The following is a 255,294-nucleotide window of genomic DNA, read 5'->3' on the forward strand; positions in this document are numbered from 1 at the left end:
TCTTCTGAAGGTCTGACAGCAGACCCAGTGCAATTGCCCACATTCTCCACTTAGTTGTGATGACCGGTGGTTGTTGGAAATGTCACCTAGTGGTTAGTACGTCAGTTTTTCCTTAATGTGGAGAGGGCATGGTAGGGGAGCCTGGGCCTTTCCACCCCACTGGGGACCAGACCAGGGCCCTGTGAGTTTTACCAAAGGTCCAGTACCCAAGAGCGCCTTAAAGATGCACTCTCTGGGCCACTTCCTACTCTCTCTTATGATCCAAGCTTTGCAGTCTGTAGCAAAAGGTAATGAAGAAAAGATGTTAACTGCAATTTCAGTCTGTCTGTGCCCAACAGATAGGCTCATCTTTTCCTAGAGGGGCTGCTGCAGGATCCTTTCTCAGGAGTTCCCAGAGCAAGCCCTATCAGCCGTCTTCTGAACTGTCCAGCTTCTTTTTAAGCTCCACTTCCATCTGGAGCACGCTCTGCAGGTGCAGCTGGGCAGGGCTTGTCTTGGCCCAGAGTTACTCTTTAATCCCTTCAGTCCTAGTGTGGGGTTTATGCACCCCATCCGAGAGTCTTCTGTGTTTGCAATGGAGACAGACCAGAACGTGCCTCTTAAAAAATGCGCTGCTTCATGGTCACGGGAGCAGAGCCAGATTTTAGTAAGTTTCTGGTCTGAAGCCAGCAAAACAATGGACTTTAGTAAAAGTACTAAGAATGACTATGCAGACCAGCAAATAATGAAGAAGCTGGCATCTTTGCAAATGTACCCAGCTACTGACCAGTACAGGGAGCAGATTAAGCAGCTCAAGCGTGAGTACCAGAAAAGCAGAGACCAGAACGATGTCTTGGGGAACTTGCTGACATTGTGTCTGTTTTATGAGGAGTTCTGACACAGAGCCAAGCACGTTGCATGATGACCTGGTTAGCCGGGATAATACCCTGCTGGCCCCAGAATCCTGCATGGGAAATGATGGGAGCCAGCAGCAAGCACCAAGTGAGAAGAGTGAAGTCATTCTGCTGCTGAAATCTGTCCCAGAGTAGGTTTTGGAACAAGAGCAGAAACAGCAAATTCTGTGTCCATACTTGGAGTTGTTTGATGCACCTAGGTCAGATTAACCTTTTGTGGGCCTGGCGCCAAACATATTTGTGGGCCCTCATGGGGGCAATGGGACATGGTGCGGGGAGGAAGGGTCAGTACCCAGAATGAGGGACTGGCCTGGGAAAATGGGACATGGCACGATGGCCCTACTCCACCCAGCCCAGTGCAATGGCACTGTTTACAAACCAGGAGCCGCCAGATGCACACTGGCCCATCCAGCTCTGCACTGCCAGCATGCCCCTTCCCCTGCCATACCACACAGCCCCTGACCCAGTGCCCTGCCATGCCCAGTGTTCCCCTTGCCCAGATACCCCTCCCACAAACCCCTATGCAATGCCCCCCTGCACTCATTATGCCCAGCATCCACCTGCCCAGAGATCCCCCACCACAACTGCACAATGCCCTGCACACCACCACCTCTGCCCAGTGCCCTCCATCCACAGACCCCTATGCCCAGCACCCCCCAAAGACCCATCATCATAACTGCACAGCACTCCACACAGACCCCTCACCGCTCAGCGCCCCAACACACAAACCTCCCCCACTCCCCAGCACCTCCCCCCTACAAACCCCCTCCCCTACACCCTGCCCCTCAGCCGCAATCACTGCCCCCACTGAGAGGTGACCATATCCACCAGGTGACCATATCCACCAGCATGGGCGGGGCCAGTCCTGGGGTGGCAATTGCTCCGGCCCCTCAAGAGCGGCACGATCAGACAGGCAGAAGTGGGCCCAGGACAGGCTCCCTCAAGACTCACTTGCCTGGTGGGGCCCAGCTGAGACCCCCGCACTGACCCCAACCCCACTGGTTGAGACCAGCCTGGCCTTTGCACCGGCCCCACAGGTGATGGTCGGCAGAGATAATGGGCCCCTTCAGAGTGTGGGCATGGTGCCACTTGCACCATTGTAAACCTGGTACTGGATGCACCCACCAAGCAAGGGCCCGCTGCACAGCCTGAAGCAGACACAGAAGGCACAGAAATTGCCTCTGAGCCCGGTAAGTTTCTGGCTCCATTTTAATGTTAGTTAATACAGTAATCGGAGGGATTTCTGCTCTATGAACCAATGCAAAAGTTGTGAGAAACCCCAGTTAGCAGTGTGTTTTATCCGCTAATGACAGATTGTATCCCAGCATGCTGGTGTTCCCCACCCCCATGTGAAATTCAAAATGACAGCCAGGAAATACAAACTATAAAGAAAACCTTTAAAGCAGTGATCCCCAAACTTTTTATTCTGGCACCACCTCTTACTCCTGTCCGCACCTCCCAGAGCCGGAGCCATGGTTAGGGCTGAGGCTGGTGCCAGAACCATGGCCGAGCCGGGAGCCAGGGGCTGGGATTGTAACTTGGGGCGGGTCTGGGACCAGGAGCAGGGCCAGAAGTGGAACCAGGGCTGGGGCCAGGGCTGAGGCCAGTGCCATGTCTGGGGCAGGCTAGGAGCAGAGCTGTGGTTGGGTGCGGAGTCATGGCCAGGCTGGGACCAGGAGCTGGGGCAGAGTCGGGGCCAGGTTTGGAGCCATGGCTGGGGGCAGAGCCATAGCAGAGCTGGGGGCAGAGCAGGGCTGGGTGGTTCTCCCTGTGTAGGTAATCTGGATGGTCCAAATAGCTTCTTTGGTAATCAGAGAGTACCTGCCCGCACAGCCTGTGGACTGTTGGTAACTCCTGAGTAAATGTAACCAAAACCACTCTTGGGGTTCTGCCACAGTTGCCAATTTGTTGGTAAAAGGGATTTACTAATTGCGCTTTACTTGGATTTACTAAAAATTTGGCTTCCTGGATCTTTTCTAACACTACGTCCAACATTCTCAAGTTATCTTCTCGAGTTATGGTAGAGCTCAATATATCATCGACGTAGGAAATGACACATTGTTGATTCAGAATATTGTTCCACATCTGAGTAACCTCCTGATGAAATAACGATGGGGAGCTATGCCTCCCTTGAGGAAGTCTTGTAAGTGTACATTGTTGATTGCTGAAGGTAACGGGCAGCTTATGCCAATCCTCCTAGGCCACAGATGTAGAGAAAAATGCGTTAGCTAAATCAAATACAGAAAACCAAGATGCTCCTGCTATGATGGTAAACATGATGTCTTGAAGCTTGACCACTACAGGTGCTAATCGTGGAGTGACATTCTGTATAGTCCACTGTTAATCACCATGCAGTACCATCCACCTTCATTATATGTCATATAGGGGAGTTGCACCCATTCAAGGTCTTTATCAATACTTCTTGTTTTTCAAGTGCTTCTATGGTCTTCCTCAAGCTATCCTCAGCTTGGCTCGGATATCTGTATTTCTTCTGGGCCTTTGGATATGGCCCCAGAATCCTTACTATCCTCCTTGTTCTCCCACGCTGCAGTTTATCTATAGCAAATGCTGAAATCCTTTTAGCTGTGAGGCATCTCACATCTGGTTCCTAGTCGGGCACAATTAGTGCCTGTGGTTCTTTAACTGCAGCCACTCTGTGTGATGCAGGAATTATTATTTCTTTTTCAAGTGGCTATTTTATGTCCCACATTCCTTGCTTTCTCAGCAAGATAGATTTACAGACAATCTAGATTGAAGGGAGGGAACTCCCAGAACAAAACAAAAATATTTGTAATTCCAAAGAGCCTCGGGCTCGATAGCACTCCCCAATTTGAAACCAGACAGCATAACAATGAGTCATCATCTTTCGGCAACCAAATCCAAATACCTGACAGTGGGTACATACAGCATGGGAAGAAGCTATTAAAGAATAAAATCATAATTACTTGTAGACTAAGATTAACAGAAATAAAACAAATAGCAGACCTATTCTCTGTCCTTTTTTACATTGTTGGGTCAGAGTATGCCCTTGTGAGAAGCCAATGGAGAGATGAATGATTATAAAGGAGGCCAAAATCTGGCCCCTGGAGGCTTACCAAATATATATTCTCTTGTGGGAAGGAGATAGTTGCAATTTTTTTTTTTTTGGATCAATGGAAACATTAATATGAAAACATTTTACATTTAATACAACTTTGATAAATGTCATAAAATATTAGTTTTTTAAAAGTACAAAGTAGTGATCAGATCATTCCTGTGCATGAAAAACCCATTTAAGGAGAACTTTTATAATGACCTAGTTCTCCTCAATTAGGGTGAAATTCTGACCCTATTGAAGTTCATGGCAAAGTCGCATTGAAATCCTGGCCCAAAAATCACTCTTCCCCATACTGCTTTATTGGGAGCTGTGGTCTCTTCCACAGAAAGTGTGAAATGATTTGACCCCTAGAAGCTCTGGACATCCTGATATCCATCTTAATCCTTACAAATTATTTCCCCAACTGTTCTCTGGACAATGCCAGACTATATTCTGGTCTTGTCTCCTAATTATTCCCTTTTGAGACGAGATATAAAAGTGGATCATGGATAACCTTAATATCTATCCTTCAATATGCTTTTTGGGTTTGGGAGAAAATGAAACAGTGGATAATAATCAAATGAAACTCATAGTTTTACTATTATATGCAGCCAAATATGTCATTGTGATCAGGACATGTAGGTAAATGAGGACAGACATAGGGATAGGACACATTGAAGCTAGACTCTGTTGATACATTTAAATTTACAGTGGTATACAATCAGGTGCTTAAATACTTATGAAATATAAAGCGATCAGCATTTGATGTGCTTTTAATAACTAATTTGATTGTGTCGTTTGCAGTACTTTTCTGGGAAAAAAATAAGGCAAATAAGAAAGGGAAATTAGATATCTGTTAATTTCTTGTGAGTTAACTTCTAGTTTTAATGTATTAGTTTTTATAAAATTAATATTAATAGCATGCTGTTTTAATAGCATTACAGTGTATTTGTGTAATTATTTGTATGCAAGATTTCTTTGGAATATTGTCAACCAGCAGAAAAGAACACTTAACCTTTTATTTTAACATTAATAAATACAATCCAGCATGCAACTCTTGAAAGATTGCAATCCCTGGCTGATGGCAGACTAGAGAGTAAACACCTGAAGAGCCCTTTGTCCTGCAAAGATTTGGACAGTGCCTTATCTGGCCTGCCAGAATTGGAATTGAATACCACTGATATAAGTAACTGAAGTCATAGCATCTGTGTGTAGTACTACCATTTATGTGCCAACATTAACATAGTGTTGTTCATTTTAACTTTCATTCATCTTTTCAATTGGTATATCACATTTAAAAAAATCTAACTGAAATAATCAAGATAAATTCATAATAGTGTTTGGCATCATACATGGATGGTGGTAAAGCATAAAGGGTAGGAATTGAGTATACAAAGAGGGGACCCCAAAACTATAAACTAGGCCCCATCAAACATAATCCATCCCTGACAGTACCAACCATCTGCTATTAACTTTAGGTCAGATTCTTCCACTGTTCCTCATGCTATCTTACTCTGTGAAGTAGCCCCTTTTATCTCAGTGGAGCTACTTGTAAAATAAGATACTACTTAGTGTGAGTAAAGGTGGCAGAGTCTGGGACTTTTATATAGGCAAGATGATACTTTAATAATCTAGCTATCCTACCAGAGGCACTAATCTCAGATTAAAAAACAAAACAACACAAATCACCTAGAATTCATTATTTATAATCAAATTACATGAATAAACTCAACTATTATGAAGACTACAAATCTTTTGGGGAGGTAGGCCATCTACAGCAGAACAATTAATAGTAGCCTCCACTAGCTAATGCTCAATTTTGCTTGTTCACAAAGCAATGTGGACACCTATAAAAATTAACCATGCTGAAAATTGGGTTGTGGTATACAATTGTTATGTACAAGGCCACAGAACAAACTCACAAAGATGAGCTTTTTAAATGTTCGTCTTCATGCTTCTTGTGAACACCCTAATAACATCTACAGCGGAAATTTTTATTCAGGAATGGAAGAACTCCTCTCACACATGGATCATTGGATTAATTCCAGTCTTATGATTTATAATTTGAGACACTGTACATCACCAAAAACAATAGGATGGACTCCTTCCTAACTATCTGGAACCCTGTGAATAATTTGCTTAATTAGAATGAATAAGCAAGGGCCCAATTTATACATATTATCAAATATCACTAACATATTGTAAGAGAGAGCTGAGACTTGCTGGAAGTGAAGTTCCCCAAAGTTCTAGTGTGTTGAAACAGATAATGAATGCAGACTTTAAATATTATGTGGGAGTTTTAATAAAATATAAACTAGAGGGAGCACTTCAGGGCTTCCAGAAGACCAGTGTTAAATTTTACCACCAAATTGAAGGGAAGGTGGGCCTGATTTCATTGTCTCTGACAGAGTTCATCTCTTCTCTAGATACTGGTTAGCATCCCTGCCAGAGGAGACTTTTCCCTTAGTCCAGAAGTATAAAAACGTGCTTTTTTGGTTTAGAACTGGGCCAGATTGCATCAGTTGGCCAATATTTTCAGGAAATTTTGCTATGGTTGAAGACCATGGTCTCATCCTCCTCTTGAAATGACATGTTGGACACTATGAATGTACTATACTGCAGCATGTTCTGGAACCAAGTAAAATATTTCCAGCAACTGCACTTACTTTTTTTAAATGTACTTATTTTAATAATTTTAATATGTTTCTTTACCAAGTGCAGTCTCTCTTCTCTCTTGTTGGCAAGCCAATGTACCCTTGATACGACACACGTGTTTATCAAATGGTAAAGGTTACATTTTTCTGGAAGCTTCTTTTAAAAATATTGGCAGCACATCACTGAGATATAAATAAAATCACTAGTTTAATATAACATTACTTGGGAAGACACTAGTTACACACTAACTAGACAATAGTTTAAGATCAGCAGTTTTCAGACTGTAGTAAATGTATATAGAATGCAGGCCATGATCTGGTCGTATGTGTTCTATAAAATAATTTAAAAATTGCATATTATCAAGGAAAAATCCATTATAGCTATATTGATTACAGTTACAAAGTTGGTATTCTAAACACTTTTGTATAGTACGTCTTAATGTTTCAGAACTGTTCATTTAGATAGTATAGCAAAAAACAGTTCTCTCTCTTGAAACAAACTGAAAGAGACATTATGCAGCCATCAAGGGCCCACTCCTGCAACAAGTTCCATGCAGGTGCATGGGTCTGACTGCATGGAGCAGTTTGCAGGATTTGGGTTGATACCGTATGGTTTGAGTCCTTATTTAAGGTGATCAGTTGCCCAGGTGTACCAGAATTTTCCTGGCTCTGAGGGGCAGTTCTTATGTCCTGGATCTATTTATTGAAACTAGGATTTTGATGTGGTTTACATAAATCCTTGCATAGCTTATCATACCAGGAACGTCTTGTGTGTATTCTCCGTTCTCTGTATTAATGTTCCTAGAGTGTATGATAAATGATTTTATGAATTTAAAGAAAAATAAATAAAATAAAATATTCATGTAGATATATAATACTTAGTATTGATTAGAGCTGTACATGGTAGATATTAATTGTTCATGGGTAAGTATTATTATCCCTATTTTATAGATGGAAAAAACTAAAGAGGTCAACAAAAATAATCTTTAGAAATAGTCTTCTCACATTGTTAAATTAATCCTGACTCCTGAAAAAAAGACATCACCATAATAACACACAGTCATAATGTACCCACAGATAATTCAGTTCATATCCTTTATATGAAAAGCATATACATATGATTTAAGGTTATCACATCAATATATCTGGAAATAATAATGCTTAGATTTTACCAGTACATATTGCTTTAAATTTTGTAAAATACTCATACAATAATCGTGTGAGGTAGGTAAGCAAGCATTATTATTTATCCCCATTTTTCAAGATGGGAAAACTGAGGCAAAGAGAGGTTCAGTGACATTTCCAATACCATATAATAAGTGATTGGGTTAAAACTCATTAGGTTCTGTATTCAGTCCTGTATTTTGTCCATAAGTCTTGGCTATGTCTTTCTATTATTTGTGGTTCCAATACCAGCATTGTTCAGATTGTGCTGAATCTGAAATCACCCAGGAAAAATCCCAAAAACATAATGGAATAATACACATTAATCTTGTTTTAAGAAGTAGCTGAATAAGTTTTCAGTTTGGTTTTCATGCCCTTGATCTTTGAGGAAACCTCCTACTGATGTGAGTGGAACATCAGCATGTGAAAGGTAATATATTGTCATAAGTGCAATATAACATTGAGCTTCTCTCATTTGATCTAATAATTTAAAGTTCCCAGTACTGAAACAAAGAATTAACTGCTATCTACAGGTAGTTCTTATATACTATAGTTAGGAGATTACTTACTGTGTATCAGTTTAAAGCCTTTTGATAAAACTTTAGCTCCTTTTCTTTGTTATATTGCAGAACTCTAAGCATCTACATTTTGACCTGTCATCCCAGTGATTCATCACAGCCTCATCTGTTGGCTAATTTACTGTAGCTGTAATGGGGCTTGACATGTCAGTGAATAAGATGAGATAACAGTCATGGGCACAGCATAAGAACCTTGGACAGTACAAGAATTTTGATTTTAATTAATCTGAGGGGAGCACATATTGAGGAGAAGATCTAATTGTTTTGCAGGGATCTTAATGTAGGGGATTGGACTGGTTACACAGAGATAGTTTAACACAGATGTAAGGGGTTAAACAGTTTCAACCCTCGAACTATTCCTACATATCACCAAAAATATATAGGAACAGCTCTGCATTTAATTGCAGATCCATGTACTGGAAGAGTCAATTGCAGATTCACTGATAACTAAATAGTTTACTTAAGACTGGACAATATTGAAATTAGTCAAATTAGATTCATTTCCTTTAAGAATTTAATCAGTCAGACTGGCAGACAAATATTTAGATTATTACTATTTTTCTATTTAGATTGTAAGTTCCTGAAGGCAGGGACTTGTCTTCTTGCATGTGCACCTAGCATACCGAGGGCTTTCCATAAATAATAATAAGAAAAATAATTGTAAATTCATTATTCATATTTCATTTCCATAGCCACTAATAATAAAGCAAATATTTGTAGCCATCTTCTGTGTGTACATAAATTAGTTAATTTAAAAAATGTTCAGAGTAGCTTCTGCATTAGTTATTAAGAACTAAAAGTTGGAAAAATGTCAAGTCCTAAAACAAGCCATTTTGGGTAATGAATGTCTATAACTAAAAAGGTGAAAATTTGTTAAATGTAGCTTATCCTATGAGTCAAGAAGAGTATCACTGATTTATTTCAAATTTAAACAAAAATGAATCATGGAAACTTTCAGGCCCAAAAGATTTTTAAAAAAACATTAGTTGAGAGTCCAAATTAAAACAACAGAACACCACTGGCCATCATCTACAGTCCCCAGTTAAAATCTCTCCAACACATCATTAAGGATCTACAACCTATCCTAGCAGATGATCCCTCACTCGCTCAAGCTGTGGGAGGCAGACCTATCCTTGCTTACAGACAGCCCCCCAACCTGAAGCAAATATTCACCAGCAACCATACACCATACAAGAATACTAACCCAGGAACCTACCCCTGCAACAAACCCTGTTGCCCACACATAGACTCTAGTGACACCATCACAGGTCCTAGCCACATCAGCCACACCATAAGGGGCTCATTCACCTGCACATCTACTAATGTAATATATGCCATCATGTGCCAGCAATGCCCCTCTGCCATGTACATTGGCCAAACTGGACTGTCATTGTGCAAAAGAATAAATGGACACAAATCAGACATAAAAAATAACAACATCCATAAACCAGTCAGAGAACACTTCAATCTCCCAGGACACTCTGTCACTGACTTGAAAGTTGCCATACTCCTACAAAAAACTTCAAAAACAGACTTCAAAGAGAAACTGATGAGCTTGAAATCATCTGCAAACTTGATACAATCAAACTGGGTCTAAATAGGGACTTAGAATGGTTACCTCATTACAAGAAGTAATTGTCACTCTTCACACATTCTCACCTCCTAATCAATGGTTGTGAATAGGCCTCAACTACTCTAACTGAATGGACTTTGCTTATATCTACCTTCCCCATTGTTGTTCCTTACCCTTGGATATGTATATATACACCTCCTATCTGATTTCTATTCCTTACATCTGACGAAGTAGGTTAGAGCCCACAAAAGCTTATGCCTGCAGAAATTAAATTTGGTAGTCTTTAAAGTGCTACAGGACTCTCATTGTTTTTGCAAATTAAAACAGTGGAACACTAGTTACAGCCTAAACCATGAGACAATAACAAGAACAATACATACATTAATTAAAAGAAAATAATTTGAAAAATGGGAATGAAAAGAAACAAAATATTAGAAATAAACTAAAAATTAGTCTGTCTTTACAGTACATAATATAAGATGATTTGTAAGGGACAAATGTGTTAATTGTGAACATAGATTAGGCTCTGATTCAGGAAAGCACTGAAGCAAGTGTAAGCAGGGTTTGAATGGACTCTCCCCTGCTGAGCTGGTATTTGCATTGGCACACACACCCTGCTTAGCTGCTCAGCATGATGGGACTGCTTTGCCCAAATGATACCTTTGGCTGGTGCTGGGTTACAAATTTCTTTAGTGTTAAATGCAGGGGTAACGAAATGTTGTTATTGTATGAGTAAAGGGCCACAGAACTGTGTGTAGCCTGTTCTAACTGAAAGGTCACTATCATCCAAACCAAACTGGCTAAACAAGGGGCTCAGCTGCCAGAACCCAGTGAAGGTTGATGGGGATGAGGACAGGTATTCCTGCTTAGAAGTGTGGGCTTTAACATCCCCCTCATACTGTTCAAAGAAAGAGCTAGTTAAGATTTTATTAGGAATCTTTTGTTTTGTTAAGTGCTCTGCTAAAGGTGAATTTATCTACTGTGGGACAGCAGCGCTCCTGCCCAGCCTCAGCACTGAGGTTCCCCCACTAAAAGAGCTGAGAATCAGAGAGCTGGGTGTAATCTCAAGAGACCAAGCCCCAGAGGTCATAGTGGATAAGCAGGTGGTAGCACGAAGGTGATGTTGTGCAGCAGAGTGGCTGGCAGATCGGCCAGCAGCGTGGCTGGCACAGCAGCTAGCGGGTGACTGGCAGAGCAGCCTGTGGAGCAGCGAGTTACACTCATGGCCAGCAGGGATGGCTAGTGGAGGGACTGGAAGGGTGGCAGGAACGTAGCGGCCGGACGGTGGAGCAAGCAAGTTGCCTTCTTTCCCCTCCTCCCAACCAGGGTGGGAGGTAAACTCTTCAGTTATACCTCTGAACTCTGGGTCTGCCCTGATTAAAAGACCTATGAGTGGGGTGCTGTGAAGGGAGGGGTACATTAAAGGAACTTCTTTCGCTAGACTTAAGAGCCTGAAGCAAAAGGAAACTGCCCCACATACTTTGGGGTGGGTGTTTTGTTCATGGTTTTATGCATGTGAATCCTGCTTGTGGCGTTTTCCCAAGTTAATGCCGGGTTACTTTTCCCCTTTTTATTAAAAGCATCTTTTCTACACTCAGTCTCTGTGCTTGTGAGAGGGGAAGTATTGCCTCTGGAGGTGCAAAAAGGGTGGTGTGTGATTGTCCCAAGTTACTGGGTGGGGGCTTGAGCTGGTTTTGTGTTGTTTGTTGAAAGGACCCCCTAGACACTGAACCCGGCCCTTGTTGCTGCCAACTCCGAATGGCAGAAGGGTTACACAAGTTCTTAATTTCAAGATGTGCTTAACTACTTTCCTGAATCATGGCCTTACTCTATAAATATTAGGTATACGTATGCTATGAACAATTACTTGAAAATATTGTGTGTTATTTTTGATGTTCCTGTCAATGTATCATTAAACTGAAAGAACACAGCAGTACTTGGAGATGAAATCAGAATGGCAATATTAGAATGAATGAATGAATATTTCTTACGTCCAACACTCTCTACTAAAGGCCTCAATCCTAGGAAGTAATGTGCCTGCAAAGACCATTAGACTCCTGCACAGTTGCACTGACTTCAGCAGTATCACTTCCTATTGTGCATGTTATTTTTCAGTTTGTTATTTAACTACACTATATAAAAATAAGTGGTGGCAAGAAAAGCCCTCTGAGATCCAGGGCTTTGTAGATCAGGATACATGAGATGCTTCTTTCAAGTAACAAAAGCTATATATGGGCTAAGTTCCAAAGGTCCAACCCCCTTATGTTCCCAGAATGGCTCCTCCCTTCATAAGGACAATGCAACCATTAAACAATGCTGGCAAGAGCATTTTGAGAGCCTACTAAACAGTGGAATCCTGGTCTCTGAAGACATCATTGAGTTTATTCCACAATGTTCAGCAATGAAACACCTTGCTGATCCCCCATCTTCTGAGGAAGTTCGATGTGCCATCATCCAGATGAAAAATCACAAGGCACTTGGCCCAGATGGCATCCCAGATGAGGTTTTTAAAGCTGGGGGAACAATGCTCCAGCACAAATTCCACCAAGTCCTTGACAAAAACTGGACCTGCAAAGAAATTCCACCTGACGTTAAGAATGCCAACATAGTTACAATATTCAAGAAAGGGGACAAATCTTTGCGTGAGAACTACAGAGGTATTGCTCTCCTTTCCATCGCAGGGAAGATTGTTGTCCGGATCCTACTAAATCGCCTCCTCCTCCTTGCAGAGGAATTTCTCCCTGAATCACAGTGTGGCTTCAGGCCATCTAGAGGTACAATCAACATGATCTTCATGGCATGACAGATTCAGGAGAAGTGCAAAGAGCAACACCAGGAACTGTTCATGGCGTTCATCAAACTAACCAAGGCCTTTGATTCTATCAATCATGATGCACTATGGAAGGTGCTGGGGAGGCTTGGCTGCCAACAGAGATTCATTTTCATCATTAGATGACTTGATGACTGCCACCATTCTGTGCAACGGTTCAGAGACCGAACCATTCATCATTCGCACTGGTGTCAAGCAAGGCTGTATCATTGCTCCAACACTCTTTTCCATTTACTTTGCCATGATTCTGATTCTCATTTGTGACGGTCTTCCTGATGGAATTAGGATTGAGTATCATATAGACGGCCAACTCTTTAATCTCCGACATCTCCAAACAAAATCGAAGATCACGAGAATTGACATCTCTGACCTTCAGTATGCAGTTGATTACATCATCCTTGCACACATAATAAAGGCTGCCTGCAAAGCACCCTAAATCTTTTTGCAGATGCCTATCACAGCTTGGGTGTTTCATTCAATATTGGAAAAACCAAGATATTCTACCAACCTTCACCTACACAAACTACTCTTCATACTCCATAAAACACTGTCGGCAGAGAACCCTTGGAAAATGTGGACCATTTCCCATACCTTGGCAGCCACCTCACCAAAAGAGCCAGCACTGACACAGAAATCGAATACAGGATCCGCTTTTCCAGCACATCCATTGGAAGACCACTTAAACGAGTTTTCAGTGACAGAGATCTGCAAACAGGCACCAAGATATTGGTCTACAAGGCAGTTGTCATCCCCACCCTTCTCTATGAGTGTGAGACTTGGATGACCTATAGACGACATCTCAAGCAGCTGGAGTGGTTCCATTAGCACTGCTTTAGGAGGATCCTCTGAATCAGTTGGGAAGACTGAGGCAATAACATCAGCGTTCTCTCTGCAGCCAACATCAGCAGTGTAGAAGCGCAGGTCATGAAACACCAACTCTGTCGGGCTGGCCACTGTGTATGTATGCCTGACATTCACCTCCCAAAGCAATTCCACTTCTCTCAGTTAAGTCAGTGAAGAAGGGCTTGTGGAGGGCAGCAAAAACACTTCAAAGACATACACAGTGGCGCCATACCATACACCAAGCTAAAACCCATTTTGAGGAGATCAGGTGTGTTCATGAGACAGAGAAGCAGCAAAAGAGGAAAAAGACAACAAAGGAGGAGAGTGTCCTAACACAACACTCTAGCCAAGTGGTTCCCAACCTTTTCTCTGCCGCGGCACACCTCAAGCTCCAGGGACCTCTTCTCCCCACTCCCAGCCAGAGGCTGCAGGAGTGGACCGGAAGGGGAGAGGAGCCAACCCATTGTTCACACAGGAGGGGAGGAGAGAAGAGAGGGAGATTGAACTCTGATTGGTTGCTCTGCCCCTGGAGGCGGTGCAGCAGTGAGGCAGACACCAATCAGAAGGCGGCTCCCCCCCTTGTTCTCAGATGTACTTTTTCAAAAAAATTCCACGGCACACCAGTTGAGAAACCCTGCTCTAGCCAACAACTCTATCTCCTCCAAGATTACACCTATCACCTCTGTGGGAAAATCTACATGGCATGAATTGAGTTCTTTAGCCACTTAAAAATCCACCAATGAACCTTTTGTGCAGACATCATTCTCGTATTGAGGGATAGCCAAAGAAAATAAAATTGTTTGCAGTTTAGTTATGTGATTTGTTTGTCCAACAACAATGTGAAAGCAATTAGACTCAAGTTAAAATTTCACATATGGGCATTAAAAATTAATAAACAAAACGCTTACACCTTGTTGATTTCATTTTCAGCTTCAGGAAGTACAGACTGCTTATTGGTAAGCTCCAGATTCCAAAAAACACCATTGCTAATCATTAAGTGAACTTACCCTTAACACATAGCAACTATATGTAGGGTGACCAGATGTTCCGATTTTATAGGGACGGTCCCGGTATTCAGGGCTTTTTCTTATATTGTCACCTATTACTCTCGACCTCCTGTCCTGATTTTTCACACTTGCTGTCTGGTCACCCTAACTATATGACACTTTACAAACATTAATATCCAGTCCATGCTCAAACACAGGTTCTGTGGATAGTAAATATTTAACTGTTTCTATAAATCAATATTAACTGTGTAGATAAATCAAAGAAGTACAAGGCTCAAAAGTTGTTGGAGGAATTGTGGATTTTAAAATGCACAATGGGTAAATTTATGCTGAGGGCCAGCACAAGGGTTATGCACCACTTAAGTCCTTAAAATAGGGCTGAAGTGGGACTTCAGTATTGCATAGCCTTTTGCTGGCCCTCTGCACTGGGGTGAATTCCACCCAAAGTCAGAAGAAGATTGACTTTGCTAATTGCAAAGTGATGAAAGAACTGAATATGCAACAGGGGAGGCTGCTGCTCAGACTTTTTATGGTGATACTCTCCTGCTGTGAACTAATTGGAGGAAGAGGGAAGAAGTAAAATCAGATTTGTGTGCTTTGCAAACTAGCAAAAATAAAATACTATATAAAATAACGTAGTATCCCTAAACTCCCAAACCCTGCTCAAATGAGATCTGTTTTCACACCCTGCTGGACCCTGAGGGCTGCATCTAATTTGCATAAAGTTGAGCAAATTACTCCCACTGCAAGGATCAAAATAAAGCATGACATGTTGGTAGCTGTAGTCTGTGTGGGTTGCACCTCTTGTATTAAAAAGGATGGCTGTGAGCTGCACTGTAGAACTCCATGGTGTACATATGGCCTCCCCCACAGTATACTGCTTTTTGCAAGCATTATAGTTTTGCAGCTGTAAGCATATTTTCTCCTCATCTGGTGGAATACCAGTGCAAGAACCTCCTATAGATACCAAAAAAAATTGTTTTCTTTGGGGCATGGTTTATATCAAATTTGAGGGGCTCCAACCTATGAGGCTATCTATCTGTGGAGCAAAAGGGCTCCTATAAATACTTCATAATTCACAGCACCATAATGGAATAAGAAACCATATTTATGTGCTGGATTTGTTTTACAAATTCTATGCAGTCCTCTCCACAGTCAGTCACATCATTTAAAGGACTAGCTCTAGCTGAAGTCCTTACTCAGATAAAATTCCCATTGGTTTCTTCAGGCCCTATGTCAGAAGTTATCACAAGAGTTATTAGTATATAAATGGAGGAAATCCTGGCCCCACTTAAATCATTGGGAGTTTTGTTGCTGACTTCAATGGCATGAGATTTCACACAATGATTTGCAGCGTTTTTTGGTGGACTCTGAACGTGCATAACTAGAATTTAAAAAGTAAATGGTAGTCTTCATATACAGATTATTAGAAAAGGTTTTTCAAATCACTATGGTGTTGGAATAAGAACTAAAATAGGAAATTCAGTGATAATTTATTATTATTATTATTTATTATTATTTATCCAGTGCCATAGATGTATAGAGTATTTTTACAGACAAATCAACCAATTTTTCTTCCATTAAGGGATTATAATCTATTTTTCCTGTGGAATTTCACAATTACATAACATCAGTTTATGGTAGAACAGTGCTGATGATCTAGAACAGGGATTCTCAAACTGGGAGTTGCGAGCCCTTAAGAGGTTGTGAGGTTATTATGGGGTGGGTGGGGAGGGTTGTGAGCGGTCAGCCCCTACTCATGCTGGTAAGGATGACACGGCATGGGGGGGGGGTCATCACTTTTGGGGGAGGGTTTGTCACAGCATGAAATATTTTCAAAGGGAGTCCCAGCAAAAATAGTTTGAGAACCCCTCACCTAGAATAATAGTAAGGAAGGTTCAATAATTAATGAGTAATTCATGCTTCCTCACATCTAAATTATTTAATTCCTGCCACAGTTCTGGAGCGCTTTAATGTTTGTTGATGATGCCCACTTTAATGCCAAAATATTTATTTATATAAATATTCTTATATGATTTAGTGTAGACAAGCTAACAATGCTTTCCAGACATTCAGAGTTGCTGCGTAGATGATATTATTAGGGCCAGTTCTATTCTGAAAACTTGGGAAGGAAAGAGGACTATCTACTTGGTCTTTTTCACTATGCTGAATGAAACTGAAGTGGAAGGTGATAGATAGTAGTTCAGGATTCCTTGGCTAAGAGTTTTCTATCTTGAATCTATTTGTTGCATGCACTTTCTTTGAAACGTAACTACTGCAAATCTAAATTGGTTTAGACAAAATCTAGACTGACTTGTTCATGAACATAAATGTCAGGACTGTCAATATGCGACCAGACCATCATTTTAACGTTCCTAAATAACTGCCTAATATCTGTGACCTTCCCTAGTCATCATGGTATCTAATGGCATTCATAAAATGCTTCTAAAAGAAAAATGACCAAAATTTTCAAACTAAAGTTAGGAGTCTAAATCCATAGCTAGGCACTGGACTATAGGTAGCTTCATTTTCAGAAGTGCCGAGAACTCACCAAGCATAATGAATTCAGGCCATTTCACATTTGAAAATCAGGCCACCTTAACATTTAGGTCCAATTATATTTAGGCATGGCGACTTCAACAATTTTGGCCAATGTTAAAAGATAGCGATGTCTGTTGGACAGTTCTAGTTCACACCCGCCTGAAACATCGTCTAATGTATTAGATAAATACATCCCAAGAGTGACAAACGATGTGGCAGACTTACTTGCTATCTTCAATGCTCCCTCCTGCTGTCGAGCCAAATCTCTTTCTCTTGGGTGGAAGAGACGTACCTCGTGTCTGCTACGGTGGAGCACGTTGACTGAGCAAGCGTTGCGCAAGAACAGAGAGCCCTGGGCAAATGGGCTCAGCAGAAAACAACAAGATAATATCGTATAATTTGCACCCTGGACAAGGCAAACCTCTCGCTTCCTGTGCAAGAGAGGGTGGCCCTGCTACTGTGCTGTTTCCTCGGTGGGGGAGGGATTGACAGCCAGGGGTGGCTTGAGATGAGGGAGGAGGGATTTAACTGCCTTGTCAGGCAAACAAAAACAAACAAACCCCAAGTCAGGAAATCATTGCCGAGAGCGCCGCGCCGCGCCGCGCCGCGGGACCTGGCGGGGAGGGAAGGGTGGCAGCATCAGCTGCTGCTAGGGAGGTAGGCGCTGCTGGGGCAGCCCCGCAGCTCGTCCCCAGCGGGTGCTGCGGCTCCCACGGTCTGGGCTGAGGCACCGGGCTCCGGCGACAGCCCTTCACTTGCTGGCGAGTTCCCTGCGCGCCCGCCCGCGGCTCGGCTCCTCCAGCAGCGGCAGCAGCGGCCGGCATGGAGAAGGGGGGGCGCCGGCGGTTCGGGAAGCTCTTCCACTGGAGCGAGTCTGAGGACTCGGAGCCGGAGCCGGGCGGGGAGACGCCGTCCCCCCGGCGGCGGCGGCAGCGGCAGGTCGAGAGCAGCCCCCCCGAGGGGGAGCCCAAGAAGCGCTCGGCGTTCAGCCCCTGGCGCCTGAAGAAGAAGCAGCAGCAGCAGGCGGGAGAAGCGGGCGGCGGCGAAGGCATGTCCTCGTCTCCCCCGTCAGCCCTCGGCGCCACCCCGGGACCCGGGACCGCCACCGCCAGGTAACATCCTGCCTTCCCCCGCTCCCTCACCGGCCGCCCCCTTCGACCCCACCTCTGCACAGCGCAGCCCTCCGAGGTTGTGCTTCAGTGCCTCTGCCAGCACTCCTGTCCCCCGGGGACCCCAGTCCGGCAGGGCGACTTGCCTCCAGAGACCGGGAGGAGGGAGGCACGGGGAGAGACGCTGGCGTTGGAGCCCCCCCTCATGCCCGTGGCTGTCTATGGAAGTGATTTGCCACCTACAAGCTTCATATCCTTGAATCTTTAGAAATGAGCCAAAACAGGAACCGTCTAAGTGAGCTTCCTTCCCCCGTGAACTTTGAGATTGGGAGAAAATAGGATCAGGTCTGACCCAACCAAACAAAACCCCACCGTTGGGAAAGTCAAATCCAGTTTTGGTCTCTATCTTAAGACTGAACTGCCTGATTGAAGAGAGAGAGAAAGTGTGTGTGTGTGTGTGTTGCGAGAAAGAGAGAGAGCCAGAAAGTGAACATGAAACACACCGTCTGATATGTCCATGTGCCTACTTTGACATGGGAATCAGTGCGTTTCCCACAGTAAATGGACTAAACGCATTTCAGCCAAATCATTGGTGCATGATTTAAGTGTGGGTTGTAATGGTCAAAAGGCCGATGACTGTTTACAGGTAAGGGTAGAGTACTTGTTTGCACAATATTCACTTTTACAAATACAGCTGGCTTTCCGTGGATCTGATTCATGTTGTTGAAACCCAGAACACAATTAATCAAGTCATGTACAATTTTAAGCTTTTTGTTTCTAGAAGTGAACATGTAGCTGAAAGATAGTTGCTTACTTAGCATAATCCTTTGCATAGAACCTAGGACTGATATTATCAACGTGTTTTGTGTGTAAATCAATCCATGTATTAATGGGCATAAGTAACAGTCACCCTATGCCTGAGGCAGAAAGAAACTTCCTGGGTAAAAAAGAGTTCATAAAATGCACATGATGTATTTTCAGTAACTGCCATAATAGCCAGTTGACTTAGTCTACAGTCTTTCTGCACTCCAGGACTCAGCACAGAAATGGGGCAGTAGGGGAAAGGGGCTTTAAACCCTTTTTTCAATGGCATTTCCCCATATTTTCAGCCCCCAGGGTAAGTTGGAGCAAGTCTCAAGTTCCAACAGCCCATAGAGGGCTGCCCGCTGTTGGAGATGAGTTATAGTGCAATTTACTCCAGCTAGGCCCCCTCCCTTTCCTGGCATAGCCGTTTTTTGAGGGAGATACATTCCCTGAGAGCCCTTACAGCCCCTTTATGCTGCTGGAGCTGTAGGGTAACTGAAAATCCAGACCCCTTATGTATTTAATGAATTCATGGATGGTAATGGCAAGTTTGGGTGAAACAGTACATTTCAGACTTGGTGCTTATCTGAACAGCAAGGTCTTCTAGGCAATTAAAAGTTAATAGTGTGAGTGTTATAGATTCAAAAGTGCTCAAAGTAAAATATACATCTCTCAATTATATATCATTCAAATTTGAGAAATGTTTGTATGTGGGAGGAGTACGTCTTTGTATGTGTGTAGTATTTTTACTAAATTAAGGATAGTCAAGTGTACCCATTTAAAAAAATCCACTACAGAAGTTTGCATTTGAATGTGTATATGGAACAACTTCAAATATTTTTCATATATTTTTGTACAAATATTAAACAGCCCCTTGTAGAATGATTGAAATAGAAAATGGTGTATTTTATAATCTTGTTTGACAGCCAAACTCAACTTGATGTTCCTTGATGAGGACACTTACAACACATACCCTCTTTCCCCCTTTCCTCCCAAACCTCTCTCTCCCCCCCCCAAAAAAATAAAGCCAAACACAGCTTTTTGAAACTAGGGAAGGAAGAAGAGTCAAAGACTCAATAAGGTACACAATATATTGCTATGCCAATGTATAAATGGGGAGATGTTCAGGTAATAGGTTCATGGGTACCTATTACAAAACCTGAAGAAAATAAATAGAGGAGATTAAAGAGTAGAAACATTGTAACAGTTAAGTCTAAATTTTATACACCTGACAATGTGGGTGGGAATTTTGCCTGCATAATGAGTAGGGACTTGGTATGACAAAGTGTGAATAAAACCCACTAATTACTAGATGTTGAAAATGACAGGTTTATAAATATCACACAAAAGCACAGCTTTTTGTTTTCTATTCCTAGGGCCAGTCATTTTTTTGTTGACTGCAAGGTGAGAGGGATAGGCCCCTAGTTTGCAGAGCTACTGGGAAGGAGATTTGTAAACATCTTTTAATAGAAATTTACATGTTTATGTCCACATCACTTCCTGAATGAAACTGGCCTTCCTAGAAGAATCCAAGTACTTGCCCCTGTTAACCTGTAGTTTTATATCACCACACCAAAAAAAGAGAGAAAAAAAGTGTGTGTTGGGGGGGAAGTGGAAAAAAGAAATTGTTGTACAAATTTGTTTTTTCAGATGAGTACTGTGTTGTATAATCTGTCTCCGTTATAACATTACTTTTCAATATATTTTGTGCAAGTACTTGATTCTTATTAAATTAATTGGTTAATCCACAATTAGTTAATTAATTAATTAATTAATCCACAGTAGGCCAAAAAAAAACTTTATATCCTAAATTAAAGTATATGTTAAAGAGAGATCGTTTTTAAAATTTGAGGTGCTTTAACAAACTGTCTCATTTTGTTATGAGACAGTATTCATGAACTTCACTGCAAATGTGAAGGCTTGATGTTTAAAGGTACCTATTCAGAATAAGGATGGGAAGTTTGTCTTTAAATCTAGTTGTAAAAAATCAATGTTTGAGTGGCAGTTACACAGGGCATGTTGTAGTTGTGCACAGACAGTCAGGATATGGAAATACAGTTATGTTTTTTTATGATTTTTGGTTAGCTATCATTTTGTCTTACTAAGAGATTGTCTATCCTGTGTAGCAGCTGGCAAGTTGGACTAAAAGCTCAAAAAAAAACAAAAGAAAAAAGATTTCTTTAAACTTGAAGCTACAACTGCAGAACATTGTGCCTCAACATGGTCTTCGCCTTCTACTTCCTTTACAATTGGACTTCTAAGATTGTCAGAAAAGCCTGATCAAATCTTCCCTGGACTGTCTTCACAACAAAGACTTGTTATCTCTGGGAAGGAGACAACAACTACAAAAGTGGATGTGTGATACAGCTAGGTCAGATAGTGCCAGCTCAGAAGAAACTGGAATGGAAAAAATGCTAGCGAACAATAATTCTTATTCTGTATGAAGAAGAATGGAAGTGTTCGCAAACGAGGCTATACTAAGAAGTCTACATTTAGTTGGGATTACTACAAATGTGGAGGGCACATACCCAAGGGAGGATCATAGGGTTGCCAACTCTTCGACATTGAATGGCAAAAAATGACCTTATTTTTAGAAAGATGATTATAGAATTCCATCTCTGAAATTGGTTGGAGCAGCAGGTAACAGAAATATCTATACTATGACAGATTATCATATCTAAAAATAATGACAAAAATGAATTTGCCTTAATCTATATTAACAGTCAATGAAAAATGCAACTAATTTATTTAGACTGATAATACAGGCTAGTATAATAATTGGTTTAATGATTCACTATTCATAGTTCATGAGTCTGGTGCTAATTAGGAAGTACATGCTCAATATACATTATTTCTGTTGTGCTTCATGCTTCTGAAATTTAAAAAACACTTTTATTTGGAATAATTAATATGTATGTATTTTGTGTTTATCCTTGCTGAATGATGATATGGGGAGGTAGATACAATTGTCTGCAAAAGTCTGAAGAATATGATCACAAAAAATCTAGCTTGGGTATTTGCAAGGGATCCATCTTCTTAGCATCCAGGTACTGGAATATAAAAATTGGTATTAGCATAACAATTAATCCCTAATGTACCTTCCTTTTCTCTCCTTGAGTTTGGCTGCCTGAACCCTCTCTTTCTCTTCTATGAGGTTCTTTAGTTTCTGTTACTGAAGAAATGTCAGTGCAAAGAGATGAGTTTTGCAATCAAATCTAAAGATGGTTGGGCTTGGGCTCAGTCTGCTCTCACTGAATAGGGAGTTCCACAAAGAGGGACCATTTTCCAAGAACACCTGACCTCCACCTCCCCAAAAATGCTATCTATTCCCCACCCTGGGTCTCAACCAAAGGAATGGTTTCCAAGGAAAGACTGATCCCAACATACTGAGGACTTTAAAAACCGGGACCAGAACTTTATTATGGACTCGAAAGCAGACAGGGAGCCAGCGGAAACCATGTACCCTTGGTGTTGTGTTTGTTTGTTTAACAACCTCGATAAATGGGCCAACACACAGTGCACTCTCTGAAATTTTTGTCTGGCCCTCATTGTCAGCCATAAGTACGAATAGTTACAATGATGCAGTTATGAACCAGCAAATGCCCAGATCACAGCAGCAAGGGTCTTGTCCGAATGAAATGAATGTAATAATCTGTGAAGTTGGAGCTGTTGAGATGTTTCTTACTACTGTTACATCCCTAGTTTCGAGGAACAATGATAATTTATAATAATAATCAGACACTTAATGATGTCTTGACAATTTCAGGGCAGATGCCCTTGATTGAGGGCAGTAAATGAGTAGCTCCTTTGATTGTTTGTTTGCCCCTGTGTCCACTACTTCCATTTTTATCTAAATTAAGATTGATCCAGCTGGTCTTCATTTAGGTGTTGAATTCTTACACACAGTGGTATGTGTCCATAGCTATGAAGAGGTGAACAGTGACTTTTTAGCAAGGAGAAGAGCAATTAATTAAGGTGTAGTAATGGTATGAAATTGAGTTAAGGAAAATTTAGGCCAAATATCAGGAAAAATATCCTAAATGTAAGGACTTTTAGATTATGGAATATACTCTGCCCCAGACAGGAACAACAGCTCAGCAATATATTATATGGAGAAATTCTGTCATGGCAGGGGGAGACAAAATGATCTAATAGTTCTTCACCATATCTAATTTCTTTGACTTATTTTTTTTACTATTCTTTGCTTTAACTTTTGAATGAGGAGAAATGTGGGAACCATGCTTCATGGTATGTATATAATATTGCATTTTGATGATAGATTAATTGAGGCTTGTTACAAGCTGACTTATCTGAAACAAGAAATTTTACTAATACAAGACTTTGGCAATTTTACTAAGAACAATTTTACTAAACTGCATTGTTCTGAACTGCATTAAACAAAATATGACAAAATAGGGCCCCAATTCTGCCAACACTTAAGTATGTGTGCACCTTTACATTGTGAGTCATGCAGTTGCAGTCAATGGAACTACTCATAGCACAAAGTTATGCATGTGCTTTGTTTGCAAGATTGGGCTGAAATGTCTAAAGCAGTGGTTCTCAAATGGTGTTCCGCGGAACCCTAGGGTTCCGTGGGCTGAGCGTAAGGGTTCCGCGAAGAAGAAGTACCGCACCGCCGAATGTTAAAAAAATCTGGTGCCGCCAATCAGCTGTTCGCACGCCGCCGATCAGCTGATGGGGCCTCAGAAAACGGCCTTGAAAGCGCACCGCCGAATCCAGCAAATACCGCGCTGCCAAAAAGAGGAAGATTTCCTTGTCTTTTCGGCAGATGGTATGTCATGTGTGAGCAAGGGTTCCGAGGGCATGGTGTGGCTGGGCAAGGGTTCCAAGGGCATGGCATGGGCGCACAAGGGTTCCGTGGGTGGAAAGAAATTGAGAACCACTGGTCTAAAGGCATTACTAGTTACATTTACTTTGCAAAATTATGTGAGAATGAAAAAGGGGCAACTACATAATAAACTATCCAGAATTATGCCATAAATAAGCACAGTGCTTTAGGACTAAAAATATACTATTCTAATATTGCTTTATAAAGGAAACGAAAACAAGTTCTAATAAACTGTCAAGATATACTTGAAGAATCAAATACTTCCTTTTTTTTCAAGTATTGTGTGACATTGTCACTTTGTGACGCATGTATGCTTTTTAAATATATATTTCTGTAGAAAGATACTAAAATAAAGAGCAAGCAGGAACAAGCACTCATTGCCTTCCGGACAGTAATAATTGCACTGAATTCAAAAAGGGTGAAATGTACTCTCCTGTGAAAGACTTAGTAAGAATGTCTGTGCCTTAAAAGCCTGCAATTGCCTTTCACAGGATGGGGGTGATGTGGGCTGAGTAGCCTTGTATAGAAGTTTCTATGTGTCATTTGTGCTAGAGTTAGGTTATGCAGTGACTCTGAATAAGTCAGTGTGAAGTGGAGCATGATACTTTTCACTTTTGTTCTTTAATTAAAATTGGCATTTATGTTGGGTATTTATTTGTGAATTTTAACAACTAGTACTGCTAATAATTAATTACCTGATCTGCTACCTTTGAAATGAATGGAAGTTTTGCCTTTTGACTTAGTAGTGAGAGCCTGCTCCCATTCTAACTTCTATGTTTTCAGAAAAGTCACTAATTCTTTAGTTCAAAAATATCAAATTGTGGTATACAAGTTGTTTTCTTCTAAAATACAGGTGAATTATCACTAAAATATGCTCTTGATGTCAGAAAATAAAACATAATGAATGGACTTTGCCATTCACATATGTAGGAATCATCCATATCTCTTTGAATATAGCTTTAGTGCTTCTAAGTTTCATTGGCACTTTTTTTTTTTTTTTTTTTTTTTTTTTAAAGAGAAATCTGAACTGTAGTTTTTCAGTAGGGGAGCATAATGTACACAAGAAGGTAGTGACCCAGTGACTCCCTGATCCTAGGAGGAAGCTAGGATGTCCTACTTCTGTTTTATTTATAGCAGTCATATGATGTCATTTGCAATAAGTCATTTTACTTTAGTCATGCAATCATTTTTGTTTTTGTGTGCTGTGGGCTGCTAATTGCAAGTGCCTACTTGCAAAGTCTGGGGGCTTTAGAAATTGTCAAAGAAACAGTTGCAGTAATTTTTTTAACATGGGCAAAACAGCATATTTTTCCCTAATGTTGTTCTCGAAAATGGTTATAGACTCTAAGGTCAGAAGGGAGCAGTATGACCATCTAGTCTGACTTTCTGCACAATGCAGGCCACTGAACCTCACCCACCCACTCCTGTAATAAACCTGTAACCTATGGCTGACTTATTAAAGACCTCAAATCACGACTTAAAGACTTTAAGGTACACAGAATCCACCAGAAGCCGTGCCACATGCTACAGAGGAAGGCAAAAAGCCATTACTCTTAAAAAAATATCAGCTTGATGCAGACACTTGGCACGGAAATGTTCAAACCAAATGGTTAAAGTTTGGCAAAATTATAAGAAATTTAAGATGATCGTCTAATAATGGAAAGAGTCTTACATCCTTCACTGTAGACTGTGCTAACAGCTCTACCTATTGTGACTGACTGCTCAAAACTTTACCTGTAATGAGGCTGGAGCATATATTACGTTTCACTTTTGAGATAAGTTGTCTTTTACAAGGAAAAAACAAGTGGAAAGCAGTTTGTCGATAGGCATAACATCAGAACTGAGAGACTTTTTTTTTTTGTGCTTATTCTGTTCTTTTTGAGCAACAGTTTAGCATTCTCTTTTAATTCAAGTGTTTTTAAGCCAAAATAGATTATTACCTGAATAAACAAACTCCTGTTTTTTCATGTTTGAGAACTATGACTCTATACAAAAATGTATTGAATGTTCTTTCACTTTTTCTTACAATACTGTTTTGGCAAACTGTGTGTGTGTGTGTGTGTGTATGAACTTTATGATTTGAAAGTAATAATTTATTACCTGTTTTTTATGCACTGTTCCAAACAGTCCTATTTGGTAAGTAGGATGGTAAGTACTCTGAATTGGTGACTAGGGTTAGAGTCCATCTTCCTTCATATGTACACCCTACCTGATAAAGGAGAAAGCACAGAAATTATACTAATGTTACATGCAAAAAACTACATTAAAAGAACATTATTTATGTTGCAAAGTCAAGCACTCAGAAGGAAATACCAGATTTAAAGTTGCCTGTGCAACCTTAATTTGGCATCCTTATGCATTGTAATTGAAAACTTGTATCCTAATATTTAATTACAACTCATACAATCAAGCCCCACCCTCACACACACAGCCTTTAGTCACCCCACACTCACGTTTATTTTCTCCTTCCTGCCAGACTGCAGAACCAGTCTCCCTCTACCCCCTTCCACTCCGATCCTTGCCACTATTGCACTCCCAGTCTGGCTTTTGCTTCCTTTACATTTGATTTTGGTGGCTTGATACTCCATGCCTTCTGGGATTAGCAGGGGAGGCAGAGGAGAGAAAGATTCCCTGCTCTCAGTTCTAGTCCCAGACCTGGAGTTGTCATAGCCTGGAGCTGTAATTGCAGGGCTCAACTCCTTGCAGTCCCAGGTAGGACCATGCTCAGTGCAGATAGAATCTTTGGGGAATGAAGTTATTGAACTCTAGGAAATCTCTGCTGAGCATATGCAAACTTCATTTCTTCCTTTCTCCCTCCCTCCCCCTCAGAATATATAACTTGGACAAATGTAGGCAGATTTTCATGGGGACAACAGAAAAATGCAAAGTTACATCCCTGACACAAAGGCTGCTCTCTTGCCAAATTTCAAGTCCTCCAAAGTGCTAGAACTTCTGAAAAAAAGAATTTTTTTAACATGAGCAAAACAACCTATTTTGCCTTAGCCTTGTTCTAGGAAATGATATCAACCTTAACCAGATAATCATCATGGAAAATTTCAGCCCAAACAGATAAAGTTTGGCAAAGTTACAAGCAACTGAAAACAGGGTCTTTTAATGAGAGGTGTCAGGCAACTTTAATCGTAGGCAATGCGAACAGTCTCACCTATAAAACAACTCTTCAAAACTAATATGAAAATATTAGGAAGGATTTGATACTGAAATCAAACCTTTTTTTCAATTTCCAAAATTTAAAAAAAAATACATTATCAATACTTTGTATGCATTTGGTAGGGTTGACAACTTTATATGCAGTATTTATTAATATATTATTAATTTCTGACATTTAGCAATACTTCCTATCACACAACTTTCATGATTGTACATCTTTCAACATGCACACTACCCAGTGCAATTTATCACAATCTATTATTAAACGTCAGATGTTTTATTATATAACTCTCGCACAAAGGCAAGATGTGAGCAATAAGCCATGATCTATCAATGTAAAAGACCATTCAGCTATGCACTGTAAAACGTTTCGTGGTGTATTTGAAAAAGATCATTATATTATCAGCTAAACAGCATCCTCCATTCCCAAATGTTCAGAAGCACTCTTATTTTGCCATTAGCCTCATTTTTAAAATGAAAGAGTGCTGATTAGGTAGAACTGTACTGAGTGGAATTATTTGTTTCAATCACTTTTTAACACTATCATCTAGATGAATGAAGTTAACCAAACACATTTTAAAAATTACATGAACTATATAACATTTAGAAAACAAATACAGCACACTTCAGTATGCATTTGATGAATCACAAAAATCCTATATTTCAATATAGTCCAATGCAAGAAGCATAATGGCTATTTTAAAGCATTGAAGCACAGTCCACAATCATAAAAAGGACACAGAAGCCATTTAATAAACTGTTTTTCTTCCAGACAGATGTCTCATGCTGGTAGTAGCTCCTGGGGAAGTGGGGTTAAAATCTTTTTTTTTTTTTTTTTTTTTTTTTTATCTATTAGCAAAAAATACATTTCCTATCAAGTTACATAACGTTTGTCTGTGGTTCAGTAGTGAATATTTTGATAATGGCTCCCTGACACTGTTTTCCTGAAGATATAAAGTGCTTTTATTTACTGTTAGAGCAATTATAAGAAGGGCTGATAAATGCACTTAAGAATGGTAGGAAGACTGGCAGACAAATAGACAAGTCTGCATAGTCTTAAGACGTTTAAAATCCCAGTTGGTTAATTTGTTGTTTTATCTTTCTGCATTACTATTTTTTGTGAGCATTTGGGATAGTTATCTTCCTATTATCATATTTCTGGGATGTTTTACTGAAGTTGATGTGATGTTGTGCCTAAAGCCCCTGATCCAACTCCTATTAACATCAGTGAGTGTCTTTCCATGGTCTAGAATAGGACTTGGTCAGGCCATAGGTCAATAACTGAGCAGAGGATTTTTAATAAAGATGTTCCAGTGGAGACCATTATCTTTCATTTGCCTTGTGGTCTGCTTCAGGGCAGTGCAACAGCCTACTGCCCCTTGCTCAGGACTTGTGGTAAAGTCACTATTGACTCATAAGTAGTTAATAATAGTGGGAACAAGAACTGGATTAGAGTATCAATAAGAGTTTAATTGTCATTTGTGAGGAAAAATTATTTAATTATTCAGGTATGAGTCTGGCTGAAAATCTTCCTTATCATATGATACAATACAAAGCAATGTCTGATAGTAAATAAAGTAAAAATTGTAGACTTCCAGATTTTAGTGAATAGGGCTGTTTCTAGCAGGATCCCTATGGATCGGTTCTTGGTCCAGCACTCTTAAATATGCTTGCCAGTGATCTAGATGATGATATAATATCTTGGCTGGTAAAGTTTACAGAAGACACAAAGACAGGTGAGATAGCAAATAATTAGGAGGACAGGTTGCTGTTACAGAATGATCTGAAACACTTGGTTAAATGGTCACAATCCAACAAAATTTGTTGTAATACAGCCAAATGCAAGGTTAATACATTTGGGAACAAAGAATGCAGGCGTTAGCTACACTATGGGAGACTCTATCTTGGAAAACAATGACTCAGAAAAGGACTTAGGTGTCATTGTAGATACCCACCTCCCTATAAGCTCAGTGAATACTGTGGCTAAAAGGGTTAATGCAATCCTTGGATGTATAAAAAGGGGATTATCAAGTAGAAGCAGGGAAGTGATCTTGCTAGTATATATAGCATTGGTAAAATTGCTATGAGAAACCTGTGTCCAGTTCTGGTGTCCATACATCAAGAAATACTGGAAAGTGTTCAAAGGAGGGACAGAGATGATCCAGGGGCTAGAAAACGAGCTTTGCAATGTGAGACTTGAGCAGCTCAATTTACTCAGCTTGTCAAGGATAAGGTTGTGGGGTGACTTGATCATTGCATAGAGATATTTACACATGGAAAAGATAAGACAGTAGAGGCTTTTCAATCTTGCACACAAAGGCATAACAAGATCCCATGGCTGGAAGTTGAAGTTAGTCAAATGCAACCTTGAAATAAGATGCAATTTCTTAGCAGTGAGGATAATTAAATATTGGACCAGATTACCAGGAGAGGTGGTGGACTCACCATGAGTTGGAGTCTTTAAAACAAAATTAGATATCTTTCTAAAATGTATGCTTTAATCCAATTTATGGGAAAAGCTCTATGGCCTTTGTGTACAGGAGGTCAGCTAGATTATGTTAATGGTTTCTTCTAGCCTTGTAGTCTATGAATCTGTAGTCAAAATCAAGAAGTACAATAGGGTTCTGTAATGCTTGTCATCAAGAGCCATTTTTGCCCATCCTCTGTAGTGGTTACAATCTCTGTAAAGGATGATCTAGCTTTCTCTAATCTATTTTACCTAGAAGGGTGTATTTTCTTCTAGAGCAGTTCTTGGTGGCATAGTACTGGTTTTCCATTGTTTTAATTTTCCTGATGTTGTTAGTTGGGAATTTAGAGTGGGCATCCCACTGAAACTAAAGAGAAACACAGTAATCACAAGTGCTGAGGGGTTATCTAATAACTATCTGGGAATCCTGTGCCATTTGTGAGTCATTTAATGAATAACCTGTTATACACAAAATAGTGCGAATGCATAGAATGTTGGAACAGTATTGTATGTGTTGCATGAGGCCGAAACAAAATGATCTCTAGTACACGGGAAGAGTAATTTAAAAATATTGTCTGTGCATATGTTATATGGCCACCTCTATCTTAGAAGTGGAAGCCTTGTCTTGATGGTCCACTCTAGACACTGGTAGTGTTCCAGCAAACTGTTAGGGATTTTTTTCCCTGATATAAATATTTGTTCCCCACCATTGACAAAATGATCACGATGTATCTTGTTTCTGACCCTTGCAAAGTTGAGTACAGAAGTTCAAACTGTTGGGGAGAAAATTGGAAGGCAAATGGAAGCTGATCTGCTTGAAAGTCAATATGGCCGTCTATCTTCTCTATCTGCTCTACTATTTGTGAGCTTTGCAGGAGACCAAGAGCTTTTTTTTATTTATTACACAGCAGAGGTGAGAATTGTGCAGTGAAACTGTTAAAACTAATCAGCCTTATTGTTACTTGCAATGGAAGTTCAATATGCCCAGCTACCAGGTTATTGTCATGTGATCCCCAGGGTTTGATGGTGGATCCAGCATCTTATTCCATGGGAAGCAACCTTCTTTGTCATCTGTTATTTGGGAGTAATGACACTTCCTTTCTCCCACCTTTCGTCTGTCTGGTCTATTTGAATTGTAAGCTCTTCAGGCCGGGGACAGTCACTTACTATGTGTTCGTAGAGTGTATAGCACAATGGAGCCCTAGTTTTGATTAAGGCCTTTCCATACTATTATAATGCAAATAATATTTAATAAAAATGATTTTGGTTTTCAGGGCTGTTAGTCTACCGAGCTCTAAATAAGCACATTTGATTTAAAACTGTGGCTGATATAAACAAGATATTTATCAGGTTTTGTAATATTTGTATAATTTAAAAAGATATGCATGATACATGGTGCTGGGAGGGCGACGGGTGAGGGAGGCAAGAGGTTTAGAGTTATATTAAACTCCCAGATGCAGAAATATTTTTGAAAACAATGCAGTTGATAAGCCAGTTACTTACTGATGACAAGTCTGTTCATGTGAAATAAGCCATGTCGTTCCTGCTTAATGACCCAATACTCTAACATGGTGAATGTTACAATTCCTGTTTCATTCAGTGGGGATCGGGAAGGTTCAGCACCTTCCACGAGACATTCACCGTGTCCCATATTTGGGCCCACATCTAGTAATGTTTTAAGAAAATGAAAGCTACCTCCAAACATCTGATTAAAAAACAATCAATAAAATTCCTATAGATTATCAGGAGGATCTAATTGTTATTTATAGTGTGGATCAGAGGTATATAAAAATAATCCTATATTGTGTGCCTCATGTTTTGGTTTTTATGGATTTTCGCTTTCCTAGGAGAAATAATAGTGTCACTGTAACAACGAGAGTCCTGTAGCACCTTAAAGACTAACAAATTTCTGCAGGCATAAGCTTTCGTGGGCTGCAACCCACTTCGTCAGATGTGTCATTGTAGTATTCATATTACTCCCTCAATGTGTAAGTCTACTCGTTTGGACTGTCTTGTGCCTTGTGCTTAAGACTTTGAGAAAAGTGGAATGCAAATAGAAATTGATCTGTTTGAAAGTCAATATTACACTCTGTCCATTTGAGGAATATTTGTGTGCTTTGCTGGAGACCAGGGAGTGGGTTTATGTATATATAATCTCACAGCAAGGGTGAGAGTTGTGCAATGGAACCAGAAAGCAGCACTGTGTATCCTTAGCAGGAGTTATTTTCTTCAATGTGAATGAGAGAAGAGCAGTTTTTCATGCAGGCTCTTGTGGATTTTAAATTAGCTAAACTTCCTATTGGACCAAACTCTGTTTGGACAGAGTTGCTGTTTTTACCACAGTTCATTAGGAATGAAATAGATGAAAGAGGGTAGGGAGATTCCTAGCTGCCTCTCCACAATTAATTTAATTTAAAATAGAAATTTCATTTGGAACCTAGATGTCAGTTTTCCATTGAGTCATTTGACTGCTCTTGTTAAATGTTGTCACCTTAAATAAGTATTTGTTAGTGCTACAGACACTAATTTGTTCATTATTTAGTATATAAAGTGTTTAGTATGAGTCAAAACAAATAAGAATTCTCATCCTGAACAACGTGTGTGCGCGCTAAAGCTGCATGACAAATGTATAACCCTTAGTAGTTATTACACTGTTAGTAACAAGAAGCTTCATCTTCTGTGGAAAAATAGGAAGGGTGTTCTATTAACCTTACAATACAGCTACTCTTGCTGGGATAAAGTCTATTCAAATACCACATATTTATTATGTAAAGATAGAACATTCCTCCTATATTTCCCTTAAGGAATAGTAAACATGGTGAGATAACTAGGCTTTAGATGTATAAACAAGACAATAAAGTAACTCCAATTATAGTATACTGCCTTTATCAATGTAAAATGAATTTAGTAATACTGTATGACAAGGGCACAACATCAAACCTGAATATTGTATAAGTGAATTTTGTCATAATTACATTTTTAAATGAATATTATTTTTGTGTACACTTTAATTTTGTGCTCAGATATTGTTACATTGTATAAGAACCTAGATGGATTATTGCAATTTCCAAGTTGTCTGCACTAGAGAAATACACCGTGAGTAATTGAACCAATGGAATTGTATCAGTGCAGTGCTCGTACTGTAATATTTTACTGATGACTAATTCAGGTTTTGTGATAACTTCTTTATTTAAAGGAAACATAGTGCTGCTCTGCTGCTGTACTGTAGCCTGGCTGTATTTTCTGCCGTAGTTCCTGAAACTGGTGCCTGACTTCATGTGTGAGAGTCTGAACGAATAGGAAGCGTCCTATAGGATGTGTGGCAACTTTAAATTACCTGACAATGCTTAACCCTTTGTGGCATACCTCCCTTTAATTTTTTCCCCTGAATGAATAAGTTCTAGGAAATACAATGATTGAACATAGCAATATTTTTATAACAATATAAACTGTAAGTAAGTATTATTTTATAATATCAGCAGGTTTTTTTGACTATTTAAGAAGTTACCTATTATAAGGTCTTTAATATTTGTTTAGTCTTTTCCATGTAGTCTGATTAATACATAAAGATCAATCCAGAAAGTTTATTTGTTTATTTATTTTATTTTGGTGCATCAGTTCTCAAATCACTCTTCTTGGCTAGCTGCTCATTTTCTTCCACAGTTGTGTTCTCGGGTACCTCTAGTAGATGTTTGTATCCTAATCTGGTGATCATTAAATGTGAATGAGATGACTTTTCTTAAGTCTTTGTAGTTTTTCTGGCCAGTGACCATCTTGCAAAACGCTAACATTCTTTGATTAACTGCAGTAAAGGTCTTGTGCATCTCTCTTGACTTCTCTAATCTCTCTTCCAAGATCAGTTATTTGTCAATCTTTGGTATATTTCATATCTGTAGCTAAGTATGTGTAGATCTATTATACAGAAGTTCAGCAGTGATTTTCCACTGAACTGAAGTCATTTGTTCATTACTACAGTCCTTGGAATTCCTTGATTTACAAACATGGAATTAATGTTCCTGACCCCAGTCGAAGCTGCGGTACACTAAAGTGTCATTTCCTCTGGAAAGTTGCTAAAATTGTTTATTATGATTAGGTGTTCATTACTTTCTGAGGATAAAAATCAATTCTGACTTTTCCCAGGGAACTGCAGGGTGTATAAGGTATCATATGGTCTTTTTGCTGTGAAGCTCTAAACCTAAGGCAGATTCCACACATGCTTGCTGTTCCACCAATATCCATCTGTGACCAACACTTCTTTTTGATTGTCATTCCAATTTCTGCCCTTCATATATTCTTTCTACCATTTGCTTTCTCATTACTCAGAAAACTATTTTTATACATTCATAGTCTCTGTTAGTATTCCCAAGATCACTGAAAGGTAGGTGTGCGTATAAATAAATAACATGGAACATGCAGGTTAGAAGGGATTACTTATATTATTATTCGTCTTTTGGTCTTAGATGTTTCTCTTTCTGGTTTACCTTTTTTTTTCTTAGTGACACAGTACATGACATTTTTATCATGTTTGCATGTACTGTTTATTTTACATCATATGTATGCATGTCATCTAACACAGCACCTGCTCCAAACAGTGTGTTTGCAATTACTAGGTAATATCCTGGCTGGAACTCTAGCATCTTTCTGTATGTTTACTTTTGCGTTTTCAAAAGTTATCTCTGTGATGGTGGTTCTCCAAGTATTTTTGTATATTGCGATTAGTGGTTATTACTTAGGCTTTGAAGAAAATCTTGAAACTTTGTACCTCCATACACAAGGCCTAGCATCTTTTTCAATTTGCACGTATGTGTTTGCTGCCACTGTCATAGCCCTTGTAACATACGTTGCAATCAGTCATGTTTTCCATGTCTCTGTAGCAATATAACTTACAATCCTTTTGAAGCATCTGTGGAGATCTTGCTCTCCTTCATTGGATCAAATAATTACAGTATTGCAGCTGATATCAGTACATGCTTCAAATCCTTGAACTTTATTTTATGTTCTGGGGACACAGCTATAAATTTTTCCCTTAGATTTTAAAAAGCTTCTGATAAACTCCCTGATAAGACTATTAAGAAAAATAACCTTGAAATAAGAGGCGATGTTTTGTTGTGCTCTGAAAGCTAGTTAAGTGAAGGTTGAGGTGTAAACAGTGTTGTTTGACTTTGTAACTTTCACCTGTCATCTGGCTGAATTGTTCCAACTTCCTTGGTTATTTCTGCTTCCCATATCATTTTTGACTGTGAGCTCTGAGGCTCTTGAAGAGTTTCTCTGCTGCTTTATTCTGTTTTCTGAAGCTTAGGAGTGAAGTGTCTTAGGGGTGTCAAAATCTGGCTAAATAATAGCAAACTTAGCTGCCTTTCAGACTGGAGAAAAATTAATATTGGGTTCCCACTAAGCCCCAGTATTGGGACCAGTGTTATATATTTTATTAATGATTTTGCAGCAGGAAGTGGACTCTAAATTGAATTTTGCTGGAGAGAATAAGTTATTTCACTATGTAAAAACCATGTAGGATCGTGATAAACTCTGGATGGATTTAAATACAGTGAAAGAATATATGGGGCAGCATGATGGCACAAGAAATTAAATGTGAAGAAATGCAGTTGATGTAACTTAGCTGAAAATGTCTACAAGTCTGTAATATGTGCTAGGCCTCTGAATTTAAGGAATTGTCTGTGGACAAAATACTTGTGGTGAAATCCTGGCCGCATTGAAGTCAGTGACAAAACTCCCAGTGACTCGAATACTATCTTGATTTCCCCTTGGAATCCTAATACAGTAGAACCTCAAAGATAGGAACACCAGAGTTATGAACTGTCCGGTCAGCTGAACGCTCTGTGGAACCCGAAGTAAGCAATCAGGCAGCAACAGAGGTGGGTGGGGGGGAAAGCAAATACTATACGTTGTCTGTATTGCATCTTAAAGGTTGGCATATCTGGGTTTCCTGTCCCCAACTGCACTTGCCATGTGAGAGGCAGCCACTTACAGGTAGAAGGTGAAGACGCTGAGGTTCACAGGCACGGCTATGCACCCCTACTGCCAGCGGAAGGCAGCCTGACTGGAGCATGTAGAGCAGAAGTACCGCCTCCCCCTCAGGAAGGGGGAACAAGCCTGAGCCTGCTGTTGCAGCCAAATTCTGGCCTGGAGTGGGAGCCAGAGGCTGCGCTCTGGTGGAGTTTTAAAAGGCTACAGCCTGTGCACCGATGTGGCCCAAGACTTGCCCATGGCTGCATTCCTGGGTTGTGGCTGCACTTCTGAGAGTGCAAGGGGCAGGGGAGGGAGGGGTGCTGACAGCGGGCTGGTGCCAGCCCCTTGCCATGTGCTGCCTCTGGAGCGCAGCAGGCAGTGCACAGAGAAGGGTGAGCCAGGGAGAGGCGGCTGAGGGCTGGGGCTTGTAGTGCCAAGGGTGTGGGGCAGGCCCCCCCAGTTCAGTCCAAAGACAAGAAACAGGAATAGGGCAAGGAGCTGCTTGCAAACCAGGCAGAGCTGCCAGGTGCCACCTTTGCAGAGACCTCGCCCAGCCTGAGCTGGAAGACACTGACTGCAGGGTACTGCCCCATAATGTTTTGTTCAGAGTTACGAACATTTCAGAGTTACGAACAACCTCCATTCCCCAGGTGTTCATATCTTTGAGGTTCTACTATAGATAGTCTGTGATCTAGCATCATCTGGAGTGCTATAGCTATTTGTGATTGTCTCACTTAAGGTGTAAATAAAATTGAAAGGCCTGAAGATGAACCCTGGTGGGTGGAGGCTGCTGATACTTGCATGGTAGATTGAGAAAACCAAGAGAACTTTAACTTTGAAAGGAGAAAAATATTAGATCTCATGAAGTATTCAGAATTATCAAGGGTATTGTCACAGGATGGACTGGGTCCTTTAAGAGAGAACTGGTCCACCCCACCTGAGCCTCATTTGCAGCCCATGAAAGCTTATGCCTACAGAAATGTAATTTGTTAGTCTTTAAAGTGCTACAGGACTCTTGTTGTTTTTCTTATTAAGGTGCCTCCTGAAGCAACCAGCCTGCTCACCTACTACAACTTGGTTTTGATGTTCGTTCATACTTTGCTGAAACTTCTCACTAGAAATCTCTCATTGCCATATGCTGCCTCCCAATGCTGGCAAGGCTTTGCTCTAGTTAGGCAACTAGTATGCTGGGACTGCTGCTGCTTGTTATGCTGCTTATTTTACTATCATCTGATCTTTTTTTTTCTGCCCATTCTCTGTCCACTGGATTTATCCAATTCTGGAACAGGGATTGTTTTTTGGTTTGAATGAATTTTGACCAGGCACCTAGCAAAATGTGGCCCTGATCCCTTACTGGAGTTTCTAGGTGCTACTGAAATGCGAATATTAAAAAATAAATATTAATACTTTTCAACCATTACTTCGTCTTAACATCTTTTTTCATCACCCTGTACCTGCCTGTAACTTCTAACTGCTTGACTTGTGGGACTCACTTTTCATACAAAATCCTTATCTTGGGTTAGCCTTATAGGGACAGAAATGCACAAGCACAGATGTCAAAAGCTTTGATCTGTACAAAGAATTTTGACCCACAATGTTAGCACAAGTTCAAAGTTACTTTTCCCTTCCTCCAAAAGTAACAAATGTGCATTCATTTGCAAAACCACTTAAATTTAGTTTTTAAAAACGTTGGTATGTATTGTTAGGGCACTACAGAAAGTGCCTCTTTCCTGTTTTTTAAGAAACCCCTGCTCATGTGCTATCTCCCAGAAACCTCAAACTTTCTCTCACTATCATACCTGTGACTCTTTCAAGCTGCTCTCCAGTCTCCTTTCTCCAGCATGCCCAAGAAGCTTTGCTATTCTCAAAGTCCTTCTTAAAAACCTGCTTCTTTCAGCTAGCTCTCTACTGCTAATTGTCCAGCCCCTCTCTCATGCCTCTAGTCCTTTAATCCAGTTCAAATTAGAATTTAAATATTTATTGGGAAAACCCCTCCTACCTTTGAAAGTAACAAGATGCATGTCAAACTAAACATTCAGTCACTTCGCATCTTTTCCTATTGTTGTCTATAATTTGGTCTATTTAGAATGCAGGCATTCAGGACATTGCACTGTACATGGATGTAAGAAGTCAATCTATAGCAATAACATTATACAAATAATTCATCTTTTATATCTGAGATCTGAGAAGTAAGGTGGACTGGAGCCCGCTTTAATTAAACCGTCAAGTTCCTTTACTTGGAACTGGCAAGGTCTTTGTAACAAAGGTATTTTCCTGAATGCCTGCCGAAAATCTGCTTTTAAAGCCAACTATTGCTTGTTTACAGAGTATAACTTTAAAAAGAATGACTAACTGAACAAATTTAATTAGGTTAAAAAACAGACTGTCTTGTTTGCTCTGCTTCTGGTTTTGTGCCTCCTTTGTAGTGAGTGCTATTCCAAAAGAGGACTAGTGGACACTGGAAAAAATAAAATTTTGTGTTGCATATAGTCAAATATCTCTCTCAACAGAGATTTCAGAGGCTGCTTTGTAAATGACCTCTCCAAAGGTAGTTCCATGTGGAGAAACTTTGCAGTCTTAAAGGGATGTTATCAGGTTAAATGTATTTGAAAATGCATACTATGTTACTCATAACAGCTTTGAGTCATAGATTTTAAGCCAGAAGGGACTGTTACATCATCCTGTCTGAACTCTATGATTAATACTGAAAATTTTAAAATTCTGATTTACATTTCACAATTTATGCCATCTATTTTCTGCAATTTTCTCAGTTTGGACAATGAAAATAGACTTTCTGCCTAAATTATTCTATTGATAGAATGCCAGTCATTTTAGTACTTTGGTTCTAGTGAGTAAAATATGACTTAAACAATAGTAACCTTTGCTGTCATCTCTCTGCAGATTGATCAGTTGTACTTTTTGATTTTTTTTTAAAGTAATCATGGCTCCTGTTGATGTGATTTGTGTTTTGAAAGGTGGTCAGAATAAAGTGCTTTCTGACCTTGTATTGTTTGATAACCTAGGACCCAGCTCTAAAAATGTCTTGCCTCCTGATCCTGAGAGGCTACTTGTGGGTTACTCTAACTATGTTGTTGCATGCAGTTGTCTTAGATGGGTTACAAATAACAAGGTATTTTCTATGGTAAACTGGTTCTAGTCCAAATGTTTTCAGAAGGTTACAAGTGGGTTAAAGCAGAGTTTAGAATGGAATAATGTATGGAGCGGATAATTATAGAGGTGCTGGCAGGGGACTCCATAACAAGTCATTCTAAGGGCTGGTTCACACTTACCGTGCGATTCGTTGGCAGTCGACGGGAGTTACGCAAACTATGCAGAGTAGTTTGAGTAACTGACGTTGACTGCTCTGCTTCCCTTCTGTGCGCTGTTCTCACTGCGCTGAGCCGACGGGAACAGCATTCCCATCAGCTCAGCGCTACGCTACTTAAGGGGGTAGACTTACTCAGTCGACTTCCTGATCGATTGAGCAGGTCTCACTGTCCGCTCAATCGATCAAGAAAGATCGATCTGGCGGCGGTGATTTTGCCGCCGTCAGTCTGAACATAGCCTCAGTGAGACATTTCAGAGGACTGTAGGGGTAGTCAATCTCCAAACTGGCTGCACCAGTGCCCTTACAGTTTTTATTCTATTGACGTTTCAGTGATAAAACTCATGCTTCATAATTAATCTGTTTGAAACTGTATCAGGCTAAATAAAGCTTGTTATGTGAACTTTTTAAAAAGTGAAACAAGATTGAAATTTTAGTGATCGTGTTTTGGCCTTTTTGAGACATTTACTTTATTAATCATCTTATTTAAATGCCAACAGCATGCTAATCACTGTGCATTAGATAGAAGAAGCCATGGTCCCTGATCCAAATTGAGGTAGACAATTCAGTGAGATGGTAGACCAGTGGAAAGTTCAGTGAAAAAGTATATAGTTTCCTGTCTCAAACTCCTGAAGAAACCACCCTTTTGGTCACTCCAGTCTTATTTTAAAACTTTCAGAGACATATACATGACACGTTTGTTTATGAGCATAATTAAATTTGGGGAACTTGAAAATCCACAACTAGCCTAATATATTTGCCTCTTTTGGATTGCTCGTAATTTCACCTTGCTTTTTTTCACCAAATTCCTTAATCCCTTCTTTCAGAAATCAGTCTAGTTTTCTCTTCAATTTTACTTCACTAACCCTTAATGGTAATTTAGTCCACATAGTTTATTTTACTTGGTATGATGTAGATCTACACAAGTTTTCAGTTTCATCCTTGTTTCCAAAATTATAGACTGGTGTTCAAAAAGAATAGCCCTTGACTGTACATGTGTGTTTTTTATTTTTTAATTCTGAGATAACCAAACAGGAGTTTTAAAAGTGTGAAAGCTAATGATCAACTTAAAGGGCTCCTCTTTCATAGAAATAAATTGTTTCATCATGATGTATCGCAAAGAATTTTACAGGCAGATATATGTAAACAGAAGAGACAGAACATGTCAACCATACTGCCCCAGTTTCCCTACAAAGAATTTTTGGGGGGAGGAAGTGAAGCACGACTTATCCATTTAAAATTGCGGGAGGAATTTATTTCTGGGTAAAAGGCCTAAAATTACTCAAATTGGTATTTGGCCAGGATACCAGGATAAAAATCCTATCTTATGAAATGCCTTGGAATCTTTTAATGACCACAGGTATTGAAGATCTTAGTTTTACATACTATCTGAATGATGGTACCTTCAGCAGTACAATACCACCTAGCACTATCCACGAGTATTGGTTCACTGATGACACAAAACTGAAGAGTCTTACCAAGACCACTTCCTTCACCATTTGGGTTTTCCTTCAAGGTTTCCTGGCTAAGTGCTGAGCGGGTCAAACAATGCTTATTAGATCAAGGTGGTATGGCTGCAGGCCAGAGAGAACAAGTTAACTCCCTTATATTCTTCATAATTTAGATTCTTTGTATCATTTTCATAGCCCTCTTTCTCATCCTCTCCGAAACAGCAATATGCTTCCTGTAGTGTTGTGACCAGTATGTTCAGTTCATCTCTGTATGTATTTGATTCCTAATTTTGTAGTTTGTTAAATCAGAATTATAGATGTCTGTCTGTCTCAAGCCAAGAACTATACCTGCACTACACAACAGATGATGCTTTGCATAGGAACTCACAAAATGAACTGTTCATTTAGGAAAGCCCTCTGGCAACACAGAAGATGAATGAATTCAGGAGTATGCATTTGTTTGCCCAAGTGAACAAGGACAATGGAAGAACCCTCTGAAAATTGACAGTGAAGGATGTAGTTTTGGAAATGAATTATTAAGGAAAGAAAGAAGTTAGTTATTACTCTTATTACTATATTCCATAACTTCAGATGGGAAGCAGTTTTGATTTAAAACAAAACATGCACTTTGACGCAATGTAGAAAACATTATTTTAAAACTCACACCTTTACATCTAAGGCAAGAGGGGCTGTATCTGAATTTGGTTGCCATAGATAGAGAGGGCTTTTCTTCTTAGGAGTAGGTCACTTTCAGAGGTAATTCTGAGAGGCTCAGATTGAAAGAATGGATAAGTCTGAAGGTACCAGCTGAACTCCTACAGAGGATATAGGTAATTTTGTTGCTTTTGGTTTTGTCTTTGCTGCAAAAAGAGGTGTGTTTTTACATCAAGGTAGCTATCTCACTGTAAAATTTTAGTGATGAGACATAAGTAGTTTTTACTTCAGAGTGCTAGTTGAGGTAAACTAGCTACCGTGAGATATAAACTATCTGTGCCTGGTATCCACTAGCACTTTACACTGAGATAGCTCTTTCATTGTAAAGCACACTTTTTTTCTCCCCCAGTAAAGGCAAAGTGTCTACCTACTTTCCTGTGTAACTGAAGTTTAGAGCCATTTGGCACAGTCTCCATTCCAAACACTTAATGTAATTAACTTGATGGTATTTCCTGTTCAGAAGGTAATTACTGTGTCCTAGCATGAATAAATTCTGAGAATGAAGGATGAGATATTTACAACAAAGAGTCCCTGAGATTGAATCCTTCTGAGTGCCTTGGAGTTTATTAATCAAGATATGTATATTATTTAGTTAACAGGAAACATCCTTAAATTGTTGTACTGGCTTTACTAATGAAACATTTATATTTTTTAATTACAAGAAATTGGACTGTCAACCTGCTGAAAAATAGTTAGTCCTTTTTCATTTCCCCTTCCCCACCATTATTTCTCATTCTTTCACCCTCATTTTTTCCCTTTCCTCTCTTATTTATTCATATGGGAATTCTGCACCAAAAATTTAAAATTCTACATACAATATTTTAAAATTCTGCAAAATTCTGTATACGCTGTAAAAAATAACACAATATAATCATGCCAGTTTCAGTTATTTTGGTAATTTATTTCAAAATACCTGTCAGCAAGTATGTCTGTAACAATACAGACAACAAAAAAGATTCAGGAAATGTTTTTTGGCAAATAGATTCCTTACTAGGCATACTAATACAGAACTTTGAGTAATAATTCATTTAAACTACAATGCAGAAATGTATTTCCCAAACCCCTCAGAAGCAGTGCAAAGGCTTGGGGGAGTCAGGGGTAATGGAGGAGCTGAGGGAAGGGAAGTAATTGCTGGGAAGGAGCCTGGGAGTGAACCTGGAAGGTTGTTGGGTCTGAGTGGAAGAATTCTGGAACAATTTTTTTGGGGTGGAGAGGGATTGTTAGGGAGATGGGGAGCCTCCCCCATGCAGACCCTGCCTGAGCCCTTGCCTCTCCTATTTAGTTAGGCACATCTGCACATGTCCCCCTGTCCTCATGTGGTCCTCTATCCCCACCCGCATTCAGCCCTGGCTCAATGTTGTTATCCCACTAGATCCAGTGTCCCCATCCCAGTCTGTGTGACCACCCAGCAGCACCGTGTGCCTGCTATGTCTGTCACCCCCATATCCCATGTCTCCTCACCTGGCCCTGGGCATGTCGCTGTGAGGAAGGCAGCCTTTGGCCCCCCACCTCTGCAGCAGGCTGCTTTGGTTCATGAGCCAGCTGCCCTCTCTTCTGGTGCTACATCAGCCATTGGTGGGCAAAAGGTATAACTGCAGTGTGACCCCTCTCACAGCTTCCCTTTGCCTCCCCAACAGAATCAGTTATTTTGGGGTGGGAAAGGAGGAATCTGCTGGGGACATTAATCCTGTGCTTGCACAGTGGCAAGAATTCCCCCAGGAGTACTTATCTTTTCCATTATAGGTCTGTAATGTTTTTCTTCCCAAAGTAACTGCAGTATATTTTTCTTTACCTCTTTCAAAACTGAATTGGGGTGGGGGTGGCTGGGACTCTCACAGTATACATACAGCAAACAATGTGTGAACATACAAATTATACATTTAGGGAACAGGAGCCCTGCTGACCTGTGGGGAAGAAGGATGGTAGGAGTTGAGACAGAAGAGAAATTAAGTAAAATGAGTTTTAACTCTTTTCACAAATTGCTCAGCAGTCTGACAGACCCATTTTCTTATATAAACTTTGGAGATTTTTCTGCTTTGTTATATAGGAATGAGAGGCCCAGTCAGCCATCTTCTGACTCTTTTTAGTTGAAGTAGGGGTCCAATTGAGCCAGTTTGCACCAACCCAGTACTTTTTCCTGGTGATTGGCATCCTGTGCTCCATAATCTAAGCTTTCAATTTTTTAAAAAATAAAAAGCCTCAGACTTTTCCGGTAAGATAACCTTCAGAATAGCTGTCTGCCTGTGTTTGCAAACAGTCTGAAACAATAGCTTTGAGAAGTGTGAACAGAGCCATCCACATCAATGGGTTGCTTCTGAAGTATAATTGTGACAATTTAAATGTCAACATTCTTAACTATTTTACTGTTGCTCGAAGCACACAAGAAAGGAGAGGAATGATAAAACTAGATAGCATGGCGTAATGCACTGTGAGTGGACTGGACTCTCATTTTGGTGTTGTGTGTGCAGCTTTGGAGACTACAAATCCTTATTTCTTCTCTCAGCCTCAACTTTTAAAGGCCATTGCTGAACAAGATATGATATAATCAAACTTTTTGCTTTTTTTGTTTTGTTTCCTGAGTTTTCTCCCATCATACACTTAATAATTTCCAAGATTTTCCCAACTCACTATTCCATCATACTCTAGTTTAGGAAATGTCATTGTGTCTAGCTTTAAATGACCAATAGACAATGGGAAATATGAAAATACATTTTTTTAAAAAGCAAATATTTCAGTAATAGTTATGTCTTCAATATCCAGGTTTGGTAAATAGAAATTGTGTTGAAATAATCGCTATCAACATAACAGCAAATATGCAGAACAACATAGTGATTATGTGCCTAAAGACATGAGGCTTTCTACTGGTTTGGCCTGCCCAAATTGTTCAGAAGGTTTTAGAGTACTGTCATCTCATTAATGCTAAGATACAATTCAAACAATCTTCACACAAAACTGTTCCATATAGAAATATAACCTGAATGGAAGTAGCTAGTGGTTTCTCAAGCCAAAAATGATCATATATTTTTACAAATTCTTACTAAAAACTCTACAGTTGGTGGTACATATGTAATTCCAATATCATTGTCACGCTGGGGGCGTTTAATATATGGTTTAACATCAATATGTCAAAATCATAATAATTAATGTGAGATATGCCATGTCAGGTACTGTTAGAAAGGTTAAAATGTATTAGGTAAGATGATAATACTTATGTTCATGTGTGATATATGTAATGGAAGTTATGGATATATTTGATATACCTGTATTTCAAATTGTAATGCCTGAGACACACCCTAGACAGGATGGCGGCAGGACAATAGCCTGCTCAATGACCCATTAAGACACTCACAGAGTCCAGGGGCCCAGGGGAGAAACCAAAGACAGACCTGAGGAGTCACCAGGACTTGCTCATGTGACTCTGGACTCCAGTTTGGTTCCAGTAAAATTCCACAAGCAGCGTGTAAGGGGCCAGAGGGTATATAAGGCAAGGCTTTGGAATCCATTTTGTTCTTCAGTCGGGATTCAGCTTCAGCTACCAACCTACCTCTGGATCAAGTTATCTGCAACTGAAGCTGTGAAACAAAGGACTGAGGCCCATCCAATTACTGGATGTATACCAGAGGAACTTTACAATCCTGCAAATTCCACAATTCTTCTAGAAACCTGATGTATATGGACTTTTAATCATTTGTATGTATCTGATTACTTTAAGCCTTTAACATTTCTCTTATGGTTTGTTACTTTCTTTTATAATAAACCTTTAGTTTTAGTGACTAAAGGATTGGCTGGCAGCATGGTATTTTGGGTAAGATCCAAACTTATATTTGATCTGGTAATGTGGCTGACCCTTTGGGGTCAGGGAATCTTTTTAGTAAAGAGCGTAGAGTTTAAATAACTGGTCTCTTTACTGGACCTAGTGGCTGATTGGGAGCTGGAGACTGGAATGCAGTAAAAGGGGCTGTGTGTATTTGTGTACTGGCTTCTTGATAACCAGTGTGGTAAATCAGAAGCACTGTTTGTGGCTGGTTGGGAAATCTGGCTTCAGTGCCACCCACCAGTGCTGGGAGAATCTGCTCTCCGTTTACAGCATGCCCTGATCTTGGCATTTTCAGGTGGCTGCCCTAGGCACGGAAGGGTCACAATCATGTCCATACATGTAAAATTTAGGCAAATGCAAAAAATGCATGCCGTTTTGGTTGCAAAAGACGCTACAGTTATTTGAAACCTGAAATCAAACAGTCCATTACTAAATCTGGGAACAAGAAAAGAGAAGCAATATAGCTTATATTGCTTACTATCATTATACCCTGTAGTCTGCGTATTTTTAAAGAGTTTATAAACTGAATATATGATTTGAAGTTAACCATCCATTCTTGAAATCAAAGGACAATTACTCAGACTGAAAGAGCCCACATTATAATAAACTGTTTTTCCTTTCCACTTAAATCTCAATGGAGTCTTAATAGTTAGTTTTTGAAAGCTAGATTTCCATGTCTGGATTCATAACTGGTACCATTATTGACAGCGCATCTTGAAAAAGAGTATTTTAAAATTCTTTAAAATTTTCTAGCATGAATTTGGAGTAGTTTTCTAAGTATCCTAAATGTTTAGAAAACTGAAATTCAGAAAAAATAACCATGATTCCTTAGTTGCATGCAACTTGTTGTGATGCACAATCCCTATTAAATTATAGATAAACTCGCATTCCCTGTTTCAGAACCCCATAAATTATTTTCTTCGGGCGGGCAGCTCATTGGTTTCCTTCTAAAGACCTGGGTTTCAGTTAGGCTTAGTGCAAGTGAGAATGAGTTAGTTGGTATAACACGAGTTATTTTTCTTTGTTACAAAACCACTACATAATTTGGCTCATCTCATCATCTCTGTTCAGGAGAGTACTTGGACTGAAATAAAAAGGTGTTGCTTTTGCAGATTTTGGTGCATTCACAAAGTAGTGTGATAGGCTTGCTCAACACTGCCTACCCTCTGGCTCCCATGCAGTGTGTATTTTCTCACTTCTCATGAGCACTAACATTATTTTAAGAAGTAAAGAGTTTTCTGATTGGCCTTTGTACCATATCAAATTTCATGATATACAGTTGAATATGATTTTGAAACAGTGACTCACTGTAAGCAAAAAGAATTAGAGTCCCAGGAGATTTTAAAGAATAAAGTAATTCAGGTTATACTAGTTTTTCAGCTACTCATTTGAATAAAAAAAATGCTCAAATATTACTGCAGAACGAAAGAATTTCATAATAATGTCCATGTAGAAAAAAAATGAAATGAGCATTACTGGATATGTCACTGTTACATAAATATCTCCTCAGATATATTCCTAACTATGTGGATAACTTGATCCATGTATGGAAAAGAGTACAGGAAGCAATAGTTATGTGGTATTGTGGTAGTAAAGGTGGTACTTCTAGGAATATCATTAAATCATGGTGGGTCAGTAATAATAAATGTGGAGAAGCAACATGGGTACAAGACCGAGAGATTTGAGTCAGAACTCCTGATTTCTATGCCTGTTTCTTATGAGTGACTCTCTCCTTGGTCAGATTACTTTACTTCACTGCCTTAATTTCTCCATATGTTATGTTGAGATATTCACCTACCTAGCAAGGGTGTTGTGAAGATTATTGTTCGTATAATGTTTTGAACACACAGAGCACATAAACATTTTAAGATTATTTTTACTATGATATCCGAGGGTAGTTGCGTGTTGATTTCTGCACAGTACAGTTAGAGTATGATGATCTAGTTCAGCAAGTATTAAGGGTAGATACAAGTGAGTTCTTTAGGTTGAGAATCATATCTAGGTATGTATTTCTACAGTGCCTAATACTACAGGGCTCTGACCCTGATTGGGGCCTTTGGATGCTACCATAATAAGTAGTAATGCCAAAAAGGGCTCCAATTTGCTTCACTCCTACATTGGGTATTAACTAACTTGTAATATCTTCTGTGTCAAGTCATTCGATTATAGCAAATCTAGAAAACTTTCTGGATAGGTGCAAAGATTAAACTTTTGAATAATTAAGTTTTCATTAAAAGAGACTATTTATACAGTTAAAATATGTTTTGTTCTTCCCAAATTGTGAGTAGAAAATTTACAATAGAAAAGATCCAGATGTACTTACAAGAGCAGTTGAATAAGTAAAAACTTGACTACAGACACTTACTCACTATCTCTGCCTGATCTAACCTGAATTGTATACTTAAGGGGAGGTAATGAAGTCACATGGTTGTGGTATAAGTGGAATGATAGTCATGGATAGGATTTATTTAGTATTTGAATAAATCTTGCACGATAGTGAATGTGCCACCCAGTGGCAAACTTTATAACTAAGTCTATATGATTGTAATTCAAAAATCATAACTGAGGATGTAGACAAGAGAATTTTGGGTACACAGAACATCAGAATGACTTCTGGGATGAGAATTTTTTTTTGATTTCATGGTTGCTACTGACACAGATGGGGAACTGACCTCCTGAAAAATAGTAACTGGTAGGGTTTGTTAGATAGACTTCAAACTAGGGGATAAAAGGGAAGGATTGACGAACTCAAATAATCTGTCAGATAACCGAATATAAGACAGAGATGTAGCTCTTCTGAAACAAATATTAAAGAAGTGTATTAATATTCTAAAGTGTTTGTACACCAAAGCAAAGCATGTGGGAAACAAACAAACAAGAACTAGAAATGCTACTAAAGGATGGTGATTATGATTGATTGCGCATAAATAGAAATCTGGTGGGATGGTTCTCTTAATGAAAAAGTCAGTATAGTTTGTACAATCTATGTAGTAGAAACAGAAAGGGAAGAAAAGGTGGAGTGATGGTGTTAGATCATAAGTATTTACAAAGAACAGCAAGTTAGATGAGTTTGCAATTTTTTATTGCAACAGAAAAAACTCAATGCAGTTTTAAACTGCATACACAAAGCCATCATGTAACAGAGCAAGGAGGTAATAGTCTTCTATATAGGTCTGATGTGACTGCATCTGGAATATTGAATTCAGTTCTGGGCACTTCATTACCAGAAAGATACTGACAAATTGGAGATAATTCAGAGAAGAGCAAGAAAAATGGAAGACGAGGCTGAAGCATTTGATTTACTATGGCAGTTAGAGTTTACTAAGTGGGGACTACATGAGAAACATGGTTAAAGCTTACAAATATTAAAAAGTGTGACTTATCAGCAAGCAGAGGGGAGAATTATGTAGAGTTGCACAGTAGAATATTACTAAGAATAGTAAAACATTAAGAACATTTAGGCTGAGTATCAGGAAAATCTTCATGATGGTGAGATCCATGGGCAAAACACTGTCAAGTGACCAATAGGAAAGTATCCTGCTATGGCATGGAGATGAGGCCATAGGTAGTTTGAATAGGTCCTTTACATCTCTAGGTTCTTTGAAAGTGGAGGTAAACAGTTATGTATTTATGAATCTACAATTCGGCCATTAGGTGGCATAGTTTTGGTACAGAGCATTCATACTTTACTGTGATTGCTTGTTAATATTGTACTTTGGAGTTACAGTAAAGCCAGGAATCATACAAACGAGAATTATTTGTCTCTTACTTAGTTTTCCTTAAATAAGTATAGCAGGCATCTGTCATTTACACTACAAAACTAGTATACCTGTGACCCAATTATTTATAATTTCAGAACACCTTCATATGTACCTTCCAAATTATAACTACAATCAACCCAGAGGTGGTAGGGGTAGGAACTGTGTGCATGTTTCCTTTCATGTTTCATGAAAGTCAATCTAGATTAGGAGTTAGACATACACAAAAAAGGTCTAATGGGTATAGCCTGAACACCATGCTATTAAATAACAGACATTAGGTGGATGAGTGGTGTAAACTAGTAATCCACAGCTATAAAAATTGGGAAGGTGGCCGGCCTATTAAACATTATTAATTTGAGTAAAACAGTGATCCAGTTTTTTACACTGAGCAGTTTGCCAGGTATTTTTATTTTCAATGTTCATTTAACTGAAAGCATAATATGAGTCTTTTCAAAACAGGAATTTAAATATTATAATAGTGTTCACTTCTATTATCTTTAATACTTTTATTCATTTTTAAACTTTCTTACAAAACAGAAGAAAGTGATTATGGGAAGGGTTGGAACTGCTAGGCTAAAGTGTATTGTCTCTAACATACACCTCTTATTTCAATTTATATTTAATGGCTTATGACCACTGTATCTGTTGTCAACTCTTTTATTGTCCAGTAGTAATTTATTGGCAAACAGAAGCTTCTGCCTCTGTAAAGCTTCTCACATTTCCTCTCAAAGCCTTACAGAGTGCTTCTTCATGCTTTGCACCAAGGCCATGCCATAGTATGGCAAAGGGAACATAACAAGCTCTTCTTTTGAGGAATTGCTATCAGGGATTGTAAGACTACTGGTGGTTAACTTCCAAACCCTTTCTTGCTGTTCAGCCTCTGTTTCAGCTCCATTGCTGTAAGATTGATTGGTTTATTATTTTATTTTTATTTTGATTAATTATGCAACAAGATGTCAGCCTCTCAGTACCATGGCTCAAATAAGCACCCATCCTATGCTCTAGGCGCCTTTAGTATAATTAACTTTACAATCTTGTATCCAGACATGTAACGGCAAGTAATAAACTGCTCACCCTCACCTTGCCCCCCATTTCTCCTGATTAATAATCCACACTCCCTCAGACAACATCCTCCCTGAGTGTCTGAGACAAGAGATGGGCCTTGTAAACATCTGTGAGGATTTGGTAACCTTTGTGACATGTTGCAATATCTTTTCCACCAGCCATTTGGGACTTTGACAGAAGGAAGGAAGTGTATTCCAGAGTCGAGGAGATTTCTGGGAGAATGCCCTGCTAGCTGCTTCCCTCCTGTTTATAAGGAAGGAATGTAGTTTGACTACTTCTGATGATTTCAACTGTGGCTGTGCGGCATGGGGACGGAGACCATCTCTCATGTAACTTGGTCTTTAAATCACCCAGAGATTTAAAAGTTTGAATCATCACCTTGTATTCCATTCAAAACTCAAAGTGCAGCTCTTGAATGTCTAACATTGTGTATTCCTAGTGTGAAGCTCCATTCAGTAAGCATACTGACATATTTTCCACCAGCTCCAGTTTTTGAATGGGTTAAAGATGCATCCCCAGGTAGAACACATTACAAAAATCTGATTTATTTGAGGTGAAAACAGCATCTGAAAGAAATGCGATTGCCTTATCAATAGATGATAAAATGGCGTCTTGGCTACAGCTGCTTAGGATCTAATAGCAGCCTCAGGCTTAATCAAGGCCCTAAACTGTAAACCTGTATCACAAATGGTGACCTGCTCCTTCTGCCAGGGTGCATATACAGTACTTGCCAATTCTTCTAGCTGCTTTTCTTGGCCTACCAACATTAACTCCTCTTTAGCTGGATTGAGCCTTAGCCAGTTAGTCTTCATCTAGACCCTGATCTCCTGCAGACAAGGGGTCATTTTTCCCACTGCATTGTAAGATCAGTTGGACATCAAGCTGAATGGCACCAGTATACTGAAAATGTCTTGCATCATATCTCCTGAGTAGCCCTACTAGAGGCATCATATTACACAGTAAACAGGAGTGGATATATATATATATAACAGAACCTTCCAATACCTGACATGAGGAGACCTTAGATGAGCAGTTGCACATGATCGACTTCTGGATTCTCTCATATAGTGAATGGAGCTAATCTAAAGCAATTAAATGAACTGTAGGCATGTCAGCAGTGTCTCCATTGGCAGTGGTGTCAAAGGATCAGGCAGAATTTAAAAAATCAACATGCACACCTTAAAATTATCCACTGCTAGGAGGAGATCAACTAGTGAGCTCAGTGCAGTTTGTCCTATGCCTATGGTTGGAAAGATTAGATTTTTACTGGTAAACGTCAGTTTTAACACCAATGAAAAAATATTTCCATTTATAATTGAAATTTACAGATAGACAATGTAAGAAACGCTAGTGGAGAACTTATTAGAGTTTGATTTAAGGGTATTTACTTTGTATTTTTTGACATGGGTTGTTGACAATTTGTGTTTCAATGGCTGTAGACCTTTAACTTTTTGAATCTCAATGTCTACTATCATTAAATAATTATTGTCTACTCCCCTCCCCCCCAATTTCCCACAACTGTGAAAATGTTGTAGATAATGCTTAGAAATAAACATGGATATTATCCATCAACATTATTTTAAAAAATTGAATTCTGCCAAGCCTGCCTATACCCATGTCTAAAACTGATAGGGCTAAGTGATGATGGGGAATTACCCTATTGTGCGTGTTGGGTTTTCTGGTTGGTTTATTTGAGTGAAGGTTTAGGAGTACTCTCATGTTCCTCCAAATGTGTTTCTTCAAAATTCTGCAGCAAATCCAACAAAAATGTAATGCAGCCGGAGGTCCTTCCATCCTCGTGGCACTTGGGAAAGCATGTGTGACAGGGAGTTGTGGGGAGGGAGGGTTGCAAAAACAACTGCTGGCTGAGGAAATATTGGCAACACAGCGAGTCCAGCTGACCTTCCAGCCTGCATCAGCAGTATAGTTACATTATGGATGTCTGAAAGACGCAACCAGAGGGGAATAAAGACGTGGAGTTTTTAGCATCTTGACTTCAGCATCACTTACAGAAAATGAGTTTTGTTTTTGTTTTTAAAAAAAAATCACCAGGACAGAGAACAAATATCAGGGTTGTTTCTGAAAACTCACCTATATTCTCTCTCTCGCCTGTCACTCAAGGAAAGGGAAGTTTTTACCTATGTTGATAAAGCAGGATTTGCTGCTCTCCAAGGGCTAAGGTGTGACTTTGCTATCTGAGCCCAACGTAAGAGGCATTGTTGCACTGCTCCAGGAGCAACCTGGGAAGAAGACTCAGAATATCACAGTCTCCCTCCTCCTTTCCCTCCCTCAGAGCAATAGAGGAACTGAGAGGAAATAAACTGTGCCAGGTATAGACACAGCAAAGTGTATGTTATACAGTGCAACTGTGCTGGTTCTATCCTTTCTTGCCTTGCACAGGGAAGAGACTAACTACTCTGCAAAGCTGTTTCTCTCCTGCCCGCACAGGGGCATTAGGAGTTGCCTTGCACTGCTTTGCTAGTCAGGTTCCAAGGATGCATATCTCATGTTACAGGGATCATTTATTTTTATAACATATCTAACCAAGGATTCCAATTTTTAAAAATGTCTCATTTGTCCATTAGTGGGGGCACTGTGAAATGAAATTTTTGTAAGTCCTCTTGGTTCAGAAGTTTGAAATCAGGACAGTAATATGGGTGCAAATGTGGGCAAAATTGGGCCCGTTGTATTTTATTTTGTATCCAAAACTTAGTCATTTTGTTTGCTGAGATCTTAGTTTTACTTTATGATCGTGTGCACAAATGATACACCATCATGCTCATCTAGGGCCAAACTCTCTTCATGTTCATAGTCCCACTTTTAGGTGAGACTAATTGCAGGGGTTAGGTGAGCAGAATGTGCAGTGCATGATGGCTCCAAAAAGCCCTGTGCGTTGTTGGGCTGTGTACACGAAGGTGTTGCATCACAGGACAAGGGGATAATATTTCTTCTCAGGTGTGACTGCCCCCACTGAATACTGCATTTAGTTGTAGGCATCTCATTATCAGAAAGACGCTGATGAATTGGAAGAAGTTCAAAGAAAAGCAACCAACAATACAATTTTAAAAAATGGGCTGATGGGACTGCTTTTGAGAAAACATTATCAGACTTAAATAAGAATGGCTGATTTGGCTAAAAACAGCATGAAATCTACAAATATCTGAGGGATGTTAACACTAACAAGGGAGAAAAATTACTTTAATGGGCTGAACAAGGAGGTATAGCTAAGGGTATGTCTGCACTACGGTGGCACAGCTGTGGTGCTGCAACAACACTGCGTAGTGTAGACACTTGCTACAGTGACAGTTTTTCTGTCATAAAATTATCCGCTTGAGAGGCGAAAGCTAAATGGACAATTCTTCCAATGATCTAGAAGTGTCTATATGGGGGATTAAGTTGACTTAACTAAGTGTCTCAGCAGTGTGAATGTTTCATGCCCCGGGGTAACCTAGATAGGTCAACCTAAGTTTTAGGTGTAGACCAGGCCTAACAGGATAATGGAGGAAACATATCCTGGACTTTATTTTATTAGCATTTATTAAATACCCAATGTTTTCTCTCCTTTCAGACATTCTGACATACCAGATAGACACTATTTTGCTCAAGAAAACCAGTTATCTTCAGTACCATGTCCAGATCCCCAGTCTCCTCAAACTCCCTCAGCAATTTCAATATCTATCACTTCATTACCAGCAATGTTAAAAAAGGTAAGGGGGAAATCAAAAATATTTTATTAGGGGGGATGACAATTTTTTGGGGAAAAAAAGAACATTTAATGTATTCTTAACTTTATTGTAAAAAAAAACTTGTTCATGAACTCTTGCAAGTTAGCAAATGAGTATTATACATTATAATAATCTCGGAAAATAAACTGTAAATACTGTTGGTTTTGTGTGTGAAATGGCTTGAGGAGATCTTCCACAGAGACACACAGACCATATGGCTTTTTTCCCTTTTAGATTGTATTTTCATGAAATATGTATAAGCCAACAAATATAGGTATGGTAAAATGACACACCCACCTACCCTAATGCATTAAATTAACTGGCATGCACTGTTTCTCGCAAAAATGTAAAGTTTTTCCAGGGAAGGAAAGAAGGGAGTGCATTTGCTTTATCGTGTTCATTTTCTCCAGTAGTGTTACTCATCTATTTGTCATAAGTATTGTTGCATGCCAGTGAGTCGGTGGACTGAAAGATGCTAATTAGTTCTGTCTAGTGTGAGAACTGTTTCAGCTACTGAACTGTAAATCAAGATTGTGTAATGCCTTTCTTGTTATAACTTATTTTAAAATATCTTGCTCAGTAGAGAAACTAACTTTCCCATAAACAGAAGTAAATAGACAAGCAGTTGAAGAAAACAATGTTCCTAGTTATAGTATTAATACATTTTTATTTGAATATTTAAGATTCATAGTGGGGTTTTTTAAGGCCAGAAAGAGCCATTTTGATCGCCTAGTCTGACCACCAGCATAACGCTAGGCTATAAGAATTCACCCATTAATTCCTGCATGAGGTCCATAATTTGTATTTGAGCTATAGCATATCATTTACATCCAGTCATGACTTACACTGCAAGTGATGGAAAACCCAACATATCCCATGTGGTCTTCAGCAGGCTATTTCTATGTTTGTTTCTGTGGAAACATACAGATAAAAACAGAATTCTGCTCTGCACCGTTTTGAAACAGCAAAGCTGTGCATTAACGTCAAGGGATAAAAATCAATATTGCTCTAGAAGCCAGCTTGAGACTTTGTTTTGGAGTAGAATGTCACTACTTGCAGCATCACTGTCTTTGAGGGATTTTAATGTATTAACATCATAGAAAAAAGTTACTGTGATATGAGATATCAGATTGCTTTCTTGCAGAATGACAGAGTGATAAAGTTCTACTATTATTTAATAAGTATAGATTTCCATATTTCCAAGTTTTGATATTTTGTTCCCTTTTTGGAACACTTCTGTAACTAAACATGAAACCTGCCAATCAGTTGTTAATGCCTGGCTGGATATCAGTTAAAATGTTGGGGTTTCATTCTTTACATGGAACCCAAACCATTATTTAAAAACAAAAAAGACCGTACAACTGAAACACCCTAAAAAGTTAGAGTAGGTCCAATCATCTTAATCTTTTACTTGTTATATAACAAAATGGAGATGTGATAATGCAAAGTTATGATTGTGAATTTAAATTACAAAAATCAAGAAATTGAATTTTTTTTTTTTGCAGGAATCAATCAATTCCTATGTGTGTATGTATGTAACAGTTTATTATTGATGTTGGTCTTTAAATGTATTAATGAAGACCGGGGAGGAGGGTTTCAGATTCAGCTTTCAGTTGCAGAGGTATAAATCAGGAATAATCCCACTGAAATCAGTGAAGCCACACAAGAGGAAAACTAGAGTGAGATTAGAATCATATTCATATAAGCTTGGATATAAGAACCATAATCTGAATTTCCTCCCTGCTTCATCAGGCTCCTGTAGTAGATTACCTCATCTTCAGTTGGGGAAAATGACTCAGGATCTAAAATAGATCAACTCTTGCCTGTTTTTATTTTTTAATTTTATTTGTATGTAGTTTACTGTGGTTAAAAAACACCTGAAAAACTTGACATTTATAATGGTTACTTTACCAAAATGTGTTTTCTCTGTCATATGTGCACAATTTGTTTCTAATTTTAGGGTGGAACTATGGTGTGGTTTGGGGGAAGCGGAGATGGTTTATTCAAGAAAAAGCACTGAAGCATTTAATTCGTAATCACGAAAAATAAAACATTTCAATTAACATTCCAAATCAGTAGATTTGGGTACATGTAGGAGAAAAGAACGGATCATTTTGGTCCTACTGACCTTGACAATACTTCTTAAACAGCTGACAAAGGATTTATGGACCACTCAGTAAATATTTAAGTTGCTCAATCAGTTCTTAAAAGCTTCTTAAAGTTTTTTATAGGATGCTTAGCACCGAATCATGTTATATCAAACTATCCCAATGTGAAGAAAAGATAGGAAGAATAGTAAAAGGCCAGTGTGGCTCCAATAGGAGCTCTTTAATGACCTGAAAATCAAAAAAGAATCCTACAAAAGTGGAAATATGGACAAATTGCTAAAGGGTGAGTACAAAAGAAGAGCACAAGCATACAGGGACAAAATCAGAAAGGCTAAGGCACAAAATGAGTTACACCTAACAAGAAATATAAAAGGCAATAGGAAGAGGTTCTATAAATACATTGGGAAAAGGAGAAAGATGAAGGAAAAGGTAGGTCCTACACTTAGCAGGAAAGGAGAGCTAATAACAGAGGGCATCAAGAATGCTGAGGTGTTTAATGCTTATTTTGCTTCAGTGTTCATTAAAAAAGTAATGATGACCAGATAATTAACACAATTAATATTAACAAGGGTGAAAGATTATAAGCCAAAATGAGGAAAGAACAGGTTAAAAATGTTTAGATAAATTAAATGTATTCAAGTTGGTGGGGCCTATTGAAATTCACTCTATGGCACATAAGGAACTCCCTGAAGCAATCTTGGAACTGCTAGTGATTATCTTGGGTAACTCATGGAGGATGGATGAGGTCCCAGAGGACCGGAGAAGGCCAAAAGGGAGGGAGGGGGGAAGAGAACCTGAGGAATTATAGACCAGTCAGCCTAACTTCAATACCTGGAAGGATAGTGGAACAAATTATTAAGCAATTAATTTGTAAACACCTAGAGGATAATAGGATTACAATAGGCAACAGATTTATCAAGAACAAATCACGCCAAACCAACCTAATTGCCTTATTTTGAAAGGGTTACTGGCCTAGTGAATGGGGAAAAGCAACATACATGAACTCTTGATTTTAGTAAGGCTTTGGACACACTCTCACGTTACATTCTTATAAGCAAACTAGGCAAATGTAGCGTAGATAAATTTACTATAAGGTGGGCGCATAACTGCTTAAAAGACCATAGGCAAAGAGTACTTATCAATAGCTTGCTGTCAAACTGGGATGACATAACTTGTGGGGTTCCACTGGGGTCTATCCTGGATCCAGTACTAGTCAATATTTTCATTGATGACTTGGATAATGGAGTGGAAAGTGTGCTTCTAAAATATGTGATGACACCAAGCTGGGAGAGGTTGCTAGCACTTTGGGGAACAGGATTGGAATTCAAAATGACCTTGACAAACTGAAGAATAGGTCCGAAGTCAACAAAATGGAATTAAATAAAGACAGGTGCAAAGTACTACATTTAGGGAGAAAAAAATCAAATGCACAACTACAAAATGGAGAATAACTGGCTAGATGGTAGTACTGCTGAAGCGGAACTGGGGGGTTATAATGGATCACAAATTGAAATGACTAAATAATGTCATGCAGTTTTCTAAAAAGGGCTAATAGCATTCTGGGGTATATTCACAATAACGTTGTATGTAAGATATGGGAGCTAAGTGTTCTGCTCTACATTGCGCTGGGGAGGTCTCAGCTGCAGTACTGTGTCCAGTTCTAGATGACCCACATTAAGAAATATTTGGGCAAATTGAAGAGAGTCCAGAGGAGAGCAAGAAAAATGATAAAAGGTTTAGAAAACCTGACTTATGAGGAAAGTTTAAAAAATCTGGGCATGTTTAGTCTTCAGAAAAGAAGACTGAGCGGGGGGGACCTGATAGCAGTCTTGAAATACATTAAGGGCTGTTCCAGATGGGATGGTGATCAATTGCTCTCCATGCCCACTGAAGGTAGGACAAGAAGTAATCATCTTAATCTGCAGAAAGGGTGAACGTTTAGGTTAGATATTAGGAAATCTTTCTATCTATAAGGATAGTTGAACACTGGAATAAGCTTCTGAGGGAGGTTGTGGAAACTGGCTTTTGTGGATTTGTGGATTTGAGAAAGACTGATCACAGGGCCCATCCCGTTATGGTCAATAATGTGGGGAAAAGGCTTTGTGTCTATGCACAGTACAGATAATCCTCTGAGAGAAACCTTGGTGGTGTATGTCCTCTGGACACTGTATCCCTTATTGAAGCAATTTTCTGCCCAAATTTTCCAGATTGCAGTGATACAAATATCATCAGACAGCATGGAAGTTGTGGATATGCAAACCTGATTGTACTGTGAAAAAAGCAGCTGCATGCGCAGTATTTGCTGTAACAAACAGTATTTGCTGTAACAAAGTCAGATGAGTCTTGCAAACTAGTTACAAAAACACTGTTGTTGTGCTTATTGTGTAGACAGAGGCCTAAGTTCTATTCAGTATGCAGCCCAACATGTTAAGAAGTTTGGCCACCTATGCTGTATAAAATATCTGGCTATTACGATCAAAGCTATGGTGTTGTAATATAGTTTACTATAGAATTGCTCATCCCTTTATCCTGTAAAAACCTTGAAATGTATATATAATTATAACACCAGACTAGGTTCTCACACAATCATAACACAGAGCCACTTATTGCTCAACAAAATTACCACTCTACTTAATAAAGAACTGTTCTGCTGACTAGACTGATGACATCACTGCAACTTTCCTGTACTACTACTTTTTTCCACACTCCCAGATCAATGCCAATCCTATCTCCATTTGAATGACACATTTATTTCTGCATTAATAATAATCTCCCTGCCTCCTTTTCCCATGTTGTGTACCTCCCATGCCATCGAAAACCTCATCTCTTGTACTTCATAAAAATAACATTTCCTTATTCCATGTTTGATTGTTATGGCTGATTCATAGAAGCATTAAATATTTCTCTGTGATTGTCCTTTTTCTGCTGTTCTCTTGTGGAGTTCAGCTTTGAGCTGCAGCACAGTTTGTGACCTGTAGATAGTCAGAGTGCTTAGTATTACAGTTGATAGCTAACATAGATCCTAGAGAACAATAGGAACAATGCAAAAGACAGGGGGAGGGGAAAGGTCACAATTTTACTGAGCATTTTTATATTGTGACCATGCATTTATTGCATACTTGTGTAATGGGAAAGTGTCCTGGATTTTAGGACTTTAGCTCTAAAGATAGAGATATGAAACAAATGTAGGGAAGCTTCATTTTTATTTTAAAAAAAGTGATTGAGAAGAAGAGTGAGAAAAGCCTAAAATATATTCAGTGACACCTGCGCTAAAGATCCACTTCAAGAAATCAGCTCCCTATTCTGAATGACCTCTTTGAAGTATTCCCAAGGCTTCCTGTGGAGTTTTTAAACCTTTGGCTAAAGACCAACCTCTGCTAGACAACCCATATGGCTGGTTGCTTAAGGCAGGTTTCATTGTGGAGCCTGTCCTTCCAATTAGTGCAAAAAAATGTACACTGAAGGTGAAGTTCGCTCCTGGTACAGAGGAACACCACAAAGTCTATGCGCTCATACTTAACGCCCTCAAATTATGGCTTAAGTACTGCATAGCCTTTGTGCAGGCCTGTTGCAGAGGGTTGAATTTCATCCTCAGTGAAAAAGGGCACCAAAATTATCTAGGGCCAGGGTTTGCGAATGTGCAGTTATACATAATACTGTGAACAAACTGTAGACAAAAGTCCAGTAGAGGAAAGCATTCCCATGTATGGGGGAATACCAAATGGCTCTAAAATTGGCTCAGCATACAAATGGGTAATACATGTGACAGTGTGTAAGGTTATCAGCCTTGGATTAATAGACAACTGATATTCCATCCCTCAAGCAAAGTCAAGATAGTGTTAGAGACTTGCTGCCAATGGTCCAGTATGGATGCTCTGCAAGGAGTTATGGGAATACTCACAAAGGACGATGACATATATTAGGTTATCTGGTGCAACCCATGGCCATCCTTTTATCCTGCAGTTTCGCCTATATACCTCACCATGTCAGTCAATTACATTAGTAAGTCAACATTTCAACAGTTCCATTGCTCATGATACTGCACGCTCTTCCTCATAATGACATCAAGCACCCTTTTCCTTTCTCCCTGGAGGTCATATTCATGTCTTTTCTCTTTCATGATGAGTGCAATCCTGTGAATTTGCCATTTGCATCATCAATTGCTTTTTCCCAGCCCTTTTTGCTATGGTTGTGATATTGTGCACTGACCTATGCAGAGAGACAGAGGCTGCTTTACACTATGCATTTCTTGTACCAGTTGCACTTGCGCAATTTATTTGAATGAGTTTTAGGATTTTGGCAACAGGCTTTGTTCTCTTTTGATGTGATCATAGCTCTATTTCACCTTGTTACATAACCACGTAGCTCAGCCTGTGCACAGTATCACTCTGTACCCTTAGAACTGATAGGATCTCAGCACAAGGCTTTTGATGTATTTTGCTTATCAGTGCTCTATAGCAGTGCATATTGCCCTATCCTTCCCCCTTTGCACACTGCACAATGTACAGTACAATTGGGACCTTTGTACATATGTGTAATCTATCACTTTGTATCTTTAGTTACAGAATAATAATAATGAAAGGATTGCTTTGGATTTCCAATGTCCAGTCTCTTGTTATGAAAAAATTATTGATCTTTATTTCTTATTCTATTCATTTGGTAACTAAATTATTGCTTTATAAACTGGAGTGCTCTTTCAATTATCTCTTTAAAACAAATATAATATGTGCCACAGTCTAAGACATATCCTCAAGACATTCTATTTGGTCTTCATTTTGTGCTTTTGTGTCTTTGTTTAAATTTACTAGAGTGGGAAATCTTTGTCTTGCTGCAAAGAATAGGCAGATTGGAGTGAAAAATTTGGTGTGTTATCATTGAGCTCCCAACTACGGCAATAATGATGGTTTGCAATTGCATATCTCTGGGTATGTCACAACGCTTTACAAGATAATTGTGAAATTATCTCATGCGGTAATTAAAATATCATACCTATCACTAATTTTGCTGCTATGTGAGTTACAGTTGGGCTTATGCTTCCTTTTGCTTCTTTATAATGTATAAAGAAAGCCTGAAAGCTTGTTTTTGTTGTTTTGTTTTTTGAGGAAGAAGTTCTGCTTTTGTTTTTGTCTGTTCTGTCAGAAATACCTGTTCTGTCAAGCTTCTGATCCTGATTTTATGGGAGGATCGCTTGGGGATCTGAGATATGTATAGTGAACTTTCATACCTTAATTGAAGGATTTGGAGTGATGAATTTTTGACAAAAGCTTCCTTTCCCCATAATGTTGTTTACTTAATATAGTCGAAATTGTGATTTGCTCAAAAAAACAGAGGCAGAGCTGGGAATAATACTCCTAAAACTGGACTCCACCTTGCTTCAACCACTAGATCACACTGGGGATCTGAGATATGTATAGTGAACTTTCATACCTTAATTGAAGGATTTGGAGTGATGAATTTTTGACAAAAGCTTCCTTTCCCCATAATGTTGTTTACTTAATATAGTCGAAATTGTGATTTGCTCAAAAAAACAGAGGCAGAGCTGGGAATAATACTCCTAAAACTGGACTCCACCTTGCTTCAACCACTAGATCACACTGGAAGCTTATGTAAGTTAGTATCATGGCACATACATATTTTGTAAGAATTATGTACAATCTGCATTAAAACCAAAGAGAGGTATTTTCTTATGCTTTTATAATTTCAGAATAAAAGTGTATGTTTACTTTAAGATTATAGATATTTGTTTTGCTATTGGATGATTTGGGAGATTTGGTAATGGGATACAGACTTTCCTCTCTTATGTTACCAGTTTGATCCAAAACACATACCCAATTCCCCCCTCCTCTTGACTGGTAATGATGGAAAATGATTGTCTCATAGCTGTTCAGTGTGTTGGTAGTCTCAGTCCATTTTCTACTGGGTGGCTGTCCAGATTGCTAAGGCACATTGTCCTTAGCTGACATCTGTGGCAGTAAATTTGGGTATTAGATTTCAGTGCATAATAAGACCTAGTTATTCTTAAATGTTATTCTTTGTTTACGCATGTAAAGGTACAGCATAAGGGTTATAGTGAACATGACTTTCTTGAACACCATTTCTTGTTACCTTTTGTTGTCAGCTCTTGCTTATTTTATTGTGAGTCTTGAGATATTTGGTGTTTTTCTTAAAGACTCAGGTCCTGAAGTCAAGGGATCACATGAGAATCTTAACTTTCATTTTTTAAAAGTAAGTTTCTAGCCCTCATCATTATGGAGAAAAGCCTGAAAACTAACAGAATGCACCTTAAAGGTCCACAAACCAGAATGCAAGTAAAAAGAATCCTCCTAAACTTATTGGGTTTAAAAAAAAAAAGAATCGTAACTTTAAGCCAATCATTACTTTTGAGGGCCTGACTCATGGTTTTTTACTAGGGGCCCCCTTCTCCCCCCAAAAAAGAATGATGAACCTGCTACAGCCTTGGTTAAGTGACACATGTTTGATGAATAGTGACACTATTTAAGCTTTTTTTTAGATTTTTACTTATTTAAAAGTTTACAGTTGTGCAAAATTATGGAGGGATCAGGCAATAATTATTTAATGATGAGGTTGAACAAATAAAGCTTTATAACCGTTAAAACATTAATTGTGAACATTGTGTCAAAATATACCAGTCAATATCCTTAAATCGAACTCTAATTTAAGTTCTCAAGCAGCATTTTTCTATTTGCCCATCTGTAAATTTTGATTATCAATGGAAATATTTTTTGTTGGTATGTTGAGAGTATGGTCAAGTTGATGTTTATTGACAGTTACTGATTAAAATCTAATCCTTCCAAGTCTAGTTATGGTATGGAGTAGTAGAGACCCCCTGCTTCTCACAGCAGTCAGGAGGCTTGCGAGGGGGACGGTAGTGTGGAAATGAGACAGTACATACACTTTTTCCTTCTAGCAGTCAGAGAAAGGCAGAACTTCAAATGTATTAGATGCCTACTAGTCTTTAATAAAAATCCCAGCAAGCTCCCTTCCCCCGATTCTCAGCAGCTGAGAGGGGGATTGTGGTAGACTTACTAGAGTGTCACCCTTGGGCCTTGCTCTTCTCCTCATCTTATCAGGGCTCCACCTCCTTTTATCAGGTTCTGCTGACTAGGAGTCTAGAAAATATTTCAAACCATGCAATAAGGCTGCAGTATTTAGAGCAATATTTACTTAAACATGTTGACTCTAAGGATTAATTTAGAATCTAACTTTGTAATGCCTCTGTGACCTGTCCGTGCCTAGGGTAGCCACCTGAAAATGCCAAGGTCAGGGCAGGCTGTAAAAGGAGAGCAGATTCTCTCAGCACTGGTGGATGACACTGAAGTCAGACTTCCCAACCAGCCACAAACAGTGCTTCTGATTCCCCACACTGGTTATCAAGAAGCCAAAATAAAAATATACACAGCCCCCTTTACTGCATTTCAGTCTCCGGTTCCCAATCAGCCACTAGGTCCAGTAAAGAGATCAGTTATTTAAAACTCTGTGCTCTTTACCAAAAAGGTTTATCCTGACCCCAAAGGGTCAGCCACAATACCAGATCAATATAAGTTTGGATCTTACCCAAAATACCATGCTTCCAGCCAATCCTTTAGTAACTAAAACTAAAGGTTTATTATAAAAAGGAAGAAACAAACTATAAGAGAAATGTTAAAGAATTAAAGCAATCAGATACATACAAATGATTTGAAAGTCCATATATATCAGGTTTCTAGTAGAATTGTGGAGTTTACAGGCTTGTATAGTCCCTGGATGAGTCTCAGTCCTTTGTTTCACAGCTTCAGTTCAGTTGTAGATGAGTTGATCCAGAGGTAGGTGAAGACTGAAGACAAAGACAGACTAAAGACAAAATGGATCTCGGACATCTGCCTTTTATGTCCTTTGGTCTTTGCCATGCTGTTTGTGGAATTTTACAGGAATAAGACGGAGTCCAGAGTCACATGAGTAAGTCTTGGTGACTCATCAGGTATATCCCTGGCTTCTCCCACTGGGCCTACTGTACCTGTGAATTTCCTTAATGGGCCATTAAGCAGCCTAGTGCTGCAACCATCCTGTCTGGAGTGTTGCACAGACACAGTACAATTTGAAATACAGATATATCAAACATATCCATAACTTCCATTACACATATAACACATGAACATAAACATTATCATCTTACTTAGCACATTATAGCCTTTCTAACAGTACCTGACATGGCATATCTCATATGAATTATTATGATTTTGACATATTGATGTTAAATAATATAATAACCCCAACCCCCCCATCCAGCTAGCGTGACAGCCTCTTGTAAATCACAGAAATCAATGCTGATCTAACAATACATTGTGTTGATATCTGCACCTAAACTAAATCTTATTCAGAAATCCAAATGTAAAACTAATCAGTTCCTGGATGCCAACATCTCCAGAGAGTATCAGAAATATATACATTTATTAATCTGTTGCTGCATTAGTCTTCATCTGATGCAATCTTGATGTGTGAGAACACATCAAAATGTTCTTTAAGATTAGCAACTGGGAAATTGTAATTTCAAAAGAATATCCTCCAATAATGCTAATGAATCTTTAATACTATTGCAAATTAATATTTCTCTAGCAAATAACATTCAATAGACAACACTTGTGCACAAATGGATAATATAGGAGTCTTAATTGCATGAAAACTAAATAATATGATCCACAGTTTTCTTCAGCGCTAATAGAACACATATTTCCAGGAAACAGATGCATAATTTAATCTAATATATTTTTCTATTAACTTTTTATTAAATTATACACACACATAAAAACAAACATCTCATAATACATAAACTTATAATATTAATTTTATATTCTAATTGTGTGTGCTTGGAGCCAAAAAAAAATATGCTTAACAGTATGAATTTCTCTGCTACTCCCATTTGGTTAAAAGTGGGTGATGGCACCACTGCCATTACAATTTTGAGTGGGACTTGGTCTGACAGATGGCCCCTGAGCCTACAACAGCCCCCCCCCAACCGCCTCCCATCAGGTATATGAAGTAATGTTTATCTTCCCCCAGTTCATGGTTCACACTGGGGCTTACGTGCGAGATAGACATGTCACAAACATCACTTCCTGGCCCACCACTAGGATGACCATGAGGGGAATTCAGTTCTCTCTGGTTCCCTGGGGTTTTTCAAGCTCCTAGATCGTCAGCAGGCTGCAGCACTGGTTCCTTCCCTGGGCTTCTCTGGCACATTTCCTGGGCACTGACTCTGTTATCCCTTCTTGGAAATGGGGCTCCTCAGTCCATCTGCGCTAGGAGCAGTGCAGACTCCCCAAGATATCCCAGTTACTTAACCACATCCTTCTCCAAAGCCTCCACCCCAAAGGTGTGAAGCTACTGGTTTACAGTCTAACACACTTAGCAGTACTCAGTAGAAGCAGCCAACACTTACACAGTCTAATACCTTTATGCTCTTTCATACTTAATTATGTAAAGCACAGGAGTGTACAGATCTATACAAAACAATAAACACTAAATGCATATCCCTGCCTAAGGGTATGTATGCATTATGGAGTGAAGTTGATTTATTTTAAATCGACTTTCACCTGCCGAATTTTAGAAGTCGGAGGAGTGTGATCACACCACACTCATTGTGTCAGGGAATTGTGTCCCCACTAACCGTGCTTGGGTGGACAATCAAAGCAGTGCACCGTGGGTAGCTATCCCACAGTGCAGCTAGCCACAGAGGCTTTTGGAAAGGTTGTCGTCCTCCCGTGATGCAACGTACTCCCCCCTCCTCCCTTCTTGCCCCAGCCCAAAACAAACAGACGATCTCCTTTTCCTGCCATTTTTTAAAACCCTTCAGTTTCTGCCGCACGCACACTGTTGCCTGAGAGGAATGGAGCCCACTCAGCTCTGCACTATTATTGTGAGTATCACATACCTCACAACTTATTCTGCAGTATTTCAGGGGCAAGACAGGAGCTACAGCGCTGAAATATGCGATGTTACAGAGGCCTTGCTACAAGCCATAGAACGAAACAATTCCCATTTGCTGCAGGCTGTCAAGCACCATCTGCAGTCAGTGGAGCGCCACTTCTGGTCCCATGAAACAAGCAGTGACTGGTGGGATCACATCATTATGAAGGTGTGGGATGATGAGCAGTGGCTGCAGAACTTTTGAATGCGAAAGACCGCTTTCTTTGAACTTTGCGGAGAGCTCTCACCAGCCCTGAAACACATGAATACTCGCTTGAGACCAGCTCTGACAGTGGAGAAGAGAGTGGATATCGCTCTGTGGAAGCTAGCAACACCAGACTGCTACCAGTCAGTTGGGAATCAATTCGGAGTCAGTAAATCCACATGGGAGCAGCTGTGATTCAAGTGTGCCGGGCCATTAATAGACTTCTGCTAAGAAGGGCTGTGACTTTAGGAAATGTGGAGGACATAGTGGAAGGTTTTTCCTCAATGGGGTTCCCAAACTGTGGCGGGGCCATAGATGGCACGCACATCACTATCTTAGCTCCAGACCACATTGTCACAGAGTACATAAACCAAAAGGGATACTTCTCAATGGTGTTGCAGGCCCTTGTGGATCAAAGGGGACGCTTCACTGACATCAGTGTGGGGTGGTCTAGAAAAGTGCATGACGCACACATCTTTAGGTACTTAAGTCTGTTAAAAAGATGCAGACGGGCACTTTCTTACCTGACCAAAAAATAAATATTGGCAATGTTGAAATGCCAATAGTGATGCTGGGGGATCCTGCCTACCCCTTGCTCTCCTGGCTAATGAAGCCCTACACCAGGTACCTGTACAGCAAGAAGAAGCATTTTAATAATAGGCTCAGCAAGTGCAGAACGGTGGTGGAATGTGCACTTGGATGTTTAAAGGCGCACTGGTGAAGTCTGCTCACTGGGCTAGACCTCAGTGAAAAAAACATCCCAATAGTTATCTCTGCCTGCTGAGTGCTCCATAATGTCTGTGAGACAAAGGGGAAGAAGTTCCCATTGAGTTGGAGAGTGGAGGCAGATAGACTGGTTGCCAATTTTGAGCAGCCAGATGCCACTGCAACACTGAGAGCCAATCACGGAGTTCTGCGCCTCAGGGACGCATTGAAAAAACACTTGTGCAACAAGACACAACAGTAATGTGCATTGCTTATCTGTGCTTTCACTTTGGATCCTTTACCATCCCCCACCGAGCCAGTTCCCCCCCACCCCCACCATTCCAGTCCCCCTCTTCTTCCCCCTCCCTTTATTCTCTTCTTATCAATAAACAAACAGTAATGAAATGTGAAACAGTATGTTTTCTCCCCCAGCCTTACCCCCCTCTGATCCATTTCCTGCCCCCCACCAACTTCCCCCTCCCTTTAGTCCCTTGCTATCAATAAATAAATAGGAACAAATTGTAAAGCAGTACTTTCTTTATTGGTGATCCTTCACATAGGGGGAAAACGGAATAGAATGGAATTTTCCACATGCATTTTGTGGGGCCAGGGGTATAGAGCCCATTTTGGCTGTACACACAGGAAAGAATCACACATCCCCACTCCTTAAAGGGGCAGTCGCCTTTCGGCTCACCTCAACCAGCGATTTGTGTAGCACGTACTGCACCCTGCTCAACCTCCTTCTAGACTGCTTTGGGGTAGGGGCTAGGAAAGAATGTGTTAGCTCAGAGTTTTGCAGAAGCTGCAGAGGGAGTCTCTCATGCCACTGAGCTCCCTGAAGCTCTACTAGATGCCTCAACATGTCTGACTGATCCCGCATTATACGCAGCATTTCTTCTTGTGTTTAATGTTTATACTCCTATGCTGCCTTTCTGTTGTCCATGTCCATGTTCAGTTTGTCAAATAATGAAATCCTCCATACTCTTAGCTCTGTGTCAGCAGCCATGCAGGCATTCATTAGCTCATTAAACATGTCATCCTGGATTGTTTTTTTTTCTGCTTTCTTATCTGCAACAGGCGCTCTGCAGGAGTATGAGACAGTGAAGGCCACGTTGTCCACTGTGAGGGAAGCAAAGCTCGAGGTATCCATTGTTAACTCATCCCATGGATGAGAAACAATGTTACAGTGTAAAAATAAGTCCCCTGAACATTCCAAAGGGAAGGCTACAACCACATTCCATTGCCCGACTATTGCAGGGGTTGGAGTGCCATTCCAGCCATGGTAAGTAATGGGCGAGTGCATCTGTGTTAGTGAAATCCCCAGGGCCCAGGCGGCACAGATCCATGATCCCTAGAGCAGCATGAATATGGGGCTCCCAAATTGATCAGGTTTTTAACAGGCAGAAGAAAGGGTGAGGAGTGAGTACAGGTTAATCATCTCTGAAGTAAAAAAATGGGAATCCATTTGCGGATGCCCAAGGGCCATAGCAAAAACGTCCTACTTAGGAACTTATGGTGTACTGAACTAAGAAACCATCCCTGGCTGTGCAATAACACTTTAAAAAACTTTCTTGGTCTCCTGCTGTAAATGTGCGCCATCTTCCCTAGGTAACCATGAGTGGTATCAGCCTACTGAGGGTCACACAGGCAGAAAGGGAGGATTTGCTGCAAGCATCCGGCTACAGACCTGGCCCTCATGCTGCTATGCTGTGTTCTGTGATGATGCCTGCACAATTAATAACAATTAATGGCAGGGGATAGTATCCTATCGCGGTGGAAGAAATAAGGCTGCACTCCCAAGAAACTTTCTCCAAATGATTGCAGAGTACCTTCATGAAAGCTTCCTGGAGATATGCATGGAAGATTCTCAGAGCATCCCTGTGCACATAAATAATTTTTTCCGGGGTGAACCCAATGCTTAAGCACACCAAGTATGAGGAAGCACAGCCTCACCGCCACACACACAACTTTTTCCCACTGGTACAAGATTCTGGACAAGGGATATAACGAAAGACATGCAATTTGCAGTACATACTCACCAGATGTGCTTTCCCCAGCATCCCGGTCAGTCACGGTTTCCTGCATCTGGGCAGGTTGCTCCTGTGTTGCAAACAGCTCCTGGCTTTCAGGAGCCTGCCCCCTGTTCTCCTCCTCCTCGTCCATGAATTCGTCCTCATTCATCCTGGACTCAGATTTCCCAGAGGTATCAATGCTGCTGGTGGCATAGTGGTGGGGTCTCCACTAAGAATCGCATACAACTCCTCGTAAAAGTAGCATGTTTTGGGCAAGGAGCCAGAATGACTGTTAGCTTCCCTAGTTTTCTGATGAGCCAGCCTCTGCTCTTTTGATCTTAACGTGGCACTGCTGCATGTCCCAGTTGTGTCTTTTCCAACATGCCATAAGATATCTTCTCATAGATATCCAAATTTCTTTTGCTGGCTCTGAGCTGAGCCAGAACAGACTCTTCGCCCCGCAAACCGATGAGATCCAAGAGATTTGGGGCATGCAGTCACCCTGATCAGCTGTGCTGGCAAGCTCTCTCCACACTGACCAAACAGGAAATGGGAATTCAAAATTTCCCAGGGCTTGCAGGGAGAAGCTATTTCCTGTTTACGTGGCCACAGGGCAACAGAGTGCGAATATGCAGAGTGGTCAGAACAGAGCATTATGGGATATCTCCCGGAGGCCAATGACGTCGATTTATGTTGCGCTTTGCCCACACTGATGTTCATTCGACCCACTGAATTCAACTTAAGTGCTACGCCACTTGCGGAAGTGGTTTTATTAAGTCAAATCTTACTGCGATTTACGTCAGCGGAACTGACGTGCCAGTGGAGATGTATACTTTAGGGGGTCGACGTAAGTGGCATTACGTTGACCTCCACTGTCCCTGTAGACCAGGCCTCAGTTTTCTCACTGCTCCAAAGCATTCTTTGGGCTGGGGTCCAAGTCCCTTGGCTTGTCCAGAGTCCTTAAGCTGTCTAAGGTCAGGAAAGTGGGAAGGACCCTCCTTCCCCATGAGGCTGCTACATGCTGGGTGGCCTCTCCCTTCAGGAGACCCTCACCCAGTTCTGTGACCTTGATGTCTCCAGCTCTACAAATGTAAACGTTTTATTAGGAAATGTTTAAGCAAAAAACAAAAAAGCAATGGTCAGGGTTTACAAGGCACAGTAATACAATATCCAGGGATGGTATGCAGTGAGGGGGTTGGGGGGTGATCGGGGATCAGGGGGTGGCAGCAGCATGATGAGCTGTGGCCCCATAGGAGGGGCTGGAAGTGTGGGTCTTGAGGGTTGCAGGTGGGTATGGGGGGAGAGGGGGACGCTATCCAGCATGGGGGTTACTACTTCCCCTCTACCTCCCATATTCTTGTGTTTATTTAAACTCCTACCAGTCATCTGCTCTCTTTTGTTCTAGTCCTGGGTAGGTTTCCACTGCTCCTACTCTTTCTCCTCTCACTACAGAGGTATCAGCTAAACTGTTTTGTCTAAGGATGCAGCTTTTTAAAATGTGTATATTTATATTTGTTTTGGTTTTTGCATAACCTTTGAGGTCTAAATGCCATCATTAACCTTAAGTATGTGCCATTGTCCCTGTCTGATGTGTATTTGGTCCTGGGCTTGTCAGCAGTGGTGGATCTGCTGACATACAGACACAGATCATACAGCAGATTTTCATAATTCCACTTCAAGCTATCAATCAGAATTCATATATTGTACAGATATAGCTCCAATTCCTCACAATGTGTCTGGTCACAGAGAGAGCAGCTGTGCACATGCCCAGAGGCAGAAGCATGGTGCCAACTGCTCAGGGAAATTTTACAGCAGAAATTTAGGTGCTAAGTTTGTTTAGATGCCTGTTTGAGCAGCAGCTAAGGAGGAGTTTTGTGGATTGCAGTGAAGCCTAAAATGGGGGCTTAGGTACCTACTTACCTACCTACCTTTGTGGATCAGGGTTCAAGGGTCCACCAGTTCTGACCTCACTCCAATCAGAGAAAATTAATCATGTGGAGTACTCCCATGTGATCTCTTTCCAAAGAAAGGTTAAAAAATGCGAATCCCAAGATTAGATTAATATTGTCTAGGATTTACCGCAACATAATGGAAAATTCTCATAGAAAATGTTGCAATAAATACAAAGGGGCTTTTTGAGGCCCAGAGAAGTTAATGATTTTCAGAATCATAGAATCATAGAATATTAGAATTGGAAGGGACCTCAGGAGGTCATCTAGTCCAACCCCCTGCTCAAAGCAGGACTAACCTCTGCTATATCATCCCAACCAGGGCTTTGTCAAGCCGCAGCTTAAAAACCTCTAAGGATGGAGATTCCACCACCTCCCTAGGTAACCCATTCCAGTGCTTCACCACCCTCCTAGTAAAAAACTTTTTCCTAATGTCCAACCTAGACCTCCCTCCCTGCAACTTGAGACCGTTGCTCCTTGTTCTGTCATCTGCCACCACCGAGAACAGCCTAGCCCCATCCTCCCTAGAACCCCCTTTCAGGTAGTTAAAGGCCGCTATCAAATCCCCCCTCACTCTTCTCTTTTGCAGACTAAACAAGCCCAGTTCCCTCAGCCTCTCCTCATAAGTCCTGTGCTCCAGCCCCCTACTCATTTTTGTTGCCCTCCGCTGGACTCTCTCCAACTTGTCCACATCCTTTTTGTATTGGGGGGCCCAAAACTGGACACAATATTCTAAATGCGACCTCACCAATGCCGAATAGAGGGGAATAATCACTTCCCGTTGCTAGCAATGCCCCTCCTAATGCAGCCCAATATGCCATTGGCCTTCTTGCCAAAGGGCACACTGCTGACTCATATCCAGCTTTTTATCCACTGTTACCCCCAGGTCCTTTTCTGCAGAGCTGCTGCCCAGCTCGTCGGTCCCCAGTCTATAGCTGTGCATGGGATTCTTTCTTCCTAAGTGGAGGACTCTGCACTTTTCTTTGTTGAACCTCATTAGATTTCTTTTGGCCCAATCCTCCAGTTTGTTTAGGTCACTCTGTATCCTATCCCTACCTTGCAGGGTATCTACCACTCCCCCCAGCTTAGTGTCGTCCGCAAACTTGCTGAGGGTGCAATCTACCCCATCCTCCAGATCATTAATAAAGATGTTGAACAAAACCGGCCCCAGGACCGACCCCTGGGGAACTCCGCTTGTGACCGGTTGCCAGCTAGACATGGAGCCATTGATCACCACTCGTTGAGCCCTATGCTCTAGCCAGTTCACTATCCATTTTATAGTCCATTCATCCAACCCATACTTCTTTAACTTGCTGATAAGAATACTGTGAGAAACCGTATCAAAAGCTTTGCTAAAGTCAAGGTATATCACATCCACCGCCTTCCCCACATCCACAGAGCCAGTCACCTCATCATAGAAAGCAATCAGGTTGGTCAGGCATTTGGTGAATCCGTGTTGACTGTTCCTGATCACCTTCCTCTCTTCCAAGTGCCTTAAAATGGATTCCTTAAGGACCTGCTCCATGATCTTTCCAGGGATTGAGGTGAGGCTGACCGGTCTGTAGTTCCCCAGAAGTGGTCACTAATTTGAATGCTTTAATTTTTGGTTGCCCAACTTGAGAGACACCTATATTAAAAGATATTTTACAGTCAAATGTTACATTATAGTAATAAAATAACTGTCTTATTACAGGTAAATTACGTACATATTTGATAACCTTAATTAGAACTGCTATGAAGGAAAAGAACATCTTAATTTCATTTTTTTAAGTACTCATGTTTTTGACAGAATATTTTCATTTTTCATCCTAGTGAATATTTTTAACACCCATTAAGAAGAATATCTTTAATTCTATCTCAAACACTGCAAGACTGGCCTCCAAACCAAATGTGACATATTCAGGCAGTCTTTGGTGTAAGATTTTGTGAAATTCCTTCTCAATCTGATCCACAGTTCTCTTTACAATTTATATTTTGGCTTTATGCTCTTACAAGACCAGGAGACACAGGAGACTATGATGGCTTTAAACCAGCCCACTAGTTCCAGGCTGCTTTTATCACTGTCTTTCACAGAGCCTGTTCCAAGGGATCCCTCCTGCGGCCAGAACCAAAACTTTTAGAGCCTCTTTGTGCCATTCTAGCCCTCTGACTCACATAAAGGTGCTAGACTACGTAGGTGAGGCACTCACCTACAATATTCATTTTTAAACTGATATGACAAGTTAACCCTAGTTGTGCCCAGCCCTTTGTTGTGTTAACTTTGTGTGTGTAATGGCAGTTTTTAACATTCATAAATACTTTTTTTACTGTACATTACTGAAAGTTCTGATGTGAAGTAGAAATTAATATTTGCACTAGAATGCAAACCAATAACTCTGACCTCATATTTCCCTCCATTACACATAATACAATTAACCTGTAAAAGTAAGAGCTTCACATGGCTGAGGTCAGCATAAAGTTTTATGTTCTAGTGCAAATGTTATGAGTTTGGTGTGTGTATTGTGTTTCTGTAGATGTCAGCAGTGCATGGTACTTAGGTAAGGAGACGCAGAGTCTAACTGGCAGTACTGAAAAAATATGTACTGTCCAGTTTTATTCATGTATGCATTATTTTTTTTACCGTCCTACTCAGTTTTTAATAGCTTTTTGTTGGATTTTTTATTGACATTAAATTTGATAACTCAGCAATAACGACAACTCTGCTTGCATCCCTTTATCTTTATCATCATAAAATTGATTACTAAATGCTTTGGCAATAAACTGGTGGCTCTACGTGATTCTTACAAACCCTCTGAAATGCTGTAAGACCTGCTCAAATGTCAGATATTTTCAGGATAACTACAGAGCTGCGTTGACAGCAAGAATTTAAAAGGAAAGGGAGGAGATAAGTCAACAACAGCATTTGATAAGGTCCTCTGAAAGAGTTAGTTTCCAGTGAGTTACAAATTACTCTTTATACAGACAATTTTTTGCTTTACAGCTCTAGGAGACGCCTATTTTCCTCTCTTCCCACCTGCAAAAATTATACAAAGTGATTTTCTTTAAAGAGTATTAGGAAGTGCCATTTAAAAAAAAAATGGGACTGAATTATACTTCTTGCTCTAATTCTAGACTTACTAACATGATATTGCTATTTAATTCGAGATAAGAGCTTGAGACAAGATAATGTAATTTCATGAAATGCAGAGGAATGGGAGACCTGTAGATAGTAATATGAGGGAGACGGAATGTATTTAATCATTCTGTTTTAAGGTGTATGAAACCTGAATTTCAGCATTCAACAAAATTTCCAGAGGGGTAGCCGTGTTAGTCTGTATACAGCAAAAACAATGAGAGTTGTGTAATACTTTAAAGACTACCAAATTTAATTTCTGCAGGCATAAGCTTTCTTGGGCTGTAACCCACTTCGTCAGATGTAAGGAATAGAAATCACATAGGAGGCATATATATGCATATCCAAGGGAAGTAACAAAAATGGGGAAAGTGGATGAAAGCAAAGTCCAATCAGTTAGAGTAATTGAGGCCTATTCACAACCATTGATTAGGAGGTGAGAATGTGTGAGCAGTGGCAATTACTTGTTGTAATGAGAAAACCATTCCAAGTCCGATTCAGACCCAGTTTGATTGTGTCAAGTTTGCAGATGATTTCAAGCTCATCAGTTTCTCTTTGAACTCTGTTTTTGAAGTTTTTTGTAGGAGTATGGCAACTTTCAAGTCAGTGACAGAGTGTCCTGGGAGATTGAAGTGTTCTCCAACTGGTTTATGGATGTTGTTATTTGTTATGTCTGATTTGTGTCCATTTATTCTTTTGCGTAGTGACAGTCCAGTCTGGCCAATGTACATGGCAGAGGGGCATTACTGGCACATGATGGCATATATTACATTAGTAGATGTGCAGGTGAATGAGCCCCCTTATGGTGTGGCTGATGTGGTTAGGACCTGTGATGGTGTCACTAGAGTCAATGTGTGGGCAAAGCTGGCAACAGGGTTTGTTGCAGGGGTAGGTTCCTGGATTAGCCTTCTTGTAGGGTGTATGGTTGCTGGTGAGTATTTGCTTCAGGTTGGGGGGCTGTCTGTAAGCAAGGATAGGTCTGCCTCCCACAGCTTGAGTGAGTGAGGGATCATCTGCTAGGATAGGTTGTAGATCCTTAATGATGTGTTGGAGAGATTTTAACTGGGGACTGTAGGTAATGGCCAGTGGTGTTCTGTTGTTTTCTTTGTTGGGTCTGTTCTGTAGTAGGTGACTTCTGGGTACCTGTTTGGCTCTGTCAACTTGTTTCTTCACCTCTCCAGGTGGGTATTGTAGTTTTAAGAATGTTTTATGGAGATCCTGTAGGTGTTTTTCTCTGTCTGAGGGATTGGAGCAAATCTGGTTGTATTTTAAGGCTTGGCTGTAGACAATGGATCGTGTAATGTGTCCAGAGTGGAAGCTGTAGGTATGAAGATATGTATTGTGGTCAGTTGGTTTTCGGTATAGAGTGGTATTAATGTGACCATCATTTATTTGTATTGTAGTGTCCAGGAAGTGGATTTCTTGTGTGGACTGGTCCAGGCTGAGGTTGATAGTGGGGTGGAAATTATTGAAATCCTGGTGGAATTCTTTGAGGGACTCTTTCCCATGGGTCTAGATGATGAAAATGTCATCAATGTAACGTAGGTAAAGGAGAGGTGCTTGGGGACGAGTTTTGAGGAAGCATTGTTCTAGGTCAGCCATAAAAATGTTGGCATACTGTGGGGCCATGTTTTTGTTAATCCTGCCCTGCCCTGCCCTGCTTGGCAGGGTGGATGTTTATGTAGTTCTTTCTATAGTAGACAAAGTACACAGAGACAGATTCTTTTTTCCCTTGTAGGATCAAGAGGTTCTGATATTTCACTGCAATCTTTACAGGGATCAGAGTATATGCATGTGTGTCTCATCTCATGCAATGTTAGGCAGCTCTGAGAGACAGATGTGGACAGTTAATATTAATTTTTTAATTGTTTAAATATAGGAGCTACTAAAGTCAATAATTATTTAACTGTTATTTTTCTAGTAGAATATCTCTGGATACTTTAAACTTCACTGGAGTTTAAATATTCCTCTAGGTCTCATTTCTTTGATTTTGCATAATCCCTTCTTCTAGCCTTTCTGCTTCCTGTATTTTGCTTTTTAAATCCTAATACTTTGTGGTGTTTTCCATTGGACTATGAAAAAATATGTATTTGATGTTTTTATTCAGGAGCTAAATAAATGGATGTCAGTTTGAATCAATCTTTTGCTGAACAGAGGCATAAGTACCTTAAATGGAGATCAGTAAACTTCTAATCAAGTTTATGTGAACAAAATTGTGTGGGTTTTTCCCTTGCATTGCATGTCTGCATTCTTGTATTTTGTATGGTAATTTAATGCATCTAGCATCTGACAAGCTCTGTCTTCTTAATTCATTACAGCAGGTTCTGCCCTTTTTGTTGTTACACCTACTAAAGGACTCACCTCCTTAGTTAACCCTTAGAAATCCGAGCACCACAACCTGTAATTGAGCTCCTTGTGTAGATGTCTTCTCTGCCTGCCAGGTGACTTGACTTATCAGTCAGAAGAGCTCGGTTCAGATATTACTTTTTTTTTTTTAAATTGGATACTCCTAGGAGAAAGAGGGTAAACCAGGTGGGGATTAACCTGTGAGAGAATCACAGAGGAGTCGTTTTTTGTTAACGCACACAAGACTGCATCCCACATCCTGTAGTCTGCTTGTTCTTTTGTGTGTGTGTGTGTGTGTGTGTGTTTTTTTAACAAAGGATTATCATCATGGTAAGGCAAACATATTTTCTTTCTCTCTCTTTTTTTAAAATTTTCTTTGGGTTAAGATATGGTTAATTTTTCCCCCAGATTCATTGAATCAGTTTGAAGCTTGACATTCCATTTGATTTAGAGAGTCTGCCTTTAAAAGTCAAGCTGTTGTTGGCAAGATGGGGGATAAGGATTTCAGAATGGGGAAATGCTTTACTTTGAGGATGAGAATAGGCATGTCTTTTCTGCTGTGCTTGCTGTTTTGCGTCCAGCAGCCTCTTCTAAACACTCATGAACAGGAGGGAATCTATTTAATTTTTGTCCATATTTCTTCACGTGTACTGAACTTTTTACTTTGTAGAAACACTTACTCATTCTCAGCTCAGTGGAGTTTAAAAATTCCCCGAGTCCTATTTCTTTGACTTTGCATGATCCCTTCTTCCTTGCTGCTTTTTTGGTGTGTTCCAAGCTGTAGAACTTTCTGCCTGGCACTCAGGACAGAATGTAGAAAATTGGACCCATGTTTGGGCTTCTTAAGATTCGCTGATTGTTTCCTTCCAAAACTCAATCAAACAGATATGCTGTGGGATTTACATCTAATTTCAGTCCATAAGTCCTATATTCTTCTGTGTGGTGTTGCAAGAAAGATCATTCTATAATGCATATTTTATAACTTTTTTCCATAAGCTAAAAAAATCATTGTTTTAGAAAAATATTTTATGGGAAGTGGAGAGGTTTTGATGTGTTGGAGATAGGAGTTTCTTGCCTAAAACATTCTGAAATATTGGAAGCAGAAAAACTGAAACACTTACAAGCCAGTGAGCATAAAAACATGAAAGTTTATACACTTCACTGTTGATTAAAAATTGTTGTCAGAATGTATTTTTAAAAGTGTAGCTCAGAAAAATAACTATTTTGTTAATAAGTTCCCCAAATACTATAACTTCATTGCCTGTCTCCAGGGTTCAGAGAAATTACTATTTCAGTAATTAGTGCACTAAATAGTAGTGCCCAGACACTAGGGTGATGAAGAGAACTACCAGGGATTGAATAAAACTGCCTAATAATTGAATTGTTGGAGTTAGAGCTTTTTTCTTCTACATATCTTAAAGGGACACTGACAACCTGAAATCTAGTGTATTTAAAATAGTTAGTTAAAAATATCATATACAACACCTGTCCAAAAGTCCCCCTGCTATTTTTGTTGGGATTTTTTTTTATAACCACACCTTCCAGTTCTCCAACATAATATTTCTCCTTGGTTGCTTTGTGAATGGCCTACACAAATCACAAGGAAAACTGTCTATAATGAATCCGTGAAATGAAGGTACAGAAGTTGTGCTAAATGCACAGAATAAACCAACCTGGAAAAAAAATTGCTTTAATTTTCATTTATAAATGTTGCTTGTGACAGAGGTTGGTAAAAATAACTAATTGTTTAGTACAGATTTCTAATTGTTGTTGTCCTTTATATTTCCCACTTTTCTGGGTTTTTTTCCATTTAGTTTTAATTTAGCTTTTCCATGTTTTCTCCTCACCCCACAAACATCATCATTCTGGTACCTTCTCTCTTTGCATTGTACTTTATCCACTTTTCCTCCTTTTAGTATTCTTTCCTCACTATACTGGCTATTTTTTTTCTTATTTTATTTATGTTGCTCTTGCTTTAGTGGATTGGGTTTTTTTTCATCCTTCCTTTGTCAGTTTTTCCACTCTCCAGTAGAGGCTCTACATAGGGATTAGATCTGACAAACCCCAGCACTACTGCTGGTGAACAGCTGAATCTCAATCACTATATAAAGAGGGGAGCAGAGGGGAAGTAGTTAACTCATTCCACTATCATTTACGTAATGCCATTTCTGTGACTTCACTAGTGGCTGCTGGAACTCCATTCTGATACTTTCTGTTTCCCACAGGCTGTCCTGAATTAAAATGCTTCCTGCTAAATAATTAGAATTGTTTAAGATAAAGTTAAAGGGGCATCATAAATCTAAAATCATTTTCCTTGTACTTACTTTTACATTTCCTTTTACTGATAAAGCCACAAATAAGTGAATTTTAAAGAACTGTAAAAGTAATATTTAATGTTAGCTATGTATGCTATTTGTTTACCTTTTAGGGCAGAGCCTAGGGTTTACCTCAACCAGCTAATGTGTTAAAACTATAACTGTCTTGTCCACAGTTGGCTACAATGCTAGCTAATACCTGGTAAAAACAAACCTAGTGTGGACATGCTATAAGAGGGTTTGTCAGTTGTATTAAACCAACTCAGTTGAACATCCCTTTAATCCCTTAATCCTGGATTCAGCAAAGCACTTTAGCATGTACTTAAGTCCCACTTAAATCAAGATAAGCACATGTAAGTGCTATGCAGAACTGGGGTCTTGCTGCATTGGCTCTGCATTGCAAACAGGAGTATTTTTGTCATTAACATAAACAGATATGACTGAACATGCACAAAATGTAGATCTGTTAATTAAGAAAGTGGCATTTTTATTCAGTAGAACATAGAATCATAGAGTTGGAAGGGACCTCAGGAGGTCATCTAGTCCAACCCCCTGCTCAAAGCAGGACTAACCAGGACTAACCTCAGCTAAATAATCCCAGCCAGGGCTTTGTCAAGCCGCAGTTTAAAAACCTCCAAAGATGGAGATTCCACCACCTCCCTAGGTAACCCATTCCAGTGCTTCACCACCCTCCTAGTGAAAAACTTTTTCCTAATATCCAACCTAGACCTCCCCCTGCAACTTGAGACCGTTGCTCCTTGTTCTGTCATCTGCCACCACTGAGAACAGCCTAGCTCCATCCTCCCTGGAACCCCCTATCAAATCTCCCCTCATTTTTCTCTTCTGCAGACTAAACAAGCCTAGTTCCCTCAGCCTCTCCTCATAAGTCTTGTGCTCCAGCCCCCTAATCATTTTTGTTGCCCTCCGCTGGATTCTCTCCAACTTCTCCACATCCTTTTTGTAGTAGGGGGCCCAAAACTGGACACAATATTCCAAATGCGGCCTCACCAATGCCGAATAGAGGGGAATTATCACTTCCCGTGATCTGCTGGCAATGCTCCTACTAATGCAGCCCAATATGCTATTAGCCTTCTTGGCAACCGGGGCACACTGCTGACTCAGATCCAGCTTCTTATCCACTGTTACCCCCAGGTCCTTTTCTGCAGAACTGCTGCCTAGCTCTTCGGTCCCCAGTCTGTAACTGTGCATGGGATTCTTCCCTCTTAAGTGCAGGACTCTACACTTGTCCTTGTTGAACCTCATCAGATTTCTTTTGGCCCAATCCTCCAGTTTGTTTAGGTCCTTCTGTATCCTATCCCTACCTTCCAGGGTATCTACCACTTCCCCTAGCTTAGTGTAATATGCAAACTTTCTGAGGGTGCAATCTACCCCATCCTCCAGATCATTAATGAAGATGTTGAACAAAACCGGCCCCAGGACCGACCCCTGGGGCACTCCCCTTGTCACCAGCTGCCAGCTAGACATGGAGCCATTGATCACTACCCGTTGAGCCCTATGCTCTAGCCAGTTCTCTATCCATTTTATAGTTCATTCATCCAACCCATACTTCTTTAACTTGCTGATAAGAATACTGTGAGAGACCGTATCAAAAGGTTTGCTAAAGTCAAGGTATATCACGTCCACCGCTTTCCCCACATCCACAAAGCCAGTCACTTCTTCATAGAAAGCAATCAGATTGGTCAGGCATGACTTTCCCTTGGTGAATCCATGTTGACTGTTCCTGATCACCTTCCTCTCTTCTGAGTGCCTTAAAATGGATTCCTTGAGGACTTGCTCCATGATTTTTCCAGGGATTGAGGTGAGGCTGACCGGTTTATAGTTCCTTGGATCCTCTTTCCTCCCTTTCTTGAAGATGGGCATTATATTTGCTTTTTTCCAGTCATCAGGGATCTCCCCCAATTGCCACGAGCTATCAAATATAATAGCTAATGGCTCTGAAATCACATCAGCCAACTCCCTCAGCACCCTCGGGTGCATTGCATCCGGCCCCATGGACTTGTGTATGTCCAATCTTTCTAAATAGTCTTGGACCTGTTCCTTCAGCACTGCAGGATGTTCACCTCCTTCCCATTCTGTGTCACCCAGTGCAGTAGTCTGGGAGCTGACCTTGTCTGTGAAGACAGAGGCAAAAAAGGCATTGACTACCTCAGCTTTCTACACATCCTCTGTCACTAGGTTGCCTCCCCCATTCTGTAAGGGGCCCACACTTTCCCTAATCTTCCTCTTGTTGGTAACATACCTTTAAACATCACTTTGAAGATGCTTGACACTTGGAACAGTCCTCCTGCTCCTTATGCAGCATGGTCCTCAATCCATCCTCAAATCCATCCTAAAAACACATCAGCTTTCCTGTGGTTCTCTTGCCACTAATGCTGTCTTTGACCCAGATTTTAAAAAATGACTATTGATTTTGGGTGCCTTGATTTGTGGATGCACTGAAACTCCTTAAAGGGGCCTGATTTTCTGAGGATGGGTACTCAGTGCTTTTTCAGTGCTAAATTAGTACCCTATGTGGTGTCTCAAGCTATGTGTCACGCTGGCTGGATTGGGGGTGAGGGGGCATTTAGTATATTGTTTGACATCAGTATGTCAAAATCACAATAATTGGTGTGAGATATTCCATGTCAGGTACTGTTAGAAAGGCTATAATGTGCTAAGTAAGATGATGGTGTTTATGTCATGTGTTATATGTGTAATGGAAGTTATGGTTATGTTTGATATATCAGTATTTCAAATTGTGCTGTCTGGGTAACACCTCAGACAGGATGGTTGCAGAATAATAGCCTGCTTAATGGCCCATTGAGACATTCCCAGGTGCAAGGGGCTCAGGGGGAGAAGCCAGGGATATACCTGATGATTCACCAGGACTTGCTCATGTGACTCTGGACTCCATTTTGGTTCCTGTAAAATTCCACAAGCAGCTTGGCAAATGCCAGAGGACGTAAAAGGCAGAGGCCTGGAATCCATTTTGTCTTCAATCCTGTTCAGCTTCAGCCACCTATCTACCTCTGGATCAAGTCAACTGAAGCTGTGAAACAAAGGACTGAGACCCATCCAGGTACTGGATGTATACCAGAGGGACTATACAAGCCTGTAAATTCCACAATTCTTCTAGAAACCTGATACATACAAATGATTTGAAAGTCCATATATCCGTATCTGATTGCTTTAATCCTTTAACATTTCTTTTATTATTTGTTCCTTTCTTTTTATAACAAACCTTTAGTTTTCGTTACTAAAGGATTGGCTGGCAGCGTGGTATTTTGGGTAAGATCCAAACTTATATTGATCTGGTACTGTGGCTGACCCTTTGGGGTCAGGGGGAACCTTTTTGGTAAAAAGCGTAGAGTTGAAATAACTGGTCTCTTTACTGGATCTAGTGGCTGATTGGGAGTCAGAGACTGAAATGCAGTAAAGGGGGCTGTGTGTATTTGTATACAGGCTTCGTGATAACCAGTGTGGGGAATCAGAAACACAGTTTGTGGCTGGCTGGGAAGTCTGACTTCAGTGTCACCCACCAGTGCTGGGAGAATCTGCTCTCCTTTTACAGTCTCCCCTGACCTTGGCATTTTCAGGTGCCTATCCTAGGGATGGAAGGGTCATAGTATGCACCCAAAATCACTAGCCACTTCTAAAAATCTTGGCCTTTTGTGTCTTCTTGCATTTGCAGTGTTCTGCATATTATATTTGTCTGAATTTAAATATGAGCTCTTCAGGGCAAGAACCTGGCCTTTGTGTTTTCTAAGTGTTGTGTGTAATTGTGGTGCTCTGTTACTTCAGTATAATTTACGCAGGGCATATATTTCAGAATCAAGCAACTGTTTTCTTTTGTATGTGCATCTATTTATCTAGATATAAAACCAATTCAAACTTCAGTAAGAGATTAAAACTAGATTTTCAAATACTGCATGTCAAATTTGTATTTAGGAACTTATGCAAGATAATTGCACATAGCAATTTTTTATGAGAAATGCAGTTGATTGGCCTAATAATAAGTTTTTACACATGCAGTCTTGATCTGTGTCAAGGTGACTGCAGGGGAGAAATTAAGATTTATTTAGTGGAGTGTTTGCTTTGAGTTTGATAGATGACATCTTTATTGAAGCCAGTGCTATTTATAAATTTGTGGATTGGTTGTTAAGCAGTATATTTGACATAAATGTGGATTTCATTTTTCTTGCCTGGGTTAGTTGTGGTTGTACTTGAGCAACCTTTATTACACAGTATGTTTGAATCAATTCAGTCTGAGTGAGATTTACACTTTTGCACAGAGTCATATCCATAGCCCTAATGACTTGGACTACATCCTGAAAACAAGTATGTACAGACCTAACTTTATACTTGAGTTATCTTGATGAGGGTTTTATTGTATTTAGTCTTATCAAGATTTCTTCATTTTTCCCAGTTGTCTGCTTTATTTAGCCTATTGAAAGCCACTCTTTTGTCTCAAAATTATTAATTTATCCTCTAAATGCTGACTCCCCCTTCCTACCCCCCCCCCCCAAGGAAAAGCTGTGTATGTGTGTGTGTGTGTATATATATATATATATATATATATTTGTTTAGAACTGTATTCACTTCGGCAGATTCCTTTATCCTCTTTTGGCTTGGAGTTCTTGCTAGGTAGCTTTGTTTCTTCATTGCCCAAATTTCTATATCTGCAATTAAGTAATTTGCTTGTATAATAGAATTTTAACTAGAAAATATTTTAGTGCACAGACTAGTAAGTATATTTTGATTCAGAGAAGCTAGAGATGTTGAAGGCCAAGTAGCTTATTTAGTCCATCACTTTATCAATGCAGAATCGTTCCATGTTATACGTTCATTTAAAAAAAAACTACTGGGCATAACACTAATGTCCTACTGTTCCGTACTCTAACACGCTGAGACCTGTGCATGATCTTTCCACCTAACTTGCCTGCAGCGTGCTAATTAAATAAAATAGCTGATCCGCAAACAACTATTATGGCAATTAACTAAGCAAGATGGGGCTTAGTGCATCTACTTCCACCCCTCTTCCACCTCCTAATCCTGGGCATTCACTTCATACAAAACCACGCTGACGTTTTTAAGCCCTGTTTTAGACCAAAGCGGCTTCGTGCGGCTGTTGTTGGAGGTAGATGGCGTGACTGGATTCTTTAAACTCTAGGCGCTTCCCGCATCAAAGTTTGTCGGTTTTGCTGTGGGCGGCTTTTTGCCTGGGGTAGCTGGGAATCGGCGCTGCAGCAGCAGTTGTTCAGACACATGCGGCAGCGGCAGCGGCAGCGCCAGCTCCCTCCATCTCTTTCTCGGTGCAGGCCGGTCGGCTCCTTGCTTCCCTTCCAGTCCTCTTCTTCACGAGCTCCCGTCCTGCTGCTCCTCCTCCTCCTCTCTCTCCCCCCGGTCTCCTGAGCCGCCCGCCGCTCAGTCTCGCCCGTCCTCTTCTTCGCACCACTCTCCTGAGCGTGAAAGCTGCGCTGCCCGCCTCTCTCCCACGGTGCCCTGCGCTGAGGTGCCCCGCTGTGCGCGAGGAGGACGCAGCCCGCGCCGTGCGCCCTTGCCCCCCCCCCCCCCCCCCCCCCCCCCCCCGCCCGGGCACTAAGGCACCTGCGCCCCTTCTGACCCGCCCAGCCCGCAAGAAGGCGCCTTTTTGCACCCGCTTCCCGCTTCGCCAGCTCTGCGCCACCCCCAGCCCGCGTTGCTCTGGTGCCCGGCCCCCACCTGCGCTGCTCAGCAGGGCCCGACGGGACGGGTCGGGACGGGGAGGAGGCCGTGCCAGGTGGGGGGAGCTCCGCGGGCAGGGCAGGGCGTGGCGTGGCGGGCAGAGAGCGCTCTGCGCTCACAGACAGCTCAGCTCAGCTGGCGCCTCTGCTCTGCTGCCCGGGGAGCGCTAGCGGGACGGCTGGGACAGGAGCGGCTGCGCTGCCTGAGTCGCGGGCAGCGGGTTCGTGCTGGCGGTGGCTGCCGGCGGAGGAGGGCTCTGGGGGCCGCCCGGCTCTCGCTGTGAGTAGCGGGCAGGGGACGCCAGGCTGGGGAGGGGGGTGCGAACGGCGGCTGGGCTCGGGATAGGGGGCGGATAAATCTCTGCAGGCCAGGCCAGGCCAGGCGGCGGCTCTGTCTCCCGGCTCTCCCCACCCGTCTCTGCTCTGCTCCGCTCCGCTCAGAGGCGGGAAGGCGCCGGGCAGAGCAAAGGGATGTGATTTGTGCGCGCGCCGCGCCCACGCCTGGCTGCGGGGCGGGGGTGCCCGAGCACGGACCCAGCGCGCTGTGAACGCGGCGGGCAGGGGTAAAGTCCACCCGCCTGGGGCTCAGCCGCTCAGCGCCGGCGTTTCGCGCATTGAAAAGAAAACGCCGCCGCGCTGCCCAGCCGATTTTCTCCGGTCAGTGTCGTGGGCAGATAAGGGGACGGGACGGGACGGGACGGGAGCGGAGCGTTCTTGTCCCGCTTGCGTAGCTCTGGGACACGTGCTGGGCTGGGCTGAGCTGAGCTGAGCTTCCACCCCAGCTTGGTTCTGCTGCGACAGCCTCCCTTGGTGATCAGTGACCACCCACCGCTGTCCCGTTCTCATGGCTTCGACGTTATGTTGCAGCACCCGTAATCTCTGAGTCTGCTGTTATTTCACCCCCGGGTAGGGTGGGGAGGGAGAAATAACAGGAGCTGTATGCTTCAGGAGGTGTTTCACTTAGGCACAGTGATTCAGAATGCTTTGTATGGCCATAGAGCAACCTCATTTTCCACTGAGTGTATGTGTACTTAGTTATTCTGAATAGTCTTATCGGAATTAGCTTTTTTTAAAAACAATTTTGACAGATAATGTTGATTTTTTTTTTTAAAGAATTTTTCAATTTGTATTGATTTAAATTTTCACAGTTGCACAAAATCGTGTTATAAATTGTGTTAAATTATCCTTATTTTTCACAGCTGTGTGAAATTATGGGGTGGGTCCAGATAATTATTTAATGGCAGCAGATGCTGAGATTCAAAAAGTTAAAACTTTATAACAATTAAAACTTAAATTGTAAAATATGGAAGGTGTACATAGCTTTAAATCAAATTCTGTTTGCAAGCAGCCTTTTTCTTACTTTGCCTATCTGTAAACTTTGGTTATTATCAATGGAAGTAGTTTTGTTTGTTTGTTTTTGTTTTGGTCTGTTTGTGTGTGTGTATGGTGAAATTGATGTTTACCACCCTTTACTGATAAAAATCTAATCCTTCCAATCCTGGCTCTAAAGAAAATATTAGTCTGTTTAAAAATTAAACTACGCAATTTACTGTGAAAAGATTTAGACTGTTAATATTGTGAAATGGTCTTTGTTTATTTTGTTCTAATTTTTCTGCAAACAAAATTGATTTGGACAGCACTCATCGTTTTAGACAGGAAATATTATTTAAAATGTTTGTTATATTTTGATTGAAGATTTTCCAATGTATTATGCCTGGTTTTTTTAAAAGTGTTTATAAATACTTTGTACTTTACTGATGTAGATATTTTAAATATACTGTTACTCTAGGTAACATAATTATTTCCTGTTTGATAGGTTAATTTGAAGTTATAGGGTAAAATTTCACTCACAGGGTTAAATTCTGCGCTTTGTTATACTAATATACATTGAACTCAGTGGTGTGGCACCATTTTAATAGAGGACAGATTTGGGTCACAGTGTAATACAGATAGTAATATTTGCCTATTTGGTGATAACATAAACTACCTTTGCAAAATGGCTAGGGAAATTTATCACCTCAGACATAAAAATCTGTGGACCTATCTTCACATTGATCAACAAACTTAGTGTGTGCACAAGTGTTTGCAGATTTGAGATTTATATTACCAATAATACTAAAGCTAGATGTGTGTGATTAGAAAGCTTATATAAAACAAAAGTAAAGCATTTCTTTTCTAAGAAGATCTCCTGTTTATTAAACAGTTTAGTTCCCCTTTGCTACCTCTTGGCGCATATAAACGTTTGTTAATAATATGTGTGTTGAAGGAATACCTTTTACATTGTCCAACTTTTTTATTTCTTATTTTGTTTAGTCCAAAACACAGTCTCCAGAGTCTTCCAAAGAAGAGAACAAAAAGAAACCGGTTTTGGAAAAGCTTGGAAATTTGTTTAGTACAGGGAGGAGAAAAAATGCCAAAAATTCACTAGAACCCTCTTCAAGTCCAATTATTAAAAATTGGAAATCAGTTTCTCCTCCTAAGGATATAGCCTCACTGAAATCAATAGATAGTGAAGACCTAAAGAAAGAATGTAAAACTCCCCAAGTGCAGGAACTAAGAAGTTGGAATGCCCTTGTAGAGACAGAAGAATATTGTGAGGAAGTAACACCTTTGAGTCACGATATTATTACAGTGTGGAGCAGCAAGGGAGTCTGTTCTGGTAGTGAGTGGTCATTTGATTGGAACAGCAGCACTGAAACAATAAAAAACACATTATCTGAAAGTGACCTCACAGTGGAAACACTGAAACTAGAAAAAGAACCTATCGTAGACACTGCTAATTCCACAACACCAGATTTCCTCAGAAGTTTGAATAATTTATCTAGTGAAGACTTAGAAAATAACATATTAAATCACAAGCAACTAGTGAATGCACAAGTGTCTGCACAACCCGAGAATGGAACGTCAAAGGAATTGCCATACAGTTTGAAATCCAAATCAGCTGAGCGTGTACATCCTGCTAGAGTTCTAACATTAGATATCTATCTTAGTAAAACAGAAGAAACACCTTTTAATGAATCTGTAACTTTTCTATCAGGAGAAGTTTGTGGTGACACAGACACAATGGATAAAAAATCTGTTACTAGGAGATCTGGAAGGAGAAGGAAATCTCAGTCATCTAGTAGCGAGTCTCTAAATGGAGACAGAAATCATATTGAGAATACTGAAAAAGAAGATTCTGTTTTTGGTGGTGATGTTCCTTCTGATGTGGTTTCAGAAAAAATAACCAACTCAGAAAAAAAAATTAAATCTCCTCAACACACTCCTGAACGGAACTCTTCTAACTTGAGTAACCAGGACTTAAAGGTCGGCTCTAACCACAAGGGGCTGCCTAAAACTGAATCCAAACAGCAACTGCCAAATTCATCCCCTCTCAGGAGAAGATCATTTAAAAAGAATCAGTCTGATGCAGTCCCTGTTTCTCCCACTGGTTTGAAGAGTCTGGTAAAAGATTCTTTACCGAAAAAGCAGTTTATGCAACATCTGGCGGCAAGGGAAGGTAACCCAACTGCAAAAAGTACTTCAGTGGAAAACGGAGTCGTATCTGCACGTTCTGGTGAAAGCAAAGGAGAGACCTCCAAAGTTTCTTCTACTGATGACACAGAGAACACCACCTCTTTACCTTCCGAAAGTAAGACTGAATCCAAGACAGCAAAACGTGTAAATAGCTCTGATGGAAGAGCTCTCTTGCATACGGAAGGGATTCAGAATGGAGAACTAGGCAAATCAACTGAAAAACAAGCAAGTTCTCATTTAGACAGCACGAAACTAAGAAATTTATGTTTGGATGTTTCCAGATCTACAGTTACAACAAAAATTAACCTGTAAGTAATTTTAAACTTTACTTTTGACTGCTCGTTGTAGCTGTTACCTTGACAAATCAATACACTTTCATATATCACTTATTAAATACCTGCTATCTAAATATCTAGGTTGTTCTCAGTTAAAAATGAAACTGAATTTGAAATTCACGCATTTCTGTTAAATTTTGTGTGTACCATAGTAACACATAACACTTAGGAATTACTGTAATTGAAAAGTGTTACTAAAAATGATCTCTTTTTTTCAGTTTTTCTATGTGCTGTTTGTGTGTAGTCTGTTTCACTGTGTGCTACTGTATAGTCATTCAGTTTCTCCTATGCTGGAAAGAGCCTGATAAACATCACCTGGAGAGATGAAAAACCAATTCTATTTAAAAATTGTACTGTCAGAAAGTGGAATTTTTAAAATTTTTAAAAAGTGTAATATTAAAAACAAAGAAGTTGATTGTGTCCCATATTATATTATGAAGTGACAATGACTCTTGTATCAGAGCAATAGAAAAGTAAAATGTACAGTTAGATGGATGCTTAAATTGAATTCAAAGTGTTGAAAAGTAAAATATCTCTTACAATGCTTACTGTCAGAATTTGACCCTGACATTGAAAAGCAGGGTAATGAAACACCTTTTCTTGGTTATTGTTGATTGAAACTTGGTGACGGGGATGAGTGCTCTTTCTAATCGATAAATGTTCTGGTTAGCTGAATGAAAAGCTGAGCTGTCTCATTTAAGGCCTGATTTTTGGGAGATGTGTTATAGACTTCGGTAGAAATTGAGGGTGCTCAGTGTCTTGCAGGACATGTTCAGTAGCCTGCAATATCAAGTTCTTTGTACTTTTAATAGTAAGATTGTTGACTATTCCAGTTAGTTGTCTGTAACAGCATCAGTCAAATGAATGTCACACTCTATATAGGCAGCTGATTTCATCTGATATAGTCAAAACACCAGAAGAGATTCATCAGGTCATTTATTAAGCTAATTTGAATATGTTCCAGTTAGAACATGTGAATTGTAAAACTAGGCGTGGATCACACTGCTGTGTAATGGAAAAATAGATTGGTGATCTCATTACCAGGAGACTCTTTTCCCCACACACTACATTAGACAGAAACAGAAACTTAGCTGGTATACCTGAGAGGGCTGTGTTTTTAGTCTTAAAAGTAAACATTTTAAAATTTTCATGTCTTATTTAGTTTCTATTCCTTTCTATTTGACTAACACCAGTTTTTTTCACACATCTACCCTCCCTGGCCTATCGAATAAAATTAGCAATATAGTTGTATTTTATAATGCCAGACATGCATGCTTGTACACCACAACACTTGAAGTCAGCAAAGATCTGGGAATAGTTTGCTGCTGCTGTAGTAGTAGTACAGGAAGCAAAAACATTTTTTTTGACCTTTCCTTAAAGGTAGTGATAGTATTATTTGTCTTTTAATTGTTCTGCCAAACAAGTGTAGCTATTCCCCCCCCCCCCCCCCCCCCCCCCCACACACACACACACACACACACACACACTCCCCATCTCCACACACTACGAAATATGGATATTTAAAATCCAGGATATTTTCCTTATTACATTATAACATTTTTTGAAAGGGGCAAATCTGAGGCCTGAGTGACTTGTCTACCATTAATGAGGATTAGCACTAAATTTAGGATAATACTACATTGTAATCAGACCATGCAAGCTGCAGGTTTTATGCTCTGCTTGCAAACTATTTTGTTCTTCGTACAAGTCTTGGCCTCAGTTTTCAGGGGTTATGTTCAAAGATTGAATTTGAAAGTGGAAGACAGCTTGGGTGAAGGTGATTATGAAATGATTGAGTTCATGATTCTAAGGAATGGTAGGAGGGAAAACAGCGCGATAATGGATTTCAAGAAGGCAAACTTTAGAAAACTCAGTGAGTTGGTAGGTAAGGTCCCATTGGAAGTCTAAGGAAAAACAGTTCAAGGGAATTTTTCAAAGAGACATTATTAAGGGCACAAAAGCAAACTATCCCACTGTGTAGAAAAATAGGATATGCAACAAAAGATCACTCTGGCTTAACCAGGATATCTTCAAGGATCTGAAACTCAAAAAAGAGTCCCACAAAAAGTGGAAATGAGGTCAAATTACAAGTATGAGTATTAACAAATAACACACGTATGTAGGGACAAAATTAAAAATGCCAAGGCACAAAATGAAATTAATTTAGCTAGAGACATAAAAAGGTAACAAGAAAACATTTTACAAATAAATTAGAAGCAAAAGGAAGACCAAGACAAAGGACAAGGTAGGCCCGTTACTCAATGAAGGAGGAAAAACAGTAACAGAAAATGTGGAAATGGCAGATGTACTAAATGACTTTTTTGTTTCAGCTTTCACCAAAAAGTTTAGTAGCAATTAGACACCTAATTTAATGAATGCCAGTGAAAATGAGGTCAGATAAGAAGCTAAAATAGGGAAAGAACAAGTTAAAAATTACTTAGACAAGTTAGATGTTTTCAAGTCACCAGGGCCTCATGAAATGAGTCCTAGAATACCCAGGGAGCTGACTGAGGAGATATCTGAGCCATTAGATTATCTTTTAAAAGTCATGGAAGACAGGAGAGATTCCAGAGGACTGGAAAATCATAGAATCATAGAGTTGGAAGGGACCTCAGGAGGTCATCTAGTCCAACCCCCTGCTCAAAGCAGGACTAACCTCAGCTAAATAATTCTAGCGAGGGTTTTGTCAAGCTGCAGCTTAAAAACCTCTAAAGATGGAGATTCCACCACATCCCTAGGTAACCCATTCCAGTGCTTCACCACCCTCCTAGTGAAAAACTTTTTCCTAATGTCCAACCTAGACCTCCCCCCTGCAACCTGAGACCGTTGCTCCTTGTTCTGTCATCTGCCACCACTGAGAACAGCCTAGCTCCATCCTCCCTGGAACCCCCTATCAAATCTCCCCTCATTCTTCTCTTCTGCAGACTAAACAAGCCTAGTTCCCTCAGCCTCTCCTCATAAGTTTTGTGCTCTAGCTCCTAATCATTTTTGTTGCCCTCCGCTGGACTCTCTCCAACTTCTCCACATCCTTTTTGTAGTAGGGGGCCCAAAACTGGACACAATACTCCAAATGCGGCCTCACCAATGCCGAATAGAGGGGAATAATCACTTCCCGCGATCTGCTGGCAGTGCTCCTACTAATGCAGCCCAATATGCTATTAGCCTTCTTGGCAACCAGGGCACACTGCTGACTCAGAAACAGCTTCTTATCTACTGTTACCCCCAGGTCCTTTTCTGCAGAACTGCTGCCTAGCTCGTCGGTCCCCAGTCTGTAACTGTGCATGGGATTCTTCCCTCTTAAGTGCAGGACTCTACACTTGTCCTTGTTGAACCTCATCAGATTTCTTTTGGCCCAATCCTCCAGTTTGTTTAGGTCCTTCTGTATCCTATCCCTACCTTCCAGAGTATCTACCTCTCCCCCTAGCTTAGTGTCATCTGCAAACTTACTGAGGGTGCAATCTACCCCATCCTCCAGATCATTAATGAAGATGTTGAACAAAACCGGCCCCAGGACCGACCCCTGGGGCACTCCGCTTGTGACCGGCTGCCAGCTAGGGCAAATATGATGCCAATCTAGGGGAATAAGGAGAACCTGGGGAATTACAGAACCATCATCTTAATTTCAATACCTGGAATAATAATGGAGCAAATAATTAAGCAGTCAATTTGCCAAAACCTAGAAGATAAGATTATAAGTAACAGTCAGCATCGATTTATCAAGAACAAATTGTGTCAAACCAACCTAATAGCTTTCTTTGACAGGGAAACAAAGGTTGTTACAAGGAGGAGGGAGAACATTTTTTCTCAACCTTTGAGGATAGGACAAGAGGCAATGGGCTTAAATTTCAGCAAGGGCAGTTTAGGTTGGACATTAGGAAAAACTTCCTAACTGTCAGGGTAATTAAGCACTGGAATAAATTGATTAGGGAGGTTGTGGAGTCACCACCATTGGAGATTTTTAAGAGCAAGTTGGAGAGTGAACTTGTCAGGGATGGTCTAGTTCAGGGGTGGCCAACCCACGGCTCGCAAGCTGCATGCGGCTCTTTGCGCAGACAAATGCAGCGCTAGGGAGAAGAGGGGGAGTGAAATTGCTCCAAGCTGCTGCCGAAATTGACAGAGCAGTGTGAACTGTCTGGTGGGTAGAGAGAGGAGGGGGAGTGAAATTGACAACAGGGTAACTGTGGCTCTTCCTTTCTCACTGGTTGGCCACCCCTAGTCTAGATAATGCTTGGTCCTGCCTTTAGTGCAGAGGACTAGACTAGAAGACCTCTCAAGGTCCTTTCCAGTCCTATTATTCTGTGATTGTTTTATAGCTGCTTGCATTTGTGCCCATTTGTTAAATTAGCCTGGACTGTGATCACACAATTTTGTTCTGCTTGTGTCAGCTTCTGATGTTCCAGCATTGGTGTAATTTGTGAAGCTTGTCATTTTTACCGTATATTGCCTCTGTGAGTCACCTTCCAAATACAACTAAATTTGGGGAGGTCTAACTGCTTGCTTCTGCAGGTTGGTGCAAGATAGGAGGCAGTATGAGGCAGTATGTCATCTTTAAAGCTCACCAGTATCTATCCTAGGGCTTGTCTACACATAAAACACTGCAGTGGGGTTGTTGTAGCACTTCAAAGAAGAGGCTGCTTATGGTGATGGGAGGGCTTCGCCTGTCAGCGTATGTAATCCACTTCCCTAAGAGGCGGTAGCTAAATTGACGGGAGAATTCTCCGATCTAACTAGTGCTGTCTACACTGGGAGTTAGGTCAGTATAACTACATTGCTCAAGGTTGTGAAAAATTCACACCCCTGAGAGACACAGTTTAACTGGCCTAACTCCCAGTGTAGACAGCACTAGTTAGATTGGAGAATTTCCTGGTGTAGAACAGACCTTATTTCTGCTCACACTTGGCTAACAGACAGTTTGCAGACTGTGAATTGCAGGCTCTGTTGTACTGCTTAGTGAATTATATGAATTAGCCAGAATTGAATGAGTGTAGGAGAGTGGTTTACATGATAAAGTGGATAATCTATTTTCAACTATTCCCCACATAGGAATATATTTCAAGCACACCAACAATGAAGAAAGTATTTTGTTTTTTTACTTTTGCTACGTATAACATTGTTTATCCCATTTTAGTACAACATATACTTTAACTGATGACTCATACTTTAAGGCAATGTTTCCCAAAGTGCAGAGCATTTTTCTTTGAGGGAATGGGTTCTCAAAGGATCAAATGTGTGGTGGGGTGCACAGACAGGCCTAATAATTATTTGGTGGAGTCTATCCGTTGCTGTGAAGAAAACTTTCAAAATGTAAAACATGAAACTGATGCAGAGGTGTCTGCCTGATTTTGCAGTGAGCTTGAAATTATACCTCTGAGGTGTTAACTGCCTTGTTCATTTCAATGGGTGCTAACTCAGATGTGCTCAATAATACTTCAAATGTCAACACTGTTAGTGCTCATCAAAGCATGCAAAAACGGAAAGGAAGGATCATATTATGAAAACTACACCAGACCTGCCCAAAGTGTAGGATGGTGAGAGTGAAGGACTGGCCTGGGGAAGGGAACATGGAAGATGTATAAATTGATTAGTTTTCTAACAATTGCAGGGGGCAAGGGCACAATTTTTCTGAAGAGGGACTCAGCTTTCAAAAGTGTAGGGGATACTCGCCTAAGGCCAGCAAAAAAACTGCCGTAAGGGTATGTCTACATTGCAGTTAGATACACGGGGCTGGCCCATGCCAGCTGACTTGGCTTGGGTTGCAGGGCTTTTTAATTGTAGTGCCCAAGCCTGGGCTCTAGGATCCTGTGAGATAAGAGGGTCCTAGAGTTTGGGCTGCAGCCTGAGCCCAGACGTCTACACTGCAATTAACAGCCCCACAGACAGAGCCAGCTGGCACAGGCCAGCCACAGGTTTTTAATTGCCGTGTAGACATGTCCTAAGTATCTTTAGAATCTTGCTTATGAAGCTGTTCTCTACCTTGTTTAGCCTAACCAAAAAAAGGCTGAGGGGAGATATGATTGTGCTTTATAAATACATCAGAGGGATAAATACGAGGGAGGAGGAGGAGTTATTTAAGTTAAGCACCAATATGGACACAATAACAAATGATATAAACTGGCCATCAACAATTTTAGGCTTGTAATTAGATAAAAGTTTCTAACCATCAGAGGAGTGAAGTTCTGAAACAGTCTTCCTAGGAGAGCAGTGGGGGCAAAAAAACCTAACCGACTTTAAGACTGATCTTGATAAGTTTATGGAGACGATGGTATGATGAGATTGGCTACATGCCATTGTAGATAATCTGTGACTGCTAGCAGCAAATACCTCCAACAGCCAGTGATGGGACACAAGATGGGGAAGCTCTGAATGACAACAGAGAATTCTTTCAGAGGTGTCTGACTGGTGGATCTTGCCCACATGATCAGGGTCTAACTGACCACTATATTTAGAGTTCAGAGGGAATTTCCCCCTGGGTCATATTGGCAGAGACTCTGTGGGGTTTTCACCTTTCTTCTGCAGGATGGGGCATGGGTCACTCAGTGGTTTAAACTGGTGGATTCTCTAACTTGAAGTCTTTAAATCAAGATTTGAGGATTCAGTAACTCAGCCAATTATCCCAATAATTATGGATCTATTACAGGAGTGTGTGGGTGAGGATCTGTGGCCTGCAATGTGTAGGAGGTCAGACTAGATGATCATAATGATCCCCGCTGACCTTAAAGTCTGAGTCTACACTGATGAAACTCATGTACCTTCTAGTTGTGATCATATTTGAACAAGTTTGTGTCATCAGTGTGCCTGAGCTGGCAGAGGGACTTCTTTCAGAAGAGATGGCATTTGCAGTGCTACGTAGGCTGTCCACATGAACTCATTTGTGCTTAGCACCCCTTGTCAATTCCTATTCAATTTAGTGAATAATATTATAGCCAGACACATGTCTGAGTGTATGCCAAAAGATCATGTACAGACCTAACCCGTCTTTTATTTTATTTATTTTTTTTAAGAGTCTGCTGGGAGCTGACCTGTGGTCTGCCACAGTTGCTAGACTTCATGTTGTCCATTTGCACACTCAGCTGTGTTCTCTCTCATCAGTGCATGCATGTAACTCCCTATAATGTTTAGGGAAAAGATCACATTCATTGAGGGGAGGATGGGTCAGTTAACACTTCAATATACCACTCTGACAAGTTTTTTGAAGATTTTATGCCCTAATTTTTTACTGTGTTCTGACTGCTTTACATTGTTCCCATAGTATAAAAGGGCCTGAAAACAGACTTATTTCCCCCTGCCCAGCCAGGAATTCCTTCTGCCCCACCCATCCTCCACTTTCATAGAATTATAGAAGATTAGGGGTGGAAGGGACCTCAAAGAAGGACCAACTTCAACTAAATAATCCTAGCCAGGGCTTTGTCAAGCCACACCTTAAAAGCCTCTAAGGATGGAGATTCCACCACCTCCCTAGATAATCTATTCCAGTGCTTAACCACTCTCCTAGTGAAAAAGACTTTCCTAATATCCAACTTAGACCTCCCCCCCTGCAACTTGAGACCATTGCTCCCAGTTCTATCCTCTATTACCACTGAGAACAGCCTAGCTCCATCCTCCCTGGAGCCGTCTTTCAGGTAGTTAAAGGCTGCTATCAAATCCCCCCTCAGTCTTCTCTTCTGCAGACTAAACAAGCCTAGTTCCCTCAGTCTCTCCTTAGAAGTCATGTGCTTCAGCCCCCTAATCATTTTTGTTGTCCTCCGCTGCACTCCAATTTGTCCACATCCTTTCTGTAGTGGAAGGCCCAAAACTGGACACGCTATTCCAAATGTGGTCTCACCAGTGCCAAATAGAGAGAATAATCACTTCCCTTGATCTGCCGGCAATGCTCCTACTCATGCAGCACGCTGTTGACTCATATTCAACTTCTTGTCCACTGTAACCCCCAGGTCCTTTTCCGGGGGTTTGCAGACCCGCTGCCTAGCCAGTCGATCCCCAGTCTGTAGTAGTGCATGGGATTCTTCCGTCCTAAGGGCAGGATTCTGCACTTGTCCTTGTTGAACCTCATCAGATTTTTTGGCCCAGTCCTCCAATTTGTCTAGGTCACTCTGTATCCTATCCTTGCCCTCCAGGTTATCTACCACTCCACCCAGCTTAGTGTCCTCTACAAACTTGTTGAGGGTGCAATCCATCCCATCCTACAGATCATTAATGAAGATATTGAACAAAACCAACCCTTGAGGCACTCCACTTGTTACCAGCTGCCAACATCGAGCTGTTAACTACCCGTTGAGCCCAATGATCTAGCCAGCTTTCTATCCATCATATAGTCCATTCATCCAACCCATGCTTCTTTAACTTGCTGATAAGAATACTGTGGGAGATTGTATCAAAAGCTTTGCTAATGTCAAGGTATATCATGTCCACTGCTTTCCCCACATCCACAGAGCCAGTTATCTCATCATAGAAGGCAGTCGGGTTGGTCAGACATGACTTGCCTTTAGTGAATCCATGTTGACTGTTCCTGATCACCTTCCTCTCTTCCCAGTGCCTCAGAGGGATTCCTTGAGGCACTTTGTCAAGAGGTCCCTTGCCAGCATAACAGCCCTATGCCATCCCCTTCAGAGTCCCTTGCGTAGAGTGCTTTGGATGGAGTGTGACCAGAACACTTTGCTCTGACTGTTCTGAGCTGCAGAATGGCTCGTAGACAGCCAAGTGAAGCCTCCAGGAGTTAGAGTAGCCCCAGGGAAGGTTCTAACATAATCAAGGGGCTTTGGACCAGTCAAGAATTTGGGAGTCAGAAAGGTGATGTAAAGCTGCTGCACCTCCTAAAAAGCACAACTCAGAATCTGGCCTTTAAAATTTGTCATGCTGTGTTAGAAACAGAGGTTAACAAAACTTTTAAGGCTCACAGCAAATTACCAAACAAAATTCATAATCAGAGAAAACATTTCTTACCATCCAATTTAATAGGTATGTTTGGGGGAAAGTAAATCAGAGAACGTGATATTGGGTATCAAGTAATCATTTGGTTGATTTAATATTTTTTTAAAAGGTTGGGTGAAATGAAACTCAGCACATTCCATGTTTAAAAAGAAAACAGTGAAATAAAATCTTGATAAGCCCACTTTGGTTAATACTAAAAATATATCTGGTTTATTTAAAAAAAAAAAAAAAAAAAAAAAATTCAATTAATTGTATCTACTGTTAAACTTTGGCTTCTGAGAGATGTAAATAGTTGAAATCTTCTTCTGTGTTTGGATATCTGGTTCTCTGTTGCATTTATCTGCCAAATATTGTTAGGAACTTTGTGTGTGTGTGTGTGTGTGTGTGTGTGTGTTTAAGTTTGGTAAGCCAGTCAAATAATGTCAATTGACTGGCTGTGAGTTGACCATGGTCAAATATCATCAGATATTCCTGCAAGAATGCCCTGATGTAAGTTGCGGCCTACCTTTTTCATTGCATCATAGTGACATTCTTTCATTTTTAGAACTTCATTTCATTGTGTTTCTCATTTTTCTGAGTTAAAAAAATTAACTGTTAAATAACTTGATTTTTGTAATTAGGCATAAGTACCTATCTAAGGCTAAGAATATTAAAGACCATAAAGCCTACTCTCTTTTTGTTACTGTTGTTAATATTCTAATAAATCAGTGCTTATATTTGACCATTTTTTATGTTAATTGAACATGTTTGACTACTATAGACTAATCAGTCAATCAGTTATTTTTGGACCAGTCAAATGCCCAACCCTGTGTTTGACATTGTGAAATACATTGTTCCTGACTTTGAGTTACTGCTGGTAACACAGTAATTCCTTTCTTTTTATGAAGTCCTTTTGTAATATTGAAACTTAAACTGAATATTGATACTGGAAAAAGATATTGTTTGAAATTGTTTTATTTCTTATTTTTAAATTGATACAATGGTTCTACTTAAGCATATGTTGCAAAATAATTTTCACTGTGTTTCTTGCAGTCCTGCCAAACCTAAGAATGTAGAACTGAATTTCAAAGCTCCAAAAAGTCTTGAAGACCTAGAAAGTGAGCAAGATTCTCTGGAAAAACCAGCTAATAAAATTAACAGCATTGCCAACAAAATTTCCTTGTTTGAAAATAAACGTGCTAACCAGCACCAGCGACCCACTGATGTCCATACTTTGAAAAATAACGCTGTGTCAAATACATTTGTTGGTAGAGCAAAGCTGAAATTTGGAAAACAACCCCAGGAATATGAACAAACTGATAAAATAATTAATAAGCAAAACAGTCACCAGAAATCACCTGAAACTGTGTCATGGGTGAAAGATGGCTTAGCGGAAATAAAACCCGAAGACGGCTCTCAAACAGGAACTTCAGTTAATGGGGAGTTTGAAAAGGCAGCAAAACTTAATAAAGGAAAAGTTGCAGGGTCTCTGTTCAACCAAATGAGCAAAGCAGATGTTAGTGCTTGCTCTTTAAGACGAGCAGATGTAGAACCTACCACTATTAATAAAGACAGTGTGTTACCTATAACGTCTTTACAACAGTTCAACAAAAATGAAATCTTACAAGATAATGCTAACAGACCAATTGATGCAAGCTCGAAATTCCACCAAAGTGAAGAAAAAATACTGTTATCAAACATAGAGATCTCATCACCTTGTAAAGATGATAAATATCCCCTAAAATCTGATGTAGTTTCCAAAAAATCAGAAATAGAGCAGAATGTGGTTTCTCAAATACAAAATGAAGGCAAAAAGACTGAAACAGGAGGGCCAGTCTCTACAGACATACAGTGTAACAAAGGCAGTTTAGAAAACATACAAACATTAGAGCAAAATAGCATCCATGTGGAGCAAAGCCCAAGTAACACTGGTAATATTTCTGCTGGTAATGATGAGGCTGTTTCTGATTCCCCTTCCGACATGAAAAAGTTTACTGAAACTATCAAAAATCTAGACAGCTCAGTTTGCGTACCCCAGAAGAAGAAAAGGCCAAAGCTTCCGAAGTCCCCTGCACCCCATTTTGCAATGCCACCGATTCATGAAGACAATCTAGAGAAAGTATTTGATCCCAGTGTATTTACATTAGGTTTGGGAATAAAGAGAGGAAAAACACAAGATCTAGCACCAGCCCAACAACTTAAAATGCATAATAGGGATAGTACGGATGGTGAAATTAAGAGGTCCCGTCTGGAGAAAAGTGCTGTCTTTTCAAGCTTGCTGTCATCTGTAGCTAAAGGAAAGGTGTTTACTCCCTCTGTAACCTCAGTAAACACCATCACAACAACTTTTGCAACTGACTCCTCAGGAACTCCTCCTTTACGACTTGATGCAGCCGGACTATTTGACATACCTCAAAACTTTGAGGTAATAAAACCAAATAATTCAGAATAAACCTTATGAAATCGTGCCTGGCTGCTAAACAAACTTTCATTTTGATTTTGCAATTCAGTCTCTTTCAGATTCAAAAGTTGCAAGTTACATGGACAAATATTTTCAAGCAGATGATGCGAAAGAGGAACTAAATTCACAAATGCCAAGCTATGGAAGCACTGACAAAAATTTCTCAAGCTGGTTAAAGTCCAGCCAATATGAACCAAATGTCCCTTCTAGTTTACTAAATGGGGAGGTGAGTATGTTCCAGTTGTTCTAACTCATTTGAAAAGTTATTCAGCTTTCATGTTATGTTCAGTACACACAATTTAATTTGTTTTTCCTTCCAAGTAGTGAAGTACATAAATTGTGAGCTTAGAAGACTGGTTAAATGTGGAACTGATCTTGTGTCTGTGTGCAACCCTTATTGAGGCTTCTACAATGTGTCCTTATCTTAGGATTCTTAAAAATAATCAAACGCTAGACATTCTGTTCTGAATCCTCACTTTCCCGTTATTTAATAAAGCTTCTACTGACTTACTGCTGTAAATCAATAGAATACTTGTTTTTCTTGCCCAATTCTGTAGCCTATTGAGGACATACACTTTCTTTTGATGCTCACTGCTCCCTTCCCCAAACAAGACATAGGGTCATTTCACTGCTGCAGAGACAACAGGACAGGCTTCTTTAACGTTTCCTTTTGGAAGAGCAGTAGTCATAATTTTTAAGGAGACTTTAAGAATGGCCTGATAGTGAGGGTGAAAGATGCTGGATCGATAGCCTTGGACAATGAAGTCCTTTTGTCTGTTCACAGAACCGGTGTTCCTGGGAAGTATCCATACAGAATATTAACTTGATTTTTAAAGTTAATTTTAAGGGCAGACCTGCTTGATGCCTCAGTAATGTTCTCTTGCACAGGGTAAACTCACATGACTGCTTTCTCAGCTATGAATAAACATACAGCTATTTCTATTGCTACAGACCTCTAACTTTCAAAAATCTTTCCACCAATACCAAAAAGGCAAAGTACATTAAGTAGGTGGTGGGAAAGAAGGAGAGTAGCAGAGCTGTGGGCTCCCAAATTTAATAGTCTCCTCAAAATGATGTATAAAATTGAGAGAGTACAGAAAACCAGAAAGTATTTGTGACAACTGAATGGTTTTTCTGCTGTCTTTGGTGTATCAACCACAGTGCTTAATCTTTTTTTTAATAGTAGGTTGTGACACCTGGAATGCTGTTTCATTAGATGTTTCTCTCTCTCTCCTCCCTCTCCTCCTGCCCCCCCCCCCCCCCAGGAAGCCACTGTCCTGCACTATTAAGATTGGAGTTGAGACTTCTGTCAAATGTTTCAAGACTAGGGTGACTAGATAGCAAGTGTGAAAAATTTGGATGGGGGGAGGGTCTGGTAATAGGTGCCTATATAAGAGTGAAGCAATAGTTGGATTTACATTGCTAGGAGAAGGGGCTCTTGCTCTGACCTTTTCTACTGTGATGATTTAAAAAATAGATTGTGAAGCTCAATGATATGTCAATGGTTATGTACCGATCCCTGTTTATTCTGCTGCCGTGAATTAAATGGAATGTTTTTGACAAGCATAGGGTCGTCATCCTGCAAAAAGATCCGCATACACACATGAAATTTACTCCCATGGATTTCATAGGACTCCATGGATTCCCCTTTGCAGGACAGTGACCTTTTTACTTTATCTTCCCTAGGAGAGGAAGAGAAAATTGTTTTATTTGTCTAAATTGGACCTATTATATGTGTTCTGTTGACTAAGCTTGATACTAAAGTTAATACACAGTGGAAGGAACAAAAACAAACTGTGACCTTAAAAAAACTGGGCAAGTGCTGACTAGAATTTAATCAGAAGCTAGAAAACCAGTCCTGCAGTAGTACTCTCAACTCGTTATGATGCCTATAAAAAATGAGCAAGTTGTTAGGCAGTTGGCGTTCTGAGAACAATGCCTGTCATGTTCACTAGCATTGTCTCATTGTTTCCTTGTACTCCCCATCTGTCTGTATCCATTTGTGGTCTGTTGTCTTTTACTTAAATTGTAAGTTCTTTGGAGCAGGGACTGTCTTTTTTTTTTTTTCCTGAGTTTTGTCCACTGCCTAAGATGATGGGGTCTTGGTCCATGGGTACTAGTGCAGTATAAATAAATAATATTTTCTTTTTTTTTTTAGAAACACAAAATATAACTGCAGCTTTATTTGAATATTCTTTATCATTTAGTTCAACATTGGTTTAAAATTTTTGCTTTTAAAATTGTAAGCTTTTTGACTCCAAAGTGTAGGTCGACTGTTCTGTCTGGCATATTTTTATTTAGTTTATTGGTGTTATCTCACAGATTCTTGTAATTTTATAAATACACAATTATAACTAAAAAATATGTCCATAAGAAAGTTGATTGTGCTGATTATTTTAAATGTATATTTTTATATGCCATCATGTCCAATCTTTCCAATATTTTGTATGTTTCAAAAATAGTTTTTTTGTACTTTTTCCATAGTATCTCTGTACAAAAAACATTTACACTTTATTGATCTAACATTTTAATTGTAGAACATATACTTCTGTAATTCCAGTACAACCCAAATTTTCTAAGTGGTCTGTGGGAAAACATTTGGAAAACCTGGAAAGCTAACCAGCAGGATTTTCAAGGGTATCTGGTCCACAGGCAACCTTTAATGAGTATGTGTGTATAATTGGTGTACATGTGACAGTGATCTTCAGTACGAGAAATTTGAAACAAAACAAAATTGATGTACTCAAAACAAAATTAAAATAAATTTAAATAATACCAAATGAGAACACAATTACTTTATTTTTGTAATCGAACAATTACTCTGTATTAAATATCTATTCATGTTGTTATTTCCCTCCTCCCCCCGTCTATTAGACATTTTCAGGAAACAGCCAAGATAAAATCAATCCCAGACCTGGCAAGGTAAGGTTAATATTTTCTATTTCTTGTTACATGGCTATATAGCTTTTCTAACAGACTACTGTTTCCTGTTGGATTAAAAACACAGTGAAATATAATGCTCATGTAATTTTTTTTTAATACAGATGGTGATATATAGTGAATCAAATTCCCACAAGAATGGTGTAGAAGTTTTTAATGATGTTTTGGATTGCAGCTCTTGGGTGCTGTCATCAGTGATTTTAGTTAAAGTCATCCGAGGATGGTAAGATGGGAATTTTTTCTCCATGTGATTTTTGCCCCATCTCCATGAGGCTAGGAACAAAGGAAACAACCAATTTGTAACTCAGTTACTGTACCAGCTTGGTCAATTCAACCATACTTTGATTGTCCATTTATGTTTAGGGCAAACCAAGTCAAGAAACAGTGTTTTAAGCTAGTATGTGGCTTCTAAACTCAGTTTGACCCTGTGCCCATTGTCCAGCCAAAGTTGGCTTAAAATGGGCTAGCCTTAACTGGTTTTATACCATGTTTGCAACTGTTTTAGCAAACATGATTGCTGATGCAGAATAGACAGGGTCTTTCCATCTCCCTGCAGGCAGTCCTCTGCATCCACTAGAGCCCTGTTGAAACCAATGATATGTAGCATGGAATTAACTATAGGCATTTGGGGTTCCAGGAGAGAGCAAGGGTCTGCCTGTCCAGAGTGAATTGCAGTGCTGAGGATTTGGGATTTTTTAGCACAGTAAAGCATGATTATGGTGACCTCATTCCAACTAAAAAACTGTGTACATTTCTCTTAAATCTTTGTTTCCTCAAGCGGGCATACTGTAAGTGAGAGGTTAAAACTCGGTCTGTTTAAAGTTTCCCAGACTGGACTTGGCATGCTGACTAACAGCCAAGATGCAATGTTTTATTTTATTAACCAATTTCTGCTTTAATAGATTTAGCTGTTTTTGATGTCACGTGTAATTCACAAGTTAGATTTTTTTGCCAACTTCCACACCCACTAATCAGTGTTTAAAAGCAATCTAATTTGCATATATTTTAGTTTATACATTGGACTAATTACCAAATATAAAAACCTTTTGGCAGTTTAACCCTGCTATTAAATTCATGCAGTCCTCCTTTTTCCATTTTAATATCATTTTCTACATACCATATGCAAATGCAGTTATCTCACTGTTCACAAAAAACCCTACACAGCAGTGACATAACGTAGCCATGATATGGAGTCCTGGAAACCCAACAGAAAGCACTTTGAATTTCCTCTACAAAATAGTTTTATCTCAACCAAATCGTTTTGCCAGTAAATGGTCACTCTGTCTACATCACCACACACGATAACAGAAGACACTCAGCCTTCGTCCTCATGCCTCACAATATGCCTTATGGTAAGTGTGGCATTATTAGAAAGAAGCTTCAGACCCCCATCAGATATTGCTGCTTCATTATATTTTACTACCAAATTGATTTTGTGGGGAGTTTGGACAGTAAAATGCATCTTTTGACATAGTTAGAGGTTCACACAAGTTCTGGTGTTAGATGTGAAAGCATGGTGTTAAAGCACAGTATTCTTACTATCTCAGATTGTACCAATATTAAAGTGTCAAGTGCTTTCTGGTGAAATTGCAGTGCCAGCAATAGGTATTTATATTTTTAAAAGACTATTAAAAATTAAACACAAACACTGGACAATATCTTGCGTGTCAGCAATGTTTAGTGTCTCCAGTTGATGAGTTTATTGGGAAAAAATTTCAGAGGTAATGTTTCTGTCCTTTCTTAACTATTACTGCTGTTGTGCCTTGGTATTTAATATATATATTTAAGATTACCCTTATTTTCATGCCTTAACTTTCTCTAAGCGTAATGATGTGATGCGAATTTCTTTGCATTTGATTATTTAAACCAGACTGAGTATTACATTAACTTTTTATTGAATAGTTAAAGAAATGATAATTTCTATAATTAACTGTAAATGTTAGGATAGCACATACCATACCTTGGTAAAGCAAGATTGCAATGGGAAGCTGTTGCTTAAGGGTATGGTATCGGAGAGATAGGGAAGTATAAACAGTTTCTACTCCAGATTTCTGTTTCTTAGATAAGATGCTTTATAAGATGCTTTTATTACTGGAGAATGGTAAATGCAGCCAAGCATGGTAGAAAGCTCATGTGTTTCCATAGCTACATTATGTTTACTAATTGACTTTTTAATGGGGAATGTTTTTTTTTGGGGGGAAAGCTTTTTGTACATGAACAACATTTGAACTTATAAAGTGTGGGCAGTGTTTATATATAAAGCTTTATACGAATAAGAATATATCATAGGTTATCAGGCCAGAAGGGATAATCTAGTCTGATGTTCTGCATAACTCAGGCCATAGAACTTCTCTGAATTAATTCTTTCTTCAGTTCCAATAGCTGTGGTTGAACTAGAGCATATCTTTTAGAAAATCATGATTAGTTCAACTGTTGTTATGAAAAATATGAAGGGAAAATTGTTTTGTTCTTTAGCTGGATTCTGTATGAGAAACCAAATTTTGAAGGACCCTCAATTCCTCTGGAGGAAGGAGAACTGGAACTGGATAATATGTGGGGTGAAAATACTTATGAAGGGAAAGATGAATGTAACTCTGCTAAGCCTGCAGTGATTGGTTCAATTAAACATGTAGTAAAGGCAAGTAAAATTATCTATTCTTGTTCAATTCTTAAGTAATTTTCAGTTTTTTCTCTATTGACATAAATAATTCTGATGTCAAGAAACTGATTTATTAACACAGCATATCTTTAGATAAAATATGGATGTCGCAGACACGTTTGAGCTTATGCATTGATTCTGTTAATGACAAAATAACTGGTGTTGTATTGTAGTAGCAACTCTGATAATATGCACTGGTATGGTGTGGGAGAAAGGAGACATACTCCTTGATATTTATCATTACTTAATTTTGCAGAACACAGTATTTAAAATAGAGTATAAACCTTGCAAATTAAGAAAACAAAATCTCCAAAAATTCAGTAAGTACATAAGATCTAACGTACATAGTTTTCAAAAGTGAAGATACGTTTTTGTGTGCACTCAGTTTGCACAGATGCACATTCTACTGCAAACCCGCAACCCTTGATTTGAATTAAGAAATATCTATATACACACACCCATTGTGGGTTTTCATGCACACGGTGTTAGCATACAGAACTTGTGTACGTTTTTACCATATCACTCAGAAGTTTGCTTTGAAAGTTGTCAAAATAGATTATAAGCTGTAAGAATGTTTGACAAGGAAAAGGGGGCATGTTTCATTTTGTAAATCATCTTTTTAAAAAATTAGGGTTCTGTTAAAGAATTTTCTATTTAGTGTTATGCTCCTATTTAATTAGACAGACAAAATATAGATGAGATCACGGGAGATCATGTCTGCACAGGTGGCAGAAAAGTCAGGGATAAAAAAGTAGATTTGAGAATCACTGAGACACATTTCAGCAAACGGTGGGGGCAGGGGGAGAAATGTGCCACATTTTATTTACAGGCATCCATACAGCTATATCTAAGATTAGAAGAGGGTAAATAGCAGAAGTGTTAAACTGATTTAATTCGTTACAATAAATTATATAAGAGCAATACAAAATGGTGCCGCGTTTACAGAATTACTATTTTTCCAGGATTATAGGGTTTGCCATATTGACCTGTATACAGGACCAGAAGGTCTGGGAATTGTAACTTCATTTTTTGATGACACTGAGGAAACAGGTACTTTTGGGACAACACAGAAGACTTGTTCTATAAAAGTACATTGGGGCATGTAAGTACACAGTTTCATGTGTATATATGCTGATATACAAGGAATTTGTTTTAAAACTGCTGGTTATAGCTGTCAGACATGCAAACACATTTACTTCTGGTCACTTAATGTGTTATGTGGTCACTCACTAAAAGGTTATTTGTTTGAAAGGCTATCCTACATATACATACTAAGCAATCAAATGTGTGTGCATATCTATACACACACTACATTAATTACTGTAATATTGGCATTACCTGCTTTATTGAAGTCACTGCAGAGAAGCAAATCTGTAACACATTATTTGTTAATACCTTAAGAACCTGAATACTTTGGGAGACTCCCTGTATTAGCCTTAGATTATTGGACACAATACAGTTGGCCTTGACAGGAATGTGTGACTAAGCTGGTTTGGTGCTATATGACTATCGCTGGCTGCTGTGGTACTTTTGAAGGAAGCTTCAGTACAAGCTCTGGTACTGCATACCAGTCAACTCCTAGATAGGATCCTAATGATCTGAGCCCTCAAGGCGTTAGTTTACTGTTGCTCAGAGACAAACTGCAAAATGAATATCCAAGAGTGAGTGTTCCAGATAAGTAAGAAACCAGTGGAAACAAGACCAAAACAAAAACCATGTGGAACAAGGGAGGAAGTTATTTAAAGGGTGGAATAAAGAGTACTATTCATTAGTTTTAATTTATGAAGAAAACTATTGACTCTCCAACTTGAACCAAATGGGGCTGTGTATAGGTGCAATCTGAGGTGCATATATATGGGTAAATGTTATTGTCAACATGTTTAATGCACATGCAAAATGTTTAACCACAAATGCATCATCTGTGGGTAGGTAGATTCACTTGTCACCCATTTTTTAAATTATTTGCCTTGGGGTACATTTTTCATTTACCTGAACTGGACAACACTGAGGAGTACTTAAATACTTTCAGTCACATTTTAAGAAATATCTTAGTTTGAACTTTTTAGTATCGTCATAGATTTTTGAAATAGCCCTTGTATTGTATATTCTTTTTTATGGGTAGTCTTCATAGCTGCTGTTCAGAGCAGTAATACAGTACATCATAGTTTATCAGAAAATCTTGAAAATGCCTTGGCCTATAAGCTGGAAATTTATCAGATGCTATAAATTATGCAAGGGAAAACCACTAAAGGAAATGCAGTAGGAAGTGGTAGTTTTAGTGTTTTTGTAGGCACCGCATGCTTTTGTCTGAGGCCTGGTCTACACTGCTGGCAAAATTCGGTGGTAGTCGATGGGACATATACTGTATCTCCCATCGACTTCCTAACTTCAGCCTACCGCAGCGGCCCCACTACGCTGCCCTGACAGGAAATGCCCTCCTGTTGACACAGCGATACTCTTTTTCTGGGGGTGGAATAACGGCATTGACTTCTGGATCGATTGAGCTGGTTTCCATTGTTGCTCAATTGATCCTGCAGAATTGATCCGGCGCCACTGACTGTGCCACCATCAATATAGGCAAACCCTGAATCAGCACTAAAACGATCTATACATCAAAATGCCATTGACAGAAATCTGCAGTCAGAGGTTCTTTCCTTCAGATGAAATGTAAAACTGAGACCATTTGTGATCATTAAAGATCCCATAGCACATTTTGCAAGAATTAGAGTTGTTAGCCAAGTTGTCCTACCTAAATTCCAGTCAGATGATTTTAGTTTCGCTGCCTAAAATAGCCCCTGTAATTTAGATTGACCTGTAATTTAGATTGACTTGTTCACTTCTTGCCACAAATGTTGTATATTGCCGCTGTGCATTGTCAAGCAGTTGCCAGTCCACCCCAAAAGCGGGTGAAAATATATTATTTTGTTGGATGTTTGAATGAAAGGTGGTATATACATTTTAGTCTCTTATCACCTTGATAAAGAAAACGTACAATTAAGCAAGCTTAGGAGAATGTTAAGGTGGTGTCCTAATAATTGCCTTACCAACAGGAGTTTTTTGTATGTATTTTAAAGACATCCATGATTAAATATTTACTGAGTAATGAAATATATTTACATTGTGGTATTCAGAGACTAAAGATGTGCAGTAAAAGTCTATTAATTTTCCTTTTTTATAACTGAGAAGCAAAGATACTTATGTGACTGGAAGTGACTAAGGAATTTCTGGGAAATTAATCAGGTCCATGCTACATTCTTCAGTTTTCAGAATCACCCTTAACTAAAATTGTTTAAAATAAGAATATTTTTTCTTCTAGATTTGAGTAATCTCTTACAGTTGAATTGAGTCCTTTCAAGGAAGGCAAACAGATGCATTTATACTAGAAATAAGAACCATTAAATACAGCATAATTCGTTTTTATACAGTAACCTTCATACACTGTGTCCACAAAAAACTTATATGGAGATTTAAAAATAAGCTTACAAAAAATTCTAGAAGCTAGAATTGTTTGTACAGGAAACTCGGTAAAATTTATTTTTTTCAAACTATAATGTCACTATTGTTTCCTGCACATTGTAGAAGGTTTTTTTTTTTTGATTGGTTGGGGCTTTTTTTTTTTGTTTGGATTTTGTTTCGCCTGATTACCCATATTTACCGTTCATGAACTCACAAGTAATGGCAGGTTCTAATCCTGAGTTTTTCTGCTGCACTAGTACACTGGGACCTCTATAGTTAGTTGGTATTCAGCAAAAACCACTTCAAAAAAATAAGCCTGTGTACCATTATCGTCTGCTGGTAAGATTAGGGTGAGATCAGATTAAATATACACTTACTTTCACATTTTGTACACAGATGGGGGGTTCACTGCGTAGTGGAATTGCTCAACTCAATATAGATGCAACACTTTACACGGTAATAGTGTGCAGCGCATTTGAACTGGTTGGTTTCATATTACGAAACAGGAGAACTCTTCGATTTGTAAAGCCATCGCATGTCCACAGAGCTAGACAGTTTACACCAGCTGAGGATTTGCTGTATAGTGTATTAAAGCAATATATTATCCTTAACTAATTAATATCACTAAATTTGTACATCAAGGCCCTAATCGATCAAAGGGCTGGCTGCACTAGAGTTCCTGGCCTTTGTATTTTCTACCGCTTCATATTGCATTTGTTAAAAATCAATAAAACTAAATTTAAAAAATTGATCGCCCTCTTTTTAGCAGGAGATTGATGGTATGTTTCTTATCCCAGTGCTTACATGAGTACAGTGGTACAGGTTGGGGTTGCAACAGCAACTTGTCAGTGCTTTAGAAAGTGAACAGGGAATTCTGAACTGAGTAGAGTTTGGACAATTTACACCAGTTGATGATTTGTCCCTAAAGGCATGTCAGTACTGCATCTGGGAGGTGCGATTCCCACTAGCTAGGAGGTGCGACCCCCTTCTAGCTCAGCTCAAACTAGCGTGCTAAAAATAGCAATGTAGACTTTTGTGGCACTGGCGACAGTTAGCCAGAACCACCTGAGCTCAGACCCAGGAGTTTGGGTGGGGTTGGATGACTAGCCCAAGCCAGTGCCTCAATGTCCACACTGCTATTTTTAGCACGCTTGTGTCTGCCCATGCTGGGAATCATACTTTCCAACTGCAGAGTAGACCTACCCTAAAGGGAGAACATGATCCTAATTTCTGTTGCTACTCTTGGATACCCTTAAGTACATGAAGAACTTTTTAAGATAGAAAAGGGTGATCAATAATTATTTTGGTTGGAAAATCAGGTTTACAACTATATGAACATTTTCTCAAAAGGAGTTAATTTTCTGTGCAAAATTTTGACTTTTCATCAAAAAAACAAAACAAAAAAAAAAACCCTGCAAAAAACCCATCAGCCCAAAAAATTAAAAGTTTTGATTTGGAAGTGCCATGTTGTGCCTAATGCCCAAATCCTCCTGTAAATAAAGCTGGATTATCCAATTGGTCTACAGCTCCCACAATGATTTTTGGCCAAAAGTTTTAGGAATTTGTTTGTTCTTTGCTGAACAATTGCAATTTTCCCTGGGGGGAGATCATTTTCAGACCAGTTGTGCCCTAAACAATGACACACAATGGTTTTGATCTTTCAGCAGCATATTAAGACCAGTATTTTAATCATATTTCAGCAACATATCAAAATACCAAAGTTAGTGTGCTTCACATAATTTTGTGAAAATAAGCCTTGTATTTAGGCTGTCTGAGAATAATGATGATGGTTTTAAAATGCAAATAATGGTTGAGAATCTATAATATGACAAATCTGGGGACTCTTCCTTGAGCCACTTGGTGTGAAAGTGGAATAAATATTTATGCCTAGATCTTACCATAGGAAATTGAAGAAATATTTTGCATAATGCCAACAAGCCACTCTGTGCAATCAGAAGGAAATGGTGTTTAGACTCTTACAGAACATTTAGTCACCCTAGTTTTTATTTAAAAACAAAACAAAACAAAACACCTTCCCACAAACTTTTAAGTAGCAAAATACTGAAGAGAATGTGGCCAAGCAGGGACAAAGCTAACAGTATAGAGATTCTACTTTGGGAAAGATATAAAGAGCCAAATAGCCAAAAATTCTCAGTTATCTACAGTTAGACCTGAGATTACATTTACTGGAAAGAACTCTTCTGTGCCACAAATTGATTCACTAATCAATCAGTGTCGCTCGTCTTGTGGTGGCAAAATTCAGGAAAAATACTTTGTGCCTGGAACCAAAAAATTGCTGACTGTGAAAATAGTTGGGTCTCGTTTCTGAGCTATTTGAACTTTTTAATGAATAGTGGGGAAAAAAAACAACCAAAAAAAAAATCTGCAGCTGTCTGATTTGTCGTGAAAGCTGGATAGAGTTTGCATTGAATCTGGCTCTTGGCTGGTGAGAAGGATCTTTAACTCAACTTTGTGCCCATTAAATCTGTTTTTTAAATAAAAAAAATCTCTCCAGTAAATAGACAATAATATAGTCTTGATGCTCCCAACTTCAATCATTGTCTGAAACTCCTGTTACCCAACACAGGGTCAAATCTGCAAACATAGGTTAACTGCAGTAAAATTCCTTAGGCCCTAATCTTGCAAACAAGCTCAGAACTAATGTGAGGGCAGGTCCACACTTAAAATGCTGCATCAGCGCAGCTGAACTGATGGTGCAGCACCACAGTAACTCTTAGGTGAAGATGCTCTTCCTATCAGTGTAGTTAATCCACCTGCCTGAGAGGCGGTAGAGCTCTTCCAGAGCCCTCTCTTGGAGCTCTCCCATCGACATGTCTATCAGGGGGTTAGGCTGGTATAACTACATCGCTCAGAGGTATGGATTTTTCACACATCTGAACAACGTAGTTATACAAATATTGGTCTGTAGTGTAGAGCATATTGGACTCTGCACAGGCATAGAAGTGTGTGCTAACATATCTATTCTCAGGCTGGGGACATGATGATAAATGTTATTCTGTATTTACTTTCTTTTAATGGGTAATGGCATCTGTTGTAAGATATTGTATGAGCATTACACTGATGTTTGTTGTAATTCAGAGACACTGAACTGTTTAACTTTTTTTCCCTTCTTATCTAGATGGCTAATTTATGAAGAACCTGGTTTCCAGGGAATTCCTTTAATGTTGGAGCCTGGTGAATATCCTAACTTAGCATTTTGGGAGAAGAAGGAAGCATACATTAGGTCCTTGAGACCCTTAAAAATGGTAAAACGATGTTCCTGCTTGCAAACTACTTAGCCAGGAGACCTAGAGCTCATATGTTAACAATAACATTAGTGTCACAAGACTCTGCAAGGTTCACAAAAATAAACTATACAACATCGTATTTAATAACTTTCAAAGTTGTAGAACATCTGTTGAAAGGTTTTTTGCCTCTTATCCTTAACTATATCCATCAGTGTTTAATCTTCTTTACTTTGATACAGTGGACTTTGAAAAATGTTTCACCTTGAAGAAGATGTTACATTTTATAAATATGTACATTTATTACAAACAAATTATTTTTGTAATTTTTTTAGGGTGGCCGCAAAGTTGAATCCATTGGAGAGCCAAAGGTAAAAATTACATTTAATTTAATCACCATGAGACCCACTCTTTTAAAACTGGAAACGTGGCAACCAAACACACACACACAAACACGTTTACTGTGGTGATGACATGAGTGCTGGTATCATGGTGACTCGGCTGCATATGCATGGTGCTGAAACACCATGATACTTAGCTTTTGTCATATCTAATTATCAGTTGCTAACCATATGTATGATGGCACAGCACTTACTTATACAATGACTGGATAATAAACACTTAGGTCCCAGTACTGCATTTTGATCTACTAGGGCAGACTCCTGAGCTAGTATAAAGACCCACTGATTAGTTTCAAAATCTGACCCTTTGACTTCAGGTGCATAGCACAAAATGAACAATCTCTGCTGTCAAAACTTGTAACATACCTTCTTTGTAATGTAACCTTTTGTAATTTTTTGTAACCTTTTCTGCAACTCCCACTTTATCTCATCTCTGCTACAGGTAATCATTTACGAGAAGCCTTTCTTTGAAGGGGAACACATGAAATTAGAATCAGAAATACTCACTCTTACTGAGAAAGAAAAGCACAAAGAAGAATTGGGAGAAAAGAAGACAGTGCCATTTACATCAGTGGGGTCCATAAAAGTGTTGGAAGGAGTGTAAGTAGAGGAAAATGCCACAAATAGTTCTTACTGCAGAATGAGGGAAAGTCTGATACAAATAATAATGCTGTAGTGTTGGAAATTGCACCAGATATGATTCAATATACTGTTGTTGTCTTTGTCCTCATAACTTTTACTTAGAGCTATTCCACTGGATTAGATCAATGCAAATAATTAACAGTAAGGGCCAGATTTTGTGGTGCATTGTGGACCTTTAGTAGTGCTCTGGCGTCACAAAGCAGCCAGATCTGGCCAGCTAAGATTTCCGCTGGTGTGGGGAGCCCTTGGTTGGTGCCAGGCTGTTGTCCCCAGCACGTGTGCTGCCATCTTACCCCGGTTCCACCCTAAATAAAAGGAAGGCCATGGCTAGAGCATGCACAACACCAGCTGGTGTAGGTTAGAGCAGCATCACAGGCTTCTCTAACCTTCCCTAGGAGAGAAGAGGGAAGCCATAAGAGGCTCCCTCATTCGGTGGGAGAGGGGGCCTCCCTCTCTGCTGTGCCAAACAAATAGTCATTCAGTGGTGACTTTGAATCTAAGTCTCCTCGTTTCATCTACCTTAGGCAAAGGTTTTATTTTATGCAAACTCTGTCTCACTTATCTCTTTTCCATCTGGGTTGATTAAAAAGCTAAATTCCTTTTAACAGGGCCAAAGCTCAGGAGTTCCTTCTAATTTTAAAAAGAATAGTTATTGTTTTGAAGGATTATGGGATAAATTTAACTCTTTGTTTAGTGGCAAGGTTCCATTCTCATGCACGGATGCCTTTTTTTCCAAATTTTTAGTTGGGTTGCTTACGAAAAACCAGGGTTTTCAGGTCATCAGTATTTGCTGGAAGAAGGCGCGTACCAGGAATGGAAAGATTGGGGTGGTTACAGTGAAGAGCTTCAGTCGCTGCGACCTGTTCTAGGTGTAAGTTCAAAGAAGATCTAATATTTACTACTTGAGTGCAGTGAAACATTTTATTACATTTTCCTTTGTTTTTGTTTGCTTCAACAGGATTTCTCAAACCCTCATATGATAATGTACAGTGAAAAAGACTTTGGGACTAAAGGTTCCAATATTAATGTGTTAGGAATTATTTCCAATTTGAGAGACACTGGATATGGACTGAGGACACAATCCATAAATGTGTTAAGTGGAGTGTAAGTGATATGTTTAATTCCTTTTTTTTCTTGTTAGTTATTCTTTTTAGAATAAATCAGCAAACAGTTTAATGTTTTACTGCTCTCTGCTTTATTATCTGTGAAAAAATCCTTCTAATATCTTGAATATAATTCCCCATCTATAATTACACCAGACAAAGAAGAATGTGGCTGTTGTAAATCTACTGTGAAATTTATTTTCTTCCCATTAGACCAGATGTTTTTAGGAAACATTGGCTTCTTGATTTACAAATGATGAATGTGTGTAAATTATCTGTTTGTCAGAGGATAAAAAATTCTATGATGGCATACTATTAATTAAGCTGTTCTACAGCAAAGTTGCTCTAGGATTAATTTGCCATTCTGACCGAAATGTCTGTGTGAGGCAAATAATTTAATCGCTCTGTCCCTCAGTTCTCCAAGTGTAAAATGGAGATGATAATACTTACCAAGTTCATAGGTGTGTTGTGAGGGTAAACACTTGGAAGGCATTTGTGTGATATTGTGACATGGGCCATAATAAATTTGTGATTTTCAGCACATCTTTAGAACAGGACATTTTTCCAGAGTGAATATTTTATTTTTGTTGGGAAATACCCTGTTCAGTTTGGAGTTTTGTTCCTTCCTTATGGAATGCATAAGGGAAATTTATCTTACTTGCCATTCAAATTATCATGAATCCTTATTAAATGTATTCAAATAGTCCTTAGTTAGACGACTCAGCTTAATTTTGTGGTGCTAAATAATAAGTTCACATTATATTGTCACTGAAATGAGAATAGTAGCCAAATCATCTGTTGGTGAATACATGCTTGAAGTTTTAGAAGGCATGTGGAACTTCCCAAAGTAATGTGTAAATGCCCAACACTTGCTTGCTTCATTGAGTTGCTATTTTTCCTCACCTTTTCTAGATATTTTTCACTCGTGCTTGCTACAGGGAAAATTTTATTCATGAAGCTTCTAAACCAAATGAGTAGCATGACAAATTCTAGCCATTCTCCTACTTAGCCTGATCACATACAACTGTTGGGATGGTTAGATCCATTTTCGATATCTTAAGTAAAATATTTTGAGTTCAGTTGCTAAGTGAGAATAAAATAAAAATTGCATTAGGATTTATTTTCACTCCCATGTGTTTTTCCTTTTTGCTAGTACAGAATGATGCTTTGAACCAGAGTTTCCTCTGAAGATATAATTGCTCTACGATGAGCGCTTCAGGCTAACCCCTTGCTAGGACTAGTATTTTCTACAGCAATATGTTTTGGAAAGACAAACATGTTAGTTGGCATGTTCCAAAATACACAGAATTAATGTGAGTGATTGCAATGAAGGAATTTCAGACACATTGGGGCTTGATTTTTTCCCCTCCACAACATAAGCTAACTTTCACTGAAGGACTCCACCTATACCTCACCCTGCACTCTTTATGAAGGCAGAACTCCTGTTGATAACCATGCGAGTTTTGCAAGAGTAAGGACTGCAGGATCGAGCTCATTGACTTAGCTGCGAGTATTGTTCCTAAGGAATGCAATTTACTTATCGTTTTACATACTGTGGCAGCCCTTTTTACCTGGCAGTTTTTGCATCCACTGTGCTCCTTTTGTACTCCCGGGTACACAGGGGAGTAGGATGGGAGTGTGTCTCCTCCCACGCTAACCTGGAGACAGGGTGTAGACCTCCCATCACAACCTCTGCACAGCCACTGGGGTAGCAAATCTGATCTCTGTTACCGAAGAGAAGGGACTCCTGATTTTAGCTTCTGACCATTTTTAACTGTTAGGAATGCCTCTTATTTTCTTGGGGAAAAAATGTTGACTTCAGATGTGAAGACTTTAAGTGATGGATTATGTGTTGGCAGGGGTAGCTATCAGTTAATTTTTTAAGCATGTCTAGTTGGTGCCACCTCCTCCTGTGATCTCTCATCTGCATATTCCATTCTTTTAAATAAATGCTTAATAGTAATGAATAGTTAATTCAGGTAGCATTGCTATCATACTGTTTTTGTAATGTACATGTCTTTGTTTCATACAAGATATATGCTGTCCATTGGATTTGTTTAAATTACTAAACTATTATTAATATTTCAGCAGGACTGCAGAAATGTTTATCAAAATAATATTCAGTAAATCAAACCACATCTGTAATGAATATTTGTTCTGTAAAGTTAGGTAGCTATGTGAGAGCACAAATTGTAATTGATCCCTTGCAAAAAAAAAAAAAAAAAAATGTTGTGGTGGTGTGTAAGGTACTGAAATATGGGGTGGATGATGACTGCTGAATTCACTGGCTTTGGAAAATGAAGTAGTCCTAACCCACAGAACTGTTAACAGCAGGACAGCAGCAGTACAAGCTTCTCCACACTTTTTTACTAATTTGCCTCAGATCTGAAAACCTGGAAGAACCAAACTATTTAACTGAAGAGTGTGCCGATCAGTCTCCAGGCCTGGTCTACACTACAGAGTTAGGTTGATGTAAGGCAGCTTACATCAACCTAACTCTGTAAGCGTCTACACTAAAATGTAGCTCCTATCGATGTAACTCACCCATGATACCGACTTGACTCCACCTCTGCGAGAGGTGTAGCACTTAAGTCGATGTAGTTAGGTTGATGTTGTGTCAGTGTAGACCGCATTGCTTACAATGACTGTTGGTGCCTTTCAGAAACCGTTCCACAATACCCCATACTGGCAGTTAAATCAGTGCAAGTGCTCCTGGAGAGGATGCACACCTCTGACAGAAGAAGTGTAGTGTGGACGCGTAAAACTGGTTCAATTACTCTGGTGGCTGTACATTGATGTAACTTAGGTCGACTTCATTTTGTGCGTAGACTTGCCCTTAAACTATTGGTTGACACAGCAGATTAAGATGTCAATTGCAAAGATGTGGACATTTGTCCACTGAGAATGCAAAGCTAGCAACTCATTTTCCCATAGGCCACTGAACAGACAGTAAATGGTAACAGCTTTGTCAAGAATCTCTTCCATATTTGAATTTGTAACCCAATGGCTCCATTATTAATCTAGCCATTCCCTGAACTCTTTACACTGTTAAATACCATTAAATAGGCTGGTATGCTATAGATGCAGTAAAGGTTTGTTAAATTTTTAAGTTGCTCACCTGATATCTTTTTAGATTAAAATTGTACATTTTTAACAAAGGCAAAAATTCATTGAGTTTTTAAATGTTTTTGAAAAATTACATACATGTATTTTTAACTATACTGTTTTCAGACATTACATGCTTATTCTTAAGGATTACTTTCACTTTTACATATGTTGTATTGTTAAACAAATTGGAATAAAACATCACTGTTTATTGCCTACTTTTAAAGGAAATCATTACTGGTTTCATTCTTCAGAAATTTTTCAGAAACCATCTCAGCACAATTTGTTACAAACTCCAGGAAATAATTGTTTGAAAAAAGAAAAACCTTTACAAACTAAAAGAGTCTATTTGCTTTCTTAAGTCAGCATTGATGTCTACTTCTATGTTGACAGCTTTCCAATTGGCAGAAAATAGAGACATTTAGTAGCAAAAGGTAACGCCCTTAAAACAAGTTTAAACAGATACTAAAAGTAACTTCTTGTGAGTGTACAATTTTTCTGATTTCCTGCTTAGTTTATTACTCGTCAGGCTCACAATCACTACTATTTTGAGCTTGTTGTTAAATGTATGTTTTAAAAACTAATAATAAAATTGTAACTTATTTTGCCAAGTGCAAATTTTGATTGGACTAAACTTGAACTAGGGTCTTGCACTAAGAGTAAATTTGGTTCTGGTCCTTGTTTAATTTAGACAAAAAGCTCCCCTAGTCCCAGTTCCCATAGACTTCTGTTTACTATGCTCTGCTCCTTGAATTTGACTACCTTTTTCCTAATTTTCAAGTAATTAGTCTATAGTGTAGATCTGGCCTTATTTACTAAATAAAATGATCCTGAAATAACGTTTAAAAAGTGGTTAGTGCTATTCTAGAAGTGGTTTTTTTTTTTTTTTACAGACAGTTGTAGAGATGTAGGAACTAATCCTGAGAGGTCCCAAGTACCCACAATTCTCATTGTTATCCATGATTATTTGCTTAGATCTATCAGCTGTCTTTCAGCTGTTGGCCACAAAAAGTATTGTTGACATGACTGCAGATGCTAGCAGGAGTAGATGGAGTTGCCTTTTAGTGGCTTGTCTGTCCCAAGTGTTCTGTCATGTGGGGTCCCACAGGGTTTTGTTTTGTCACCCCTTCCCATTCAGTGTGTGTAAGAGGCTGTTAGGCGTATGAGGTATATAATATGATTAGTATGCAGATGACATCCCTCTCTGGATCTCTGTTTCATCTGAGCTGGGTGGTGTAGTTAGAGATATCCGGTATCTAGCTAAGATTGGGACTGAAATGAAAGCTGCCTGGCAGAGGCTCAGTATAAATAAAGACAGCTTATGGGCTAGAGAAATCAACCAGAGCTGGTGGAAATTTTTTGCTCACTCTAGCTGAGAGAGTATGTCTTCATTTTTTTCATTTAAGTTGGCAACACGAGGTTCATGTTGTATCCCCAGCTACATCTGGCTATCCAAATACAGTAGCTGAAGTGTATTTTCTTCCATACTGTGCTTGCCAAGGAGGTTGTGACACTTCCTTTTGCATGAAGACCTTGACCAGGTTATACAGGTTTTTATTATTTTGAGACTGGATTACTGCGATGCACCTTAGAGAGTGAGATATTTGAAGACCACTCAAACTTCATCTCGTGCAGCATGTGGCTGTAGAAGTACTTCCAATGATGATTGTGTTACTCCTGCTCATTTGTTTGCACTGGCTTCCAGCTGGTTTCTGAGTGACCTTAAAGGTGTTGGTTTTGATCCATAAACCCACAAATGGGCCCAATTCAGAAAACCCCTAAAGCACACGCATAAGTGCCTTCCTGTTAAGGACAGCACCTATTTGCTCAAGTCCCATTGACTTCAGTGGGACTTAATTATATGCATAAAGTTAAGCACATAAGTGCTGCCTTGAATAGGGATGCTTTCCTGAATCAGTACTATAGTTTGTTCTCGGATACATCATGTGATATCATGGTAGTGCTACCAACTGGTAAACAGGTGGGAGATGGAGGTAGGGTGGTTTTGCATAGTAGGGAGAGATGCTCAGGAGAGCTCTGTCATGTATTAACATTCCCACTTAGATTTAGAATATCATAAATATTTATTTTCACAGTAGTAAATATAGTTTGAAATATAATTTGAGGTCATTTAAAAAAAATTGTTAGGACTATTCATGAAAGGTAGTGATACCCTGATGCTTGTGTAATTGAAAGGCTAGTAAACATGTTTGAGGGATTGGCCAAGGCAGTTTCATTTTCAAAGCTTCTGGCATATATGACCTACAGGTGTATGCATGCTTCAAAGTTTTAACTTTGTGGTTGGTTTGCCATACATACCTGTGTCGCTTTGATTAAGTAGTTTTAAAATGCTTTGGGTGTGTCCTGGAATGTGCCTTAAATGATTAGTGAATAACATGTTAAAAGATTCAGTTATACATGAGTCAGAAGGAGAGGTAAAGAAGAATTATAAGAATATGTTCATCGTGGACAAATTATACAAAGCTTGCATTCCAGTTTTGTTTATTTTATGAATTTTGTATTCCTCACTTCAGATCCTCAGCTAGTATAAATCAACATAGCTTCATTAAAGTGGAGCTATCTCACTATACATCTGCTGAAAATCAGGCCCCTTGTCAATAGAATCTGTTCTTCGGTACAGGGATGTCCTCTTATAGTGAACTTGTATCTAGTGAAAGTTGGTTTACAGTGAAGTAAAATGAAAATTCCATATTATTTCCATACATTAGGGTATGAAAGTTGATGATGTGGACATTACGACATGGTGAAATTCTGTGGTGTATGGGGGCAGGGGTGTTACCTATAAGCAGATTTCAGTGCAACTGAACACGAGCTCTGAGTGTGATGTGATGGCTAAGAGAGCAAAGAGGAGAAGCAAACAGTGCCCATCTTTTAAAAAAGGGAAGGAGGAGGATCCAGAGAACTACAGACCAGTCAGCCTCACCTGAGTCCCCAGAAAAATCTTGGAGCAGGTTCTCAAGGAATCCATTTTGAAGCACTTAGAGGAAAGGAAGGTGAATAGGAACAGTCAGCATGGATTTACCAAGGGCAAGTCATGCCTGACCAACCTGATTGCCTTCTATGATGAGAACTTGCTCTGTGGAAGTGGGGAAACTGGTGGACGTGTTATACCTTGACTTTAGCAAAGCTTTTGATACAATGTCCCACAGTATTCTTGTCAGCAAGTTAAAATAGTATGGGTTAGCGGAATGGACTATAAGGTGGATAGAGAGCTGGCTAGATTATCGGGCTCAACGGGTAGTGATCAACAGCTCGGTTTCTAGTTGGCAGCCAGTATCAACCGGAGTGCCTCTAGGGATTGGCCTGCAGCTGGCTTTGGTCAACATCTTCATTAATAATCTGGATGATGGGGTGGATTGCTTCATCAAGTTTGCAGATGACACTAAACTGGGGGAAGTGGTAGATACATTGGAGGGTAGGACTAGGATACAAAGTGACAGACAAATTAGACGATTGGGCCAAAAGAAATCTGATGAGGTTCAACAAAGACAAGTCCAGGGTCCTGCATTTAGGACAGAAAAATTCCATGCACTGCTACAGACTGGGGTCCGACTGGTTAAGCAGCAGTTCTGCAGAAAAGGATCTGGGGGTTACAGTGGACAAGAAGCTGGATATGAGTCAACAGTGTACCCTTGTTCCCAAGAAGGCTAACGGCATATTGGGCTGCATTAGTAGGAGCACTGCCAGCAGATTGAGGGAAGTGATTATTTGCCTCTATTCGGCACTGGTGAGACCACATTTGAAGTATTGTGTCTCGTTTTGGGTCCCCCCACTACACAAAGGATGTGGACAAATTAGAGCGAGTCCAGCAGAGGGCAATGAAAATGGTTAAGGGGCTGGGGCACATGATTTATGAGGAGAGCTGAGAGGACTGGGCTTATTTAATCTGCAGAAGAGAAGAATATAGGGGAATTTGATAGCAGCCTTCACCTTCCTGAAGGGGGGTTCCAGGGAAGATGGAGCTAGGCTGTTTTCGGTGGCAGAGGATAGAACAAGGAGCAATGGTCTCAAGTTGCAGTGGGGGAGGTCTAGGTTGGATATTAGGAAAATCTTTTTCTCTTGGAGTGTGGTGAAGCACTGGAATGTGTTACCTAGGGAGGTGGTGGAATCTCCATCCTTAGAGGTTTTTAAGGTGCGGCTTGACAAAAGCCCTGGCTAGGATGATTTAGTTGGGGTTGGTCCTGCTTTCTGCTGAGGATTGGACTAAATGATCTCCTGAGGTCCCTTCCAATCCTAATCTTCTAAGATTCTATGAAATGCAATTCTGGGCATGGGCGTAGTTTGACTTCTATATTTGGGGGGGCTCGGTGGAGGGGATGGGGCTCGGTGGGATGGTGATTCAGGTGCGGGGGGCTTATTGGGGGAGTTCTGGGTGCGGGGGGTCCGGATGCACAGGGGTTGGGCAGATGGGTGCAACTTCCCATACAGTGATCCTTCCTACCCACAGCTGAGGAGCGATGGGGGCAGGAAGCGGGACAGAGAATGCAGAGCTTCCTGTAGCTGGGATGGGTCTGACCCACCCCGGTGGCTCCTGCAGGGGAAGTCCATTCATCCTCTCCCTCCCTTCCCCCCACCCTCAATTGGGACTAGCAGCTGAGCACTCAGGTTGGGAAACAGCTCAGTTGCTTGGCTCTTGCTGAAAATTGCCTGAAGTGGGAACTGTGCTGTGTGGGTTGCTTTTCTCCTGCCTTCCTCTTACATAGCCCATGTGGGGAAAATGACTGGCAGGCATAGAGCTCCTGGCGTCACTCCTCAGCCCCCACCCTCCAACATTCCTCCGTAGGGAGGAAGCAGGATCAACTACAAGGGAAAAATCTGAGTGCTCCCCACACGTTGCCTTTGCATCGTATCCACTTTGGGGGGGCAGTGCCCTCCACATCCCCCCAATCTCCGTCCATGATTCTGGGATGCATAAGCAAGAGAGAATATTGATAGAAGTAGGACGATGATGATTACCCCTGCACAGTTTTAGTGAGACTATTACTAGAATATTTTGTCCAGTTCTGGTCTTTGCACTGTAGAAACAATGTTGACAAATGGGAAAAAAGTTCAGGAAAAAGTTAAAAAATTATTTGAAGAATTATTACAGAGAAAGGCTAAAGAAATTCCATATATCTAGCTTATAACAAAGAGAAGGTTAAGAGCTGAAGGTACTTACATCATGGGGAGCAGACTTCTAATAGTAGAGGCTCCTTAATGTAGCACGCACATGCATAAGAAGATTCAATGAAGATAGATATATTCAAATAACAAATCAGGTGCACATTTGTATCAGTGAGAGTAATTAACCATTGGAACAACTTACTTGGGGTTATGGTGGATTCCCCCATCTCTTGAATTCTTTAAATCAAGTTTGGATGTCTTTCTAGAACATAACTTCTAGTTCAGCTAGAAGTTATGGGCTTGACGTAGAAATCACTAGATGAAATTCAGTGGTCTTTCTTGTGCATATGGTTGGACTTATCTCATGCAGCCTTAAAACCTTTAAATCTTAATGTATTTGACTTTGTTTTAACATTTAGTTTTGTGGGAAAAAGTCCTTCCTGCTGGTGGTATTTTCCTGGCAGGAAGGACACTCTGCCCTAGCAGACTTTTGCATATGAGCTGAATGTTTTTGTTTTGGTGAGATGTCATATAAAAAATCCTCTTCAATCACGTTAATTTTTCATGAAATGCATAATATGTTATCGCAGCAGAGTATCCTTATTGCTTTTGTTTGTCATGCAAAAATTTGTTTCCAAACAGCCTCACATTTTACAAGAGAAGGGCTAAACATAGAAAATAAATAAATAAAAATTATAGAAGTAGTCACACAGTAAAAGCTTTAGATTTGAAACCCCTCAAAACATTCTCTCTAATCACGGACAAAACAATTGAGGATCTCACTAGATAAAATATATAGCTACCACAAGCCAGAAGAGGGTCTAAGTTGAAGAGTGTGTTGAAATTTCTTTTGTTTTTGTTTTGCCCAAAATCTTAATACATACACAGTATATCTATGGTGCCAAAGCATGACTATTATTACTATAGATATTTTAAGTGTAAAACCATGTTTGAGTTGCATGTTACAATATGGGAGCCTAATTTTGCAGGATTTTGCGTGCTGCCTGCAAAGGGCTGACCACTCACAGCTCTCAGTGACACCTGTGGCAGCAGGAGGGGCTCAGCACCTCGCAGTACTGCGGGGTGGTTGTTGCAATGTACTATTTCTTTTAATTTTGTTTTTAACGATGTACCAGGCATACACTTGTCCTTTGGAAATATCAGTAACATTGTGTTTCTTGTATCACTTGATGATTGCCTGTTCTGTTCATCATTCCCTCTGAAGCACCTGGCATTAACCACTGTCGGAAGACAGGATACTGGGCCAGATGGATGGGACCATTGGTTTGACCCACTATGGCCATTCTTATATTCTTAAAACCTACAATAATGAATATTCACCAGTGTTTTGAAAAACAATTTTTATCTGTTTTTTCAGGTGGGTAGTCTATGAGAATCCTGACTTTACAGGAGAGCAGTACATACTTGATAAAGGACTGTATCCCAGCATTGAGGCCTGGGGGGGCAAGAATTGTAAGATCTCTTCAGTTCAGCCCATAGTTGCGGTAAGGAAACTTTTTTTTTGTATTACTACATTTTATGAATTTCTGCCTAACGATTGTAGCTATTTCTCCTGTTTTCCAATGAAACTTAGATTTAGGTAGGTTCTTAAAGCCGTACCGTTATGAATGCTTTTGCATTATTTCATTACTCTTAATATCTGTTTCTTGTTCTCCAAATGTTTTAGGATACCATCAATAGCGAAACAGGGAAATTCAAGGTAAGGTTCTTCTCTACATTTGTAAAAAAAAATATACTCTAGTGTGTGTAATGCATATACATTTTAAAAAAATCAGTCATTCTGTCAAAATAATTTGATCAAATGACTTAAATGTCTAGGCAGGTGAGCAAATGCCTAAGATGCCAAAATAATTGAATGGATTGGAGTTTACTACATCCTGTCAAATTCAAGAAAAGCCTGTAATGTTCAGTAACTACCAATAATATGTAGTTTTGTGTCACTGTGCTCCTCTTTATGGGAGTAGTTGAATGTAATGAGGCGTGGTCATCCCTTGATGTCAGCATCTGAGAGGCCACGCCTCCTCATAGTCTGCCTAGTGGGGGAAGTCTCTAGAGCAGTGGTTCTCAAATGGTGTTCCACGGAACCCTAGGGTTCCGTGGGATGAGCATAAGGGTTCCGCGAAGAAAGTGTCCCGCGCCACCGAATGTGAGAAAAATCCGGTGCTGCCGAGCAGCTGATGGGGCCACTGAGCAGCTGATGGGGCCACCGAAAGCAGCCCTGAAAGCGCGCTGCTGAATCAATCAAACACTGTGCCGCCGAAAAGAGGAAGATTTCCTTGACTTTTCGGCGGACGGTATGGCATGGGCGGTCAAGGGTTCCGAGGGTATGGCATGGTGGCACAAGGGTTCCCAGGGCATGGCATGGGCGTGCAAGGGTTCCGTGCGTGGAAAGAAATTGAGAAACACTGCTCTAGAGGCAAAAGCGGGAGGACTTAGCGGCAGTCAGTGTGCCTGGCCCTTCTGGCAGGGCGGGGCAGCAAACAGTTAGGGTTCTTAGGCAGGGACAAGCACCGACAGAGGCCTCCGAGCCTAGTGGAGGGCAGTTGGCCACACCAGGGGTAGGGTGGCAGGGAGTAAGGGACCTGGCCCCACTCTACTCCATGGGGTCCCAGCCCAGGGCCCTCACAGGGGTGGACTGTTCCACCACTGGGTCAGTGGGGCTCCAGCTGAAACACGCCGACTGGTGTTCAGGGAGGAACACAACCAGACTGTAGTCAGCTATCCTTGGGCTACTTCCTGCACCCACTTTTGTAGAATACCTGTAGCATGGGGCTGTCCTCCCTCTCCCCTGGGTACACTACGAGCAGCAGTTCCAGCAGCTCCTTGGCATCCATCTGGTCGGGCACTTCTGGCAGGTCTGTCTGTTACACGGTGCAGCGGGGGTCCACTCTTGCAGCAGGCGAGAAAACCACCTCCTCCTCCAGCGGCTCTCCCCTGACTGAGCTGCAGTCTGACTTTTATACTTCCCCTTCCTGTCCTGTCCCTGAGCTTCCAACTGGCAGGTTGTGATGCACCCAGTTCTGCCACCAGGTGGTGTGTGTCGGTCCCTGAACATTGGCCTCCAAGGGAGGCCACGCCTCCTCATTACATTGACATTCTCTGGCTTCATTATCTTCTCCATCTCTGCTTTAGCTTTCCCCATCAGCCCTTCCACTCAGCTGTTGTTTACCTGATTTCCTGACCCTCAAGCATTTAAAAACTTCAGGAGCAAAGGAGTTATTAGTGCAGTATCAAGTGTTAAAAATTAAGCACAGAAGTGAGGAAATGCAGAGTTAATATGGCCTTTCCTGATTTCTATGGACTTAATATTCAGAAATTAACATAGTTTCTTCTCATGAATTCAGCGTTCACCAAGTTAAAACTTCAAAAGAAAAATATAAGTGAATGAAAATGGGGGGATTAAATAGAAACCCCTTCTCCTCCATAAATAAAGTATATTGTTAGCTAATAATGCTCGTTGAACATAGAAGAAACTTGCCTTTGACAGTAGGTAGTTTGATATGAATGAGGAAGAGAAAATATATTTCTAAAATTAAGCTGACTAAAGAACCAGGACAAATGAGTTTATAGACCATTTATTAATTCTTGTCTTCCTACAAGGAAATTTTAAAAATCTATTCTGGCTGATATTTAAAGAGTCCATCTCTATTTACTAGCAGTTGTTGAACTGTTTTGTATGTTGCTGTATGATTTACTGCAGAAAGTAATTTTTCAACCTGATTTCCTGACAGTCTTTCAGAAAAATAACTCCTGTGGATAATAAAATATGTGAAGTTAATGTTGCAAAACTGAAGAATTCTGGGTTTTTAAATACATGTGAATATAACCATGGATGGAGGGTAATGTTTGGCTCATCTGGTTAAAGGTTGCTGAACGAGTTGTTATAAAATACCCTTTTAATATATATATTTTACAATTTTGAAGGTCCAGCTGTTTTCAGAGCCAGAATTCAAAGGTAACAGACAAATATTTGAGAAGAATACCAGTTATATTGATGATTCATTTGCTACAAAGTCTTCCAAGGTTTTGGGTGGCAGGTAAGCATGGAATTAGGATTATTGCAAAATCACTGAAATGGTAAAGAGTTCCAGAGGCGTAGCTGTGTTAGTCTGTATACAGCAAAAACAACGAGAGTTCTGTGGCACTTCAAAGACTAACAAATTTAATTTCAGGTGTTTTTGCTGAAATGGTAAAGAGTTTTTAAAACAAAAATCACAACTGTCTGAAATTAGAGAAGGGTGAAGTATCCAGTTTCACATACCAACTGTGGAGTTCAATGGAAGAAAAAATGTTTTGCAATTCATCATGTGAATATTGGGAAGCGTTGACAGAATTTTGGTTATGAGTTGAATACTTTAGTTATCAGATTTTTTCCTTCTCTGCAGTTGGATTGCATATGATGAAGAAGATTTCTCTGGTAATCAGTATGTATTAGAAGAAGGAACCTATCCTAATCTGTCAGCAATGGGATGTTCACCCCAAACAAGCCTTAAATCTCTACATGTTGTAAATATTGTAAGTACACCTGAATAAATACATTCATAGTGGGAGTATTTAACTTCTCATTTTTGCAACCATATAAAGGACAGTGAAGTAAAAGTAGTACCAGGGACAAGTTGTTACCATCCCGTAGCTATATGTAGTGCATTTGTTGGTCTCGGTGCATGAACCAAAAACTGCCATCATTATTGATAGCAGTTGTAGTGAAGGAGTCAAGGATGCCAGCGGCAGGGAAACTGAATTACTACTTTTTGTTGCTGTTTCTCCAAGTTAGGGTTCAAGCATGTTAGTGGGACAATGGGGAGTAGCTTCCCTATTGCTATCCATACTGTATGTGCATGAAAAGTGGAATTCAACCAATGCAACTGTACAAGAACTAAATTAATTATACAGTGCAATTGTCTTAATTATGAAAATTCCATTCCTGTTCACTCACTCAATGGTTCATTCTTCCAAAGAAGGTTCAGCACCTCATATATTAAAAAATCGGAATTCTATATCTCTATGGCAGATATGGAATTTATACTTTTTTATTATTATTATTCTGGTGCCAGCAAATAGGAAATCAAATAATATTTTAATAGCAAATGGGAGCTCAAATGACATTTTAATTTGTGCCCGTTACTCTTTAATGGGTCAGTTTTATGAGTTTATTTAAGCCCATGATAGATCATTACAATAGCTCATTTGCAGAATCATGCAAATAAATTTTAAAGCTAACATCAATTTAAACAAAACGTAGTCAAGAAATCGAGTGATAAACTAGAATTGCTATTACTATGTGTTGGTACTAATTTTAGAAGAGAAGAAGTAAACTGTTGTCCCTCTTCATTGGGTTTGGCTATTATAATACTATAATTTTGTAACTCTTAGGAAATAATATTATTGCTCTAAAGAGAACCAGTAATAATTATCATTACTAGCCCTGTTTAGATACCATTTAAATAGGTGCCATTTAGATACTGTATAAACTCAGGAAAAGAGCCCCCATAAGTGTATGTCATACTTTTTGCACTCCATTGCCATGCTGCTGATGCAGACACGGTTAGAAAAATAAACAAACAAAAAGTAGGCGGGAACATCTGGCTTAGAGCCGGCAGCAGCTGGACTCTAGCTGGAGCCCACCACCCATCCTGGGGTGATAGCCCGGGCTGTCAGTCAGGTTTTCAGAGCTGTGAAATTAACAAGAACGACAGCCAACAGCCCATGTAAGTAACCGCAGTATCTACATGGACAGTTCATTGCCCTAACTACAGAGACATAAGCCCTACACCTCTGGTGGAGGTGGAGTTATTATGTTGGTGTAGTAGGGCACTTGTAGTGTGCATGCTGACATAATTAGGTTGATGTAAGCTGTGCCTTGTGTCAACCTAACTGTGTAGTGTAGACCATGGATAAGCCATCATTGAGTTTTTTATATCTGTTTCCATGGTAGAAGGATAAATTTACTGTTGGAAAATTTTGTACTTTGTGAAGGAGAATAGTGGTTTTCTGTTGACCAAACAAACCGATGGCAGGCACTTGATTGTTAGAGTTCATAAAGACGGCTAAGGTTTGTTCTACCACAGGCCATATGAGGCTTAGCAGATAAGTATAAAGCAATTTCATGCCATTTTATCTGCTTCCATATGCTGCTGCTTACTTCTCCTGAGAGGTTAACTCATTGAGGGGACGATGAGCTGGGCAAGGCAATCAGTTTTCTACGTATTAGTATCTGTGTAATGGCAAACCAATATACAGAGTAAAAAGCAACAGGCAGAAATGGGTAAAGCACACTTTAATAATTCTGCAAAGGTTTAAGATTTCTATTTCAGATATTTATTTTCCTGGTCAATATTTTGGTCGCTCCTCCAGTGATCTCGGGTTGTTTCCATACCCCATTTGCCTGCTTCTCCCATAAACATCTTCGTTTTTTCCATGCCACTTCTGCACATGTAGCACCTTTCCTGACCTAATGCAGCAGGCCACTACTCTTGCCACATTCAAATCCCTTATAATGAGACACATAAGGGGCTGATTTTCAAAAGCACCTGAGGGATTTTGGAACACAATTCCCTTTGAAAGTCATTGGGACTTAACGTTCTTTAATCCTCTAGGTACTCTTGAAAATTTCCCTCTAGGTCAATAAAGTTATTTATTTAAAAAAAAAAAAAAAAAAGAAAGAAAAATCTTGTTCCATCATGCTGTACACTAGCATCTCCTGAATAATTGCATAACTGATTAGTAAATCCTGGCTATCTCTTCATGCCCTTCCAGTGTCATGTCTGAAATTACATTGTAAGGTGTTCAGAGCAAGGGACCATGTCATCTTTCTTCTTCTGTGAAGTGTGTAAACGCAATTGGGTGCAGTCAAATAATTTTTAATTAGTAACTCTGACATATCTAGATGCATGTGTACATGTGTAAACTCTAGTAAGTTGGGTGCCAATTTTGTACAACGCAGTAAAGTGATGAACGAGTTATAGGTTTAAAAACTTCCAGCTGACCTGCTTACCCTTATAGTCATAGAGATTGTTGTGCAATTGTGGCTGTTGCTGAGTCATGAAAATGCAAAGCAGGAATGAAAGGTGTGGTTGAAAGTCATAGGGCTTCTTTCTCCTCCATTTTTCTACCTCTCTTTCAGTATAGCTTATTTCTGAGTCATTTGCTATGCTTTAGTGTTGCTACCCTGGTTAGTTTTATACCAAGGAACTTCGGTTTTTACATTTCCCTAGTCATCTTCTTTCTTTAACTAGTCAGTACAATGACTTAATCAAAATACAAATACTAGCCAGGAAAAGTGAGCGAAAATTTTAAATTGTCAAATTGGGCAGTCCACAGACGCATGGAATTCACAGGGCACTGTTTGAAATGAATGGGGCAATGCATAAGCTCTCAGAGCTATTGTTTCAGCTCTCTGCAGACACAGGCAGTTCTCTCTGCAGACACAGGCAGTTCTCTCTCTCTCAGAAGGGCTAAAAATATAATTTTTTAAAAAAATTCCAGGGTTTATTTTCTGAAGCACAGTTCTGTGGGAAGGGATGAATTCCATGAATTTGACCCCAGAAACACTAATCTTGAGGATTTATTCTAGTCAATTATTAAAATCATAATGTCCTATGAGAGGACTTAAAAACAAGAGGTGTGAGTGTGTGACTCAAGTGACCGTCCATTGTGGGGAGAGCTGAAGATTCTATCAATATTTTAAGCCATAAAGATCATTTTAAAGCTGCTTTTTTTTTTTTGTGGGTTTAGAGATGAGAATTTCCCAGTGATTTTCATCTGATTGGCCCAATTGGTTTAACATTAATTAACAGTGCATATGCATTGTGACAAGGTTAGACTTATCTATTGCATGCAAAAAGTGCGTGCGTGTGTGTGTGTGTTTGGGTAAGTGGGGGTTTAATAACCTGCTGCCAGTGAGAAAGAATGGGTAGGGAATTTCTGAGTGCAGAATCTTTGTGGCTTAATGTTCTCAGTGACCGTCTGGAGTGCTATAAACATATTAAATAGGACCCTTTCTTTTAATATAGGAGCTTTCTGAACCAAGCATAGCCCTCTTTGAAAAGGAAAGTTTCAAGGGGAAGAAAATGGAGTTTACTACAGAAATCTTAAATCTTCAATTCCTAGGATACAATCCTCGAATAGCTTCTGTTCAAGTTTTTGGTGGCATGTAAGTTACATTTACTTTTTGCTTCTCTGGAAATTAATTAAACATTAAATAATGAAAAAAAATACTTTGTAACAGAAGATAAGTGATATCCCATTGGAGTATTACTCTGCAGTACATTGTTAATCTCATTTCTATTTACTGAGCCAACAGACAGTCTCAAGGACTGCTTCCTACAAGATGACTGTGTTGGAGTGGAAGATGCTGTTCATCTTGTAGGAAGCAGGTCTTGAGTTCATCTAAAATATTGATATAAGAACATAAGGATTGCCATACTGGGTCAGATCAATGGTCCATCTTGCCCATTATCCTGTTAGATGCTTCAAAGGGAATGAACAGAAGAGGGCAATTTGTTGAGTGATCCATCCCCTGTCGTCCAGTCCCAACTTCTGGTAGTCAGTGGTTTAGGAACACCTGGAGCATGAGATTGCATCTCTGACCATCTTGGCTAATAGGTATTGATGGCCTATCCTCCATGAACTTACCTAATTCTTTTTTTTAACCCAGTTATACTTTTGGCCTTCACAACATCCCCTGGCATGGAATTCCACAGGTTGACTGTGCATTGTGTGAAGAAGTACTTCCTTATGTTTATTTAAAACCTGCTACCTATTACTTTCTTTGGGCAACCCCTGGTTTGTGTGTTACGTAAAAGAGTAGATAACACTGCCTTATGCACTTGTCCACACCATTCATGATTTTATAGACCTCTATTATATTCCCCCCTTACTTGTCTCTTTTCTAAGTTGATCAGTCTCAGTCTTTTGATCAGTCTCAGTCTTTGAATCTCTCCTTGTATGGAAGCTGTTCCATACCCCATGCAGGATCCTGGACAGACAGCTGAGGCACCCTTACTCACCTGGCTGTGACCCCCTCCGGGAGGCCTGGTGCCACTTTTCATGGGGTTCACCCAGACGATGAACCCCTCGTTTTGGCCCTGCTCGGATCCATACCACAGATATCCGGCGCCATCACAGGGGTCTTATCATTCCTCCCCCATGCGCCACCAAGTTCTGTCAGTGTAGGAGGAGGAAGATACGGAAACAATGCGGCTGGTTCCAACCGGAGCCGCCTCATTGCTGGATGAGATGGTTATGCTTTACTGCCCTCTCTACCATATGATCACTACCAGTACCAAGACCTTTTACAGAGGGTGGCTACCAACCTGCAAATTCTGCTGGAGGAAGTCCAAGATCCCCAACTTTGTTGTCTGGATACCCTTCAGCCACAGGGACTCTTCAGAGTGTCCCTTCCTATAAATGAGGCCATACTGGAACCAGCCTGGATGGTCTGGCATACGCTGGCATCATGTGCCCCCACCCTGAAAAGAGCCAAGAGAAGTTATTTTGTGCCAGCCAAAGGAGCTGATTTTTCTGTTCACACACCCGGCCCCAAATTCACTGGTTGTTCAAGCAGCTGCAGAGCAGGCTCATCAAGAGCTGCAGAAATCCAGCCAACTGAACAAGGGGTCAAAAAGGTGGATCCCCTGGGCAGGAAAGTCTTTTCCTTGGCAGGGCTACAGTTCCGCATAGCCAACTACCAGGTGCTGCTGGCTAAGTACGATTTTAACTCGTACAGCAGGTCCCCTGAGGGTGATCAGACCCAATTCCCAGGCCTTGGTAGATGAAGGGAAATTGGTGGCTAACGTGGCCCTTCAGGCTGCAGTGGGCGCAGCTGACACTGCATCCCATTCCCTGGCTACTGAACTTGTTATGCGCAGGGACTCTTGGCTCCAGTCTTCCGGTTTCCCGAGGGAGGTCCAAAACACAATCAAGGACCTCCCTCCCTTTTGATGAAGCCAATATTTTTAATAACAAGACGGATGAGTCTCTACATTCCTTGACAAATTCCCAATCCACTCTGCAGTCCCTGGGAATCTACACCCCAACTTGCAGGAGGAAGTGCCACAGGCAGCCCTTTAGAATGATCAACGGCCACTGGAACTCCTCTTTGTGCGCTCCCTCTGCCCCCTGTAAACAACAGAGGTCCCAGAGGGCCTGCTTCCCAGCTCTGGCCACTGACACCTCCTCCATTGTCTCCCAGCTGCAGACCAAGGGTCACTTTTGACATGTGGGTCAACACCCTCGCTACCTTGCTGCTGTCATCTTTGGTGGCTACCTTGCTCTCTTTGCCCACAGTTGAGGCAAGACCACCACAGACAGTTGGGGGCTGGAGATCATCCATCATGGATCCTCCATAGAGTTTCTTTCTTTCTTTCTTTCTTTCTTACCTCCTTACCTCATCGCCCTCCCACCTGACACCCTTTGGAGGATCCCTCCCACCAATTGATTCTTCAACAAGAATCTCACTCCCTGCTTCTCAAAGGTGCGATAGAAGGCGTCCTGCCTGAATACCAGGGGAGAGGGTTCTACGCCACCTTATTTCCTCATCCCCATGCAGGTCAGTTCTGGTTCTTCATCAGTGAAATATATTCCTCAGAAAGCTGAAGTTTCAGATTATGTTGTCCTCAATAATTCCCTCTAGGAGGGAGCATGGTTTGTGGCTTTTGACATGAAAGATGCATCCTTCCATGTGGACATCCATCTATTTCACAAGAAGTTCCTCCGCTTCTAGGTGGGACACCAACATTACCAATTTCACATCCTTCCCTTCAGCCTAGCGACAGCACTAACATTTTTTTACAAAAGTGTTTGTGGTCATAGTGGCCCAGATGAGGCACCAGGAACATGTGGTATTCTCTTACCTGGATGACTGGCTAATAATGGGGCAATCACAGCAAGAAATTGTCCTTGCCTCTCTAGGGGTCTGCGTGAAGTCCATTTTGTCACCCACGCAAATGATAAATCTTATAAGGGCAAGACTGGACTCAGGCTCTGCGTGAGCTTTCCTTCCAACAGACTGGTTCTCCGCAATTGATGTGGCAGAAACCTGGTGACTATACAGGCTGCATACCTCCAGGGTGCTCAGAATTCCCCAGCAGAAACGCTAAACAAGACTTTCTGTATAGACCACGAGTGGGAACTCCACAGCACAGTCCTGACCGGCCTGTTCATGTGATGGGGTAGCCCCTGGTGGGACCTCTTTTGCAGCACAAATGAATTGCGAGCTCCCTGACTATTGCTCAAAGTGGGCCATAGGCAGCAACTCTCAGGGCAGTGCTCTCCTGCTCCCCTGGATAGGTGAGCACCACCCAATATGCCTTCCCCTCTCCCTCCCCATTTCCCTTCTGCCTGAAGTTCTCTGGAAAGTTTGCTGGGAAGGAGCCGCCATCATTCTAAGCGCCCTACTGGCCCCAGCAGTTCTGGTTCACAGACCTCTTGAAATCCTCCACCAGTCAGGTTCCGGTTATTCCCACATTTTCTCTCACAGGCCTGAGGTAGTCTCAGGCATTGCCACCCGGGCTCTTTTCACCTCACAACCTTTTGTTTGGATAAGTGTCTAACATAGAGCGTGTGTGTTAATCCCCAGTCCAGCAGATCCTTAACCAGAGCAGGAAAGAGTCCACCAGAATGTGCTACTGGGAGAAGTGATGTCACTTCCTGGAATAGGCCCACTGCCATCACCATTCTCTTGGCACAGTGATTATCTCAGTTGTCCTAGATTACCTCCTCGCCCTGAAAACATCAGGCTTAGCTCTCAGCTCTCTCCATGTGCATCTGGCAGCACTTAAAGCATCCCTCCACTGGGGGAAAGGAAGATGGCTATCTTTACACACCCTGCAACAATACGCTTCATGAAAGGCTTGGTCAGAACCTTCCCATCGCTTGTCAAACCCAAGCCCCAGTGAAATCTTAACCTCGTCTTCTTGGTTCTCACATGACCGCCCTTTGAACCTATGGCAACATGTACCATGGCCCATTCCATGAAAGTGGCATTCCTAGTTTCCATCACTTTTAACCAGACAGGTCAGTGAGCTGGCAGCCATGATGGCAGACCCTGCCTACACAGTCTTTCACATGGACAAGTTTTCCCTGAGGCTACATCTCAAATTCTTTCCCAAGGTTGTATCCGGATTTCATCTCCACCAATCAGTCCACTTACCTGTATTCTGTCCAAAATCACACGTCTCTCCTAGCGACAAGAAGCTACACTCCCCTGATGTCAGACATGTCCTGGCGTGAGACTCTTTTGTTGACATGGCAGAGAGATCAAGGGGTCAGGCCATATTCTCACAAAGGATCTTTCAATGGGGGTCTCAGGTTGCATACTGGAATGCTACAAGATATCAAACCCACCCCTTCTAGGGGTGTTACAGCTCACTCTATGCAAGCGCGGGCCTCTGCCTCGACATCGTTAGTGGATGTTCCATGGCAGGACACTTGTAAAGCTGCACTTGTGGCAATCTGTCCACACATTTACAGCACACTGCGCCCTGACTCACACAGTGGTCATGGCTGCAGCTGTAGGATGATCTGTCTCACAAATGTCTCTGCCATAAACTTCCTCGCACCCACCTCCACACTAACCATTGATTTTTCTGTTTTTGTAGCCTCTCTATTCTCCCTGAGCATTTCACAATCACCGTCACCATCCTGGTCAGGTGGTCGATAGTATATTCTTATTAATGTGCTCTTACTATTGAAGCATGGAACTTCTATCCATAGAGATTCTATGGTACAGTTTGATTCATTAAGATTTTTACCCTATTTGACTCTATGCTTTGTGTCAGAGAGTACCACTCCCCCACAAGTGCGACCTATTCTGTCATTGCTATATATTTTGTACCCTGTTATTACCTTGTCCCATTGATTGTCATCATTCCACCAAGTTTCTATGATGCCTATTATATCCATATCCTCATTTAATACCAGGCACTCAAGTTCCCCCACCTTAGTTTTTAGACTTTTAGCATTTGTATACAAGCATTTATAAATGTTTTCAATATTTAGTTGTCTGCCTTCATGTTATGTAATTGAATGGGACCCTTTTTTTCATTTGACTGATTCTCTTCAGTTTCTATCTCTATTATCAACTTCCATCCTCTCTTGTTTACTAGGATATAGAGAATCCCTGTGAATAGATTCTCACCTATGGGATGTCTCTGTTTGAACCGTACGCTCCTCCACACTGTCAACTTTTCCCCAGCCTTTAGCTTAAACTCCTCTATGACCTTTTCAATTTTACATACCAGCAATCTGATTCTGTTTTGGTATAGATGGAGTCTATCCTTCCTGTATAGGATCCTTCTTTCCCATAAGGTTCCCCAGTTCTCAATAAACCTAAATCCCTCCTCTGAATTACACCATCTCATTCATGCATTGAGACTTCCAGTTCTTCCTGTCTAACTGGTCCATCACATGAAACTGGAAGTATTTCAGAGAATGCTACCATGGAGGTCCTGGACTTTCATCTCTTACCTACTAGCCTAAATTTGGCCTCCAGACCTCTCTCCTACTTTTCTTTAGGTCATTGGTACTTACATGAATGACAGTCACCAGCTCCTCCCCAGCACTGCACATAAGCCTGTCTAGATATCTCAAGAGGTCTGCAAACTTTGCACCCAGAAGGCAATTCACCGTGCAGTTCTCCCAGTTGAATCCATCATTACTGTTATCTTTCTCTTCCTAATAAGAGGGGTCCCCTCTCACCCAGAAAGGTATTCACAGTGCAAGAAGATAGCATGATGTCATTTGGAAGGAGGTCCCCACTATTATCTCATTTTAAAATAACACATACAACCTTTGTCCCTGATCCTGGAAGCTGATATGTGAAGCCCCATTAAAGTCAGCTTGCAGAGAGAGGGCTTTAAGTAGCAGTCTAACAAATCCATCAGCTCAAACCAAATCTGAGTTAAGGCTTCCACTCTGCAGTGTATTGTGCACAGCTTTTATACAGTAACATGATCCACGTAAGATGTACTATTCTTATCTTGATGCACAGGGAATGGTTTCAGTAAGTCTTCTGTATTATCTGTATTATCTAGGCATTACTTTAACAGTAGCCTACTTCCACTGAAAATTGGTGGCAAAATGCCTATTGACTTGAGTAAGAAGTAGGATCAGCTCTTTAGTTATGAATTTCCTTTCTTTAGTCAGTTTAAGTTAAGACTCTTAGGCCATTTTTATAAAATTGGAATTTCTAATTTAATAGATGCAGGTGATTGTACATGCAAAATTTGCACATACACAAAATTAGAATGTGGCTTGAGGTGGTTTGAAAAGTCATCCTTTGGCGTCTGAAAACGAGCACTGCAATTAAGACTACTCCTTTGGTGCCTAACCTAATATTAATGCCACCTCCAAACTACTCTCCTAAAACATAAAATTAGCTTTTTTTTTTTTTTTTCCCCCTCAGTGAATGTTTTTCCAAAATGTGGGTCTGTTTTTGTTTTTGTTTTTTGCATTTTAATAGTTTTTTAAAAGTTAAAACTGCAAACTCTGATAGCCCAGGTTGTGGTTTGCTCACCACTGCGTTTGCCTGGAAAAGTTAAGTCTGATCTTATTCAGGTGTATCCCATTGCCTTCATCTGACTGAACTAGTGTGGGGATTTTTCTTTAGTTCACTGGATAGAGGTTTGAAATTGAAGCTCGTAAGTACAGCTGTACAGAGGATAGAAATGCCATTTAATAAAGGATTTTGAGATTTTGACATGTCTCTGTTTGAGACAAAACCTATACATTTGGTGGGGGGCGGGGATAAATTTCAGGTCTATTGAAATGTTTCTACTATTTTGTCTTTTTTATTTTATATTTTCTGATATATAGTGTAGTGTATAAAATTGACATGATTTTGCCAGTGTTAAAACTTTGGAACTGCATTCTCCAGTGGTTCAGTTGAAGCTTTTCCCACCAGCTGTAGCCACCAGTCTTTTCCTCCATCTAGCTGGCAGATTGTGGCATCTCTGTGTATCCACAGGTCCTTAACTGGTGTCTGACTCTGGGCTAAATTGTTTAACTATTACAGTGCACTGGCGCTTTTTTCACACCTTGAGAGCTGTAGCTATACCCATGTTAAACCCTAGTATAGACCAGGCCTCAGAATGGTTCATTTTAAAATTAAATGATTTGGGGGTAGATGAGTGATAGGCTTAGGGAGGAGTTTAGAAATTTAAGCAGTGAACACATTTATTGTAGGCGTGTCATGCAGGACTACTGAGGAGCTAGTCAGAGGGTAGGGATTTAGGGCAGACAGTAGAGAGAAATTTGCATAATCACTGTAAGGTTTTTGAAAATGTATGTCTATCAGATGTTCCCAGCTAATCAGAGTGCAGGGAATTGCATACTTGAGAGGGAACTGTACAACTGCCCTGCACTCTGGCCCATTTCAAAGTAATACAGAATAATGAACACATTTCACACCACCTGTTTTGTCTAATACTTACAGTATTATTACAGCTACGGGGGCAAATTCTGGCAGGATCCTGCAAATATAAGGTGGCCAGAAAATCTGTGCACGTTCTGTAGAGTGCCAGACAGAACTTTTCCACTCCCAATCCAGGCACTCTACTTTCTTACTTTCCCCTGCCAAAAAAATATACCCAGAGAGGGACATTCTAGGATAAGACATAGGTGACAGATCAGTGTGTTTCTGCTTACACCTCCCCGGTATTGTAGTTGTCCGTATTTAACCCAAACCCCTCTACTCTAGCAGTTCTCACCTGTGTGTGTTGTGAATAGGGAGTTCCTGCAAGCCAGAATAAAGACATACAAGTCGACTGCTTTTGTAGCATATAAACACACCCGTTTTGGTTGACCACTCCGCTGTATTTCCTGAAATGGCGTCCTTATACATAAAAGTATTGTAATTTATGTTCTCTTTAACCTACAAAAATGCTTTATTTTTTTTTAGTGTGTGATTTTGAAATTAAATGATTTTAAAATTTGAACATAAATCTACTACTGCTCTAAATCAAAAGATGATTTTATTATTTTGGAGACCAGTTAAAAAGAAATAGGGTCCTGGCCATTAGCAGTACTAACTTAAACACTACTTTTTTGGTGACGCAAACTTCTATTTAAGATACCCCTATAATTTCAGAAGCAGTATTTAATTGGCATTAATACAGATGATGCTTGACAGTTGATAAACATGAAAGTATATTTTGTTTTTTCAGGTGGATAATCTATGAATACAGTAATTACAGAGGGCGTCAGATATTGTTGTCACCAAATAAAATCCCAGACTGGCGTGAGTTAAGTGGCTGTCAACAGATAGGTTCTCTACGACCTTTATTACAGGTGAGAGAGGCTGGAGTCTCCTTTGGGGTCTGAGAGTTGGCATGAAATCCGCTTTATAGACTTTCTGTATTTTTATTGCCCAGTTTATCTCATACTCACTAAATGTTTCTGGTACTACACAGTCAAAGATAACATTAAACAGCAGAAATAGGTTCTCTTGAAAATTTTGTCTTAAATAATGCTGACACTGATTGTGCTACTTGGCTTCATAATACTACCTCCCAAAGTCTGAATTGTCTACCATGCCCACACTAAACTAAATATGTTACTTTTGAGCAACTTACTTTGACTGCATTACAACAACCAGTCAGGAATCTTAACTTCCCACTGGTCACAAGCATTCTGATACCTGTATTGTCATGTGCTATTCTCAGAAATTCAGGGAAATGAAGCTGTTAGGTTTTTGGATACTTCAGCCAGAGGCATTTTCTACCTGTGTGTTGATATTAAGAAAAACTCAAATCTATTCCCTGTTTGTTATATCAACTCTTTATATTAACAAATTAATTTGCACATTAGAGTACTGTAATGTTTTTTTACAAGGAATATCTAATTTGAGGGTAAGTGTCATAACTACTGAGATTCTCATGCTTAGACTGTCCTGTTATGTGCTATCACTAGTGGTGCATATTGAACCAGTTTTTATTGAGAAAATACTTTTTGCAGTTCATGAATCACTTACATTTTGAATTATTAGGACTGGGCTAGAAATTAAAGTACCACCTGGTATCTATAATGCCTGTATTTGCTCACTGTCTTAGAACTGTCTTTGTTCAGACATCAGGCCTGCTTCTGAACTACTTAACATTATGCGTTATGAGTGAGGATTAGTGCGTTTTGATTGCCTTGCCTAAGGCATAGTTTCTCAACCTGTGGTACGTGTACCCCTGGGTGTACGCCAGACACAGGCTGGGGGTACATGGCAAAAAACCCAGTGAAGGAAGGCAAGCAGCAGTCGCTGGCTTCTGGGGAAAGCAGGTGGCAGCCGCCAGCTTCCCGCCTGGTCCCACCTCCTAGCTGGGAGGTAGATGGCAGCCGCCCCAGTCCTGGGACGCCAGGTGGTAGCTGCTGGCTTGGGCAGCAGCCACTGGCTTTTTGGGAAGCTGGGTGGCAACTGCCCAATCCCAGCTCCCAGGTGGGAGCCTGGCAGCAGCCTCCTGCACCTTACAAGCTGGGCTCACAGCTGGGTAGCTGCCACCTGCGCCCTAGCTCTGAGCCGAGAGACAGCCTCCCGCGTTCTGGCTTGAAGATGGGCAGCAGCTGCCTGCCACCTGCCCACATCCCTGGGTCCTCCGCCTCAGTCCACAACTTGCCCAGGCGGCAGCTCTCCTCCCCAGCTCAAAGCCTGGTGCCCAGAAAGCCAGGTGGAGAGCCCAGCTTCTTGCCCAGTCCTGGAGCCCGGCTCTACCGGCAGGCTCACTTGTCAATTTCACTGCTCTAGCTGAGCAGTGAAATTGACAGCTATGACAGGCCTAGATTTTACCAGTATAAAAATCTTAAGAGGGGCCAACACAGTGTGATTTGCCCCAGGCCCGCACCGCCCTAGGGACGGCCAAGGGGAACGCTGATATCCACTCTGGTGGGCCACTAGTGCCTGCTCAGACCTCACAAGTTCCTGCATGTGTGAGGAGAACACCACATGACCCTGCTGTCAGGCCATAGTGATTGGCTGGCGTTGTCCTTTGCTCCTATATGGAGGAAGGGGAGGGGGAAGGAGGGGAGGAACAGCAGGGGGTTTTGTGGTCTGCTACTGCCACACAGCATTGCAGAACTCAGAACTCTCCTGCTTTATGAGAAATACAGCTGTCCAGCAGTAAAGGGGAAAAGATTGTATTTCTCAGAGTGGAAAATTGAGTGTTGGGGTACTTACTAAAATATTCAGAAGTTGGGGGGTACTTCCTATGTAAAAGGTTGAGAAACACTGGTCTAAGATACTGACACAGCATAAAGAGCTCTCAGCACCTGGCTTTCCTTAGGCATTTGTTTATTTTTTGTAAATGCCCTCATAGGATCCAAAATCTAACATTTTCTAAAGGACAAAGGCCCCAACTGCACCACTGAGTAGTGGTTACTCTGAGGTAAACCAGAAGCACGATGTATTCCTGTATTAGAAACCGTAGCTAAAGAACTGTGTTGTTTTCATAGAAACGTGTATACTTCAGACTTCGAAGCAAGGAAACTGGACAGTTCATGTCAATTGATGGAAATGTAGATGATTTGAGTCTTCTCAGAATACAGGTTACAGAAGATAGTAGGACAGATGACCAGATCTGGGTTTATCAAGATGGATTCATCAAATGCAGGGTGAGGTTTAAATTGATGTTTCTTTGAATACAATCATTACATCAGGTAAGATTTTGTGATTCAGAATCCTTTTCAGGCTTGACAAAAGCATAGAATGTTTCATTTCACTATCAAAGTCAACAAAATATTTTTAAAAGTTCCCATAACAGTTCTTCTTATTTAGTTAGTTAGTTTTTTAAACAAACACACCAGGTACTCTGGACTTTCTAAAATTAATTTGTGCGGTCTTCCTTCCTTTCTTTGTTTGCCATGTCTCACTCTTCTCCATTTCAGCTGAAACATAATTTTTATTTCTTTTAATCAAACTCATCCTTTTTTGGGTGATAAAAATGTCTTATAAAAAACAGTATCAGCTTATGGTCACAAACAAGTGTATATTTCATTTTTGTTTAACTGAGTTAGGAGACGCTAGATATTTTAGTCCAACATGTTTGATTTGGGTGTTTCTGCTTGTTGAAGAACATTAGGATCATATATACAATTGAGTCCATATCCTTATGCATTGTTTTCCCTCAGTCTGTGTCCTCTTTCCCCCTCAATAAAAATGTAAATTAAAAAAATAGAAAACAGGGAACGCTTTTAAAATCTGGACTTGCCTGATAGTTTCCTGTTGAACTACACCCTTATTAAAATTGTTTGGAGAATTCAGAATTTGGGCAGTATTGTGTTGAAGGTTACACTCTGGGGTTAAGGCATTTAGCATTCAAGCAAGATGAAATGGCAAAGCTCTAAAAATCTTGCTGGTGCATAGAATCTTGTGACCTTTTTCATAAGGTTGTATAACTTCAACAGAGCCATTTTGCAAAGGGAGAGATTTCTCTCCATACCTGTGTCAATTATGCTTGAGGGACCAATCTTCCTCTTTTCAATTAACTGAGGTACTGTTTGGACATGCACAGAATAGACGCTCTCGTAAAAGAGAATTATGTGCACTGTAAAAATGAGGCCAAGTGAGCAAATAGCTGTAACAACATATGCAAAATACTTTCCTCGTGGTGGTTGTGTCTCAAACATTGCACTGAAGATATCACTACATGTAATATGGCTGTGGATGGGTGTTATCTCTGTCCTCTCATTTCAACATAATCAACCCATTTGATTTACTTTAAATAAAATTTACAGGGCACAGAGAATTCAGGGGGATGCAGTTTGTGCTGTATTACAGACATGAGTTTAACCAGCAAGAGTTTAGGATGGCTATTTTAGTTGCAAATGACTGAACCATGTCTGTTATGCCATTGCTCTTAAAAAGTGCAAATGAATGCTTTATACCATACTGGCAGTATTCTCTTTGACACATTTTATATATTGAAAAACAAAGGCATATAAAAAAAGACTGTATTAGAACTGTGTATGAGTTCTTGTAAAGCCAGGTTGCCTTATATCCTAATAATGAACCAAGCACTAGGCATCCAGAAAGCAGCTGAGACCTTTTCTAGGCAGCTAAATGACAACTGGTGAGGTGCCATGGGACTCATTCCCATGGTGGTTGGAAGGATCAGGGGAGTATTTTATGGACCCAGTCCCTGGCTGGCAGAGTAGAGAGGAGGAAAACGTGGCTTAGTGAAACTTCTGTGTGACGCTGAATCTTTACTGTCCTAGCAGGGAGAAATGGAGACCTTTGGGGGTCATGCCCCCAAAAGAACCCTGATAGCCCGTTTTCAAAAAGCCCTTTGCTTAGTCTAAAAATGCTTCACCATTTCTCTCAATCGAATCTGTTTTGCTAGTCCTCTGTAGTAAAAAGAAAAGGATCACAATGGAGGCTGCCATTAGAAAAAGGATCATGGGGAAAATAAGTAGCCTGGAGTAGAGCATGGGTGAAACCTTTTTCAATACTAAGCAAAGGGAGAGTAATGACGAGACATAATCTCTTCCATCAGTCACAAGAAAACCTGGGGTACAGATATTAGTGTAGCTGCAGAAACAAGGCCCCTTGACTAACTGCTGTTGTCTCTTCAATGATATAGATGGCGGAGGATTGCTGCTTGACAATTGTAGGAAACCTTATAACTCCTGGCTCTAAACTAGGCTTGTCACTTGAGCAGAATGAAGACAAACAATATTGGTTTGTTAAACCTGATGGCAGGATCCATAGCAAAATGAAGCCAACATTAGTTTTAGATATCAAAGGTAAGAACCTTTTGCCTCTTGGTATGATTTAATTACACAGTATTTACAGTGGACTATGTGCTGAAAGGGTTCCCATAGATTAAGGATGGCTTTATAGTTCATAGATTTTAATCTGGGATCTTTAGGGACTGTTGTGATCATCTAGTCTGAACTCCTACATTAAAAAGGATATAGGATTTCACCTAGTTATTCCGACATCTAGCACGATAGCCCATGGGAGTTATCGATCTTGTATTTCTTCATGGCCCCTATGTGCATGTGTAAGTGTGCAGAAATCCCGATTCTTATTCATTTACATTGGTTCTTGATGATATACATAAACCACTGTTTAAATATAAAATTGTGATTTCTTTACTTCTACAACTTTTCATTATTTTTCATTTGTATAGAGTGAATTTTCTAACACGGCAATAAAAAGGACAAATAATTTAAAATAGCTATTCCTTTAATGCTAAAACATGATTAATATTATACCAGGGGTGTCAAACTTTGGTGACGGGCCAAATTTGCATAAACTCCAATTCGCTGGGGCCATGCAACGCTCGCCGCCGAGAAATTCGGGCCACTTCCCTCTTCGGCAGCAGGCTTCTGCAGAGGAAGGTGTTGCCGCTTTAAGACTCTTAAACTGGCAATGTCATCCGCAGAGAACTCTCTTAAAATCGCAATGCAGCCAGGGCCCACCACGAAACTGCAACTTTCAACAGCAGCACGCGGGCCAGATCAGAAAGGTTCGCAGGCCAGATGCAGCCCGCGCGGGCTGTATCTTTGACGCCCCTGTATTATACAATCCTAAGATCTCTCTTACTATATATTTTACAGCTGCTTTTGTTGTACCATTTTAAGATTTTCATTTAGATGTTATCCTTGTTCTGTCTTCACGATTTCATAGGCTACATAGTAAATCCAGAGGTTTGATAAGCAGCAGAATAAACAGTTTATCACCATTGTTATTTTCTCATCCAGTATAACTAGTTTTCTTGAGTTTACTCATATTACTTCTTTTTTAAAGTAAAGATTATCTCCCCAAAACACCACTCTTTAACTTTACTTCAAAATTGGTTTTAAATGAATAATGCTGTGATATTAATTGGAATAGCTGTTACTAATACAAAATGACCTGAGTAAACTACTAATACTTTATGGAGACAAACATGGAAAGTATTGGCAGAAATGTGAGGACAGTGTTATGCAATGTTTGCCTATAGAGTTCCTGTCGCAAACAAGTATTATCAATTCTTTTCCCCCTGAGTACTAAAATTAACTCACAATTTTAACTGTGTAATCGCTAATCCTGCCACAGCCAGATGGAGGAATTTTTGTTCCCCAAAGGGAACAGTGAGATTATTAATTAGAAGTTTATCAAAAAGAATCCAGTTCACGAAGTGTCTTTATTTAATAACTACACTGCAGATTTTTTTTTTCAATTTTAATTAAGCCACTAGAAAAAGGCAAATATTTGTGTACTGGTTTATATTCAGCTAAACATCTTAAAAAGCATGTAACGTACTTTGAGTGAATATTTGAAAACTGTATACGAGCAGAATACCATACTGAATAGCTCCAAAAGGGAAAATGTAGATCTAGCAAGACAGATCTAATAAATTAGCTCGCATTAGAAAATGCAGCATCTGGTTGTTCTCTTTCTGATTTAAATTGCCAGGCTCAAAAGTAGAATGGCAGAGATCCTAAACATTAAATAAATAAATAAAAAAAGTTCTAAAGAAATGTGAGGTGGAATAAGTAGCATTTTAGTTTGTTTGATTGCAAGACATAACTGCAAATCTAGCTTCAGTAAATAGTAATCAAATGTTTTAGATTACATGTAAAGTAGCCCAATTCTGATCCCACGCTGGTTTAAATCAGGAGGCACTGCAGTGGAGTCAGTGCAATTACAATGAGGCAAAATTGGTCCCAAGACCACCAAGTTCAGAAATGTATCGTGATGTACTGCTGGAGCAAGTGAAGTCGGCTGAGGTGCTTGAGCTGATGATGTCAAGTGGCAGGGCATTCTCAGCAGGGGGTCATCTACTCTGGGAATTGCTTCCCTGCCAAGTCTGGATAGAGCCAGACTATACTGGCCTGCGGGGCCCAGTGCAAAGGCTGTCTCTTTACTCAGACATTTGCCCAAAGGGGATGGAATGTGGACTGCAGAATATTGCTTATAAAGTCTTCCTTCCCTTCTACCTATGAAAGGTGAAGGTACAAGTATGTTCTATATGCAGTGTTGTTGTAGCCATGTTGGTCCCAGGACATGAGACACAAGGTGGGTGAGGTAATATTTTTTTTATTGGACCAACCTCTGTTAGTGAGAGAGACAAGCTCACCCTCGCCCCCTTTGCCTTCTCAAGAATATATGTTACATGATGTGTACATGTGCTTTGTGGAAAGACCTTTAGATTTAGTGTAGCTGGTCTAGGCAGTTTAATAAACCTGTATCTAGTCCTTCTATATTGTTGAACCACCATTAAAGCCAAATAACCAATCATTTATTTTTCAGCCCGAACACATTCTTTAGCAAATAAACTTACTTGTTTAAAATGTGTGATGATGGTGCCATCTTGTGGGTGTACTGAAATAGTGCAATGTAATGATATTTGCCCTTAATAACCACACACTCACACTTTTCAATCATCAGTATTCCAGGGAAACAAATCAATACCTGGCTTTCCTTCTATTTCAGGCACTGTGTCACACATACAGTAACACTCCAGCATAAAAGACTTTAAGAATATTTTCTGATTATTTATGAACTGTACTTTAGAAGCACTTCTTAGTTATATCTTAGTTATTTCCTATGGCCAAGATTAATTTTTTTGTAGTTCATCCTATGGCTCAACACAATAAAAACAGCAATAACAGAGGCCTCTCATTGATCTCAACCTGAAAACACTTCCCCTCTGCACTGACAGTACGAGTTTTATATCTGCTGTGCTACCTTTGGGTGGTCCCATACTATCCACCCTAGCTGGTGTGGGGGAAATTGCTGCTGCTTTGCTTCATAAGGCAGAACCTTGCTCTTCTTGTATCGTTAAGTTCTGCTTCCTAAGAAGGCAACATGCCACAATGAGCAATGGATAACATCTCTGTGGCACAGGATTGAGCTCCCACCAAGTGACTGCAGAGGGGAGAGGCAGTTCAATAGAAGAGGGGACACTATTGTATACCTGCTCTGTGCTCCTGCTTTCTACACCAGGTTGGGCTCCTCTCCACATTGCGCTGCTGTGGAAAGTATAGGGCTATGAATACGTGGTGCTTGCTAGGAAGATGGCAATTAACATGCAACTGCCTGAAGGTCTTTGTTTCACTAGCAGTAGTCTGTGCATCTTTGTGAATAGGAAGAATAGACATTTTCTTCCTTAGCTTTCAGTCTACTCAGACAGCCCCTAATGTCAGCCCTGAGATACTATATGAATACAGCATGAAAGACCAAGAAGAAATAAATGCCTGGGTACTGTGTTAGTCACCAACGCAACCAATTGCATGTTTTGGATGAAAACTTCCTTTTGTCTTAGAGGCTGAGGCTTCCCAGCAGTGGGAGCTCTAAACTGATCATCTGTATTAGTGACCACTTGTGTAATAGACCATGAAATCTGTCCATTTACTGACTCAGGAAAGAGAAAATAATGTCAGGAGTCATTGATGTATAGCAACTGTGGGTGCATGGTTTGTGTTGCAGTTAGAATGGGAGAGGTGGAGATGAAGATATACAATATATACACACCCCATGACTATCCCATTAAATGCATTATAGTATGAGTGTAAATAGCTGTGGTTATTTATGAATGCTGACAACATAAAGGCAATTATTGTGGCCTGTACTGAAACTGCTGTATATTCAGCTGGCCATCAGCATTTCTTTTATACTGAGTACACCTTAGCTAGCCTTTCGGAGACCAGTTAATCACTAGATGCCTACCACATGAGGATTGTGGAGCAGGATTTCATTATTGGAAGGTGAGACCTGATCCAGTCAGCCTCACCCTACATCCTTGTCCCACTGTCTGCTTCACACTGCAACAGCTGGACTAGAAGGTGTACAACAGAGACCAGGGTTGAGGATTTTCAGGCACTAAGTGGAGAGGCAGATAGGCTCAGTCTTCTGCAGTCCCTGCGGGAGTGAGAAGGCAGTGTGGGAATGGGGGAAGTACTGAAGATGAGAATACTACTCTTCTAAATTTAAATTAAACTCTTAATTAAAAAGGTGCAGGTAATGTACGTCTTCGCTATGAATTGCCAAAATGGCTCTGAAATATTCACAACACTGACACAGCCTCAATCTAGTACTATCTGATTTTTTCACCTTTCATTTTCTTTTCAAAATTATTTTTAGGGGGCACACACTATGATCAAAATCATGTTGTTGTTAACACTGTCAGTGAACAGAAGCCAACGCAGTGTTGGGAAGCATTAGTTCTGTAAATCCAGACAATTCCAGCGATCGGAGAGAAATTATAGCATTCTGGACAATCCAACTAATGTGGCAGCCGTTGAAGAGAGAGCTCTATCCTGCCTTCACCATAATTGTAAGAACAAGCAACGGAATAGTTTCAGCGCTAAGCACTAATTCCATGTGTGTTTGTATTTTACTGGATGTTAACTTACAAAAACTGGTCGTCATAGTTGTAACTTCTCACTCCTGTTCGGTTTTGTTTTTTAAAATGTTAGTCGTCCCCCCCGCCCCCCAAGTAGCAATTTCATGTCAACGATGAATTGCTAATCCAGAACATATGAAATAGGTATAATTTTAAATTATTTCTTCAGATGTTTTTTTCCAGAAAAAAGTGTAATCTAAGAGATAATTAGATAAAGGTTATCCCTTAAAATATTGAAGTGCAACACGTAGGGAGGGATGTGCAAAAATAATTGAGCTTTGTAGTAGTTTTCAGGAGAGGAATACTCCACTATACTAACATGTAAATAATGTATTGGTACAAAAAAGACCTTCAGTTTATTGAAAGTGTTTAAAAATTGTTTAGTACACAGTATTTCTGGAGAATTTTTACCAAAAATGATGACACTATGCAGATATTTTAGTAAATTGTCATTTTAAAGCCTGTATTTTCATAAGCAGTCTATAGTCTAGTTTTTCTATTAGAAAGACAGGATATAAATCTATAGATGTTTTGTTTGCAAAAATATTGGGCAGCAAGAAGGGCGTGTCACCTATGAAGAATTTGCCCATTTTCTATCTTCTACTTTAAAAGGCTGCCTTACTTTTTGCAAATTAAAGTATATACTCTCTGCTTAAGGCAAATACTTCAAACCTAGAGGTAGCTCTACTAAGTATAGTCATTACTGGTCTCAGCATTTATTTAACTTAAAATACTTTTATGTTTAAATAATTCATGTTAAGTGTGATGCTTTCAGTAAACACAGTGGTTCCCAACCTCTTTAGACAGTGTCCCAGTTACTGTTTGCCACCAGCCATAGTTAGTTAATTCTAACCCACCATGAGTTGGGCCTGCTCTAAACATCTCAGGTGAAGTTGAGGAGGGCAAGATCAATGGTGGTGGGCTGTCACAGCAACCCTAGTGCAGCAATGCAGTGGGGTCCAGGACAAAAGCTAATGGTTGAGGTAGGGAAGAAAACTTGGGAGACTCACACCACTGTGATAAATGCTATATAAGAACTTAGATATGGTACCAGGCAAGCAAGTTTGAAGTGCCAGTCCTGGTCACACAATACTTTAGGATAGGAACTGCTCCTTAGCAAAAAGCTTGTTTCAAGAGAGGGCAAAAACAAGTGAGGATTATGAAGTAATTTGTAGCAAGTTGTCCTGTTCCTTGTGCATTATTGGCTTACTGTCTTCTTTGGCCCAAATTAAAATTATGGGTTTTTTTAGTCACTGGCAGAACAGTGAATATAACCTTTTGTACCCTGCTGCTGTATTTCATTCTTGCTTTGATCAGTGTTTCTACAAACCACGCCTACCAACCTGTTCGTTGCCTCAGGAAAGTGGTGCTTCATTTTATATCCCCACCTGGGGGAAAGTCAGTGCCTTCAATCTAACTTTGTGTGTGTGTTTTTTCACTTGCTGTACAGACAACTGCAATAATCATAATAATTCATCTTGCTCTAAAAAAAAGTATAGTCATAATAACATGCTCTTATTCCTTTCTAAAGAATGTTATTTCTGGGTCCAAGGTGGTATTTCTGGCAAATTTTTCTGCGCCTTTTTATTGTATCTACATCATGTTACATGTACTCACAAATAAATTTTATTCACATTGTTTCACTAAATCTGATTTATCTGCACAGCTCCCTGTTGACATGTCTATAGTGAATCTCCCTTGTACAGGAGCAGTGCCAGCTTTTCATGCATTGTGCTTCAAGTTGGTTGTGAAGAAATCACCCAGGTTCTTGTCCGCTTCAGTCCTTAGTTTTTCTACAAAGAATGTAAAAGTAGTGGGAGTAGTTGCTGCTGTTGTGACAACTGTACTAAGATCACTTCATCTACAGAGGGTATTAAGTTCTCATGTAACTCTCACATCCCCCTGATTTGTTTCAAATTGAACCAATCACCTATGCATTGAGGCCTGGATCCACAAAAGGACATAGGTGCTTTAAGGATCTCACTGTTGTTCCTGTGATGTTCTAAAGAGTAAATCAGCTAGGCTCCCTCCACAATGAATAGGGCAAGATAAGCACCTTGGACTGCAAGCTACACAATCAGCATGAGGTATAGGACTACCTAAAGTGCCCCCATGAGATGCTAATGATGTTTGTGTCCTAAGCCTTTACTCTCATGCAGATAGGCACCTAAACCCAGGCTGCACCGTACTTCTCCCTAGTTAGCAATCCACCAAGGGGAACCCCTTGCCTGGAGTCACATGGCTTAGACACCCAAGTAAATCATTCCTGCATGAAACAGGCTTGCCTCGCTCTCTGCAAACCCCCTGCTTACAGCCACCTGCAGTTCTTTCCCCCACCCCCTCTAGACAAAGGATTTGAAGTGGGGTTTCCCATGTCTCAGGGGAATGACTTACCTATCCCCAGCCTCTGAGTAACAGTGATGAAAAAACATGCACCACCAACTCTCAGAGCCTCAGTCAGCTGGCAGGGGCTCAGGCTGCAGGGCTATAAAATCCCAGTGTAGATGTTTAGGTCTGAGCAAAGAAGGCATCAATGTGCTGCACAGCAGCCATCCCCTTCAGGTTCATTGTAGACCACTATGGAGCCTAAAACTGGGATTTAGGTGCCAAACCCCCGGCTTAAGTTTTAGGAGGACAATTAAAGGTGAAATACAAGTACCATAACATGGTAAATATGCATATCATAATTTATAGTGGATGCTTGAGAAACATGCTGGAATGAAAGTTTAGGGGCAAGATAATATTTTTAAAAGAAATCCCAGGGAATGGAAACTCTAAATACTTCAATGTTTCTTTAACTATTAAACTTAAACTGGCTGCACATGAGAGGAATAAGGGCTAATGTGTATGGTAAATTGATACAGCAGCATATCAAACACATTTCAAGTCATGTACAGAACTTAATGCAGCTTTTGAATTAAGTTTAATACCCCCATTTTCCTCCACATACTCCCCAACTGAAGAGTTTACAGTCTGTACTAAGACTTCTGTTGCTGTTACTATACAGAAGCTGTGAATTGAAATTCAACATTTGTTTAGAACTCAGGGTAGACCATGCTTCCTTTGGTGCAAAGTCATGATTCACAAGGCATTTTGGTACTTATTTAAAAACACACATAAATGTAGCACAAACAGCTCCATGGCACTATCAAAATTAATGAGGCTGTCCACTTACCCATCATCTTAGTACACACACATGGCTAGTACATCATTCTCTTCACACATGGGTATAATTTAGCCAACCTAGAAAGGGCATTAGCCTTTCCTCTGTTTTGTAAGTTTAACAGCCCACAAAGCTCGTTTAGGAAGGATTCAACCCATTTTTTATACTTTTCTATTATATAATTTACATTATATATTTTTATGGTCAATAAGTCATCTTTTAAAAAACTAACTTCTTTCACTACTTACTGCACAGAGAGGTTCATGGCCAATAACACTTAGGACACCATTTTTGAGAGAGACTTGCAAAGAAATGGTAATAAACTCCTACAAATCTATGTCAAAATGTTATCTACCAGCAGAACAGACTGCAAGCAAAACAGAATGGCTGGAGCTCTTATTTATTAGTTACACGGATCACTGTTTTCCCACGTGCATGTCCTTCTTCTAGCTTCAGAAAGGCCTTTGGAACGTCAAAAAAAGAGAAGACTTGCTCAACAACTGGCTGGATCTATGAAACAAAAACAGACAGTATCACTTGGCAGGGATCAAATGACTAAGCGTGGTTCTGGCTCATCTTCTTCCCTCACCCCATACTTCAAAGTTAAAATGTAATGAGGAAATAATACACTTTACAGTGACATCTAACCTTGGGCACTAATATAGTCATCTACTCTTCAAGGCTCTCACCTGCAGGACCCAGAGAAAGCCGATGTATAAGTGATTCTACCTTACGTTCCATACAGTGATATTTGGAGGAAGAGAAATGTCTTACACGTTTTTCTTCGTTTACATCTTTCATATTATTTATGTTGAATTCAACACACCAGGTTCAAAGCTCCACAGGGCCAGATTTTTAGAAGGCATTCAGGCATCTTTTGGGATATTTGAAATTACCTGCGTGCCTAACTCCCACTAGAATCAGTAGGACTTAGGCACCTATGTGTTTTTGGCACCCACCTTTAAAAATGCCTCAGGCACTTTTTGGGAATACAAAACCCAACTTGTGCTCATAAGTCATTTAGATGCCTTTTAAAAGCTGGGCCTATGTACCTAATTCTCATTGAAACCAGTGGGAGTTAGGCACCTAGATACCTTTAAAAACCTCCCACTGTACAGTCTAATATACATAGATCAAGCAACAACTTGTACCAACAGCTGTTTTGACATCTTAATTTTGCAAAGTAACCTATGCACAATTAGTTTTAATGTCATCTCCAAATAAGATAAACAACCACATGTGCTGTCCCCATCACTGTGTGGAAGTCAGCACTTCTTCACCTTTCTTATACATATTCTTCCCATGCTTCTTGCTGTACCTACGGAGGCAGAAAAGCAGCTTCTTCTGAAACATCTCTCTGACAGTCAAAAAGTATGCTAGAAAAGGCATCACATATTGAGCCCTCCTCCCAGAGGCCCAGATGATAAGCTCTATAAGAACACTCCCCAGAGGTTGATCTCACACCTTGACGCAATATTCCTGCATCACTGGGCTGGCCATGATCATCTTAACAGAAAGAAAGATTAACATTTTCTGATTCTGCATCTAGCTGTTGCAGTGATCAGAATTTAAATATCAAAGCCCTAAACATCCTATTTATTATGCTAGAAAGCTGCTAGTCAATTATAACACTCTGTTGATAATGACAATTCTCCTTTGGGAGAAGTTGCTATTCATTTTTTCCCCAAACTATCTAGCTGAATACTTTAAAAATTGATAATTACTTTCTCTAACTATCATATTATTCAAATCTCTCTAAATGCACCAAACACATAATGCAACAATGAGACAAGCAACTTGCAAATTTAGAAGTAGTGGCTCTTTTACAAGCTTTTAAATAAAACAGCTCCCCTCCCTCACCCCCACCTTTACCAAACCGCAAAAGGTTCATTTTCAGAAACAGCCCGGAAAATGAGTGCACAATACATCTATCAGTGAAGGGTTCCATATATGCACTTTCCAAGCAAGGTTTTGAAAAATGGTCACATAATATCCCCCCTCCCACCTTGCTGAACAACTCCAATCTAGCAGCTGAAAGTCCTGATGTAGGGTCATTCCTCTGCATATTTTCACTTCATATTATTGATATGAAACCCACTACAGCAAAGCCCCAAAGCTGCAATAATTGATTTGTGTGATTACAATAAAAGCCAGGACATCAGTAATCAAAACAACCTATTATGTCACAGTAGTCACCTGATCTCTTCACCTGTCACAATGATTTTTGATTCAGAGAAGTCAAATCTATCACCAGTGCCAAATGGAAAAGTATGCATGACTAGAATATAAGCTGCCCTCCCACCCCCCAAAAAATTTGAAGAATCAGAATCAGTATTTGAGTCTCCCCTAAAGCCATTGTGCTAATAGCTATTCACCAGATGCACCAATGCACCAAGTGTGCACACTCTGGAGTGACAAGGTGGGCGAGGTAGTATATTCTAGAATCTATTGGACCAACTGCTGTTGGTGAGAAAGACAAGTTTTCGAGCTACACAGAGCACTGTGGCAGGGTGAGGATATCAGAATAGTAATCAGGAAAGGATGGAGCTAAAATAGGATCCGTAGGTGGAAGCACAGAAGAGCCATTTACAAGGAAAGGCACAATAAAGATCATTCCAGACACCAACACGAATTATATAAATATTACTACACTCCGTAGTTCCAATACACGTTTTGAACTACTCGTGATCATTTGTATAAAGAAGATTACTTACTGTAACTGGTGGTTCTTCGGGAGGTGTGGTCACTATCTGGATTCCACATGTGGGTACGCATGCACACCATGCATCAGAACTGTTTGGAATAGTCTCTATTGACCCACATGTACGTGGTGCACCGCCACATGATGTATCCGAGGTCTTATGAAACCGTGCAAGTCAACACCCCCTCTGTACTCTCTTACTGACAGGCGCAAAGCCCATAGCAGAGGGGATGGGGAATGGGATTGGAATCCAGATAAGGACCACACCTCTCGAAGAACCACCAGTTACAGTAAGTAACCTTCGACTGCTGGTCCCTATGTGGATTCCATATGTGGGCACCATAGCAAGCTGTAGTCAGGCTGGAAGAGGGAGCAAGGGCTCAGTAGAAGTGAGAGTTCATAGGACTGCACGGACAACTGCCGCTGCTGACTGGGCTATGGCGTAATGAGCAGTGAACGTGTGGATGGAGGATCACGTTGCTGCCTTACAAATGTCCTGCCATGGGACATCTGCAAGGAGGGCTGGTGTGGTGGCTTCAGCCCTTGTGGAGTGGCAGTGATGCCACGTGGTGGTGAAACTCAGGAAAGGAAATAACACTCCATGATACAGCGGGAGATCCATTTAGAGAGGCATTCAGAAGAGAGGGTACCGCATCGGCAGTGTTCTGCTATAGTGAAGAGGAATCTGGGTGATGCTAGTAAAGTGCGGGTGTGTTGGAGATAGAAGGTCAGCACACTGCTGATGTCGAGGGAATGTAATCCATGCTCCCTGGCAGAGGCATGCGGTTTAGGGTAGAAGGTTGGGAGATGGATGACCTGGTTGAGGTGGAACTGTGAGGCCACCTTAGGATGGAGTCATAGGGAGACTTAGTCCCTATGGAACACAGTGAAGGGTGGGTCTGCCATCACGGCTGCCACTTTGCTGATTCATTGGGCAGAAGTGATGGCTACTAAAGAGATCACCTTCATGGATAGATGAGGGAGGGAACAAGTGGCAAGGGGCTCAACAGGGGTTTAGTGAGGGCAGCAAGGACAAAATTAAAGTCCCAAGCGAGAGTAAGTTTTCTGATTGAAGGGAAGGTATTCAGGAGACTGCAGAGGAACTGGGCAGTGGTTGGGTGGCTGAAGGCCGAGAAGCCATCCATAGGCAGTAGAAAGGAGCTAAGCACCGCCAGGTGACCCCAAACAGAGGAGTGAGTAAGGCCTGAAAGGCAGAGGTTAATTAGATAGTCAAGAATGGTTAGTATGGACATTGTGTGTATGGAGTGATGATGTTTGGGTGCCCATTTCATGAAGTGTTTCCATTTGGCTTGGTAGCATGCCCTGGTGGCTGGCCATCAGCTATTTGTGAGGAAATCTTGCACAGGCATTGAGCACACGTTGTCCATCCTTGAGCTCCATCCAAATACCAGGCCATGAGATGAAGAGGGGCCAGATTAAGGTAACAGATTTGGCCCCAGTGTTGTGTGAGGAGGCTGGGGGAGAATGGAGAACCAGTCCTTGGGAAGAAGGCCCTTCCTGCAAGATAGTCCAAGCGTACTCTGATAAAGGTAAGCTCTCTGGTAGATACAAGGTCGATTTTTCCTCATTGATAACAGCTGCCCAGACTAGCAAGGAGGTCTCAAAGTGTGTGGATGGTAGTGAGAAGATGTTTGAAGGATGATGCCACCCGGAGCCAGTCATCTAGATATGGAAAGCTAAGTATGGAAACCAAAGTGGCACAGACATCGCATAGAGGCCACAACAATAGCAAAGACCTTTGTGAACACACGAGGGGCAGTGGTGATCCCAAAGGGGAGGACATGGAATTGGTAATGGGAATGTCCCACCGTAAAGCAAAGGAACTTGCAGTGAGCAGGATGGATGTCCATGTGGAAGTACACATCCTTCACATTGAGAGCCACGAACCAAGCCCAAGGGGTAAAGAGGGGATGATTTGGGGAAAGGTGACCATTCGGAAGCAGAATTTGTGAATAAACCAGTTCAGTGCCCGTAAGTCCACAACAGGGCAAATCCTCCTTTTTTTGGTACAAGAAAATAGGAAGAGTAGAAGCCATGGCTCCGATAGTGGGGTGGGAGCTGTTCTATGGCACCTTTCTGAAAGAAGATGCAAGCCTCTGGAGAAGGTCCTGTTGTGATGGGTCCACACAGCTGCCCTGGGGAGGTTGATGAGGGGAAAAGACTAGGAACTCTTTAAGGTATCCCTGGCAAACGATGTCTAATATCCTTCATATACCACCATTGGTGGTAATTTTGCTCCAGTTGTGTGCAGAGAGCGCAAAACGGCCCCCAAAAATGATCGGGGAAACCGAAGTGGGGGTGGGGAAGAGTTCGCAGATCTCAGGATAAGAGTCCAAAGGGTTGTTTAGAAGGGCACTGTGGAAAGGTAGAGGCAGCGGAAAATCTAGGTTGCTGGGAACGTTAGCAGCAGCAAGGTAGTTCTTGCTGGCATGGAGGGTATGGTTGGTAGGTGGAATGAGCAGGGTATCTGTGTCAGAAGGAGGTCCAGTGTTGCTGGCAGGTAGGAGCAGGAGTGTAGAGGCCCAAGAACCAAAGCATGGCACGCAAGTCCTTTAGCGAATGTAGACCCTCGTTGGTCTTGTTGCTGAAACGCTTTTGATTGTCAAAGGGGAGGTCCTCTAGTGTGGTTTGGACCTCCTTAGGGAAACCTGACATCTGGAGCCAAGACTCTCTGCAAAGAACTACTCCAGATGCCAGGGAGCGCGATGCTCTATCTGCTGCATCAACAGCAGCTTGCAGGGATACTTTGGCTACCAGTTTATCCTCCTCAATGATGGATCTGAACTCCGCTTGTTTGGCCTCTGGCAGGGAGGCTTGGAACTCCGCTAATTTAGAATACAAACTGAAGTCCTACTTTGCCAAAATGGCTTGGTAGCTGGCAATGCAGAATTGAGGGCCCGCCAAATAGACCTTCCAGCCAATTAAGTCACGCTTTTTGGCAGCTGGATCCGGAGGAGTGGTCCTTAAATGTTGCTGTGTGGCTCATTGTAGGGTCATCTGCACTACAAGAGAGTTAGGCAGAGGGTGCGTAAACAGGAAGCCCATACCCTAGGCAGAGACAAAATAGTGCCTCTCCACCCGTTTAGGTGTCAGGGTGCATGACATTGGGCTGTCCCAGACCGGCTGGGCCAGTTGGAGAAATGCTTTGAACTTAACAGTTGGTATAGAAGTAGCGGCTCGTCCATTGGAGGCTGTATGATGCCGGTCGACCCCTGCTGCGTCGCGGAGCCCACTGGGTACAGAGGCAGTTCTGCTAATGGAGTAAGGAGGGATAGCCAGCTATGTGTATGTGGTACTGGAAGCATACACGGCACTGGCCAGGAAAGACCAGATGGGCCCAGTGGGGTGGATGGAGCCGGGTGTTCCTGAGGGTCACAATGCTTAGACTTGCACTCCGCTCTGGATTTCTTCGGTGGTGGAACTGCCGGGTCTGCGTGCGACATCTCATCTGGCCTGTCACGTCTTGGGGAGGTAGCGCTATGCTTGGAGGCAGTCCCTTTCAGGGATCCGCCCTTGTGCCCATGGCTGTTCTTGTGAGCACGATGAGTTTTACTTGGTGCCACCAGAACCATCAGTGCCACCTTGGCTGGCGATGGCAGTGCCGGGTGCTCTGGTGGGTCCGTCAGTGCCACTTCTGAGTGTGCATGTGGACGCACTGCCTCCTCCATGAGATGCTTGCGTAACCTGAGTTCTTTGGCTTCACAGGTTCGCAACAGAAAGGACCAACAAATGGAGCAGCAGGCAACAGTGTGGCTCTCACCAAGGCAATAAAGGCGGTGTTGGTCACTCACTGAGAAGGATCTCTTAAACCCGATTTGTCAGGAACAGTCCCCTGCAATGGGTAGGATGTCCCGTGATGGTTAAGGCTAACTATACTAAGAGTACTAACTATAATTACATACATGAACAAATTACTGAAAAAATTTTGCTATGCAGATCAAAAAGGAAGAGGAAAAGTGTTCTGACTCTGGCCATGTGGCAGTAAGAGGGAATTGAGGGGGCATTGACTTGCGTGGTCTCAAGACCTCGGACGCACCATGTGGCCGATGCACGACATACACACAGGTCGACTGAGACTACTTCAAACAGTTCCAGCTCTGGCACATGGCGTGCATGCACATCCACGTATGGAATCCACATAGGGACCAACACTCAAAGAAATAAAACCAAGAGATCTGTGTCTTATGTTCTCAATATATTACATAAAGTTCATAGCACTACCTTTTAAAAATGGTGCTCTGGGGATTCAGAGGAGCCCCCAGCCCAACCTGATAACACTGTGTGAATCACTGCCACCAAATGCTCAAAGCTCATCTGCTCCATTGTTAGAAACCTCTGATCTGATTTAAACACTGGTGCTAGGCAATGCTCTAGAGACATGAATACTAAATTGATGATCCTGGCTATCTAAAGCATTAAAAATTTTATCTGGCCAGCTGATCAGCCCATTGTCTGGATAATTCTGAAAGGACTGGCCATATTACAGCACAAAGAGTCATTCAGCCTTTACCATAATCAACTGACTGAGATAAAATCTCTTCCTGTGAGCAAGCAGGAGTGTCGCTGTTTGCTGAATACATGATAATAGGTAGAGATTAACTGGATCATGCAAACACTGACTATTTACAGCCACACATCAGTCCCCTGTCAGAAGACACTTACTTGCTCAGGGAAATGAGATTAAATACTAAAGGATGGGGAGAAATGAGATTACACACACCACTACAGAATTGTTTATCTGAAACACAGATTGGGTTTGAATATTCTTTTGCTCTCCCTTATTAATAATGCAGATTATGGATATGGATTTCTGGGCTCTTCAGTGAGCTCCTTACATGTTTTAAAAGGGGGAGGGGAGAGAGAGGAAACCTATTCTCTGATGATAATTAAGGCCATTCTGCAGAGAGCACTGAAATGGTATCAGAGCTAACCCAGCTCTGAACTCAACAGGCTATGACTGAAATGATGATTAGGAGTCCACTTATTAGTAGCAATTTTCAAACTGTTGGCCAATCTCAATCCTTCCTTGCAGGTCCATATTTCTCTGATATAAGAGATGCACTGTTCTCAGTTCTGAGGTGAACAGAAGGGGTTTAAATCCTCCAGTCCATACTCCTTAGGAGCTTTGCTTTGAATAGGAACTGAAGAATCAAACCCCATTGCTTTGAAAGCAATGACAAGGCACTGGTTCTTTTCTGTGTTTCTACAGAACCCAGCACAATGATCCTGATTAGGGCATTTGGGAGCACACACAAATATTTACTACTAATAATGCACGGCATACAAATATGCATCTTTATCCACAAACTTTACCCAATATGTATTTTAGGTTTGAATGAAGAAGAACACAATGTAATTTTGAGATATGAAGTCAGGCTCGTGCCTAGATCAAGGGCACTCATTCTGTGGAAAGGACCAAATTCCACTTGCAATGATGTTTTGTGACTCAAATGTAGGACTCAATACTCCGCTCCCTCCACCTACAGTGAATCCTCCCTGATGTCAATGAGAAGTTTGCACAAAGGTCATTAGTAGAATTGGCCTTTATGTTGTAACTAAACATTTCAATTTTTGTTTGGTACTTTATTGTCACTGAGTGGAAAATAAGCTCACCTTTAGGGACACCGCTATTTCTGCCCTTTGTCTTCCTTCCCCATCCTCCTTTCTGTTTCTCTCCTTCTTCCATGCCTTTATTTCTCTCCTCCTTTCTTATGTCTGCATTTCCTTCCCTGCTGCAACTCTCAAGTCCCACATTCCATGGCCTTCACTCCCACCCCCTTCTCCATTTCACCACTGAAATGATATGCAATGAAATAGTTAATGCTGACATTAAAAGTGTCATTAATAGGCTCTAAACTTAACATCACAGAGAGATTAATGGGGAAGGAAAGTTCACAGCTCTTGGAGGCTCTGTTTGATGCTGCTGGCAGACTCAAATATGGCACTTGCAGTAATTACTCCTGTCACATATTCAAGGATAGCTTTAGAACCCAAGGACTAGAAACAGGATTTTTCTTCTTAATGAAACCCTAGAATATAAATATTATGTACACAAAAATACATCAAGCAGAGCAGGCATTTGACTTCTCTTGCCTTGATATTAAAGTAACTAGAACTTTAGAAATGCCTGATAAAAAGAAAAATAATCAATTATGAACACACACAGGAAGGGAGAATGGTCTAGTGGTTAAGACCCAGGAATGGGAGGGAGAACTTTTGAATTCTGTTCCAAGCTTTACCATGGGCTTCTTATGAGTCCCGGATAAGTCACAGACTTCTCTCTGCCTTAGTTTCTCCATCTGTAAAATGGTTACAATACCTAATTCACAGGGTGTGAAAGGCATAACTCGTGTCACATATACTAGCTGCTCTTTCGATATCTCTTAAAGAATTAAAACAGTCATATTATGTTTCTTAAAACAATGTACTCCTCCTGTCTAATCGCAAAAACAAAGAGTTCTGTAGCACTTTAAAGACTAACAAATTTAATTTCAGTAGGCATAAGCTTTCGTGAGCCTCAGCTCACTTCTTTAGTCTTTAAAGTGCTACAGAACTCTCGTTGTTTTTGCTGTATACAGCCTAACACGGCTACCCCTCTGGAACTGTCTAATCACAGTTATCTATAGCACCATGTTAGAGTACCACATATGATTAATATAATCCTGACAGCTGAGTTCAAGTGAATCCAGTTATGTTTGGGGGTTTAAAGATCAAATATAACCTTTGTGTCCCTAACAGGAGAGGCTGGAGCAGTTTCCAGCACAATGAGGAGGAACAAGAGACTGAAGCAGCCCAAGAGTTATTGTGTTTGCCAGGCCAAGTTCGCCTCAATAAAAGCAAATTAGAGTGGGCTGGATTCAACTAATTTACCCCCATCTTAAACACACTGGACTACACAGAGAAAGGCTTTAACCAATGTAAAGAAAAGTGCACAGCTTCTCTTGTAGAACTCTCTAGTCTAGTAGCAGGCAGTGGAAGCCGTTCTGCATCTTGTCACATACTCCAATATTACCCACTTGTGCTGTTAGTTTAATTGGACTACTGGTGTTATAAATCCCACATAAACAAGGGAGAGCTATTTGTGCAGCTGCACCTCCTATTTATGCTTCCCCTCGTCCTGAGTTTGCTTTTTTCAAGCAGAAGGAAATGTCTCCGCTTACTAGAGAACTCTCTCCTCCCATGGTTTGCATACTCCTAGGGACAAAGGATGAGAAAATGAAACACCACACAAGGTTCAGAAACTGTTCTGTTCACCACCCTTTCCTGTTCTGCTGTAGCTATTTCTAGTAACCCTGGATGTATTCCCCCCCAGAAGACAAGATCCCTGAAAGTTAGTGCTGATTAACCACAGAATGCACAATTATATCAGGCTAAACAAATGAAAGAGCAATACATTTGATTAAGTGTCTGGTATTTGTTTACACTGTTCCAGGTCTAATTGTGATTTATGTGAATCTGAATATTCAAATAAAGCCCAACACTTGTGTAAAGAGTGCACATTTTGTGTTAGCATTGCTCATAGAAATTGCATTAATGTAAGCACCGAGTATTTCCATGAAAACCATAAGCAAGCAACACCATCTGAGAAGAGAGGTACAAATGGGTTTTAATAAAACAGAATTCACATTTTCTACAGTCATAGCTAAACGCAGCTCTAGAGTTCTCTCTCTCTTAAAACAAACAAACAAAAAAAACCTACAGAGATAGGTTATTTAACAGAAAGTCTTTGCAACATCTCTCAAAAATCAATACCTTGGGGTTCCAGCCAACCAGCATGAAAAGCTAACTGAAGTCAAGGCATCTCCACCGAGTGCATCTAAACACACAAAGCTAGGCAGTGTGGTTCAAGCTTTCCAACTGATCTTAACCTGGAGAGGGGTGGGCTCTGCAGGTACTTCTTCACTGTAGAGTCAACCTGGGCCCTTATCCAATTATTGCCTCAAACCCCCCTTCTTTCCACGCACAAAAACCTCTAACCTGAGTTTAGTTATTGCTTTATCCAGAGCTAACTGGCCAATCTGGGGGAGTAGGCTAAAGCCCAAATCAGGCTGGTAACCCACCCACTTTGCAGTGTGGATACCGGTTAAACCACTCGAGTGCGGATAGTACTCCAATGCCTTCCCACAATTCTCCATATGCCAAGGAGGACAGACAAGTTCTCCCACAATTCACTGGGAAAGAATCAGTGTGTCTCAGCTTATTGCAGCACAGAGAACCATGGGATATGTCGCCCTGTAATATACATAGATGAGCGCAACAGCAGTGAGGACACAGCAACTCAAATATCAGTTTGCAAGGTGGCTGCTCAGAGCCAGTCTAGACTAACAGGATATCCTGTTCAGATCCAGGTGCTGATCACCTCAGTAAACTCTAAAGTGAAAACAAATCCTGAGAGGCATGGGAACAAAATCGTAAGAATTTTGTAAGTTAAAACCTTCGACTATACCTAGAAACTATCAACATCAGTGCAGACCATGGAGCACAGTTATCTGTTCCGAGGAAGGATACCATTAAATAAATGAGCAGCACACATTCGTTAATAGCTGAAGTTTCTAGATAGTGTTACAGGGTAGACCCTACAGAGTACATTGCACCAATCTGGCCATGATGGGACAAAGGCCTGAATCACTGGTGCGGTCCATATGCAAAAGGATACTGAATTTGTAGAGTGGTTTGGGAGCCCAGATGCATTATATCTACAGCAACATGTAGCAGAAATAAAGGGAAAATTACCTGCAGATCCCTAACAAGAGGGGTGAGGAACAAATAAATAATAAAATAATTAGTGCGCACAGAGAAGCCATTCAGTCAAAAGGTTGCTGTTACCTCCGCAAATGGTGCAGCAAAGAAACTGGCAGAAGGACAATGTGGACATCTGAACAGCCAAACAACCTGAGGGGTGTCAGGTTTAATTACAATATTGATCTGTTATTATCTCTTCAATTCTAAAGGCTGGCAATAATAATAGGAAATTAAATTGCACTTTTCATCAGGAGATCTCAAAGCACTTTACCAAGTTAGATAAGTAACATTATCCTCATTTTTCAGATGGAGAAATGAGGCACAAAGTGGTTAAGTGATTTGTACAATGTCCCACAGCCAGGAATAGCAACAATGTCTCTTGATGCCCTCTCTACATGTACAGTTGTCTCAACACAAAAACAAAGGACACAGCGGCCTACAGCTTAAAAATTAGGTACTGCAAACAAATTATGTTAATATCTGTAGGCAATTACTTCCCTCGTGTTGTATTAGGTTTGTGCATGTGATGCAACATCTATCTATAAAGGAAACGTAATACAGATCAGAAATGACACTCATTTCATGGTCATCACTTCCTTCTCACACCCTCTCTGAGTTTATCAGGAACGGAAATCAGCTCTCTCATCCACTATCTACATACAGGGGCGAGCTGTGAACCCCACCAGCCCTAAAGACATAACTCTACTCTAGGTGAGGGAGAGAGATGGTAGTAACAGAAGCAGCAGGGAGAGAAATTAGACTATAGAAGAATATATAGTGCTATGGTGCTCAGACGTCTAAGTAGCTTGTCAGTCATCTGACCAGCAGGTGCTCGGATGCAGAGCAGGGGAAGCAGCCATTCATGGACTACAGTGCCGGCTACACAAGCCCCAGAGCCCAGCACTATGTGAGCAGTACCAGCCCCTTTCCCAATCTGCCATCCCCCACCAATCTACTAAATGGGGAAAAAAATGTCCTGAGGTCCGAAGTTCAACTTGACAATGGTTAGAGAGCTAACATGCTGCGACCATTGTCTATCATGCTGCCCACTACTGTCTCTGTTTCCTTGTGCTCCCCCATCTACCTGTTGTGTAATTGGATGTTCTCTGTCTGTACAGCACTGGGCACAGTGGGGTCCTGGTCCACGAAGGGGTCCTAGACATTACAGTAATACTAGTAAATAGATTAATAATAGTAAGAAGAAATGGTTTGAGTCAAATGACAATTTATGGGTCTCCGACTGAGAATGGTTGAGAACTGCAGTTTTAGGACACAAATCCTTTTCCTTTTCCCAGGATTTTGCCTGAGGGAGCAAGGTGCAGTCATTTTGGGAATGCCTTTTGAAACAGATGTTTTATTTATTAAATAACATACTATACATGCAAACTGAGATGTTTCTGAAGCTTATTCTTAGCACAGAGAAGACTTATTTGAAAAATTTGGGAAAATTCTGTTTGGTCATTTTAAAGTAATCTAAGGAAGAAGGGGGAAAATGTACTGTAGCAAGTGAAGTAACTATTGTGACTCTGATGGCTCAGTGGATATCATGGATAGCCTATCAGTATCAGGACTTGTGACAGACATGCTTAAAATTGTTTGGTATATAAATAATAATGGCATTTGAAAATAACATGCTGCGGGTCTGGTATGCTATTTTCTACTAACTTTTAACAATGCCTAAGGCCCAATACTTCAGACAGACCAGTTAAAAGCAGATGTACATCTGGCTATCTAAAGGCTGAAATATGCAATACCTGTTCAAATAAGCATAGTTATCTGAATGAGTGATCTCCATTATGAATTCAACAACATTCACATAAAAACACTGCCTGGTCTCCCTGGGAGAAGGCATGTGGGCAGAGTGAAGTGTTTTGTTTTGTTTAAGATATAAACACTTACTAATTTCACACTGGGCATATGCATTAGTAATTCACACACATTTTCTTCCTCTATGTTAAATATAACAATACTGAAACAATCAAAGGTACTTGGAATGTAATACCACATATTGAAATAGCAGTAATTACCTTACAGGGCTACATTTTCAATATAGGTACCTCTTGCACAAATAAAAGGGAATTTAAGTGTCTAAACATCCAGCTGTATACACAAATTGTGATAACCAGGCAGGTAAATTATAGTGGGCCTTTTTGTCTATCATTATGGGATCACTAAGATCATTATATAAGGATGTGACTTTTCAATATTCTGCACAGATTTAATATGGGGTTTGTGATCCCATGAGCTCCTGAATGCCAACTGGCAAGAGAATTGCAGGAATATCTTGATTCTGGTATGTACATTCTGGTTCCCCAAAGAATGTCATGTGGGGTCTTAAATAAAAGCCAGGCTGCCACTGGTCATTAATATCATTGTGAAATGTATGTACAAATACTATATCAGTAGTTAGGTTTATATACTGAAAATATGGTTTTAAGACTTGTATCAAGGCAGGATGAAAAAAGATTTTCCTCCAAAACAGGACGTAAGAAATGTCTCTCTCTCTCTCTGTCAGCATGTATATTAAGCATTGTAAGCTAACACAATAGATGCCCATTTACATAAGAAGTCAGAATTTAACAGAGATGTGATTGTCAAGGCAACAAGAAAGGAGCACAGCGGAAAAACAAATCACAGGTGATTATCCCAGCTGTGAACAAAGACAATAAGTTTTGGTGATGAATCTATAAGACAAAAAAGATACCCCATAATCCTCCACTTAGGAAGCAAACAGTTTGCTTTACATTCATGAAACCATATAACCACAATGAGATCACAACAAGTCTTCGCTGAAATGCCACAGAGGGTGAGAAACTACTTTAGACAGGAGGTTAACCATTTAAGTTAAGTTTAGTCTCTAGAAAGCATGTTATGATTTTGTTTTGTATGTAACCATTTGTTTTGAATTTTCTTACTGTCACCAGACTCTCGAATCTTTTATGATAAACTTCTTATTGTTTTCACTATAATATATCTCAGCGCTGTGATATTAAGCAAAGTGCTGATCCTGAGCTGAATAATATAAGCTGGTGTGTACTCTGTCCCCTTGGGGAGAACAGACCTGGTATTTCTGAGTGTTCAGTGGATAAGTTGCTAACCACTAAAGGGAACTCTTCAAAGGGTCTCAGGGTCTGGGTTGCACCTATTGCTAACCTGCAAGGCAAAATAAGGGCAGGCACAGCTTAGAGGATAGTGCATGGGTGGTTAACAGGCTCGTGGTGTCATGGACCTAATTCCCAGTTAATCACAAGCAAGACTCCCTCACACCACAGGCAGGGGGTAACGTGGTGACACTCAGTCCTGGATACCCTGAGAACCCTCACAGGGTTACACTGGGAAGTGCTGCATTTTAAACAAACATTCTTCTCTACTTGCCATCAACACCCTCTGGAATTGAACACACACAATACAGTGGGAGGGAGTAAAGATCGTCAAAGGCCTAGATACATAAGTGACAGAGTTCAATGCGGAGGTTTCCAAGTACATTAATGAAATCTACTGATATCACAAAGATTCACAGTTCTCAAGATAATGCAATTATCACTAGGTTGTCTCTCAAACTAGTCAGTCTCAGCAGCCAGGCTTAAAGATTACCAGAAGCAGCACTAGGAAATGTTAATGTGTTGAAGGTAGACTGGATGAAGTGAAAGGTAAAATTCCCATGACTCATCCACGCTAAGAATCCAAACTCTTTGGCCTTCAGAACACTTACTATTGGCTTTTATGAGCAGGCTAGTCTTATTTATGGGTCAACACCTCATAAAAAGTGTCCGTTTAAAAACAACTCTTCTCCAACACTTTGGAGGATAAAGCTAAAATTCAGAGGGATCTTGATAAATTGCAGAACTGGGCTATACACAACAAAATGAAATTCAACAAACACAAAATGTAAGGTGCTACATTTAAGGAATAAAAACCAAATGCACAAATACAGAATGGGGGATAACTGGCTTGGCGGCAGCATTGCTGACAAGGATCTGGGAGCTGTGGTGGATCACAACCTCAACATGAGTCAGCAATGTGATGTTTTTGCAGAAAAAGCTAATACAATTTTGGGTTGTATTAAGTGAAGCACAGCACACAAGACACCTTGTAAAAGGTTAAAAGTTGATTCAGTATAACTGAGGAAGAATTAGGATAGCATTACACAAAAGTGCATTTACCCCTATGACGGATACCTCCATTAGTGGCTATTAGACAAGACAGTCAGGGATGCAAACCCATGCTCTGGGTATCCCTAGCTTTGGACTGCCAGAAGTTGGGAGTGGATGACAAGGGATGGATCACTCAATGATTACCTGTTCTGTTCATTTCCTCTGATGCACTTGGCATTGGCCACTGTTGGAAGACAGGATACTTGGCTAGATGGATCATTGGTCTGACCCAGTATAGTTGTTCTTATGTTGACTGAGAACCTGATCCAAATTCAGCTGAACTAAATGGAAAGATTCCCATGGACTTCAATGGACCATGACAATCTGTATGAATAGCCTCCATATGGCTCTATTATAATCTAGTTTCATAAACAAATATTATTCATAGTTTAGTTGTGGGATGTTCTATGACATACATATCCCTGTCTTTTTCCCCCATTTTCACATTTCCACCTCAATGAATCTATGATTGATCAATCTGAACAGACAACAAAATTACAGGATATTAAAGTAGATCCAAATGGAACGGATTTGGTTTTTGTACAATACCTTCCATACTACAGGTGCCCAAAGCATTTTACAAAGCAATGAGTTAAATACTATTCGCATGATGATTATGGAGATAAAACACTTTTTGACACTACAACCTGTTTTTGTAGAGACAGAATAAAAGTCTAAGCAAACACCTTTATCCTCATAGCCATCTTACAATAAAAGGGTAAATCAGGACACATCCATAAATTTATGATGCAATTTTAAATGGCATTAGCATCCACCTATCCAGATTATTCGGCAGATGAATACAAATTAAGCTTTTTCTCTATTGCATAAATAGATATTTCCTGAGAGATCTTCATGGCCATATTCTGCATTTTTGTTTTAAATACAAGATAGGAACAAAACACAATCGTGCTGTGACCGCCAAGAGTCAGGACAAAGAGTAACTAGAAAGACACAGGTACTTCTGCTCCTTATTAAATGATTTGCTGAATGTGGTCACGCAAGATCATAGGAAGTAAAGCATCTGTTATGGGTTCTTTCTAGGCTGCAGGATTGCGCATGAAATGTCGGATGCAATGCCAAGTATTGTGAAACTGCAGCCATGAGCACAGTCATAAAACACTATAACCCATTTGCTGCTACAGCCTCTGTGTAGCAGTAGTCAGAAGCAATATTCTTTGAAGTGCTGACATTCCACTGGCTGGTAAGTACTTCAGAGGTGACATGGGCAGAACAGGAAGCGCATGCCTGTTATTCTGTGTACTTGGTCAAAGGCACTAAAAAGATGAATAGCAGCAATGAAGTCTAAAGTGGCCTAAAAATCATTTAGGAATTGGAAAAAGTGCAAAACTAAATACCACCAGTTTCTTTTAGGGGAGGGGGAGATATATAGTGAAGAGAAAGGAGAAAATGACCCCTCTTTTAGCCCCATGAGTGTGAAATGGCCTGCAGATTCATGTTCTAGAACGAACAGTGCATAGAGGCAGGTTCTCTTCCCTGCTCTGCTTCGGCAGCACAAAGGCAATAGGAAACTGCCCATAGCATCTCTGCTGGAGATTTCCCCACTGGGTGGGAGTCCCTAAAAGGTGTAGAGATGGCAAGGCCAGTTCTGACAGCGCCTCATCTCCCAGCACGGGGGTAGGAGGTGAGACTAATTTCACTGTTAGGAGGAGTCTCCCCATCCTCATTTGCAGATGTTTTGTAACAAGCTCTTTAACTTGGGAAAGTTAGGAAAGCAATAGCACACCTTCCTCATCATGTCCCATTTCTGATTCCACTGTGGAAAGTTTCACGACAATTGATAATTTAAAAGACCATGGATCTTTATAAAAGTTATGTTACAGTATTACTGAATTTTACACTCATAAAAAATGAAATAATTACATGCAAGATTCCCCACACCACCCTGCCAATGTCTGTCATCGATGACCTGTAATACCCTAAATATTCTAGCACTGCACAGGTCTAGAGTAGATTGGGTACATAGATAAGAGAAGCAGTAAAGTTCATATTGACTGAATAACCAAACCAGACATCCCTGCTATGCAACAACATGCTTTTTTAATTTTCATTGTCAGAGTTCATGCTAAATGATCACTTCCAGGGAGCCCGTTTTGCCTATGGCCCAATAAGCTTTATGTCTGAAAAGAGGGGAGACTCCTAATATTAACACAGTAGGAAACACCAATGTCCCAATTCTATACACAGGGATGATAACTAAGCAAGAAGGAAAAGTTGGAGAGTAACAATTAACCCTCTCACTGAACAGCTTGTAATGTTTTATTCCTTAACTGTGAATTATACACCTTTTAAGCCAAAGAAGCATTTATTTCAGCAATAATACAGCAGGTTAAATTACTGATTCTAACATACCTTTCCTGAATCAACCAGTTCTGCTATTTCATCCAAAGATGGTCCACTCGGTGTGAAAAATGCCCATCGATAATGGATTCCTTTACATAAGTGCTGAAATGGACAGATCACACAAACACATACAAAGAGTTAAAAAGAAATTCAAAAAGTGAACTGCACAATTAAACAAGAGAGTCAGAACCTAGAAAGGTATCTTAAGAAAAGTGTGGTAAATATCTGCTGGTGTCTAAATGTCACAGAAGCACATGGACTAGATGTATGAACATGGATGTTGAGGCTATCACAATAAGATCAGAGTGCATTCCGGTGTCCAAATGCACGAATTGGCTAGTTGTGATAAAAGTCTTATCTCCACAGCGGAAAAGTAAGACTGTTTCTTATATAAGATGTAAACTGTGCAAAGACACACACACACACACACACACACACACGTCCCTCCCCCTCAAAATAAATTAATCAGTTTGCTTCAGCGTGAGAAGAAATTATTTAAAAAGTCAGTGAAGTTAGAAAAATTAGGGTAGCAATATCACCACCCAGAAATATGATTCAGAAGAGAGAGGACAGGAAAAAGGAGAAGTGCTTCTTAGCTGTCCCGTGTGAATTCTCTCCAAATAGGGATGAAGATGGTACATCACTAGAGCGAACAACATGATGGGTGAAATCCTGACCCCAATGAAGTCAATAGCAAAACTCTGATTGACTTCAATAGGGCCAGGATTTCATCTGTTGCATTTACTGTGGACATATCAGCAAGAATTTATAGGAAAGAAGTAGAATGAAAAAAATTAACTGAGGGCTACATCAGCCAGACAGATATCAGTTCTCACTCAACTATCACCAACTATTTCCTTTTGTGTGGAGGAAAGAAAAAAAAACAGTTGTAAGAGTATGAGCATGCCAAACTACGCATACAGAAATGGGGGGAGAGGGAATGAAAAAACAAACAAACAAACAAACACAAACACACGTACCAGGAGACTGACTGCATCAAAACCAGAGAGGAAACTCATTATTACATAGAGTTATAAAGCATCCATTTTGTTACCATACCTTTATGGCTTTGGTTCCAACCGTGACTCCTGTTTGTAGCATGCCATCAGCTACTCCAAGCCTGTCCACATTCAGCAGAAAGGGCGTTATCAAAGTAACATATGTAGCTCCTGACCACTTCTTGAGGAAATTTAGAGACCAATTTTCAGTGGATCCACCAATGTTATCTAGGATGAAATCAAACCTGGAGACAGGGAAAAGAATGTGTTTGGAAATCACTGTTACACTGAAAAAATACAGGGAAACAGTCTTGTAATTAACTTGTTTATTATTCAGAGAAAAGGTGATTCTAAGCAGAGATTGATTATAGCTGAAATGTCCATTTGCAGATGCAAGGCATTCAAACAATCTGTGTACAGCAATCTAGCATGGAAGATTCAGACTTTCAACTAAATCCTAGCTCACTATATCCCAGCCCCACTATACACAGAAGATTGTACTTCCATGTTACTGCTCATTCACTACAGACAGGATACCATCATCATGTTGATCTCAGGGCCAACTAACAATCTCACTGTAGCTAAACTGAACACCAAACTAACTGTTTAAAGTCACTATGACTTTGTCTACATTTGACTACACAAGCAGTGGTGCGTAGGCTATGTGTAGTTACACATCACAGTGAAAGGCAAGCTGTATCCTCACTCACTGTGGTGTGCAGCTATATATGGCCATGAAAGGCTCCAGCAGCTCCTCTCTGCAGGGACATCTCACTGCAGTGAGGAAAAGGCTCTGTCAGAGGAGAGGCAGCAGGGAGCTGCTGTAACTTTTCACTGCGGCAGAAAAAGCCTCCCAGTTGGGAGGCAGCAGGACACTACAGTGCTAAAAATAGCAGTGTAGACAAGGGAAGCATTGTTTGGGCATGCAGGGCTTTAGGCCTGTAGGACACTCTACTTACCTAAGCAGTGCCTCACCATCTACACTGCTCTTTATACCCATGCTAGCTGGGCATACTGTGTCTGTACTCGACATGCTGCTGCAAGTGTCAGTCCGCCCTATGATAGTTTCAAGATATTCTAGAGCTTCTCATTCTTCTCCTAAGGTTTGAAATCCTTTAGATGCAAATATAATTATCACAATTTATATTTGAATAATTCTTTAAGAAAAAAAAAAGCACAATATCCTTACAGGTAAAAAACCCTATCAAAGAACTTTAATTCCAAGGAAAATTTTAAACTATGTATTTTAAACATAAATGTATTTATCTTGGAACATTTGTAATTTATCTGAGATAGCTGGACTAGGCTCCCAGAAAAGCTCAATCTATTCCCAGCTGTGCCATACAATTGCTATAAGACTTTAGCAATTTAACTGCTCCTTGCCTCAGTTTCCCTTTCTGTAAAATGAACGATTAGTCCTGACTTCAAAGATGAATTCATTAATGTTTCCAGTGTTGTTGTAGCCATGCTGGTCCCAGGATATTAGAGAGACAAGGTGAGTGAGATAGTATCTTTTATTGGACCAACTTCTGTTGGTGGAAAAAAAGCAAGCTTTCAAGCTTACACAAAGCTCTTCCTCAGGTCTGCTTCAGCAACACTGCAAACATTAATGAATTAAGCTTTGCAAATGCTGTGTGAGGTAAGCAAACACTAATGGTTCGTTTTACAGAAAGAGAAACTGAACCATGGATCAGTTAAGTATGAAGAAGAGATCTGTGTAAGCTCGAAAGCTTGTCTTTCTCACCAACAGAAATTGATCCAATAAAAAAAATAGTACCTCACCCTTGTTGTCTTTCATTAATGTTTGTAAGAGTTGTGAGATCCTTGGAGGGAAGCTGATATAGTTATGCAAATCATATAATTATAGAACTGCGTTTAAATGACTGAGCTCTTCCCACTGATAACCTTTTTTTTATTTTATTTTTTTTAAACTTAATCCTGCAGAGCAGTCTATATTTATGATACTCACTTCACGTACCACATTCAAAGGGGAGAAGGTAGGGAGCTAGCTTTAGAAAGTAAAGCTTTGCAAACAGGAAGGCTCAAACCCCAGACACAGGGAGTCTGCCAGACTAATTTAGGATTTAAGCAACCCAAAAGGAGACTGCTTGCTGCCTATGTCCATATTGCACATAAATCTTTAACTGCATTTGTACATACAATGGTAACATTTTCAGTTGCTCTGCTACATCTCCAGATTTGTAATCAATCACATCATCTGCTCCAAGCTTTTTCACCAGGGCACTGGCATCCGAAGAACAAACTGCTGTCACATGACCACCCCAAGCTTTCATTAACTAAAAACATAAAAAAATCCTCTGGTTTAAAAATTATTTAAACAGTGAAAATACCTGAGAAGACCAACATCTTGTTATCAACAGGTTCAAAATAAACATCTGCTGTAGAGAGTGGGCTTATCAGGTGCTCCGTGTTACTGTGTAGGGCAATATACTAATACATAACGCCATAAACAGTGTTTAGGATATGCAGTTATAATCTTCTACGTTGATGCCTCTTGCAGATTTCAGATACCAGACTACCTTAACTAAAAGGTTTTTGCTTGCCTTTCAAAGTTAGTAATTTGGACAGTTAATTCCTCAAATGCTGCAGACTGTCTAAGTATGTACTTGGCTGCCAATATGCAAAATGAAAATCTTCTATCAGGGTGGATAAAAATCGATTTAAAAAAAAGATTTTTTACATTCGAATTGGATTTTTTTATTTTCTTATTTAAATTATAATAAGTTTTTCTTTTTAAAAATAAACCTGTTTAAAATTAAATATGAATTTAAAACAAAATATGTTAAAATGTAAACGTATTAAAACATTTAAATAAAAAATAAATATGCTGAATCTCTAAGCCCCTATCAAAAACTTTTGTGTTAAAGGCTGTTTTCTAGATAAAGAAAGCATCAGGGGAAAACATCTAACTTTTGAGTTTAAGCTTTGTAAATATAATCAAAAAAGGTCATTAACTGTATTAATGACTTATTTCATTTAATAAAAATAAGCTTTATATGTTATTGTGTGTGTTGAATTAAATTCCAGTTACCATCCTAATGCAGTTTGACAGAAATCATGACCAAAAAGTTAACTATTTACTACGCAATGTATCATTCACCACTTTCTAACATACTAAAAAAGTACAATTAATAAGAATCTGAAAATATTAAGCTATATAATTGCTTAAATAAATATTTATAGTTATAGTGTATCCTCCTAGGTATCAAAAAGATGTAACAAATCTAGTGTAAAGGCTTTATTTAGCTGTAAATCAATGTTTCAATAGAAAAGTTCCAGAGGGGTAGCTGTGTTATTCTGTATACAGCAAAAACAACGAGAGTTCTGTGGCACTTTAAAGACTAAAATTTAATTTTAGCAGGCATAAGCTTTCGTGAGGCTCAGCTCAGAAGTGAGCTGAGCCTCATGAAAGCTTATGCCTGCTAAAAATAAATTTGTTAATGTTTCAATAGTTATACCAACCAATGAAAATGTACTTTTCTTTAGAAAGTAAATGAAGTACAAATAGAGAAGTTGATTAAAATCAATTATTTAAATTAAAACTTTCCACGGTGATCTAAATCTCCTTGATTTTAATCAACTCACCATGCCATCTATGGTAGAAACTTATTTCACAAAGTCAGGAATTTAAAATATTTTGTCACCACATATGCCCCTGAACATGGACTTAGTGTGTTAACAGTGAAAGAAGTAACTTTAAAAATGCAAAACTATCATTAATTTATCATAAGGAAGGTGGCTAATTAGTTTCTAGTCTGCAAAGCTACACAAACAGAAGGTAAATAAATAACAAGCAAAATTCCTCTCTATCATATACATTATTTTCACTCCTCCTAAGCCACTTGAGGTCTTCACTGCAATATCTTTTTCGATAGCTGCCAAATGTAAACCTAACACAGGAATTAATTATCCTGCATGATGACAGACAGCAATCACAACTAAATAGTGGCAGACTCAACCTTTCTCCCTGAACTCATTTAGCAACCTGTTTTATCAAATCTCAGGCAGCTCATGTACCACTGAAAACTCTCCCAGACTCTTCTAAAGGCTAATATGTGACATCCTTGAAATCTGAAAAAAATACGTAATGGTGAAATCATCCAAAATTTATTTGTTTATACTCTGAAGACAAAGATGCTTGAATGTAATGGGACAATAAAAAGGCCCGAATTAAATGCAAATGTACTAAGAACAAGTTCCGTAATGAATAACTCATTAGAGACCATCTCCTATCCCGAACGTTAACAACTGTTGAGATTAAAAAAAGGGAATTACATTCTAAACCATTACATTATGTTTGATGCACACAAAAATATTAACAAATTAAGGAAAATTTACATCAGAAACCAAAGCAATTTGTTGAAATCATTATCAATTTATGCCAGTTTATTCCACTTGTACACTTAGCCCTTATGGAGAGAGAGTGCGGAGTGCTGGTGGGAAGAAATCTAATCGAAACACGTAAGATTTAAAGTCACATGGAAGTTGGAGTCTCCTTGCCAGTAAATTAAAGCTTTGAAGTGTAGTCTTTCACTTTCTACACCCATAACCTCTCTGCCCTAAAGTCTACTTCTTCCTAATTTAGGCTAAGATAATAACAAAGTAGATGGAAATGATAGATCTCAAACTATTTTCAAACTCTCTTACCTTTGGGCTTGCACTGAGATCATTCAATAGCTTGCTGATTCACCACCAACAGCCCCCAACTCTCTTCCCTTAAACTTTGATCATAGCATACTTTTATAAAGGAAACATAGTGGGCTTATTGTAATACATCACCTGTATAGCAAAGGTACCAACTCCACCCGAAGCGCCAAAGATTAATATTCTGTAAAACAAGAGCAATTCCAATTGATAAAAACTAACTACATAGCAAGACAATTCCACCATGTAAGGACCCAAGTGAATTAAACTAAAGAAATACCCAATATACACAATGATTCTTTGGTGATCCTATTTACATGAGAAGGGTTACAACAGGGAGATAAACATTAATGTAGGAGAGAAGCAGCAGCTAGGACAAGGGTATGATGAATATAGCATTGGAGCAGTCATAACAAATACCTACAGTTGAATTTTAGAGGGGGTACCAACATGTCAATTCTAAAAAAGTGTAAATTTTTAACAACATTCTACTTGAATGTCTCTTACAGACCTCAGATATCAGGCTATCTGAAATGATATCTGTTTACCTTTCAAAATTGGTGCTTTGGACAGTTAACCATTCAGATGACTAAAATGTGAGGTAACACTGTTGATTTAGGTTTCTATGCCAATTACACTATCTTCCAGTACTGCAAGGCAGCTTTTTACCTTGCTAATATGAGTTTTCCTCTAATTCAGCAATGGAACAGTAGGCCAATAATACTTTCATCAAAAGACAACTTAAAGAAATTACTATTTCCACCCTTCCTTCCCAAAGAATTGAGTACGGTAGGCACTTCGTAAGATTGGACCCATACTTTATACACCAAATATTCACTGGCTGTATATTGTGATATTTCCTTAACAGAAAAACCAATGCTCAATGTAAACCTAGGAAACAATTTTTGTTTAAAGTGTGGTATTTACAATATTGAGACATTTTAGAACTCATGGGATATAAGTCACATTATTAAACTCTATAGTTGTCTAGCAGAAAAACACGTAATGTAGACTAAGCAAAAATAATTTTGAGGCTGTACTAAATTAAAATACATTTCTTTTCTAGAAATGCTATGGTAAATAGAACTCAGCTAGTTTTTGTTTATAACTGGGAGAGATTACAGACTGCAGTACCAAATTTTGAGAATGAGCAAACAAGATAAAAAATTATCAATACTATTGCATCATAAAATGCGTTTGTCATTTATTTTGACAAGTGTAGATTCATTTTACCTGTGTGTAATAAATACCTCATAGTATTTTACCAAATACACAGTAGAATATTTTGTTAAAATAACCTAGTTTAGTGATATGAGACCTCAGAACAGCACTCTAATCAAGGTGTTTACAAACTTCATTCAGATATTTTATATTAAATCTTTAATACCTAGACTTACAAGAAAGTGTTAATGTGAAGCCTATAAATGGAATTGTAAATTTTGAACCATATGCTAACATTAAGGCAGGAATATTCAGGTCAGAATTTAAATGACTATTTTGTTCAAAAGACTGAAGATCTGAGATATCTTATACTGAAACTTCAATGAAAGCATCACAGGATATCCTCAAGCAAAGGATGTTTCTGATTAAATCCTTTCACTGTGATGGATACAAAGGAAATTGTTTTTGCAATGCAAGATTGTAGTATACTGTTTTGATGTTGGAATCGATGTTTTGGTTTAAAAATGTTTTGCCATTGAACAGCCTTGCCAGTTTTCTTCCTAACTTAAAATCTGCTACTTTCTCGCTAAGTTTTTGGAGAAAGCTGCAGCTAAAGAGTTGAAAATTCATCTTTTGAACAGTGACATAAGTAAAATATTTCAGTGTAAGTTTGAAACAGCTTTGGTGAAGATTATCTTTTTTATTCTAAAAGCCTTTAGGACATATGTGCTCTATTTTCTACCAAACCTTCTAATCCACTAAGGTCTTCCTTGTACATGGTACAAGATTTCCACATCTGAGGCAAACAGCATTAAGGAAATTTCCAGAAACAAAACAAGTTGTCAAAAAAACTTTTTCATCCCCCCAACCCAAGGCCAGACCATAACATGAAAGAAGAAATGATCAAATCCAGGCTCCTAGGGCAATTAAGTGCTTCCCACCACTCCATACGAAAAATTGGGGTGCATCTCCTCATTATTCTTATTATCAGAGATAACCATTAAATTGCTTTGTCACACTGTGCACAAATTACAAAAAAAGATTAATTCATGTCACGAATGAGATACTGCAGGTAAAAACTCAAGATGAGGATACAAATCAGGTGGGTTGTAAATGCACTGTACTATGGCCCTGTCCCAATGCCCACTGACGTTAACTGAAGGATTCCCCATGTTTACAAAGGGCATTGGATCGGGTCCTTTGACCTAAAGAGCCCTAAGAGCCCTAAAGGACCAGACTTTTTTTCTTCAGGCTCTTCAGGATGCTCTGGTGATGCAAGCAGCCAGAAGGTCAATAGATCTTCCTATCAGAATATTCCCTTGGAATAGTCAGTTCCTACAACACCTCCTCCCCTTCAGCCCTCAGGCTACCTTAGGTTCGGTCTACACAACCTACTTATGTCAGTATAACTACATCATTCAACGGTGTGGAAAATCCACACCCCTGAACGATGTAGTTATACAGATCTAATCCTCACTGTAGACAGCACTATGTTGACAGGAGTGCTTCTCTAGGTGACATAGCTACTGCCTCTCACGGAGGCGGACTAGCTATGCTCTCCCAAAGGCATAGGTAGTGACTTCATTAAACGCTACAGCGGCACAGCTCTCCTGTCAACATAGCTTACGCTTCTCGTTCCAGTGGAATACCTAAGTCAACAGGAGAGCACTCAGCAATCAACCGAGCGGGTCTTCACTAGACCTGCTCAGTCAATGCCACTGCATTGATGGCTGCCTCACTGACGGAGCCCTCGGTCACATGAAGACAAGCCCTCAGTCACATGCGTAAAAGAAAACAAATCCTGCATGATTATATCACCAATAGGTTCATGGATATTTTATTCCTGATGTATCAAGAAGTGTTTAGCTTTAATAGACACAGAAATATACAGATTAGTACATCAAAAATGTAGCCCTGCATTCGCTGTTTATTCCTCCAGAGTAATTCAGAGAAAGGCAGACAGACTTCACTGAGATACACCACAAGAAAATATTTTCATTTTCCTCGCCTCCTCTATTGTTTGCAACCCAAATGTTATAGACTGAAAACTATTCATGGAATCCTATGTTTTACACTATTGATAAAGCAATCTGTAAATGTACAACTACATATGAGTGATTATTAGCAATAACAGAACATTTAAATAGTGACTGAGAATGTGAAAGTACAACTTACTAGTTTGTTTTCATGTGCAAAAAGTAATGAAACAGTATAAATAACAGTTTTTTAAAAGAGAGCTTTCACTTTTAGGTACTTATTTGTAACTTAGGTAGGGCATTTTAAATTTTTTTTAACCCAAAGGCACATCATTAAATTATATTAATCATATTTAGATTAACAAAAATGATCTAAAATATTTAAAAAATAAAGAGGGAGATGATAAGTGTAAAGTTTCACAGTTTACTACAGGTTAATACCAATGGCTTCAAGAGCAGAAGCAATTTCAAAGAGTAATTTATTTTCTCAAATTGTAGTTGACCTTTACAACAAACATTTGCCTGATATTTTCATGATGAAATTTACATTGGCACACAACAGCCAGTTACTTCAATATCTTTCAAAGATGTGGATGAAAGATTGTCATTAAATCCAATGTCCTTTGCAATATATTTTATTAAAACAGTAATATGACAGGATAACAGGAGGTCAGACAAGTACCTTTCTACCACCATATCATTATTTTGCAATCTAAACTTTGGATGTAACATAATAGTTCTGGTGATTATTTTTCATTTCTGATATTTTTACTCTTTTCCATACTTCTAAGTGCTTGTTCCTTACAGAAGCAAGCCAGATAACTGCAGATTTCATAACAAAGAAAAAAAGTATCTGCTCCAATTTTTCAAAACATTTTTACTTCTGTTGTCCACCTGTCACTATCAGATTAGCAGTTTTCTGTTAGGAAAAGAATTCTTTTCCTTTCTCTTCCACCTTTCTGCTTCCACCCAGACTCCCAACAGCTTGATGGCCAAATTGCAGTCCACAAACTAAACATAACCCACAGTTATCCTCCCCCCTTTTTTTTTCAAACATAGAAGGCCACTCAGATCAAGATGGTGCACTGCATGCAGCAACCTGTATTCTGAATGAGCCATACATCCCTACTACAGATGAGGGTGTAAACAATCTGTTCCACTGAATGCAAATTAAGCCCTTGGACTCCTTGCAAGTTGTCAATACAACCCCTGTGTTGGGGTAAAGTTCAGTATCTCTCCTAACAAAAAGAAAGGTCAAGATCGTGCAAACATTTATGCACATTCTTAATTTTATTCATGTGAGTAGTCCCATTGACTTTAAAGACTTACTCACATGAGCAGAGTTAAGAGCAGGTGTAAGTATTAATAGGATCAGGACCAAGCTAGAGAGGTGGGGAGACCTCTTACCCCATCAAAACAACTGAGGGTCTGATTCTATAAGCTTTACTTAAGCAAAGAGCCCCACTGAAATTAATAGGACTATTTGTCAAAATAAAGTTTAGCAGTTCAGGCCCTGAATTAAGAAAGTAAACTTTTGGCCATATATGTCATCTCTGCATCTTTACCACACTAATGCAAATTCAAAGACTTTACCGTATTGTTTATATAGGAATGACTGTGCATATTCCTTTTTTTATTTTACCCCTCTTAAAAATGTAAGATCACTGAGCTCACTATACAAAAATTAAACACACAAATCTTAATGCAAACATATAATCAGAAGGACCAGTAACCTACCGTTTCCCAGTGCAATTATGTTGATTTAGTCTCCCAATTTGATTCATTGCAGACCATGCTGTTAGACCAACATATGGTAAGGAGGCAGCTTCAATGTGACTGAGAGACTTGGGCTTATGAGATATCTAAAGTAGAAAATCAGTCACGTCTAAATCACAATGAATAATATATTTGTGGACTACCAGAGTTGATAAAAAAAAACCAATTTAAAAAAAAATACTGATTTAAGTAAAAAATTCAGATTTTGTTTACATTAAATACATTTTTCATTTAAAAATAAATCTTTACTATAATCTATTAAAATCACTTAAATTCAATAAAAAATAATATTAAGCAGTAAATGTTTGCTGCAAACGTTTTAAAGAAAGTCATACTACTGAACTGGTGGAAGTCACTGGCTAAGAACCTGGAACTCAAGTTTGCTGAACTGCTAACCCAGCTTTTCATAGCAAGATTCTTGACTGCAGGTGCTGAGAGAATATTTTCTTCATTTCACTTTATTCAACTAGTTTATTACAATGGCTAGTTCATTCAAAGATAAGAAACCAACTGAGAGATGAAAAAAAGTAACAAAGCTTGTTTTCCTCTTCCAATCTATGAATAAAAACTAAGTGTGAGAAGACAAGATCTTCTAGTTCTAGAATCATGAAGGACATGGTGATCAGAAACAATCTGTTCAATTCATTAACGACTTTGTTTAATACATCAGTTTATTGAAACATGTTTTTCTTATGTATCCAGCATATGTAAGATAGTTTTATTTAACTACTAAAGAAAATTAATGCTGATTTTGTGCATTTTTAACTGGATTCTAATTTCGATCCAAATAGCGTTTGACACAAATTAAGAATTTGAATAAATATATGTTAATCTATATATTTGCTTAAATAAAAGTACATAGTTTATAACTATAATCTATAACAAAAAACAGTACCAAATTTACTGTAAAGGCTATATTTAGGTGCAAATCATCATGTTTTAATGGTTACCAACCAGTGAGAAACAACATTCTTTTAGGAAAACAATTAAAAAGTACAAATATAAAACAAGATTAAAATCAATTATTTAAATCAAGGTTTCCTGCCTGCAGATTTAAATTACAATTAAAATTGGCAATTTAAATCACTAACTCAATCCACTCTGTGGACTACACAAGACTGCAAATTAAACAAACTTTACTAAATCTCAGTTGCTAAATTTTCCATTTTTCTAAATATCTTGACTACATAAAAAATATTCCAAAGAAATCTATACAATTTTAAAATTGTGAAATAGCAATTTACATAGATTTTGAAAGAAACAAAATCTGCTGAAATTTTTGTTTTTATATTCAAATTTTGGTATGGTTACCTCATTTCCACTGGCTACAACAAACTCTGATAAAGTGCCTTGCTTCCAGGGAGGAATTGCTGCCCATACCTAAAACCAAAGGGAAAACACATTTCAACTTTGATTATTGTCTTAATATTGTATCTGTATCTTAGCAAAGTCATTTTCCAAACTCCAGAACAACTTCAGTCTAGCATAAGTAGAGATTCATTAAACAGAATATCAGTTTCACTAGATCTGAGTTCACTATAAAAAGGTTTAAACACACTACAGAAGAATAACTAATAGAAGCATGGATGGGCACATAACTAAGACATATTGTACTGTGTACAATATAAACTTTTGGAGAAAGCAGATTACATTAATCAGTTTACTGGAAAGCTATGAGTTGGTATAATACTTCAAAGAAAAATATATTGCTCCAGTACAATTGAAAAAAGTTAAAAGTAAGTCTTATAAAGATTTGTATGGGGCTCAGAAATTTGCTGGTTCTTTAACTATGTCAAAGTTTTTGGTATTGTAAAGTAATAAAGGTTTACCCAAGATAAATTTCCTGTTAAAATTCCAGTTTCAATCAAGATGAAGCACCTTTGGGTGTTATGATTTTAACATAAGAAACCCCCCACCCCCAAGATTTTAATATATGCAAATGCACCCTAAATAAAAAGGAATGGGGTAACTAGTCCTAAATTAATAGAATTTGAAAAAGTTGAACATTTTTCAGGAAAAAACAAATAAAAGTTCAAAAAAAGTTATTGCAACCCAGTTCTCATGTAGGCTGCAGGTGAGCAAGAAAAAATTGGTTATTTGCAAAGAAAAGGAAAAAATAATTGACTTCATATTACATTTTCAACATACATAAAAGTTAGAAAAACGAGACTAATTACATCACCTCATCTCCAGGTTTGAAATAGGCCACATCTAGCCCACATTCCATAATTACACCAGATACATCTCGACCAAGTGTTACAGGAAATTCACTCCCTCTACTTTTCAAATTCAGTGGATCACGTTTCATATTTAAAGCAGCTTTTCCATAACCATCTACAAAACATGGGTTAACAGAGTAGGAAACATCAATGATTTTTTTATACATATAACTGAATAAATCAGACCAGTGAGTAAGGTGTATAATCTATGCATAATGCAACTTTACATCCCTGAAATTTGGTTTTTACAGTTCTGAAAATGTTCTCATCTCTAAAGATCTATAAGCAAGCAGAACAGTATTATTTTATGGGTTTTTTTTAAAGTTTATACAACTAAGTGTCATATTTCTTCTTTAGTTCCATTTAATGCTCACTATCTATATCTAAATATTAAGTATCATAAAATCATTTAGCTTTTATTACATGACCATATCAGACATCCCACTGCCAGCAGTTTGTTATTTCATGATAAAAAGTTAATCGTTTCATATGTGAAAACAACACACAGCACTTTAGTCTTCTCTCTGAGAACTTCACCTGATAACATGTTCCATCTTACAATGATACTCTATAGCTAATGATGCAAAAGAATTGCAAAATGCGTCATCTTCTTTCCCCAAGCAGGGAAGTATTACATCAGCACCTATGTAAACATGATCTTGGAAATCACTAATGGCCATATGCTGAGAGGTACTGAGCAACTCTAACTCCTATTAAGTAAATATGAATGGTCTGCACCACTCATGATCACGCTCCAACAACAGTAAAATCCTGTCTGGATTAACCAGTTTTTTATTCATTAAACAGTTGCTCAGATGTGCAGGGCCTACCAAAGATATAGAAGTAGTCTGCATAAGCTGTCCCATTATCTTAAAAATCATCAGTCATAGAAAAATGAGCAATAATGCTTGCCATCTTAATTATGCATTATCATAATAAAGGAACATGCATAAACACAAAACATTATTGCAGAATGAAAATATGATGCTTTGTAAGTCTTACATACCAAAGAGAGAGCTGAAGTCTCTCGAAAGCTTATGCCTACAAGTATTAAATTTGTTAGTCTTTAAAGTGCCACAGAACTCTCGTTGTTTTTGCTGTATACAGACTAACACGGCTACCCCTCTGGAACTATTAAAAGTCTTTGTATCTCAAAAGATGCCTAATTGATTTTTTTATACATGAAAGTTGACAGGGCCAATTTCGCAATCATTAATCATACAAATGATCCCATTGGCTTCAATGGGGCTCCTCAGATGAGTATGTGTTGCATGACTGGACCCACAATCATATAATAAACAGATTGCAATGTTTTGAGTAGTTTTGCCCGCAAAATACAAATTAAGGTCTCACAAGGAGCTTCTTGCCGGCAGGTCCCTGATTGATCCAGAATTCTGTGTAGACTTAGGAGTCTGCTAACATAGAGCTCACTGCAGAATTGGGGCCTTTGAAAAGTATTACATTGCAAGTAGTTGTTTTAAAACTGAAATTTTAAGCTCAGTTGTTTAAAAAAAAAAATAGAAAATTCCTTCAGTTTCCCTCAAAGACCAATACCAAATTTGAAATGCAAGATCACATCTTGTGAATAAACTGTGAAATGTATTTGAAATGTAAGGTTTTCTGTTATTTTAAGTTTTTGTTGATATTTCTGAGCTTGCTATTGAGAACAACTGTCTGACTAGAAAAATGTCAAATATCAGTGATCAATCAATTAAATGTATTGATTGGCCAAAACCTTGAATTCAGTTGACAGTAGACCTGAAGAAGAGCGCTGAGTAAGGTCGAAAGCTTGTCTCTCCCAGCAACAGAAGTTGGTCTAATAAAGTAGCTACTGAAGCACCTAGGCACCAGGAAGAGAGGACAAAGACGAGAAACAAACAATTTTGGGAATTAGTTCTCTAAGCCAAATGTCATGGGAGTTGAGGAAGCTCAGCAGAGGAACTCAGCACTGTGCAGGACTGGGACTTTGCACAATAGGATCCAAACTAAAGGTTGCAAGTTGATTCCCACTCTGATCATGAGTTTTAAGTCTATGAAGGGCAGCAACAAGCTGGTTTTATTACTCGGGCTAAAACCCAGCCTAGTTTGCTTTGGTATATGCAGAACAAGTCTAAAATATATATAACAGACACTTTAACAGAAAAAAGTTCCAAAAGAGCATCTTCCCACAATAATCATGGAGTCTTTTTCCAAACTTCCCTGTTTGAAAACTACTAGAGCAGGGGTGTCAAACATCCAGCCCCTGGTGGCAGCGTGCGCTGCCGCGACCATCTCACGGCGTTGTACTCTCCGGCAGCAGCGCATGCTGCCGCCAGAGGGTACGACGCCGCGAGATCTCGTGGCGGCAGCGTGCTGCCACAGGATCTGTGTACTCTGGCCACAGTGCGTGGAGCGCTGTGTGCACGAGGCACAGCACTCGGTAAGCGGTTGCTAGATATTTAAACCTGTTTAACATTTTACTCACTGTTCTAGAGATCTGTTTGACGCCTTCACAAGATTAAAAAAAAAACCAATCCCAGAGGGGAAGGTAAAGTTGATACAGGTAGGGGGAGAGAAAAAGAGAAATCTTTGAAATTCCAAAAAAGGAACAAATAACTTGTTTTAATTGGTCAATTATATTCCTATAGATCCTGAAAAATAGGACCTGCTTCCTGATTTCCCTAGTAAAACGAGTGACCTCACACGTACTGTAAACAAATGTTCAGTTTAACGGTTCTTCAAATTCCTATTTTCATTTCTTTTCTTCAGAAGAGTTGTGTTATTGCTCATTCTTGGCAGAAATGCCAAGCAGCAAATTAGGTTTGATTATATATAATGAAATTTGTCAAACTTTATTATAATACAGTAATATAGTACAATATAATACAATTTTAATTTAATTTAATTCAATTTAGGGTATGTATGGCCCACTTAAAGTACATTTAATTCAAATCTGGCCCGCCAAAGGAAGTAACATTGACACCTCTATACTAGAGACCCAGGCACATTTTGGCATATGATTTACAATAACAATTTAATAAGAATAATACAGATATGCTAAAATTATATTTACAGTATGAACCATGTTATGATGTTAAGAATTTAATCAATACTAAAATACATAAAAATATAGTAATTCCTACTTACAATGAATTACCACTTACTTCTCATGTTAACATCTATAGGGTTTAAACTTGCAGCATGGACTTTAATAACAACTTCATTCGGAAATTGTAATATAGGGAACGTCATGTTCTTTGTAAATCGTAGCACATCATTTCGCCCATATTTATCTATTATCCATGACGACATGATTGTACATCTCTGAGAGGAGAGGCTGACATTTCTACACAGAGGGGGCTTGATTAGACTGTTGCCTCTTCTAAGGCAAGTTGCAACAGAACCCTGCCTGCCAAGCAGGCCACTGTATGCTCTGCCACTAACCAAATGCATTTTTAAAAGCATTATTGCCAACGCGTAAAGTGGGAACTTTAACCTGACTCTGGCTACTACACTAGGTCGGTAAATTTATTACATGCTGGCCGCATCCAGGCTTCCCACCCCCACAGCGATAGCTGTTTAGCAAATTAAATCCATGTATATTTACCAACTTCAGGGTTTTAAAATCTTTTCCTGCTACTCTAGCTCTTCTTTTACAAACATATGGGGGGAGCTGCCTAGATTCAACTTTAACCGCCAGGCTCACCACTGCTGGGGCGGGAACGAGGGGGACTAAACGAACTGGCTTTTCCCCACGAAGCCGGTGAGGGAGAAAAAGGCGGGAGGGCGGGGAAGACTCCCCCCAAACCCGTTACAATAACCGGCCAAATCTCAGCGCCCCAGGACCCCTCCCCCGCCAACGCAGCCTCCACCCACAAGACCCAGAACCTCCGGGGATGAGGCAGCCCCGCTTCGCTCTCCCGGCCCCGGCCCCGGGTAAGGCGCTTGGCCTCGTGCTCCCGCGTGCCCCCCTCTACGTTCAGCGCGTCCCTGCCCAGCCTGAGCTAAGCCCCGTCCTGCGGCTCATCAGTCCTCCTCCTCCCCCCGGGAGGGTCACGCACTCTCCGCCGGGCCACGCCCACCCTCCCCCACCTCAGCCAATAGCGAGCCGGCATCATGGCAGGTTCCGAAAGCGCGAGCCAATAGAGCTGCTCCATGTTGAGACCGGCGCCCCGCGGGGCTAAGATGGCAGCGCCCGTGGCAATGTCCCGGTGTCCCGGCCGCGCCTGACACGCTGCCTGCGGCCGCGCCGCACGGGCTCGGGGAGCGGCGCGGAGAGGATGTTGCGCGTCTCCCTGAGAGAAGTGAGCGGGCTTCGGGCGCGCGGGGCCCACCCCCAGTGTTAGCGGGGAGGCTCCTGTCACGGGACGGGGCGGAACCCCCAGCTCCGCCTGGAGCCCGGCCCGGCCCCACCCTGCGCCCATCGCCGTGACGTTGGGGTGCCCGGTGTAAACCTTCTCCTCCTCTACCCAGAGCGGGCACCAGCGCCCGGCCCGGCTGTGCCCACGCCAGGCTCCCGCCCTTCTGCCCCGCAGCAGCCGCTGGCGGTGGTGGCGCTAAAGCCAAGAGGCTGGCGGAGTTAGTTTTAACCGGGCGAGAGCAAGAAGGGGCGCAGCCGCGCTGCCCCAGCGGAGGCGAAAGGGAGACGCGCTCTTGGGCGCGCGCACAGCCGGAGCGCGGGCTGCACTCGCGACGCGCAGCGCCGTGCACACTCAGCCCTTCATGTGGCACTACGAGTCCGCTGGTGCCAGCGAGGGGGCCGGGCATTGGCAGGTCACAAAGCAAGCAGAGCTCTTAATAAAAGCCTACTCTCCACAGGGTGCCTAGACTGGAGCGTGTTACCTATGAGCTGAATGTAGGGTGACTAGATAGCAAGTGTGAAAAATCGGCATGAGGTACGGGTGTTATAGGTTCCCATATAAGATGAAGCTCCTAACATTGGGATGTTTGGTCACCCCAGCTGAATACAGCCTTGTAAAATCCTTCTCCCACAACATAGCCACCATGGCTTGCAGAGGTGGACTTATGCTGATGGGATAGCTGAGTTATCTCCCATCAGCATAAAGCAACTGCACCAGCAGCACATAACTACATTGGTGCAGCTGCCTCCGCTGCTGTAGCACTTTTAGTGTAGACTAGCCCCCAATTAACTAAGGCCCCATGCAGAGTAGGGATTTGTAGCCATGTTTAAAACTGCCTTTAATCATAGTTAATTTGCATCCACAATAACCAGTTTACAAATGATGGGCCTGATTCTATAAACCCTAGTGCAGATGGATGTTATTGAGACTCCTCACATGCAGAAATGCTTGTAGGATTGGGTTCCATGTTACCACTGTGTTCTGAAATTGCTCAGGATGTGACCAGAATAGCAGTGGCATTGTTGGTTGAGGCTGAAATGGTTTGAAAGAGTTGTATATGAAAGTCTGCGGAGTGCTTTCTTAGCCAATGATTTTTATTCCATCATAAAACTACTACATGTATCAAATGTATCCCCAAAATTATTTGGAGGGAATTAGTTATAGAAACTTGACTGAAATAATTCTTGCAAGTCATACCAATATTTGTAACTTGCGATTTAAAAATGGAAACTCTGCTTTCAGATCTCTGCAGCACTGAAAGAAGGCCAAGTGAGTCCAACAGAGCTTTGTCAAAGATGTCTCTCTCTTATCAAAGCCACCAAATTTCTTAATGCTTACATCACTATAGCAGAAGACACAGCATTAAAACAGGCTGAAGAATCAGAGAAGAGATATAGGAGAGGTAAGTTACCTAGATTTTTATTTGTAGTGGATATAATATTTTGTTACACTGAGTGACTTTAAAAAAGAAAGTGAAGTCTGCTGTTTTATTTTATTTGCTTGTATGGAATAACAGTGGGACCTATTCAGACTAAAGGCTCTGTGGACATATACTGATTGCACTCCAGGCAGTTACCCATTTACAAAAGATGGAGAATGAGAGAGGGGGGGAAAAACATGTCAGCCTGATAGATCCATTCTTCTCTCCGTGACTGAAAGTTCCTGTCATCCCGTTGCTTTAGCAAAATGCCAGCCAGGATACTTCAGCTTCAAGATATTTAACCCCTTTGTGATTCTTCCCAATATAACTAATAAATAGTCAGCTAGGGAAGACTATTTCTCCCACCACCAGTTCCTAGAGCACAATTGCTGTGCATGAGAAGGCAGAATCTATGACTCCTTGTCTGGGAATAAAGTAGATTAAAGCAGCTGTTGAAGGATGAAATAAGCATTACATGGCCACAGCTGAAGTGGTAAGTGACTTTTTTGAATAATTTACCTAGTTTGGAAGCTGTGTCCTTTGTTGCAGTATGGGAGTAAATCTGCAGACTGTGCAGTATGGGAGTAAATCTGGCCTGAGCAAAGTCCTTAATGATAGAGTTGAAAATAGAAGATCTTTTGTGAAAATATAATTTAGAAGCATTTGAGTACAACTCCTATTTCCAAGTAAAAGTGAAGCTGAAGAGTAAAATAAAATATCATTGCTAAGCCACATGTACAGTTTGTTTCAATACTTGAATTTTACTCTCTTGTCTTTGTACCAATTCCTAACACAGGTCAGACACTGGGGGATTTAGATGGAATTCCTGTTGCAGTAAAAGACAACTTTAGCACAGCTGGTATTGAAACAACATGTGCATCAAACATGCTGAAAGGTAAAGTAGATCCTTTTAGGCAAAGCAAACGCCATTTCAAAGCTCTGGTCCTTTTCTCTAAAGCAGCACAATTTATTTAAAACTTAGTCATTTTCAAAAAATGAATTCAAGTACTTTCGGGCACTACACTTCCCTTGCCTCCGTCTGCCAAACCGTTTTGCTTTTGCAGTCATATTTTTTAAAAACTGTTAATGTTGTAGCAATGCAAATAAATGAGACTGTCTAACGTTAACTATAACCAATACATTAACATGTAGCTATTTTATAACCCACAGGTTACATTTTGTTTTGTTACAGGAGGGTAGCCAGTGTTTTTTATTTCTGTTTGTTAAATAGTCTTTCTATATAACAAAATGCAAATACAGTTTTTGTTGTGTTCTTAGAGACTTGATCCTGGTTTTTGAGCTCAACAGTTATCTTTCATATTGATGTGAGTCATTAGTTCAAATTATGCTCTCTGGATTTTTGTTTTATAAACAGGTTATTTTTTCTTTTGGATACTCACAGTTCATTGTTTCACTTAGCAGGGCCATTAAGATGTCCATAGCATTGTAATGATATGTTTTATTAGTAAAAGCACTATTGTTTTCCTATTTGAAAAAAATTCTCTCTCCTGTAGCTGTGTAATAGACCAAGACAAACAGTGAACATTATTGAGGGAAAGAGTGAAACTGATAATACAAAAAATGCTAATAAATACACACAAAGTAAACAAACTGAAAAAATTGGGGGGAAATCCTACCAACTTATTTCCATTAGTGTTGTTGTGTTACTTGTAACAATAATGGGCAAAGTCAATTTTTTCTCTTTTAAATAGTAAGGGTCAACTTATCTCAGATTGTCTTTTTTTTTTTTTGCATGCCACCAAACAGTTGTGATTGAAAGGGACAATGTGGGTGAAAGTCTTGAGGGTGAAACTTTGATATAGACTCTAACATCATTCACAGAAAAAGATATCTGCAACAGTATTGGTCAGAGAAACTTTTAGAACTATGGCTGCAACCACAACTGGCACGGTTCTCATCCCTGTATGAAAGTTAGCTGTATGGTCCGTTCAATCTCCGGAGAAGAAAGACACTAGGAAATAATAAATCAAAGTGATGGTTAATACATGTTTATTACCACTGAATTCTGATTATTACTACTATTGTCACAAAGAAGCATTGCACAGTGGCAGTTGCTGTGCAGAGATAATGATTACTCTGAAATGTTTGGAGGAGTAGTTATTGAAAGATGTAGTTATAGAAAGATGGTATCAGACAATTTCTTAACCAATCTGATTTTTTTTTAAAGGTTATATTCCCCCTTACAATGCTACAGTAGTTCAGAAGTTATTGGATCAGGGGGCTGTGCTTCTAGGAAAAACAAACCTAGATGAATTTGCCATGGGGTAAGTTTTGTTAAATATTTAATATAATTGCATATTAATATAACTACATTGTCTACTACGATACATTTCTAATCCTTAACTGCTGAGATTATGCATGGTGATAAATATTTACTCTCCAGGGGTGTCTAATGGAACATGATGGCTATGTCTGTGAACTTTTCACTGAATATTTATCCCATTGTGGTGTGATTTTTAAGAAAAGAGGGCCAGACACTGTAGCAGCTGTGCATGGTAGGATAGCATTGAGGGGATTAATTGAATAGCATTTTTTTCAAGGTGGCCCCTTTTTTTCTTAGTAACTGAATGGCACTCTGATCCATGACCCAAGCATGAGAATTTTCACAGTGCCTCAGCACACACTCTGCCTCATCCTGGAAACCCTGTTATGTTCCAGGAAAGGTTATGATCCCTACAGAGCAGTCTACATTGCCACCATTGCATGACTCTCTTTCTCGTGATATGCTGCTTCAAGAGGTCAACTTGTGTGGTTCTCTCATATAGTAAACTATAAAATTTGGATATCTCAGGCCTGAAAACCTTAGTTTTGAAGCAGACTCATGACTTGATTCCCCTGTTCCTTACATGGTGCAAGTCCACTGACTTTCATGGAGTTGCACTTAATTTACAATAGGGTGAGTGAGAGAATTAGCCCTCAGGCTGCTCTGCGGAAGGAAGGAGTGAAGTGATAACTAACTATAGATTTTTAAGCTTTCCTGCAAATCTTTAAAACAGTACTGGGGTCAGCATCACAAGTAAGTGTATACCAGCCTTTCCATATTATGATCAAATTTGCTTGAAGGGCCAGAAGTAAAAAGAGGTGGAATTGGAAGAAAAACATTATGAATACAATGTCAAGTCAGTTACTGAAATACAATTGTCTGTGTTTATCCTATCTGAATTTCTCACACCAGATCTGGGAGCACAGATGGAATATTTGGACCTGTTAAAAACCCCTGGAGTTATTCCAGGCAGTACAGAGAAAAATGTACGCAGAATTCCCATACTGAGAATGAAAACTCCAATTGGTTGATAACAGGAGGAAGCTCAGGAGGTAGCGCTGCTGCAGTATCTTCTTTCACATGCTTTGCGTAAGAGACTTTTTAGAACTGTTCTTAATTAAATGTGTTATAATGGTGTGTGCACTTTTCCTTAAGATTTCATTTGATTTTTAAGAATCTTCCAGTAACCTAGTTTATAGTGTCCTTTCTGGGGAAAGGAAGATACTGTTTTTGTTTGAAACAGTAGAATTATTTGCATTGGTATTGAAGAATTAGTTATACTATGAAGAACAGAGAGATGCTGAAATGCATAACGCAAAGCAAAAGAGATTACATGTAGATAAGCTTAAATCATTTCATTCTGAGCATCGTTCAGCATGCTGACGTGAACATTTTGCCATGCTTAAAATTTATGGTGTCAGTAACAAAGAGAGTATGTTAACTGTTATCATTCACACCTATCTAAAAAACTCTAAAATAGTCATGGGATCCATGATATATATCCACCACCTCAATTATCATCTCCCCCTTAAAAGGAAAAAGAATCTTGATTCAATGCCATATAAAGATCTCAACTCTCAAAATGTAATATTCCTTCCTCTGATACTTCATTTAAGTGTCAGTGTTACCTAATAATTCAGACATGTGAGATTTGAGAACTAATAACCTTCAGAACCTAGGTATACTGTAAACAGCCAAGTTACTCAGACACTTAGATATTATCTTTTCTTTAAAATGTAAGTTTGAAAAGTGAGATTTTTTTGTATAAACCGATGTTGGTTTGTTATGATGATGGAAAATGTTTAATTTTTGTGTGGGGAAAAATATATATATAATGTATTAACTACATGGAGTAATGAGCTATTAGCTGTAAGAAAAATGTACAGTGTGTGCAGTTTTAAAATGTTAGATTTTTCTTAGTATTTTTTCCATGGGCAGAAAATATAAAAAAAAATTTGAGGATTTTTAGAGTTATGTAGCAATGTCTGCTCATTGTATAGAAGTTTTCAGCTGCATTTATTTAACAACATTCATTAGCTAATGGTTTTGTTTACCTATAAAAAGTAAAATTATTTATTTTGTTGTACCCAGGAGGTGTTTTCTTTCTTTCCTAGCTTGGTTTATAATCTATTTTTTCATCACTTTACACCCTTAACCTCAGTTTTTGCGTGTATCTCACTGACATGCTGTAAATGGAATCCACTAAGGCCCCAAACCAACTTGCACTGAAGTCAGTAGAAAGATTCCTATTGACTTCAGTAGAAGTTAAACTGGGTTCAGAGGATCTGATCCTGCAAGGTGCTGACTCCTTCACTTACATTGCTAGGCATCCTCAACTGCCACTGAAGTCAGCTCACTTCTGATGAGGCTTGTGGCTGCTCAGCACCTACCAAGTCAGATGCCTTTTCCAGTCATTTTTTGGTCTGTTCATTCAGTTTTTCAGCTTCTCTTTGAAACTGGAAAAGAAATCAAGTGCTGTCTGTACCTCTCTCTTTGGATTGAGATGTAACTTCATAGTAGGGGTTCTCAAACTGGGGGTCGTGAGGTTATTATGTAGGGGATCGCGAGCTACCAGCCCCCATGCATGCTGGTAAAGGGGTCCCAACAAAAAAAGTTTGAGAACCCCTGCTGTATAGTATATTGTATAAGTCAAGACATCTAATACCAGAGTACAGGTTACTGTATGAATGAGAACTGTCCACTGATCAGACAATAACCACACAACATCCTTACACTTTGACTGGCTGAGACAATTCCACTCAGTATTAAATTGGTTCAGCTATCTAAGAAACTGACTCCTATGAAACAAAAAAACCACATACTATGAAAAATGAGAGCTGGTCAAAAATTCAATTTTATAACTTAAACATTTTGAATTGAGCAATTTCATTCAAATTTGTCAGTCCATTTTTGAAATTCTGATAAATTAGAAACAAAAGAAAAGGAGCATTTTATTTCATTTTGAATTGACATTGGTTTTTAAAAACTGGAAAAGCCATAAAAAATTAAATTCAAAATGAAAATTTTTCATTTTTAGTTTTATTGAAAAACTCAATCAAATGTCATTGAAATTTGTCCCTCCCCCCAAAAAAAAAAAATAAAAAAAAATTTGCAGTTGCTGAAATCAAAATGTGTTGTGAAAACTTCAGTCAAAATTTCAGCCAGCTTTACTAAAAATGTTGAGTATGGCAGGTGCAGTTTTGGTGTAGAAGGGAAATTACAATGCACAGCCTCAATCTTAGAAAACATGAAAAAAGTCATATTCCTTGATGAACAACATGCCTTATTAGATGTGAAGGGCATATTTTATCAGCATGTCTTTGTAAATTGAAAGCTGCTGCTGCTGCGGCTTCTGCTTCATACTAAATAGTAAAGAAGGGACTAGAATAAATGGGAGCTGAGTGCATGATGATGATGTACTTTAAATTATTCTCATACTTATGTGTTGTTTTTTTTAAAAGTCCATTTATATCTATATGGCTTTAAGAACAGCTTTGGTTGTGTTTTGAAGTATCCAGTTCTATTAATGATGATTCTATTTAAATCATAGGGCTTTAGGATCAGATACAGGCGGGTCCACCAGAAACCCAGCTGCTCACTGTGGAGTAGTAGGTTTAAAGCCAACCTATGGACTGGTTTCTCGTCATGGTCTCATCCCACTAGTGAACTCCATGGATGTACCAGGAATTTTAACCAGATGTGTGGACGATGCAGCAATTGTATTGGGTATTACTAGTGCATATGTCTTTATATACAGTTTGTCTCAAAACCTTTTGAATTCAAGTAGTCCAATGTATTACTTTTCCTGTACATAATGAACCTTTCTTCATCTTTCAGGTGTGCTTGCAGGACATGATTCTAAAGACTCTACTACTGTCCAGGACCCCTTTAAACCATTTGAACTACCTAGTTTTATAGATGCCAGCAAGCTCTGCATAGGAATACCAAAGGTAGCATTTCCAACTTTATCACTGGAAAAAAATTCTTACCAGAGTAAAAACCTATATGTCCTGCTCCCGAAGTCTGCAGGGATTTGAATCTGTGGAGACAGCATGTGCAACTCCTGGGTTTGAAAGTGTGTGAATTTCATTGCTCAATGTCAGCCTCTTCAGGCAATTATGATAGGGCATTGGCTTTCTCTGAAGAGTTCTGTCCAATCTTTGGAGGGAATGTCCTCCAGAAGTTTATAAGAGAAGACTGGGACCCAGAGCTCCTAGGCTTTATTGCTGGCTCTTTCACCGAGTGCATGTTTGACCTCAAGCAAATCACTTTTTTCTTGGTGCCTGTGGCTGTGTATATGCTGCAAGCCAGGGGTGTGCATCCCTGCTTGTGTACATATATGGTAGCTCGATGACAGCTCGCCCGAGTATAAATATCAGGGTAGCCGCAGAGACATGGCAGAACCATGCCGTGTACAAACTACTTTGAAACTGGGAGGTTACACACTCAGCATAGATCAGCTATGGCTCTGCTGCCACTGCCTGTGCTACAGTGGCTACACTGCTGTTTATACTCACGCTAAGCTCTCATCGAGCTACTGTGAGTACATGTGCAGGAGTAGGGGAAATCACATTCCTAGCTCATAGTTTAGAGAGACCCTGAGTGTAAAATTGAGATAATACCTCACAGGAATGTTAAGACTTAATAAATGTTTATGGAGTTCTTTGAGATCCTTGGTTGAAAGGCTCTATATTAATACAAAGTACTATTAAAAAGGTTGTGCTGTGCAGAGAAGGGAAGAACAGGGATAGGGTGATTTGTAGGGTTCTAATTAGGTATAAGCTAGTTGAGGTCCAAATTTAGGTTTTGTTTCTCCTTTTTTTAATTGCCTATTAATAGAAAAGCTTCTAGGAATGTATATCTTTCAGTAAGATAAGAGGATAACTGTTGAATTTAAACTCCCCTTCAGCAATTGCAATCCAAGTATGGTGCTAGTACAGGTGAACCAGAACATTTAGTCAAACAGAAGTCACTGAACAGTCTATTTTCATTGTCCAAGCTGAGTGAAATGCAAAAAGAGCATGTATAGTGATGCGTGAATTATATGTTAAATGTTTCAATTTTAGTAATCCAAAATGATGATGGTAACTAGTGAGGGACTTTACTTTAAAAAAAAAAAAAAAAAGAAGAAAAAAAAAAAGTGATATTATCCTGACAGTAATGCCCCTTTCAGAATAGTATGAGTTTTTTTTTAAGTAGACAACACTGTTAGTACTATGACATGGTCAAGTCTGCAGGATTGAGCCCATATTTTGACAGTGAATCTATAATTAGAACTGTAGTAAGTATCTACAAAAGTGGATATTCAACTGAACACTTTTAGTAACTTAGACTAACCAGGCTCGCTAGCCTAGTCTGGTTGGTAAGGGCTCGTCCGCATGGGAAAGTTAATGCAGAATAAGCTATGATGTAAATTTAAAGCACAATAGCTGTTCCACAGTAATTTGCTACATAGACATTCATATTTCTTACTAACAGTGCCTTTTTGCTGTTTAGGTTAATACACTTCTGAACCATATTTTAACCATTAAAAACAGCAAAAGGGCACTAATAGTGAGGAATAAGAGTGTCTGTGCAGTGGCCTACTGTGGAATAGCTATTCTGGGCTACTTCTCCATGTAGGCAAACCCTAAGAGTGTACACAGAGTTAGGCACGTCACCAACCCCCGTCTTACGAAACTCTTCTTTAGTGCTATCTTTGACCTAGCAATGACACTTGTCACTGATATGCTTTAGCCATTGTTTCTGCTCATTTAACATCATTCATAATGGGCCTCGTATTGCATATCTTAAATTTTAAGATGCATTGTCCATGAACTGCAGAACAATTTAGCACAATCCCTGTTAACAGACTGACAAGTGGGCAGCTTTCCATCTAGAAATTATAGAATTGAAGGAAGAATTGCATAGTGAAATTTTATGACCTGTGTTATGCAGGTGGTCAGACTAGATTATCTTAATGGTCCCTTCTAGCCTTAAAATCTATGAAATTTATTAATTTAACATGCTAACACTCAGCAGAAATATAAGTCTGTAATAAAGACTTTAAAAAAGAATATAGAGATGAGGACTAGTTTAACAATATTTGCATCTAATAGTATATTGCATAGTTTGGCTTGTTTACTATCAACAGATGATTAAAAACTACTGAAAATAAACCCACGTAAAATTATTTGTGGAAAATGCTTATGCATAGAATTCATCTCCTAACTTTTGTTCTCCATTAAGGAATACCATGCACCAGGATTATCTAGTGAAACTCTGGCACTTTGGGCTAAGGCTGCTGACCTCTTTGAGAATGCAGGTGCCAAAGTGATTGAAGTGAGTCTACCCCACACACGTTATTCAATTATATGCTATCATGTGCTGTGCACCACAGAAGTAGCATCAAATATGGCCAGGTTTGATGGATTAGAATATGGTAAGTTTAAGTTTTCAAAGGAAAGAGGGCTATTTTACTTATATAAACATTCACTTCATTGGTCATTAAGTGGCATAAAGATTCCTGTCAAAGGTGTGTGCACTATGGTGATTTAACATACTTGGCTACCTGCATTTCATGGCTAAATGTTTGAAGATATGTTTTTTCCAAGGTATGATGGAGTAAAAATCCTATTGCAACTGAAAGCTGGAGTAAATGACTAGAAAGTGAGATAGTCCAAGCATTTGCAAGGTATCCCAAGTGATCATGAAATCTACACTGGCTATTGGCTTATAGTGAAAAGATGAAAATAGTTTGTTTTCAGAAACTGATTGAGAGATTTGTTAAAAGCATAAGTGCTTGATATAATATAAATGTTTTGTCATCTTGGATCAGATACTGTGCATTAAAATATTAAACTCTGTATAAAGAATTTAGAAACACTTGATATAAAAATGGGCCATCACTGGAGACATCCAAAGATAAGCCTGGCCAAAATAAATAAATAAGCAGCCTAGTTAATGTGAAAGAGGAAACAATCCTAAATTAACTGAAAATTGAACCAGATAGATTTATTAAACAAACTAAAATGGCAAACCATTAAGACACAAGCCATGTTGGTCAAGTCACAAAATACAGTCATGGAAAAGATCTTTTAAAAAGTCTATTACTTGATGATGGTATGTTTGGTGCTGGTAAGTAAAAATAAAAATAAAAAGTCAGTCATTCCCAGTGCTTTAAAATAAGCCAGGACTATCAAAAGATTTGGTATTGTATCAAAGTTTTTACCAGATAGTAATTTGAACTAGGTGTAATAACTTCCTTAAATGTTCCCATTGCACCTGGCTGTTACAAGACACATAGGGCTTTTCTCCCTTTTTAACTATGCTTTTCCTGTGCTTTTTTCCCCTTCTTTCTTTGTGTCATAAACCCACCATTATAATATTGTTTACATGATGTGACCTTTTGGATTCTGGTTTATATTTAACTAACGCTCACATATTGTAGTTTTCCCCTAAGAACAATTCATAAATACTTTGAACTAAGATCAGTCCTCTCTGTGTACCTGTCCATTGGTCACAGAATTAAGTGATTGGCCAAACTCTTAAGGAAATGCAACTTAATTGAAATCAGTGGAATTTCACTGCTTACACCACTGCTGATTGGCCCTGAGTTTTGGGTGTGTTTTAAGTTATGGGAAAATTAGGGCCTGATCCAAAGTCTATTTAATTAATTCCCTTGAATTGCATTGAATTCAGTGGTTTTAGGACTAGGCCCTTTGTAAAGAAGTTGTTGCTTTTCATTTCTGGAAGCAAGTTCTTAGTCTGAGAGAGATGTTGTCTCAGCTGTGTTTTTTTTAAAGAGCATAATCTGCAGCACAAAGTACATATGCATTGTTCAGATCAATTTTTAATCTCTGCTCAAAATAAACTGAAGGTGAGCTATCTGTGTTACTGAAATACTTCTATACGTTCATGTTATGAAGGGTGAGAAGAATTGGTTCTCTCCACCTTCCATGTCAAATTGAAGATCAGAGGCAGGAGTATTCCATATTGTAGCACTCTTCATTGTACTTTTCAGTATGGATAAAAAGTAACGTTTCACTTCTAGAGACCCCAAATGTATAGTCCCAGTATGATTCCTGAATTCATTTAATATTTAACATAAGTTTAGTTTTTGTGTGCAAAAATAGCATGTTAACATCTGCACTTGACATACTATGTCATTGTGAAGGTCAATATTTTATATTGTTTGTATACATGGTCTTCAGGATTTGTTTCCAAATCACTGGTAATTTATTTTTAGGACACCGTTCCATTGTGGACAAGTCTACAGAAGTCATGTACGCAGCAACGCGACGAGAAGGGTTCAATGATGTTGTAAGAGGAAGAATTCTATCCGGAAACTATTTTTTGTTAAAAGAGTAAGTTCAGCACATTTTATAGCTCAAATGTACAATATGAATGACTTATTTGTTAAGCAGCTGATGATGAAATTACTTATGTTGGACACATTCTTTGTTGCTAAGGCAATATATATTGATTTTAATATAAACTATATAATATGTGGCAAAAAGCTATTAATAGCTAAAAATAATGTTTCCATTACTCTTAACTGGATGCCTTCTGAATTTAGAAAGATAGAACGACGTTTTGTATGATTTGCATCTTGAATGCCATATTGACAGGCTTCAGTTAAGGTATGTAAAAAATTTAGTTTGTAGGGTTTGTCAGTGAAATCAGAATAGAGCCCGTTAAATCATTCTATTATTAAATGTTCTGTGGCCGTCAGCAAATCCAGCAAATTTAATCTTGCTAAAGTTTTCCAGGTATAGAAAGATTTGGTATGTGCTACTGATGTCTGTCATGGAAAGCCATAAGATGTGGCACTTAGTTTAAATATCTCTTTCACCTTCCTCACCTCTCTGCTTAAGCCTACAGAGACAATAACATTGTACTGGTGTGGTCAAGTGAACTCATTTATTTTTGTGAGGCGCCTTATGTTTATCCAGCTCAGCTAGATGAACTGATATGAGAACTCAGAATGAATATACTTTTAATTCTCACTTAATCTCAATCTGTCTTCATTTATGACTGGTAATATGCTCTCCGATAATAATCTAAATTGGTAAAACTTCCATTTTCTCTGCCTCCATCCTGTTAGATTCCAAACAATGAGGGTTTCCACATTGACACCCTGCATCAGTTAGTTCTGTGGCCTCGTTAATTTAAGAAAACTGAGTGTGACAGACTAACAGTTTCCTGCCATATCCTGACTGAACTGTAAGCAATTAAAATAAACTTTACTGAATTAAGTTTAACATCTTTAGAGTTCATTGTATTAGAAGTGTATTTGTACTGTTGTGAGATTGTATGGAACTGCTTAAGCAGGAAGACAAGATTAATGCAATCTCTGGAAAATAACTTCAAAAATCGTTTTGGAACAGTGTTCTAAGAAATATCTTGGGATGAGGGGAATGCAAATTCTCCCCTCTGAGCCTTTTGAAGGTTGCCCCCAGGAAAGAGACCCATTGTATACTAATTACCTGCATCTGGAAACTCAAAATCAGAGTCCCAGGAATTGTACAAAGGGTGAACTGAAGCCGTCAGGAGTGTGTTTGTTCTGAGCTGAAGCGGTCATGAACTGATAAACACAAGGACTCCCCTACGGTCAGTGTTTGAAGGACTTACCCTGCCAGAATCCATGTAAGGGTGGAAGTTCCCAGTAGGCTTATTAGTAAGCATGTACATTTGTGTTTTTTTCTCTGTAGTACTTTTTACCTTAAGAATACAATAGGCTTGCACAGAAAGAACTGTGTGGTAATTTAGCTATAGCAAACACTCTTATCAGTCTCTGAAGAGAAAGCAAGCAAATCTGTTTAGGCAGACTATCTTTGCTGGGAAATATGTGGTGAAGGCAGGGAATTGAAAATAGGGAGAGACATGAGTCTCAGAAACTGAACTTCTAGACTTGACATTAAATCTTTAAACTCAGGGTAGGGTTGCATGTGAAGTAGGAATGAAATATAAAATTGTCTAGTTTGTTGTTGGCTCAAATATGCAGAAAAACAGATGAATTCATAGCTTCCTTTAGTTTAAACTGCTGCTGACATAAAATGACTGACTGTGAATTTTGGATAAAGACTTGTTATGTGTCTCTCTAATATCAATAAGGAGGACCAGATGTAGCAAAGCACACAGCTGAAACATATGCATAATTTTAAGCATGTGGGTATTCCCACTGAAGTCAGTGGGACTATTAATGTGCTTAAGTGTCTTGCTGATTAGAGTCCCTAAATGATTACTATTGTCTTATAGCTGTGATTTGTTAGTCATTTTTTCCAGATATCACAATTCCATCATGCAATGAAATTCAGTGGATAATTAAACAATCAAGTTCCAGGAAAAGGGTCACTAAAAAGAGTGGGTCATAAAATACTATCTTGATTTGAGCTTACCCTCCACTTGGCTTGTGTTTTCCTTCATTTATATTCCCTCTCCACTCTCTTCAGCGGTGTTTACCCACAGTTCTCCTCCTGCATCTATTTCCTGGCTTATCTTTAAGAACCTGCTTTAGTACCATGAGGGCATCTGCAACCATGCTGCTTTAATGACTGATCTGGTTTGCTGTTGAAAACCGAAGTACTAGTGGTGCAATCCTTCAACCAAGGGGAACATTGGGCTTATTTTTTCCCAATAGCCACTTAGCCATTTTAATTATTTAAGGCATCAAACTTAATTTCTAACACCAGTGACTATTTGCTCCTAGGAACTATGAGAATTATTTTGTCAAGGCCCAGAAAGTGAGACGACTCATTGCCAATGACTTTGTGAATGTTTTCAGTAGTGGTATTGATGTTTTGCTCACTCCCACTACTCTAAGTGATACAATACCATACATGGAGTTCATCAAAGAAGACAATAGAACCCGCAGTGCACAGGATGATATTTTTACACAGGCTGCAAACATGGCAGGTGAGTAAAGAGAGAAGTACATCTATTTAGCGTATTTCCCAGCTATTCTTCAGTTTAGTGTCCATTCTTTCCAGCCAGCTGCCCTCCTTCTATAGCACTCCTATGTAGAAAGCAACTGTCTGAACCAAAGTGTCCGCTTGCTTCTCTGAATAGCAAACCTTATATTGACCATAAGATGGTAACTCTGTAAAGTGAGTTCATTCATTAAATGTGCAAGAATTTAAGAAAATAATTACTCCTGAGGGAATTCTGCACTAAAAAATTAAATTCTGCGCACAATATTTTAAAATTCTGCATATTTTATTTGTCAAAATAATATAATTATACTAGTTTCAATTATTTTGGTAATTTATTTCAAAACACCTGCCAGCAACTATGTCTGTAACAATACAGACAACAAAAAAGATTCAGGAAAAGTTTTGACAAATAGATTCCTTGTTAGGCATATTAATACAGAGTAATAATTCATTCAAACTACAATACAGAAAAGTATTTCCCGCACCCTTAGAAGCAGTGCAAAGGCTTGGGGGAGTCAGGGGTAATGGAGGAACTGAGGGAGAGGGAAGTAATTGCTGGGATGGAGTGTGGGAGTGACCCTGGAGGGTGATTGGGTGTGGGTGGGAAAAGTATGGAACGGGTTTTTGGCAGGGGCGGGGGAGAATGAATTATTAGGGAGGTGAGGCGCCTCCCCTATCAGATCCTGGCTGATCTCTAGCCTCTCCCAGTCAGGCATATCTATCCCTGACCCTTGTGTCCCTGCACCCCCACTCAACCAGCCCTGTCCCCACATGGCCCTGCACCCCCTTCCCATTCAACCCCTCGCTCAGTGTTGTCCCCCACTAGCTCCTTTGCCCTAGCCCCATTCTGTGACCCGCTCTGTCCATCCCTTCCTTATCCCATGCCTCTTTACCTGGCCCCTCAGGCATGTCACTGTGAGGAACGTAGCCTCTACCCCCCTTTCCTGTCTGCGACTGGCTGCTCTGGCCTGTGAGCTGGTTGCCCCCTCTTCTGGCATCACAGCAGCCCCATGTGGGCAAAAGATGTAACTGCAGCGCCTCTCCAGCAGAATGTAGTTTCTGCAGGGAACATGAATTCTGCGTGCGCACAGTGGTGCAGAATTTCCCCTGGATTAATATAATCTTCTTAACTCTAGTCTCTTTGCTTACATCCGTTTGATTAGATTCTCTTTCTTCAGAGTCACTTTTATAATAATTCTAACAATCTGTTTAATAGCAAATCCTACACATCTGATGTGTTAATAATTTTGCTTTTTTCCCCTCAGGGCTCCCAGCCATAACTGTTCCTACAGCACTTTCAGAGAAAGGCTTGCCAATTGGGCTTCAATTTATTGGACGTGCATTCCAGGAGCAGCAGCTTCTCACTGTAGCCAAATGGTTTGAAAAACAAGTAAAATTCCCTATGCTACAATTACAGGGAGTGATGGATCATGGTCACACTGTCTCTCACCATCAGAAATCAGCCTTTTTTTCATAACACAGGACTTGTTGGTTTTATTAGCTGAAGTAAGGAGGATTTTAGAATATCTCAATTGTTTTGCGCTGTTTCAAATTGAAAAGAAATGTAATCCTTCAGTTTATTTGTACAAATGACAGGCTGTAGAGTCTAAAAAAATCTGTATTAAAGTAAAATGCAAAAGAGAAGCAAGGAATGTTGTTACTCTGTAATTAAACCGAAGTGAGGCTCAAGCTATGTTACCTACAAATGTAAGAATTGTATGCATTGTTTATACCTAACATGAAAAGAATATATTTAAAGTGGTAGGTTTTGTGATATAGAGCTGCTTTTCCCCTTACTTCAAGGCATTCATTCCCTGGTGGAAAAACATGAGCTTCTGCCTTCGGTGTGTATGGTTTCCAGGAGCTCTGGTCTCCTGCTGGCTCCTAGGTTATATGACTCCAGAGGAACCAAACTATGGGGCCTTAGTGAAGGAGATCTACACTCAACTAGGTTGAAAAGAGGGAATGCGTGAAAGTGTAGGGATATGTGAATGGAAATGCACAAGAATTATCATCTCAAGTGCAAGATGGTAGTTAAACCAAGCCCACTGCAGAAGAGCCCCCCTTTGTATAGATCCTGGAGGCTGCTATGGTTCTTAAAAGGCCTTTGCACAGAAAGAATGGCTAATTGCAGATGTTTCCTTTGAGAAACAACCCTCTAATTTTCAGAAATTGCTTTTCCTTCTGCTCCCTCTGTTTTCTATAATCACAGCTCAGGTGCCAGAATCAGAGAATTTCATAAACTAGCACATTCTTTTCCTCGTTGTAGACAGTGTGGAAGGGTATCATCTGTTTGTCAAACATCCATTATCTGACGCAAATGAAATGTTAGGCATTTCCCACCCAGATGTTAGAATGAAAGATTTAACAAAAAAACAGTAACAGCTGCAAAATTTACCCTCAGGAATTTATTTTCCATTTTACCAACATGAGTGTTTATTTCTTTGTAAGTTTTTAATTTTAGAGGCTCTGTTTTCTTCTCACAAGGGGAAGAAGATGAAAGGAAATGAGAAATAATTAAGGTGAGAGCCCTGTGTAGAAGTTTTTAAGAATAGGTTGGACAAACACTTGGCAGCGATGGTCTAGATTTACTTAGTCCTACCTCAGGGGCAGGGAGGGCGGATGGACTTGATGACTTCAAGGTCCCTTCCTGTCCTATGTTTGTTTCTAGGAGACCTCTCTTGTTTAGGATCCAGTTTGTCAGTTTACATTGTGTTAATTAATATGGACACCTTTTCAGCTACATTTATTACGTACATTCCACTTTATCTCCCTGAATATTAGCTATGTCTTTTGCACAGCAGCTACTAAACAACGAATATGTAGGGCTAGTAGCTATCACTTATCAGTCTGGGGTTGGCTGTACATCTGAGAGAGCCATTATATTCCATTCCAGTAGTACAGTAGGCCAGCGAAGGCTGTCATCTATCTTAGTGAGATGTAGGGACTAGCCCTATAAAAAGAGAGAGAACCTCTCCCCTTTTAGGGTACATCTACACAGTGAGTGGCAGCCTGGGGCAGCAAGTGGCAGAGCCCAGACTGACAGACTCAGGCTCATGTTACAATAGCTCTGTAGACATGCCTACATCCCTCTTCTCCCTCCCTCCCTCTCCCCCATCACCCCAGCACCAGCTTCAGGACACCAGCTGGAGCTTGACCCCTATGCAGTTACTGTTAGGGCTGTAGTGTTAGCTTGACTCTGTCAGCCTGGACTCTGCCTCTTGGTGTGTAGATGCACCCTTAGACTCCCACATTGGTTCATAAACCTATGGAAAAGTGGAGGAGTCAGGGTGACTTAGCTGGCACAGCATGATCTAGGAAGGAAGGGAGTAGAGCCTTTATATACAGAACTTGCTTTCTCTGATAAGGTCAAAAGTGGAATAGTTCCGAGGAGAATGAGGAAACCAGGTCGGTAATGGATAAAAGCAGTTATTTTTTTAATCAAAATAGGCACAGTGACATTAGTTCCTGGACTCTTTTCTATAGGTACCTAACCTTACCTAGAAGAGAGACTGGTTTGTTTAAGTTAATTCCTTCATCTCTCAGGCACTAGCCTGAGTCCTATTGATTAGGGTCCTGTCCTAAAAGCTAAAATGATCACTGTGGTCTTGAAGGAGGCGAGAGGCAGACAAGCTGAAAGTCACTGGCTGAAGATAAAAGGGGAAAAAACAGGGTCAACCTCATGGCTCTACTATAGCCATCCAAATTAAGCAGTAGTAGTGAATGAGACTGTTCTAGAACAAACAACAGAAATAACCAAAACACAAGACCTGGTAGTAATAGGGGGATTTTAACTATCCAGATATGTTGGAAAAGCAATAGAACAAAAACACAAAATGTTCAATAAGTTATTTGAATATGTTGGGGACAGCTTTTTGTTCCAGAAGGTGGAGAAACTTACCTGGGGAAGGGAGGAAACAGCCATTTTAGACTTGATTGTGACTAACAGAGAAGCATTGGTTGCAAATCTGAAGGCAATTTGGATTAAAATGATCATTGATTTAATGGTTCTAAGGAAAGGAAGGCATGAGAGCAGCAGAATAAAGACAATGGACTTCAAAAGAGCAGACTTTAATAAACTCAGAAAACTGATAGATAAATTTCTTTGGGAAGAAAATCCAGAGGAAAAAAAGAGCAGAAATGCTGGTGGTTTCTTGAAGAGACAATATTAAAGTTGCAACAGCAAACTATCCAGGTACAAAGGAAATACAGGAAGAATAGTTAAAGACCAATAATCCTTCATCGGGGACTTTTTAATGATCTGAAAATCAAAAAGGAATCTTCAAAAAATAGAAATGTGGACAAATTTTAAAGCGTAAAAAAGAATGGCACAAGTACTTAGGGGCACAAATCAGAAAGGCTAAGGCACAAACTGAATTACCCCTACCAAGGGACATAGACAGCAAGAGGTTCTATAAATGCATTAGAAACGAGAGAAAGATGAAGGAAAATGTTGATCTACTACTTGACATAGAAGGAGAGCTAATAGCAGACAACCCCAAGAAGACAGATGTTTATTAGTTGTTTTGCTTCAGTCTTCACTGAAAAGGTTAATTGCAACCAGATGCTTCACACAATTAATGTTAACAAGGGGGTAGAAACACAAGCCAGACGGGAAAAAAACAGGTTAGAGATTATTAAAGAAATTACATGTATTCTAATTGGAATGGCTTGACAAAATTCACTCTAAGGTACTTAAGGAACTAGCGGAAGCAATCTCAGAACCATTAGTATAACCCTCTTATATAGAGGACAGGTAAGGTCCCAGAATACTGGAGAAAGGCAAACAGAGTACCTACCTCTAAGAAGGAGAGCAAAGAGGACCCAGGAAATAATAGGCTAGTCGGCCTAATTTTGATATCTGGAAAGATACTGGAATATATTTTTACTCAATTTGTAAGCACCTAGAGCAGTGATATTCAGTTACATTTTCTGGCAGGCTGGATAAAGCAATGTCAAAATCTTGGTTTGGCCAAAGGACTCTACAGGTGTTTGCTCTCTAGTGAGCCTGCCAGCAGCCAGGGGTCAACATTTCAAGAGTGGTGTGCTGGAATTTATTTATTAATCTCAAAATAAAATGTTAAGCGTGTTGGTAGAAATCTTGCAAACAATGCTGAAATGCTATTGAAACAGCATGCTATTAATAGTAATTCTATTCAAATTGAAATTAAAATTAGAAAATAAATTCATAAGAAATGAACAGACATATAATTTCCCTTTCTTGTTGCCTGAAATTTTGGTGCTTGCACCTTTTCTGCCCCCCAGCAAAGTACTGCACAGCAGGCAATCAAGTTAACTAATGAAAGCACATCAATTACCAATCACTGCATAAGCATCTGATTAAGTGCCTGATTAAAAGTATACCACTGTAAGTCGAAATGTTAACATAGTCTAGCGCCAATATGTGTAAATGAAACCATTTTAAATTAAATACAGGGCATGATGGTAACACGAGGGAAAATAAACAGCTTTTCACATACCCAGCCCCATGGGTGTAGTTGGGGGGAATGGGGCACTGCCACCAAACTGCAAGCCTTGGGTAGGTGTGGAATTTGCCCTTCCCCCCCCCCCCCCCCAGCCCCATTGACCTGACAGGAGCAGCCTCCCCAAATATAGAAGTCAAACTACACCTATGCCCAGCCACCATCAATTCAGCTCCTCAGTCCCCCCCAAACTGTTCTGTCCTCTAGTCCCCCATTGGCCCAGATCCCTATCAGCGGTGTCCCTGCAGCCTCACCTCGGCTCCTACCGGGATTCTTCATCAACCGCTCCTGGGTCGGGGAGGGCTGCAGTGGGGTCCCCCTCTCTCTTTTAGGTAGCTCCAAGGGTTCTTCACCTCCACACCCTCTTCCTAGGCCAGGTATTACAGGGAGGGAGGAGGAGAAACAGGGGTGCCAGCCCAGCTTACAGGAGGGGAGGAGTAGGAGGGTCTCTCCTGAGCTGCAGGGCTCTTTCTTCTCCCTGCTCCCGCTTCTCGTCCCGTGAGCAGGGACAGCTCCTCCACTCTCCCTCCTGGTGAGAGCAGGCTAGGTTCCAGAGAGAAGGGAAGGAGCGCTGCTTCCTGAGCATCTCTGACTGGCTGCTGCTTCTCAGGAGGCAGGAAAGAACAGCTGATGCCTGGTAGAGGGCCAAATAGGAAGGTTCTCCAGATATAACCTGTGTACCATCAATTGAGGACCAAAGTTCTAGAGCAGGGGTCAGCCCGCGAAATCATTTGGTCTGGCCCTGGCGACGGCAGGGAATTCAGCGGCAGCACGGTTTCACGGCAGCGGCAGAGTTCGGGGGGCAGTGCCCGCCGCCGAAACCCTGCCGCCGTTTGCCCCTTTTCGGCGGCGGGGGGACTTCGGCGGCAGGCACTGCCCCACGCCCCTCACGGAACCCTGCCGCTGCCGTGAAATCACGCCGCCGCCGAATTCCCCCCCGCTGCCGAATTCTCCCCCACCGCCAGGGCCACCATCAGGCCCATGACAGAAAAAACGTTCCCCACCCCTGTTCTAGAGGATAGGAGGTTGATAAATAATAACCAAGATGACTTGTCAAGAACAAAATCAAGCCAAACAAACCTAGTTTCCTTCTTTGACAGGGTAACTAGCCTGGTAGCTAGTGGACAAGGTGCAGAAGTGATATATCTTGACATTAGTAAGGCTTTTGACAGTTCCACCTGACATTCTCATAAGCAAACTAGGGAAATGTGGTCTAGATGTAACTACTCTAAAGGGTGTGCACAACCAGCTGAAAGACTGTATTCCAGGAGTAGTTATCAGCAGTTTCACTGTCTGACTGGGAGGACGAACTTTGTGGTAGTGACAAGGGCAGGCTATTGCAGACATGGTCATGCTCAGAAGGGGTGTGGGAAACCTTGGAGAAGTAGTTCAATGAGAGCCATTAAAGGACATTATCTTTGATTGTTCCTCAGCTACTGGCCCATCTCTAGTTAACAATTAACTCTCTACACAGAAGCCTTCCTGGGGGAAAAGGGGCTGAAGTTCTTGGGCACATGGTCAAATTACAGTAGAATCTCAGAATTATGAATACCAGAGTTACAAATGACCAGTCAACCACACATCTGATTTGGAACCAGAAGTATGCAATCAGGCAGCAACAGAGACAAACAAAAAACAGAAGTATAGTGCTGTGTTAAATGTAAACTACTACAAAAATATGGGAAAAGCAACATTTTTCTTCTGCATAGTAAAGTTTCAGAGTTGTATTAAGTTACTGTTCAGTTGAAAACTTCTGAAAGAACAACCATAATGTTTTGTTTAGAGATACGGACATTATTTAGAGTTATGAACAACTTCCTTTTCCAAAGTGTTTGTAACTATGAGGTTCTACTGTAGATTAAAATATGAATGCTCTCTGTGAAGGTGTTCACTGCCACATGCCAGAAGCCCAGCCTGGTGAGAAAAGAGATGGCATGGGAGAGGAAGGTCTGTCTTGCCTGAAATACTGACCTGACCTCAAACCCATAGGAGGGAAGAGAAGAAGACTGTTTGTTTTTTCAAAATCTCTAACTCTAGTGCTTTCATGAGCAAAAATGATTGTGGTTAAGAAGTTCCTTTGCTAAGCCTGTATTCCTTGCTTGCTAGCCACACAGTCCCTGAAGGGGTTAATGAGAAGCTCAGAATGCCCACAGTAAGGTGAAACTCTAAAGGTGTGTCTATAAGCCATCAGTTCTGGGGTCAAGGCAGCCAGACTTTGGAGCCCCACATCCCAAGGAAGAGGTACAGATGTGAGGTCTGCACTTGGGAGTGTGCCTCAGAGACCCAGAGTGGCCTGGATCTGCCCAGATGTGGGATCCAGATTAGCATCCATCTAAAGACTAAGATAGGTTGAGACAAGGGAAATAGTCCAAAATTGTTGCTGTGGAATTCCGTAATTTAAGAGGATTAACATGGAACCACTGGAAGGTAAGGCAGGGAGAAAGAGCTCTACAACACTAATCTGCTCCTCAAACATGTCACTTGCCATTTCTCCTTCCAGGAAATGGCTAAGAAACAGTCATTTCATGTTGTAGCCATTTGTGCCTGTACTTATACACAACAATACTTCCCCATAGAGAGCTGGCAGCGGATTAGCACATAGCTGTTATGGCAAGGCTATGTATTCCCTCACATAAAGTACCACAATGGTACTCAGCCAAGGTAGGGGAGCTGCTCCTTTGACACCTGGCATACTTCTATCACAAACCTGAGTTAAAACACCATCCATATGTGCTCTTCCATTCCAGCATATTTCCTAAAAGTCCTCAAAAATCTGATTCCATGTATCAAATGTATCACAGAATAAACCGCAGCAACAACAGAACATGATAATTTCTCGCTAACCAAATGGGAGACTGAAGTGGAAAAACAGCAATCTAAAAACAAATCAGCAACAAATTTAGGGAAATTTACTCTTCACATGCAATTATACTTTGGAAACAGACTGTTAAAAAGGATGGTGTTCCAATTTTATTGTGCAGATCAAATTTGTTCAGCAGAGAGATGAAAGACTTTGTCCCATGTCCTCTGAGGTCAATGGCAACGTTCCCATTGAGTTCAGCAAGCACTGAATCAGAGCCTTAAGAAAGAAAAATAGAGCAATCAAGTGATCTTTGGTCCCCTGTAAAAAGGCTATGGTGTATTGGGGCATCATGGGGATGGCTGCTGTAGTCTGTGCACCTGTTGTTTGTAAATAAAGGACTTCAAGTCTCTAATGTTGCCAACTTGTCACCTTTCACTGGCACTAAATTCACTTTATTTTAAAAATAAACGTTCTTGCCTTAATTGAGCAAATGTGATTTCAAAATGTAGAGGTCATTGGCAGCCCAAAAGAGAAAGAAAAATGGCTCTACCTGCTGCACATGGATGTGCTGTTGTCATGGGCTGAAAGTTTCAAAATCAGTAACCATAGTAATCTACATGCTTATCTAACAGAGATGTGCAAAATTCTCCTTCTCCTGCCATTCTCACTGAAAGCACAGACAGTTCATTAAAATGTCACCTATGGATTTCATGAGCAAACTCATTAAAATAAATGTCACATGTCCTTGCTGTCCAGCGTTGGTAGAGTAAGTGTGCCAATGAATTAACTTTACACTGAAGCTATTTCAGGACATATTTCAATCTTATTTAAGAGGTGGGAACTAAGCTCAAGCTCTGATTCTCAGCCTCAGAGGGTGCTATCATTATTAAAGAAATAAAAGTGAGTTGGCATTGATTTTAAAAAAAATACACTAAGTTAATTGTATCATCTCTCTCTTCTCTGCTAAGTGCTTTTCTAGTACCTGCTTGTAACTAATATTTCTTCAGGTCTTTCATTGCTGAATATTTTTTTACAATATAGAATTATGTTTTGCAATTTAGAATTGTCAAGATATGTGGATGAAATTTAACAACAAATTAAATTACTCCTGAATATTTTATGGAGATTATAAATACAATGTTTATCACTGTGCTGGGTATATATATCGCCTCAATTATTGTAGTATCTGACCACTTAACAATCTTTAAATATATTATCCTCACAACACCCCTGTGAGGTAGTGAAGTACTCTTATCACTATTTCACAGAGACTAAAGATAACATTTTCAAAAGCACCTACCTAAGTCCTATTTTCAGAAATAACTTAGGTACAAACTTAGACATTTTTAAAATTACCCTAAGTGACTTGCCCAAGGTCACACAGGAAGGCTGTAGCAGAGCAGAGAATTGAACCTGGTCTCTTGAGTTCCAGGCTCATACTATGACCGCTGAACCAGAGAAGAAAAAGTGGTGATCATAGGAATATGTGATTGCCTGGTATACCATTACTGGGAAAAACTGTCTTTTTGTGCATTTATAAAGTAGGCATATATTTTGAAATTAAGTAATATTAAATTGTAGCTACTGGATGCATCTCTGGAATACAAATACCTTTGTATTGTAGTTTTGGTTTTCAAAGAGGTTTGTTGAGTGTTCTCGCCCTTCCCCAAAACTGATTATATTTTAGATCCCTTCTTTTTTACTTTCCTGCTTGTTTGAGTGGCTTCTGCAATTAGTTTAGTTTAGTTTATATTTGACAACATAGTAAAAAGTTGTAGAAAGCATATATTTTAAGTATCATGAAAATTAGTAGTACCTTAGTGAGATTTCTTGGATCTGTAGTTGACTTGTGAAGCAGAAATAGTCATTTTATTTATTTTCATTTCCTTGCTATTAGTTTTGTAGCTTTATGGAAATTTCTAACTACAAAAGCCAGAACAAGCCAATTAATATCAAATATGGATATTTAATTGTATGTAGTCCACGTGTTAAAAACTGTCTCAATTTTATCTTTTGAATTTTCTCTGGTACTATACAATTGCCCATGGCTAAAACAGAGAGCCCACATAACAAACACATAAGCCAACATAAGGTCTATACATCACCTAAATCCTACTTCAGCCCTGCATTACTCATATGACTCCTTACCATTATTGGGATACATTAGACATTGAACCAAAATCCTCTCTGCAATCCTTTGTCAACATTTTGCAGAAACTGTGACTTTAAAGGATGTTTTTAAAAATCAACAGGGACCACTTACCCTTAAAGACTGTAATACAGATTATATTGTCAAAATTGCAGCTATTGAATAGGTGAAAAAATGCAATTTACTGGAAGTAATTGTGCCTCCAGATATTTACTTAATATAAGTGTCTGTCTCTTTTAAACTTTGTCATCTCGCCAACGCACTAGTGCAATGCTACAGTTGTCTGCCTCAAGTTTTATGGGAATACTCAAATTGGTATAGCCTTTTTCATGCCTTTGTAGCATACAAATCTCAACTGTGTATTCACCTACTCTCAGAAGAGGAATTATTCTCTTCTAACCAAAATCTTTTAATGGCTAGGTCTTTTGTTTTGAGAGATCTTACATCATCCCGCTAGGAACAGATAATCATCTTTTCAACACAGTCATAATGGATAGATATTTATACAGCCATTTGCAAGTATGGACTGTTCCATACAAAACAATTTACTGCTAAAACTAGTACCTTTGGTGCTGAAGATGTTTATTGCATTCTCTACAACCACTTATCTTTATTCAGGCCAGCATGTGATTTATACACATCGTAAAGCCCCTTTACAAAGTCAGATTGACATAAAGAGGCCTTAGTGAAATGAAAATAAGGCCTAGAGACTCTAGATTCAATTTAGGGTCAACAATACAGTTTGGTTGCTAGTATGATTCTCTGAGGTATTTGCTTTGATTAATCTGTTGAATAAATTCTAAAAGAAAGACACAGGGATGCTAAATAAATGGCAATTAAGTCCTCATGATATTTAGGATTTTGTGCTCTGTGATCAATACTTCATGTATCCAACGATTCTGTGGAGTTTCTCATGGAATCCATCCCTTGCTGCATAATTGTGTTCCAGTGTTTAAGCTATAATTCTTAAACCAAAGAAGTTTGTTTCTAGATTTTATGGCCATGAATGCCACCTTGAAAATATAAACCAAGTGCAAACTGATGCAGTTGTCTTCGCAATCTGTAGCCAGCATAAGTCAATAGTCCTGGAAATTGTGACCTGCCCCATACATCTCAATGGGTTGCTAGGTGTGATATCTGCAGGTGAAAATTTAAATGGTAGTATTAACTATTTCACTATTAATCATTTTAGCAGAACCATCAAAATGAGAGGGTTACTCACCTTGTGCAGTAACTGAGGTTCTTCGAATTGTGTGTCCTTGTGGTTGCTCCACATTAGGTGTCAGCACGTCCTCGCGTCAATTGGAGATTTTTTGCTAGCAGTGCTCATCTTGGTCGCCCATGCACTACGGCTGACTCGCGGTGCTGTTGGTGCCCTTTTCAGTACGCATGTGACCTGACCTCTTCTGTTCCTTCTCTATTGTGAAGCCTCAAGATTTGACTCTGAAGTAGAGGGGAGGAGGGCGGGTAATGGAGCACACACAGGGACACACATCTCGAAGAACCTCAGTTACTGCACAAGGTGAGTAACCTTCTCTTCTTCGAGTAGTGTCCATGTGGGTGCTCCACTTTAGGTGACTCTCAAGCAGTATCCCTAGATGGTTGGAGGGACTTCAGAGCTGAGAAGTTGTATGGAGGAGAGTACTGAGAGACCAACTGCCACATCTAACTGTGATGCCTTGAGGATTTCCATAATCGGTACATTCCTTAGAAAGGCTGTGGATGTAGACACCACCCTTGTGGAATGTGTTCTAATTCTTTGTGGTGGCAGAATACCTGATTGTTTGTAACATGCATGGATGCAGCCCGAAATCCACTTCAAGAGTCTTTGTGTGGATATGACTGTTCCTTTGCATCAATCCAAAATAGATACAAAGAGTTTAGGAGATGATCTAAATGATAATGTTCTATCAAGGTAGAACACTAAAGCCTAAAACATCTAAACACTAAACACTAAAACATCTAAAGTATGGAGGAGATCGTCCTGTGTGTTAGTGTGGGGTTTTGGGCAAAAGGTGGGTAAATGGATAGGTTGATTCAAGTGGAAAGATGATGTGACCTTGGGAATAAGTTTAGGATGGGGCCTCAGAGACATTTTATCCTTATGAAATATTGTGTAGGGTAGATGTGCCATAAGAGCTCCGAGTTCACCCACATGTCTCACTGATGTTATGGCCACTAAGAACGATACTTTCATTGACTTGCATTAGAGATCAGGTCGCTAGTGGTTCAAATGGTGGTTTGGTGATGGTTTTCAGAATGAGGTTGAGGTCCCTGGTGGTGTAGGGGGACGAATCTCTGGGTATAAGTTCTGTATGCCTGTCATGAAATGCTTCATGACTGGATGTGTGAAGACGGTATTGTCATCTATGTCATTGTGAAAAATTGCGAGAGATGCCAGGTGCTCTTTTAGCGAACTAATTGACAGCCCTGTTTCCTTTAGGGTGAGAAGATATTTGAGTGTGGCTAGGATTGGTGTGGATGTGGCAGTGAAATGCTTCTGTTGACACCAAGAGGTAAATCTGCACCATTTTTTAAGGTAAGTCTTTCTCATGGAAGGTTTTCTGCTGTTTAGCAATACATGTTTTACTGACTCTGAGCATTGTAATTCCGCCTGTCAGAACCAGTTAGGAACTATGCTGTTAGTTTACTCAGATCTGAGCAAGTTACACCTATGTGTCCCCTGTCTAGGGATAGGAGATCCTCTAGGAGTGGGAGGGGGATTGGTGTTTGAGCTGACGTCTGCATTAGGTAAGTGAACCATGGTTGTCTGGGCCACGCTGGGGCTATCATTATTGTCGTCCCTTTGTCCTTTTGTATTTTGAGCAAGGTTTTGGTTATTAGAGGGATTGGTGGGAATGGCGTAGAGGAGATTCCAGCTCCAAGTGAGAAGGAATGCAGCCCCTTTTGATCCCTTGCCTATACCCACTCGTACAAAATTGGGGACATTTGCAATTGTGTGTTGTGGTGAAGAGATCCACAGTGGGGTAACCTCATTGTTGGAAAATGTTTTGCAGGAGTCCAGAGTGTAGCTCCCACTCATGATCGTTGGTGAATGTCCCACAGAGGAAGTCTTCCATCGTGTTTTGGATCCCAGATAAGTAGACCACTGAAATGTTGATATTGTGGCATATACACCAGTTCCATAATTTTATGGCTTCCACGCAAAGGGAGTTGGATTTCGCTCCTCCCTGACGGTTGATGTAGAACATGCACATGATGTTGTCTGTCATGATCTTTATAGATTTGTTTTCTATGAAGGGTTGGAAGTGGAAGCGGGCGTTGCGAACTGCCCATAGCTCTAATAAATTTATGTGCAAGGTCGTTTCCTGTATTGACCATTTTCCCTGGGCTGTATGTCCTTGTAGATGTGCTCCCCAACCTATCAGAGATGCATCAGAAGTCATCATGATTGAGGGTGTTTCTTATACAAATGGAATACCTGATATTAGAATTTGGGGCTGTGTCCACCAATTCAATGATTGTTTGATCTTGTTTGGCACTGATACTATTTTCTGTAGTGAGTGTCTGTAAGGCCAGTACACTGTTGAGAGCCATAGTTGTACGGCCCGCATATGTAGTCTTGCATGGTGTACTACGAAAGTGGTTACCACCATATGTCCTAGTATTTGGAGACACATGTGAACAGTTATGGTTGGGCTGTTCTATGCTGTGGATAGCAAGTTTACTATAGCCTTGAATCTGTGTTTCGATAAAAATGCCCTGGCTGTACGGGAGTCTAGGTGTGCCTCTATGAACTCTTTCTTGAACTGGTTCTAAGGTAGATTTTTTTATGTTTATCATCAGCCCCAGTTTTCAAAATAGCATAGTTGTGAATCGTACTGCCTGACTGGCTTGCATTTGGCTGCACGCCTTTATTAAGCAATCATTCAGATAGGGGAATATACTGATTCCCTTTTTACGTAGGTGTGCCACAATGATGGCAAGCACTTTGGAGAAATGGAAATGGGGCAATGGAAAGGCCAAAGGGTAGCACTTTGTACTGATAGTGGTTGGTTCCCAGCATAAATATGAGGAACCTCTTGTTGGTGGGATGAATAGAAACATGGAAATATGCATGCTGAAGGTTGAGGACAGCAAACCAGTCCCCCTGCACCAAAGCCGGAATTATGGTAGACAAAGTGACCATCCTGAACTTTTGGGCCTTTACGAATTTGTTCAACTTTTTGAGGTCTAAAATTGGTCTCCAACCTCCAGTTTTCTTCTGGATCAGAAATACGGGGAATAAAAATCTCTGCCTTTGTGTTGAGAGGGAACGTGTTCTATAGCACCTGTTTGAAGCAGATGTTCGACTTCTTGTTGCAATAGGTGCTCGTGATATGGGTCCCTGAAGAGGGACGGGGAAGGGATTTGGATAGTAGGAGTGGATATGAAGGGGATGGTATACCCCAATCTGACAATTTCTAAGACCCGCTTGTCTGTTGTAATGTTTGCCCAGAAGTGATAGAAAGAGCATAACCGATGGTTGTAGAGGGTAGTATTTGTCTGTAGCTCTGGAAGTTGTGGGAGGTCGGGTAGGCCTTCAACCAAAGCCTCAAAACTGAGATTTAGAGGAGGTAGCCTGAGATGTTGAAGGCTGCTGGTTGGATTGTCTGCGGTGTTGCAACCATTGTCTGTTGCGTGGTGGGTCATGTCTTCTGTGTTGTGGGTGGTATTGATAGGCTGGTATCTGAATGGTCTTCTCATGGCAGGTGTGTAAATACCAACGGTGGGGAGAGTGGCATGAGAGTCCTTGTGTGCCTAACTTCATCTGTCCTCTCAGCAAATAGCTTCTTTTTATTGAAGGGAAGGTCCTCGATTGTGTTCTGCAGCTGTTTAGGCAGATCTGCTGAATGTAGCCATGAAGATCTATGCATGACCATAGCAGTTGCCACAGTTCAGGCCATGGTGTTGGCCACATCGAGGGAAGCTTGGAGTGCTCTCCTAGCGACCAGCTCTCCTTCCTTTATGATGAATTGAAATTGTTCTTTTTTGTTGACTGGTATATTTTCAATAAATGTGGATAATTTGATATAATTATTGTGGTCATAGTTTGCTAATAAAGCTACATAATTTGCAACTCTTAATTGTACGGTCACCAAAGTATATACCTTTCTGCCCAACAAGTCCAGTCTTTTATCCTCTGTCTCATGAGGTGTGGACTTATGATATTGTTGCTTGTTCCTCTGGTTGGCTGCTTCCACAACCAGGGAGTTCGGTGGTGGGTGGGTGAAAAGATATTCTGTGTGCTTGGCAGGGACATAATATTTTTTATCATCCCTCTTACAGGTGGGAGGGATGGTGGCAGATGTTTGCCAGATGTTATTGGAAGGTTCTAATAAGGCATCATCCACTGAGAAGTCAATTCTTGAAGAAGATGAAGTTTGCAGAATTTTCAAGGGTTTAGACTGTGATTCTTCTACTTACTGTAGTGGTATTTCCAGGTTACCCACTACTCTTTTAAATGGTTCCTGGAATTGTTTAAAGTTGTCAGCAGTGGTAGGGGGCAGAGGGGTTATCGCCTCATCTGGCTATGAGGATGAGTTGTGAGGGGGTGATGTTACATCCCGCTGAATACTCTCCTCTGTGCCCTCGATTGTGTCAGCCTCCACTGCCACTGGGGCTGATTTAAGAGGTGACCTGGTTGTGTGTGTATGAGAAATGGATAGTCTGCTGTATTGGGTGGAGTAAGAGGACCATGTCAGTGCATCTGGTAAGGAGCAGGTTGACCAAACCATGGGGGTCCAAACTATGCCTGAGGTGACATTTTAGAATGATGATGTCTTTTAGGCTCCTGCACCTTGGGGAAGGGCTGTTGAGGAGAGAATGTGGTCTCTTCACCATCATAGTCATCCTCACTTGAAAAGGATATGGGTGAGATAGGCTCCTCTTGACAGAATTGAGCAGGAGATGTGTTGGTGCCGTATAATGGAGAAATGGGGGAGGCTGTTAAAAATTCCTCCTCTCTTTCTTGATGCCTGCACTTTTCAGTATGTTTTCTCGGTGCCTATGTTGCTGGTGCTGAGGTTGGTGTCGGTGCCGACACAGGAATCAGGTCAGTGCCAGGACAGTCATCAGTGCCGACAGTGCCGACGACACTGGCGGTGCCAGCAGTGCCAGGCTTTGAGGCTTGGCTGTTGCCAGTGCCGTGCTCATGGTCGGTGCCGAGAGTTCAGTCAGTGCTGACGCAATGGTGGTTTTTGCCATTTTATGGACCGTTAACTTTGACGGTACCATACTCGAGTGAGGGTGTCCAAGTTTTTCCTTTTGCTCCATACCAGAGCGAGAAGGCTGTTTTGACACCAAACTAGACTATGTACCCAAGGGACCTGTAGCCTCTTTGGTACAAATTCGTTTAGCCATTGAGGTTGATGATTTCTTCTTTTTGTGACCAATGTCAGGCAGAGTCTAGTGCCTTTTCCTTGCAGTCTTGTCCTGAGAGACTGGTTTCCCTTGGCCCAGATCAGAGGCAGGTCTGAGAGATCTTTCCATTAGTAGTAATTTGAGTCATAGATCTTTATCCCATCTGGCTCTAGAGCTTAGGTTTTGCGCTATATGTCCCTTTCCTAAGCATTTAATGCGCACAGAATGCCCATCAGACATGGGCATTGCAACTTTGCAGGAGGTGCAGCTTTTGAAACCAGGTGAACCCGGCATGTCGCACCACTTTGGTGAGGGAAGAACACTACTATTCTACGGTAAGTTTATAGAAAAAATATTTTTTGTTCTTCAACAGGTAAACGGGTTAAACTAAGTTAAAAACTGAGGGGAAAAAACCTAACTAACTATCTACAAATAACTAACTGTAAGGATATTTGGATGAGCTGTGAGGAACTGCTACAGTCTCCATCTCGGACCACGGATGGTTGAGAAGGAACTGAGGAGGTTGGATCGTGTGCATACATCAAAAAAAGCACCAATGGTGCTGCGAGACAGCCATGGCGCATGCGCAACCTGGATGAACACTGCTAGCAAAAATCTCCGATCAACAACGCGAGGACACGCCGTCACCTAAAGTGGAGCACCCACAGGGACAATACTTGAAGAATAAATTGTGATTATTCCACAATACTTAACTGCCTTCCTAGTGGCCAAAAGCCTCATATGTCCCATACCCAGCTGCCAGAATGTCCTGCTTCACATCTTTGACAACTCCTGTAATGCAGTTATGAAGTGACAATTCAAAATTTTGGGGCACAGTGAAAAATCAGAAGTGTGGGGCAGCATATCAAATGGAATATATAAGATAAAACATCAAGAGAGCAACTGTGTTTAATGTATTGTTCATGTTTATAAAGTGAAACTGCACCACAATTTCCAATGTGCCATGACAGAGCACCACAGAACCCAGGCATCTTGCATTAGATTCAGCTCAGAGTGCATGGGGATATTTGTCTATTATGTAAACATTCAATTGGTTTGTCAGCAAAATAAATGGTGTTCCATTTAAACTGAAAAGTTTTGGCTCTAGTGTGTCGTGCAGGAATTGAGAAAACTGAGTATTGGTATCTCTCGATGTGTGCGGTTAACTCGCTTTAATGATAATGGGAGTTTGTGTACATAATAGCGAGGAGGGTAAACCCCAAAAGACTCCAAGGCCATGTCTACACAAAGTTTTTGTACTGGTACTACTATTTTGGTTAACTGAATTTATACCAGTATAAAGGTGCCTTATGCTGGTGTAGTTATTCCCCTTCCCATATGGAAACAGCTATAGTGGTATAAAGCACCTTTATACTGGTATAACTGTGCCACTCAAGGGAGCTTGTACCACTTTAACTATATCAGCAGGTTAAAGCAGTACAACTTGGGTGCATAGAAGAGCTTTAAGGGAGGATGGGCGAGAAGGGGGAGAAACTATAGCAGATTTTTTTAAAAAATACAGTACCGCCTTTTAACAAAAATTCCCTCCCTAACATCTTAGGAAACATCTTAGGTTTTTTTCTAAACTAGTGTGATTAACATAAATACCACTAACATAAGTATGCAAGAACTGTTTTATTCAGAACTGCTGTCACCAATCTTTTTGTTGATGGTACTATGGTTAGGCTTTGGGGAAACTGATCGGCATAGCTACTGTGGAATAAACTATTCCAGAATAGCACCCCGTTCTAGGATAAAAGTAGTTTTGTGAGCAGAGAGCCTCTGGCTGAGATTTCTAACAAACTGTTCTCACTAGTTTGTTGAAACTACAGTGCTAATTACATTTTAAGGTAGCCTCTTTCGGAATCTTATTGTCTTGGTTTTAACAAAATCTCTGTGACTCACTCTTTGGTGACATTTATAATGCAGCAAATAATCAAAGTTCACAAATGTTCATCTGAGTCATCTACATTTTCACCTCTCTGAAACCAAGAGACCAATATTTAAGTGACCCCATTGTAACTGAAAGATACACTAGAGCTCACTATTATATAAATGCATGTTGAAAGGAGAAAAGCGGGTATCCAATCTATTTACTATCAAAGTGCAAGTCTTAACATACAAAAAAGTACTTTTGTGACCTGACTGAGGTCACTAATTAAAAATACAGTGCAAATATCTTCCAGTTACCTCTAGATTAAAGTTTCAGAACCACAGTGCTTTGCAAAATATCACATCCAATTGCTGAAGAGGAAAGTGTTCACGAATACTCATGGCATACTGCAAACTAAAGAGAAAGTTAGTTGCTGACTTTGCTAACATACACTTGATGTGATGCAATTATCCTATCATCTTTCACTACAGCATCAAGTAGTAGTGCAGGAAGAATGCTCTTTGCTGGAGAATAACATAAAAGCAATGAAATTAAGTTCTTCGAGTGCTTGCTCATGTCCATTCCATGTCAGGGGTGTGTGTGCGCCACAGGCACCGGTGTCAGAGATCTTTCCCTCAGTGGTATCTATAGGGCCGACTCTAGAGTCCGCTATAGTGGCGTGCATATGCGCCGGTATAAGAGGCCCCACCTCCCTTTCAGTTCCTTCTTACCGCTCATGACGGTGCTGGAATGTCCTTGCCTCGGCAAGCATACTACCAGTGGTTTCATTTGTAGATTTAGTGTAGATAGTTTGTTAAATAAGTTAATTCATTAGAGTTAGTAGTTAAATAAAGTTGTAGTTAGTCCCATGGGGACATAGCCCCTGGGATGGGTCATGCCCCTGCCCCCAGGCTTCAAACCATGTGCTTCATGTAAGAAGCCCATGCCCGTGAACAATCCTCACCAGAGCTGCTTAAAATGCCTGGGTGAGACCCACGTTCGAGATAAGTGCAGGATTTGCCAAAACTTTAGACCTCGCACAAAAAAGGACTGGGACATCAGCTTAAGTGCACTCCTGATGGAGTCTGCTCTCAGATCAGACCCTGAGCCTGGCCACTCAAACTCAGTGCCCAGCACATCAACGTCAACTCAAAGCGCCTCGCCAGCACCAAGTTCATCCCAGCACTGGTCACCATCCCTGGTGCCGAAGAAGCAGCACAAGCTGCACGTTGCGAGAGGGTGCTTCCCGGCCCCTAAGAAGGACAAACAGTGAGCAGGGGGATGAGCTGAAACCCGTGCTGAGCCACTTATCTTCTCTGGAATTTGGGTTGGCTATGGCCTCACCCATCAGAGCTCTCAGTCCTCCCCAGGACACACTTCCGACTCCAGGCAGTGATAGGAGTACCTGGCACCTTGCGGTCCCATCCATGCCGGCAGCCTTTCAAGTGGCCAAGGACTTGCTCTCTCCCATGCTGTCCATTCCTCAGGAAGACACACCTCCACACCAAGACCCTGTGCCTGGGCAACTGGCCAAGAGTGTGTCCAGGGGCAAGCGCATGATGGCGGCTCTGTACAGATCTCTGACACCTGGACACCACTCTCTGACCCTTTTTAGGTCACTGACGCCCTGGCAGTGGTCACTGGGACTCTGTTATTGGTCTCCAGAGCACTGCCGCCGATAGCCAGACTCCTGGTACCAACCCCCCAGACCCTCAGTACCAATCCTTGGAGCCTCAACACAGGTCGCCAGGTCCCAGCACTGAATCCCAGAGTTGTTGGTCTCCAGAGCATCGCTACTGGTCACCAGAGTACCATCATCGATCCCCAGATGCTCAGCACTGGTTGACAGAGTCTCAGCACTGCTCCCTGCTACTGGGACATCGCATTTACCAGTGCACTAAAGAGGTGAAGACGAGGTTGCTATGGTCCCCAGAAGAGGACCCTCAGATTCAGAGGGGGAGGAGATCACTTTACCCAGGATTCAAGTGAACCCAGCCATGACTGCAGGTTTCCCCCAGGCTTACCACCGGGCTTGTGGCCCAGACCATGGCAGTTCTGGAACCCGTGGAGATTCCCACCAGCCCCAGGGTCACAGGAGCAACAATCAATCTCGGCAACATCTGAGAGATGCTCAGTGAAAGTGTCATGCCCACCCCAGACTTGGATGAGGAATTAGACCAAGCTGCAGGGGCTTCAGCAGTACCCATGGAAGAGACTAATCCGACTGCAGAAGAACAGTCACCCACTCCACCCTTACCTGCCTCCCACCATTATCATCACCATCTCCTGAGGAGGCAATAGCGGGTACTTCTGCCACTGTCCTGCATAATCACTTTAGAGCTCACCAGGAGCTACTCGAGAGGGTAGCTGTGAATTTGGACTTGGAGGCCTTTTTTTTTTTTTGCTGGGCCAAAAGCAAAAACTCATAACACAGGCCTCCATCCCATCGACACTAATTAAAGGAAGAAAATATTAGTTTTTATTTCTGAAATGGTATAGATGAGGCCTTATCACCTCACCACTTTACTTTTCCAGCTTTTTTTCCCCCATTGCAAAGTCACAAATGACCTCATTAAAGTCAAGTTTGTGTGTGAGTTCACTGTCACTAGACAAAACAGTAAGATGACAAACATTCCTGTGCCATAGTAGATAACCTGAAGTTTTTGATGAGTGGCAGCCGGTTTCTACCACAGCCACTGGCAATAGACAAAAAATTCATAGGACTATGCACACTTAATTGAAAATTAGTTGTAGTTTTGTTTTAAATCTCATTAAGATAGATAAATGGTGGCAGTTCAAGTTCTTTTCCAAAATTAGACGATAATTTTTTTCAGATGCAACATTTCACATGGCAAGTTCTCCGAAAGATCAATAGGATGCTTGAGAACTAGACATTTGGATGATTCTCTCAGTTCCTCAGACTATAGTGTGACATTTTAGGACTGAACAAAACATAAAACAAATGTCATTTGTTGCTGTGAATTGGTGCTCCAACTCACAGATGATGTCCAAAGTTGCATAAAATACATTCCACCTGAATGAAGCGTCTCATCTTCAGAGATGATACACCTGAGGAATCATATTCTCTCGTGAAATCTTTTCCATTTCCTACCTCTTTTTCTACAATAACTATGGCAAAATTCCCATACCTTCTATAACAAAGCATGCTTCCAATAGAATTTTGGGCCACCATTCTCAAAGTTGCTTTTATTCTTCAATAATAGCAGCAAAGAGAGATCCTTCGGGCTTGTAAAATCTTGTTTCCTTTCATCAATACTTTAAAGAACTTTATATCAGAAGCTAACAAACAAAAGGCATGAAAATGAGCAGAAGCACTGTTTCAGTGCGTTCACTTCTGGTTGAGCTTCATATGTCAAATTTAATTCAAGAGCTCATCATCATCAACATCTCTTGGAAATGACTTCATTAGCTGCCACATTTTTTTTTTAATTTGATACACTAGATAGTAAAAAAAAATTTCTAACAGAATCTGTAATGGGCTCAGGCTACAATCCTGGGTCTTTTAAAAAGCCAATGAATCTGCAGAGTGATATTAATCTACAGTCTTTGGAAATTATTACATTGGAATCACATGGGTCATCTGGCTGCTTTTAATTAAATTTAACATCCTTACAGAGGGTGGGGGAATACCAAAGAAACCAGCCACAGTAGCATTTAACTTCACAAAAGGGAGCTATACAAAAATGAGGAAACTAGTTAATGGAAATTATAAAGGAACAGTCACAAGAATGAAATGGCTACAAGCTGCATGAAAACTATTTTAAAAACACCATAAAAGAGGTTCAAACTAAATATATATTCCAAATAATGAAAAACAAAACAGTAAGACCACCAAAAATGCCACCAAGGCTAAACATTGTCAAAAGCGCAGTTAGAGGCAAAAAGGCATCCTTTAAAAATTGGAAGTCAAATCCCACTGAGGAAAATAGAAAGGAGCATAAACTCTGATGAGTCAAGTGAAAAAAAATATAATTAGACAGGCCAAAAAGAGATTTGAAGAGCGACTGCAAAAGACACAAACTAACAGCAAAAAAACCAAAAAACCTTTAAGTACATCAGAAGCAGGAAGCCTGCCAAACAATCAATGGGGCTACTGGATGATTGAGGTGACAAAGGAGCACTCAAAACAAAAGGCTATTAGGCATTGGTCTTCACTGCAAGGGAGGTGAGGGAGGTGATTCCCCCATCTGAACCATTCTATAGGTGACAAATCTGAGGCATTGTCCCAGATTGACGTCTCAATAGAAAAGGCATTGGAACAAATTGATAAATTAAATAATAATGTCATCAGGACCAAAGGGTATTCTTCAAGAGTTCTGAAGGAACTCAAATATGAAATTGTAGAACTACTAACTGTGATATGTATCCTGTCACTTAAATCAGCCTCTCTACCAGATGACTGGAGGATAGCTAATGTAACACCCATTTTTTAAAAAAGACTCCGGAGGTGATCCTGGAAATTAGAGGCTGGTAGGCCTAGTTTCAGTACCAGGCAAATTAGCTGAAACTATAGTAAAGATCAGAACTATCAGAGCCACAGATGAATGTGATATGTTGGGAAAGAGTCAACACTGCTTTGGTAAAGGGAAATCATGTCTCACCAATCTATTAGAATTCTTTGAGGGAGTCAGCAAGCATATGGACAACAGTGATCCAGTGGATATAGTGCACTTGGACCTTCAGAAAGCCTTTAACATGGTCCCACACCAAAGACTCTTAAGCAAAATAGTCATGGGATAAGAGGGAAGGTCCTCTCATGGATCAGTAAACTGGTTAAAAGATAAGAAACAAAGGGTAGGAATAAATGGGTGTTTTCACAATGGAGAGAGGTAAGTAGCAAGTTCCCCGAGAATCTGTACTGAGACCTATGCTGTTCAACATATTCCTAAATGATCTGGAAAAGGGGGTAAACAGTGAGGTGGTAAAATTTACAGACAATACAAAATTATTCAAGATAGTTTAGTCCAAAGCTGACTGTGAAGGCAGGATCTCACAATATTGGGTGACTGGGCAAGAAAATGCCAGATGAAATTCAGTGTTAATAAGTGCAAAGTAATGCATATTGGAAAACATAATCCCAACTCTACATATAAAATGACAGGATCTAAATTAACTGTTACCACTCAAGACAAATCTCAGAATGAATAGTTCTCTGAAAACATCTGCTCAATGTGCAGTAACAGTCAATAAAAGTCAACGGAATGTTAGGAACCACTAGGAAAAGGATAGATCAGAAAGACAGAAAATATCATAATGACCCTTGATAAATCCATGGGATGCCCACACCTTGAATACTGCATCCAATTCTGGTTGTTCCATCTCAAAAAAGGTACATGAGAAATGGAAAAGGTAGAGGAGGTCAACAAAATTATTAAGGGTACGGAACCGTTTTCATATGATGAGAGATTAAGAAGACTAGGACTTTTCATCTTAGAAAAGAGACCACTAAGGGGAGATATGATGGAGTTCTATAAAATCATGAATGGTATGGAGAACGTGAATAAGTGAGCGTTATTTACCACTTCACATAACACAAGAACCAGGGATCACCCAATTAAATTAATAGGCTGCAGGTTTAAAACAAATGTAAGGAAATACTTCTTCACATCATGCAGTCAGCCTATGGAACTCATTGCCGGGGTTGTTCTGAAGGTCAGACATATAACTGTGTTACAAAAAGAATGAGATAAGTTCATGGAGGATAGGTCCATCAATGGCTATTAGCCAAGATGGCCAAGGATGCAACCCTATACTTGGGGTGTCCCTAAATCTCTAACTGCCAGAAGCTGCGACGGGATGACAGGGGATGGATCAGTCAATAATGGCCCTGTTCTGTTCATTCCTTCTGAAGCACTGGTCACCATCCAAAGACAGAATATGGGTTAGATGGACCATCAGTCTGAACCAGTATGGCCATTCTCATGTCCATCAGTTTCTGTAATCTCTATATTGAAGTCAACTTCATCTTGCTATATTTGTTAATCCAGTTTTCCAATTTGTGCATTGCCTGAGCCATACTGTTGAGAGGCTTCATCTGTCAGGAAAAACTGGAGGATTGATTGGCATCCTTTAATTTTTTGGGTTTTTTTCCTTTCTCTTTCTTTAAGCTCCTGACATTTCTGGCTGCCTGATTTGTATTTATAGCCAGACATGGCGGTATAGCACATATATTAATGATGTACCCCCTAGGCACCCTGGAGGAACTGTTCCCTGTCCCCAGGATCTGGTCTCAGCCCTTCTAGACAGCTCTCTGTTTGAAATGTTGCTTCTGTTTTAACATGGTCTCTGATGGGCTTAGGTAAATCTCACAAGTCTGAGAGAGCTGGATGCCACATGGGGAGTATGTTTGTGTCTAAGATTGTATAAATAACATTTAATCAAAGTCAGATATCCACAATTTAGTCTCAATTTTTTTCTTATAGCCATGGGTTTGTGGCCTTCTGGCTGGGCCTTGGTAAAGCGTACCATTTCCTCCCCTTCGCTTAAGGCCTTCAAGACACACCACAGTGTTAACACTATTTAGAAAAGCACCAAAATCCCTTATTTATAATTTGCCTTCATCTTTCTCTTACATGAAAGAGAATCACTACCTTTTAAACTCAAACAAACAGTTATTTCAGGCAGACATTCACTTAAAATGCTCTTTAAAAAGATAAAATAGTTTAGGTTTTGTAAAGAACCCCTTCTTTTACAAAACCTATTAATTAATTTATGAATTTAAGAAAAATATCAATTAAAATATGAATATTCCCTCTGCAGCATCAGAAAGCTTAGCACAACATTGTTGTGTTACAGTGTGGTGACCCAGAAGGGAATTATGCTACAAGCAGAAAGGGAAAACTATTAATTTTTCAGGACAGATAGTGAAAAGAATCAATTCATAGTCAGATGTTAGTAGATAATGTAAGTAAGGGATTTTTTTTTTTTTAGTTTATGACTTCTCTATAGTGCCCTTTAGAGAGATTGTCAAATAGTGAAGGCATAACAGGACCTAGTTATTGGGTGGGAATGCATCTAAAATAGGTACAGGATTTTTTTGTAATCTAGCACTTTGTTACTGAGAAATGTTTTAGAGGCACTGTAAGTCAGAGAAATAGTGGGTTTTATTTTTTTTATAATTAATAAAATAACCACATTTTATGTATGCCATGGTGTTGTAGCAATGTCATTCCCAGGCTCTTAGAGAGAAATGAGTGAGGTAATATCTTTTATTGGACCAAATCCTGTTGGTGGCTTTCAAGCTTACACAGAGCTCTTTTTCAGGCCTGCGTCACATAGTCAGAGTGTCACAGCTAACTGCAAGGTGGAACAGATTGCTTAGCAGAGTAGTTAATACATATTTCAAGGTGAAGTGTTTCTAAAATATTTATGTTTATAATATAAGCTTATGATTGTATAATATTTCTGATCTACTACTACAGCAATAGAAAGTGACCAGAGACCAGGCAAGTAGATTAAATTATACTTCCAGGGTTGACCGATTCGGACACACAGTTCAGAACCAAACTTGATTTGGTTCTGACTAATTCAGGGCCATATTCTGATGTCAGAGCTATGCATTCAACTTCCATTGAAAGTAATAGGGATGATGCAAGTGCACTCAAAGCCAAAACAGGACCTTTAAACAAACTGAGTTCCTACTCCATTCTCAACAGAATACAGAAACCCTGAGTTATCAAGGAGAATCCAAATTAATCTCCTTCCTGGGCTGATTTATTGGTATCAAAACCACTATCACAAACTTCAGCCTAAGCTTCGTCCCTGAAGTGGGCAGCCCCCAGCATTTTCCTCCAGAAACACCTGTAGCTCCCTAGTTCCTTTCCCTAGACAACCTAAACCCACATCCCTCAGAACTAGGGTGTGGTTAACAAGCCACACTGGCCAGAATAAGGACTAGAGCTTCAGTAGGCTTATACATGGTTCCAACATTTGCTAATAAGTTGGATCAGTGTAAACCAAGCAAAATCTGTCTGGCTTGTACTTCATAAGGAACCAGCTAAAATTTCATCTTCAAATGGTAGAGGACAAACAAGCCAGGTAAGAGCTATAATTTTCAAGTTTTTCAGAGGACTGCTAGGAGGTTCTTAATGAGAACTTAAGAAAAACTAGCAAACGAAAAATCAATGGAGGTTCTCTGTAGCAGCAGTGAGCTCAGTGTTTTGGTTTCTTTAAAAACATAACAGCTCTAATGAAGTGGCTGCATTCAATCAATAATGCTGTGTATGATTTCTGAGACAAGCGGCTGTGATCTGTAGCCATAATATCGGGGAAAGCTTGCATAACCACCCTTTATTATTTTCTCCTCATACAATAGGAAAACAAAATTATTGAAAACAGGACTCACTCTCCCATAGCATATTAGGGGGAAAAAAGAACATTTTATATGAAAATGGTTTGGACATCAGCTGTTTAAAGAGGAGAAGATATGTCGTCACAGCACTCTAGTAAGTATCTTCCCAATAGAGCCCAAAAGTCTACGTATGGAGAGAAAACAAAGTTAGTCCATAAGCAGGCAGCCTTGCATTCCATCTTCTCCTTTACAGTCTTCTCTTCAGAGAAAGACCTGGCACTGAGGCCTTTGTGTTAGAGTTCTGGTGAGGAGCAGGTATAAGATACCTAGATAGACGCTTCCTTGCCTTTGTGATTTGTGGAGAGGCAAATGACTGTTCCCAACTCTCGAAACTGTAGAGTTGCCAATATGCTTATGAAGAATCTACACCACCACATTTCAGGCCTGACAGTTGTAGGCCAGATTATTTATTTACTGCAAGTCACCATCCACAGGGATTTTTCACAGATTTTAAGGCCAGAAGGGACCATTATGATCATTTAGTCTGACCTTCTCCGTAACATAGGCCATAGAATTTCACATAGTGAGCCCGGCATCAAACCCATCAGGCTGGATGAGCTAGAGCATCTCTTTTTATAAAGATATCCATGAGAGAAGCCACCACAAGCCTAGGTAAATTGGTCCAATGGTTAATTACCTCACTGTTAAAAATTTAGCTTATTTCCCATCTTAATTTGCCTAACTTCAGCTTCCAACCATTGGCTCTTATTATCCCTTTGTTGGCTAGATTAAAGAACCATCTACAGTAGAACCTCAGAGTTACGAGCACCTTGGGAATGGAGGTTGTTTGTAACTCTGAAAAAATGTTATGGTTGTTCTTTCAAAAGTTTACAACTGAACTTTGACTTAATACAGCTTTGAAACTTTATGCAGAGGAAAAATGCTGCTTTTAACCATCTTCATTTACATGAAACAAGCACAGAAACAGTTTCCTTACCTGGTCAAATCTTTTTTTAAGCTTTCCCTTTATATTTTTAGTAATTCATGTTTAACACAATATTGTACTGTATTAGGTTTTGTTGGCTTTTTTTTTTTTTTTTTTGGTTTCTGCTGATGCCGGATTGCATGCTTCTGGTTCCAAATGAGGTGTGGGGTGACCGATCAGTTCGTAACTCAGTTTCTAATTCTGAGGTTCTACTGTATTATCCAAACGTTTCTCCCCATGTAGGCATTTGTGAAACAGATCAAATCACTTAACCGTCTCTTGGGTAAGCTAAATAGATTGAGCCTCTTTAGCTTCATTGGAAGGCAAGTTTTCCTATAATGAGCGGTTCTTATAGCTCTTGTCTGAGCCCTTTCCAATCTGTCAACCTCCTTTTTTAAAATGTGAACCCTAGAACGGGACACAGTATTCCAATAATGGTCTCACTGGCACCATATAGAGTGGCAACACTACCTTCCTGCTTCTTTCAATATTTCTCTGCCTTTATGTTTCAGGATAGTGTTTGCTAAGAGAGCAAATGAGTCACATTAGCCCAGGTTACTCCTCTATAAGTCTTCACAGTCTTGTTGGGAGAGGGAACTCCAGTACTCCTTATTCTCCTGTTCATGGCCAGGACAGGGGGAGCTCCTCTTTCCCCCATGGCCATGAGGAACAGTGGGCAGAAAAGTAGAGCCAGAAACCTCCCAACGCCTAGCTAGGAAGAGGAGTCCCAGAGTACTCTTCTCCTGCTTGCAAATAAAGAGCATGGCTCTCTGCACAGGCACTTAGGGGAAATATTGCTGTCAACCCCCCAGGCTCAGTCTGGATTCCTCTTCTGCATCATGAGCAATAGAGTCTGCGGATCAGGTTCTGCCCTCAGTTATACCCGGGCATCCACATGAGCTTATGTGGAGCTGCACAGATGTAACTGAGGGAAAAATATGGCTCTGCTCAGAAGCTGAAACTTGGTTAACAATTCAATTTATTCTAGCTTGTGCATAATTGAGCTCAGTTTATTCTCCCAGGAGCTCTGTCAGATCTGCAGTGTAAGCAGCAATTAAGACTTACTTTCAATTAGGAAAATAAAAATATTTGAGGGCCTGGATTTCCAGACTGCTGTCTCCTCTTTCTTGAGTTTAACGGAACGTGAGTGGCTGCAGTTTTCTGAAAAATCAGGCCCTGAGTATACATGAGAAGCAGAGCACTTGAGTGAGAAGGTCACATTCTGACACAGTGACCTTTTAGTTTTTGTTTATAGTGGGAACGACAGCATCCCTACTTCTTGAGGAAAAGCGGACAGTTAAAATTATAGTGTACCTATATGTATATATTCAAAATATGGAAAAAGCATAAGCTTGTACAGGAGTCCTCCCGTGACTGAGAGGACATAAAGCAGAGATGAAGAAGAAATACCAAACCTATCTTTCTCCAGGCTTAAAATCAAGTTGATAACTACCAGAAAAATCATCATCCTGACATTTAGCATGCAAGATGTCTTTTTCCTCTTTGGACTGTTTATCATAAATAAAGATACAATCAATCATACCCTACCACAGTAAAATTCGCTAGCATTTCCTCTTTGACAGCACTCCTCTTCTTCCCTCTGTGTAGTTGTGTTTAATAAAATTCTCTAGCATGATCAAAATCAAATTTGGAGTCATTTTTTATAAATATAAGATTTGATAGGAAGCCAGACTGATGCAGAGAAATGTTACCACTGAAACTGACCATAAAGCAAGGTTCTTTCTCCCCCTCCTTGCTTGAGTAATTTTGCTCATTTTAGGAAATATATAAGCCTTCTTGATATTTAAGTAGTATCTCTTGGATTTCCCTACTTGTTTCATTATTCTAGCATAGTCAGTGGTTAAACCCAAAGTAACAGTAATTGTTATATAGTTCCAGAGGGGTAGCCGTGTTAGTCTGTATACAGCAAAAACAACGAGAGTTCTGTGGCACTTTAAAGACTAACAAATTTAATATTTGTAGACATAAGCTTTCGAGAGATTTCAGCTCTCTTCTTCAGATGCAGTAATACAGAAAATAGGAAACATTGAGAACACCTGGATATCTATAAGATGCCTCTGTGTTTCCTATATTCTGTATTACTGCATCTGAAGAAGAGAGCTGAAATCTCTCGAAAGCTTATGTCTACAAATATTAAATTTGTTAGTCTTTAAAGTGCCACAGAACTCTCGTTGTTTTTGCAGTAATTGTTATAGTAAGAGCATAGAACTATCAAAAATGAGCACACTGAATATTAAATAGAAACCAAACAAATCAAAAATTGGCAAGAGAATTCAATGAAAAATATCAAAGCTTATTCAACAAGCCCCATTAATTTTATCAAAACAATATGCAGACAAATATTACTTGACTTTGCAATATTTTCCCCAAGACATCAGGATTTAATGTAATTTTTTATTAAAGATTTTATGCGTTCAACCTGTGCTTGGTGATTCAATATCTCATTACTTTCATTCTGAACATGAGATCCAACTCATTCCAACCTAATAGGCTGTGCATGCACCCACCAGGGTGCTATTAAGAGTGAATATAGCTTAGTTGCTAATCAGTACCATCTGTTTATAAAGGCCGACTACTCTCTCAGGAATCCTTTGAAGCCATATGATCAATAAAGGGTTTTGAAACAAAACTCTCTTTCTGCTAACAATAGGTAAAGGTGTACACAACGAGGGCTGTGAGGAAAGACCCTCCCTGACTCAGGGTCCCAGACCTCAAACTCCTGCTGGAGCCCAAATGTCTACAATGCAATTTTAAAGTGCTGCAGCTGGAGCCCAAATCAGCTGACATGGGCCAGCCAAAGGTGTTTAATTGCAGCATAGAGATACCCTGTGAGTTCTCACCACATTTCTACAGACATTTTTCTTCTGTGTTTCTTGTGCTGCATGCTGCGTCACAGCATGAGGACTCCATGTTTCTAAAACTAAACTGGCTCTTTAATAGAGAGAACTATTTACAGAGTTACTGCAACTGATGTTCAAGCCATGTGCCAACAGACTGACTTCAGTCCCTCTGCCTCCTTCAGATGCTTTCCTCTTGAAGTCTCTGTTCCTCCCTCCAAGTTCCATGCAAGTTGTGACATATTGAGCTTTTCTCCTTACCCCGTTGCCTCTGCTTGGGAGACATAACAAGGGGGAAAAAAAGAAAGAGGTGACACAAGCCATGTTAGAAGCCTGAAGGGACTTTGAAAAGCCTGCTCAAGTTACTTCTCACAGAACAGAGTTCCCAGACATGTCTCTGTCATCCAGATCTACCACTATCAAGAGACTAACTGAACATTTCATATTCATGGAGCCCACATCAATTATTACAGTTGCCTTTTTCATGCCACCTCTCCTCTAATATTTCTGAACCCCACCTTTTCATCAAGTTAAATTAAAGTCATACATGTTCATTGTGATAATTGCTAAGAAACTGATTCACTGTTAGACATTTGAGTGACTCAGGGCTTGTTTTCACTAAGCTGCTCCAGTGATGCCCAGTTGTGCACCGAGCGGGAGAAGGGGGGGGTGCCGGGCCGGCCCTTCATGATGCACAGGAAGCGGGGGGCACAGGAGAGTGCAGAGCCCCTGGTGCCCCCTGTGTGTGGTAAAGCGCCAGCTTGGTGCCCCCCACCTCCATGACCAGGTGAGTGAGGCCGGGGCTGGGTGCAAATGTAGGCTTGGCTCCCGGGTGCCAGAAACTCACAGTATGCCACTGATGGTGCCACAGCTATTGATGCAGCAGTAGCGATTGAGCGGGTCTGGTGAAGACACACAGTTGATTGCCAAGAACCCTCCCATCAACTCCACTACTCCATCGGAACGAGACACGTAAGCTATGTTGACGGGAGAGTGCTTGGCAATTGACTGAGCGCAGCTACTCGATGTAAAGAACGTCAGCTTCAGTACTTTGCGTACCTTACATCGACCTGGCTGCATAGTGAAGACAAGCCCTAAGAAATGAACAACCATCTAAGTGGCACAACAGATGTCTGCAAGCTAATCACTATTGGGTTGAACTAATACTTGCAGGTATAAATGCTCCCTCTGTGGTAGCCTTTGTTCATTTCTTGCTGCTTTCCTGTTCTAGAATAGCTGCTTAGTTAGCTTGCCTTGTAGAGAAGAGGGTAGCATCTAACAGAGAAAGGAAAAGGCTCTCCACTTTCAATACATTAGCTGAGAAAGATGGTCTCTGTCACAGACATCTGATGGCTCTTTTGGGTCTGCTTAACTTGTTTAGAGAACAAAGCTTTCCTCTCTCCATTTTTTCCCTCCATCAGTTTTCATAATTATTATCAAGCCTCTGTTTACAGCAAAACACGGATCTAGTTTCTCCACACCTGCCTCTATTATTTTTATTTAGTGTTGTAGCCATGTTGGTCTCAGGATATTAGAGACTCAAGATGGGAGAGGTCGTATCTTTTATTGGACTCACTTCTTTAAGCACAAATGCTTGTCTCTTTCACCACAGAAATGGGTCCAATAGAAGATATTACCTCACCCGCCTTTTCTCTTCAATATTTTGAGTTCAAACAGTTAAAATGGTTTTGATATGAGGGATTGGGAGCCAACCAGCCTTGTTTTCCTTTCAGTATGAGCAGTAATTAGACTAGCAAAGCAGCCACAGTGTTAATTTATTTGCCAAGAATAAACTAAGCACTTCTTTTCAGGCACTGAAGGAATGACTCACATCATTAACAGACAACCTTATTAACTACAGTCTTCTCCTCTTCCCTTTCCTGTAGGCATAAAACTGACTAGAAGGTCAACTTCAGTGTGCCTTTAGGGATAGAACATACCTTCTATTTCCAGCTCTAGATCTCAGACTTCTTAATATTTAGGACCTACTCCTGCTCCCATTGCAATTAGTGGCGAAACTTCCATTGACTTAAATGGGAGCTGGATTAGGTTCTTAATCAGCTAATCATTTTTAACTTTCAGAGCAGGTGGCTGTATTTTAGCAGTGCCTCTCACACCACAGTGACAGATCTGCTGGAAATTCAGTTAAGATCTGATTAAGGCCAAACATTTCTAATGGGCAAAAGTTAGAGGACACAGTCCTCCAAATAGTTACCACCCAAAAGTGGGCCTTACCCACAGAGGTAAGCTAGTGGTACTACTCATATGAATAAGGGTTTGCAGTAGTGGGCTCTTTGTATGTCTCGGCCTGAAGCACAGCTTTACCCTCCTGCCCTTCATCACCCACCAGCAATTAAGTGTTTTACATTCCTCTTTTAAAGGGTCAAGTAGAAGTTACTTTTTAACACTCCATGATAAGTCAAAATCAAAACTGTATTCCTGGGATATACGAGGGTTTCAATTTTAGACAATCAGTTTGAATTCAGCCTGGGTTCACACAGGCCACAACTTACAGTCTAGCCTATTTAGAATAGCCACTATAGCTTACCTGTGAATGAGCAGAGAATTTCATTTTCTAGGGCTGCAAATCTGGCATGTTGCACAAATACAAACTTCGTGTTTTTAAAATGGCCATTCAAACATATGCTGGCATTTGCTATAGCCATTACCTTTATCATAAACTGCTTACAGCCGCAAAGTCTTTTCTGCAAGCAGAGACGTTTTTGCTGAGTTTACCACCTGTTGCAATCAACAGCTCATCTTTGGCAAGGGCCCTAGTGTAGATGGGCCTTTAAATTTCAAATGTTTGTATATTTTAAGCACCACGTCAATTAGACCTGCTCTGAGCATGGTGAGAGGCCATGGCAGTTAAAACACCAGTAGAAGCCTGTGCTAGGGCTCCCAAATCTGCCAACACTGGAGGAATTTTTTTGTTATCTTAGTTAAGAAAAAGCTTGACAGTTGCCAGGGGGAAAAAAAACCCCAGTAAAAATCAGTTTCCAGCCACCTGAAGGGACTTCAGCTTTTGCTGTCTTTACTTAGAGACGTTACAACAACTCTGAATAGAAAGTCTTAAGCAAGATAAGATCCATAAGCATGATTTGCATGCTTTGTGTACCCAGGAAGGTTAACAAGAGCACTGAAGGAGACCCATCCTCATTGTACTTTAAATCGTTATGGCCCTCACAAAAATAGGATTATGAGGAAAGCATGCTGCATGCATTTCACTCATGACCTCTACTTGTTTATGTAAAAACCAACTGCATAAAAAAAAAGTCATGTTTTTCCAAAAGCTTAAAAATTCTAGCCATGGTGTCTTTAAAAAAGGAAAAATTGCCTTTTCTGCTATTAGCCTGGTGAGACATAAATAACCAGCTGGGAGTGTTAAGGGTACTAGATAAATACATTAAACAATTCTAACCTAAGCAGCTACACCAATAGGGCCCAGTTCTCCCCATACAAGTAAATCCTGAGAGACGCAAGGGGGCTGAGGGGGAATGGGACCTGCCCGGACCCCTGCGCAAGGAGGGTGGGCACTTTTTGCTTTCTAGGGGCACAGTTTGGGCCCTGCCCATGCCAGGCCCCATGGTGTGCTCTCTGTGGCACTGGAGAGCAGTAGCTGTGGTGCCAGGTCCATCCTAGGCTGGGTCTGCCGACTCTACTGCACGCAGATTAGAAGCACCAACTGGGGGCTGTCTGGGCAGACTCCTCCCATGCAGCACGTAGAGGGCGGGGGTGGAATGTGGGCAGGGCCTCGGGAGAGGAGGTGGGGCCAATGCCTCCCTGCCCAGCCTCCCCAGAGGCAGGCGTCATGTGCCACCCATGACTATGTCAACAGGAGAAGCCATCCCGTCAGAGGAGCTGCACCGCGGCAGCATTTTAAGTATTGACCTGCACTAAGGAAGGAGGAAGTTCCCCCACCTGTAACTGTGAATTACCATAGTCAGAGAAAGGAAAAAACCTGCAAGTCCTGTTGAAAGGGAAGAGGGTTTGAAGTGAAGGCTATCCAGAAATTGAGGTCCAGCATCTAAATAGGAAACGCTGGTTTCCTCTAGGACAGAGGACATGCTCGACTACTGTTCTGAGGAAATAGGCAACTTGTATGAGAAAAGGGAATTCAGCTATTAAAGAAGTATAAAGCCTGAAATTGCATTTTTATGTTTATTTTCTGTGTAACTTGTATGTGTTTGCTTTTCATCTAGTCTCCTGCTCCTCCCAACCCCTGGGGGCCACGAGAATTGGAGGAGGAGGACAGTAGAGCTACACATACTCCCAGTGTGGTTCCATTTCACAGACTAGACAGTCAGGCTTCTTGGAACTGTGAAAAATCTGTCTCCTCAAGAACTCACTAATAGGGAGTATCAGCTGCTATAAGCAATGCATGCTTTAAAACGAAACTCAAGCAGATCATTTCAATTAGATGTCTAAAATCTTGTGGGTTGGTCTTCTCTTCTGCTGCTTAAAAATAAAGTCAGAAATGAGGGCTGATCTTTTCCCAGGCTTGAATGGTTAAATTCTTCAGTGTACTGTGAGGAAAAAGGCCAAAAGTCTAATTAAAGACTATGCTATTATGTTAAAGAGAATGCTTTCTAGATATAAGCTAGGCACTCCTTAGTTTTGGTATAGTGGCATAAATAGGCGCCCTGTGATATTTACCATTAATTGGTGATTAAATGGGTTATAGCATTAAAGAAATTTGGTTTCTCTGGGAAGAAAAAAAAAAGTGACCTTAGGCTAACCTTAAAAAGGCAAAAGAATCAGGTTCTTCCTTATCTGTTAATTACCTTCCATTGCCAGTACACCCTCTTCAGTTTTAGCTTACTCCAAATAGCCTCAAAAAACAAAAGCCTCTAAAAACTGTCCTGCATTTGGTGTGAGAAGTGGAGAGGTTTGTGATGGCCCTTAATTCCTGGGGGAGTTAATTCCAGTATCTCGGGACAATCCCAGAGAAGGTTGTGCCTCCTGCATAGATGAGCTTTACTTTTATCAATGAGAGTCCCATTGTGCCAGAGAGCACAGAGCTTTAGATGGTCTTTTTAGATACCCTAGGCCCAGGCCATGGAGCACTTTGAAGAGAAGGATTGAGACCTTGAACTTAATTCACAAGTCTATGCGAAGCCAGCATAGAGCACGGAGGAAAGGTTTGCAGTAGCCTGTGTTGCTGAAGACATGCTGCAGTGTTCTGAACTGGTGGGAGTTTCTTAAGTTCTGAAGGCTTCATGGCTAGATATATTGCATTGCTGTAATCCAGCTGAGAGGTGATGAAGGCATTAATAACTGAGGCCAGGTCTTCATCTACCAGTGCGGGACAGAGTTTCCCAGCCAAGAGAAGACAGTAGAAGTTGTTATTCATGGATGCTGTTCTGTGAGAGCTCAACATCAACAAGGAATCCAAGAGTACTCCTAGAGTGACTATGGACTGAATGAAAAACACACACTGGACTGTGGTTGCAAGCTCTTCCAAATGCATCCCTCCGCCCATCAACATCCCCGCCATCTTGCTTGGGTTCAGCTTCAGCTAGTTGTTCTTTATCCAAGAACTGATCTTATTCAAGCACTGGGCCACCTTTATGGTAGTGGTTGTAGTAAGAAGTGAGAGCTTAAGGCCTGTAAAACAGGCTAAGGCCTAAATGGAAAAAGCCGAGTGAAGTATAAGGGGTCACTCAAGTTAACTGAAACTGGTACAGGAAAGTGCTGATACTGTAAGATTGCCAAAATATTACTAAAAAATGTAGTAGGTATAAGAGGTACCAAGATACTAACTCTCTGAAATGACACTTTTATGGGTAGAAATGATACATGGAGTGGCGGTGCCCAAATCAGCCAATCAACGGAAAAAGGTGGATTAGACTACCTCAAGAGGGTGGCAACTACCTACATCAAAGGGGGCAGAACGAAAGTGTATGTAACAGTGTATAAAAGAGGGTGTCAGAGGGAATACCAGCGTCCGGTCTAGGGGATAACGGAAAGTCCCGCCGTTGGGCCGAGACCATTGTAACGCCGCCCATGCGAAACTGACCCAGAGATACTCTAAGTCATTTCTCATTGTGCCGCATGCAATAAACCTGGCCTGGGCACCTTCGTTGCTCAGCTAATCTGTGCTCGTGTCAACTCATTCGATCGTGAGAGCCGTCTCAGTTTCCTGGCCAGAGCTGGGACAGCATCTACACAGGGACACACGCACGCAGCCTACACTGATAAACATCGGTGACCAACACACCGATTACCACAGTGGTGTGTTCATATGTGGTGAAAGTGTCAGGAGCGAAGGCCTTCAGCCAAGCCAAACTAGCTAGGTTAGTCTCCAAGCAGACTAATGAACACAGGTAAGCAACAGCAGAACCCTGGGTTAGCCAAAGGGAAGCAACAGGCATGCTGCTCTTAAGCCCAGCAGCAGCCGGTCACTGGCAGTTCAACACACCTGCAATCACTCCTGTGCCTGCCTTGTTCCCAGCCTTTGTCCGACCCTGCTTGGTTCCCGACTCCTGCTTCCAACCACTAGGCCTAGCAGTCACTGCTCCGACCAGTAGGCATGACTGCCCGCATCCTAGTCCATAAACAGCAAGATACATAGAACTGTCGTCTGTGTATTGCTGGCACTTGAGTCCCTGTCTGACCAGTTCACCTAACGGTTGCATGTAGATGTTGAAGAGGACTGTAGAGAGACTTGATCCTTGGGGAACTCTACAACTAAGGGTCTTAGAAGGGGAGGTGCAGTTTACCATCACTACTTGTTAGCTACATCCCTTTAGGAAGGGCTCAGTTCATTTCAACACATTACCTGAGCCTGACCACCTCTCAGGTGAGACAGCAGAATCTCGTGATCAGTGTCAAATGATACAGAGAAGTCCAGAAGGATGAGAGTGGATGTCTGTCCTCTATCCATTGACAGCAGGAAATCATTTATCAGTGCCACTAAGGCCGATCTGATTCCATGTCCTAACCCGAATCCAGATTGTTCTGGATCTAGGATAGTGGCTTCAGTTAGATAAATTTGTTGTTGGCCTTTTACCAGCTTCTCTGTGAGCTTTACTCAGGAATGGGAGGTTTGCTACTAGCTGGGAGTTGGCTAGGACAGAAGTATCCAGGATGGATTTCTTCAGTGTTGGCTTGACTCTCGTGTGTTTGAAGGAGGAAGGGCAGATTCCTTCTTTGAATGAGGAGTTAGCTGTTTAGGTCATGACTCTGTCACAAGCCAGGAAGGCATGGGTCAGACACAAGGGTTTGGGTCAGGACTCTTATAGAGGGTCCTGAATTTGAGGAGTGAATGTATTGAATTCTGGGAATGCAGGTGGGCTGTTGGTTGGTGGGTTCAGATCCATGCTGTTTGAGAAGTCCTCCCAAAGGTGTATGATCTCATCAGTGAAGTAGGACACTATTTCTTTGCAATGCTTGTTTTTCAGCTCTGATGCCAGTTGCAGGCATTCAGGATTAGTGAAGCATCTTGCCACTCTAGATAACTCCTTGGGGTGGGATATGGCAGCCTCAGTGGAAACTGATAGGAAAATTCTCTGAAGCTGTATTACAACCTCATCATAGGCTTTGAGGAAATCATTATGTTTTATCTTCTCTGAATCAGCCTTTGTATTCTGCCATTGGCACTCCAGTTTCTGTCCCTCTCTTCATCCATCACAGGGTGCCAGGAAATGAAGGATATCTTTGTGTGGGCAGTGAGGAGGAAGGGACCCTTTGGGGACCAGCATGCCAGTGGCAGAAGTCAGGGTAGAATGGTAATGATTTACCATGTCTTTAATGCCTTGTCTTGTGGTGGGGTGCTCTTGTCCTTTAGCAGGTTTTGGAATTTGTTGAGTCCATAAGTCTTTGTGGTTGAATCCAAATAAACTGGTCTCTCTTGTGGATTTGGTGATTGAAGGTCTCTGACCACTACCCTCATGAGGTGATGGGCCATCTTGGACAGGCCATCTTAAGTGTCTTAATTGATTTAACGAAAAGTGGTGAAGATGTTTCAGAATTTCCATTGTATAAAGACGCTTGTCCCCTTTTGAAATATTGACTAACTTTTTTAGCACTTACCAGCAGGATTTAGATGGTGATCGTCTAGAGAGTCTAGTCTTATATTTAAAACTATTTTCAAACTTGCTCTAAAGCAAGTTTTTAGAGTCAATGAGACAGATCTTCAACTAGTATGCATCTGTGTAGCTCTACTCTTGGGCATTAGCTGACAGGTCTGGCCCATCAGCTCTAAACATCAATGCAGGGGATGCTACAAATTGTGTATGTTTCCCTGCAATTTTAGCTTTAATAGGTACAAATGTTAGCAACATTTACAATAGGCAATACCCTGCCCCCGCTGCACACTGAAATAAGCTATTTCTATCAGTGAGTGGGCATACTTTCCACTACAAGGAAGAGATTACTACACCAGATATAGCTGGAATCATTACACCTCCAGGAGAGAATTGGAAAAGGGATGCTAAAGACTAAGCATCTGTCAGGTCTAGATGCCACCTACAGAGTTCAGGAAAGGAGGCAGACATTTCAGTTCACTAGCTGGTTTACAAATGCAACCAGTGGATGACTAATACCGAAAATAGTGCCATGCCAGATCAAGAGATGAAAAAAGCCATAGGACTACCATTTGGGATAGATTTGGACTCTCCAATTCAACTAACTGGAAAAGATGATCATAAAATATTGAACATGTTACTTGGGAACAAAAAGCTAGTCAAAACTACTTTCCTCTGCAGCAGCGGTTTTCAACCGGGGGTCTGCGGCCCCCTCAGGGGCCTTGAGCAGGTTTCAGGGGATCCACCAAGCACGGTGAAGCCCTGAGCCCCACCCCCCGCTATCAGGGGCTGAAGCCAAAGTCCGAGCAACTGAGCTTCATGGGACCCCCCTGTGGCATGGGACCCAAGGTGCCCTACTTGCTACCCCCTAATTTGGGCTCCTGCTTTTATATGCAGAAAAAACAGTTGTGGCACAGGTGGGCCTTAGAGTTTTTATAGCATGTTGAGGGAGAGCCTCTGAAAGAAAAAGGTTGAGAACCCCTGAGCTACATGCAGATTTTAAGTCCTTACCCTGACCAACAAGTGACAGTTTCTTTTGGGGGAAATTGCTTTACACATTGATGTTTTATAAGCCACAGATAAGCCAAAGGGAAAAAGCAGCCCTTTCCTGAAGGCATTGCTTCCAAAGAGCAAACCTCTTCCTGAAAACAGCAAGTGTCTATCTATGGATCACAAACAGCTGTAGCCAAAGTGTGCGTCTGATTCTTTATTTTGTACAACCAAAGGATTAGCATAATTGACTACACTTTCCTTGCCAACTTCCCTTGTCAGCTTCTATAAGTGGAACTTCTTTGGATGACAGTAGAAAACCCACTTGGGAAGGCAAGAGTACTGTTACCCTAAGAAACTGAAAAATTATAATTGAAAGTGCTTTCACTTTGTAAAACCAGATTTTTATACGGGTAGATGCTAAACTCCCAAATGCCTGAAGTTACTAGTAACTTAACTGCCTTCACATACTGCTCATGGTTCTTGCTCCAACCCACCCAAATAGGGAAGAAAGATCACCCCGAGTGCAAGAGAGGCTCCACTTAGAAGTCCAAGGGTCAGAACAGTAAAAGGGGAACTCCATACACAGAGGCTTGACAACCATGACTGGTTCAGTCTCACCTCTTGTTCTTTTGCAGTTAATTGTTGGCTACTTTATTTCTAAATGCAGCTATTGTCTACCTGTACTGTGCACTTGCTTTGGACAGCTGCTGCATTGTTTGTTTATTTTCTGCAGGTTAACACTTGTTCTGTCTGTCATGGGCAACTACTTTCCATTCTGCCCTGCTCTAGCTTTAGTATATCATTGCACAAATAATCACACTATTGTTCTTACAGCCATATTGAGGTGGGATTTCTGAGTGGGTTTAAGGGATTTAGGTGCCCAAACAATTGAGTTTGCCTATTTTTATATTCTACACATGCCAGGCGATGCAATTATGTTAATGGAGACTATAATGGCAGTAAGCATTTTTATCTAGTTAATCAGTACAGGATTAGGTCCCTATCAACCATGAACAAACTTTATAGCCAAATATACTGTAAATGTTTGTATTCTCAGAAGTTTGGATGAGAACATGGTCAGACTACTCATTACTGAGCACTACACCGTGTAGAATACATTTGCCGGCTCAGTCTCCAGATTATACTTCATTATAGTATAGCTGATCAGGTTATAGCAAACTTCCTTTTCCAGTTTCTCCAGCTTTCTTATACTCTTATTGTAATGCAGTCTAGGCTCTCTTACCAGTATCTATTTGCTAAAATATTGTTATAAAGATGAGTCATTTTCCAAATAGTGCCAGTTCAAAAAAGCATTATCAACTTTGTGAACCGAATGCTTGCAGCCAGGAGCGATTTATGATTAGAAAGCAGAGATCTGATTGCCAATGCATTTTGCTCCATTTCTCTTTTCTCATAAAAGATTTTCCAAGTGTTGATAGACTAACTGTACTACTCAAAAGGAGAAATGGCAAAAGGCCTTTAAAAGCCAGAAGATATGTTCACTTTCAAAGGAAGCTTGAAGTTTAAAAAAAAAAACCCAAAACTTTAAATTCTACTTTCCCACAATTTAATAAATGAAATTCATGATGATACAGACCTATCTATTTTAATTAGCTCCATATTACAGCATTTTTCTTGAGCTATATAAGGAAAATGTGAAGTCACCCAGTTTTATGGAGGAAATTTTGACACCACAGTGGAAACAAATTTCCTTATACATGTAAAAACAATAGTACATGCAGAAGTAAGTGAAAAACAAAGATAAGCTGAAAATAAAATATCCATAGTTACTATTCTTGAAATCCATACCGCAGACCAAAATTGAAGGTTATTGAAAGAGGAAACTGACCTTCCAGGTACTGAAAGAAAGTATTAGGCCTGTGTTTGGTATCTGAAGTAGTTATCAGGAAGATACAAGATTGTATCAAATATCTCAGTTTCTTTCAACACTCAGAGCATGGCAAAAAACACCCACATTCCTTTACTCGGGTGCAATCAGAGGAAAGGTTATGATAACGGACCTGCAGTTTTGCGTTACTAATTTTGCCAGTGACCTCTGCACTGGATGGAACCACAGTGCCATTCATGGCATGTTTCCAAGATTCCACTTAGAATGCAGAAAGGGATGGAAGAGCATGTTGAGATGCTGCTGCATCTGTTTGGTCCTATGATGTACTGATGATTAGTGTGAATATACTGATTTTTAAAGGGTTTGGGTTTTGTTTATTGCTTATATTTTACAGATTAAAGCTTTTTATTATCATGGGAGATTCTGGATTGAGGTATGTATAGTAGCATTTTTAATGAAGTTGACGTAATAAGTTGACATTACTTTTCCAATTTGTGATCCTTATTGATTGCTAACACAGAAAATTTTTGTTCATAAGTTTACCACACACAGTCTAATTGGCTGGAACAAGTCACAGCCTGTTAAGAAAGGTCACACTGAGCTGATTAGAGTACTTTACACATATAGCACTTAAAATACTTGGCATATATGCAAACAGTGCTAATTTCGGCATTCACAGTGGTGTATTTATATGGGACACAGTAAGATTCAGTAGATAGGGCACGAGACTAGAATCAGAAGACATGGGTTCTATTCCTAGTTCTCCCTCTGGGCAAGTCACTCAACCTCTTTGCCTCGGTTTCTCCATCTGTAAAATGGGAAAAATAAATGCTTACCCTCCTTTGCAAAGTGATAGGAGATCTGTGAATGAAGAGGGCTCTTACCAGGCTTCTCAGGAGAGCATTGTGTGACTTCAGACATTGGTCACGCATGCAAAACTGGAGAAGTGCAGAAAAGTCAGTTATGTATCCCAAAATGTCATTGGTGATGTGACCTGCTGTTCCTAGTATTTGTGACTGTTGGCACCTCTACTTTAGAACTAAAAACTCTTGTTCTCTAATTTTAAATGAGTGTCAGTAAACATAGAGGATATGGAATTTGAAGTTATATAAAGTACATGGTTCAAGTGCTTTTGTTTATATTGCATTACAAAAAATATACCAAAAGTCAGCCCAGAGCAACTTAGCTTTTGCAGCTCTGATCATGGGTGTAGCCCCTCTGAATATCAAGCCATGGGTATTTATATGCTTTGCAGACAGGATGCTCTCTAAGAACAATGGTTTAGGTAGTGCATTTCATCTGTACATCACAAAGGGTGAAGTTCTGGCCCCATGAAGTCAATGGGAGTTTTCTCATAGAAACTAACAGATCCAGTGTTTCATCCAAAATTCTTTACAAAGATGGTTACAGATAGGGACACTGAGGCAGAGAGGCTGTGATTTTTCTAAAGTCATAGTTTTCATTCCAGATTTACTATTGATTCATTAACTGTCTATCGCTCTTGCCACTGAACCATGCTGCCTCCCTTTAAAGTATTCATGTTTCATGATTGTAACAAGAAATGAAAGATCAAGCCAGAGACAGAACGCTGAAAATGGAGTGGAAGGAAAATAGAAGAGAAAGTCTTCCTATGTACAGTCCTCAATTTGCTAGCCAAACAGTATATTGTTAGGGAATAAGAAATACTTCAGTTATTACCTTTATTAAATAGAGAAATATCACTTAATACTGAAAAGCTACAAAAAAGTATTATTACAGTCACAATAGGCTGCTTCATGTGACAGTCTCAGACATATAATTCAGAATGCTCCATGTGACATTCTCAGACATTGAGTTAAATTCAAAGGCTGCAGAGCAAACACTTGCTCTTGTAGCTCAAAATGATTTTTCTAAGGTAAAAAGACATGTCCCAGATTATCTTGGTAAAGCAACAGTCTCCCTTATTCTTTGCTCCCACTTCACCTGAAAGAAATGCAAACTAACCACTAATTTGCAAAAGGCAAAACAAAAGTCAATACTGAGTTTCCTCAGCCAGTTTCACATCTAACTTTGCCTTTTCTCTGTTTCACAATGGTTCCTCCTGAAACTGTTTAATAGCATCATTTTATGGGTCTTCTGTGCTTTAGTAAGAGGGCCATTTTTTGGCTTAGTATTAGAAAGACACTGGAAGTTTCAGTCTCAAAGGTGAATATATTAAAACTGTAGTACCCAACCTATCATGATATCTATCATAGAATCTCATTGCAAGTCTAGGGGAAATTATCTTTCCAACAACATACTGTACATCATTCAGGACTATTGATCAAAAAAGAGATTAACAGACTGTTTCACTTTCTACATTTCCTTTTCAATGACTCCAGGGCCCAAGCATAATTTTTTCAGGTCCAGTACAAACTTATAACACAGGCTCCCTCCCACACACATACTCATGGGGGTTGCAGCCTGAGCCGGGCCCCCCAGGGCCTCTGGGCCCCGGTAAAGTGTACCCTTTTCTCTCCTCTTCCCTCTCCCCCCCCATGTGGGGGCCCTGAATGACGCAATCCAAATGTCAATTAATCTAGAAGAAGTCCACATCAGACTGTACAAATTCTCAAGATTCTACCCTGAGGGTCATCAGTTTGTGACTGAGGTTGATTTATCCATACAATATAGACACCCTTCCCGCCCACAAAGGAGTCTCAGATAACTCAACCCTCCTCCCTCATCCTCTCAAGGAAACCCAATGAAATATTCAAGAGTCCAACAAGGTGCCCTCTATGGAGCCATCAAATCTCTGATTCCATTTCTGGTGATCATAAGTTTCAGAAGAGGTGCCCTCTCTACACCTTTTATAAAGAAGAGTCAATTCTATCTAACTGAGCTTCCATCAGTAAAGAAACATTTCATTGGTGAGCTCTTCAAAAAGGAATTTATTTTAAATTATTATTGTCATCTATTGTAACAGAATAGTGTCTAAAACTTCCATTCTCTCTGAGCAAATTGGACATTGCTACTTACTTCTGTCTTATGTTTATAGTTTTTCTGCTTTTGTAATTTCTCGACAAAGCCAATTAAAAGAACATAAAGTACATTTAGTGCTTGCTAAAGCTGCTGGGTTAAGAACACTAACAATATTTATCCACAAACAAAGTAGAACATGGACACAACAGTGGAATATGTCTCAACCTTGGCCTGAAGGGACCTCACACAAAGAGAGTTCATGAATAGATTTTAAGGCCAGAAGATATCATTATGATTATCTAGTAAGACCGCCTGCATAACACAGGTCAGAGAATTTCCTTAGTAAATTCCTGAACCACTCCATTCAGTCCTTGACTTGTGCACTCACTGCCAATAGGTAAGATGATTTTTATGACACAAACCTTTCCATTAGAAGCTACATAGATAAAATATTTTACATAAGCCACTAGCCAGCCACCAGACAGGGCTACCTAATCTTTGTCTTCTTATTAGAGTCTCAAAACTTTCAATAAATTCCTCCAGCCACCTGGCTCCCCTGCTGAGTCCCCATCCTTGGGATCAGGTACTTTGAATTTTATTGCACTGCTACTGTAAACTTGTCACCAGCAGAGCCACCATAAGCAGCCTTCAGAACAATTGGTTTTTCTGATGCCAGTGATGAGTTTGTAGTGTGGAAAGTTAACAATGTATGTGACTAGGCCACTTGAAAATGGAGCTCAGGCTCTACCCAATCACGAATATTCTAAGCTTTTGAAGTGTGTAACATCTAAGCCATCTGAATTTCAGTGCTCGGTGTTTATTAATAAAGAAAAAAAGTTCAGGCATTAAAAAAAAAATCCATCTCAAACCAGCACTTAACTGACTTACTGTATGCTTTCAGGGTCCATGACTAGTTAGAAGAGAACACAACCTACCCCAAGTTACACTCAGCCAATAGGAACACAGAGTTGAAACAAAGCACAAGGCAAGTTCTAAGTTACTCATCGGAAAAAGATTTAGCCACACTAGCTGAACTAAACTGCTAAGCACACAAATGATTAGTGGCTACATTCAATGGGAACCCCTCTTTTCCTTCCAGTAGATGGCCAGATCAAGGCAATTCAAGGCCCTGAGCAGCCTCCACATGGAGCCCCCATTCAGGTTTGATGGCGAAGCCTTTCAACAAGCACCTATATCAGAACTCTGTCCCTGAACATAAATGCCTACAGTAGATTCTTTTCTTCCAGAACAGTGTTTAAGTAGCAAGTACCCCCCAACTTCTAAAAATGTTAATAAGTACCCCAACACTCAATTTTCCACTCTGAGAAATACGACCTTTTCCCCCTTTACCACTGGACAACTGTATTTCTCGTAAAGCAGGAGAGTTCTGAGTTCTGCAGTGCTGTGTGGCTGTGGCAGATCACAAAACCCCCTGCTGTTTCTCCCCGCCTTCCTCCTCCCCTTCCTCCATATAGGAGCAAAGGTCAACACCAGCCAATCACTATGGCCTGACAGCAGGGTCACATGGTGTTCTCCTCACACAGGCAGGAACTTGTGAGGTCTGAGCAGGCACTAGCAGCTCACCAGAGTGGATAGCAGCGCTCCCCATGGCCATCCCTAGGGGGTGCGGGCCTGGGGCAAATCACACTGTGTGGCCCCTCTTAAGATTTTTATACTGGTAAAATCTGGGGCTGTCATAGTTGTCAATTTCACTGCTCCCCTAGAGCAGTGAAATTGACAAGTAAGCCTGAGGGTAAAGCTGGGCTCCAGGACTGGGCAAGCCACTGGGCTCTCCACCTGGCTTTCTGGGCACTAGGCTTTGAGCTGGGGAGGGGAGCTGCCACCTGGGCAAATTGCAGGTGGTTGCCACCTAGCTGCCAACCCGGATGGTTGGCGACTGCCACCTGCTCCAAGCTGGGGCGGAGGAGGCTTCCGCTCAGGCTGGGAACCGGGGATGTGGGCAGGCAGCAGGCAGGCAGCTGCTGCCCGTCTTCAAGCCAGAACGCGGGAGGCTGTCTCTCGGCTCAGAGCTGGGGGATGAGTGGCAGCACCCAGCTGCGAGCCCAGCTCGCAGGGCACAGGGGGCTGCCGCCGGGCTCCCACTTGAGAGCTGGGACTGGGTGGGACACAGGCGGCTGCCACCCGGCTTCCCAAAAAGCCAGCAGCTGCTACCCGGCATCCCAGAACTGGGGTGGCTGCCATCTACCTCCCAGCTAGGAGGTGGAACATGCAGGAAAGCAGGAGGCTGCCGCCTGGCTTCCTCAGAAGTCAGTGGCTGCCTCCCGCCTCCCTTCACTGTGTTTTTTGCTGCGTACCTCCTGCAGCAGGGGTGTGCGTACCCCAGGGATACGCATACCCAGGTTGAGAAACTATGTTCTAGAAAGCTCCCCTTTTTGCCTATTTCAATTAACTCTAACAAGCATAATTTATGGGCTTGTCCTTGTCTTATTTTTCACGCTTTCTCTTCCCCTGCATAAAGGCTGGTGTCGCATGTGAGTTACTGCAACTTCCGGGGTGCAGTAGGTCATGCTACCCTAGCAAGAGAAGTGGGACTAGGATCCTCATAGAGCAGTATGAAAGAGGGAAGCAGGGGAAAGAGAACTCATGCACACGTGTTATCTGCTTACATTCCACCACAAGCATTTCCACAGACTGCCTCCTGCAGTGTTCAGACTGGTCAAGTACTTCTACCCCTGAGGGACAACACTCATGATCAATGGGGCTAGATTCTGCCAGTCCCTCTGGGGAAAAAAAATGGCAACAGCAAGAACTAGAGGTCTTTCATTTCTCCCTGGAAAATTAAAAAAAACTTTGCAAGTTACCCACCAGTTATTCAAATGCAAATAGTTGAGGTGTTTCTCTCTCCCACCCCCGCACCCAACAATTATCTGAGTTGCTTTGCACTCACAACAAGAGGCTTACTTTATTGATTCATAATCTGAAGCTAACTTCTTTTCAAAAATAAGTCCACTAAACTGTTTTGAACATAAATCAGGATGCTGTAGAGTAAAAAAACTCATGTGAGAACATAATAAATTCAGGTATTTCCAGCCATATATATTCCCATCATTTTTATTACATCACCTTTACCCCTCATCTTTCTAGATTCGATCATTCAATACTTTTCCAGCAACTATGTTTTTTTCCCTTTATTGCTTGATAACTCCTAAACTATTTTAGTTTTATTTCATTACCTTTACTGGAATCAACTTATCACGGACATCTAAATTGTTTCAAAAGAAAAATTGATACTATCAGACCATTACCCATCAGCATGCTGAGATCATTAGATAAAGATCTACCACCATTCTGCATGCATGGAAATGGTCATCAGTCCAGTCGTCTGAAGCACAAGGATCTCACCATTTGCTGTTCAAAGTTATAACATTTAGTCCAACATTACTAAAATGTTTTCTATTTTGCTTCAAATTATTCTAAAATATTGTACAAGTTGTATCAACCAAGTAACGCCCAGTTTACTGATTAACTTAAAACTAGACTGTACAGACCTTATCTTAAATCATAATTCACAGAGTGATTTGATGGAATCTTGCCTGGTAGACATCCTGCACACACAGGTAAACAATTTATTTCAGCTCTTATGGTTCTGTCAACCACAGATGAGATGCACCTAAATGCTTGGAACTGAGAAATATCTGGCTTTCAGTTACTTCAGCATATGCAGGGGAGAGGAAAAGAATATAGTGCACCAAATTTTCTTTCGATGATCACAAAGCAAAAAGGTTTTCAGTAACAATGAGTTACATGGTCCATTGGTTCAGTTTCATAGATATATCTGCAGTAGAGGACTGTTTTAAATCAGACTCCACTATAATTAATAAAAGAGTTACTCAGCATGGGTTCAGAAAGCATTGGATCACTACCAGTCAGGCTTTATGTAAATATACTCCAGTTTAAAAGACAAAAATGAGTATCTTTCTTTTCCTAGGTTAGCTTTCTATTAAAAATACAAAATGGAGTGCAAACACAAGTGAAGCCAAGCCAAACTTTTATTCAAGCAAACATCAACCAAAGTTTTGCTGAGGCGTTCACTCGTCTCTTATTCTGTGCTGCTACAGAATGGCTGAGCTCGAAAAATCTAGGGAGTTGCTCTAAACTCTGTTGCATAATTCCTCTGTCCCAAAACTAGGGCAGTCTATCATACAATAAGGAAATTAAAGACTAGCTTTTGACTACCCCAACTGCAGCTATGCAGCAGAAGGAGGCGGATTGAGGCATTTTAGGGCTACCCCAATCACAGCTGGGGTAGAGAGCAATGGCTGAGAACCAGATGCTTCCTCCTCTAGCCCCTGGAAGCAAGAGACTGTGGAAGGCAGAGCTATGGCACTACCTCATGGCTGGGTAATAGGTGAGTAAGTAGACGTCCAAGAAGGGGGGAAGAAGAGAGCAGGTGAGGGACAGAGTTATCATCACTGAGCTGTTAATATTTTTACTGGTACTATTGTGGTAGGCATTCCATAATAATGTCCTAATGTATCTAGGTGCTGCTTTGGGGGCTGGCTCAGTGATACCACATGAATGATCTGAAATTGGGTCTCAGTTATGAGACCAAAACTAGTGATCATAAGGAGATTCAGTCCCTTCCAAACAAAAATGAATTAGAAACAGGCTCCTTCTGGTTTTGGATCTGAGCCATAACCAAAGCCATAGGGTCAGGATTGGATCCAGGGATTTAGGTCTGCTTCCCAACTCCTCATATCCCTACCCTCTGGAATAAATCAATCGGGTTTTCAGGGTGTGGTTTTTGGCCTCTCTCTACCGAAGTTGTAGAGTCCATAAACCTGTACTGATGTTACTGACAGTACATACTGAACACTGCTGTGCTGCTATCTGAAGTAGAGTCTGTAGGGAATAGTACTCTGAAGAGCAGTCTGAGAGTATCCTTGTTCAGGAATCTGTCTGAATTCTGTGCCAATCTGGTCCATTCCACAGTCAAAAACATTGCTCTTAAGAAATATTTATAATCCTTGGGATAGTTATCTTCTACCAGTCTCTGCTTTTGCAGGAAACTCCAAGGCAGCCCTTATGGAAGTGTCCTATGGGATGAAACCATTAGAATTCTATAGCTATTATTGCAGAAAAAGCTATGGACTTTAATATTATTCATTATAGCTTTTAGCCATCCTATAGCAAGGATATACTTTTATATTGAAGTCTATAAAGGGTTGCATATCACAGAGAAAGAATATGGCAATGAAGCAAATACCTCTTAACCTTCTTTGGCAGAATTTTAACCAAGGCTTCAGACATCCTGCTGAGAAACATGATCACATCAGTGATCTAACCTAACGTCCTGTCTCCCCTACATTTTCCTCATCCCAGTTTCAGAGTTCTTGCCAAATCTCATGGCTTTACCACACTGGGGTCAGAAGTACCTGCTGCCATTTCAGATCCAGGCTCCATTTCTTCAGAGGACTTTGCCACTTGTCTTTCAAAGTTTAGTTTTGCCACACCCAGAGATGGAAATGTGGAAGCAGAAGAGTGGCTGGGAGAGAAATGGCCAGTGACACAATCTTTTTTCTAAGCTCTGCATATTTACACTCAAACCCCAGAGAATGGAGTTACAGTAGAAATGGGAGCCCTTTCCTTGGATAAATATGCCTCTTAGAGGTACCAGAATTGTTTTCACTTCACTCCTAATACTTGCAGAAATAAAGAATACCTAAAAAAGGCACACTAACCACTAAGATGTGCTTCATGTAGGATGCTAAAGATTATGGAATCATTTATGCCTGCTGGGTTATGTTATCGCTGGTTTCCTAAAACTTTCTTCCTCTCGCTCTTTTAAGTTATCCAGCTCATTCTAGGCCATTTCAAATAGGATTTTCTTCCCAGATTCACTCTCTAAAAATCTGCTCTTCTCATCAGCTAATCTGAGACACACTACTTGTCAATCTGTTGCAGAAATTTTCAGTCTAAGGTTTTCCCTCACCACCTTCTCCTCCAGTTTCAGCTGAACAAACTAAAAATACCTGGCAACGACCTCATTTCCAGCTTTGTTTATTACATTGGTAATACTACCAGCCAGGTGCTGTCTAGTGTTTGCTAGGTAACAGCCTCCCTACTATCACATAGTGAGTAACAGTTTTGAAGGCAGATCTTGCTATATTATTCATGAGTGTATGGGAGGTCCAGTTACTGGTGGGGCTACTGCACAGAACAAGACTAAGTAGTTTAGCCAGTTCATCCTCCTTCTGGCACAATAATCCTGGTAACAAGCATTGGAAGTTCCTGTGTTTACAGAAGAGATCCCACCAGAGCTTGCTTCTGATTGCTGCTTCTGCCATAGCTCTAATTACTTATTTTTGCCATTAAGCAATGGGCCATCAAGTTTTAAATGTAGTTCTGAGCTGTTGATGAAAATGGTGGGTTATCTCCTGACTGTCAAACAATGAAGTAGGCATAAGCGATCAGGAAAACAAATGTTCAACTATTTCTATACTGACTGCAAAGCACGAATGGATGAGCTTTGAATGCTTTTGCATTTGCTTGAAGCCTTACAGCATTAAAATTGATGAGGGTAATTAGTTTGTCTTTCAGAAGAGAGACATTTGAATATTCTTGAATCCTCAAGGGTTTAGCAACTTCCAGCCAGGGTACATTAATGTGATCTTTTAAGTACAGTATTTAACAGTGTGTGCAATGGAGCAAGAAATTTAAGTGATTTTAAGAAGTTCCCTACAGTGTGGATGTATTAACATTTTCTATTTGAGACACATGAGTTTGCTAAAATGGAACTATAGATTTTAATATAGCACCTCAGAGTGTTAAATGCTTCAGAGATTGTAGCAGGGCCTTCGGCAGTGTTTCAGACCTACCAGCTACCTCTGTTTTTCAGTCTGGTGCCTCAGTTTCCCCACTCTGATCAACTTGCTGTCTTCCTCTCCCCAGCTCTAAGAATTATTGGACCATTAAGATGACCTCCTAAGATGACCTCAGTCATTAAAGTCCACCCCTTCTGGAATTAATCAAAGTCCAAAGGCAACAAAACTTGTCTTTCACCCCAGACCCTTGCCAAGTACAATCTTCCTCTTAGTCATCTGTCCTCTTCCATGAAGGTCTTTAGCCCTTGTCTTAGGCTCCAGTCGGTCTCATCTTCCCCATGTTGACAGGGTAGTTGTACCACCACCCACAGGGGAAAACCCACATTCACCTTCTGCTACAGGTCCCCATATCCAATCTGCCCTGTCTTCTCTTATGTGCCCAGACTAAGTCTCCCCCGTAACCTTTCCTTGGCTGTTCTCCCAGTCTTTAACAGAAACCTCACTCCACCATGACCACAGGCTGCCCTTATATCTCCCTTAGCAGGGCTGGTTCTTATATGATGGGGAGCATGTGACCTGACATATCTTGTTCTCATTCCCTCCATCTGGGGAGGTGGGCTAAATCTGAACCCCCTTAAAAGTTCAGGTCACCCTGTGACAAGAGACATAGTGAGACCAGTCCCTGCGTCCAGGTGCTTACAGTCAAAACAAAAGCCAAACAGGTGTATGAATGGGAAAATAGAATGTTTTTAACCCTTGCCTGTTGGTCTTTACTGACGCTATGACTGGCCCTCTGATCTTTTCTTTATCATTTCAAACTTATATTATAAATCCCACATAAGCCACATTGTGCAAGTATAGGAAATCCCCAGTTATGTTAATTCTTCCACCCTGACATGGTCTCTTCGCATTCATTTCAAGTACACTAAATACTGACAAACTCCATCACACTCACCAGCAAATAGGCAATCTCAACTCCTGCCATGAGGATTAAAAAAGGGACTTGGCAGATCTCAAGTAGACATAAGATCTTGAGTAGCTTGCTTTCTAGAAGGCAGGTGGGCTGAAACAGTTTGTTTTCCTGGGTGGTGGAAGCAAGTCTGGTATAAGAGAATGGGAGCATGCTGAGTGCTGACATTTGCTGTGAATTGCATAACATGCAGTGGACGTGGATAATGAACTTGGGAGAAGTCTTACTTTGGAGGAGTGATTCTGTTGGAGAATTTCTCTTTTGTGGTTCTGAGTTATTGGATGGGTGATTTGGATTGAAGTTCATGTTGCATGGAAACAGAGCATCTGTGGGGGGGCAGAGAGAATTGAGCAGAAAGACAGCCCTTTGTTCTTTAAGATACCCTGTTGCTGCTGACACAATTACATGCTTAATAAAACCTAAATAGGAAAATTGAAATGCAGTTTAATATATTGGGGTTAACTAAACAGGTTTCTACACTTCAATAAGTTATCAGTGAAATACGTTAGGAATAAGCAGAGATTAGTAAACTGGCAGTATTGTACCTCCAGGTTTAAATCAATCTTCTACAATCAAAATAAAAACCAGCTTCGTTAAATACATGACGAAGAATAGGAAAATAATTTTAATGGTGCACATTAGCACATTCATGTACCTGTTATTTTCAATTTAATTTGGAATGAATCCAGCAGTATGACTGATCCTATTACATTCTTGCTTTGTAAATAATGTTATCTTGCATAAAAGTTAGTTGCTCAATCCTGAAAGGGATAAATTGCCTCGAGAGAGCCCCCCTCCCATCCCACTGAACTAAGCACCTTGAAATATAAGGTTGTAAAGCAGTACTTATAATTCACAGCAATTCTACTTTAAAAGGCTGTCCACATACTAAGAGATTGGGTTGTACAGATTTTTAACGATGTCCCTAGACAGCAAACATGTCAAACTAGAAAGGATGATTTGTATTGGCTCACTTTTGCAATCACTATACATTATGAAGTTGTAGAGGTTATTGCAGCAAAACTATATTGAAAAATTATGAGGAGACAAACCAAGTTGTACACAGAACCAGTTATTCCCATCTCCAGTTCCTTCAGGTTGGAAAAATCTGGGTCAGCATGTCTCAATGTGGAGGGTGACAACTGGGTTGCATCTGATCTGCCCTTTTTTGCAAATATAACATTTCTACCTGAATAAGGTTGAGTTTTTAGTTCACACTTATTCTGTGTATAAAAGAGTGTAGCCTACAGAATTGCTCCATGCGTCCTGATCTCAATAAAATAGATTTGTGATACCACACCTCATTCCGGCAGCCCAAGAAGACTATTTCCTTCTTGCAGCTTAACAAAAATAAAGAAATAAATAAAAATTGATCCAATTTCAACTGACCAGAAGCCAAAGTGAGGGACAGATCCTTGTCCTGTTGGAGAGGAGTTGTTTTGCCCTTTACTTCAACATGATTAGGATTTGACCCAAACAATCCAACAACAAAACCAAAAAACACCCCAACCCTCGACTGTGAAATACTAAAAAAGAAAGAGTTAACAAGCCCAAGAAAGGGTTGTTGTTTTTTAAAAGCCACCCAACTTCTTAGAAACCTCTGACACATGTACACTCATCATAAATTCCATTTTACTGAAGATATGTCTTTGTGACTTTATTTCACAGTCTAATTCTTAATATAAGTAATGGTGAAATGCAGCAAATCACTCAGTTATACATGCTTTCGATTAAGGGTCAAGTGTTGTGGGAAGACAGAAGACACTTACCTCATATAGCAGAGAGTTTTATTTAATTACTGTATGGTTACTAGAGAGGGAAAAAAAACATATTTCAAAACAAGGCCTTTTATTGCTCCTCTCAGCTTCCTTGTACACTAAGGAGGGAAGAACCAGGTGGGAAAGCTGCAGTAAGACCAGATGCAGAAGAAAGGCAGCTTACACAGGATGCTCCATCTCTCTGCCCCCTCTAAAAATATGACTTGTGGAAAAGGGTGAATCAGAGGGTTTGTCAAGGAGATGCACTGTGTGCTATATTTCCCTTCCTGTACAAGGGCATGAGCTCCCCTGGTGTACCCTGACATGCCCCTTCAGAATGATCACAGAGCTATAGTCTAGCATGCTGCCTTGGCTGCTGTGGGAAGTGTGGCTGGAAAGTACCTCCCCACCTACAGACCAGACATTTGTAAGATTCTGATATTCTGAGCCCCGTACTACCACACCTTTGCTGTCCCTTTGTGGGCATTATTTGTGTTTGCCCTCCCCCACCTCCCAGCATGATTTCCACACAGATGGGGAATAAGTCAGCCCAAATGCTCGTTGCCCCATTTGGACTGGCCTGTTACAGCTGGGCTCTTTGCTAATGTGAAACCTGGCTAAAGTAGAGACACAGCTGCAACATTTGCAGCCTTTTCACCAGCTCGTGGTATTTACTTTAGTATCAACACAGCTGATTTGTTCACAAAAGACAAAAAGCACCAATACTGGGAGAAAGGCAGTAATTATTTCAGAATGATATTGCGCTTTGTGTCACTGTAGGAAACATAACTATTGCCAAATAAAGTCACAATGGAATAGTTATTCCATTATAAAAGAACCTATGCTGGTCAAGTTCCCTAGACAGAGACGCCACGCTGCTCTAGATTGTCTGTTACTGCAATGTTTAGGGTGGCTATATCAGCAGCTCTCATGTTGCTAGTCCCAAATGCTATGGGTTCAACTCCAACCCTAAGATATGACTTCATGTGAAATATCAATACTTCAGCATTGAGGAACCACTACATGGTGGAGATTCCATTCTCCTGGTAAGATTAGATGTCCTATTACCCAGTGGTGATAGGAAACATCCCTGAGATAGTCTATAAGCCACTCTTTTTCTAGACCCCCTCAGAAGCTGTTAGTGACTTCTCTGGGGGGGTTGCGAGGACAGGTGAGTACCAGAGCACTTCCAGTACTCTTCTGC

General features: G+C 40.3%; 3 protein-coding genes across 9 annotated transcripts; 2 read left to right on the forward strand and 1 right to left on the reverse strand.

The window, feature by feature from the left end:
- The first annotated feature begins 17,940 nt into the window (after positions 1-17,940).
- Positions 17,941-148,683, forward strand: CRYBG1 (crystallin beta-gamma domain containing 1). 2 transcript variants are annotated; one of them, XM_067546540.1, is made up of 23 exons: positions 17,941-18,271; positions 53,225-53,363; positions 86,133-87,643; positions 97,631-99,002; positions 99,088-99,264; positions 101,913-101,960; positions 102,083-102,201; positions 104,454-104,616; positions 105,600-105,739; positions 111,233-111,359; positions 111,674-111,709; positions 112,182-112,339; positions 113,126-113,252; positions 113,340-113,485; positions 123,092-123,218; positions 123,401-123,433; positions 125,659-125,771; positions 126,120-126,249; positions 129,747-129,886; positions 137,898-138,021; positions 140,167-140,325; positions 142,293-142,455; positions 146,786-148,683. In XM_067546540.1, exons 1-23 carry the CDS (start codon positions 17,982-17,984, stop codon positions 146,872-146,874), a joined length of 5,631 nt encoding a protein of 1,876 aa, XP_067402641.1. In that variant the 5' UTR covers positions 17,941-17,981; the 3' UTR covers positions 146,875-148,683. The 2 variants fall into 2 exon arrangements, with proteins under 2 accessions (XP_067402641.1, XP_067402642.1); XM_067546541.1 differs by lacking the exons at positions 17,941-18,271; positions 53,225-53,363 and adding an exon at positions 84,821-84,840.
- Positions 148,684-150,594: 1,911 nt separating this feature from the next.
- On the reverse strand, positions 150,595-184,973 carry RTN4IP1 (reticulon 4 interacting protein 1). 2 transcript variants are annotated; one of them, XR_010919420.1, is made up of 10 exons: positions 184,131-184,973; positions 180,951-181,102; positions 180,080-180,148; positions 178,730-178,854; positions 173,991-174,039; positions 171,351-171,487; positions 169,252-169,435; positions 168,202-168,294; positions 158,546-158,725; positions 150,595-150,720 (listed from the first exon to the last, which is right to left on the reverse strand). XR_010919420.1 is itself a non-coding variant. In XM_067546546.1 (9 exons), exons 1-9 carry the CDS (start codon positions 184,429-184,431, stop codon positions 150,607-150,609), a joined length of 1,224 nt encoding a protein of 407 aa, XP_067402647.1. In that variant the 5' UTR covers positions 184,432-184,961; the 3' UTR covers positions 150,595-150,606. The 2 variants fall into 2 exon arrangements, 1 of the variants encoding a protein (XP_067402647.1); XM_067546546.1 differs by lacking the exon at positions 158,546-158,725 and having other exon boundaries at positions 184,131-184,961.
- A 128-nt stretch (positions 184,974-185,101) lies between these two features.
- On the forward strand, positions 185,102-212,838 carry QRSL1 (glutaminyl-tRNA amidotransferase subunit QRSL1). Of its 5 annotated transcripts, none has more exons than XR_010919419.1 (11): positions 185,102-185,270; positions 186,570-186,729; positions 187,544-187,642; positions 188,936-189,032; positions 189,944-190,120; positions 192,582-192,757; positions 192,869-192,981; positions 195,260-195,452; positions 197,259-197,376; positions 198,117-198,235; positions 212,823-212,838. XR_010919419.1 is itself a non-coding variant. In XM_067546544.1 (11 exons), exons 1-10 carry the CDS (start codon positions 185,247-185,249, stop codon positions 197,611-197,613), a joined length of 1,182 nt encoding a protein of 393 aa, XP_067402645.1. In that variant the 5' UTR covers positions 185,102-185,246; the 3' UTR covers positions 197,614-197,652; positions 199,722-199,853. The 5 variants fall into 5 exon arrangements, 3 of the variants coding, with proteins under 3 accessions (XP_067402645.1, XP_067402646.1, XP_067402644.1); XR_010919418.1 differs by lacking the exon at positions 212,823-212,838 and adding an exon at positions 199,722-199,846; XM_067546544.1 differs by lacking the exons at positions 198,117-198,235; positions 212,823-212,838 and adding exons at positions 197,589-197,652; positions 199,722-199,853.
- The last annotated feature ends 42,456 nt before the right edge of the window (positions 212,839-255,294 follow it).

This window comes from Emydura macquarii, unplaced genomic scaffold (assembly GCF_026122565.2).
Source record: "Emydura macquarii macquarii isolate MOO-44397 ecotype Brisbane River unplaced genomic scaffold, CSIRO-AGI_Emac_v2 contig_1146, whole genome shotgun sequence".
NCBI classification, from domain to species: Eukaryota; Metazoa; Chordata; order Testudines; family Chelidae; genus Emydura; species Emydura macquarii.

Excerpts from the sequence above, each read along its gene's own strand:
- CRYBG1 (XM_067546540.1), top strand. The coding sequence starts at position 17,982 with ATGGAGAAGGGGGGGCGCCGGCGGTTCGGGAAGCTCTTCCACTGGAGC. Across the intron at positions 99,265-101,912 it reads CTAGTTTACTAAATGGGGAG|ACATTTTCAGGAAACAGCCA; the intron begins GTGAGTATGTTC and ends CCCGTCTATTAG. Across the intron at positions 125,772-126,119 it reads TCCAAGGTTTTGGGTGGCAG|TTGGATTGCATATGATGAAG; the intron begins GTAAGCATGGAA and ends CCTTCTCTGCAG.
- QRSL1 (XM_067546543.1), top strand. The coding sequence starts at position 185,247 with ATGTTGCGCGTCTCCCTGAGAGAA. Across the intron at positions 185,271-186,569 it reads TGCGCGTCTCCCTGAGAGAA|ATCTCTGCAGCACTGAAAGA; the intron begins GTGAGCGGGCTT and ends CTCTGCTTTCAG. Across the intron at positions 192,982-195,259 it reads TCTGCATAGGAATACCAAAG|GAATACCATGCACCAGGATT; the intron begins GTAGCATTTCCA and ends TTCTCCATTAAG.
- RTN4IP1 (XM_067546546.1), bottom strand. The coding sequence starts at position 184,431 with ATGCTTTTAAAAATGCATTTGGTTAGTGGCAGAGCATACAGTGGCCTG. Across the intron at positions 174,040-178,729 it reads CATAATTGCACTGGGAAACG|AATATTAATCTTTGGCGCTT; the intron begins GTAGGTTACTGG and ends CTTGTTTTACAG. Across the intron at positions 171,488-173,990 it reads TTGGTACCTTTGCTATACAG|TTAATGAAAGCTTGGGGTGG; the intron begins GTGATGTATTAC and ends TTATGTTTTTAG.